Source organism: Bubalus bubalis, chromosome 4 (genome assembly GCF_019923935.1).
Source record: "Bubalus bubalis isolate 160015118507 breed Murrah chromosome 4, NDDB_SH_1, whole genome shotgun sequence".
Lineage (NCBI taxonomy): Eukaryota > Metazoa > Chordata > Mammalia > Artiodactyla > Bovidae > Bubalus > Bubalus bubalis.
Genome location: NC_059160.1, coordinates 71897589 through 72185946, shown reverse-complemented (window position 1 = coordinate 72185946; position 288358 = coordinate 71897589). Strand labels below are relative to the sequence as shown.

The 288358-nt window shown below is 40.2% G+C and overlaps 1 protein-coding gene, 1 long non-coding RNA gene and 1 pseudogene across 5 annotated transcripts; all 3 read right to left on the bottom strand.

Annotated features, from left to right (window-relative positions):
* Positions 1-84545: 84545 nt before the first annotated feature.
* Positions 84546-261163, bottom strand: MSRB3 (methionine sulfoxide reductase B3). 4 transcript variants are annotated; one of them, XM_006066448.3, is made up of 7 exons: positions 260961-261090; positions 219578-219704; positions 200128-200236; positions 198437-198514; positions 157027-157055; positions 94672-94769; positions 84546-84788 (listed from the first exon to the last, which is right to left on the bottom strand). In XM_006066448.3, the coding sequence occupies exons 2-7, from the start codon at positions 219651-219653 to the stop codon at positions 84624-84626; spliced, it is 555 nt and encodes a 184-aa protein (XP_006066510.1). In that variant the 5' UTR covers positions 219654-219704; positions 260961-261090; the 3' UTR covers positions 84546-84623. The 4 variants fall into 4 exon arrangements, with proteins under 4 accessions (XP_006066510.1, XP_006066512.1, XP_006066511.1 ...); XM_006066450.4 differs by lacking the exon at positions 260961-261090 and adding an exon at positions 260556-260764; XM_006066449.3 differs by lacking the exon at positions 260961-261090 and adding an exon at positions 260274-260508.
* On the bottom strand, positions 89141-90724 carry LOC123333267. Its single transcript, XR_006550524.1, has 2 exons — positions 89915-90724; positions 89141-89448 (listed from the first exon to the last, which is right to left on the bottom strand). It is a non-coding gene; the product is annotated as an uncharacterized LOC123333267 (long non-coding RNA).
* Positions 261164-280296: 19133 nt separating the features above from the next.
* LOC102394712 lies at positions 280297-284074 on the bottom strand (annotated as a pseudogene).
* Positions 284075-288358: the final 4284 nt, after the last annotated feature.

Below are 288358 nucleotides of genomic sequence, written 5' to 3'. Positions count from 1 at the left end.
TCTAACTGATTGAAGGCATTCACCTTATACAAACTGTAAGAAAGAAACAGAGCAGGCGGCAGGGAGGATATTTGTGAAAGGTCTCCACCAAGTGTTAGAAAGAAAAAGAGGTGGAAATAATAGAAGAAAGTGGGGTCGCTCAGTCGTGTTCGACTCTTTGCGACCCCATGGACTGTTGCCTACCAGGCTCCTCTATCCATGGGATTTTCCAGGCAAGAGTACTGGAGTGGGTTGCCATTTCCTTCGCCAGGGGATCGTCCCGACCCAGGGATCAAACCCGAGTATCCCAAATTGTAGGCAGACACTTTACCGTCTGAGCCACCGGGGAAGTGACAATAGAAGGAAAGCAGAAGAAAATTGCAGATGTGGCTTAGAAGACACGTGGAGCCAAAGGGCTTTGAGTGGAGAGCCTATATAGGGGTTGGGGATCTCAGAAACCATCTACAGAACTTTTCTGTAGGATTGACCAGTGTCCATGCCCAAGGTGTGCTCTCTGCCCAGGAGTGGAGAGCCCAGTGGGAGGACTCTTGTCTTCAAAATTTACTCTGAGGTCTGGTGCAGAGCTGAGTTCCATGACCTCTGGAGCACACGATACGCTTTTGGCTTTAGGTTGACCTGCAATTCATCCAGCAGAAGAGTACTTAATACAAAGTGATGGGACAAAGCTATTTAGTGTCAGGCTTTTGACAGATCTTTCCATTTTGAAGCCTGGGTTTGAGCCAGGGCCAGAAGAAAAAATAGTTTTTGGGTGGGGATCATGCGATGAGGGAGTGGGAACTGGGGCTGCAATTCTTAGTTCTACCACCAACTCCTTGTGGGAGAGTGAAACTCTCAGAGTCTCTATTTCTGATGGCAAAGCTAGAGAGAAAAATCTTTAGCAGCCATTAAAAGCCTGACCATTCCAAATGGTTTATGATGATTTTTCTGGGAAAATAATGTACAATCAAAATGACATGAGAGAATCAATGGGAAAATGTATAAGTACACAAGATTTCTACATCCCCAACACTGTATAATGTCACATCACATCACGGAGAAGAAAATAGAATAATGTGTCTCTGGAGAGTTTAATCACATCTCAAGCCTTTTTGTCCCATGAATACAAATGTTTATATTGTATAGTCAAAGTGCCATATTAGGAGATTGCTTTTCTGCAAGGTTTTCTCAACTGGGTAATTGGCAAATTGGTCCAAAATGATAAGAAAAAAATTATTTCCACGGTTGTCTGAAGTTTCCTTATGCCTCTGGGTTCCCATCTCCTTAATGTTCAGGCTAGATGGGGTATCTGAATAATGCTTACCCTTTATGGGAACACAGTGGCAGGAGTAGCCATGGGACTAGCAATATCTGTGGCAGGTCTGGGCATCAAAGCTTCCAACCTGTTAGATGGAATGATCAAGCCACATAGTTGGGGTTCCCACAGGGAAAAGTGGCCTCTTGACACTGGCTTAAACAAGTCATCCATCCATGAGTTGGCCAGTGACTTAGGTCCCACTCAGGAACAAGCTCTACACAACATGCAGAATTTTCCAGTGAACATCTCAATGACCAGAAATTAGAAAGATTGTTCAGAGTCAATTAAGGAAAACCCTCCTCTGGGTTTAAACCATCTCCACTGTACATCAGCTGCATCATCACTGACAAGTTACTAGGCCTCGGTTTCCCTGTATGTAAAATAGAGACTATGGTACTTATCTCATCAAGTTACTTTAAAGATTAAATGAGTTAATACATATTAATATCATGCAATCCCACTACTGGGCATATACCCTCAGGAAACCATAATTGAAAAAGACACATGTACTCCATTGTTCACTGCAGCACTATTTACAGTTGCTAGGGCATGAAAGCGATCTACTAAAAGATGTCCGCTGACAGATCAATGGGTAAAGAAGTTGTGCTACATATATACAATGGAATATGGCTCAGCTATAATAAGGAATGCATTTGAGTCAGTTCTAATGAGGTAGATGAACCTAGAGCCTATTATACAGAGTGAAGTAAGTCAGAAAGAAAACGACAAATATCATGTATGAATGCATATACAGGGACTCTAGAAAGATGGTACTGATGAGCCTATTTGCAGGGCAGCAAAGGAAACACAGACAAAAAGAACAGACTTTTGGTCACAGTGGGGGAGGGGGAGGGGGTGAAGACTAGACAGGGTGGTATTGAAACATATGCATTACCATATATAAAACAGCTAGCCAGTGGGAATTTGCTGTATGATGCAGGGACCCCAAAGCTGGTGTTCTGTGATAATCTAGAGATGTGGGATGGGGAGGGAAATGGGAGAGAGGATTAAGAAGGAGGGGACATGTGTATGCCTATGGCTAATTCATGTTGGTGTATAGCAGAAACCATCACTATGCTGTAAAGTAATTATCTTCCAATTAAAAATAAAATAAGTACTTTTGTATGGTGAGAGATGGTTACTGGACTTGTGGTGGTGACCATTTCATATGTATTTGATTATTGAATCACTATATTGTACAACTGAACCTAATGTAATATTGGACATCAGCTATACTTCAATGAAGTACTTCATTTAAGAAAAGAAAAAATATTTATATAAAGCACTGATAACAGTGACTATCCCTTGTAATAGTGACTTGCCCATAATAAACACTCCGTAAATGTTAGGTATTGTTACTATTATTATTTTTACGATTAATATTAGTATTATTCTTACAAGAGAATATTGGCTTGTTTTCTAAAATGTCTAAAGGTATATGTTTAAGAACCTTAAATTGGGTAGTCTATTGCAAAACTGTGAAATGGGTGAAGGGCTCTCTGGGCCCCCTTCCTTGGGACCAAGTTCTGTTATCCATCAGAGAACCTTGACAAGACTCTCAAATATCTTTAAGCCTCTCATGGCCCAGCGTGCTCCCTTCACCCTAATATCACACTCTACCACCAACAACTACCACACACACACACACACACACATGCACTTATTGACATAACCCCCAAGGCCTTGGGTCTTCTCCTGACCTGACCAACTTTGGGATTCAAAGAATTAGGGCACTGTTCTTCATGGGACAGCCCCCGCATTCCTATGACTAAAGGCTGTTGCATGTACAAACATCTCCCACCTTTCCAACCTCAAGGGGACAGACAGGATGGACTGGCCTCCAGACTGTCTCACGGCTTAGGCTACAGCTGCTTTTCCTGGGAACTGCCACGTTTTCCTCTACTAACAGAGAACGAACAAGGTGGGTCAGGGCCATAGTCCTCAGCATCACAAAATCCCTGCTTCATCTTTCTGGTTCATTCCCCTTTGCTCCTTCGTACTTATGAGACTTTGCACACAATACTTCTTACACCTAGAACTGCTCTTCTCAGACTCCTCTGCCTGCCAAACTCTATTCAAAAGTCCCCTTATTTGCTGTACTTCCCTAGACTTCCTTGGATAGAGATAGACACTTGCTTCAGTTGTGTCTGCCTCTTTGCACCCCCAGGTTCCTCTGTTCAGGGGATTTTCCAGGCAAGAATACTGGAGAGGGTTGCCTTGCCCTTCTCCAGGGGATCTCCCAACCCAGGGATGGAACCCACGTCTCTTACATCTCCTGCATTGACAGGCAAGTCCTTTACCACTAGCGCCATCTGGGAAGCCCTTTGCTCCCATAGCACTTACTCATCCCTGTGTTTGTTTTCCCAACCAGACCACTTCTCCATGCTGTTTTCAAAACCCCACATACCTACCAAAAACATAGCAGATGCTTTCCAGGGGTTAATCCCTTTTTTGTTTTGTTTTGTTTTAAAACAGTTGTTTGGAATTCAGAATTCAGATCTTCATTTTTGGCAGGATTATAGTGTCTTCTAACCAGTCTCTCAGCTTCTAGTCCATTCTTGCCACCCAATTGTGTTATTTCAGTGTTTAAAAACCATCAGTGGCCCCACTTTGTCTACAGACTGAAGTCTGAACTCCACAGTTTTGGTGTTCAGAGCTTCACCCTATCTTTCTAGCCTCCCTCCCACCATTCCTCATGGGGCATCCTAAGCTTAAGCCATCTGGAACACTCAGTCGTTCTTTCCCTTCTGTGGATTCGCTTGTGCCTACTGACTACAATTCCTTGGTCTCTCTCCTCTACTGGGCCAGCTCCTATGCAGCCTTCAAAGCCCTAGTGAAATTTAATCTCCTATAAGAAATTTTCTCTTGCCCTCTCTCAGCAGCACCAGCTGCTTCCTTCTCTCGGTTTTTATGACCCTTTGTGCACACCTCTGTGATATGCAGTTGTGTCCGCTATTTATGTGCCCCAGCTTCTTCAGGCTGGAGACCTTGAGGTCTCATTTTCATCCCTTGTCTCTGGGTTTTCAATTCTTGAGAAGCTCCTGGTCTCTATAAATGGTGCCCACTGGAGCTGTGTGTGCCCAGTCTGTGGGATCGTTTGCAGAAGCTCCTAGTAATAGGGGCCTTCCTGGCGCCTCCACAAGCACCACGAGGATGCCCTCTGCTTTGCGTAAGAGAGCTGATCGGTGCAGACTACAAGAGCATGATGACATTCTGACCGTCCAACTCTCACTTTCAAGGGACATGACATTTTAGTGACTACAGGCTGAAAATTAACTCAGCCAAATTAAACTTCTACTCTCCCCTATTATGTGTTTTATTTTAAAAGTCTTTTACTCACTCACCATCTTACCCACCTCCAAACGACTTTGTTCTACACTTTTGGTGGAGTAGGGGAAGAATTTTTCCTTCATAAAAACGCATGTGCATCGATGACTCACTCATGGGCTGGTGAGTTCTGTCAGGTCAGGTGAATCTATTGCTCTTTTGAGTTCATTCATTCAGAAAACCCAAATCCATGTAGGCAGGCACTATGCTGGGGGCTGGAGCCAGAGATGCAGACATCTTCCATTTCCTTGATGATCCTCACTGCTGTGGGTTTCCTTCTGGCTGCTGTAGATCCTCCCATCCCTTTAGGACAGCTGTGATGTTTAATGTATAGTAAGTGTCTCTGATAAGGGCTTCCCAGGTGGGGCTAGTAAAGAACCCGCTTGCCAATGTAGGAGATGTAAGAGACATGGGTTTGATCCCTGGTCAGGAAGATCCCCTGGAGAAGGGCGTGGCAACCCACTCCAGTATTCTTGCCTGGGAAATCCCATGGACAGAGGAGTCTGGCAGGCTGCAGTCCATAGGGTCACAAACAGTCAGACACTACTGAGCTGACTTAGCATGCATGCATGCATGCATGCATAGAGCTCTCTGACACTGAAGAATACATCTGTGAACCTGGACCAGATGATCTTTAAGATGTTGTCCATTTCTCTGCATAAGTCTGTACTTTTGTGGGGGTGATTCACAGAGCTAACTCCTCTACTGAGTCATAAACTCCTAGAAAGAAGGGATGTGTCTCAGACCTTTTGACACTTTCAAGGTATTTTGTACATAGGATATACTCAGTAATTTTTGATTGATGGAAGTATAAATAGGCAATGACAGAGGAAATAATAAATAGGAAAATAAATTCACATTTGAATTTCATATTTTTGCCAAGCTAGTGAAAGGACTGATGCTGAAGCTGAAGCTCTAATACTTTGGCCACCTGATATGAAGAGCCAACTCAGTGAAAAAGACCCTGATGCTGGGAAAGATTGAGGGCAAGAGGAGAAGCGGGTGACCGAAGAAGAGATGGTTGAATGGCATCATCGACTCAATGGACATAAGTTTGAGCAAACTCTAGGCGTTAGTGAAGGACAGGGAAGCTTGGTGTGCTGCAATACATTGGGTCATAAAGAGTCGGACACGACTTGGTGACTGAACAACAAGCACTATAATATTGACCATTCCACTCCACTTTTACAGTGGAGGATGCCAGCAGCCTTGGCAATGACAGGCTGACTCCTAATTGGCTATTGCAGGATCTAATTAGCTGAATGCCTAAGAGAGCCTTTACTTCCAATCAAGCTGACAGTGATAGGAAGTGGTTTAAACAAAACTGACTGAAGAGTGGATTCAAAACACAAAAAATCCTGCTCTTGGCCATCAGGTCCTGCATAATGTGGGCTGTCCCTAGCTCTTAAGCCCCATCTGAGCCACTTTCTCTCCGCTTTGCTGTTCCTTCTGTCTGGAACTCTGTTCCCCCATCTCTGCTTAGACATCTCTCTATCCTCCAGGATGCTGTTTCAGTGTCTCTTCCATGGAACTTACTTGAGCGCCTCATTCTAAGTCTAGCTCCCATTACTCCCCCTCTTATATAGCATTTATTTATTTTAGTTTTTGAGATTGTTTAGGCTTCCCTGGTGGATCAGTGGTAAAGAACTCATCTGCTAATGCAGGAGACTCAAGAGATGCAGGTTTGATCCCTGGATCAGGAAGATCCCAGTAGGGCATGGCAACCCACTCCAGTATTCTTCCCTGAAAAATCCCATGGTCAACGGGGTCACAAACAGTCAGACATGACTGAAGCTGTTGAGCACGGCTCAGCAATCTCTGTCTTTTCCACTAGACTATAATCTTCTTGAGGGCAGGAAGTGTATCTATTTTGTCCAGGGTTATCTCTCTAGCACCTGGTACAATACCTGGTGAACATGGACACGAAACAAGTACACAGCAATGGCTTTTATTTTAAAGTATTTCACGTGTGTCCAGCATCGTGTTAGCCACAAGCAATTGCTAAGTTTCTCAGGTCACTGAAGCAAAAAAAAAAAAAAAAATCTTTCCATGAAACGAATTTCTCTTTTAAACCCAGCAGCCGAGCCCCCGCTGCCTGTCAAACATGGCTGCATATGCCAGATTGACTAAAACCAGATGTCCTGCAGGGCCCTGTTTAACACCGTTTCCAATAGGATATGAATCAGACAAGATACCATCAACCAAGCATTCAGTCAGGAAACAGGACCCTGGTAAACCTTTCATAGTGACCCGCCTTACACTGCCAGGATCCAGCCCTACTGACAGCATCTATTATAAGGCTGAGGAATGGGACCCACTAAAGCCCACAGAATGTGCACTGGAGCCAGGCGGCAGGCAGCCACGGGAAGTGCGCTAAGTGTGGAAATTCCCTTCAAGCTTTTCAAGCAGCTCGAAACCATGAGCTAAGAAGGGACTTCAAAACGCCAAAGACAAATTCCACTTTCCTTTTACTCGACTCTGGGTCTTTCCATTCCAAACACAGCCCCACCGGTTGGAGCCACTTCATGAATGTGGGATTGTTAGGGTCGGTCCAGAGCCTCGCCACTATTTTTCTTAGGTTAAAACACACACACACAATTTGGCATACATGTTCTCTTTCATTTGCCCTGAAGAAATCAATATCCCATTCTGGGGTTACCAGCTGTGGTTCACATACACCCTTAAGCAGAGCTGCTTTATTTTATAGTTGCTGACATTCTTCTTTGGAGCCCAAAACTTTCTCTCTGGTCCAAGTTTGAAGACGGGCTTATTATGTCGGATGCTTTGATGAGGTTCTTCTTTATCTACAGGGCTTCCCCAGTGACTCAGATGGTAAAGAATCCGCCTGCAATGCAGGAGACCTGGGTTCAATTCCTGGGTCAGAAAGATTCCCTGGAAAAGGGAATGGCAACCCAGTCCAATGTTCTTGCCTGGAGAATTCCATGGACAGAGGAGCTTGGGGGGCACAACTGAACAATTAATACACACTTAATGATCTGCAGTTAACAAGGACTTATAGGAACCAAGCTTCCACCTCCACTCACTTTTTTCTGTCTGTCTTAAAACAAGTTCTAAATAGGCAGAATACTGTTTGTTTTATAAATTTAAGGAAATTGAGGTTTTTTTTTTTGTTCCTGGCTCCGTGGTTAGCTATTGGCTCAAGGGGAAGTTACTTCTCAAAGTCTCAATTTCTTTATCTGGAAAATGGAAACAATATCTCCACGTACTTCATAGAACTGTCATAAGATTAAAAAACCAAAAAGAGTGGATATATGTACACATATAGCTGATTCACTTTGCTGTACAGCGGAAACTAACACAACATTTATAGCAACTATCTCTGATAAAAATTAATTAAAAAAATAAGCTGCAAATAAGGTATTAGCTCACTGCCTACATGCAGTATGATAGATTAAAAATGGTTTCAGGTTTGTTTTTTTTTTGCTATTCTTTCCATTGAGAGGTGGAATGAAATTGCTCTCTCTTTGGATATGGGCTGGTGTTAGGAACATGCTGGATGTGGTGGAATTGATATTCTAAAACTTGCATGGTTGAATCATAAGAAACCTTCCAACTTCTGTCTAGCCTCTTGGAAAATTCATTCTGGGGGAAGCCAGCTCTCATGGAAGAGATCCAACTACCCTAAGACCACCATGCTGTAAGGAAACCCAAGCTAGCTTCCATGAAGTGGCTATGGAGAGAGTAAGATGCCTAGCCAGTCCCAGCTCTTTTCGCTAGTCTGGCCCTAGCACCTATCATGTAAGTGAAAAATATTTCAGGTCCAGAAGATATAACTTGGAAAAAAACCAAGGAACTCAGGCAAGTTTCAGAACAAATTTCCAGACGCATGGCCCCAGGCAAACCAACCGTTCTCTAGCCATTCGAGCCACCCCGCTGAGGCCCCAGTCAACATGGAACAGAAACAAAAGCTGTGGAGCTGCCTTCATAGAGCCCGGTCCAAATTCCTGATTTGTAAAATTGTGGGGCTTCATAGCACCAAGTTTTGGCATGATTTATTGGGCAATAATAGAAAATCAAGAAGAATTGACCCCAAGTTGCTCCATTAAATTCTGAATTTTGTAGGACACATGCTTCTTGAAGGTATATGATGCTAGAAGGATTACAAAATAACAGGAAAGGATACACCCTAGAGAGACAGAGACAATCCCAAATGCCCTGAAAGCAAGTACTCAATCAATATTCCCTTCCAGAATGAATGACAGACATCATATGTATATTCAGAATGTCTACTTCACCCCTAGATTATTTTTTCCTAACAGATTTTGTTATGGAACAGAGTACAAAAGTCTTTAAAATTAGTAAGATAATACAGGAGACTTTCCTCCCAAATTAAACATTGGGTTGACTGTTCAAATACTTAAGCCATTTCCTGTAGTTAAGAACTCCCTCTCCTTTGCCATTCAGTTCAGTTCAGTTCAGTTCAGTAGTTCAGTCATGTCTGATTCTTTGCAACCCCTTGAACCACAGCATGCCGGGCCTCCCTGTCCATCACCAATTCCCAGAGTCCACCCAAACCCATGTCCATTGAGTTGGTGATGCCATCCAACCATCTCATCCTCTGTCATCCCCTTCTCCTCCCGCCCTCAATCTTTCCCAGCATCAGGCTCTTTTCAAATGAGTCAGCTTTTCACATCAGGTGGCCAAAGTATTGGAGTTTCAGCTTCAACATCAGTCCTTCTAATGAACACCCAGGACGGATCTCCTTTAGGATGGATTGGTTGGATCTCCTTGCAGTCCAGGGGACTCTCAAGAGTCTTCTCCAACACCACAGTTCAAAAGCATCAATTCTTCGCCACTCAGCTTTCTTCACAGTCCAATTCTCACATCCATACATGACTACTGGAAAAACCATAGCCTTGACTAGACGGACCTTTGTTGGCAAAGTAATGTCTCTGCTTTTGAATATGCTATCTAGGTTGGTCATAACTTTCCTTCCAAGGAATAAGAGTTTTTAAATTTCATGACTGCAATCACCATCTGCAGTGATTTTGGAGCCCAGAAAAATAAAGTCAGCCACTGTTTCCACAGTTTCTCCATCTATTTGCCATGAAGTGATGAGACTGGATGCCACGATCTTAGTTTTCTGAATGTTGAGCTTTAAGCCAACTTATTCACTCTCCTCTTTCACTTTGCCATTGGGAGTAGCTAATTAAATTAATGAGTGAAACTGAAAGTGTTAGTCACACAGTCCTGTCTGACTCTTTGCGAGCCCATGGACTATAGCCCACCAGGCTCCTCTGTCCATGGAGTTCTCCAGGTAAGCATACAGGAGTGGGTAGCCATTTGCTTCTCCAGGGGATCTTCCTGACCCAAGGACTGAACCTGGGTACAGGCAGTTTCTTTACTATCTGAGTCACCAGGGAAGCTCAGTTAATGAATATGTGAGTTTTTACTTTGTACCAGGCATGACTGTAGATGCTAGAGATACAGTAGTGAACAAACAAAAATTACTACCTGTCTCTTGGAGCTAACCTTCTAGCTGGGAGAAACAATGAATGAAAAAGTCATGTGTGCGCTTCTGAGGGTTAGGGAGAAAAACAGTTCATGCAAGGAGGATAAGAAGTGCTAAGAAGAGCTAAGAACTGCTCTTGTTAAAAGGCTGGAGAGTGAAAACCTCACAGATGGAAGGTGACATTTCAGAAGAGACTAAAGCCAGTGAGGGAGTGAGTCATGTGGCTACTCGAAGGGGAGGGTACCAGGCAGAGGGAACAGCACATGTAAAGGTTTGTTTAAAAAAGGATCAGATGAGCCATGAGCCCAAAGTGCTGAGCATCTCAGGGAGAGGGCTGGGGATGAAGTCAGAGAGGTGACTGGGAATTGCCGCAGACCCTGAAGCACTTTATGGATCATTTTAAAGACTTGGGTTTTTATTCTGAAATACGGAGAACCATTAGAAGGTACTGGACAGGGAAACAATGGCTTTTGAACATTCGTTTTAAGGGAATCCCTATGGCTGCTGGGTGGAGAACAAGCTAGTGGGAAGTGGGCAAGAACAGAAGCAAAAAGTTCAGTTGGGAAACTCTTGCTATGATCTCGGTGAGAGCTGATGGTGACTTCATGGTGAGAAAGTTGAGGAACAAAGGTCTGGACCATGAAAGCCCCTACTCTGACTCAGGTGAACTGAAACCAAGGGGAGCATCTCTGTCTCTGAAACACTTACCTCCTTGGAGTCTTAAAGATGGAGAAGCAGCAACACTGCAGACACTTCCGCTTCCTTTGAGAGCTGTGCAAAATTATATAACACTCTCACACATCTCCCATCTTTGAAGCAGACACTGGTGTGATTGAGTTTTTTCTTTAACAACCCCTCAAACACTTTTCACATGCCAGTAAGGAGAGTCCTATTCAAAGTCATCCTAGGAGGCTTCACAATTTCCAGTTACGTGTCTATCACTAAAAACATGTTGGACATGCATACTATTTTGAAATCCCCTTCTGGACTGATATATGAACCTCAAAAGAAGTCAGCCTCATTACTACATAAATGATACTTTTTTAAAACTTAAAACAGAATTCCATAGTTTCATCACTTATCTCCCTTTTGAGACTTAGCTCCTTTTTTTTGGTTTCCATCTGTTGCAAAAGCTTGCTTCCTCTGCTCTTTTCTACCACTTCAGCACATCCATATTTTTTTTAAGTTTTGAAAAATTGAGTTAATTGTTTCCCTATAACCTAGTGTAGTACCTGGTATAAAACCAGCATCTAAATGAATACGTAATGAATAAATGAGAAAGCAAATGGATTTTTTTTTATAGCATTTCATGTGTGTGCAACAGTGTGCTAGTTTTTAAAAATTAAGTTGGATCACATGGACAAATTCTGGGGAAAGTGGCTGGCTAGAAGGTGAGGAGAGAAGAAAGTGGAAAGTGGGGTACTAATGGGTGAAAAAGTAGGGGACTTGAATTTTCTATCCTCTTAGATCTGGGGTGGGAAGCAAGGGAATTACCACCTAGACGGCCAAGGTTCTGGCAAAATATAGCCCCATCTTATAGTAAAAACAAACTCTTCTACTTCCTCCACTGGTTGGGTTTTAGCTATAGAACAAAAATAAAGAAAAAATAGGAAAATGGTCATTTCTGGCAGGTAGTACAGATGGGCAAGCTGTACAAGGGCCTCAGCTTCACGGCTTGATAGAGGTTACTTACCAAAGGGACTAACTGGGGGTGGGCTGCCTGAAGGAATGGCAGTATCAGTGACAGCAGGGCAGTGAGTCAAGACTGCTGGCCCAGGGCAGGCATAACAGGGATATGGGACATTCTGCTTCTCTACCGCTGCGTGACTAACGATCCCAAAATGCATAAGTTTAAAACAATAATACATGTTTCTCATGGTTTTGTGAGGCTGCTAGCTGCAGTTGGGTGGTTCTCACTTGGAGTATCTCACTCATGCTGGATGAGACTTCTTTAAAGTCTCAATGGACTGGACATCCGAGAAAGTCCATTCACATGGCTGGAATTGATGCAGGCCATTGGCTGGAAGCTCAGCTGGGGACTGTCCACTGGAGTATGTGACCTCCACATGGCTTATACTTCTCATCAAGTGGTGGCTGAGTTCCTAGAAGAGACATCCTAAGGGGAGGTAATCCAAGATGCAGAAGGTAGAAGCTGCCAGTTCTCTCAAAAGCTAGGTACAGAATTAGTGCAACGTCACCTTTGATGTGTTCTGTTGGTCCAAGCAACCACAAGTCAGCCCAGATTTTAGCAGATGGAGGACAGACATTGCTTCTTTTTAAAAATTCCTTCAATTAATTGATTTATTTGGGCTGCACTGGGTCTTCGGGGCTGCACACAGGTTTTCTCTAGTTGTGGCGAGTGGAGGCTACTCTCTAGTTAGTGCATGGGCTTCTCATTGGTGGCTTCTGTTGCAGAGCACAGGCTCTAGGTGCACGAGTTTCAGCAGTTGGCAGCACACGGCTTCAGTAGTTGTGGCACACAGGCTTAGTTGCCACATGGCATGTAGAATCTTTCTAGACCAGGGATGGAATCTGTATTCCCTGCATTGGCAGGCAGATCTTAACCACTGCACCACCAGGGAAGTCCGTAACTTCATTTCTTAATGGCGGAGTTGAAACAGCATAAAAGGAGAGAAGGAACCGATGGCATGGGTCTTGAATAAGCTACACATGGAGTATCTCCACAGAGTATCTTCTAGATTCAGTGAGACCCACTGGGCTACTGTTGAATGGATTAGAATTGGTTGCCAGACAACTCAAGAGTTATGGAGAAAAAGATGGAAGAATAATTAAAATAAGCCTATTTGTAAAAACTCATCTCCACTCTCCCGTCTCTCCACCGCAATGTTTCTCTTCACTTGTTAAATGGACACCTGGAGGCAGAATGCGGTGGTTCAGAATTCTAGCAAACTGGCTGGTGGAGCTGAGCTATGGAGTAATGGGCTTATGTCATTGTCTTATCATTAAACTATTTCCCCAGGCTGGTAGGGCCTGGAAAATTGCCCATTACACATAAGTAAAAATTCAGATTCAAATGACCAGGGTTTACCCATCATCAGGGCAATTCAAAAGAACATGCTGTAGGTTTGAAGACAATTTCCAGAAAGACCTGCATTCTTAGAATGCTTTCAGTAATGGCAAAATCACTTGAATAAGTGGCTGACCTCCTCCCCGGGGGACCATGCTCATTAAGATGTATGCGTCCAGGACTGTTAAAATTCCAACTCATTACCTAATAGTTGCACCTTATGCACTTGGATACCTCTGAAAATGCTTCCAGCCCTTCCACTTCAATCATAATAACCAACTGACAGTCTCTTATACCTTTGAGAAGCTTTAAGAGAATCCTGCTGCGGCAAAGTTTAAAATGAAAAGGAGAAAACTCAACAAGGAAGAAATCTGGATAATCCTCTCTATTCATTTTCTTTGAGTTAATCTAAGATGCATGATGAATGAATTCTTTCCAGCTTTGAGGTCAGTGCTCATGTCTTCATTATTATTTTCTCTCATTGATTTCTACATTTACCAGGGAAAACTATAATCCAACCTCAGGAACAGTTCCAGAGCCCAAGCCAACAGTGCCTTGGAGGCAGCATCAACCAACATTCATTGGGGGCAAGAGGAGAAGGGGAAGACAGAGGATGAGATGGCTGGATGGCATCACTGACTCGATGGACATGAGTCTCAGTGAACTCCAGGAGTTGGTGATGGACAGGGAGGCCTGGCATGCTGCGATTCATGGGGTCACAAAGAGTCGGACACAACTGAGCGACTCATCTGATCTGATCTGATCTGAATGCTATCCCTTCAGGATCAAACTCAAGCATTCTTTTCACTGAGTAAGTGAAAGTCGCTCAGTCATGTCTGACTCTTTGTAACCCCATGGACTATAGCCTGCCAGGCTCCTCTGTCCATGGAATTCTCTAGGTCAGAATACTAGAGTGGGTAACCATTTCCTTCTCCAGGAGATCTTCCCAACCCAGGGATCGAACCCAGGTCTCCTGCATTTCAGGTGGATTCTTTACCATCTGAACCACCAGGGAAGCCCCCTTTTCATTGAAATCTTCCTCTAATCCTTTTTTTCCTGTGGTAGAGTCAAATCTTTTGCACCAGCATGCTCCCTTTATTTTTCTATTAGAGCCTTTGACTCTTTCTTTCCCCTATATTTAACTCTTTGCTTTTTCTCTTTCTCTCTTACTAAATTTTGAGCATCTTGATATTAGGGACCACACTGCATTCATTTCCAAATAGGAAAAGGAGTACGTCAAGGCTGTATATTGTCACCCTGCTTATTTAACTTATATGCAGAGTACATCATGAGAAACGCTGGGCTGGCTGAAGCACAAGCTGGAATCAAAATTGCTGGGAGAAATATCAATAACCTCAAATATGCAGATGACACCACCCTTATGGCAGAAAGTGAAGAAGAACTAAAGAGTCTCTTGAGGAAAGTGAAAGAGGAGAGTGAAAAAGTTGGCTTAAAGCTCAACATTCAGAAAATGAAGATCATGGCATCTGGTCCCATCACTTCATGGGAAATAGATGGGGAAACAGTGGAAACAGTGGCAGATTTTATTTTGGGGGGCTCCAAAATCACTGCAGATGGTGACTGCAGCCATGAAATTAAAAGATGCTTACTCCTTGGAAAGAAAGTTATGACAAACTAGACAGCATATTAAAAAGCAGAGACATTACTTTGCCAACAAAGGTCCATCTAGTCAAGACTATGGTTTTTCCAGTAGTCATGTATGGATGTGAGAGTTGGACTATAAAGAAAGTTGAGAGGCGAAGAATTGATGCTTTTGAGCTGTGATGTTGGAGAAGACTCTTGAGAGTCCCTTGGACTGCAAAAAGATCCAACCAGTCCATCCTAAAGGGAATCAGTCCTAAATGTTCATTGGAAGGACTGATGCTGAAGCTGAAACTCCAATACTTTGGCCACCTGATGCAAAGAGTTGACTCATTTGAAAAGAGCCTGATGCTGGGAAAGATTGAAGGTGGGAGGAGAAGGGGATGACAGAGGATGAGATGGTTGGATGGCATCACTGACTCAATGGACATGAGTTTGGGTAAACTCCAGGGGTTGGTGATGGACAGGGAGGACTAGCGTGCTGCAGTCCATGGGGCTGTAAAGAGTCAGACACGACTGAGAGACTGAACTGAACTGAACTGCATTCATCTTTGGGTACTCAGAAACTAGCGCAGTGCCTGACATCTGGTGAAGCACTCAGTCAGTGTTTGCTGAGTAAATAAATGTGGTGGGTGGTTCTACAGTAAATTTGCCAACAAAGTGCATACAGAAGCACCTTAAATGGAAAGGTGAGTTTAATTATAACTGGACTAAAACAGACCTGACTTTGAGGAGGTTGCACTTAAGAAGATAAGATTTGTATGCAAATAATTATCATCCTAAGCAGGGCAAGATATGGTATAGAGAAAGCAGGCTGGCTTGTGAGATTTGAATTCCTGGGCCAGCTCTGGGTCTGAACAACGGGTAGTACTTTCTGTTTTCCATTCAGCTATTTATTGGTCACCTTCTATAAATATGTATACCCATCCCTTCCCTCACTAAAGAACTTGAATTTGTTTATGAAAACACCTCCATTAAATGAAAAACTGTTAAATGCCAAAATAGTTCCATTAATAGTAAAGGAGGGGACACCCCTGGTGATCTAGTGGCTAAGATTCCTCATTCCCAAGGCAGGGGGTTCAGGTTCCATTCCTGATCAGGGAACTAGATCCCACATGCTGCAATAAGGATAGAAGACCCCACATATGGCAACTAAGACCTGGCATAGCCAAATAAATACATAAATAAAAATAATTTTAAAAATATATTTAAGGGAAAAATTATGTCTTTTACTTCTATCAGAGATACCAAAAATTTTGCCCAGATATTAATACTTGCAATTGAACAATGAAAAGACATGTTTATAAGTAATATAAGAAATAAAGGACATTTAATTTGAGGTGCTTGTAAGTTATCCAAGTGGAGAAGTGAAGTAAAATGTTGGATAGGTTTATACAGAGCACAGAGGGCATAATATTGAAACCTGGGAGGCATCTTCATGAACACAAGATAAGATACATTTTGGCTGTGTGGTTTGGAAAGAGGAAGAGCCCATAACTCATTGGGCATATTATGGAGAATTCATGGAGGAAACAGGGGCATTGGGGCTGCCATCTTAAAGGGAATTCCGCCAGTGGGGATACTAGAGGAAGCTCAGAGTTACAGTTTGAAGAATCTCTTGGGAGTCCACAGCATTGATATATTGAAGGATGAGGATGGGGGGACAATGATACTGACAGCTGAACTGGGAAAGAAAGTGCATCTCCTACATATCTTGTACAGGGAGCTGAAAATAACATGGTAAACTGGACTGGGAGGAAGACAAAGGAGTCAAAGGAAATTGAAGCTTTGATCCCACAAGTGAAAAAGGGTGTGAGCTTCTGTTGGTTTGTGGAGGGGAGGGCAGAAGAGATGGGGAAAGGTGATGAGTATAAAGGGGTTTTCCCGGTGCCTCAGAGGTAAAGAATTCACCTGGAATGCACGAGACACAGGAGACATGGATTCGATCCCTGGGTTGCGAAGATCCCCTAGAGGAGGAAATGGCAACCCACTCCAGTATTCTTGCCTGGAGAATCCCGATAGAGAAGCCTGGCGGGCTACAGTCCATGGGGTTGCAAAGAGTCGGACACGACTGACGCAACTGAACACGCAGAGACACATGTGAGCGTGGTGAGCATAGAATGCCAGCAAGATACCCAGAGAGAAATGCCCATTTCTGCTCCTCTAGAAAGAAAATTAAAGTTCAGATCAGGGTTTTTGTTATGTAAGGATATTCTTAATGGTAATTGGAAAAGACATGGTTAGGAGAAGAGCGAGAAGAAAAAGCATAGGACTTTCCCAAGCTAGTGCTGAGGGGCAAGGCAGTCACTCAGACCCACAGAGCACAATGCACACCTCTCGGTGGGTCCCTGTGGCTCTCCATTCTCAGGACCTCGTTCTCCTCGTGCCTATAAAGCACTCAGTGAACTAAAGAATTCCCCTGAAAGGTGACTGTGTCTCCCAGAGTCCTCCCTCCTTAGCTGTGGCTTCTGCTGTTGTCCCCCTGAAGACCCCAGGGTCGCCCTCTGCCCTTTCAGCATCACTGCTTCTCACAGTGGGTGTAGATTCTCTCTGAGTTGCTTCCCTCAGCATGAATGAGGGTGGGGACACTTGTTCTCTAATTTAGACCCCAATTCTCTCCTGTCTTTCATCTTGGCTATTTGTACTACTCCTGTAAGTACTGGCCATATAGGAGTGGGGTAGAGGAGGCTCCATAAATTATGCTGGGAGAGAGGCGTAAGGTCATAGGAGGTGCACTGGCCACATTGGTCTCCCCTCAGTTCAGTTCAGTTCAGTTGCTCAGTCGTGTCTGACTCTTTTCGACTCCATGAATCGCAGCACGCCAGGCCTCCCTGTCCATCACCAACTCCCGGAGTTCACTCAGACTCACGTCCATCCAGTCAGTGATGCCATCCAGCCATCTCACTGTCTGTCATCCTCTTCTCCTCCTGCCCCCAATCCCTCCCAGCATCAGAGTCTTTTCCAATGAGTCAACTCTTCGCATGAGGTGGCCAAAGTACTGGAGTTTCAGCTTTAGCATCATTCCCTCCAAAGAAATCCCAGGGCTGATCTCCTTCAGAATGGACTGGTTGGACCTCCTTGCAGTCCAAGGGACTCTCAAGAGTCTTCTCCAACACCACAGTTCAAAAGCATCAATTCTTCGGCACTCAGCCTTCTTCACAGTCCAACTCTCACATCCATACATGACCACTGGAAAAACCATAGCCTAGACTAGACAGACCTTTGTTGGCAAAGTAATGTCTCTGCTTTTGAATATGCTATCTAGGTTGGTCATAACTTTCCTTCCAAGAAGTAAGCATCTTTTAATTTCATGGCTGCAGTCACCATCTGCAGTGATTTTGGAGCCCCCAAAAAATAAAGTCTGACACTGTTTCCACTGTTTCCCCATCTATTTCCCATGAAGTGATGGGACCGGATGCCATGATCTTCGTTTTCTCAATGTTGAGCTTTAAGCCAACTCAGGGACACTGAAAAGAGGCACGTGCAGTAAGTGTGTACGTTTTGGGGAAAGATCTATGCTTAGTAACCTCACACATTTCTTTTAAAAAACAAGTTTTATTTAGTTATATATTTTAAAAATTTTGGCTGCATGTGGCATGTGGGATCTTTGTTCCCCAACCAGGGATTGAACTTACACTGCCCTGCATTGGAAGGCAGAGTCTTTACCACTGGACCACTGGGGAAGTCCACCCCACACATTTCTGTTGCTTACGTTAAAATGAAAAAGAAAACATTTTAGCAGGAAATGTGCCTGTTCAGTATGTCAAAAAACACCAGAGTGAATAAACTAATTCCAAGACATGTTTCACTTAAGGGAGATGGTTTGGGCAGTAAGATACCGTGGGCCCTGCCTCGGGCATTGGTGCGCTCCCAGCAGACTTGGTTTGCTATAATGTAGTATCCGTCATGGTCTGACTGGATTTGTCCCCAGGAAAGTGACTGCATCGTCACATCACACCTTGCAAGTTAAAATTACTCATTCTTGCTTCTGACCCAGGGCCAGTGAAGCCTTCCTTTCCAGCAATGTCAATATGTGAGTTTGAGGTATCATTCAGGCTTTTCTCATAAATTCCCATTTCGGGTTTCTCAAGGGGTAAAACCAAGGTTTCATGTAAGTTGCTGTTTAGGTCATAGTCCTTAAGCACATCCCTCTTCTTGCCTCATTTTTCTTCCCTTTTGGACTGCAGTGCGACTGGTCTACTCTAATCCTTATCAGATGGCCTCTCTTCATTTTCAGTTCCTCAGAAATAACTTGTCTCATTCTCCAATAGCATTTGTGCCTTAAAATCAAAGGTGCAAAAGTGTATCTTTCCCAACCTTTGCGTGAGGCTCCTGGGACCTGCCTTCTTTGGACCATTCTTCCTCATCTTACATGACCATCTTGCATCATGGTAAGCCCAGCTTTCTGCTTTTCCTCAGGCCTCACCTCCCCAGCTCTCTCTCCCACAGTCAGAGATTGATTCCCAGTTCTGGGAAAGAAAAACACCATCATTCCCTGCTCACCACTCTGTGCTATGGCTGAGAGCAGAGTGGGCCTTGATCCTTTCCCCAAGGAAGGGGGGAAGCAGGAGTCGCAATATTGTGCTCAGGCTGCTGTCTGGAGTACCACAGGTTGGCAGCCTCCACCAAGAGCAAGTTATCTTCTCACAGTTCTGAGGCTAGGCATCCAAGATCAAGGCGTGGGCAGGGCTGTTTCCTTGTGAGGGTCTCGATGGAAGGCTCTGTTCCAGACCTCTCTCCTTAGTGTAGAGATGGTCATCTTCCCCCAGGACTCTTTGCATTGTCTTTTCTCTTCCCATGTCTTTATATCTAATTTCCTCTTTTCATAAGGACTCAGTCATACTAGATTGGGTCCCACCCAGATGACCTCCCTTTCGTTTGATTTCCCCCGTAAAGGCCCTCACTCCAAATAAAGTCACATTTTGAGGTACTAGGGTTTAGGACTTCAATGTATGAAGTTGGGGTGTTGAGGGAACACCATTCCATCCATAGCAGATCCCCATTTGACCATGAAGGCTGGATCTGGGGTCAGGCTGAGCCTGAGTAAGAATCGACACCACCTCCAGGGTGAGCAACTCGAGTGTGGGTTGCTGTTCCCTGGTGGTCTCTCAAACTAGGCTCAAACTAGGCTTACCGGTCTGACAGTTGCCTTCCGGTATGGACAAGCTCAGGTCATAGTGTCTCTTTCAACTTGGCAAGGTGGAATATTTCTCAACTCTGTGGAGAATTACTGCTACTTTACAGCCAGTGTAAGAGGCAGTGAGAGAGGAGGGAGAAAACTCACAGAAGGATGTGATGCTGTAACTCTTATGGGCTCCTGTTCTTCCTTTTCATTCACTCCTCAGGTCACACCACAGATAAAGGTGAGAGCATGGAGTGTGTGTCTTTCGCCTGAGTTTAATTATCCTTTAATGAAGACTTCCTTGTCGATCCCCATGCACTCCCACAACCTTGGCAGAATAAAGTACTTCCTCTCATGGATCCCTGCATTTCTTTATTTGAATATTCACCATATTACTCTGATTATTTGTGTATGTGTCTTTCAGCACATACTGTCAGCCCATTCAGGACTCTATTACAAAAATTCCATAGACTGGATGGCTACAGAGATTTATTTCTCACAGTTCTGGAAAATTGGCAAATTCAAGATCAAGGTGCCAAGAGAGTCCGTGTCTGGTGAGGACCCACTTCCTGGTTTGTAGATGGCCTTCTTGTCACTGCATCCTCACTTGCAAAAGAAGCAAGGAGCTCCCTGGGGTCTCTCTCTTTAAAAAAAAATTTTTTTTTTTTTTTACTTTTTTCTTTGGCTTTGTTGGGTCTTGGTTGCAGCACATAGGAATCTTCGCTGTGTCACGTGGGTTATTTTGATGCAGTCCCTGCAGGCTCAGTAGTAATGGCACACAGACCCAGTTGCCTCGAGGCATGTGGCATCTTAGTTCCCCTGCCAGGGATAGAACCTGCGTGCCCTGCACTGCAAGGTGGATTCTCAACCACTGGACCACCAGGCCAGTTGTCCCATGAGGTGGAGCCCTCATGACCTAATCACCGTATGCAAACACTGTCACACTGGGGATTAGGTTTCAACACAGGAACTGAGGGAGATACAAACATTCAGTTTACAGCACTCTTTGCCTACTTATTCAATGTTTCTAAGGTTAAGTGACAAAGTGAAAAAATGTCCATAATCAGAGAAGTTGGCTTACTAGCAACTTCTGTACTAGTACTGTGATGTAGAGCTTTAGACATGTAACATATTACTGCAGTTACTGGAGGAAGTGTCTGTGGGAGAAAACAGGTTCGAGGGTGAGCAGAAAAGGCAGAGAGAACCTTCAGACCTAATGCAGGTCTGACACCTGTGAGGGAGACCAGATGGGAGCATCTCGGGGAGCAGCCCCATTCCCAGGAAGACTGAGCCAGACTCAACTCCTGGGGCATCCTTGAGCTAAAGTTGCTGTTCAAGGAATCCCAGGCCTCTCAAGAGGAGGCTGTACCAGCATCTCTGCTAGGCTCCAACAACAGCTTGGAGGACCTGGGGGAAGTGTGGCCTTGGGGCCAGCCCGGCGCCACCAAGGATTTAGAGCCCTGCAGCTGGGGCTGTCCACTGTGTATACTTTAAACTTTCTGCATATCATATTTTAACATATTGAAAAACTTTTTCTGACTGGAGAGAGACTGCTCCTCCAAGGGCTAGGCAAGTCTAAGAGATAGTAAAGAACTAGGCCCTGACCTAGACAGTTCTTTCCATCCTGTCTTCGGCCGCTTGACCAGAAACCAGCTGTTCCCTGGGACACTTGGTGGCCTGCAATAACTCCCTTTCTAGGACCTGCTGTGTTCTCCTGCGCCTCTTCTGAGTCCTACTGGAAGCTGCACCTGAATACCCATCACACGAGAGGACACAGGACAGTCCACTGCTGTTGCCAGAGGTCTGAGAGGCACTGCTTCACGGCAGCCCCAATACAGAGTAATCATAATTAGCAAGTATTGGCGTGTGCTGTGTGCTCAGTCGAGTCCAACTCTTTGCGACCCTGTGGGATTCTCCAGACCAGAATACTGAAACGGGTTGCCATTTCCTTCTCTAGTCGATCTTCCCGACCCAGGAATCCAGCCCAAGTCTATTGTGTCTCCCGCATCGGCTGGCAGGCTCTTTACCACTGCACCACCATGCCTCGGCACTGGGCTGTGTTTTCTGTGCTCTATCCCATTACTGCTGACAACAAGGCTGTGCAGTAACCTCAGTGCACAGAGGAGGAGGTTTAGAGTTTACATCTTCCCTCCACGCTTACTCCACTGAGCTGGCCAGAACCCAGCTGGTATCCATGAGTCACTCAACTCCTATGCCAGGAACAAATACCCTGCATCGAGTTTCAGCGTCCCCCACAGCAGCAGCCCCGGCTCTGGACACACAGGATCCTTCAGCGGCTCAGCCTAGACCTGAAAGTGAGCACACATAACCTTCTGTGTCCATGCACATTTGCTCTTTCCTCAGAACCAGCCTTCTGAAGTCTACCGACAGAGTGTGCGCTGCTGCCTGGGCTAACAGGAGTTAGCTTTATATGACAGGAAGACTAATATCGGCCTCGAGCCATGTGCTGCTGGCGACCGAGTGTGGATGCTCTTTGTTAAGCTCCCGGGGTCTGGAAGGAAGCAGCTATGCTCTTGTTTAATTCCATATGAGCAGCTTTTTTATTTTTACAAATAGTCCTCTTGCTGTTAGGGAGTGAGTGAGCGACATAAATCATCATCATGTCTCTGGCAGCCAGAATTTCTTGGGCATGGTCCTCATTAAAGTCTTTAGTTGCAGGGTTCCTGGAGACCTTCCTTTGATAACTAAAAACATCAAACTGAAAAAGCCATGGTGAGGAGGAGGAGGAAAGGGGTGTGGGGGGAGGACAGGGTGAAGCTCATGAGGACCCCAGAATTGCAGTCGGGAAATGGCACAGACAAACTAGAGTGATTCTTATTCACGGCTACAAAAAAAAAAAAAGAAGCAGGAGCAGAGCAGCAAAAGCAATAAAACTTCTCTGCTGAACAGAATCCAATATGCCCATACAAAGAAGGGAGACAGCTACACGGGCGGGAAGGGTGGCTTCTCTGAGGCAATTCATGAAAAAAAAAAAAAAAAAGGAAAGTTCTCTGAGTCTTTTCCTCCCCAGACTTCAGCCCAGCGGGCTGTGGCAATCAATGAACTAGCCTTTTCCTAAGGCCTTGTCTCCCTGCTGGGCGGGAATCCAATCCCCGGGCAAAGGTCACTGGGAATACCATCATGCCGTTGGCAGTGGCTGTTCATTCACAAAATGAGCTCCTTTGTGATAAAAGGAGGGAGAGCAGACCCGGGGTTTGTGTGCATTCCAAGCTGGTGGAGGAGAGCTGCCAACGCGCTAGGTCAGTGGGAACCCAGCAGCACACGCATCTCAGTTTACACGATTGATGTGGCCCTGCAGAACCATGCACATGGAATTCCTATAAATCAAGTCGCATTTTAAATGCACTCGGGGAGCTGGCCGTTTAAAGGGACCCTGCAGTGCATCTTTGGGAAAAGTGAAAAATCACTGCTGAATGGATCCATCTTGCCATGAGGTAACAAATATTTATTGAGTGCTTATCGTGTGCCAGGCCTAGCTCTAGGTGCCATGAGATTTCTTTCAATGGTGGTGGTTGGGGGTGTGAGCTGGGGGTCCCTGAGCTTAAGAAAAACCTCTGGGAGGGTGGTTGTTGGTTTTGGTTAAACCGGCGGGAGCTGAGTACAGAAGGAGGAGGAGAGGTTGCAGCTGGAGCCACATCCTGTCCCTGCCAGAAGGCATCCACCAGGCAATCTCCCTTTGTTGCAGGGTTGCAAGGGCAATATTTCTCATTAATGAAGACAAGCCGAGCTCATTGTCTGTTTCAGGCCCAAAGCAAGAGGTTATGGCCAGAGGTTCAATAAAAAGATCAGGGCTTCCTATTAGAAAATATAATCAGAAAATAGAATGAAGTTTCCAAATCAATATCTACCCATGTTAGAGGCAGTCATCTGTCTCTATGGTTCTTTAAAAGAAACTCAGTGTCAAGCTTATTCATCCTAAGATCTTGTATATATCAAGTTTGGTGTTACAACCTGAGTCAAATCGCATCTCCAAGACATACAAGTAAGTTCTAGAGTCAAACATTTGGGAAATATAATGTCCTTGCAAACAGAACCTAAAATAATTGAGGCTGGGGCGGGGAGAGGGGGAACATTTGCAGGAATGCAGATTCCACCTGGAGGTTAAAAGAGCATAAATTCCGGTGTTAGACAGCCTGCACTAGAATCCCAGTTCTAGCACGTAGTTATATGACCTTGGGAAAGTAATTTATCCACTCTATGTTTTGGTTTGCTTCTCTGTGAAATGAGGATAAAAAATAAAGTCTACCTCACAGGATATCTGTGAGGATGAAAGGAAAAGTGACTTTACCGACTTCTCTGGTGGCACAGTAGGTAAGAATGTACCTGCCACTGCAGAAGACACGGGTTCAATCCCTGGTCCGGGAAGATCCCACAGGCCACAGACCAACTAAGCCCGTGTGCCACAACTGCTGAGCCTGTGTGCTGCAAATACTGAAGCCCGCACACCTAGAACCTGTGCTCCGCCACAAGAGAATCCAGCACAATGAGAAAACTAAGTATCACAACGAAGAGTAGCCCCAACTCACCACAACTAGAGAAAGCCTGCACAAAGCAACGAAGGTCCAAAGTAGTCAAAAATAAAGTAAATAGATAAATAAAAGTGATATGAAAAAGAGAGAAGCATTTAAAGAAAAGGGACTTTACGTGTACAGACTTAGAAGAATACCTAATGTATAGTATATGCTCAATAAAGTTAGTTATTGTGATGTTGGAGTTCATTTAAAAAACAAACCCTGAACACATATTGCATGGTTTAAGAGATCCAACTTCTTGGCAATAGCTGATTTTCAGAGGATGCGGCATCATTAAGAAGGGACTTTACATGCTCTAAAGTCTTACCACTATTAGAAACACACTGTTTGCCCCCAAAGGGAAAGAACACTGAGCAAGCCATGTATGACCTTTGCAGACAGTATTCTGAGACACATCCTTGGCATTTGGAATGGAAAGGGATCTTTGGGTCTAATCTCTTTATCTCTAAAGAGGAAAAGCAAAAAAAAAAAAAAAAAAAAAAAAAGACGCAGATGCAGCAAGAGGATATACATTTTCTTGATTTAAAACAAAAGAGACAAAAATTTGACTCTCTGACCTTCCCGGCTAGGATGCATGCTTCCCAGTGGCAGTTTGAAACGTCTTAGAGAGCTTCCCAGGTGTAATCTATCAGCCCCCAGACTCACAGAGGGCAGGTAGAGACCAAAGAAAGAGGCAGACCACTCCAGGTTTGTATGTGACGGGTTTAACAAGAAAAGGAACTTATGAGACTTGTCTCACATGGCTGTAAAATGAATAGATCTCTGCATCTGCCCACCAAAATCTTAAAGGTTTATATAGAGGCCTTAACTGGGCTCAGTCACGTAGACCATCCAGATGGTCTCAAAACCACATTTTTATGTCAAGGCTGTGTCCTTGGGGCAGCTTCTGGGAATAGGGAAGGTAAGAAGTACACATATTCCAAGGACAGAGGAGGGATTGGGGAACCACCAATTACCTACATCCAGCTTGTGGGTCAACCAGTGGTCATGTCTTCCCGATGACCTCCACCAATGCCCCGTAAGAAAGGAATATTAGCACCTTTCTTGTGGTAAGTAGCATGGGGGAGGTGGGAGGAGAATCATAGTATACCTTGTCCAGATAGAAAGAAAGGCAGATAAGGTTTAGTGAGAGGGTTCTTGTTTTTATGGGTACAAGTTTGTTCCAAAGTTCTAAGGAGGGATAATGCATGCTCTAAATTCTTACACTATTAGAAGCACATTATTTGCTTCTAAGGAGACAGTTGGCAGTAACCGTGTCCTCATCTGACAAAAGCTGCAAAGAATACAGTGAGAAGTGTGGGTGCTGCTGACATGGTGCTGGCCTTTCCCATGCCTGGAGGAAACTTGTCACCGGACAGACCTAGCTAACACTCGTGGCGGTTATACCATACCGGGGGATGGTAATTAGCATGGATGAGAGATCCACTGTGGGACATGCCTGCAACAATACACCAGCTCCACTCGTGTGGACCATTACAGAGGTGGGATTGTTGCAACTCAACCTGAGCCTCTTACCATGAGCAGGGAAGATTTAGGGGAAGTAAATCCGCACTGCCAAGTGGTTGTGGATTTACCACGAGCAGAAAGAATTCTTTTTACCTATAGCAACTCTGTAGGCTGCACATGCTCCCCAGATGCCATCTCCTTAAATGTTCTTTATTAAAATGGAATGTACTGAGATAATGTCTCTTGGAACCTCTCAGGCAGAGCACAGATCCCAGGGAATTCCCAGAGACCTCCCCTTCCATCTGGGCAGGATCCATGCTCCCTCAAGGAATCTCCCTCTCAGGTCTTCTAAAACATGTCTTCCCCAGCTCTGAAGCAGAGACTTGACCTCATTCATAACCAATGGCAAAGTTATCTCTGTCCCAGGGCTCCCCCAGCATTTTTCCAATCACGCCCCCTCTTAGTGTCCTCCCCCTCCAATGGCCTAGGAGCCACTGGTGAAGTACCCCAGCTACTTGTAGCCACATTTGAAAGTTAAAAGCCACAGCATTCAAGGTACAATAAGCCAAAAAAGCCGTCTCAAGTGAAAATAGAAATAAATAAATAAGGCTTGGGCTACCTGATTCCAGAGTAAGATAAAATCAGAGTCCAGATGACAACATCAAAAATTGGATAGACAAAAGCACAGTGCAATTCAAAACTATAAGGTATAAAACTTCAAATGCCACTGAAGGCAAGCAGGAAAGCAGGGAGCCTCCTCTTATGGGGACCACTAGGAGGTGGCCAGCATAACAATGGAAACAGAGAGAGGGTAAATCATATTGATTTCCCTCCCCCTGCAGAATGATCCATGTGGGAAAGCTTGAAAGGTGGAAAAGTACAGCCACATATCTGAAAGATGCACTGGGTCAGGGAGGTAGTTTGGTAGTAAAATGTGGCTTTGAAATTCTTTGGGTTGATATTCAAAGAATGAAAGTCAAAGGCCAAGCTGCGGGGTAGGTGTCCATCCTGACCTTCTTGTTAACAACATGCAGGAGGGCAAAACTTCCTGAGGTGCCCAGAGGGACCCTAGCATTCCGCAGAAGCATGGACATCCGTGGATTGAATTCAAGGCTCCAAATTTCCAGAAAACCAGTCTGAGTCCTGCACTAGAAGGCACATGGTTGTTCTCTGGATTCTTGTCTTTATTTTCACTCTGCCTGCAGGAAAAGCAATGAGCCCACTGGCCTGGTGACAAGGGACTCAGTGCCTCTTCTCTCTGAATGGAGAAGAAATCCTAAGAAGGAGTTTGGATATCAAATGGGGTGGACTTGACTCAGGGAAGAAATACAAATGAGGTCTGGAAATACCACTGGACTGCAAACTTTAGAAAAATAAAGGTGATGTCATTCTCATTTTTTATGCCCTTGCTGGGCTTGGCTTAGAGTTCATATTCTGTGGGGAGCTATTGAATTGAATGGGTCTTAGAGACAGTCCCTCTAAGGTTGGAATCTATCTTTGCACTTATTCGTGGTTTAGGCACGCTTGTTCATCTCTCTGAGCCTCAACTTTCTCATCTTCCAAGTAACAACAATGATCACTGCACAGAGTCGCAATGAGGATGATACAGGATTTTGTAGTTTGGCACACGGAAAACTCAGCAGAAGGTAGCCTTCATTATCGTCATCCTCTCCTAGTTCTCAGGTCAAGTCTGTCAAGGATGTATTTGTAGGTGGTGACTGACATTTCTGCCCACCTGTTCCGTATGTAATAACAGCAGTGACTATCAAGTCTCACCCCATCTCCCCAGCTGAGTTCTAGAAAGGACTTCCTCCTCTCCCAGGCTGCTACTGTCTGAAACGCCCACGCCTTCTCCCTGTTGGTGTCTTGCCTTCTCTCTCCACTGTGGACTGCAGAGCTGCCTAGGAGTCCTGCTCCTGCAGCCCACGCCCACTAGGGGGCAAGACTGGCTGCAAAGGGGAAGGGAGAGATGAAAAGTGCTGGGAGCCGTTAATCCCAGCCCAAGTCCCTCTTCCACACCTTCCATGTCAAAGAGCTTCCAGAGCCTCCCAGGCCTGCGTGCTGGTTTCTCTCCCCTTCACGCCCACATGCCCATCCACTCCTATGAGGAAAAACCCAGAAGTCAAGCCTGTCTGGGTTTTCCCCTCCCCAGTCCTGCACACCACTGCATGCCTTCACACCTCTAGAACCCACTGTGATTCCCCAGGTAGCTTTCCTCCTTCCTGAGGGAATCTGGGTAAAAAAGAGAAGGGAGTGGGCTTGAGGAAGAAGGCTTCTTAAGCTTTGTCTGCTTCCTGTTTTTGTTACAAAGGGTACAGGCTTAGTCGCTTCAGTTGTATCTGACTCTTTGAGACCCCCTGGACTGTAGCCCACCAGGCTCCTCTGTCCACGGGATTCTCCAGGCAAGAATACTGGCGTGGGTAGCCGTTCTCTTCTCCAGAGGATCTTCCTGACTCAGGGATAGAACCTGCGTCTCTTACAAACCCTTACAAGAGCTCATCAGTGAGTAGCGTTGGCCTTGTCAGGGAGGAGAGACTGAGACAAAGCAGGACACCAGCTTCTGTTTATCTTCAAGACAGAGTTGGTTGAGCAACGCCAAGGATATCCTACCAGAGCAGCAGCTGGGGACAAAACAAAGAGGAGCAGGGGCTTCATTCCTTGTGATCTTGTTGCTGTTGTTGCTCAGTCACTCAGTCGTGTCCAACTCTTTGTGACCCCATGGATTGCAGCATGTCAGGCTTCCCTGTCCTTCCCCATCAGAGTTTGCTCAAACTCATATCCATTGAGTCGATGATGCCATCCAACCATCTCATCCTTGGTCACAATATTGAGGAGAAGGGAAAGCAGAAGACAAGAGCCGAGCAGGACATTCACTTAGGCAGAATTCTCCTCACCTCTCCCCACCCACCGCCATCTTTGCCCCATTGGAGTTCCACTAACCAAAGCCCTTACATTCACCACTTGTGGCCTCTGGGCTGACTGTCCCCAGTTTCATCATCCAGTGAGATGCATCAAGAAAGGAGAGAGAAAGGCTGTCCATCTCATTGCCTGGCCAAGGTTGGGAGGCTGCAAGGGTAAAACATACATTTCTCTCACCCAAGTTGAACTCAGGAACATATTTGCCAAGGAGTTATCGGGAGTCACAGTAATTAAGCTCAATGATTAGGATCCCAAGAGCCTAGAAACCTGAGCATGCTTGAAACAGCATGTACCCTTAAGAACAAACAAATCCCAGAAACCTGTGCGATATCATATTTTCTGTTATTACAGTGACAATCACACGGAAAAGAAGACCTATCTACCAAACTTGGGGTAAGACTAGAATGAACAATGTCTTTCATAAGAACAGACACAAAAATAAGCTCAAAATGGACTAAAGACCTAAATGTGAGACTGGACTCTTTCATCCCCTCATGTATGCAAAGTTATAACCAATCTTTCATTTACTCTGCACCAAGTGCTCTGAGTTCTTTGTAAAACACTGTTGTGCTGAAAGGACTGAACAATGTAACCCGGGCCATCATCTGCTTCTGGATAAGACTTTTCTCAAGTTATTCCAGCAATCAGTCAGTTCAGCCGCTCAGTGTGTCCAGCTCTTTGTGACCCCATGAACCGCAGCATGCCGGGCCTCCTTGTCCATCACCAATTCCCGGAGTTCACTCAAACTCATGTCCATTGAGTTGGTGATGCCATCCAACCATCTAATCCTCTGTTGTCCCCTTTTCCTCCTGCCCTCAATCTTTCCCAGCATCAGGGTCTTTTCAAATAAGTCAGCTCTTCACATCAGGTGGTCAAAGTATTGTATTTTCAGCTTCAACATCAGTCCTTCCAATGAACTCCCAGGACTAATCTCCTTTAGGATGCAGTCCAAGGGATTCTCAAGAGTCTTCTCCAACACCACAGTTCAAAAGCATCAATTCTTCGGCGTTCAGCTTTCTTCACAGTCCAACTCTCACATCCATACATGACCACTGGAAAAACCATAGCCTTGACTAGATGGACTTTTGTTGGCAAAGTAATGTCTCTGCTTTTTAATATGCTGTCTAGGTTGGTCATAACTTTCCTTCCAAGGAGTAAGTCTTTTAATTTCATGACTGCAATCACCATCTGCAGTGATTTTGAAGCCCAGAAAAATAAAGTCAGCCACTGTTTCCACTGTTTCCCCATCTATTTCCCATGAAGTGATGGGACTGGATGCCATGATCTTAGTTTTCTGGATGTTGAGCTTTAAGCCAACTTTTTCACTCTCCTCTTTCACTTTCATTGAGAGGCACAGCGGCTGCCATGGCGCAGGAGCGTGGCTGAGAGGAGCTACCCCACATCAGAGGTAAGGAGCAGCGGCTGCGCTTTGCTGGAGCAGCCGTGAAGAGAGACCCCATGTCCAAGGTAAGAGAAACCCAAGTAAGAAGGTAGGCACTGAGAGAGGGGATCAGAGGGCAGACGGACTGAAACTACAATCACAGACAACTAGCCAATCTGATCACATGGACCACAGCCTTGTCTAACTCAATGAAACTAAGCCATGCCATGTGGGGCCACCCAAGATGGCTGGGTCATGGTGGAGAGGTCTGACAGAATGTGGTCCACTGGAGAAAGGAATGGCAAACCACTTCAGTATTCTTGCCTTGAGAACCCCGTGAACAGTATGAAAAGACAGAAAGATAAGATATTGAAAGATGAACTGCCCAGGTCAGTAGGTGCCCAATATCCTACTGCAGATCAGTGGAGAAATAACTCCAGAAAGAATGAAGGGATGGAGCCAAAGCAAAAACAACACCCAGTTGTGAATGGGACTGGTGATGGAAGCAGGGTTTGATGCTGTAAAGAGCAATATTGCATAGGAACCTGGAATGTTAGGTCCACGAATCAAGGCAAATTGGAATTGGTCAAACATGAGATGACAAGAGTGAACATCGACATTCTAGGAATCAGTGAAGTAAGATGGACTGGAATTGCTGAATTTAACTCAGATGACCATTATATCTACTACTGTGGGCAGGAATCCCTTAGAAGAAACAGAGTATCCATCATAGTCAACAAAAGAGTCCAAAATACAGTACTTGGATGCAATGTCAAAAATGACAGAATGATCTCTGTTCGTTTCCAATGCAAACCATTCCAGCAATAGATTTATTTAAATCTTGCTCTAAATAGAAACATTTGATTGTGCTCAAGACTGTTGAAGCCGCAATGAAATATTTTAGGGCAGGGAAATGGATTCAAATCTGAGGTTTGCCATGTACCAGCTCTGTGATTCTGGGCAGTTTAGTCACCCACTCTGTGCCTCAGTTTCCTCAGCTGTAAAATAAGGCTCTGGTGAGGATTGAGTTATCGTATGTCAAGTTCTTAGAATAGTGTCTGGCTTAGTGATGATTAATACTACTAGTTTACTCTGCATGTGTGTGTTAGTTACTCAGCTGTGTCCGACTCTTTGCAACCCCATGGACTGTAGCCCGCCAGGCTCCTCTGTCCTTGGAATTCCCCAGGCATAAATACTGGAGTGGGTTGCTATTCTCTTTTCCAGGGGCTATCTTACGCTACCCTGAAGGAAATGTAGTAGTCTCAATATTTCCAGAAAGCAGTATAGCAATGTTTATCAAGGACCTTAAAGCTTACCATTTGTCACAATGATTCTAATTTCTAGAAATCCACCCTAAAAAAATAACTGGAGATGCAGGCACACACATAGATAAAACGATAGCCATTGCCGTGTCAATTACCATACATAGCCAGATACCAGGAGTTGCTGTATACCAAGTCCAACACCAGGGAACCTGTTAAATAGAAGTATATCAATTGGATAGGTTCTTTGCAGAGTTACTAAATCTCATGTTTTCAAAGAATACTTATTTAATGTCATGGGAAATAATGATGATTTAAAAAAGGAAAGAGAAAAATAAAAGATAGTTTTATTACATAACCTATAATGACAGACCTTGGTTATAGTTACCAGACAAGGGCTAGTGGCCATATGTTTGTTTTTTTTGGACAGAGCTGAACTAATGGTCAGAGGAGAATTCTTCACAATATGTACATTCAGTCTAACAGAGTAGACAGAGGACTGGCAGATGACTGCAAGGATCATATTAACATGCTCATGAGTCCTTAGCTAAGTCCATGCTCTTAGGCAACAAGTAAAAGGTGTAGAGCGATCATATGATGTCCTCAAAGTAACTCTGAGACTCTCCTGGCTCGTGGGAAAACATGCTATGATCAACTAGTGAAGTCTGTCATTGACTCAGGAGGGTGTGTGCAATACATATAATATTTGCCATCCCTGATACTGGTGATAAGGTGGCCGAGGAATCAAAGAATGATAATTTTATCCAAGAAAAATGTCAAAGAAGTTTCCAGATTCTTAATGAAATTGGTCTAGAATCTTTAACTTGAAAATATATAACATGTCACACCAAAACATGGGCAGCAACCAGAAAGGCTTGATTGAAAGAAAAACGGAAGAGCCAAGCAGGTTAGACTGGAGATAGGAAGTGGAGGACTAGACCACATAATTCACTCCATTTGTTCGGAGGTTGTGAAAAGCCAGGCCTGCGGTGATGTTGGTCAGGGCTCAGGAGGGTGCTGATACCAGGAGTCAAAGCAAGGATTATCAAGCATTCTTCAGCACTGGGAACATTTAATCTTCCCAACTCCCTTATATGGTAGAAACTGTTTCCTATTTTACCAATGAGGAAAGTGAGGCTCAAAGATTTTTAAGGTCACCCAGTTAGAAATTGCAGAGCTCTCTTTAGTCACAGGTCTGTCAGATGCCAAGAACTAGGAGGTTTATCCAAGCCCCTACCCCAGCTCTCTCTGACAGGAAGGTAAAACCTGCTACATTGTGGATTATGGGAGGATCTTTCCATGGGATAAAAACCAAGGAAAAAGATCAAAGATCAAAAGATTCCCAGCTTGACTATTTCTCCAATTTGCTCTCATACTGTATTTCTTTTCTTTTTTTTGGCTGTGCTGGGTCTTTGTTGCTGTGCACAGGCTTTCTCTAGTTGTGATGAGCGGGGGATACTCTGCTGCGGTGTGTGGGCTTTTCTTGTTGAGAAGCATGGGCTTTAAGTGTGCAGGCTTTGGTGGTTGCAGCTCTATAGCATGGGCTCAGTAGTCATGGCACACAATCATAGTTGCCCCTCGGCATGCGGTATCTTCCCAGACCAGGGACTGAATGCTTGTCCCCTGCATTGGCAGGTGGATTCTTAACCACTGGACCACCAAGGAAGTCCCTCACATTGTATTTCATTATCAATTATCTAATTTGGCTGAATCAATTAAATAATAAATTTCAAATAGCCACACACGGATCTAAACAATATTTAATCTTCAAAACCACCCAAATAGGTATTACCATCCTGTCAATTGTGCAAATGAGGAAAACACATTCAATAGTTTTTTGCAAAAGGCACTGGAGCGCAATGACGGTGAAGAACGTTCTGGAAGGGTTTATCCTCTAGGGTGGGAGGTGAAGTGTGTACTGAGAACGTCAGAGACGGGGCGGGTGGTGGCGGCGGCGAGCCTTATGTGCTTGCAGGTGCTAAACAAGCCGAGGATAGACCCAAGACCTGACCCAGCCCGAGGCTCTTCTCACCACGGACTCAGCAGCAGGGTCGCCAAAGGCCAAATCCAATTCAGTAAACACAGACTTCTGGGAAGCAAGTGTGCTTGCTTTCCTTCGGTGTCAGCTGGAGGTTGCATTTGCCTTGAGCACTAAAACGTTCTGCAGTGAGGCCAAGTGCAGAAATCTGTGTCTGAGATTTTCTACTTTTACAAGAAGAATGACCATGTGGGGCGCTCAGCCAAGGTCAACCTAGAATTGGAAGGCTGAGCCCAGGCTCAGCAGAGCCAGAGCCAAGGTGGAAAGCTCCAGGCGCTGGGAGGGCAGGGACGGGGCGGCTAGAGTAAAGGGCCAAGTGTGGGAATGTTTATTGAAAAGAACGTGCTGGGGAGAACCCAGCCCTCACACCTCGGGGACTGGGGAGCTGGCCGTCTGGAGCGGAGAGCCCTGCCAGATAAGTTCAGCATTTCCACTTCATAAAGTTCGTGGTACAAAAATGAATGGCAAACTCAGCTACGAATGTGATTTCTGAAAGGAGATTATTGAAAAGATAGTTTCACTTTTTCAGATTTCTCTTCTGGTGGTCAGGAGCAGGGAAGTAGGGAGAAAATTTCCAGGACACTTGCAGACATCCCCGTCCCATTCCAGAAACCACGATGTCCTCATTGCAGGACCAGGGGGCACCACATCTGCCAAGGTTTTTCAAGAGAAGGAGAGGGCTGAAACCTGGGCCAAAATGAACCCACGAGTCTGGATCTGGTTGCCAGAAGACAGTGGGAAAATGGCAAGGGTGATCCCGAAATTCTATGACCCCAGTTTGCCCTCCGGGTGATGGAACTTCAAGGCTTACATTAGACAGGCAGCTCAAGGAAGAGATACACTGATTACATATCTAATTTGCTGTCACTATCCTCATGACATCACTGTGGCTTTCTCAGATTACTCTCGACTCTGAATACCCAAATCTATTTTCCCTGATGAGTTGGTTTGAATTTTTTTCTTGGCACTGGTTTCATTTTCTTACTTCCTGTCAGCCTCACTTCTTAGATCTTTGCTGGTGTTTTTGGTATCTCCGAAACTCCCAAATGTACAGAAACTTTTTCTAGACTGCAGTCTTCTGGTCTTTCTCTCTCCTGATCACTCAGATGATATATCAAATTGTCTGGCATGGCTGCTTCTGGATATATATAGCTCAGCTTTTCCCTCCTTGATCTTTCTCACTGTGTTCAGGGCTAGGGTAAAGTGAAGTCATCACAATTGCTCTTTCAAGCTTAAGGAATTTGATAAATGAAGTCGTGTGGGGTCCTGGCAGGCGATGTGCTTAAGCAAAGTACAATGACCATCTGTGGACCAGTCTCCTTATCCCTTTATTATGGCACATACTCAAGTTCAAATTGCTTTGTGAAACTTCTTTGTGTGTCTCTCTCTTTTTGTATTTCAGCTTTATACAATTATTCCCAAATCTTGCAAACTGACAGTGAGGGAGAGTAATCTGAAAAGACTGCTCAACTTCAGTCTTTTGAACATTTGCACCTTCGCTGCATTTTTCTAATTTCCTGGCATCTCCTCTATTCTCTTGGACTTTTCAAAAACAATTGTAAGAGGATGAATAAAGATAATAACGGTTTCCACCAATACTCTTGAACCGTCCTTTGGATTTTCTATTTTTGGACATTTTAGATTTTAAAAATTCATACAACATCTAGCAATGTTTCCAAAAGAAAGACACACAAAGACCTAATGAAGAGCAAGGAACAGGTATAGACGTGTATATTGTTTCTAAATATAGAGGCTAATGACTGGAGGGAAAAAGAAAGTAAATTAATTAATTATCCTTATGTTTATAATTACAGAATTGATTTTGGCCACCACTTCAGATTGGGAAACAAAATAAAGTCAAATGTTAAAATTTTTGTTTCAAAGAAAATGTCCTGTCTTATTATCTAGAGAGTACCCCTTTTTTCTCCATCCCTGAGGCCCTTTCCCCTCTTGTGATAAATATAAACACTGAGGATCAGTTCTGATCTTAATTGCTCCAGCGAAGTCTGTTTCAATCAGCAGAGGAGATATAGGTTCCAGAGCTGCAGAAGGTATCCTACTGCTTCATGGCATAACTGGGCACCAGCCGAGTTTGCTGCAGTGAGTGACTAAGACATGCATTGTCATCTCTGTGGAACTGTGCTCCTTTGAAGTGGCAGTTCTGCTACTACCCACAAAAGATTTGTGGGCTCAAGTGCTGTTTTTATAAACTGAAACATTTTTCCCTTTGCCAGGGAAAGCCAGAACTGCTTTTTGTTTTCCACTGGAATTTCTCTGAATTAACAAGTTAATTTGGGGAGAATTAAAATCTTTTCAATACTGGATCTTCCCATGGAAGAATACGCTATTATCTCAATCTATTTAAGGTTTCTAATGCCTGGAAAATCCCATGGACGGAGGAGCCTGGTAGGCTGCAGTCCATGGGGTCGCTAAGAGTCGGACATGACTAAGCAACTTCACTTTCACTTTTCACTTTCATGCATTGGAGAAGGAAATGGCAACCCACTCCAGTGTTCTTGCCTGGAGAATCCCAGGGACGGGGGAGTCTGGTGGGCTGCCGTCTGTGGGGTCACACAGAGTTGGACACGACTGAAGTGACTTAGCAGCAGCAGCAGCAGTATATGCTTTAGTAAAGTATTATAATTTTCTTCACATAGGTCTCATGCATTTATTGTTAGATTTGTTCCTATGTACTTTGTTTTTGTTGCTTTTGTGAATATGGTCTTTCTTTCCTTTATATTCTCTAAGTGAACATCACTATACATCAGATCTTTTATATCCGACTACCTTGCTGAGCTATTTTTTTTTAGTTCTAGTGGTTTTTTCACTTGAACTTCTCAGATATTCTATATAGATAGTGTTCTCTTCATTTCCATCTCTCTACATTTTTTTTCTTATCTTATTGCAATAGCTGGGACCTTCACCACTATGTGGCATCTTACAGTGATAGCTGGCATCATTGCCTTATTTCTGCATCTAGGGGTCTACTTTAGTATTTCACCAGCAACCATATTATTTGCTGTAGTTTTATGGTAAAAATTTTCTATGGGGTTTTGAGAGAGAGAGATTTTCTATCCCAAGTTTGTTAGGATTTCTTACCAGGAAATATGTTGAGATTTATTAAATGCAAAACCTCATGAAACACGGGGTTTTCTTAACAATTGTTGATAATTCAGAATAAACCTTATCTTACTACAGTTTTTTATGTTTTTACAACCTTTCCAAATTGATCAGTAATTGTAGCAAAATATCTATAAATTAATGTCCTTCTTGGGGAAAGTAGACCTTTTTAATCCTATTTTAGAGTTGTTAGCAGGGCATAATGAATAATATGAATCACTGTCTTATATGACGTCCATGATAACAGAGTCATATTTTTAAGATAGTTTAAATTGTGAATACTAAAATTCAAATTATAGGTGTCATTTCATGTTCTGATGAAAACAATCTCAAATCCTATATTTAAAAAGTCTAATCAGTTTCTTCATTCTGAGTCTTGAAATTCTTTCTCCTTTCACAATATATCTTGTCTCCCTCAAACTCTTAACTCCCCAATTCCAAAAAAAGACCGGCTAGAAAGAAAATTCAGTTCTCCTTTATACCTAAAAATCATACTTCACTTAAAACAAACAATTGGTAAAAATCCAGACCCAACGGGGATGGAATGCTCAACAGCTTTGCCTTTCATGTGGAGAAGAGGGAAATAGGCTGTTACAGAATGGGGACCAATATTAGCCAATGTCTGGAAATGTCAAAACGATTAACATGAAATACTAAACTCATGTGAAATCAGTGCTCTAATGGTGTAACTCCTGAATGCTCTCTGTACCATATTGCACACCAGGATTAAGAAAACAGTCCTCGAGTGTTTCACAATAGTGCCCTCTTCACAGCTGACCCAGTGTGCTTTCCAAAGTCCTTAATTCTGCCACTTTCAGCATCCCTGTCTCTGAGGATTTATGATGTGTTGCCAATATTATTACTTTCCCTGCTTCCACCCCTTCCACCCCAAATATTTCAGGCATTGTAAGTAACACATTTCCACATAAGAGCGCTGAAAAGTCAAGAAGCAGAATTTCTCAGCAAGAAGAGCTGTAAGTAAAGGGGCTCCCCCTTTGCATTCTAAGCTGGCATACGGGAGGCTCTGTACACTATTGAGAAAGATGGAAGAGGGAACAAGGATATCCCAAGGAAAGATAAGGATGCTCAAGAGAGGAAACTGGCCTTCATTTCCCAATATGGTGAACACCAGGCCAGCTCTGGGAGCAACAGACCTCCCTTGATTGCCTTAGCAAGAACTGAATGTCTGTACCTCTAGGCCTGTGGGATACTCGGCAGCATGAAAGCTTTATTCCCAAACATCATCACTGTGAAGACTTGTACACTGGAGAACCAACCAGTTCTTCTGGTCTCCCATCACTTTTGTAAGAAGTAAATGATTGGCATTATGACATGGCTTTTCATGACAAATTTCCTCTGACTCTCCTAGAATCAAATTACTATTATCATATTATCACGTATTTTCTCTCTGAACACACATGCGTGTGCACACGCACACACACACACACCCCTCAGGCTCTTTTGTACCCTTTCCATATTAAACGAATGCTTGTTGGCTGGCTGACTTGTGACTCCGTTGTTGATAACGCAAAGCAAAAGTAGATCAAATAATGGCTGCTGGGTAATACTCTACTCTCACCTGTTAGATAATTTCAGCCAGAAACCATTCTAGTCCCTGCATCAAACTGTGGCCTTTGTAGTGGATGCTCTGTTGCCATACCCAATCATTGTTGTTCAGTTACAAAGTCAGGTCCGACTCTTTGTGACCCCATAAACTGCAGCATACCAAGCTTCCCTGTTCTTCACTATCTCCCAGAGTTTGCTCAAACTCATGTCCATTGAGTCAGTGATGCCATCCAACCATCTCATCTTCTGTTGCCTCCTTCTCCTCCTGCCCTCAATCTTTTCCAGCATCAGGGTCTTTTCCAACAAGTCTGCTCTTTGCATCAGATGGCCAAAGTATTGGAGCTTCAGCGTCAGTCTTTCCAGTGAATATTCAGGGTTGGTTTCCTTTAAGATTGATTGGGTTTGATCTCCTTGCAGTCCAAGAGACTCTCAGACTATCAGACTATCGGACTATCATCTATCCCCCTTTAGGACCAAGCCTCTCAACCTCTCTGCTGCCACTCACAGCTGAGTGTCTCTCCAGGACCTGCATTCAGCTAAAGGGAACTGCCTCACTCAAGGTTACAATGCCTCTCTGAGGCCAGCACATATCCAATGCCTGGTCAATAGGGTGGATACAAAGGTCTGGCTCCCTCACCTCCATGGGAACAAGTCTGAGTGGCCAGCCCAGCTCCAGGGCTCCCATGAGGCCTCCTGAGGTCTCTGCTGCAAGATGCATTGGAACTCAGTTTTTCCCTTTGCCTCATTCTGTTTCTCTTACTTCCTCCCAGATATTGATCCTGCATATAAATCTCCCCACTGTTCACCTGCATATAAATCTCCATTTCAGAATCTGTGTTCCAAGAAACTAAGCCCCTTCCTCCACTTGTTATTTGATTTCTAATTTTCTATCTGCTTTTTGCTTCTTTCTATAAGCAGATGTCTCTATGATATGTGTATATATATGTGTTTGCGTTGTAAGGGCACTTAGATCCTTTTAACATTTAGTATGTATCTAGTTGAATCAGGGGTTTCCCAGGTGGTGTTAGTAGTAAAGAACCCACCTGCCAGTGCAGGAGACATAAGAGAGGCAGGTTCGATCCCTGGGTCGGGAGGATCCCTTGGAGGAGGGCATGGCAACCAATCCAGTATTCTTGCCTGGAGAATCCCATGAACAGAGAAGCCTGATGGACTACAGTCCATAGGGTTGCAAAGAGTTGGGCATGACTGAAGCGACTTAGCAGCAGCAGTCAAATCAGGACCCAATTCCAATGACAAAAATCTGGTCTGAGATGGCTTAAGCAAAAGAGGTATTTTTGGCTTACTGAGTGGGAAAGTTCCAGAAGTCACCTGGATCTAGGAACAGCTTAATCAAGGGTTTAAAATGAGGTTACCAGGACTCACTGTATTTTGTCTTTTATCCCTGTCACTGCCATGTTGGCCTCTCTCTGAAAAAGTCACTATTGGTTAAGTATTATCACGAGGATGCTGCTGCACAGGCAACAACAAAATATCAGAGGCAGTCAGCAACGAGCATTTCCTTCTCACACATCCACAGGTCAGCTGATGTCACCTGGGCTTAGTCACCCCCTTCACATGTCAGTTGAGTTAGATTCTAGAGGCTCTGCTTCACATGGAGTCCAGCTAAGCTTGGGTCCTCCATACAGGCTGGGGATGTATATTGAGGCTGGGTTAAGGGGGCAGCCGCTACCTGGGAGATTCTTCTCGTGGCCACAGTGGATGTGCCAAGAACCAGCACAACCTCACAAGCCCATTTCAAGCCTCTGCTTGTGTTATCTCTGCTAACGTCTCATTAGCCAAAGCAAGTCACGTGGCTGAACCCAAATTCAAGGCCTGACTACCCACCGTGAGGCAAGTCACCTGGCCAACCTGGACCTTACTGCTCTGAAGGAGTATACGCCTCTCATCAAAGTCGGAGCGGGGGGCATTCGTACAAGTTTGTGTGCTCAATGTGCAGTGAGGCCAAACAAATCAGAATGTCAGTGTCTGGAGAGGGAAAAGATTTATTACAGGGCCATGCAAGGAGACGGGTGGCCCATGCCCTAAAAAACCCAGAGCTCTCTGAAGGGCTTTGGCAAAGCATTTTTAAATGCCAGGTGAGGGAGGCGGGGTACCAGTGCATGTAATCAGCTCCTGGACAATTTTCTGGCTGATGGTGAGGGAACAGGGTGTTGTCAGTAGGGGTTAACATTATCAGTCCTTAGGCTCCAGTGAATGTGAGGGCTGTGTGCTTATGGTCATCAAGTAGTTAACATCTTTCCATTTGGTGGGGTTTTTTCACATCTGTAAAACCACTCAGGAAATGTGCATCGGATACTGTTATCTAGATACCTCAGAGAGGATATGGGGAAAGGCCTGTCCTGGGAAGGCCCGATAGGGTCCTGCTTGGTTACAGGAGGAGTGTAAATGCTGGAATAATTATCAAGTAGAGTCTCCTTCTGCCGTCACAGTCCCAACATAAATGCAATCTCTTCAGTATCATTCTTAAGTTCAGGTCCAAGGAGAAGAATGCCTTCCTCAAGTCCAACAAAAGTCTCCCCTTCTTACTGGCCCAGCTGCATCCTCACCCATCCCAATTACTGTGACAAACAGGATCACTTGCCTTGACTTGAGTTGGGAAGTGAATCACCTTGTTCAACTTGCACAGGATAAATTCTACAGCCAGAAACAAAGACACTGTTATAAGAATGGGCATTAGAGGATCCTGGTCTGTAAGAAGCTACATGACCACTCAGGGGACCCTACTCCTTCCATCCCTCCCCACCCCCCAATTCTTTCTTCTCCTGCTCTTACTCTCAGTGCCGGGGCTTTTTCTCATGAGCTTGCATCCAGGACACTTCCTGTTTCTCTCTTGGGTTTCCTTTGGCCTCTGGAGTGCTGGACCCAGTCTCCATCAAGCTTGCCTTCCTGGCTGCTCTCTATAAACACGTTCAAAATTGCCCTTCCTCCTAGGCTTTCTCCCCCAGAGGATCAGTCTCAAAACACCTATTTCTCCATGGGTCCTTGCTGTGGCTGCTGCCTGCTCCCCGCACCCCAGGATCAAAGACCTCATTGGCATCACCCTCCTCTCCCTGGGTCATGTTGACACCCCCCTACCCTCCTGCCTCAGCCAGGGGATGCAACCTGCCAAGCTACAAGCTGGCCACCCTGACAGCCAAGTCACTGGACCTGATGGATCTCATGTGGCTGCCCTGGGGCCTCTCTCAGGTCTGTTCTACAGGGAAGAGATTTATTTCACTGAAGTTTCAGGGCAGGAAAAGACTCACTTCCTGGAGGCATGCCAAGAAGGAGGCAATCCACCCAGGAAACAAACAAGACCCTTTTCTCTATAGTCTTTCCTTCTTCCCCGTGTCAAAACCTCCCTGCTCCCCTTGAGTGAAAGGAGAGCTGTCAGGATCAAAGCCCCCGTCTCTGTGATGAACTGCTGCTGGCAGGACTCCGCACAGGAAGGACTGTCAGTGCTTTTAACTCCTTCTTACCCACTGTGCGCTGGCTGCATTCACAGACTTCTGGAGTCACGTTTCAGTCAATGAAACATCTTTTATGAGCAGAGAGCCATGCCAACTGGAAAGTTTGAAAAAATAATTAAGGATTCAAAAGGCAACAAAATCTGCCTTGGAGTATTTCTTGATCTCTTCAATTGCTTTATAATAGATGATCTAACGTATTTGCCCCAGGAGAGTATAAAGACTAAGAACACAGGTTTTGGAGGCAGGCTGGTTGTGTTCTTTCTCTCTTCCATCTCTCTCTAGCTAGAAGACCTTGAATAAGCTATTGAGCCTTTCTGTACCTCAGTTTCCTTGTCTGTAAAATAGAGATAAGAATTACACAGATCTCATGATGTGGTTGGAAGGAATAAATAAGGTAATGCCTATGATTCACTTAACCTAGTGTCTAACATATAGTACAGGCATCAGATGGCACAGTGGTAAAGAATCTGCCTACCAATGCAGGAGACTCAAGAGACATGGCTTCGATTCCTAGGTCAGGTGGATCCCCTGGAGTAGGAAATGGCAACCCACTCCAGTATTCCTGCCTGGAAAATTCCATGGACAGAGGAGCCTGGCGGGCTATGGTCCATAGGGTTGCAAAGAGTTGGACACAACTAAGTATGCACACACGCACAGGCATCATTAACTTTCACTGTGGTTATCACTATTACTATTTTTATTATTCCAAAGGCAGAAAAGAGGCCATACTCACAGTTGCTGAGAGTTAAGCATCTTAAGTTACAAGACATGCTCTGCATAATTAAAAATCACACAGCCTCAGAGGCTCTGGATTTTCAGGTTCTATTAAATAAGCATGTCACAGAATCTTTGCCACACCTCCTAAGACAACAAAATGTGATCATTTTCCAAAGGAAAAGAAGCCACAGACTACAATTATTGAGCAATCTTATGGGCAGAACTGGAAGCAAGATTACATCATGGGGACTTCCCTAGTGGTCCAGTTGCTGAGACTTCACCTTCCAAAGCAAGGGTGCAGGTTCAACTCCTGATCAGGGAGCTAATATCCCACATATTTTGCAGCCAGAAAACCAAAACGTAAAACAGGAGCAACATTGTAACCATTTCAATAAATACTTTAAAAAACAGTCCACATCATGGACCAGTCCCAGACCTTTTATTTTCTAAATACCTTCTAATACAACAGTGAATAATAGAGATTTGCAAACCCATGAAGGAAACCTTATCTATATGTCTATGTCTGTGGTGAGTGCTCAAAAATGTAACTAAAACACCCTGGAGAATTTTGCAACTCAGTGCTTGCTAGACTGGGCTTCCCCGGTGACGTAGTGGTAAAGAATCCTGCGTGGACAGAGGAGCTTGGCAATCTACAGTTCATAGAGTCACAAAAAATCAGACAGGACTGAAGCAACTTAGTAAGCACGTACTTGCTAGATTCCATACTTTCTTGTGGATACTTTAAAGCCTTCATTATGGAACCCGTCTTAAGTTACTTCTAATGAATGGTGGAGTTGTTGAGAAAGCATCCAGTGCTTTTGAGATTCTAGATGACTCCAATGAATTATAAATAAGAATGGGTCTGACAGATCTCATGCAGCTGCCCTGGGGACTTTGGTAGTTTGGTCCTGGTGATTTGCAAGACATTTCAGTTCAGTTGAGTTCAGTTCAGTCACTTAGTCTGTGTGTGTCTGTGTGCAAAGAGTGTCCGACTCTTTGCGACTCCATGAATCGCAGCACGCCAGGCCTCCCTGTCCATCACCATCTCCCAGAGTTCACTCAAACTCACGTCCATCACTTCTGGTCAAATAAATTTTTATTATACTCAACTGGGGTTCTATCCATGAAAACTTCCTGATACCTACCGCCATCACCCAACCTGAATCTGGAGCCGCTGTAAATCCTAACACCCCAGCCAAGGATGGCCATAGTGCCTAAGGAAACTACAGTGAAGCCCGTGTGACTTGTGGTTTATTTTCCTAGAGACATATTAAGGAGAAACAGGATGACTTCAAGAAATAAACGCTTAAATGTATAGAGTGAAAAAAAAAAACAACAACTTAGTTTTAATTATAGTCTAGACAGCCTATCTTGGCAACCATCTCACCCAATATAGAGTAATTTGTGGAAAAATGGGTTCAGGAAGATGGCAACAAATGAGAAGTAGCCTGTCTTACTGCTGTGTAGGAAACCCACTTCCTCTCCACTTACTGAGTAAAGCCAGGTAGACAGAAGATTTAAATACTGAGATAAGGCTCTTATCTAAAAATCCAGTAGAAAGGGCAATAATAGTACTTCCATATTCTTTGTCCCTATGATATTGCTATGAAAGAGAGAACTTTCATCATTACTGGACTTAAAATGCTATCAACTGGAATAATAATCTTTGTTGGTTGTGAGGAAACACCAGATAACTATACTCTAAGACCTTCCAATTCTCTCTGATGCAAATGAGTTTTAAAATGTTAGAGAATAAAAACAGTTGGCCTATTTAAAGAATTTTGGCGGAAAGTCAGTTTCAAAAAAAATCTGTGATCTTTTAGGTTTGAGCCAAATCGGCATTGAGAAGAGGGACATGAGGAAAATGAATACCAATGGTTACCTAGAAAAGTCTTTTCTCACTAAAATGAAGGAAGAAGATGAGGTGGGGGAGGGAGGGGGAGGAGAGGGAAATGGAGTACAAGAAGAAAGAAAGAAGAGAGAAGGGGCAGAGGAGGACATAAGTAGCTTTCTTTCTCTGTCTGACTTCTCGAACTGGGCATAACTTCCTAGGAACATTCATGTTACCACATGACTTTCTTCTTTCTTGTGACTGAGTTATGTATCTATATTTATTGATCTATCCCTATCTCCTTCTATATATCAGAGAACTTCCAAGAGATCGAAGTGCAAAATCATTTGTGACTTGTGAGGCATTTTCTAAATCCCAAAGCAGGACCATCTCACCTGTGTATAAGAAAGGTTCAGTTCAAAAATATACATGGACCCCAATGTTCACGTCAGCACTCTTCACAACAGCCAAGACATGGAAGCAACCTAAATGTCCATTGACATGTGAATGGATAAAATATATATATGTATAATATATATATATTTTACGGCTGAGTGATATTTCATTAAATATGTAATGGAATATATATATCAGATCAGATCAGTCATTCAGTCATGTCCGACTCTTTGGGACCCCATGGACTGCAGTACATCAGGCTTCCTGTCCAATATATATACAGAAAATGGAATATTACTTTATAAAACATTACATACATTACTCCATTATATAGGTAATGGGATATATATAATGGAATATATGTATAATGGAATATTACTATAATTATATATATTATAATTATATGTATAATGGAATATTACTCAGTCATAAAAAATGAAATAATGCTATTTGTAGCAACATGGATGCACCTAGAGATTATCATGTTAATGAAGTAAACCAGACAGAGACAGATATCATATCATTTATATATGGAATCTAAAAAAAGATACAAATGAACTTTTATACAAAATAGAAACAGACCCAAATAGAAAACAAACTTATGGTTACCAAAATGGAAAGAGGGGGAGGGATACATTAGGAATTTAGGATTGACATATATGAACTGCTGCTGCTGCTAAGTCACTTCAGTTGTGTCCAACCCTGTGTGACCCCATAGATGGCAGCCCCCCAGGCTCCCCCGTCCCTGGGATTGTCTAGGCAAGAACACTGGAGTGGGTTGCCATTTCCTTCTCCAGTGCATGAAAGTGAAAAGTGAAGGTGAAGTCGCTCAGTCGTGTCTGACTTTTAGTGACCCCATGGACTGCAGCCCACCAGGCTCCTCCGTCCTGGGATTTTTCCAGGCAAGAGTACCAGAGTGGTTGCCATTGCCTTCTCCATATATGAACTACTATATATAAAATAGATAACCAACCAGGACCTACTTGTATAGCACAGAGAACTCTACTCAATATATAGTAATAATCTATAACAGAAAAGAATCTGAAAAAGAATCACTTCGCTGTACACCTGACACTAACACAATTGTAAATCAACTACATTTCAATAAAAGTTAAATTAAAGTTTTAAAAAAGGCTTAGTTGTGGTTCATCCTTGAGACAAAACAGAAGAAATTTGGGTCAGATTATAAAACTGTAAAGAATAATACCAAAGCAACATACTGTGTCTATTCTTCTGCAGTTCTTTAACCTTTGTTCTTACTTGTTATTTTGTTTTTCCTTCATGTTTCCTAAGGTGAATGTGCATGGGTACTAAGTCACTTCAGTTGTATTTGACTCTTTGATTACCCTATGGACTGTAGCTCACCAGTCTCCTCCATCCATGGGTATTCTCCAGGCAGAATACTGGAGTGGGTTGCTATTTTCTCCTCCAGGGGATCTTCCTGACCCACAGATAGAACCCACAGCTGTTACGTCTCCTGCATTGGCAGGTGGGCTCATCACTACCAGCACCACTGGGAAGCCCCTCCTACAGTGAATAGCTAATATATGAAACAGTGGCCACTAGCATGAAACCTAGGGCCAGTCATTTCCCCTCTTTGTCATGTATCAGTTCATTTCAGTTCAGTTCAGTCGCTCAGTCATGTCCGACTCTTTGCAACCCCATGAATCACAGCACACCAGGCCTCCCTGTCCATCACCAACTCCCGGAGTTCACCCAAACTCACGTGCATCGAGTCGGTGATGCCATCCAGCCATCTCATCCTCTGTCGTCCCCTTCTCCTCCTGCCCCCAATCCCTCCCAGCATCAGAGTCTTTTCCAATGAGTCAACTCTTCGCATGAGGTGGCCAAAGTATTGGAGTTTCAGTCTCAGCATCAGTCCTTCCAATGAACACCCAGGACTGGTCTCCTTTAGTATGAACTGGTTGGATCTCCTTGCAGTCTAAGGGACTCTCAAGAGTCTTCTCCAACACCACAGTTCAAAAGCATCAATTCTTCGGCGCTCAGCTTTTTTCACAGTCCAACTCTCACATCCATATATGACCACTGGAAAAACCATAGCCTGACTAGACAGACCTTTGTTGGCAAAGTAATGTCTCTGCTTTTGAATTTGCTATCTAGGTTAGTCATAAAAAACAGAGGCAAATGGGTTATGTCTCCCTTAACATGATGTAGTTCTCAAGTTGCTATCTTCTTGCTTAAGGAGAAGGAGGCTTTAGCATAGGGGAAAGAGCAAAGACTCTGGAATCGGTGAGACCTGGTTAGCTCTGGGACTTGTGGCAAGGTACATAGTCTCTCTGGGCCTCAGTTTCTTCACCTGTGAGATGAAGACAATTATGTTGGCCTTATAGGATAGTGTTCAGGGTAAAATGAATGAATGCATATTAAGTTCCCAGCAGACTGTCTTATATACCAGAAACGTATATTGATTGCATAGAGCTAAACTCACATTCGGAGAAGGCAATGGCACCCCACTCCAGTACTCTTGCCTGAAAAATCCCATGGGTGGAGGAGCCTGGTAGGCTGCAGTCCATGGGGTCATGAAGAGTCAGATACGACTGAGCGACTTCACTTTCACTTTTCACTTTCATGCATTGGAGAAGGAAATGGCAACCCACTCCAGTGTTCTTGCCTGGAGAGTCCCAGGGACGGGGGAGCCTGGTGGGCTCCTGTCTATGGGGTCGCACAGAGTCAGACACAACTGAAGTGACTTAGCTGCAGCAAACTCACATTTAATGAAAGTAAAAGGAAACATGTACATGTGTGCCCATGCACGTGTGTGCAAATGTATGTGCCTGCATGTGTACACTTACTGGAAAAATCTAGGGTCTATAGCATGGGACCTGGTGTGGGAAAGAGGAGTAGTGGGTTGGAACACAGCGAGCCAGAAAAGAAATTGCTGATTTCTGAACTGCGTTTGGTAATTGGAGAAAATTAATTTCTGTAGATTTAAAAAATAAAGCGGAGGCATCTATTTTTAAAGCTATACTTTCTACTAAAGTGTAACATACACATAGACAAGTTAATGATTCATGCCTACATGCATGCTCAGTTGCTTAGTTGTGTCCAACTTTCTGGGATCCCATGGACTGTAGCCCACCACGTTCCTCTGCTCATGGGATTATCCTGGCAATAATACTGGAGTGGGTTGCTGGTGTTTTCTTCTCCAGGGGATCTTCCTGACCCAGGGATCAAACCCATGTCTCCTGCATTGCAGCCGAATTCTTTACCACTGAGCCACTGGGAAAATGATTCATAAGTCCTTGGTTCAAAGAATTTTCACAGACTAGGCATAACTATTTATGCAGCAAGTAACCAAGAAACAGCATTTTTAGCACCCATACAAGCTCCCTTGTGGCGGTTTAGTCGTTAAGTCGTGTCCAGCCCTTTGTGACCCCACGGATTGTTGCCCGCCAGGCTCCTCTATAGGATTTTTCCAGGCAAGAATACTGGAGTGGGCTGCCATTTCCTTCTCCAGGGGATCTTCCCAACCCAGGGATGGACCTGGGTCTCCTGCACTGTAGGCCGATTCTTTACCAACTGAGCCCAAGCTCCCTTGTGACCCCCTCCTATTTGCTCACTAACCATCACCACACCCCCCACCAGTGGGAACCTCCTGTATGATTCCTAGCACAAAGATTACTTGGCTTGTTTTTGAACTTTATATAAATGAAATTGTGTAGTATGAACTCTTATGTGTCTGGCTTGTTTCTCTGAGTATTGTATTTGGAAGGTTCATCTCTGTTGCTGTGTGCAGTTATGATTTGTTCATTCTCAGTACTGATTTGTAATGATTTGTTCATACTCACTGTATGGATATTCTTCAGCTTCTCTACTCATTCCACTCTTGCTGCTAGGAACGTGCCAGTCTTTTGGTGAACACCTCTGCCAGGGGTATAACTAAGAGTACAATAGCTGGGCCATAAGGTGTGCATCCGTTAAGCTCCTGTGTGTGCATGCTCAGTCCCTTGGTCGTGTCTGACTCTTTGCCAACCCATGGACTGTAGCCCGCCAGGCTCCTCTGTCCATGGAATTTTCCAGGCAAGAATCCTGGAGTGGGTTGCCATGTCCTCCTGTAGGGGATCTTTTTGACCCAGGGATCGAACCCACGTCTCTTATGTCTCCTGCACTGGCAAGGTGAATTCTTTACTCCTGAGCCACCTGGGAAGCCCTCAGGTCTTGTAGATACTGCTGGTTTCCTAAGGTGGCTGTACCAATTCACTCTTCCACTCACAGCATAGGAAAGTTCCAGCACCTAATTTTAAGAAACCAAAACTGAAAAAAACCCATACCTTGGCTTCTTGTGGTGTTGGATTTGGTGAGGAATTACAAACAACTTCTCTTCCCATTTTCCACTTTGCTCGCTGTGCAATGTGACAACGCACAGACCTGCACCACAGATCTTCCCACACCCTCTGGCGTAGTCTCTGCCTGTGAGTGTTTCTGATGTGTCCCTCTCTGCTTTCCTAAAACTGAAAGCCCTTTTTGGCAACCAATGCAAGCTGATGATCCACACTGACAATCAGGTTTAAAACACCTTATACATACACAGGGGATTCCCTCATAGCTCAGTAGGTAAAGAATCTGAGGCCAAGCAGGAGACCCGGGTTTGATCCCTTGGGTTGGGAAGATCCCCTGGAGAAGGAAATGGCAAACCACTCCAGTATTCTTGCCTGGGAAATCCTATGCACAGAGGAACTTGGTGGGCTACAGTCCATGAGGTCACAAAATTCGGACACGATTTAGCGACTAAACCACCACCACCATACATACACAGGGTGGAAATGACCTTGCACAAAGGCACTATTAATAAATATTTGTGGAATAAAGGCATTTACAGGACAATTTCTCACCAAGTACAATGAAGTTTACCAATGGAGAGTGAATTTTTGGCTCAAAGTCTCCCCTCCCTCAGCCACAATTTCTGTTTATATAGAGAATCATGGGCTTTACTATTACTGTAGTCTCCACGGAGCTCAAGCATGACCCCAAATCTACTCCTTGTTGGCTGTGTAGGAAGTGCTGAAACAACCATCCATCCCTCCCCCATCAGATTCTAGCTCCTGGAGAAATAGTGACGCCAAAGCATGAAGCTGACACTGTCTAATTGTCTCCGAGCAGGGAAGTCTGAATGGTCCCATTTGAATCTCTCACTTTCATGTGGCAATGGGAAAAGCAGGCCGTTTGCGCATGACGGATAGAGTGCAAGGCTCGCTGTAAATGTTGTTTATATTGCCTGGGGCAGATCAAATGACTTGAAGGATTAACATATCAGAATAAAAAGACTCAGATGCATGAGGAAAAGCCAGAAAACCCCACTCCCCTCAACACTGAGTCATTTTTCGACAGATTCAACTTGGGAAAAAAAAAAAAAAAATGTTGGTATATAGTCCCTGCTCTGTTATAGGAGACTTTGTTTGGAAGCAAAATGTAAAAAGGCAATTGTGGCACAAAACCATTAAAGCCCAGCTCTGATTCTCTTCCTCCATCTACTCTTTCAGAGATCTCCAAGCCAGAGCGACTTTGCAGACAGAGTTGTGCCCAGAAGTAGGTCTTCTCCCAGCCTGTTTCTTTTCTTTTTCTGTTCTCAAGGAGGTAGGCACCCAGAGCTAGTACCAAGTCCTTCTAATTTTTAGCATCACATGCAGTGATGAATTCGTTACTAACTTATATATGCCTGCCATTTACACATCCTCAGATAACTACTGGCAGAATGCAAGGATCACCTGGGTGGATCATTTCTGGAAAATCGGCTTTATTTTATATACTTCACTTGTCTGCCATACCCAAGCAGTCAGTCCCAAGTCTAGTATTTATGTTCTCTTTCACATCCCCGTGTCATATTACAAGTAGCACTAAATTCCTATTGCTGCCTTTCGGGGCGGGAGTTATAGTATTTTTCCAGCACTGTTTATTTTAAATTTCAAGTTATTATTGTTATTTCTTCTTGGTGGTTAAAAGTCCAATTGGAAGGATTTTCCACGAGCCTGAGAATTCCTGAGAAACCCTGACAATATTCAGCATTCATGATTACCTAGACAGACATATTTTATGAAAATTGCATTGCCTTTGAATGTCTTCCTGTGAATGAGCTCAAATGTTGGGATTCCGTTAGATTGGATTTCAGAACATATTTAACATATTTCCATCTGGTAACCTTGGGATGTCTCTCAAAAAAAGTGATTATGGAAGGATTGTTATTTGGTATAAAAACATTTGCTCAGGATGGACTAGGCTTCCTGAAAATATGGCTGACCAATTTTTGTTGTTCTGAATTAGGTGGGGTTTTTTTTTCACCATCACTTTGAAATATTTCACTGTAAAACTCTTCCTATCCTAACTTAAATAAAGCTGGCAATTTTCCCTCAGAATTTTAAGAACTCAAATTAAGTCACATCTACAAAAATATTTTTATTAGTGGGAAGCCCAAGTTTCCCATATTCAATAAATATAGTGATGCTTGTATAGTTTCTTACTTCTTAGGCTGGTGATCCAAGGAGCCAAGACTAGGAACACTCCTTAAAATTTAATTTTTTTAATGATGGACTTCATCTTAAAAGGATATTAAGCTTTTTTCTTTCAAGTGCCTGTGAAATTTCTTAAATAATTTTTGACAGTTACAGCAAAAAAGCACTTCAGTTCAGTTCAGTTCAGTTCAGTCGCTCAGTTGTGTCTGACTCTTTGCGACCCCATGAATCGCAGCACGCCAGGCCTCCCTGTCCATCACCAACTCCCGGAGTTCACTCAAACTCATGTCCATTGAGTCAGTGATGCCATCCAGCCATCTCATCCTCTGTCATCCCCTTCTCCTCCTGCCCCCAATCCCTCCCAGCATCAGAGTCTTTTCCAATGAGTCAACTCTTCGCATGAGGTGCCCAAAGTACTGGAGTTTCAGCTTTAGCATCATTCCCTCCAAAGAACACTCAGGTCTGATCTCCTTCAGAATGGACTGGTTGGATCTCCTTGCAGTCCAAGGGACTCTCAAGAGTCTTCTCCAACACCACAGTTCAAAAGCATCAATTCTTCGCCGCTAAGCCTTCTTCACAGTCCAACTCTCACATCCATACATGACCACTGGAAAAATCATAGCCTTGACTAGACGAACCTTTGTTGGCAAAGTAATGTCTCTGCTTTTGAATATGCTATCTAGGTTGGTCATAACTTTCCTTCCAAGGAATAAGTGTCTTTTAATTTCATGGCTGCAGTCACCATCTGCAGTGATTTTGGAGCCCCAAAAATAAAGTCCGACACTGTTTCCACTGTTTCCCCATCTATTTGCCATGAAATGATGGGACCAGATGCCATGATCTTCGTTTTCTGAATGTTGAGCTTTAAGCCAACTTTTTCACTCTCCTCTTTCACTTAGGAATAGGCAAAGAAAACAACACTAATGATTCAATCTTTTGTGCAAGGGGAGAAGCATTAACATGAAGAAGTAAAGTCAAATTCAAGGGCAAAACAAGGATAAATGGCACAAAATCCTGGAGAGATAAGAACTTATAGAAGGCATCAATATTCATTCAAGGCAAATGTGAAAGTCTTTACCCACATGTATCCCTTTAGAGATGAAAAAAAAAAAAAAAAAAGTCATGAAGACAGTAATTGTAGAGTAATTCCATGAAGGACTGATGTTTGTTCTGGCTTCCTTTCTGAAGCTCTGTCTCCATGGGTCATTTATAGGTGTCTAGTGTTGACTGGTGGAGAAGGCAATGGCACCCCACTCTAGTACTTTTGCCTAGAAAATCCCATGGACGGAGGAGCCTGGTAGGCTGCAGTCCATGGGGTCGCTAGAGTCAGACATGACTGAGCGACTTCACTTTCACTTTTCACTTTCATGCATTGGAGAAGGAAATGGCAACCCACTCCAGTTTTCTTGCCTGGAGAATCCCAGGGACGGGGGAGCCTGGTGGGCTGCCGTCTATGGGGTCTCACAGAGTCGGACACGACTGAAGCGACTTAGCAGCAGCAGCAGCAGCAGCAGCAGCAGTGTTGACCACTGATCCAAAAGTATAAAATCTAATCTATGAAATCCAAAGCATCTCCTCTTATTTGACCAGCTACCTACCTCTCACTGGAAAGGATCCCAAAGTTGAAGATACTCTTTCAAAATATGAACTGTGTGGAAGTTATAATAATTCTTTTAAGCTATGTGAGCAATCAGTTTTAAAGGGCTTTTACATTAAAGCAGTGTTTTGAAGATGGCAGAGTAATGCACATTCCACCTCTTCTTTGTCTTAAAAATTGCATTAAAAGGAAAAGAAAAACAAAACACAGGAAAACAAAGACTCCATCTTCAATGAACTAGAAGACATATGCAACCATAAATTACAATATATGAAGACTGAAAGTGGATGGAGAAAAGTTAAGTGACACAGTGAGTGGAAGAAAGTCAAACTTAAGGATCCTCAGAAAGAGATATTGATTAAAGCTGTCCTAAAAGAAAAGACACAGGAATTCAAAGTTCCAGGTACACCAGATGGGATTATTCTTACTCACAGAGGAGAATGGAGTGACAGGGAAATTGGTTAAGAGACTAAGCAGGAAGAGATTCCTGCTTCTAGAGTATGGCAGACTTGATTATACAATACAGTTCCCTCCTGCCAAAATGCAATTAGAGCCTGGATAAACTACAACAAAGATCATTTTAACACATTTTGGGATTACTAAAAAGTAAGACAAATCTCCAGCTTCCTTCCCTGTACCTTCCTCTGAGGGAGAAATATAAAGGCTAGCTGAAATATGAGTACAGCACCACAAAAGTAAACTTCAATAAGTTTATTCCTGAGTTGTCTGCCTGGGATCACGGGAGCAAAAGTGTCAACACCTGAGTTGGGGTTGGGAGCCTCATCGTGGCCCCGTGTGAAGATGAGAGAGGTGAACATAAGGTCTGTCAATTGATCCAGGACTGGGGAAGTACACACATGGCTCCAACTTAGTTTGTGTAAATTCTCTCGGAAAGAAAGCATCCTGTAACTCCCAAAGAATAAATTCTGTAAAAGGTATGAGTGCACAATCCAAAATTAACCAAACAAAAATGGAAAGAAGCCACTTACAAGAGATGACTACAGGACTTCCCTAGCGATCCAGTGATAGAGAGTCCGCCTGCCAATGAAGGGGACACAGTTTCAACCCCTAGTTCAAGAAAATTCCACATGCTGAGGGGCAACTAAGCCCACGCACCGCGACTACTGAAGCCCCCACGTGTAGAGCAGTGCAGCACACGAGAAGCCCTTGCACCGCAGCTAGAGAGTAGCGCCTACTCACCAAAACCAAAGAAAGACCAAGCCCAGCAGCAAAGATCCAGCACACCCAAATAAATAAATAAATAAAATCTAAAAAAGAGATGGCTGAAGCAAACTCAGATTTAGACCCTAAGAATCTCAGATTTTGGAATTATCAGTTATAGAGTATGAAATAACCAAATAGACAAAATATGAAAGATTTTGAAAATTTTTTTCTGACTTTTTTGAAAAAAGTCAAGGATAAGAGACTACCAAATATTGCTGACCATGTTTGAAGAGTGAGCAAAAGAACTCTTGGAATTGAAATATAGAAGCATTGATATTTTAAACTAAGTGAATGAGTTTACCAACAAATGAGACTCAACTAAGCAAAGAACTAGAGAATGGAAAGGTAAAGCTAAATCTATTACCCATAATGCAGCACAGAGGCAAGGAATTAGAAAATATAAAAGGATAATTAAGAAATATGGAGAGTCAGAAAGACTTATATATATATAATTGTAAACCAAGGTTAAAAAGTAATAGAGAGGCACCATGCAAACAGATAAAGGATGAGAATGTTCCAGAACTGATGGAAGAGACCAATCCACAAATGTAAGAAAAATATTGTATAAGTAGGATTTGAAAAAAATGTAGTGGGGAAGAATTTTGAAGAAAAAAGAGACAATATTATAAGCACCCATAGGACTTAGAGATTATCACATTAAGTGAAGTCAGAAATGGAAAGACAAATACCATAGGATATCACTTACATGTAGAATCTGAAATATGACACAAATAAACAGAACTACAAAACAAAAATAGACTCACAGACACAAGAACAGACTTGTGGTTGCCAAGGAGAAGGTTGGGTAGGGGAGGGATGGATTGGGAGTTTGGGGTTAGCTGATGCAAACTATTATATATAGAACAGATAAACAACAAGGTCCCACTATATTGTCACACAAGGAACCATATTCGATATCCTATGATAAACCAAATGGAAAAGAATATTAAGAAGGATACATATATATATATATGTATAACAGAATCACTTTGCTCTACAACAGAAACTAACACAACATTGTAAATCAACTACAATTTAAAAAAAAGTTGGGGTGGAGGGGTGTGGAAAGCACTCATAGAGAAGAGAGAGGCCATCTACAAAAGATTAAGAATTAGGACAGCTAGTAACTCTTACCCTTAAAGCCCTGCACAGTTGTATAGATTCAATTATCCTGTTTCTTTGTAGCTCATTGTGTCATGTGAATTCACTTAGGTGAGGCTTAGTAGGAAAGCTGATCATGGTCAAGGTCCAGGTTGTACTCTCTACTATATATTTACTGGAAATACAGCTGACCATTTCATAGTCCCAAAATAATAATAATAATTAGGACTGCTATAAAAGGGAAAATAATATGCCCAAAGTGCTGAGAGAAAATAACTGCTAAATTAAAATTGCATACCAGACTTCCTGGTGGTACAGTGGATAAGAATCCACTTACCAGTGCAGGGGACATGGGTTCGACCCCTGGTTGGGGAAGATCCCACATGCTAAGGAGCAACTAAGCCTATGCACCACAACTGCTGAGCACATGCTCTAGAGCCCATGAGCTGCAGCGGCGGAGCCCATGCACCTCAACCACTGAAGCTTGTGCACCCTAGAGCCCGTGCTCCACAACAAGAGAAGAAACTGCAGTGAGAAGCCTGCTCCAGTGCAGCAACCAAGACCCAGCACGGCCAAAAATAAATAAACAAAATAATTAAAAAAAAAACTATGTATCAAGAGAAACAACTATAAAAAAAGAGAGAGAAACAACTTGGAGAATGAGAAAAATCATTTTTGTTTTTGTTTCAGATAAACAACAACAAAAAAGAGACAGGATTTATCTTCAAAAGACACTGACCAGAGAATCTTTTAAAGGATGAGCTTCAGGAATAAGAAAAAATTGGCTTGGAAGAAGAGTTGAGGAAATAAGAGAGAATTGTGAACAAAGAAATTTGTAAACATGTAGGCAAGTAATCATTACCTCTAGGTACAATCAGTAAGTCAGCATAAATAATAATATTGTGAGATGAACAAAGTGACAAAACTAAAATTATCTATCAATGGTATCTAAGTTGGGAAGTGAACAATTAATGTCAAAGTAGACTAAACTTGTTGAATTATTCAGATACTAAAAAACTTAGATGCTGTTAAGTTAACCATGCATGGTAAATTTCAATGGTAACATTTTATAAAGAGAGTTTATGACTTCCAAACTAATAGAAAAAGCAAGTGAAAAAAAACAAACAAAAATCAATTTAAAGAGAAAAATAAAATCATAGAATAAGCAGGGGAAATAGCAAGCATAAGATGGCATAAACAAATCCAAACACAGCAATAATTTCAATCTTTGTGTGTGTGTATGTGTGTGTATACATATATATATGTATAACATATATATATACATGTAAACTCACCAGTTAAAAGAGATTATAAGGTTGTATTTTAAAAAAGAAAATTCCACTATATATTGTTTAAAAGAGAACCAGTGAAACATTAAGTAACAAGATCAATGCAAAAATGCACATTCAAAATACATATGCTAAACAACAAAAGTTGGAGATGCTATACTTTGTACCAAGCAAAATATATACTCATCAAAACCATTATTTGGGATCAAGAAGATCACTACATACTGATAATATTTAATTCACCTGGCAGAAATAATTATTCCAAACTTGCATCACCAAAAATTATCAAAATATACAAAATTCAAAAAGATTGAAGTACAGAGATATTGTCAAATCTGCAATTGAATTGGAGATTTCAAAGTATCTTTGTCCATTATTTCAGGTCAAGCAGACAAAAAATGTGGTGAAAATGTAGAATTGAATGATGTAATTAATAACTTTCACACAACAGAACTAGCAGTTAGAAAGCACATGGTTTTCTCAGGCACACAGGAAACATTTATAAAAATTGGTCACATTCAAGGCTATAAAACACACCTCAGCAAATTTTAAAGAATAGTTATCATACAGGCTTTGGTTTCTGACCACAATAAAATTAAAATAAATGAGAAATAAATGATTCATAAATCAAAGAGGCAAACATAATAGAAATTTTTTAAATAGAAATGAATGATAATAAACTTATTACACATAAAAAAATTGTAGGATTCAGGGAAAATACTATTTTGAGGGAAAATTATAATAGAAAAGAAATTAGTAAGTTAAGCATCCAATTTAAGAAGTTAGGAAAAAGCACCCATATAAAGCAGAATGAAAGAGATAATACAAAATAAGAGCAGGAATATCATAAACAGAAAACAAAGATACAACACAGAAGATTGTCAAAACCAAAACTTGGTTGTTTCAAAACATAAAATCTTTCATATTTTAGTCAAGAAAAAAAGAAGCCACAATTAAAATACAACAGGAGTGAAAATACATACAGTGAAAATAAATACAGACAAGGCAGACACTAAAAGAATTAGTGAACATTATGAACAACTTGATATCTATAAATTTAAATACATAGTTACAATGAACAGATTCTCAGAAAAATTGAGTTTAATAAAAATGAAATCAGGAAGTAGAAAGTCTGAAGGGTTCTATAACCACTGAAGAAATAAAATAAGTAGTTAAAACAATTCCACAAAGAAAACATTAGGCCCAAATGTTATTACAGGTGAACTCTACCAAACTATCACAGAACAAATCATTCCAATCTATTACAAACTCTTCTGGAAAAATTGAAAAGAATTGGAAATACCCTAACTGTATAAGATCTGTAAACTGTAATGCCCAAAGCAGCTAAGGACAGAATAAACAGGAAAAATGACAGGATACTTTCACACATAAACCCAGAGGTCAAAAACCTTACCCAAAATACTGAGGAACCAATTCTGCCAAACTGAGTTTATCTTAGAAACAAAAGAATGGTTTAATGTTGGAAATCCTATACATGTAAATTGCCAAAAGAGTATATTTAAAACCAAAAATGATACTATAATTCTAAGAGATGCAGAAAAAGGATTGAATACATTTCAGCACCAATTCATGATAAAAACTGGTAGCAAACAGAAGAGAATATGCTTAACTTGATAATCACCAAAACCTACAACAGTAGCACTCTTAGAGATGAAAAGTAGGAATCATTTACTTTTAAATCAGGATCAAGATGAAAATTTCTCTAACACTATGAAGTTCAGTTCTGTACTTGGCATTCTTATCAATACAGTAAAGTAAGAAAAGAAAAAAAAAGTGTTGACATGGAAGAGAGACGGGCTAAGACCATGCTCACACCTGAACAATGTCTCCTTTCAGCTTCAGAATACAACAGCACACAAAGAAACGATAAGGAACTGAAAATAACTACCTGCATGTGCAGTTGGGGCAAATTATGAATAACAAGATACAAAAAGGCCAAAACCCAACCGCCACTTCTCAGGAGCCAGGAGCAGGATACTGGACGTGATCCCTGCACACAGCTCCCCAAGGGAAGGGGGTGGCTGCAGACCACCTAAGCTGCCCCTCCTCTGGCCCAACCCACCAGGTGCCCCCACGCTCACCCCATTCAAGGGAGCAACTTGCTCCCCTCACGGAGTGAGCAAGTGAGCTGTTACTTGTTTTTGATCCCTTGTGCCTTGTCTGAATTTCTCATCTGGCCTCTTATCAATTTCTACTAATTGAAGAGTCCAACAACCAGGGTCTGTAACAGAAGAAAGGATTGATAAATCTGACTACATTAAAATTGATAATAACTGCTCACCAGAGAAAAATTATAAAATTCACCATGAAGAAGGTGTAAAGATCAGCAACAAACTGGGAGGAAGATTGCCACACATATAAGAAAGAGATTAGTATTTAAAATGCAGAAAAATACAAGTAAAATTTTTTTTTTAATAGCCAAGGGAAAAATGATCAAACCTCATGGCTAAGTGTTTCTCCTGGCAGAGGAACCCATGGCCATCACATAAGAAACGAGGCTCTGCATCATCATTAATGATGAAGCTTCAAATGTAACCTGTGATGATTTACACACACGAGAAGGCAATGGCACCCCACTCTAGTACTCTTGCCTGGAAAATCCCATGGATGGAGGAGCCTGGTGGGCTGCAGTCCATGGGGTCACTAAGAGTCGGACATGACTGAGCGACTTCACTTTCACTTTTCACTTTCATGCATTGGAGAAGGAAATGGCAACCCACTCCAGTATTCTTGCCTGGAGAATCCCAGGGACTAGGGAGCCTGGTGGGCTGCCATCTATGGGGTTGCACAGAGTTGAACACGACTGAAGTGACTTAGCAGCAGCAGATTGGCAAAAAGGAAGAAGTTCAATCACACAAAGCATTGACAAGAGGACAGGGATTTCTATATATTGCTGGTGGAAGTATACATTGGTATAACTATTTTGGAAAATTATTTTGCCATCTTCTTATAAAATTGAAAATGCACATACACTAAGATTCAGAAGTTTCATTCCTAGGGATATGCCCTAGAGAAATTCTTGCACATTGTGGTAGACAGAATAATGGTCCCTCCTCGAAAGATGTCCACCTCCTAATTTCCAGGACCTGCGAATATACTGTCTTACATGGCAAACAGGACTTGGCAGTTGTGATTAGGGTTAAGGATCTTGAGATGGAGAGATTATCTTGGATTATCTGGATGAGCCCAGTGTAATGACACCAGGTCCCTTGGGCGCTGAGAGCCTTTCCCAGAAACTGTGGTCAAAGAAATGGCAGTATAAGAAATATATATAGAGTGGAGAAGTAAAAGTATTTTTAAATTAGCAGTAATTTTTCTTAGAGAAATGAGAAGATATTGCTTTTTTAAAACAACAAGAAAAGGATGCTATATTTTAAAAAAGCAACCAGAGAATAAGAGCTCTTGGAATGAAATATATGAAGGGTAAAATTTTCAGTAAAGTGGTTGTAAAGAAATGTAAGAAAATTTCCTAGAAAGGAGAACAAAAGTGATGGAAAAGAGAAGAAAAATAAATCAATCTAAGAAGTGCAACCTCTAAGAGAAATTACAAAAAAGAAAGGAAAAATAAAAAATGAACACAGAGACACAACAAAGGATACAAGCAAAGGAATGATGAGAAAATCTCTTAGAGTGCAAGGACACACAATTCTAGGCTGAAAAGACCCCCTCAAGTTCCCAGAAAGACGAGTGGGAGAAGACTCCCTCTGGGGCATATTATCTTTTTCAAACTCTAGAGGTAAAGCGCATATCCAAAAGATTAGAATCTCCATGGGATATCTCAACAGAAACTTTGGAATACAGAAGTCAACAGAGCAATGTCTCCAAATATAAAGAGAAAGTGACTCTCACCCTGCAAGTCTAGACTCTGCCAAAATACAAATAAAGTGTGAGAGCAGAAGAGAGCTATTTTCAAAACATACCATGACTCAAAAGTTTAATGTTTTCATATGAATACAGAGAAGATTTGCTCTACTGAAACAAGGACACAAATGAAGGGATTCAATGACAAAGGATGCCACACAAGGAAAGGGTGATGGGCATCTTCAGGATGATGACAAAGTAAGGATCTAGGGCATCAGCAGTGCTGAAGATCGAGGGAGCAAGCAGTCCCAACTGGTACAGGGAATTCTAGAGGCGCATGTGCCTATACTTTGTGTGTGGGTGTTTGTGTGTGTGGTGGACTCCAGTATTGATATTTCTAGGACTAAAATGTACTATATATTATCTGACATTCTTGGGAGAGACAAACATTATTTTGAAAGTCATTTTACAAAGCAGTTGGAAGACGTAGAAAGGCTTAACTAGAGTCTAAGTGAAAAAAGGACATAAATGAACATGTGAACACACGAGACAATGGTTAACTCCCAGGAAAACCAAGTCATACAGAAAAAGATACAATAATAGTATACTACCTGGCTCAACACTAAATAATTCTTTTCATTGTTATAATAAAGAAGACCCTAAATGGGCTATCACGAAAACTCATGATAAAACTATGTTGGATGGATGAGGAGAGAAAGAAGAGGGAAGTAAGAGAGTTAATATAACAATAGATGATGCCTAGAATTAATTAATTAACGGCAGCATGGAATATCCCTGGAGGAGGGCATAACAACCCACTCCAGTATTCTCGCCTGGAGAATCCCATGGACAGAGGAGCCTGACGGGCTACAGTCCATGAAGTTGCAAAGAGTTGGATACAACTGAAGAGACTTAGCCCACACACACATGCACAACATGGGATATTATTTCAAAACAGGGATACAATGTCAGGAGAAACAGCAAGCAGAATTAAAATTGACTGTCTGTGGAATAGGATCCAACAGGAGGAAGGGTCACGGGCTCTTTTTGCTATGTCTTTGGCACTGTTTCACTTTTTAAATTTGTGCATATATTTCTTTAATTTGAAAAATATTTTAAAAAATACATTATATAGAAGCTAAGTCACAATATAGTACAGATATACCTTGGAGATATTGTGCGTTTGGTTCTAGACTAACACAATAAAATGAGTATGACAATAAAGTGAAGCTCAAGAATTTTTGGTTTCCTGGTGCATATAAAACCTGTGTTTATACTATACTGTAGTCTATTAAATGTGCAATAGCATTATGTCCAGAAAAACTAAATACCTTAAATAGGGTATTTAAAAATACCTTATTGCTTAAAAAATGCTAACCAGCATCTGAGCCTTCAGTGAGTTATGGTCTTTCTGCTGGGAGAGGGCTTGAAATACTGTGAGAATTACCAAAATGTGACATAGACACACACAGTGAACAAATACTGTAGAAAAATGGCACTTATAGATTTTCTGTAAATTGCCATAAACACACGATTGCCATAAACCTTCAATTTGTGGAGAAAAAAATGCAGTATCTGCTAAGCATGATAAAGCAAAGCCAGATAAAATGAGGTATGCCTGTAATTAAGGTTCAGGGGTATTAAGCAACTTTCTTAAGATGATGGCCAGAAAACAGGATGGCCAGAACGTACTGTGTCTTCTATTGGTCCTGACTCACTCTACTAGTGGCTGGAATTTTTCGTGTTATCTTATATCCATTTCTTTTGGTAAGGCCTGCTCACACTGCTTCTAGCTGTGGTCATGTAACTTGCTTTTGCCAAAGGAATAGTAACAAATGACACAAGCAGAAGTTTGAAAAAGCACCTGCACATTTCTGCTTTTTCTCTTAAACCCCTGTCACCACCAGGAGAACATGCCAAGGCCAACCAATTGGAGAGACATGAGAGACGCATGCAGGAGAGCCAAGGTGTCCCAGGAAGGGTCATGTTAGAGCAGCCAATCCTTAGCCAGCCCTCTAGTTGACCATGGATATGTGGCATAAGACTCAGAAAAGATGCTGAGTCTTAAGTTAAACAACGAGGAGGCAAGTGCTAACCAAACGACTCCAACTACTGAAAGAGAAACTTTCAGGGGCTTCCCAGATGGTGCTAGTGGTAAAGAACCCATCTGCTAAGGCAGGAGACATAGAGATGCGGGTTCGAAACCTGGAGGAGGGCATGGCAACTCACTCCAGTACCCTTGCCTGAAGAATCCCACGGACATGGGAACCTGGTGGGCTACAGTCCATAGGGTTGCAAAGAGTTGGACACGACTAAAGTGACTTAGCAGGCACATGCATGTGTACTCAATAAATATCTGTTTTACTTTTTTTCCTTTCTTCTCTACACTTATAACAGCTTGTAAAAGAGCTTTTAATACTTTCACCAAACTTTTTGAGAGTCATAGAACAGTTGGAATTTTCCAATTAGTTATTAGGATCAATTTGCATGGTTTCCATTTGTTCAGTGATTTCTGTGGCCTCACGTTATCTCGGAAAGTAAGGACGACCTATCTGATGGAGGGACTGGTGCTGGTGTCCTCACTAGGTTCATAGGATCGATGGTCACGTGTCACACACAGTGTCAGGGGGAAATGGGCGGGGGGGTGGGGGTGTGGGGGTCTTCACCTCTAGAGTTCCTAGAGGCACACTCATGTGCTACTAGAAAATTTGTGGATAATCCATAGGTAAAGAAATGAGCCCTTGGAGTACTGACAAGTGCCTTCAGATAATTTCCGCAACTAAAGGGCAGACTGAAGATAATAAAAATGTAATGCCAAACACACCACCAGTAAATGACAGAGACGCCAATTCTGATTGGAGCTCTGTGTCAGCCACATTTTGAGGTAAAAGCAAAGATGAGATATATCAAGAAGTCAGCAAAAAATGAGAGCTGATGAGGCTGAGTAGACGAAATAGCAGTTTACACCCACTGCGGTTATCAGAGAACTTGCTTTAGGTGGATATGGTGTCTTGAGTTAATAGCAGCTGATAGTATGAGACCATCACAGTGAGCTCAACATGAAGTTACCAAATGCTCAGAAAAGGAAAGCAAACTTTACAATTTTTTTTCAGTGCTGTTTAGCAGCTCATAATACTCAATACACTATCAATCTTCCGTAGATGCAATGATTCGTGTTAGTAAACTATGAAAGGCCACACACCAGTTGTTTTTCCTGCCTTGATGAAAGTACCCAAAGTAATATGAAAAGAAGATGGTAACAAACTAAAATATATTTACAGAAAGAAAAATGTCATTGGAAGATGCAGAGAGAATACGTTGAAAATGTGAAGAAACAAAAGTCATTAGACAAACTACCTAGTTTTTGTAGTTTACTTTGTAGTAAAAAAAAAAAATAGAATACTTTTACTGCAGTAAAAGTCTCAGTCATGTCTCAGCTTATGGTGTTTGCTAGATTTTGTTTCAATAATGGAGAACTACTGTCTTGGGAGTCCAAAAAGGAAAGATGGATATAACTGATTTAATAAACATAATGTTATGGTTGCAGCACTTGGATGCAATTTCAAAAACAACAGAATGATCTCTGTTCATTTCCAAGGCAAACCATTCAATATCACAATAATCCAAGTCTATGCCCCAACCAGTAACGCTGAAGAAGCTGACGTTGAACGGTTCTATGAAGACCTACAAGACCTTTTAGAACTAACATCCAAAAATGATGTCCTTTTCATTATAGGGGACTGGAATGCAAAAGTAGGAAGTCAAGAAACACCTGGAGTAACAGGCAAATTTGGCCTTGGAGTATGGAATGAAGCAGGACAAAGGCTAATAGAGTTTGCCAAGAGAACGCACTGGTCATAGCAAACACCCTCTTCCAACAACACAAGAGAAGACTCTACACATGGACATCACCAGACGGTCAACACTGAAATCAGATTGATTATATTCTTTGCAGCCAAAGATGGAGAAGCTCTATAGAGTCAGCAAAAACAAGACAGGAGCTGACTGTGACTCAGATCAGGAACTCCTTATTGCCAAATTCAGACTTAAATTGAAGAAAGTAGGGAAAACCACTAGACCATTCAGGTATGACCTAAATCAAATCCCTTATGATTATACAGTGGAAGTGAGAAATAGATTTAAGGGACTAGACCTGATAGAGTGCCTGATGAACTATGGATGGAGGTTCCTGACATTGTACAGGAGACAGGGATCAAGACCATCCCCATGGAAAAGAAATGCAAAAAAGCAAAATGGCTATCTGAGGAGGCTTTCAAATAGCTGTGAAAAGAAGAGAAGTGAAAAGCAAAGAAGAAAAGGAAAGATATTCCCATTTGAATGCAGAGTTCCAAAGAATAGCAAGGAGAAATAAGAAAGCCTTCCTCAGCGATCAGTGCAAAGAAATAGAGGAAAACAACAGAATGGGAAAGACTAGAGATCTCTTCAAAAAAATTAGAGATACCAAGGGAAAATTTCATGCAAAGATGGGCTCGATAAAGGACAGAAATGGTATGGACCTAACAGAAGCAGAAGGTATTAAGAAGAGGAGGCAAGAATACACAGAAGAACTGTACAAAAAAGATCTTCATGACCCAGATAATCACAATGGTGTAATCACTCACCTAGAGCCAGACATCCTGGAATGTGAAGTCAAGTGGGCCTTAGAAAGCATTACTACAAACAAAGCTAGTGGAGGTGATGGAATTCCAGTTGAGCTATTTCAAATCCTGAAAGATGATGCTGTGAAAGTGCTGCGCTCAATATGCCAGCAAATTTGGAAAACTCAGCAGTGGCCACAGGACTGGAAAAGGTCAGATTTCATTCCAATCCCAAAGAAGAAGAAGAAGTCGTTCAGTCGTGTGACCCCATGGACTGTAGCCCACCAGGCTCCTCAGTCCATGGGATTTTCCAGGCATGAATACTGGAGGGGGTTGCCATTTCCTTCTTCAGGGGATCTTCCCGACCCAGGGATCAAACCCAGGTCTCCCGCATTGTAGGCAGACGTTTCACCATCCAAGCTACCAGGGAAGCCCACATCCCAAAGAAAGGCACTGACAAAGAATGCTCAAACTACCGCACAATTGGACTCATCTCACACACTAGTAAAGTAATGCTCAAAATTCTCCAAGCTAGGCTTTAGCAATACATGAACTGTGAACTTCCAGATGTTCAAGCTGGTTTTAGAAAAGGCAGAGGAACCAGAGATCAAATTGTCAACATCCATTGGATCATCAAAAAAGCAAGAGAGTTCCAGAAAAACATCTATTTCTGCTTTATTGACTATGCCAAAGCCTTGGACTGTGTGGATCACAATAAACTGTGGAAAATTCTGAAAGAGATGGGAATACCAGACCACCTGACCTGCCTCTTGAGAAACCTATATGCAGGTCAGGAAGCTACAGTTAGAACTGGACATGGAACAACAGACTGGTTCCAAATAGGAAAAGGAGTACGTCAAGGCTGTATATTGTTATTTAACTTATATGCAGAGTATATCATGAGAAACACTGGGCTGGAAGAAGCACAAGCTGGAATCAAGATTGCCAGGAGAAATATCAATAACCTCAGATATGCAGATGACACCACCCTTATGGCAGAAAGTGAAGAGGAACTAAAAAGCCTCTTGATGAAAGTGAAAGAGGAGAGTGAAAAAGTTGGCTTAAAGCTCAACATTCAGAAAACGAAGATCATGGCATCTGGTCCCATTTCTTCATGGCAAATAGATGGGGAAAGAGTGGAAACAGTGGCCAACTTTATTTTTGGGGGCTCCAAAATCACTGCAGATGGTGACTGTAGCCATGAAATTAAAAGACACTTACTCCTTGGCAGGTAAGTTATGACCAACTTAGATAGCGTATTCAAAAGCAGAGACATTACTTTGCCAACAAAGGTCCATCTAGTCAAGACTATGGTTTTTCCAGTGGTCATGTATGGATGTGAGAGTTGGACTGTAAAGAAAGCTGAGCACTGAAGAATTGATGCTTTTGAACTGTGGTGTTGGAGGAGACTCTTGAGAGTCCCTTGGACTGCAAGGAGATCCAACCAGTCCATCCTAAAGGAGATCAGTCCTGGGTGTTCTTTGGAAGGATTGATGCTGAAGCTGAAACTCCAATACTTTGGCCACCTCATGCAGAGTTGACTCATTTGAAAAGACCCTGATGCTGGGAGGATTGGGGTCAGGAGGAGAAGGGGATGACAGAGGATGAGATGGCTGGATGGCATCACCGACATGAGTTTGGGTAAACTCCAGGAGTTGGTGATGGACAGGGAGGCCTGATGTGCTGCAGTTCATGAGGTCGCAAAGAGTCGGACACAGCTGAGCGACTGAACTGAACTGAATGTTATGGTAGACTCTGTGAGTGTGAGCATCACTGCCATACCTGCTTTGAGTAGAGTATGGAGTACTGACAAAAAGAATGGACTCCACTAGGGACTTCTCTGGTGGTCCAGTAGTGAAGACTCTGTGTGCTCCAAATGCTCATGGGAGGCTGGATTTGATTCCTGGTCAGGGAACTAGAACTCACATGTTGCGACTAAAGATCCTGCTCTCAGCAACAAAGGCCTGGTGCAGCCAAACAAATTAAAAAAAAAAAAAAGAATGGATTCCACGGGAAGATTCCAGAAAGAGTACTGCATCGGAATGTCTTTCCCTTCACTATTTATGTATCAATAAACCTTCTCACAAGGGATTGAAGCCAGAAGTGCTACAGTATGTCCCTGATGTGGTTAATTTTATAAAAATAAATCCTGTAAGTATGGACAATCTTTAAAATGTCTTGCAGTGAGATAGGTAATAGCTCTGAAAATATTTTATACTTGCTGGCCATTCCATGGAAGGGTTATCCATCTTAAAGATGAGTTTTGTTTTTTTAAGTTCCAAATTTTCCAACATTTTTTGTAATGACAAATGCCTGTTAGTCGTATGCTATCCGACAATGATCTTTGAAAAGTGTACTCAATCCATTCCTTTCATGTAAAAATAACATCTCAACAATGAATAACTGCTTTTTAAAAGAAATTCAGGTTCTGGAGGGAGCATCATAAAAATGGGTATTTGGAACTATCTCCATTTCTGGGTGATTTTTATTGCCAAGAAGGATGCATGTGTCTTATCCTAAGAATTTTTTACATCTGAATGCTTTTAAACTTAGGATCAGAATTTTAAAACCTGCTTTCAACCTTGTACAATGGATTTTTACATTTGCTAAATATTTTTAAAAATACATGAATAATTTGCTGCTGCTGCTGCTACTGCTAAGTCGCTTCAGTCGTGTCCGACTCTGTGCGACCCCATAGATGGCAGCCCACCAGGCTCCCCTGTCCCTGGGATTCTCCAGGCAAGAACACTGGAGTGGGTTGCCATTCTCTTCTCCAATGCATGAAAGTGAAAAGTGAAAGTGAAGTCACTCAGTCATGTCCGACTGCTAGCGACCCCATGGACTGCAGCCTTCCAGGCTCCTCCGTCCATGGGATTTTCCAGGCAAGAGTACTGGAGTGGGGCGCCATTGCCTTCTCCGGAATAATTTGCAAGAACACCTTATTGACATCTGGGAATATGCAGATCCAGTAACCAAAAGTCCACAGACATCTTTGTACACAAGTGGTTAGGATTTAAAAAATAAGTGTCATGACCCATAAGTGAACCCACAATGTAACTTTCTTTTGGGATGTCATGGAATGTAGTTTTCAGTTATATCAATCACTTAAGCTAGTATTAAAATAAATTGAATTTAGATCCAGACCTTCAAACATTGTTTCAAAAACAAAAATAATGATGGATTCAAATCATGCTGCCATCCCTAAATATTTTACTTAAAATCTTAATATTTTATTAAAGGCAAAAATATTTTTGGTATCCTCAAAATAACATTTAAATTACTTTTAAACTTGAGTTTAATTTTTTTTTTAACTCATCTGTTAAATTTTTCTGTCTTTGTATGTATTTTAGAATGTGTGTACTATATTACTATAGTGATGGATGTACATAATTTAAAAGTAAATGTAGGTATTTCCCTGGTGGTTTAGTGGTTAAGACTCTGCACTCCCCATGCAGGGGAGGTTTGATCCCTGATCAGGGAATTAGATCCCACATGATACAGCTAAGAGTTTGCATGCCATGACTAAGTCCCATTGCAGCCAAATAAATAAATAAATTTTTTTAAATAAATGTATAAACTAGGTGTGAAAGCTCAAGAATTTTATTTGTAGAACTGCAGGATCAAAAAGTCTCCGTTTAAGAGGATGAATTTTGCAGTCAAATCGGGCTTCCCCAGGTGGCCATAGTGGTAAAGAACCCGCTTGCCAATGCAGGAGATGTAAGAGACTCAGGTTTGATCTCTGGGTCAGGAAGATCCTCTGGAGGAGTGTGTGGCAACCCACTCCAGTATTCTTGTCTGGAAAATCCCGTGGGCAGAGGAGCCTGGTAGCCTACAGTCCATGGGGCACAAAGAGTCGGACATGACTGAAGCGACTTAGCACACATGCAGGCCTGATGCCCTGATGCTTCCTAGATGTATAATCATGGTGAAGTTATTCAACTTCCATTGCCTCAGTTTCCTCATTTGTAAAATAAAGATAAAAATATTACCTACTTCAAGGCGGGAGATAGGCACTGTGCTGTGCTCGGTCGCTCAGTCATGTCTGATTCTTTGCGACCCCAAGACTCTAGCCCACCAGGCTCCTCTGTCCATGGGATTTTCCAGGCAAGAATGTTGGAGTGAGTTGCCACTCCCTTCTCCAGACAGGAGATAGGTAAGTGAAAACAAAATGTCATGTTGCCTGCATAGTCTATATTTTATTTTCCTATTTGGAAGGAGACAGGGGTTCAAAACACATTTGTCTACTATAAGAAACAATAAAACAATATACACAGGACAATGAATGGGAGCTTGCAGGAAGCGGCAAGGTTTGCGGCCAACTGGAAATGTCATGCTTACTTCAAGTACTCAGCTGAGACTCAGCACTATCTGACAGCTTCCCAGAATTGCCATTTGTCCCTCTATTCAAAAGCACAGTAAATGCTGGGTTTTTATGTGAGATCTCCTGATTTTAAATATTGGTAAAGATACGTTTTTGTGTTTTTTAAAGGTGTCGGCAAAGAAAACACACCTTCAGCCTCTCATCTGTGACTTCTCTCTTTCTCAGAAGATCAGATGAGATAGTGAATTTTAACACTAAGTCAACCTCTAATAAATTCTGTGGGGATGGGGTAGGCCGTTGCTGTTATCTGTCAGATTTAGCCCCTAGCAGGATCATAACGAAAGAGGTTTGGTTGGTGACATGAGTATTGCCCAGAAGACAGACCTAGGAGGAGTGTTAGAAGAAAAGATGGGGAAAGGCAAAGAAATCGAAGAGAAAAATAAAAAAGGAACTTAGCCATCTGTTTCACTTAGAGTGAGTCTAACTATCTTTTGTTCCAGGCATTGGAACTACTAAAATGATTTATCCAAAGCATCTGTCCTCAAGTGGAGCTCCAAATCTGGTGAGGGGACAATTATTCAATGTGATGAACTCAAGAATCAAGACACAGACAAATGATAATGGGAATCCATTTATGCTAATGGAGGAGAGGAAATTGGGAATGGACTTCATAAAAGAGATGCTATGCCTGGATTTGAATGATGACTCAAGTCTACCACTCAGAAAAGGCAGGAAGGATATTTCAGGCAGAAAATGAGTGCCACGCAAAAATGGCAAGAAGTTGACAGTAGCTGTGGGTGGGAGTGAGGGAGGGGAGGCGAGAGAGGAGACGGAAGGGGCAGCTTGTAGCCAGACTGTGAAGGGCTCTTTTAGGCGTTACTACAGTGTGTTGACACTGCATTCTAGAGTGGATGCAGCCAGATGACCACATTTACACTTTCAAAAGATCACCGGCTGCATTGTGGCATCTGGAAGGAAGGGAAGGAGCCTGGAGACAGGAAGCCACTTTGACAAGTGCTGTAGTGGGTCAGATGAGCTCATGACGGTCTGCCCCCAAGCACGGGGAGTAGAACATAGGTGGAAGCAGATACAAAGACTTCGCAGAGGCTGCTTCCTCTTTACACACTCTGGGCATGGAAGCAGTATAAATGACAATCGAGATCTCTTTTAAGAACTCCTCCGTTTTTAAAAAAAATATTATTTTTATTTATTTATATATGTGGCTATGCTGGGTCTTAGTTACAGCGTGTGGGATCTTTAGTGGCAGCATATGAACTCTTAATTATTGTATATTGGATCTAGTTTACTGATCAGGGATGGAACCCTGGCCCTTAGACTGGGAGCTCAGAGTATTAGCCACTGGACTGTTCTCTTCCTCCTCTTCTTCCTTGTGGTTTTCTCTCTCCATATATAAATATATATGTATACATTTGATACATTATATATATATATACACACACACATATACATTTCATGGTTGGATGATTTCACAAACTCAAAGGACATGAGTTTGAGCAAGCTCCAGGAGACGGTGAAGGACAGGGAAGCGTGGCGTGTTGCAGTCCATGGGGTCACAAAAAGTTGGACATGATGAAGTGACTGGACAACAACAATACATATACATAACAGATATATCATATAGGTCATATATCACATATCATGTATCATATGTGTTATATACCATATATGAGCATTTGGATATATGAATTTTTACCGATGACAAATGTTTTTAAAAGAACAGGAGAGGTAAATGAAAAAGAATCATATCATGAAATGATCTTGGAAGACCACTACTTATCAGTGGAAACAGAAGCTTGTATGAAAGAGTCAGAGCTCCTTTAAGTCCCTTACTAATTGTCTCATGTCCTCTTGTTTCTCTGGTTGACCTTGTTTTCTTCTCATCTATGCGAAATGCCATATATTTTTCAAAAGTCAGCTTACGTTTCATGTCTAAATGAAGTTTTCCTTGACTGCCACTCACTCTGTTACATCCCTTTCAATGGCACAATTCATTCTTCTCCCAGCGAAGTTCTCACAATGTTTAATTCACACTTTCACCTTATGCAACATTCCAGTATGATGTGTAATTAGCTGCATGTCTGTTTTTCCAACTAACTGTAAGCATCACATCTTACTCAGTTTTAGGTTTCCTGGCACAGGGCTTGGTACCCCAGCAAGTGCTCAATCAAAATGTGTTGAGTGGATGAATCCTGTACAAGGGGGAGAAGCAGGAAACAGGAAAATAGTAAGGTTTTTTTGTGATGATGTTACTTGGTAAGAAAGTCTGTGAAAGTACCTAGTGGGGAAAAGATATTTGCAAAATTTTGACATGACCGGCAATACATATTAGGATTCTGGGATTTGATACTAATAAAAAAATGTCAGTGGGAGACTTGAAGAAATCTTTAAATTTTTTCCTTAAAATCTCCTTGCCTTTTCCCTCAGGGCATAAATTGAAACTTTGGGTATAGAGAACCAGGAACCCAACTGGCCATGTGTGGGGAAAAGGCCCCTCCTATGTAATTGGATGTTAAAAAGAGGAAAATTTCTTTTCGACAGGCACAGGATTTTGGCTGAAGTTCAGCCACATACCTATTCTAAGTTGAATTTGGGTATAGCCCTAATAATTACAGTTACTCTTTAGAAAAAGAGCCCAAGAGGTTTACCTGGAGATTTTTTCCAGATGTAAGCAGGTATGTGAGACGCGCAATAATGAAGATGTAAACCGGATGAGGCCATTTTGTGGCCCACAGTCTTCTCTCCAATCGCGCGAATGCTGAGAGATGTTCCCCAGCAATCATCAGGATGATGCAACGCAGCCATCTAACAAACACCAGATGCCTGACTCGCCTTACAAGTGGTAGTGTTAAAGCAAAGGTGGGGGGCGGGGGGGTGGCGAAACACCAAGTTTGAATGCCTTTGCAGTTATCAATCTGTCATGAACTGTAATCAAACAGAAACAAACCTCTTGTTTCCGTCAGTTCTTGGGACAGGTCCATCATATGCCCTGCAGACCTGCTCTGGGTGTGGTTAGAGCACTCAGGAATCTGTCCCCCTCCTTCAGTCTCCAACTGCAGAGTCTCACTGACTGAGCGACATCAGTGAGGAAGTCCCATCTCCACTCCCCCATCCTGGGCTCCACGTCTTTCTAGACGAGGAGAGATTAACTGGATCAGTGATGCCAGAAATGAAATATTTTGATCAAATGCATCTTTAAAATCACCTGTGTTCTTCCTTTTTTCCCATATGGATCCAAAGAGTGTTTTGGTTTTTTTTCTGAAGTAGTAAAAGATATGATTTGGACTATTAAGGGGGAAAAAAAAAGAAATTTTCCATCACTGAAGTGTAAAGAAAATTAAGGTGTACAATGTTATTTAGCTCTCTCTGAGATAAGGCAGTCACACAGCAGAATATATTTTGGAAGGGCAAATTTTACAATTAATTTAAAATAAATAAAAAATGATATAACCACACTTTTACCCTTGTGTAATACCTGCCTTATTGAACTGAACACTATCCAGGTGGCCAGGGTCTACAGTGGAGGCAGTTCAGTGCAGAGTAGGGAGCACAGCCTTGGAAGCTTTTGAACAAACTTGAACTTCAATTTGAGCTTGGTTGTGTAAGTTAGGGGCTTCCCAGGTGGCGCTAGTGGTAAAGAACCCACTTGCCAATGCAGGAGACTCAAGAGACATCGGTTAGATCCCTGAGTTGAGAAGATCTCCTGGAGGAGAGCATGGCAACCCATTGCAGTATTCTTGCATGGAGAATTCCATGACCAGAGGAGCCTGGTGGTCTACAGTCCATAGGGTCACAAAGAGTGTTGGAGAACACTCTTGAGAGTCCCTTAGACTGCAAGGAGGTCCAAACAGTCAATCCTAAAGGAAATCAGCCCTAAATATTCATTGGAAGGACTGATGCTGAAGCTGAAACTCCAATACTCTGGCCACCTGATGTGAAGAACCAACTCATTGGAAAAGACCCTGACGCTGGGAAAGATTGAAGGTGGGAGGAGAAGGGGACAACAGAGGATAAGATGGTTGGATGGCATCACTGACTCGATGGACATGAGTTTGAGTAAACTCAGGGAGTTGGTGATGGACAGGGAGGCCTGGTGTGCTGCAGTCCATGGAGTCACAAAGTCAGATACAACTGAGCAACTGAACTGAACTGAACTTATAGAAATTGCTTAATATCTTTAAGGTAAAAAGAAGCCCCATGGTGAGATCAAAGGCCTTGGGAATAAAGCTTCAGGCAACCTCATCTTAACTCTTAAGACTCCCTTCTACCTCTCTGTAGTGTAAACGCTGACAGTGGCTTTTCTTTTTCTAATGCAAGTGCTGACAGAAGCTTCAATCACTAAGGCATCCAGTGTACTTGAAGGAAGGCTATCTCAAACAAACACACGCAGCCACACGAGGAGTCAGGACACAGGCACCTCCCTAATCCCCATCAGGAAGCACCTTTGTTTTAGACATCTTGGTGGATTTAGATAACTGGCCACTTGGGTCACTTTCTCTTTTTCTCTTTTTCCACGTTTTAAATTCCAGCTGTTATGTTTTAAACTTGCCAATAAAGAGAGAGCCCATCAAACACTAAGGTTGCATCCTTAACCCCAAGAAAAACAGAATCCCAGGCCATGCTCTCTATCTCTCTCTCTCTACCTTCAACACCAATGTGCATTATTGTCCTCCATGCCTTAAGACCAAGGAGAGCTAAGGAAGGTGGTTGGATAACAAGGCTATGGTCACTGCCCCAAAAGAAGCTCTGGACTAAAGGCATGAGGAAAGAATTTCAGTAAGTAAGGAGGGCAGAAGACCTCTTCCTGCAACCGCTGAGTCAGTGGGTTGTTCCCAGACTGTCCTAACCTACAAGACTGAAACAGTCTTGGAACTGGAAACGAACGGCACCACCAGAGGAAAAATACCTCAGAGGCCTATGGTCTCTGTGCCCCTGCTCTACTCGCTGCTGTAATTTTTTGTCCCCATGACCCAGTGGGATATCATGGTCCCTGATACCATATTGCTAAAAAATTAAATGGACAAATACAAGTGTTGTGAACATCTAGTGCCAGCACCTCCTAAGAACCCTGAGGCTCCAGGGTTGGAGAACACCAGCTTCTTGAAAAATGCAAAAAACCCGTGGAAGCCTCGTGAGTGTTGCTCAGTGCTGGGGCACACCAACATGCCGAGACTCTGGTATTACACTCCAGAGGCCGAGAAGACTCTGTACGTTGTACTAGTGGATACAGATTCAATCCTCGAGCCATGCATTGGGACATCCTGGTGAAGAGCAGCCACCTGCGAAGAGGAGAATTCCTGTGAAAGTGAAAGTCTCTCAGTTGTGTCCAACTCTTTGCAACCCCATGGACTATACAATTCATGGAATTCTCCAGGTCAGAATACTGGAGTGGGTAGCTGTTCCCTTCTCCAGGGGATCTTCCCAACCCAGGTTTCGAACCCAGGTCTCCCGCATTGCAGGCAGATTCTTTACCAGCCGAGCCACCAGGTTTCCTGTACCAACACATAAGATTAAAGTGATGGGAGAAAACCAAGAAGTGGAAGCTGGAATCAGAAATTCTACCTCAAATGAAATGCAAAATTTTCTTCAGACAGCAGGAAGGAGAGAGGGGAACTAATTGGCTACTGTGGGTTTTCTTATTTGTTTGCAATGGGCTCTGAACTGTTTGTTACTCATGGCTGCTGACAAAGGTCCGCATAGTCAAAGCTATGGTTTTTCCAGTAGTTGTGTACAGATGTGAGAGTTGGACCATAAAGAAGGCTGAGCGCTGAAGAATTGATGCTTTGGAACTATGGTGCTGGAGAAGACTCTTGAGAGTCCCTTGGACAGCAAGGAGATCAATCCTAAAGGAAATCTCCTGAATGTTCATTGGAAGGACTGATGCTGAAGCTAAAGCTCCAATCCTTTGGCCACCTGATGTGAAGAGCCAACTCATTAGAAAAGACCCTGATGCTGGGAAAGATTGAAGGCAGGAGGAGAAGGGGGTGACAGAGGATGAAATGTTGGATGGCATCACCAACTCAATGGACATGAGTTTGAGAAAACTCTGGGAGATGGTGAAAGACAAGGAAGCCTGGCGTGCTGCAGTCCATGGGGTTGCAGAGTCGGACATGACTGAGCGACTGAACTATGAACAACAACAAGGCCTTGGTGCCCCCACTACCCACTTGCTTCTAGACAGGCACGTGCACACTGCCACCCCCACACCCTCACTCACAACAATGCCTGCCAAGCATCCTGTTCCTGGCTGTGACCACCATCAAATGCCACCCTGAAAAGCAGGCTGGGTGTTCATCTTCATCTTTCAACATGGCCCAGTTCCCACAAGCATGAGCAGACACTCTTCAGTGCCACACTTTTAAGGACTGAGAAGAGGAAAATCTTGATCAGAAAGGCACCCTGCGGCTTCCCTGGCATCCAGCGGTTAAGTCTTCATCTTCCAATGCAGGGGGTAAGGGTTCTATTCCCGGTTGGGGAGCTAAGATCCCACATGCCTGGTGGCCAAAAAACCAAAACATAAAACAGAAGCAATATTGCAACAAATTCAATAAAAGACTTTAAAAAGATCCACACATATTAAAAAAAAATCTTAAAAAAAGGGGGAGAGGGCACCCTAAGTGCAGAAAGCGACTCTTCAGCTCTGAGCTGGAGCAGCCGAGGCCTCAGGGGCTCTGCCCTGTGCTCTGGAACATCCTGGAAAGTTGCTGGGGAGGCAAGGAGGCCACATCTGGCTCATCAGAGGGCGTGGTCACCACACTGCACACGCAGCCTCACCAAGAAACCAAGGACGCGCGCTGCTGCCTCATCGCCTGTGACTTTTCTAAGGAGCCCCACTGGTGGCACCTGCTCACTGCACGTTTTCAGATAAAAATACCTGAACAAGCTGTCCAGCTGGTTCCAGAGCTCCCAGTCAAGCTGACACTCACAAAGGAGCTTGCAAAGGTCTCTGCAAGCTTTCCCCCATTCTTTCCTAGTTGTCCACTCCTCCCCTGGGCGCCTCATGAGATGCGGGGAGGAGCTTGAACTAGAAGCCAGGGCTCACGAGGTGTCCCTGTGCCTGTGGAGAAGCTGACAGGACTATCGAAGCCTCTAGTGAGAAGGAAGAGGGAAATGACAAGGACAAGGCCCTAGAGCCATGATACCTGTGTCAGGGTCTTTCCTCTCCTCACTGGCATATTTACGGCCTGGGGCTGGGCCATCCTTGCATCAGTGATCATTGTTAAAGTTCACAGTTAATGGAAAACAGTAAAGTTGGCATGAGCCATTGGGTTCGCTGGGCTTCCTTTGTTGGCTCAGTGGTAAAAAATCGGTGTAATGCAGAAGACACTGGTTTCATTTCTGGGTAGGGAAGCTCTCCTGGAGGAAGGCAGTGGCAACCCACTCCAGTATTCTTGCCTGGAGAATCCCATGGACAGAGAAGCCTGGCAGGCTATAGTCTATGAGGTTGCAAAGAGCTGGACAAGACTGAAGCGACAGCACCCACTCGCCATGGGTTCATCATTTTCTTGGCCATACTGACCCAAATGATCCCCTTCTTCATTTCTGGTCTTGCAGGAGGGGTCCCCCTTGACCTTGAGTCCAGAGAATTACTATTACAAAGGACTCTAATTACAGGGCAGCAGTTGCTGCATTTTATTGGGACTGCCATCAGCATCCAAAGGCAGTAAAGCTCCTAGGAGAAAATTTATGATCTTTGTCTCTTGAAGACATAGAGCTTACTGTGTCTTTGAAATGTAAACACCTCAGGAGGCAATTGCGACTCTGCACACAATCACCTGAGACTCAAGCAAAGTGGACTAGGTTTGGTGCGAGGAGTAATCAGCCTTTTAAAATACAAAATGCTGTAAAAGCTCTCTGTCCCAAACCTAGCCCACAGCCTCAAGATAACTTGTCAAGGACAAATATAAATCTTAAAAATCTTTTCCACAAATATTAGTAAAAACTTTAGCCATTGAAGCAGGTAACCTTAAATTGTTCTGCCAATTTGGATTCAACTATTATTTATGAACTAGTGAGTTTTATGTTGTTGTACATGATTCATGGCTAAAATCTTGGAACAGAAGTTACAGGGTCTCTGTATCTGTCTGCATGTTTATGTATGTCTACAGATGTATGTTATGTTTATATGATTTTTTCTCTTTCTACCTGCAGATGACATTGCCAAAATTAATTTATAAAAGTGTGTGTATATGTGTGTGTGTGCTCAGTCATGTCCAGCTCTTTGAGACTCTTTGGACTCAGCCCACCAGGCTCCTCTGTCCCCGGGATTCTGCAGGCAGGAATACTCGAGTGGGTTGCCATTTCCTCCTCCAGGGGAGCGACCCCACCAAGGGATCAAACCCACACACGTCTCCTGTGTCTCCTGCACTGACAGGCAGAGTCGTTACCACTATGCCACCTGGGAAGCCCATAATTTGTAAAAGAGCTCTACTTAATTGGCTTAAAAATAGGCACTTATGAATTGAGTATTCCTAAAACTCAGTAATGTAGAAACTAACCAAAATGTTCTTCAAATTCACATGATCTGGAGTAATCTTTGATAAATAATTCTAGTTTAAATTTGCTCTAATTAAGATAGGTATATCTTTAGAGTTATCAGCATTAAATTTAATTCGGATAAACAACTTTTGTCCTACCAGGGTTTACCATTCAAACAAATTTATGTCAATGATTACAAAATTTGTCAGCAAGAAATGTAGCTGGGTATAATGGCCATCTGTCTAATGAAAGTTCCTTAAGAGTCTAAACATCATTGTTGGGAGAAAATAATTTAGATGTATGTAATTGAAATAAAAATGTAGGTCAACTTTTTAGCAATAATCATGTCTTATAGAATTTCTACTTAAAAATAACTTCCCAAATCTCTTTGGTAACTTGAAACTTCAGAGTTTTGCTAAGTTAAACGAAATGATGGGAATTCATTGAATGTCTTGATCATTTCCAAATAAGAAAAAATACTGAAACAATGTTAATTACTAACCAAGTCTAAGGTTTACCTACTTTTGACCTCTTACTACAGTGGAACCAAAGATATTTGAGTCTCTTAGTAAACTTGGCTTTCACCACATTGAAAAATTGTTCTATGAGATAATGTATGCTTTTAAAGGGGCTTCCCTGTTGACTCATGGTAAAGAATCTGTCTGCAATGCAGGAGATCTGGGTTCGATCCCTAGGTTGAGAAGATCCTCCAGAGAAGGGAATGGCTACCCACTCCAGTATTCCTACCTGGAAGATTCTATGGACAGAGGAGCCTGACCTATTCTCAGGAGTCAGAGACCTGGTTCAATGAGATATGGAGCAACCTACCAACTCCGGGCTTCTCTCATAGCTCACTTGGTAAAGAATCCACCTGCAATGCAGGAGACCCCAGTTCAATTCCTGGGCCGGGAAGATCTGCTGGAGAAGGGCTAGGCTACCCACTCCAGTATTCTGGCCTGGAGAATTCCAGGGACTATAGTCCAGGGGATTGCAAAGAGTCAGACGTGTCTGAGCGACTTTCACTTTCACCAACTCAGGACAGGCTCAAACTTTTTTACACCAGATGGCCCAAGATGTTAAAATATTCCACAATCTTACCAAATCTTTGAACAGATTTCCAGGGCTCCTGAGATCCCTGATCTATTTTCAGGACTGGACCTTTCAAGTTTAGGGCAACAGGTACCTACAGGATTTCACACTACTGCCTGTATAATTATTCTAGTTCTTGCTACTATAATTTACATGTGCAATTTCTATTTACAACATGCCCTACACCTGACTTTTCGCATATCAGCTACCTAGGCCTTTAATGTCCTCACCGTTGACTAGAATGCCTGGAATCACAGGGTAGGTTGTAATATAAGCGCTGACAGTTGGCTTTTCTTTTGCAACGTAAATGTCTGATTTAAGCTTCCATTGCCAAGGCATCCACTTCAAAGAGGGCTGGGTTGAATAAACATTTTGGCAGTCACATGACTGAAGAGCCAGGACAGGGGAACTCTTCCTCCCCACCCCTTCCATCATCCCCCTCCCCTTGCCCCGACCCAGGCTCCTTTGCTCTAGAGATCCTGACTGATTTAGATAACTGGCCACTTGGGCCATTTGTTTTTTTCTTTTTTTCCCCATCTTTAAATTCTAGCTCTTACATTTTAAATTCATCAGTAAAGAGTGAGCCCATGAAGCCCTAGGGTTCCACCCTCAATCCAATATAAAAGCAGAACCCCAGGCTGTGCTCACTCATTCTTTCTCTACTGTCCCGGGGCATGCCTGGTATTCTCCAGGGCTAATAAATAATACACTTTTTGCTTCAAACTTTCCAGGCGGTTATTGCTGAGGGTGTCTTGTAACCATAATAAGAACCACAAGGGTCTGGCCAGGTTTGGAAAAGGGAGATGTATGTGGGAAACTTACTAGGGCCCAGGTGAGTGACTCTAGGCCTTTCCAGCTGATAGGATTATCACTGGTAGCCCTGCCTTCGCAACATTCTCTTACTTTGCTTTCTAGTTATTTTGACACCTTTCTACTCCCTTACCTTTTCAGAACAGTGCTGAGGTAAGTACTTAAAAATTACTGACTTGTCCTGCTGTTCATTCCTGAAAATCTGTCTGGTTCCTGACCAGCCTGGATGGTAAGGGTGAGTGTGTGTTTGCTGGGAATGGTGGTGGTGGTGACCCTGCAGGGAGGGGAATTGCAAACCTTGAAATAAAAATGAGGTTCTCTAGCATCCAGAATTTGACAATGGTGTGATTCCGTAACCAATCTAAAAATTAGTGTAAGTCTCAGGTAGGCCTGAGGATCTGATTTGGTTCCTAAATCTCTAGTCTCCTTATCCTATCATGGTTCCATAAATGCCCCTTACTTGCATGATGAATTTGTAGAGTAGCTTGGTTTAGAACCTATAATCACCTTCAGCCAATCCCTTTCCAGGTTGGTCCAGGACAAGGCTAGCCTCTGGGAGATACTGGATAGGAAGAGTTCTTTCCAGACGATTCTTTTATGTGGCATTTCTTCAGGTCTCACATTAAAATGGTTAAATTTCTATCACTTATGTAATACACAATAAACACTGGTAAGAAGTCATTACAGGATGCTGGTAAGCCTGTCCCAAGACTTTTTTTTTTAACCAGCATCTTCTAGAAATCATTTCATTGTTAAGATCTGGATAACAGTGGCAGTTTTCTGATAAAAAGGAGTCACAATTTGGGTATATGGCCCTTTAGTAAAAATCTCCTCTAACGGATTAAAAAAGTGATGATGAAAGAAATGGGAACGGTCATGATGTAAATTTATGCAGTGACATCTGTCCTCTAGTTCTTGGGATTGCTGAGATGAACCCTGCCACGTTCTAAAGAGGCAGCGGCGAGCACCACTGGGCAGTCTAAGGTTAACTCAGATATGTGAACAAGAGCTAAGGTGGCGCTGATTGATGAGAACCAGTTAGTCTTCTAGAACAAGACAAATGAGCAGTGAAGAACAGGAACAGCAGAAAGACATGAAGTTTTGGGAAAACTCTTTGACCCACTTCTATAGGGAGATAACCAGTGATGACAAAATAAGCCATTTTGGAGGGTCAGATAGAAATGCCTTTAGAATTAATGCTAAATGATGTTTTTTCATGGGAAGTTCCAAGACAGTGGTTCTTAAACTTGAACAAACTCCAGAATAACAAGGACAGCTGCTAAAACATAGATTGATAAGGCCCTACCAGAATTTCTGATGCAGTGAGCATGGGAGAAAGCCTGAAAACTCAGATTTATAGCAAGTTCCCAGGTGATGCTGATGCTGTCATCTGGGGACCACGCTTCTCAGGACCACACCTGAGAAGCGCTGTTCTCAGGTACACTACATGAAATTGCTGGCCTGTGCATTTTAGGATCCCAGGAGTATGACTCTTAAAGAACTGGCTGAAAAAAGTCCTCATCACCTCAATTCTCCTCTCAAAATGAACAAATCAACACAACGAACCAAAAAATTAAACTAAAAACTTTTAATAACAAATAATACTATACTAAAACTCTTCTGTTAGAGATATTTAAAGGTGAATCATCTGCGAGCAGTGGGGAAATACCCCTAACATATCTCCCTGGAAACCAGTCCTTGATGACAGGGTAAGTCTCCTGTCAATTTCTTTAACAGAAGCCCAGGCATCGACATGGTGTCATTCCTGCATTTTCAGCTATAGAGTTCTCGTGATGCAACTTTCCCGAGTCCACATCTTAAGCCCAAAAATACATATAAGCTGCTGAAGATTCTGCAGAGGTGAGGTGAAGGCAGAATAATCCTGTAAATGTTTCCCTTCTCTCCAACCTTTTGGATCCCAGGAGGCCTCTCTTGGGGCCTGACGTATGGAGAGTGGACTAGAACCTACTCTCAGAGCCCGCTTATGAAGGTCACACCAGATAAAGGCCCTCTCTACAAAGAGACACATCAGCTGGGTACGGAGGTAAACAGAGCAGCCTGTGGCAAGCTCCAATGGGTGGTCTATGCATCTATGATAAAAATAAGAGAAGTCTTTAGGAATCAGAGTCAGACACGACTGAGCGACTTCACTTTCACTTCACTTTCACTTAGGAATCAGAGAGGAAAACATTTTTATAAAGAAATTTTATTGAATAATTTCCATATACAATAAACATAGGAAAACGGTTTTTAATGAAAATTTCATGTCATTTTTCAAAAGTTTTGAATTGCTTAGAGAAATATTATTACAAAGCTGTCTAAGGCAAAAGTAGTATTTGACTTTCAGAAAAAATGCTAATCCCTTTCATCATATTCCATATTTTAAAGCAAGGCATATTCAATTCAATGAACAGGGAGACTTTCAAATTGCTATGCCATTTGCATTTAGTTTAAATTTATCTATAAAGTGAAAAGTTTGAACACATAGAAATGTCCCCTAGTACAATATGAATTGTTGCCAACCTCAGATCCATTCTACCTAAGTGTATGGACATAACTTTTTTGCACATCAGCAAAGAAACCTGCATCTCCTAATGGTATAGGGAGGGCCTGAGTGCAGAGAGGGAAAGTCCCATGCATTTCCTATGTTAAATGGTATAACTCCTGCAGATCACATACACCTCACCATATTGACTCAGTTCATTGCACTCCATATCCTGCAGAAATAAATCTAGTGCTCGACAGCTGACATTATTGCTCACTTACATTTTAGTAATATATTTCTTTAACATAAGACAGAAATATACTGAAATTTGATACCACTTAAACTCAAAAGCAACCTGAAATTAAACCACAGGTACACCCCACTTTCTTTTTGCAATGGAGGTTGCATTTTTCTTAAAGTTGATGCTGGAAAATGTGGTAGAAGAAAACTGGCTTTTCTTGAGACAAAGACCAAGCATTAGAAGATGAGCTTTTTGAGGGGAATGTTAAGCCCTACAATAAAACTGGAGGAACAATGAAAATCCAGAGTCTCTGTAAAGAGGGAGAAGCCCCTCGTTTATCTTCCTTGTCCACCCCAATGCTGTGGCTTGGGTCCAGCAGACCCCAGGGCAGGCCACCACGTAAGGCAGGGAGCCAGTCAAGAAGTGCTGTGTGAGCCTCCAAAGAATGGACCACACGAGGGACGGACATCTCCTGGGAGACCTGTTTCTTTAGGGGTCCTTGGGTTGCTGGGAAATGCTGGGACTCTTCCTGTGAGGTCAGAAAAGACTTCTAGGATAGTCTAGACGCTGAGGCTTCAAGGGTTTTAAATTCAGTGTCTCAGGGGAGTGAAACCTGTGAACTCCAGAGTGACCCCAGGACCTGAGGTGCCACATCTGGGAGCCAAGGGAGGAAGAGCACAATGGGCCTGGAATGGCAAAGGTGTGGCCCGCGTGACAGTGAAGATCACAGGAGGTCAGGGCCTCAGCAGGTGGCGTGTGGAGAGACATAGAAGGATGTGGGCATGACCGCACTGACACTTGGATTGATCACAACTTTTCATTTTAGTTTCTCATTATTTCTTTAAGATTGTCACGTGTTTCTGTTTCTTATTTTTGGTCTTGGTGCTGATAAGGAAAGATGTCAGTTTTCATAAGCTTTCCAAAATATACAAAATATTATTTTTTAAAAGCTATACTTTGGGCTTAGCACTAAGGCTACAAACACAATATATATCAGTCATATACTGTACCTTCACACCTGGCGGCAATACCAATGCATATCACCATTGCTCAGAGCCATAAAAACCTTACTGTGTTCAATGACATCCATCCCACCAGACTCAATGTTATACAGCAACCGAGCCGAGCCAAGCTTCTTAGAGTAAAACCAGCCATCTTGCTGCAAAGAAAAATTTCTGGCTCTTGGCCCAACTGTTTCCATACCAATCAGCTAAGTCAACCCCCTCTCTGCTTCTTTCCATTTCAAATGCCTGGGCTTCGGCCTTTGAGGCAATTAGAACCAGATCAGTTTAATTTTACAACACTGATCTTAATTGTACAGCAATACAGTAATTTTCCCCTGAGAGTGTTGATTATTTTACAAATATTCTAAGTCCGCATTTATACATAAAGAATAGGCATGGAGAGGCTGAACAAATAGCTTGTCCCTTGTCTCACAGCAGATTAGTGTCAAGGGTGGGACGTGAGCTCCCGGCTCTTTCTATTTTAAGCCCCAACATCCTCTAGGAGGTCACCTGGCCCCGCGCACAAGGTCCCCGCCCCTGCCGCTGCCAGGCTCTGCTGGAGACTTGTCGTCAGCTCTACTGCAAGGCTCTGGACATCTAGCCCCCAGGCTTCCTCCTCAGCCTTCTCTGCTTTCGCTCTTATTCTGTTGCCTTAATGAAGTGTGTTGTTCCCAATATTTTATTTTACATGGGGAAGTCACCAAAATGCCCTTCCAGCTGCAGCTGGTATTAGGTGTGGAGGAACAGACTTACAAAAGGCAATGGCAGGCATTCTTCTTTTGTGAACTTTGGACAAAATGGGGCTCAACATTTTACCGTTATCTTACATTCTGATGTTTTCAAGGAAAAAATAAAAATAAAGGCCTAACCATGAGGTAATGTTTACTTCTCTGCCACAACACTCAGGGCGCCCCCTCAGATCTGGCAACAATTTAACATAAGGAAAGACTTTAGACCTTCACACCGTGAGAATAAACGACCTTAGCTCAAACTTTCCACAAAACTGAGAAGTCTCCTAAGACATCACTCCATCCTTACCTTAGGTGGATCTGCACAAATGCCCCCAGGCCATGGGTCTTGCAGGTCTCAACATCCCCACCACCCCTCAGCCCTGGTCTCCAATTTGCAGAGCAGGCCTTAATTTTCTTGTCTGAAGACCGAGCACCTTCTGCCTCTTAAGCAAGGGCGGGGGGGGGGGGGGGGGGGGGGGGGGGGGGGGGGGCGTGGAATAAAAGAAAGCAAAGGAAGCTATGTGGGCGAAGAAAATAATGCCAAATGCTACGTAAGTGGCTTGTAAAGAAGTTTCACGAAGCTATCTCTGAGTTCACTCAACATCTGCAGTTCCCCATCTAGTCAACAGCAAAATGCATGGATGGCCAGGGCCTCTGTTTAAGCAAGAAGAAAAATACCAATAGCATAAAACTGCCCTTCTAGTTTTGAAAAAATAGATCTGAGATAAACGCTATGGGATTTGCTTTAATAAGCTGTGCATTAAGTACACTTGTTTTTTCTGTCGCCGCCTCCAGCCGCGTCTCTACAGCTCCGTCTTGTCACTGGGGGCCGGGCTGACCCCCGCGCTGTCCCCCTGGGCGCCACTGCTCTCTGCAGGGCTGAAAGACAAGGATGCCGAGTTTATGCAGTATCTTTTGCCGGTTGGACGAGGTCCGTCGTCGAAAATGTGCCCAAGGTGAGCACCGCACTGCAACAGAAGAGCAAACTGTAGGTCAGCAGTGTGTACAACGCAGGCTTTGAGGGGACTCGCAGTCAGCGGTTTAAATGGATGACCGGCCTGTAGAGAAATGATGGAAACCATCGTGGATGATTTCTAATCTGCCTGTCAATAGCTACAAAGATGGTTTCTGGCAGGCTTTGCACCACATGCTGAGAATAAAAAACACTAGAATTGTGCATATCAGAAATCATTTAGGAGCCACTGTATTTTTTGATCTGTGAAGCCGCTCAGCCAGCTGAAAAATGACTGCAGTAATTTTATGAATTGAATTGACCCTTGATCTCCCCTTGTAAGAAACATGGCAGAATAAAATCTCCACCCCCTCCCACCCACCCACTCCACTCGCTCCCCGCCCCCGGCATTGCTTTTGGCTTTGGATGGGTGGGTTTCAGATATGCAGAAGTCCACTGTAAAAGACTGTGTAACTGGCCATGACGGAGGTGTTGTTTGCCTTCATGGGCAGTAAAACTTAACATCAGAAAAGCATTGGATGTTCTTGGAACCCAGTAAAGCAATGGCAGGGTGCAACAGATTTATGTTATGGTCGCCAGGACTGCAGCATGGCGAATGGAAACGTCACTAGTCCTCGCAATCCTTTTTTCTGGCCTCGGATATGTGGGTACCAGGCGGGTTGCTTTCCTGCACGAACTGGATCATGTGGAGAAGGAACAAGCTGTCGAGCTCAATCCATGCTACTGACTATCCCCAGAGGGGAAGGAGAAAGAGGCGGAGAGTCCAGACAGAGGCAAAAGGAGGGATGGTTGGTTATGATGGTGCTTAGGAGAAATCCAGCCCAGAGAAAGTGTCTCCAAATAGGCTGGCTCACCAGTCTGCTGCTGAGTGCGGCTCCAGGAGACAAGCGCACAGGTCACATTTACTACCTCCCACCCTTCTCAGCAGGGACAGGGTAAAGGGTATGGAGATATTGCTGTTGCTGCTGTTAAGCTGCTTCAGTCGTGTCCGACTCTGTGCGACCCCATACGGCAGCCCACCAGGACGTTAGCGCGCCACATTTAAACAGGCTACAAAAACATATCGTTTGTCATGTAACAAAGAAATCAAAGCCTGGGGCAAGTGATCCCCATTTATTCATTCCACAAATATTTATGGAGCACCTACTTTATGCCAGGTACTGTCCCAGACTCCAGAGGTACAGGCAGTGGCCTCATGGAATTTACATTCCACTGGTAGAGACAGAAAACACAAAGGTAATAAGGAGCTGTAAGCATAGTAGGTGGAAATAAACACTAAGGAGCAAACAAACAGCAAACCAACCAACCCACAGAAACTAAGACAGAAAGAAAGTGATACAGACTGTCAGACTGGGAGCTGACAATTCCGGTGAGGCGGTCAACGGCAGTTCTCCCAGGGTAACTCTGGGATAAGAACCTGGAGGAAGTGAAGAAGCAGAGCTAGGGAAGAACATTTCCAGCAGATGGAGGAGTCAAGATTTAGGGAAGAATATGCGAGAAGAGGCATAGAGATGATTTATTAATTCTTCTCACTGCTTATTTGGTGTATAAAACACTTATAAACTGCAGGGAAAGAAAGAAGGACTTGACAAGGGAATGGGGTTTTCTGTCCCTCCATACCAAACGGAGACAATGAGAGAGAAGTGAAGGACGGTGCTTATTACAACGGAAAGTACTAGACTCTCAGTTTCCCCACTGAAAGCGCTAAGCTCCATTCTCGAGGGCTCGCTATTATTAATAAAGAGCACAAATAGCAACTTCGACTCTATGGCACTTCCATGTTAAAAGTGCATTCTTATTTTACTGCCAACATACTGTGTCAGCTTATTAAAGAACTAAAAATGAACCCTGAACTGATTTGATCTATTGCCTGGAAAATATGAAACAGGCCTAAAAAACAAATCTTGCATTATTTTTCCACATTTTATGCAGGTTTAGGTAATATCAAGGCTGACAGCTCAGATTGCTTTTCCTTTCTATAAACAATTGAGGCCAAATTTTCAGGCATCAGCAGCTAAGATGCACCAGTGAAAATACATATGCTTACCCAATGGACACAGGAAAGCACCTATTTCTGCCTGCCAAAACAGTCAGTGTGCAGGCCAACAGGAACCGGTGCTCTCGGTTACCAGTATGTGTGCACAATTACTGATCTCACGTGCAGCTCCAGCACTTTGATCACTTGGCATCTGAGAGGTGGAGTTTTCACATAAAAGCCTCAGATAGATGATTTTTTTTTTTTAATGAGAGAATACAGTTATCTGGGCAAAAATAAATGATAGTACCTTTATTAATCATCTCAAGCATATTTAGCGAATGGTTCTATTTATCTTACTTCAAAAATAAAGCATAGCAACGGTATACTTAAAGCTATTCTGTAGTATTTAGTGCCCAAGTCATTCATTCCCCAAATTAGAGTAATTTAATCTATTGGATTTGAGTTCGTTATCAGCCTGCAGTTTCCGTTGCTAAATCTGACACTAGTCTTTTGGTTAAACAGTAAGAAAAATACAGACTCTAGATGTCCCTAATCCAGGCAAGAGAAAATGGGAGGGAGATGAGGAGGAGAAATTATAATTGGGAAAAGGCAACAAAAATCATTCTCAAACAACTGTATGGGTTGGCGATGGGATGGGGTAGGGAAATCCTCAGAAAAGATGTGTGTCCCCTAAAAACAAGAGTGATTGCTTCATCATGCTTGCACAAGATGTTCTGGAAGATTCACTCCAGGCTCACATAAGTGAGGGAGGAGCAGTACAGTGTGGTGGTAGTCGCCCAGTCGTGTCCGACTATTGGGAACCCATGGACTGCAGCCCACCAGGCTCCTCTAGCCATGGGATTCTCCAGGCAAGAATACTGGAGTGGGTCACCATATCCTTCTCCAGAGGATCTTTCCAGCCCAGGGGTTGAACCCAGGTCTCCTGTACTCCAGGCAGATTTTTTACGGTTTGAGCCAGCTGGAGGGAAGAGCAAGGTGTTCATTTATATCTGTGCGACCACATACATGAGCCTCCCTGGTGGTTGAGTTTGTAAAGACTCTGCCTGCAATGCAGGAAACCTGGGTTAGATCCCTGGGTAGGGAAGATCCCCTGGAGAAGGAAATGGCAACCCACTCCAGTGTTCTTGCCTGGGAAAATCCCACAGACAGAGGAGCTTGGTGGGCTACAGTCCATGGGGTCATAAGAGTTGGACATGACTTAGAAACTGAACTACCTCTGCCACCACATACGTGCCCATCTGGCTGCCTGTAAAGTTGTAAGGCCATTTGTCTGGAAGAAGCCTAACCACGCGGTACCATTTCTGCTTCCTCCCAGGAACACCCAGTCTCCCATAAACGTTCAGCTCAGTTCAATTGCGCAGTCATGTCTGACTCTTTGTGACCCCATGGACTGCAGCATGCCAGGCCTCCCTGTCCATCACCAACTCCCGGAGCTTATTCAAACTCATGTCCATTGAGTCAGTGATGCCATCCAAACATCTTCATCCTCTGTCATCCCCTTTTCATTCTGCCTTCAATCTTTCCCAGCATCAGGGTTTTTTCCAATGAGTTGGATCTTCTCATCACGTGGCCAAAGTATTGGAGCTTCAGCATCAGTCCTTCCAATGAATATTCAGGACTGATTTCCTTTAGGATTGACTGGTTTGATCTCCTTGCAGTCCAAAAGACTAGTACTCAATTTCTTTTAAAAGTGCACAAACCCTGAAGGCTCCTCCCTGAGGGGAACGCACATGGAGCCCATTCTTTCCACCTTCTACCCCTGGTGGAAGGCTGGGATGATGAATGAAAGTTGTCAGTGACGCACTGTTTCTTTAGCCGCCTGCGAGCTCGGCCTCCCCTGCCCCAGCCAACTGGCAATGTGTTGGGCTCTCTCAGCACACCTGGTTGTAACTGAAACAAACTGGTTGCCCGATGAAGAAATCTCTGAAACCTGCTGTTAATGATTTATTTCAGGGTAGAATCTTCGGTGTGCATTTTGAAAGTTGTTTGAAGGTGGTTATGTATTTCTTTCATTTATAGGTAAAATACAAACTATGACAGAATATTCTAGCTCTCATTCTGAGGAAGCATGAGATAAGCATTGTTCAAAAGAAAAATTTTAAATTCCCACAGGAATCCTTTATCACCTCAGCCTCTCACTCAGAAAAACTGGCAACTAAAGAACCTGCAGAGAACAAAAGGAAAGGACACCCACCCCACCCCCTACATCCAAAAAAAGTGATTGGGCATCAAATTTAACATAATTCCTTAAAATCTGACTGCAATTCTCAATTGTGTGCATAAGAAACACAAATAGTACATTGAACCCAGTTACATATTTCTGCACTGATGTATTTCCAACTGTCTTAGAGGGTTTTCTCCCAGCTATTCCTAGGATGTTTTAGGCTTTATTGTTGTCATTTTCTCTTAAGTGTTTGATCTACAAGATGAAGTGGTTTCAAAGCCGGGCTTTTACACTTGGGTGCATGGGGCAGGATGGGAAGGAGAAAAGAGTTTTAAGAAGAAAAGCAATTGACTTTGCCAGTAGTATCCTGTTTTCTCCCACCGTTATTGAAGACACTTGTGTGTAAGTAGGGCTCTTTTCTTCTGTGCTTGTGATATTAATCTTTTGCCAAGGAAAGGATTGTGAAGTCACCAGTTTAGCATTATGATTTTACTGAAAGATCAAGAAAAAGAGAGACGGGGCTGTGAGTCTGAAAGCCTATTGTAACACATGGGTATCTTTAATCATCAGCAATATATGAGTTGTCATCTGCAGAAGATTAATAAGGTTTGGAGTTTTACCCAAAACTGCTCAACTCTTGAAAAATACTTTGTGTTGGTGGATATTTACCTTTCTGTTGATTTGGCTGACTTAGAACAAATTAATAATGATCTAAAACAAACTAAGGGACTCGACTATAGATTCAAACAGTAATAGCTACAGTCATAAACAGAGTCCAGCTTGGGTAAACTCAGGGTTCTGGTGGTTTCCTCAAAGATTATTACAAAATGTTCAGTGATTTATTGGTCTCCCATTTGTTGCAGATGTAGAAATTCGATCTAAAGAAGGAAGAATTCCCCAAGTATTACCAGGAGGGACTTATCTTGCTGAACTACAGCTTATATCATGCAAATCTTACCTCTTTCCACTGAATTTAAATTCCTGACAATGTTGCTTAACAGGCTGGGGTTGGAGGTTTAGGAAGAAGCTGTCAAGCAATTATTGATAGTCATCAGTGAAACTGAATTAGAAGCAACATATTTTTATCACTAGCTAAAAATGTAAGTTATATAAAATTGAGGAAAATTCTTTATAACTGAGAATTGTTAGGAAATTGTTACAGCCAGGGGGGAGATACCTACCTATGCCCATCCCAAAGTGGGCAGATTTAAGATAAAGTTCCACTTTGGAAGAGATAAGTGGAGTATAATTCCTTAACTTAGTAGATAGACTGGTGAAACAAAACAGGTATAGTTGCAATGAACATCAGAATATAAAGGATAACCAGTTTCCTTCAGAAGCAGGAATCCTGATGAAGGAAATAAAGAAGCTCTACTACCCTCGCTTATTTTCTGTGTTGTTAACTTAAAGATCAGGTCCTTCTAAAAAATCACTGAGAAGCACAGAGATTCTTTTAGAAGAACCTGACTGTATTATTTCTCTGGAAAGTGGTTACTGTACTGAATAAATCTTAACTTTCTCAATAAAAATTTTACTAAAATATCACAACCTAAGATGTCACTGGACACATGGAAAAGCCACAATGTAGTATAAAGAGGCGGGAGGCATGGCTCCCAATGTGTTCGTCATTTCTACCCAAATAGGGGGCTTTGGGGGAACCTGGTGGGCTGCCGTCTATGGGGTGGCACAGAGTCGGACATGACTGAAACGACTTAGCAGCAGCAACAGCAGCTGCTGGCTCAGACGGTAAAGAATCTACCTGTAATTCAGGAGACCCAGGTTCAATCCCTGGGTCAGGAAGACTCCCCTGGAGAAGGGCACAGCAACCCACTCTAGTTTTCTTGGTTGGAGAATCCCAAGGACAGAGGGACCTGGCGGGCTACAGTCTATAGGGTCGCCAAGAGTCAGACACTACTGAAGCAACTTAACATGCATGCACGCACCCAAATATGAGGCTTAACTGCATGGTGTGATTCATATAACAATGAAGAAGGGAGAGAGGAAGAAGAGTAAGGAGGATGGGGGAGGGGAAAAAAAGGAGAAGAGGAAGAAGAATTCTAAGTACTAAAGCAAGAATTAGAGACCCACAGACCAAAAAAATCACCATATTGCCTTGCAGGCAAGTTGAATCTACTGGTTTTATCCACAGAAGCTCAGTTTATTGGTGTTAAGTTGGCAGTAAAAGGGTCTTTTGTTTAGATGCTCCATCTTTACCATAAAGAAAGAAGCATTCCACATAACATGTCCAGCTGAAAATGTCTCTAAGCTACTGAAAACAACTAACAGATTCGTCATAACACAAACTCCTTTGATGCAATTCAGTCCAGAGAAATGACAAGCCATGTAAACTCAAAACACAAGAGTTTTATTAAGAGGAGAAGCAAATTAGATAAGTTACCATGTCAACATCCAAAAGTTAAAAAAAAAAAAAAAGGGATAAGTTGCAAGTAGAAGACTACATAAACTGAAAGAATAAAAGGTAAAAGAAGATAAACCAATAGTGAAAAACAGTATTAAGGATGAAAAACCAGGAAGTAAGATACAAGCAGTTTCTCTAGTATGCTGCTGCTGCTGCTAAGTCGCTTCAGTCATGTCTGACTTTGTGCGACCCCATAGACGGCAGCCCACCAGGCTCCCCCGTCCCTGGGATTCTCCAGGCAAGAACACTGGAGTGGGTTGCCATTTCCTTCTCCAATGCATGAAAGTGAAAAGTGAAAGTGAAGTCGCTCAGTCGTGTCCGACCCTTCGCAATCCCATGGACTGCAGCCCACCAGGCTCCTCCGTCCATGGGATTTTCCAGGCAAGAGTACTGGAGTGGGGTGCCATTGCCTTCTCCGTTCTCTAGTATGGAAACCATTAAATCAGTTCCCCCACCCCCCCATGTCAAGATAAAAAGGATGAATGAGAAAAGAGAAAAGAGAAAACTAAAGAAAAATGTAAAACAAAAGAAAAATAAATTTCTGTGTCAAGCACAAATTAAAAGACAAAGAAACTGAAAGGCAAGATACACACTTTCGGCTTAGTGACCTAGCCCAAAGTGGGGCAGACAGGCCCACTCTGTCCACATGGGGAAGATTCCAGCAAACATACTCTTTGGGGCTGGAACCTGATTATTTTCTATGTGGCACTTACTTCCCAAAGCATGCACTTTTGCACATGCATTAATGGAACAAATTTCCCTCCCTTTCTCTCCACATTTAAGAAAGAAATGAGCAAGGGAATCTTGCTCTTTTCTGTAAATTTAAGACTTTTATTTAAGAAAGGGTCAAGCACTTTCTGGGGTTTCCAGGTGGCTCAGTGGTAAAGAATCCCCTTGCCAATGCAGGAAGCAAAAGAAACATGAGTTCGATCCCTGGGTCTGGAAGATCCCCAGGAGGAGGAAATAGTAACCCACTCCAGTATTCTTGCCTGGGACAATCCCATGGACAGAGGAGCCTGGCTACCGTCTATGGGGTCATAAAGAGTTGGACATGACTGACCACACACACATCACGCATCGTCAGCAAGATGCACTTTCTTACGTGAGAAATAAAGGTGGTAGAAAACGAGGCTGAAAAGGAGTATTAGTGCTTTACCCAACTGTACCCAAAGAACAGTAACAGTCACTAGGCCTTTAACCAAGGGCTGAGAGCTCTGCCCGGGTTAGTGTGGCGTCTGTTATGAGTGTTGCCTAATTTGGGCACAGTTTGTGGTTTTGTTTCTCTTTGGTCCCTGCAAGACACCTTCCTAAGGGTCTTATCTTGACTCCTACTGATGTCACCTCAGTGGCTGGCACAGAGAAATGAGGAAGTGTATTCCAACTGTGAATTTTAAGAATTAGTCACAAAGACTTCAGAGAGTAGGCCCTGAAGGAAAGTTACTATCTTATGCCCCACTTTCTCTGTCCCTTTTCATATAATTTTCATAGAACTCAATGTTTGAAAATAGGTTCTGAGTGAAAAGAAAAGGAGCAGTCATACAACAGCCTTTAAGGCAGCTTAAAAAACTAAAGGGAAAAAAAAAACACCCACAACCATTAGCCTTAAGGGTGGTTTACTAAAGACTATGTACCTAAGTTATAAATGACTATGTACCACCCCATCTCACTTTTTTGTCAAATGTTTTAGATTCCTGGGTAGATATTTGCAATTTGCTTTTGTGGAACTTATGAAAATAAACATTCAATTGAATCCAGAACTGAATTGAAGTAACTGCTGGGGGATCATTGGATTTGTTTTTTTCTTATTTCAACATGACTTTTTATGGTGCTTGTATCTATCTACTTATCTATGCATTTGAGCACCATAAAAAGCTCTGGAGCTAAATGCTCACACTCAAATCTCAGTTCAATCTATGAAAATTTATACAAGTGTAACTGCACATCTTGTACCTCAGTTTCCTCCACTGTAAGAGAGACAGAAACATTATCTACTCAGAAGGTTACTGTGAGCATTTACCTGGGGAGCTTTTAAGAATGTTGATGTTCAGACCTCACCCAGACCAATTAAATTAGAAATCTCTGAGGGTGAGACCCAGAATCAAAAAGTACCACTTTCTCACGTAGACTCAGATCTGAGAAATGAGGGTGAATTGAAAATGTGACTTAGATAAGATATAAAGCCTACTTTTTCAAGGGAGAGAGTGGTCCTCATACTTAGAATACAGTTCACTTGCCAGCTTTACTTTAAAAAAAATAAAATAAAATAGAAATTCATCAGATGGTTAGGTTCAAACCAATCTTCCTCCCTACTTGGTAGTAAATATGCCACCTCCTCCCTAAAACTCCTGTGGCTGATGAACAGGGTTAAAGGGCAGGTGGAAGAATGCTGAGGGAGGCTCACGTGGCAATCCCTCTGCCCTCACAGCTGCCTGACGGTGCCCCTCCACCTCTAATTTGTACAAGAGACAGCCCCCAGCAACGCACTCTAGCATCAGTGCGCTTCGGTACCACAGCACTCAGACTTTCCATTTCACTTATGTAAAGCAAAGTAGAGCAGGATGACCTACTCTGGACTAGAATGTGCAGTTGCTCTAGTTCTATGTACAAGAAGGTTCTGGCCATGTCTCTGGGTTTAAGTTCAAGTTTCTTGATGACAGATTAACTATATTTTTCCCTCCTCCTCAACACATGTTCATTTCCCCCTTAGATCCAGCACTGATTCAGTCAGAGGAGAGTGAAAGGAACATCCTTAGAAATGAGCATAGGCCTATTTCTAGGAGACTTATAGAAGGAATAATTTTCTCACACGTTCTCTCTCTGCCCTCGCACAGCCTGCCACTAAACTTCCTCTTCCTACTCCTGTTCTCCAACCTCCCTCCTCACATCCATCCAAGGAGAGACATTTCTGGGGTCTTTGTTGACCGTGTTGGGATCGTTACCATTAGAGGTATGATGACTGAACAATGAGCACACATAGAGAGTAAATGTCAGATCACGTGAAGTCACGTAATGAAATCTTCATTCAATTCCCCACTGTATTGAGTCAATGAGAAGAATTTTTCCTACCAATGATTTTGTTTACTAGTGTTGAAGCCAATGACTGACATTTAATAGGACTTGCTAAACTCAAGACTGAGATATCAATAGGACTTGACAGAGACCTCATTGTGTTTGTCTGTCGCTTTTGTGATGGGTCAATTGGCCTTAGTTACTATATTTAGCACAACCAGGAGTCTTGGAAGTGTTTGCAAAACAGAATGAGCAACATTTGGGGTTTTTAGGTGGGGTACACTGACCTGAGAGCAGCTGGTCTCCACCCTGTGCATCCCATAGGAAAAGTCATCTGTGAATGTGATCGCATCAGAATTGATCACGTCGTGGAATGAAGGCCAACCTGGGGCAGAGCACACACAAGAACCGAAACAGAGAGAGATACAACCGTGGGTTAGAATGCAATTCTAAAAGGAATACTAAGCACAGAAAGGAAATCTTTAGTATATGAATCATGCTTAATTTTTTCAACCTGAGAAAAGAAAGGCTGAAGACTGAAGGTTAAAGTATTTTGCAAAAATGCAACTATTTTTTAAGAATAACCTTTTCCTCACATCCAGATTACAGTGCATTGAGATTTATGTTTCGTGAGACTCTCTTAGAACACCCAGTAGTTTTGAGCACATCCCCAAACTTACAAAGCTCTCTTTCACCATTTCCACTTCTTGTTCTTATCTTCAGAGTCACTGGGCATAGCTTGGAAGCACTATGAGTTTTACAGTGTGATTTTTTTTTTTTCCAAAACACAATCCTGGTCTGGCTGTTAACCTTAACTATTCCATACTTCTTTAGGAACCATACTTTTTTAGTACTTAGTTTGGATAGTTAGGGGCTTCCCTGGTGACTCAGATGATAAAGAATCTGCCTGCAACGCAGAAGACCTAGATTTGATCCCTAGGTCAGGAAGATCCCCTGGAGAAGTGAATGACTTAACCACTCCAGTATTCTTGCCTGGAGAATTTCATGAACAGGAGTCTGCTGGGCTACAATCCATGGGGTCACAAAGAGTTGGACACAACTGAGCAACTAACACTTGGATAGTTAGAATATATGTTTTTTAAATTCTGTTGTTTCCATCTTAATATAATTTCTCAGGAGAAGACTCTTGAGAGTCCCTTGGACAGCAAGATGAAACCAGTCAATCCAAAAGGAAATCAACCCTGAATAATCACTGGAAGGACTGATGCTGAAGCTGAAGCTTTGAAGCCAATCCTTTGGCTACCTGATGCGAAGAGCTAAGTCATTGGAAAAGACCCTAATCCTGGGAAATGCTGAAGGCAGTAGGAGAAGGGGGCGACAGAGGATAAGATGGTTGGATGGCATCACCAACTCAATGGACATGAGTTTCAGCAAATTCCAGGAGGATAGTGAAGGACAGGGAAGCCTGGCATCCTGCAGTCCATGGGTTCAAAAAGAGTCAGACATGACTTAGCGACTGAACAACAGGAAGTTGTCTGGAAAGCACAGGTGCTATCTATTGATGGGCAAGAGGCGTGCTCACTTCATAGGACAGTTACAGAGCAGTATTCCTCAGGAATCTCCAGGTAGCACCTTCTCTCAAACAGCATCTTGTTCCAATTTTCATTTATTCTAGTGATTTTTAAAATATACACACAGCTTTAAAAAACTCAGTGGTAAGTAGACCTTAAGATTGTACACATGTTTATGGGTGTACCCAGGTTTTACGTTCAGTACTTATGGGCTTGTTTTTACATGTTTCCAGAAAATATGTCTGGAGTTACTGAGCTGAAGTCTGTATTCCTAAAATGATGAAAGAGGTGCAATGTTGCTGAATTGCTTGCGCAATTCTTTTCCAGAAGCGAAATTTTTCTTGTAGAAAGGAGGAAGCCCTTTGAAAGCAGAGTACTTTGTGTTAATACACCTATTGAAAGAAAACAGAATGCAAATTTCAACAATATGATTTCCAGTCTCAAACAAAACAAATTAGCTCAGACCAGGTTTTTATACTAAATTCCCCCAAGCTCCCTGCCCCGCACTCCCCTCATGCAACAGTACAGCTTTCATAGTGCTAGATTTAACACCTGGAGTTTAAACACTTTCCAATTCCTTGATTTTAATTCAAGATTGCTACAAATCACAAAGAAAACCTTAATTAGTAGATATAGGCTAATAATCCATGAAACCTAATTATGCTAAGAAACATCAGTATCCTTAAGAAAACTCATTTCTCCCCATTTTCGAAATTCCAGAGAGACTCTCAGCATATTCTGGGCTACACTATTTGGTTTTTAATGATTACTTGACACATTTCAGTGCTCTTCTTTGTTTAACGACAGAAGCACCAATCAGTTCAGTTCAGTCGCTCAATCATGACCGACTCTTTGCGACCCCATGTCTGCAGCATGCCAGGCTACAACTACTAAAGAGAAACTTAGTGGTAATGTTTTACAGTGAAAGTGAAGTCGTGCCCAACTCTTTGCAACCCTATGGACTGTAGCCTGCCAGGCTCCTCCATCCATCGGATTTTCCAGGCAAGAATACTGGAGTGGGTTGCCATTTCCTTCTCCAGGGGATCTTCCCAACCCAGGGATTGAACTCGGGTCTCCTGCATTGCAGGCAGACGCAACCATCTTAACCACCAGGGAATCCCAATGTTTTAAGACACTGAAAAATAATTTATCTATGAAAAGAAAGAGAACATTCTGGTTTTTGTTGAAAACCTTCCATGTCTTGTTTGATTACAGTTTATAGCAAATAATATTATGAGAAGACATATTTGATTCAGCAGTAAACAGGTAAAGATTCAGGAGGTTTTGTTTTTTTAAAAAATTTACCATAAAGCTACCACCCTCCCCCACCACACACATTTTCCTATTTCTAGAATTTAAAATAGATCCAGGGAAATATATATGTATTTCCCATGCTTACCCCTGCGTTTTGTGTATACTTATCTTGTTCTACTCATCACACTAGACTTGTGATTTGTTTTCATGCTTTCTCCCTGCTTAGGTGGTGAGCATTTTGAAGGTAATTGACTTCAGTATATTCAGAGCTTCCCATGATATACAGTACAGAGGTACAGGTGAGATGTATATTAAACTGATTTTCAATTTGGCTTATAGAAGAAAGTGGAATGAATATTTATAGAACATCATAGAGTCCACAAGAGGAGAGAACATAATCATATTCCTTTACAAAAGCAGATTAAGGAATATCAGTTCTAATTTCTCACTGGACTATCCAATTTGGCTCAATTTCTATAATTAAGCCTCTCTATCCAGGTGAAATATCCTTATTATTTATTTAAGGTGGTAAAAACACATAACGATCATCTAGGTTACTTACTTTACTGGGTTGTGCAGGGAGAGGGTTGGGGAGCAGAAGGAATAGTTATTTGCCAACCTTACTCAGGCAGAAAGTGGCAAAGCCAAAACTAGAATCTGTCTTAATCTACAGCTGATTTAGTCTAGGCGCTCTACTTAAGCTCCACTTTCTTCCTCAGTGAAGGGCTGAGAGGTCAATCATTTAAACACTCTAGCAGGAAGGAAGTTGTAGGTTTTAAGAATTATGTTTACTGCCAGTCTGGATTAGTTGATAGATACACTGTTGCACTTAAGAGCTGCTAGGTGGAAGGGAACAGTGAATGGGTACCCTGCTGCTGCTGCTGCTGCTAAGTCACTTCAGTGGTGTCCGACTCTGTGTGACCCCATAGACGGCAGCCCACAAGGCTCCCCCGTCCCTGGGATTCTCCAGGCAAGAACACTGGAGTGGGTTGCCATTTCCTTTCCCAATGCATGAAAGTGAAAAGTGAAAGTAAAGTTGCTCAGTCCTGTCCAACTCTTAGCAACCCCATGGACTGCAGCCCACCAGGCTCCTCCGTCCATGGGATTTTCCAGGCAAGGGTGCTGGAGTGGGGTGCCATTGCCTTCTCCGGGGTACCCTGCTAGACAATACCAATTCCCACACCTTCTAAAGACCAAACTGTTTAAAGGGAAAGTCCAAGAGTAATTATGTAAATGATCTCATCTAGTTTGGGATATAGGTAAGATTTTTATTCATTTATCTAAAACAGCCAGGAAGACTTAAAAACTCACCTTTAGGCAATAATATGGAGAAAACGATATGCTTTATTTGGGGTTTATTCATTCCAATTTTCCTCTAATAATTGTGAATCACTGCCTACTAAAGATTTTGGGGAGGGGAGAGAACTGCTTTCAAATGAGCTATGAAACCATACAGCTATACATTTTGCTTCCATGAATTAAATATTTATAGAATTTTCCAAAAGACTATTTAAGAGTTGAGCAGGGTGATCTGGAGTGACATGGAGTACAGGTTCTCAAAAGACTTCAGTGTTTCTGGGAACACTGTTGACACTTGAATAGTTTTTGTTATTTACCATGGTGCTATCTAAACACTGGAAGAGACACTAGACATCCCCAAACTCACAGTGTCCCTTTGCACTGTAGAAGAAATACAGCTTTCAAGCAGGAACATTGGACATGTCACCCACATCTTAATTGGTGGAGACTGACAGAGAGGCACGTTGAAGTCTATAACTGTATATGATGGAACATATTTCAAAAGAGAATCACCGGTCAACTTCATCAGGAAGGTGAACAAAAGAGCACGTTGAGCCCTTTTGCTGCCTCTCTCAGAACAAGCAAGCTCTATAGAAAGAGAATCCATCAGAAAGGTAAGTCCTATTGACAATCAAACTAAGAAGGACCTTCACCCAAGAATAAATCGTCTTGTGGCAGAGAAGCCACAGTGATGACAGCACTTTGAAAGCAGAATCCCTCATCATGTGAAAGTATTTAAGGGAGGAGCTCTTCACTGCTGTAAAAATCCTCAAAGGAAGCCCTGCCCCCACTCCTAATAATAAGGAAAGTGCTTCAAAGGGTGATAGGCAAAGACTGAAGCAATCTGGGTCTTGTTGAGAAAATTATCTTGAGCAAAAGAGGGGGGGGGGATGTGTTTTTGTCAGTTTTGACATTAAAGACAGATCATCCATCCTCCTTTCTCTAGGATTTCCCTTTTGGTCTTCTCATCTAACAAAACAGTATTTGTTTTGGATGCATTCCATATACTTTTAAAAAGAAAAGTCATGTGAAAACCTGTATAAACAGAGTTGACTCACCCTATCCCCAGTACATCCTTTTGTTTCTATTCAAAGCATTTGGATATGGGCTGATTATCATTTTATTTCCAAGACCATAAACTGTACCTTTTAGATATTAGCCTGTTAATATCAAGAACAACTTATATTCAATAAATAATCCTCCTTTCTCAATAGCAAGTAACTACAAGTACTACACTTTATACCGACAAATTGGAATATGACAGTTCTCCTTCGATTTTATCCAAACATCAGGCCAAATTAATCTGCAGATATAACTTGGTGTCTATGGTATATGCTGGTATAATGTGATGCAAATCCAGGATATGTTCATTTACATCTCAAATATAAGAGTAAGTGATCTAGTTTATTGACAGTAGGTCATTGGTGCTTGCTACCACCTACACTAGAATGGATTTATTTTAGATTGCAGTAGGAAGAATGATTCCTGCTGACTCGTAATGTAACTTAACAAAGCTGCTTTAAGTCTACTTGAACCTGGAATTTTGTAGTGATACAGCTCTCCAAAAGTAGTGAACTGTTCACAGATTTAAGATGTTTCATTCCAACTGCCCCCTGAGAAAAACTTCCTTAGCTCTCTCTTCCAACCTTTTCCTCCTTCCTCTCAAATATCTTCAAAACAAGTTGTTAAAACTAGCAACAGATTATAAACAAGCTGAAGCCAATTCCATCTGTACCATGTCTAGAAAAAGTGGCCCTCATTCCTTTACTCTTAATTTAACAAGGATGGCTATACAGTTTCCTCTTTCCCCTACCCCCTCCCTCAACCCCCAGATAAGATTAGAAACCTCAGTAAATTAGCTATATGACCCATCAGTAGAACACAGCAGAAACTACCCATGACCAAGGATACATTGAATTGAAATGTAATGACAAGTATTTTGTTATCTTCAAATGCAAAAATAAGGCCACTTGGGCTTGAGTGATGGTTTAATAATGATGATATATATTTGAGCATGGTTTTGGTGAGACAAGTTGGAGAGCTGCAGATATAATTTTCTGCGGATAGCAATTCTCACAGCTCTATAATTCTAGGACCATATTTCAAAACTTGTAGCTTTTAGTTTCTCTGAAACCAGAAACTATTAACCTCACTGACCAATACTTACCTTATTAGCTATCTCAAGCCAAATAATAAAACTGTCTATGGAGACCTCCTAATAACAAAAATTGTTTGAAGCTTAGAGCTCTGATTCTTGCCCAGTTATTCACTTCAGTTGATACTTCAGGTATTACTTGAATAACATTTTTAAAAGGATGATTCTCTGTTCCCCCTCAAAGACCCAAAAGTTTAATCAACCAAATGCAGGCATGTAGCAGAAGATCAAAAGTGCAAGATGACTCAGTGAAATGTTCCCTTTCAATTCTCCCCACCTTGTAGACAATCATGTTTAACAGGCTTTCTATTTATTTCTACAAAATATGCATATGCTATCTGATCCCTTCATTTTAAATCTGTGCTGTCCAATACAGTAGTAGCCAGGAACATGTCACAAGTCAAATTACAATTAATTAAAATAAAATAAAATTTAAATTTCAGTTTCTTTGTCACACTAACCACAGTTCAAGTTCTCAACAGTTACATGTAGTTAATGGTGATGACCCTGGACAACACAGATACAGATATAGAATAGTTCCACCCTTATTTTCCACAAATAGAAAACATTTCACCATTGAACAGTGCTGTTTATGAACTATAAATGGATTCTTTCTTGTGAATTATGATTTAGTATTCATATTTACACTATCTCCCCTTCCTTCCCCCTTCTAATTTTTACAGTTACATTCCTTTTATTGATAATTCTTTTAAAACTTTGTTTGGTAATGTCTGCTTCTTGAACTAGAATGTAAATTGAATAAAGGCAGGGAGTTTGTTCACCTCTGTATTGCTAATTGGGCTTCCCAGCTGGCGCTAGTGGTAAAGAACCTGTCTGCCAGTGCAGGAGACACGGGTTTGATCCCTGTGTCGAGAAGATCCCCTGGAGAAGGGCACAGCAGCCTGCTTCTAGTGTTCTTGCCTGGACATTCCCATGGACAGAGAAGCCTGGTGGGCTACAGTCCATAGGGTCCCAAAGAGTCGGACACGACTGAAGTGACTTAGCTGCTAAGTCACTTCAGTCGTGTCCGACTCTGTGCGACCCCATAGACGGCAGCCCACCAGGCTCCCCCGTCCCTGGGATTCTCCAGGCAAGAACACTGGAGTGGGTTGCCATTTCCTTCTCCAATGAATGAAAGTGAAAAGTGAAAGTGAAGTCGCTCAGTCGTGTCCGACCCTCAGCGACCCCATGGACTGCAGCCTTCCAGGCGCCTCCGTCCATGGTATTTTCCAGGCAAGAGTACTGGAGTGGGTACCATTGCCTTCTCCAAAGTGACTTAGCACGTATTGCCAATTACTTAGAATAGTGCCTTCAACATAAGAATGTTATTTAAAAGCTATGTAAGGATTGAATGAATGCATGACTAGCCTATAACTTAATACTGTTTGGTTCTCCTTAATGCTCTGATCCTCCCTCCACCTACTCTTTCTTGCCTTTCCAGTGCCTAATCTTAATTAAGTCTTCCATGCTTTTATAGATTAATCCTAAGAGTTGAAAATAAGCAAGCAGCCTGTATATTATTATGACTATACATGTATTGCTTACTGCAGGGCTGAAGTGTTGTGGAATTATCTTTCCTTCTGGATGGTCCAATTGTCATAATCTCAGAATGCTTAAAATCAAACATGTTCCTGTTTTTACATTGCATTTAACGTTTTACATGTTAAAAGGCATGTCACGTTTTCTTCTTTCTTTTAGACTGTGATTTTCATTATACAATTGTACAAAATTTTTCTGTAATTCAGCATTTCAATTTTTGAATTTTTAATTACAAATATTTAAAACACATGCAAAAGTTTACAGAATATAATAGGCATCCATGATTTAACAGATATTATCCAGATTTGACAGATAATAATAATAAAAAAATTTGCCTCAACTTTTCTCTTTTTCTAACAAAATGAAATGTTACAATTACAGCCAGATCTGCCTCCAACCTTCTTCCCTACTCCTATACATCTTGGTACCTGGAAAATACATGCCTGGAAAATTCCATGGACAGAGGGGCCTGGCAGGTACAGTCCACGGGGTTGCAAAGAGTCAGACACAACTGAGCCACTGAGCAGCCCCCCAACAAATATTCTGATTCATTTTCTGCAATGTAATATCCATAAACAATATACAATGTTCTAAATGTTTAATGATTTATATGCTGCTAAGTCGCTTCAGTTGTGTCCGACTCTGTGCGACCCCATAGACGGCAGCCCACCAGGCTCCCCCGTTCCTGGGATTCTCCAGGCAAGAACACTGGAGTGGGTTGCCATTTCCTTCTCCAATGCATGAAAGTGAAAAGTCTAAGTGAAGTTGCTCAGTTGTGTCTGACTCCTAGCAACCTCATGGACTGCAGCCTACCAGGCTCCTCTGCCCATGGGATTTTCCAGGCAAGAGTACTGGACTGGGGTGCCATTGCTTTCTCCGAATGATTTATATAAATGACATCAAATCATAGGTACCTTCTGGCAGATTATTTTTTCCCATTTTCCTGGCCTCCAGTTATTTTGTTTGTTTTTACATTTTGTGTGGTTTTTTTTTTAACAGCATCATCTTATTTTTATATATGAAGTATTTCAAATATCCCTGATAATATAAATTAGTGGGTTGTTTTATTTTAGCTTTTCTATTATTCTCTAAAATGTCTCTGCTTTGTCTAGGGTAATTGTTCTCTCTATCTTGGCTTTTGTCTTTCATGCTCTTGGTTTTCTTGGTATATCGATGGTGATCTTTGGCCATTTCTCTGTGAGAATGGAGGTCTGGGTCAGTTATCTTCTGCAGCTGTACTATGCAAGGTCCTCTGCTTTCAGGTACACTACAGGTTTGTTTCCTTACTAGTCTTAACTCTGAATAGAAAAGCTGAGTGGGAGCTCTGTGAACACGGCTATCATTTGCTGATGCCCAAGAATGTGTTAGTCCTAGGGTTCCCTTGAATAGCTGACTGAAGAATGATTCATTTTGGAGCACAACACCTCAACAACAGCACCAATTCTCCCAGACAGGCTGTTTAATATCTGAAGAGAGGACTCTTCCAGGTTTTCTCTTTTTCCATGTGACTAACTGATGATCTGTCAGTCTAAATATGAAAGCAGGGAAGATGTGAAGCTGGTCTAGCTGTTCTTTAGACTTTCAATTCAACACCTTGTTGTCAGTCCCGTTTGCCCCTTGATAATTCTGCCGGGCATCTCAAAACAACCCTAGCACACATTCTGGGTTGTATCTTTCTTTAATCAACCATACCCATTAATGCATTTCCTCCCATTTTTTTTCCCCTTGGGAAAATTGGTTATAATTTCTTGTCTGCTCAAGATCCCCTTACTCCCCCACCCCCAATCTAACTCTCTTTGCAACAGGTTTCTTTTCCTATTTAACTTCTCCTCCCTCTTCTCCTCCTCTTTCTTCTGTTTTTTAAAATTGTCACTTTAAAGAGGTTTCTTGGGAGACAGGAAAACAAACTTGTATGTTCAGTCTATCATCATGAACAAGAGGCTGAGATTCTTTTTAATAAACAAAATCACTGCAGATAGTGACTGGAGCCGTGTAATTAAAAGATGCTTGCTCCTTGGAAGAAAAGCTATGACCAACCTAGACAGCATATTAAAAAGCAGAAACATCATTTTGCCAACAAAGGTCCATATAGTCAGAGCAATGGTTTTTCCAGTAGTCATGTACGGATGTGAGAGTTGGACCATAAAGAAGGCTGAGTGCCAAAGAACTGATGCTTTCAAACTGTGGTGCTGGAGAAGACTCTTGAGAGTCCCTTGGACAGCAAGGAGATCAAACCATTCAATCCTAAAGGAAATCAACCTTGAATATTCACTGGAAGGATTGAAGCTGAAGCTCCAATCCTTTGGCCACCTGATGTGAAGAGCTGACCCATTGGAAACGGTCCTGATGCTGAGAAAGATTGAGGGTAGGAGGAGAAGTGGGTGACAGAGGATGAGATGGTTGGATGGCATCACTGACTCAATGGACATGAGTTTCAGCAAACTCTGAGAGATAGTGAAGGACAGGGAAACCTGGCATGCTACAGTCCAAGGGGTAGGAAAGAGTCAGACGTGACTTAGCGACTGAATAACAAATGCTCAGTCTATCATCAAGAAGCTGAGATTCTTTTTAATAGACTGCAGATTTTAGTGTCTTGATCTAATAGTTTATGGAAAGAAGCAACAGATTCCAGGCATTATAATTTTTTCCACTAATCACAATTATATTATTTTTTACCTTACTGGTAAAAAAATACCAAAATTAATGTAAGGTTTAGCAGCTTTAACTGGTTCAGATTTGACTCTGGCTAAAATGTGATTATGGGCTAACTAGATGAGATTAGCACTTACTTCATGACCTCTGCAGTGCCCTCTGGGTTTAGAATCAGGCAGGCAGGATAGTCTCTTCCCTGACCAGTTCAGTGGAAAGAAATTTCTTAGACTACTTTTCAACTTTATATTTGCTTAATGTGGTTTGAGAATTTCTTGTGTTTTGGCCCTCCTGCCATAGCAAATTTAAGGACAAGCATCCCCCATATGCCGATGACATGATTTCATTATTGTAAACAAGCAATAGTCTCAAGAGGCAAACTCTCAAGTGGCAAACTCTCAAGTAAATGGTTTTAATAGTAAGTATGACAAAAATAAAACCATCGGTTTTGGCCAACATTTTCCCTATGCTTTATTCAGCTTTAATGAGTGGGACCTCAAGCAAAATGATACTTAAAGCAAGGAGTTTAGAATATATATAAAATTAGAATCAATCTATAGATTCTAAAAATCAATGAAGATAATGATAAATGAAAGTGAAAATGTTAGTTGCTTAGTCATGTCTGACTCATTGTGACCCCAGGGACTGTAGCCTGCCAGGCTCCTCTGTCCATGGGGTTCTCCAGGCAAGGACACTAGAGTGGGTAACCATTTCCTTCTCCAGGGGATCTTCCTAACCTAGGGATCAAACCCAGGTCTCTGGCATTGTTAGCAGATTCTTTACCGTGTGAGCCACCAGGGAACCCCATGAATATAAATAATGCTAATAAAATGTAGACACAATGTACTATAGCTCAGCTGGTAAAGAACCAACCTGCTAATGCAGGAGACATAAGAGACATGAGTTTGATCCCTGGGTCAGGAAGATCCCCTGGAGAAGGAAATGGCAATCTACACCAGTATTCTTGCCTAGAAAATTCCATGGACAGAGGAGGCTGGCAGGCTATAGTCCATGGGGTCATAAAGAGTCAGACATGCTGAGTGTGCATGCACATATGCACACAAAGTACTGTTCAAACATGAATTTTATTTTGGTTACTAGTTACCTTGCTTTTCTGTCTTGTTGTCAAGTAACCCAATAGCTCTAAATGGCAGTGGCACTGTTGCTGGGACACTTTGAATGGCACGATGATGGGGAATCACATAAAGACTACACGATCAGATTTGTGTTTTAGGAAGATGGCTCTGGAAGCAGGCTGGAGGGTGAGGGATAAAAGGGAAGATGAAAGCAGGTCTCCCAGAAGAAGACTATGTACAGGAACAGAAGTTCTAAATGAAGACGATTGCAATGGGATTGGGGATCAGGAGAGCGATTATAGAGAGACTGAGAGAGCACAGTTCTGATTGTGGTGGCTGGGGTACCTGTGGGGGAGTGAAGGAGAAGGGCAGGGTCAGATTATGATTAGATTTCCAGCTTGTATGACCAGTTGGATCATGCCCATCATGCATGTTTTCAGGGAAAATAACAAAATCAGTCTAGTGTGAAACTACCTAGGAGGCAGAGAAATATGTGGGCTCAGAAGTGAGACCCTGGCTAAAGACACAGATGTGAAAGCCTGCAGAGCACAGAAGACAGTGAGACTAGAATGAGGTTTGGAAGGAGAATAGGGTGGCCGTGGAGAACCATACAGATATTTAAACGGTGAGCTGAAGAATGAGTCAGCAAAGGAAAATAGAAGAAGGTGTTCCAGAAAACAGGAGGAGGACAAGGGCACCAAGACAAAGTTAGATAATAAAGCGAAAACTGTTCAAGGCTGGAGGGCAGACAGTAGTGACAGAATCTACAGAAAGGACCAGTCAAGTAAAATCTGAGAGGAGACTGCTGAACTCAATAATTAGGAGGTCTGAGGAACTTTAGGAAGAGACATTTCGATGTGATGATGACAGAAGCTGAACTCTGTTGGGCTGAACAGCATATGTGAAGTGGAGAAAGTGAACAGACTGCTCTTTACAAAGCCTGGCAGGGAAGGAAGGTAAGTCAGGTTGATGGCTAGTGGAGAGCATAATGACATTTGTGCTAAAATATTTGGGTTCTTGGGGTCCCTCCTACTGATTCCACCTTTCTGTTTTTCTAAGGTGTTTAATATCTTACACTATTACTTTTTTATGGAGTTTTTGCAATAAAATAAGTGATATGAAAAATATTTAGACATGCTAAAAAATCTTAAGCACTACTCAACTGCTCCTTAGCTTTCTGAACAGAAGTTGTATTTGAAGAAAGGCTAAAAGACTAAAATAGAATTCCATGCCCAGAATTGTTTTATCTTTATTTTTCAAGTTGTCTGTTATTGTTTTGCTCCTAATATCTTTTGGTCTACCAAACTGAAAGTTATGAGTTTGAGTTTTAAATGACTATGGCAATCTGTCCTGCTTTTCTGGCACAGTAGTAGGTACTCACTAAATATGGATGAATAAATGAATCCAGAGCTTTAATTCTAGGTCAAGTTTCACTGTCAAAGATGTTCACAGCACCCAGTACTTTTTCTTCAAAGCATGTTTCATGGTTTGTGACTATTTTTGTGTGGGTAATTTTTGATTACTGTTTACTTCTTCTACTAAGCTCCATGTGAATATGACTGCTTTCTTTACTATTATATCCTCAACACATAGCTCATAGAAATATCTGTTGAATGAATTAATAAAGAAAATATCAGCACAAATTCATTATTTAACAACAAAATTGGACTGAATTAAAGGATTATTACTTAATGTGGACCTGCCTATCACTATGCTGATCAGAAAAAAAAAAGATGATGAGTTTCTACTATTTTGTTTTAGGCAATTTTTTACAAATATCAAACTTAATATGATAATTTTCCTGCCTATCAATAGTGCATTTCCTCAAACTGATTACTAATAATCTCATATGTAGAAGCCACATAGCCTTGTCACCTGTAAGGATTTCAGGCATTGGCATCTGTGAAAGGACAACATGACTAAAAATTGTCAAGAACACTGAGGTGTCCTTTGGGCAGCATGAACATCTGGTATCTATTCTCTCTGGAGATTAATAATGTAGCTGTACTGCAGCAGCCTTCGCTAACTCCTTTGAGCCCCACACAGCATTTTTAAATGGTTCCAAACACACAAGATCTCTAATTGGTATGGATTTCATCCACAGTTTCCTTACAGTCACAAAACATCTCAGCAACTCCTAAGCAGGAATTGACAGAGGAAAGCTTCCCTGTGCCCCTTTGTGAAGGCAGCTATTAATAATTTTTTTCAGGTTCAATAAAATTACTAAGCTCAAACCGCTTCAACCAAAAAACCGGGGAGAGGGACTTTTATTTTCCCTGGCCTGAACACTGTCTCTTGCTACTTTAAATCACAGTTAATGTTTTAAAAAATATATCTTACACATAAGTCAGTCGTAGACCTTTAGCATCAAAGGCTCTGAGCAACATGGCATGTAGCGGCCTGACCTTTAGCCATAATTTCTAAGTGCCATTAAAAAATGTCTCTCAAACTAGTTTTAAATTTAGTGTTGACCTAGTAACCTTGATCCCCAAACATTCAACTTTAGATGATTATTTTATTTTGTTCCAAAAGCTCTTCAGTCCAGTGAAGGCATCCATTAGGAAGCTTCACAAAGAGTTTCGAGTTTGCTTAGAATTTATTAGCTACATCGAACAGGAAGATGGTGATTTGGGTTGCTTGCTGAGTGAAGATTATTTACTGTGCTTAACTGACCTTAAGAATTCCAGGAGGGATACAGAATAGGGAAATTCAAAGAAATACAGATTCTATTCTCAGTGACAGGCAATCCAGACTAACAGTGAAATAATGTTCCATTCAACTGCAGTAGTGAATTGGGCCTATTCACTACATAGCATCTTTGGGGACTGTCAGACTATCACTTACATTCTTCAGTTGGGTACCTATCCAAAATTTTAGACTATTTCCTCTAAATATATGTGCCTGATAAAAATGTAAGATTACTTCTAAGAGGAAGTTAGGTCTTGAACTTATTTTTCTTTTCTAACTTTTCTCCTGATGTTTTTCTCTAACTAAACTCTCTCTAAGCTTCTGAATAGGCTTTAGATCTTTATTCTATTATTACTTTTAGTAACAACAATATGAAATAAAATATTTCCTTGTTTTCATAAATCTATGATCCTTTGCTCCTCTATATCACCTTTTTATGACATGTCAAAACTCAGTTCACCTACCACAATTTAAATTTCTGACAACCCGTCTTGAAAGAATATTTTGAAACAGAACAGATTGCTCAGAAAAGCTATTAAAGACAAATAATCCAGAACAAAATGATTACTTAGAGTTGTTTACATGGCAAAAGATGTTTTTTCCTTTGTAGCAGACACATAGCAAAATAGAAACAATTTATCAAACACTGTATATTCCCTAACATATTAAAATTTGAAAATAAATAACATCAAAAAGACAGGAAGCAAAATATATCAAATCAAGACATACTCTGATAATTATTCATTCTTTTAAAAATTCTTTAAGGAAATCTTTTGCCAATACCAAATCCCCATTATCTAGCTTTTCCTTTTCTTATATTTAATCATGTTCCAAAAAACTATATAACTTACTGTTTATAATAAGTTTTGTTGTTTTGTTTTTTTCTTGTCTGTATTCAGCCAGCTAGAATGTAAGCTCCCTATGTGTAAAGATAACCGTTTTGTTCCCAATGCATTCAAAGCTCCTAGAAGGATGCCTGAGATTTAATAAATTTTGGTTTAATGAACTTTCTATATATATTCTTGTCACTCTGAAAATCTTAGATTTAAAAATAATTCTTGCTTTGGTTTTAAAATACACAGCCCCTGAAGTCTTTGTTATAGAATTAGTTATAGGGCTTCCCCAATAGCTCAGCAGGTGAAGAACCTGCCTGCAATGCAGGAGATACAGGTTCAATCCCTAGGTTGGGAAAATCCTCTAGAAGAGGAAATGGCTACCCACTCTTGCCTGAAAAAATCCCATGGACAGGGGAACCTGCTGGGCTACAGTACAAAGAGTCACAAAGAGTCAAACACTGCTGAGTCCACACACAATACAAATACATAGAATCTCTAGGTCACTTGATATGAGGCACAGTCAGCTCCTGGTCTTGTTTTTGCTGACTGTATAGAGCTTCTCCATCTTCGGCTGCAAAGAATATAATCAATCTGATTTCGGTGTTGACTATCTGGTGATGTCCATGTGTAGAGTTGTCTCTTGTGTTGTTGGAAAAGGGTATTTGCTATGACCAGTGCGTTCTCTTGGCAAAACTCTTGTTAGCCTTTGCCCTGCTTCATTCTGTACTCCAAGGCCAAACTTGCCTGTTACTCCAGGTATCTCTTGACTTCCTACTTTTGCATTCCAGTCCCCTATAATGAAAAGGACATTTGTTTTTGGTGTTAGTTCTAGAAGGTCTTGTAAGTCATCATAAAACCGTTCAACTCCAGCTTCTTCAGCATTAGTGGTTGGGGCATAGGCTTGGATTATTGTGATACTGAATGGTTTGCCTTGGAAATGAACAGAGATCATTCTATCATTTCTGAGATTGCACCCAAGTACTGCATTTTGGACTCTTTTGTTGACTATGAGGGCTACTCCATTTTCTTCTAAGGGATTCTTGCCCACAGTAGTAGATATCATGGTCATCTGAATTAAATTTGCCCATTCCAGTCCATTTTAGTTCGCTGATTCCTAAAATGTTGACGTTCATTCTTGCCATCTCCTGTTTGACCACTTCCAATTTACCTTGATTCAGGGACCTAACATTCCAGGTTCCTACGCAATACTATTCTTTATGGCATCGGACTTTACTTTCATCACCAGTCACATCCACAACTGGGCATTGTTTCACTCTGGCTCCATCTCTTCATTCTTTCTGGAGTTACATCTCCACTCTTCTCCAGTAGCATATTGGGCACCTACTGACCTGAGGAGTTCATCTTTCAGTGTCATATCATTTTGCCTTTCATACTGTTCATAGGGTTCTCAAGGTAAGAGTACTGAAGTAGTTTGCCATTCCCTTCTCCAGTGGACCACGTTTTTTTTTTTTCAGAACTCTCCACCATGACCCATCAGTCTTGGGTGGCCCTATATGCCATGGCTCATAATTTCATTGAGTTTATTCATTCTCCTTATTGCAAAATTCAGACTTAAATTGAAGACAGTATGGAAAACCACCAGACCATTCAGGTATGACCTAAATCAATTCCTTTATGATTATACAGTGGAAGTAAGAAATAGATTCAAGGCATTAGATCTGATAGACAGAGTGCCTGAATAACTATCAACAGAGGTTCATGACATTGTACAGGAGGCAGAGATCAAGACCATCCCTGAGAAAAACAAAGGCAAAAAGGCAAAATGGTTGTCTGAGGAGGCCTTACAAATAGCTGTGAAAAGAAGAGAAGTGAAAGGCAAAGGAGAAAAGGAAAGATTTACCCATCTGAATGCAGAGTTCTGAAGAATAGCAAGGAGAGATAAGAAAGCCTTCCTCAGCAAAATAGAGGAAAACAAAAAATGGGAAAGACTAGAGATCTCTTCCAGAAAATTAGAGATACCAAGGGAAAATTTCATGCAAAGATGGGCACTATAAAGGACAGAAACAGTATTGACCTAACAGAAGTAGAAGATATTAAGAAGAGCCAAGAATACACAGAAGAACTATGCAAAAAAGACCTTAATGACCCAGATCACACAATGGTGTGGTCACTCACCTAGAGCCAGACATCCTGGAATGTGAAGTCAAGTGGGCCTTAGGAAGCATCACTACGAACAAAGCTAGTGGAGGTGATGGAATTCCAGCTGAGCTATTTCAAATCCTAAAAGATGATGCGGTGAAAGTGCTGCATTCAATATGCCAGCAAATTTTGGAAAACTCAGCAGTGGCCACAGGACTGGAAAAGGTCCGTTTTCATTCCAATCCCAAAGAAAGGCAGTGTTAAAGAATGCTCAAACTACCACACAGTTGCACTCATCTCATATGCTAGTAACATAATGCTCAAAATTCTCCAAGCCAGGCTTCAGCAATACATGAACCGTGAACTTCCAGATGTTCAAGCTGAATTTAGAAAAGGCAGAGGAACCAGAGATCAAATTGCCAACATGCATTGGATCATAGAAAAATCAAGAGTTCCAGAAAAGGCTTTGGACTATGCCAAAGCCTTTGACTGCATGGATCACAGCAAACTGTGGAAAATTCTTGAAGAGATGGGAATATAGACTACCTTACCTGCCTCCTGATAAATCTGTATGCAGGTCACAAAGCAACAGTTAGAATAAGACATTGAACAACGGACTGGTTCCAAATTAGGAAAGGAGTATGTCAAGGCTGTATATTTTCACCCTGCTTATTTAACTTATATGCAGAGTATATCATGTGAAATGCTGGGCTGGATGAAGCACAAGCTGGAATCAAGAATGCTAGGAAAAATACAATAGCATCATATACGCAGATGATGCCACCCTTATAGCAGAAAGTGAAGAGGAACTGAAGAGCCTCTTGATGAAAGTGAAAGAGGAGAGCGAAAAAGTTGGCTTAAAGCTCAACATTCAAAAAGCGAAGATCATGGCATCAAGTCCCATCACTTCATACTGAATAGATGGGGAAACAATGGAAACAGTGAGAGACTTCATTTTCTTGGACTCCAAAATCACTGCAGATGGTGACTACAGCCATGAAATTAAAAGATGCTTGCTTCTTGGAAGGAAGACTATGACCAATCTAGACAGCCTATTAAAAAGCAGAGACATTACTTTGCTGACAAGGGTCTGTCTAGTCAAAGGTATGGTTTTTCCAGTAGTCATGTATGGATGTGACAGTTGGACTATAAAGAAAGCTGAGGGCCAAAGAATTGATGCTTTTGAACTGTGATGTTGGAGCATACTCTTGAGAGTCCCTTGGACTTCAAGGAGATCCAACCAGTCCATCCTAAAGGAAATCAGTCCTGAATATTCATTGGAAGGACTGATGCTGAAGCTGAAGCTCCAAAACTTTGGCCACCTGATGTGAAGAACCGACTCACTGGAAAAGACCCTGATACTGGGAAAGATTGAAGCCAGGAGGAGAAGGGGACGACAGAGGATGAGATGGTTGGATGGTATCACTGACTTGATGGACATGAGTTTGAGCAAGCTCCTGGAGTTGGTGATGGAAGGGAAGCCTGGCATGCTGCAGTCCATAGGGTCACAGGGTTGGACATGACTGAGTGACTAAACTGAATCGCACTAGGTCACTTACCAATGTTTAGTGAAGATTTTGATACCTGGCTGACAGTTTTCTCTCCATTCCAAACTGCTACCTGTATTCTAGGGACCTCTATGAAGGCAACCCACCTAATAGTCCTCATATTAACAGCACGTTAGTATCTCAGAAAGCCGAAACTCATCTAGTCCATGGAGCCAAGATCCTATATTCAGCAAGAGCCATGGGTACAAATTGAAAACCTTCAGTGGCTTTGATTCTGACCATTGACAGGTTAATGCATTAAAAAATTAGAAGTCATCACATGAAGAAAATTGAACTTCAGATACATGAATTTGGCTAGAAAGGATTGTGGTACTGCACACATATTTTAATTTGGCACTGGATCATCCTGACAAAAAAATAAATGGGGAAAATTCCATAAAGACACAAGCACATCCATAGTATACTCCAAGGGCTATAGGTTGATACAGCATTCTGTCAGCTGTGTGTGCAGTAACATTTAAGCCCTTCCTCACTAAACCAGTTGTAAATGATGCAAAGTGCAGTTGCAAAAGTTGTCTACTTAGTATTGAACAAACATTACGTAAATATTTGTTGAATAAGTGAACCAAATTGAAGATGAAGAAAGTATTAACAAAATTGTGAAAATGATATCACACTAAATCAATGTATATATTTATGACGTTTTGATAAAGGTCACCTCTCACTTGTTTATTGTTGCTTATGTCCCTAGACCAGAATATAGCATTCCATGGATTACTATCTCGTGAGAGTATGTCATGGCAACCTATGTAATTTCTTTTGATTTTTTTCTGTTGCTGCTGCTAAGTCACTTCAGTCGTGTCTGACTCTGTATGACCCCATAGACGGCAGCCACCAGGCTCCCCCGTCCCTGGGATTCTCCAGGCAAGAACACTGGAGTGGGTTACCATTTCCTTCTCCAGTGAATGAAAGTGAAAAGTGAAAGTGAAGTCGCCCAGTCATATCTGACTCTTAGCAACCCCATAGAATGTATCCTACCAGGCTCCACTGTCCCTGGGATTCTCCAGGCAAGAACACTGGAGTGGGTTGCCATTTCCTTCTCCAATGCATGAAAGTGGAATGTGAAAGTGAAGTCGCTTCAGTCGTGTCCGACTCTTCACGACCCCATGGACTGCAGCCCACCAGGCTCCGCCATCCATGTGATTTTCCAGGCAAAGTACTGGAGTAGGGTGCCATTGCCTTCTCCGCTTGGGTAGCATAATATTTTAGAAGGTGTGGTCGGCATCCAAGGACATAAAGCACTCAACCATGTACTACTAAAGTCTCAACCATGTATTATTAAATAATTACCAAAATTATGGTCTTAAAGGCTATATAAAAATAAATTTTAATTGGATTTCCTGTATTAGAAAACTCCCTTGGGAAATTTCCCCAAGGTCTGGTGCTATATAAAAGGTCTTTTAAAATCACCTCCTTTGATTTGAGGTTCAATCAAGAACCAGTATAATAGCTCTTTGACAATTAATAGTTTTTATTTTTGTGCTTTTTTATTTGTAATAGCTCTCCTACACAAATAATTTTTACCTCTCAATTTCAACTCTTCGCCTAATTCCAGGTATTGCCCTGGGTCTCTAGCCTCCAAGATATCTTAATGTTATTACTTTTTAATGCTTTGTTGCCTGGCTCCTATTACTTTTCTATTTTAATTTTTTTTAAAGTATAGTTGATTGACATGTTGTGTTAGTTTCAGGTGTACAGCAAAGTGAATCAGTTATACATACACACAGATCCACTCTTTTTTAGATTCTTTTACCACATAGGCCAGTACAGAGTATTGAGCAATGTCCCCTGTGCTATACAGTAGGTCCTTACTGCATATCTACTTTATACCTAGTAGCGTGTCCTATTGGAGAAGGAAGTGGCAACCCACTCCAGTGTTCTTGCCTGGAGAATCCCAGGGACGGGGGAGCCTGGTGGGCTGCTGTCTATGGGGTCGCGCAGAGTCGGACACGACTGAAGTGACTTAGCAGCAGCAGCAGCGGCAGCAGTGTCCTATTGGAGCTTCTCAGGTGGTGCAGTGGTAAAGAATCACCTGCCAATGCAGGAGACGTAGGAGACACGGGTTTGATCCCTGGCTTGGGAAGATTCCCTGGAGTAGGAGAGTTCCATAGACAGAGGTGCCTAGAAGGCTACAGTCTACAGGGTTGCAGAGTCAGACACGACTGAGGGACTGAGCATGCATGTAGTGTCTCCTATTACTTTTTAAATATGTCATGCATACATTTATTAACCATATACAAATGCATAAATGTGAATATATCCTACATACTTTTAAGTGCAACCTTTTTCCCTCTATTTTCTTGGTCCCTTTCCTCATCCTGCAGGAAATCTATGTTAACAACCTAATAAGGATTGTGGCACAGTTTTGTCCATGTTCTTATAGCTTCACAAAATCATATCTACACACACATAAACAGAAATGATCTAGTAGCTGCATCATATTCCACTTTGCAACCAGCCTGCAAATGACAAGAATGACTTTGCTTCCCACAAAGTCTACACCGAACTGTCTCTGAGGCAGCCTAGAGAGTTGTCAAGTTGAGACAGTCTGTGACAGAATATAACTAGTGATGAAAAGAAATAAAATAGTAAGAAGCTACAAACATTTCCTGAAAGCCAAAAGTCCACGTTCTACCAGATGATTAATGATTTTTGTAAATGTTCTTTTCAATAAGAAATATTATATGTGTAAAACCCAGAGCTGCATGTCACATGTGCAATGCACTTAAAAAAAAAATAAAAAAACTTTGGAAATGATGAAATGATAATGTAACACCCAAAGCAGGGATTCTTATGCTTTTTTTTTTTGGTCCCATGGGCTTTTTGGAAGTCTGGTGAAGCCTATGGACCATTCAGGATAATGTTTTTAAATGCATGAGAAGGAATACATGGGATTACAGAAAAGAAACAACTTTTAAACAGAATTATCAAAATACCAGGAAAAAAACCCAAATTTCCGATTTAGTAATAGATGTATCTTTTCATTAATGAATAGAATGTTTTTCTTTCACTTGAAGTATAGTTGATTCATAATATTGTATTAGCTTCAGGTTGTACAGCAAAATGATAGAATCATTTTGACTAAGTAGGATGTATTAAGTAGAAAAAAGCATGGAATTTGGTGTTTAATTTACACACACACACACAAAATTGGGTTCAATCCTAGCTCTGCAATCAACTATCTGTGGAATCTCTGATAAGTAAATATAACCTCACTGAGCCTCATTTTCTTCTTCTGTAATTTGAAATAGGAATCTACTTCCTGAGATTTATTGGGGATTATTGAATAATGAATGAAATATCTGGATCCCCTCTAGAAAATGATTAATCTAAATGTACATACCAAAACTTCAGGATTTCGCAGACCTTGAGTTACTAACCATGCTTTATCTTTTACTGCCACCTTGATAAACTGCTTTCTTATCAGAGACCTTTACCCTTTAGAGAAGGAATCTTGCCTGAAGGCCCATCAACACTTTCCTACAAACTTTCACAAATGTTACCAAAATCTTTCAAAGCACACTGCAGGAAGCATAATGACCTGAACCTGGCTCATCGTGTAGTGTAACACTCTACTTCTATGAATGAACTGGTGTAGACATTCAAAGAAACTTGACGTACTATTCCTTATTCAAAATCTATATTGTTCAGGCTGTAACTATAATGAAGTAGTATGACCAAATCTGAATTTACCATCCAGAGAAAGATGTGGATAAATGAAAAAGATTCAGAAGATAGTCACAAATACAAAAAAGAGTTTTTAAAAATGGCCTGTACGAATGGTTAAAGAAACAAGTACCTGGATTATGTTGTCTGGCAAAGAGAAAGCTAAAGAGTAAACACAAAATAGTCATGAAATACGTAAAAACATTTTAAAATATAGATTTGGTCTTGACAGAAGGATAAAGAAAAAAGCAACAAAAATTATCAACAGGAAAGTGCAAAGAGTCAAAAAGAGTTCCTTACCTTATTTTATAAAACGAAAGTAACTGTATTGAAATAACAAATCAGAGGCTTGACTTACACATACTTTCCTGCCTCTGATGATGACATCACCATTGTTGTGCTCCCACATCTGCTAAGTCACTTCAGTCGTGTCCGACTCTGTGCGACCCCATAGACGGCAGCCCAACAGGCTCCCCTGTCCCTGGGATTCTCCAGGCAAGAACACTGGAGTGGGTTGCCATTTCCTTCTCCAATGCATGAAAGTGAAAAAGTGAAAGTGAAGTCGCTCAGTCGTGTCCGACTCTTAGCGACCCCATGGACTGCAGCCTACCAGGCTCCTCCGTCCATGGGATTTTCCAGGCAAGAGTACTGGAGTGGGGTGCCATTGCCTTCTCCGGCTCCCACATCTACTTAGTCATTAATGACCATGATTATTACGATCTTTAATTTCCATCCCTTCTTCTCCACCCCTCATTCACCATCAAAATATCTATTTTCTATCTAGATAACATTTAATTGGACTACCAGACAGAAGACTCTCCCTGCCCAAATCACTTTCCAATTTAGTTTGTTGTTCCTCTATTTACTATCTCATTTATGGAAAAGATGAGGAGTATTTTCATGGTTGCATCAATACACCCAAGCTCATTACTACTTTTTTCTTTCATTCATATGCTTTCACTTAACTGGAATTTTGCTATCTCTAAATCCCAACCATTTGCTAAAACCTAGTTGAAGTCCTGTATGTTCCCTGAAGGGTTCTATAATTATTCTCCACTATTTCTGAATGTCTACAGTATTAGACAACCTGAAACCTACTCAATGACACTTTAAATTACTGTCTGTTGTTTTATTATGTTTAGGCTTATCTTTCCAACCAGATATTAAGCTACTTGCAGGGTAGGTTTCCCTGGTGGCTCAGATGGTAAAGAATCTGCCTGCGATGTGGGAGACCCAGCCTTGATCCCCAGGTTGGGAAGATCCTCTGGAGAAGGGAATGGCAACCCACTCCAGGATTCTTGCCTGGAGAATTCCATGGACAGAGAAGCCTGGTGGTCCTCTGTCCATGGAGTTTCACAGAGTTGGACACGACTGAGAAGCTAACACACACACACACACACACACAGTAGACTACATTTTAAGTTTTCTGAATATTGGACAGAGATTGTTCTAAAGAATATACTAGAATACAGTGCGGAGGGCAGATCCAAGCCAAATCCGAGAGAAGATACCCAGAGTCAGGATAGAAAGATCACAGTAGGAATGTCAATTCCAAAGAAGCAGGATGGAAGTCAGAGGATAGAGCCAAGAGCTTGAAGTCAGATGTTGACACGAATGTATAGGTCCAGCTCCCAGGTGTACTAGACAATAAGGATCCATTTGTCCAATTTTCAAAAAAGAAGAGTGGACTCCACACACTGTAAATAAGTAGCCTTTAAACCAAAAAAGGTTCCACATGACTGGGCTGCAAGGTTAATTTGACCATACGTAGAAAAGTTAACACCTTAAAGAGCAATGATTCTCCACTACTGAAGATTTTCAGAGGAATATGTCAGACTTTGAAAGGAATGTGGGGAAATGATCAAGTTTCTCCCTGCAGATAAAGTAACCCAGAAAGCCTGAGATGTGGCATCTAGCTAGGCACCAGGGCAATACAAGTAGAGTGGATCTGCTGTTGGGCTGCAGTGTATGGATCCAAGAGAATATCTTATAGAGAAACAAAAGCAAAGGCCACAAAGTAGACTCTGGTCAAGGAAGCAGCATAGAGGCAGAAGAAGATTTCCTTCTGGAGAAATCCAGTGAAATAAGTTTATGAAAGAGCAAAGAGTATTTTTTCAGTCAGGAAAACTATCAGCATCATAGAACAACCTTTGAGAAGCATTATCAGTAAAGCAGCAGTGTGATAACATTCAGACATGCCTTCCAAAACACCCCAGAGACAGTGCCCAGGTCTACAGGCTGTGTGTGAGGGGTGAAGTGCGCGGCCAGGATCTCATTCAGCATACAATGGGTAAAGACAAGACCGACACCAGAACTACTGAAGTTTGACCTTAAAGACTTCTGCTGAGGGTAACTGCAACTCGGAGAACCATTCTATTACCAGGCCAGTAATCCAGCACGCTGAGGGAACAGGTGTTACAGGCTGTCCTCACTGGGGACATTTGACTCTGTATACCTTTCCCTGTGTTTGGCAAACGCCAAGGAATATCTTTTCCACATGTAATTTAATCTTTGGCCTGGCCTCCTTTCCAAGTATATGATGGAACAATGTCTGGCGTCCATCTGGTTACTATCTACCACCTGGCCCTGCAAGGACAAATCCAAATCCTGACCTATGTTGTGTGATGATAACTGCCTTTAGACTTCTCCACTCAATTGCTTCTCAATATAAATAATTGTTCCACAGTGGTGACAGGATTTCCAAAATGGAAAGCTCCCCAACTGTCCCCAGCACTAGCCTGGCCTCTAAGCTCCAGACTCTCCAATGTCTGAAGTATTATTTGGGTTCTGACAGGATCACCCTAACTTACAACTATACCACTTTCTCATGAGGGAGAATGACAAATCTTCCCTTAACAGCGTCCATAGTCACATCCTAATCTTCCTTATCTGGTAGTAATTCTCAGTGTTTAAAAAATTCTTTCACATTGCTTTGGTGATCTTAATTAGACTTTAGTAGAGTATAGGAGGAACGGATGTCTTTTCTTCTTGCCACTGTACCTTAAAGTCTAACTTTCTCCTCTTTAATCTCTAGTTATGATGGTTTGAAGAAAATTCTTGTATAGGACTTTGTAAAATAACTACTATTAAATAAAAGTTATGGCAAATTACATTAGATAATATGTATTAATATACTGTGATATTGTGATTTATAACAGTATAAATAACAAACCCATGTCTCCTGTGTCTCCTTCATTGCCACTGAGCCATCATGGAAGCTTGAAGTGTTAGTTGCTCTGTTGTGTCTGACTCTTTGCAACCCTATGGACTGAAGCCCTTCAGGCTACTTTGTCCAAGGAATTCTCCAGGCAAGAATACTGGAGTGGGTAGACATTCCCTTTTGCAGGAGATCTTCCCAACCCAGAGATCAAACGCAGGTGTCCTGCATTGCAGGCAGATTCTTTACCATCTGAGCCACCAGGGAGGCCCTATTAATATTTATAATAATATAAATATACGAACCTATGTGGCCTTTCCCTGCAACACATTCACATATGCTGTAGTGGTAGATTAGATAATTATTAACTGCACAATGGGACTCTAGCAATGTGTCAGTACCTTTTGACTTTTATAATCATTTTGCTGTAAGGGGTCAATACATGAAGCGGGGGCTAGAGTGTGATATTGTGAATTATACTTGGTCTTTGTTCCCTTCCTGGCAAACCTAAAACCCTTGGAATTTCCTAAGTGATCAGAGCAACAAAGGTGTCTTTTGTCATTCCTAACAAGCCCCTTTCAACCAACCACCCCTGAGTTTATGTTAATACCGTGACTTTTTAAGGCTGTGGGTTGGTTGCCAAGGGAAATCAACCACGTGATGAGAGGATTAGCCTCCTTCCCCAACCTCCTGGGGCTTCCCTGGTGGCTCAGATGGTAAAAGAATCTTCCTGCAAGGCAGGAGACACTGGTTTGAAACCTAGGTTGGGTAGATCCCCTGGAGTGGGCGTGGCAACCTACTCCAGTATTCTTGCCTGGAGAATCCCATGGACAGAGGAGCCTGGCAGGCTACAGTCCAGAGGGTCCCAGAGTCAGACACAACTAAAGCAACTTAGCATGCACGCACGCATGCACCCCAACCTCCTGGGTGAAAAGAGGGGCTGAAGATTGAGCTCCATAAAAAACCCAAAAGGATGGGATCAGAGAACTTACAATTGACTAACAGGTAGAACTGCTAGGAGAGTGGTGCTTAAGGAGAAGGCATGGAAACCCTGTACCAACTTCCCACATAACTGCCATGTGCATCTCCTCCATCTAGCTGGACCTGAGTTATATCCTTTCATAGCAAACTGATAATCTACTCAGCAAATGGCTTTTCTGAACTGTGTGAGCTGCCCTAGCATATTAATCAAACCTGAGCGAGAAGTCTTGGGAACCTTCGATTTATAGTCTTAGGTCAGTCATCAGTACAAATAACAACCTGGCCTTGCAACTGAAGTAGAAGGTAGATGCTTGTCTTGTGGGGCTGAGCCCTCAATGGGCCTGTGGGCTCTGACACTGTGTGTGTGTGTTAAGACGTTTCAGTCGTGTCTGACTCTTTGCAACCCCATGAACTGTAGCCCACCAGGCTCCTCTGTCCATGGCATTCTTTAGGCAAGACTATTGGAGTGGGTTGCCATGTTCCCCTCCAGGGTATCTTCCCAACCCAGGGATCGAAACCATGCTTCTTATGTTTCCTGCATTGGCAGGCAGTTCTTTACCACTAGCGCCACCTGGAAAGCCCAAGCTCTGATACTACCTCCTGGTAAACACTGTTAGAATTGAGTTAAACTGTAGGACACCCAGCTGGTGTTTCAGAATTGCCTGATGTGTGGAAAACCCACACGCCTGGTATCAGAATTGAAGTAGTGCTATAATAGAATATTAAGAGTAGAGGACACACACACAGGAGTGTGTTTTTCCTCTACATTTATTTTGTTGTTCAGTCGCTCAGTCGTGTCTGACTCTTTGCAACCTTATGTGTTGCAGCATGCTAGGCTTCCCTGTCCTTTTCTATTTCCCAGAGTTTGCTCAAACTCATGTCCATTGAGTCAATGATGTCATCTAACTGTCTCACTCTCTGTCACCCCCTTCTCCTCCTGCCCTCAGTCTTTCCCAACATCAAGGTCTTTTCCAGTGAGTCAGCTCTGTGTATCAGATGGCCAAAGGATTGGAGCTTCAGCTTCAGCATCAGTCCTTCCAATGAATATTCAGGGTTGATCTCCTTTAGGACTGACTGGTTGGATCTCCTTGCTATCCAAGGGACTCTCAAGAGTCTTCTCCAGCACCACAGTTCCAAAGCATCAGTTCCTTGGTGCTCAGCCTTCTTCATGATCCAACTCTCACATCCATACATGACTACTGGAAAAACCATAGCTTTGACTATACAGACCTTTGTCGGCAATGTGATGTCTCTGCTTTTTAATGTGCTGTCTAGATTTGTCATAGTTTTCCTTCCAAGGAGCAAGGGTCTTTTAATTTCATAGCTGCAGTGACCATGTGCAGTGATTTTGGAACCCAAGAAAATAATATTTTATATACATTTATATACACACAATTACTGAGATAAAATATACATAATATAAAATATACCACTTTAATCATTTTTAGGTGTACAGTTCAGTGCCACCAAGTATATCCACATTGTTGAGCAATCTTCACCACTGTCTGTCTCCCAGAACCTTTCCACTTCTCAGACTGAAACTCTGTACCATTTAAACAACTCCCCTCTCTCCCTGCCTGCCAGTCTGTTAATCACCATTCTTTCTGTGACTCTAGGTCTTTGTGAATTTGACTATTCTAGGTACCTCGTATACGTGTAACCATATGTTTGTTCTTTTGTGTCCCCATTCTAAAAGAGATCAGTCCTGGGTGTTCATTGGAAGGACTGATGCTGAGGCTGAAACTCCAATACTTTGGCCACCTCACGCAAAGAGTTGACTCATTGGAAAAGACTCTAATGCTGGGAGGGATTGGGGGCAGGAGGAGAAGGGGACGACAGAGGATGAGATGGCTGGATGGCATCACCGACTCAATGGACATGATTTTGGGTGAACTCCAGGAGCTGGTGATGGACAGGGAGGCCTGGCGTGCTGCAGTTCATGGGGTCGCAAAGAGTCGGACATGACTGAGCAACTGAACTGAACTGATAATGTATTCAAGATTTATCCATATTGTCGCATGTATCAGATTTCATTCCTCTTTAAGACTAAGATTCCAATTTGGGCATATACCATGTTTTGAATATCCATTCTTCCTTCAATGGACTTTTGAGTTGTTTCCTCCTTTTGGCTATTGTGAATAATGTTGCTATGAACGTGGATGTACAAACATCTGTTCAATTCTCTGTTTTCAATGCTTTTGAGTATATGCCCAGAAGTGGAATTGCTATGTTTAATCTTTGAGGAACTTCCATACAGTTTTCTACACTGGGTGCACCATTTTACATTCTCATCAACAATGTTCAGGCATTCTAACTTCTCCACATCTTCTCCAACACTTGCTATTTTCTATTTTTTTTTTTTAATAATGGCCATCTTAATGGGCTCCAAATAGATTTTTTACAGAGTCATTCTCATATTCACCAATCTCCTTATCTCAAATTTATTTAAGAAAGGGTGAGGTGAGCAATAAATGTTTGGACAAAGCCCTTTTTCACGGTATGAAAATACCCACACTGGCCATCAAACATGTAGTCCTAGCATCGTTAGCAAAATACAACTGTTAAGCCAGCAAGCTCCAACCGAGGCATCACTGAGTGGCACAGATCTGCCTCTAACTGTTAGAGAAAACAGCCATTAAAGAAAGGCCACACAAGGGGGTGGGGCAAGAGCTACAGTGCCAGACATCTTTGTTCCTATCCTTACCTGCTAAGAAAGGTGTGAGTCAGTTCAGTTACCTAAATCAGGATCAGAAGAGCCAGAGGGAAATACAGATGAAGAAAGGAATTAACTGTTTTAAATGTCAGTTTGTGTTAGCATACATCTCTAAAACCCCCATTTCAGTTCTCTTATTTTACTGTGGAAACATCAAGCTTTTAACAATTTTTTTTTTTTTTGGAATCCATTCATCTTTCCTTACCACAAAACTGTCCTGTGCCAGAATCTGGTTCTTTTCTCATGGGTCTAACATTTCAGCTTGTTATAAACAGCATATGGATATAGATTATGCAATGATAATGTGTGCTACATTCCAAGGACTTATATTTTCACATATAGTGAACAGAAAGTAATTACTGCATTGACTTTTTTCTCTGCTCTAAAAATAAGTAATATACTAATCAACCAAGTAAAACATTTATCTGATGTGTATATTCTTTTATTGATTTAAAAATTTTTAAAGCCCTTTGCTGAAAAATAAGAAAGTAGCCATAAAGCAAATATTATATAAGATCCTAACTTTTTGGATAAAATTCTAGATTTGTTTTAACAACACCAAACATACTGATATCTAATAAAAGACTTCCTAGTAATCAACTACTGAATAATTTATTTGTTAGAGTCAATGTTCTACAAGCCTTCCACTTTTTGTTTGTCCTAGGCTAGATGAATCTTGCCAAATGGTATATCCAGACGGACTTCAGTCTCCTCCGTGCTTGTTCAGCTGCCATTTATTATCAGAATGCAGTTAGGCATTATCTTTTAAAACACACAAAGACATGCACATGCAGATGAAGCTCTTCACATAAGCAAAGTGTGTATTAGCAATAATCAGTAAGGATTTCTAAAACTCACATGTCAAAAAGTATCATCTTCACTTCCCTGGACCTTTTAAATGGGAACACATAAGGATTCTGGCTTTCCACTATAACCTCACTTTCACCTTCTTCAGAAAGAGCTTAAAAAAAAAAAAAAAAAGAGGAGGAAAAGGGATATCCAAAGGCATTTCTCATCAATTGCTAAATGGCCCTATATATTTGTAACCCTATCTCCTTTTCCTTTACACCAAGTGAGTGATGAAAACCCGATGGGACAGGCCAGCAACGCACTAATATCCAGTCGCTGGAGGAAATTCACGGAAAGAAACAAAAACAGGCCTGCGTGGACACAAAAGGCTAATGCTGGGAACCGACTGGATGAGCAGCAAGTGAAAGTATCTCCATCGTGAAAGGAAGAGGTTAAAAAATTTAAGGAAATTTCTGAATAAAATCACCAGAACTAAGGCAGTGAAAGGGATTCATTTTTCAATTTTCTTGAAAAACAGGACTCAATCTGTGACCCGGCCTCCCAGGTATTACATACAGACCTCAAGAATACAGTCATTTAGAAAGTAACTGCTTCAAGGAGTCCCGCTAAAACTACAAAGACGTAAAATTCCAGGCAGACACAGGAAATTCTTTGGGGAATAAAAGAATTTTATGACTCATAAGATTAAAATCTCCTGAATACTCACTGAAGTAATCTAATGATGTACTGTCACCAGGAAAGGAGTTTGATAAATTTATGTGTTGCGCATGGAAATCTTAAGCAAGACAGAAAAGTGAACAAATTTGAACCTATATTCATTTATAATTTTTCCATTTTTCCTTTCAGGGTAAAACTACTAATAAGTTCAAGGATACCAGAATTTCTTATAGGGTCTAACATTTTATAGAATGCCACATTTTTAACTACTGGGATTTTTAAGCAAAATTTTATATCCTTAAAAAAAAAAAATCTATATCTTACTCTAGTCAGCCCAGAAGTAGGCCCAGGATTCAAATGTGGGTCATTTGGAAGGTTCTTTGTCTTCAAATTTAATACAATTTGAAAGAAGTTATAAGAGTTGAAGGTAAAGGCATGGGCCAGATGCCAGTGGGGAGAGAAAGGAGGAGGTTGGGTCTTTCCTGGGGAGATCAACAACAACAAAAACCAGACATGGCATTATTTCCCTGACTCTAGACAATCCTCAAGCACAGAAGAAAATCAGCCTCAAGGAGCCTATCCTTACCTTAAAACATTTTCCATTTTTTCCTAACTTTATTCTAACTCAAAATTTTGCCTGTTCTGTAGGAAATCCCCTTCTGGTAACAGGTTGTAAAAATAAAGCAAGCAATGAAAGCCCTCTGTTTAATCTTTCCCAGGGACAAACACAGTATAATGTACAATATGTAACTATGAGTTAGATTGCAAATTACTTTTATTTAATTTAGTCTCGTGTTTAGCTTCACCTCTGAAATATCAGTCTGCATCCTTCTATTTTGGTTTGATTCTATAGTCCACTTTAAGCAGTAAATGTTTACATTAAAAGCACAAGAGAATGTGTGATGTATTTTAACTGTCAAGAGTGTTGTGAACAGCGGCAGCTGGAAGAATGTGTAGTCCACTTCACTACTATCCTGAAGCCTTTTAGAGACTTCAGATCAGCAGTTACTTCCTTCATTGCTCATTAATATGAGCAATTGTTTAATAAAACAAAAACAATCCCATTGCCATCTTTGAAAAGTGTAGTAAGATTTCTAGAGTTCACTCGTGATCTCTGCACTGGGTTCTACACTAACTTTCTGCTAGGGTGGAGAGTGAACTGGTTATGGAGTTTTTCTTTCTTTTTTCATGTTGCTGGTTCAGATGAAGACAAAGGCCAGGAACAAATGCAAGGATTCCCATCCTTGGTATTACTTAGAAATCTCTGACCTGTGCTTGGTCCTGTTCCTCTGTAATCACTGTTAACATCATCCTGAATTCATTGTGATATGACTCCCATCAAAGGCCAGCTCAGAAGACGAAACATTGGAGCCAAGTTGATTCCTGTAATGTTTCCAGATCTGGTGAAATTCCATAAATAAAACCAAGGAGAGATATGTTTAACATGCTTATAGCAGTGATTTTGGGCCTGGTGGGAACAGTACTGGGGAGAAGTGGATCCTAAGGCTATGTCGGAAGATGAAGAAGACCAATACAGTTGTTGTTTAGTCACTAAGTCGTGTCCAACTCTTTGCAACCCCATGGACTGCAGCATTCCAGGCTTCCCTCTCCTCCACTATCTCCTGGAGTTTGCTCAAATTCAAGTCCATCGAGTCTGTTGATGCTATCTAACCATCTCATCCTCTGCCGACCCCTTCTCCAATACAGCACCTGTGCATAATTAGACCAGACCTGACACATTCAATTAGCGATATTTCAAGGTAGACAAAAGTGTACATTATCCAACTCCCACCCACCTCTCTCTTTTTTTTTTGGCCGCACCGCACAGCTTATAGGAAGGCATTGAAAGCCCAGATTCCTCGCACTATGCCACCGGGGAACTCCAAACACATCTTGAACCACTCTCCACATTGTGCTCCAACCACATTGGTCTTCTTTCAGTTTCCCTAACATATCAAATTCATTGCTTATTATATTTGCCATTATATTTGCTTTCTCCTCTGCTTAGAACATTCCCTTAAACTCTTTGTTTGGACTCTCATACTTCAGACCTTAGCTCAAATATCTCCTCCTTAGTGAGGCTTTCCTAGAAATCCTATTTAAATTACTGCCTCCTTCCCTACATCGCCATTCCCTACCATGTGATCCTTCCCATTTCCTCTGCTCTTCTTATCAGATGTCATCATGTTTATTGGTTTACTGGTTTAGTGCCAGACACATATACACACTAGAATGTAAATGCCTGAAGACCAGGAGCCCTGCCTGCCTGTTTACCACTCTTCCTCTTGTTGCTAAAGCAGTAAATATTTAGTGAATGGATGTGTTTACCACTCTACCAGAGGCTGAGGGTAAAATACCATGAAAAGACGTAGATTCATCCTCAAAAACCTTATAAAGAGACTGGAGACTGGCAAGTAATCATAATAAAGTAAGATAATGCTTTTATAGAGGCACAAAAGTCTAGTAGAAATACCCTACTTTCATATGCCTATCTTCTCAGTTGTGAAGCTCAGTTGTGTCCGACTCTTTGCGACCCCATGAATCACAGCACGCCAGGCCTTCCTGTCCATCACCAACTCCCGGAGTTCACTCAGACTCACGTCCATCAAGTCAGTGATGCCATCCAGCCATCTCATCCTCTGTCGTCCCCTTCTCCTCCTGCCCCCAATCCCTCCCAGCATCAGGGTCTTTCCCAATGAGTCAACTCTTCTCATGAGGTAGCCAAAGTACTGGAGTTTCAGCTTTGGCATCATTCCTTCCAAAGAAATCCCAGGGCTGATCTCCTTCAGAATGGACTGGTTGGATCTCCTTGCGGTCCAAGGGACTCTCAAGAGTCTTCTCCAACACCACAGTTCAAAAGCATCAATTCTTCGGCACTCAGCTTTCTTCACAGTCCAACTCTCACATCCATACATGACCACTGGAAAAACCACAGCCTTGACTAGACGGACCTTTGTTGGCAAAGTAATGTCTGTGCTTTTGAATATGCTATCTAGGTTGGTCATAACTTTCCTTCCAAGGAGTAAGCGTCTTTTAATTTCATGGCTGCAATCACCATCTGCAGGGATTTTGGAGCCCCAAAAAATAAAGTCTGACACTGTTTCCACTGTTTCCCCATCTATTTCCCACGAAGTGATGGGACCAGATACCATGATCTTCATCTTCTGAATGTTGAGTTTTAAGCCAACTTTTTCACTCTCTACTTTCACTTTCATCAAGAGGCTTTTTAGTTCCTCTTCACTTTCTGCCATAAGGGTGGTGTCATCTACATATCTGAGGTGACTGATATTTCTCCCAGCAATCTTGATTCCAGCTTGTGCTTCATCCAGCCCAGCATTTCTCATGATGTACTCTGCATATAAGTTTAATAAGCAGGGTGACAATATACAGCCTTGATGTACTCCTTTTCCTATTTGGAACCAGTCTGTTGTTCCATGTCCAGTTCTAACTGTTGCTTCCTGACCTGCATATAGGTTTCTCAAGAGGCAGGTCAGGTGGTCTGGTATTCCCATCTCTTTCAGAATTTTCCACAGTTTATTGTGATCCACACAGTCAAAGGCTTTGGCATAGTCAATAAAGCAGAAATAGACGTTTTTCTGGAACTCCCTTGCTTTTTCCATGATCCAGCCAATGTTGGCAATTTGATCTCTGGTTCCTCTGCCTTTTCTAAAACCAGCTTGAACATCTGAAAGTTCACGGTTCATGTATTGCTGAAGCCTGGCTTAGAGAATTTTGAGCATTACTTTACTGGCGTGTGAGATGAATGCAATTGTGCGGTAGTTTGAGCATTCTTTGGCATTGCCTTTCTTTGGGATTGGAATGAAAACTGACCTTTTCCAGTCCTGTGGCCACTGCTGAGTTTTCCAAATTTGCTGGCATATTGAGTGCAGCACTTTCACAGCATCATCTTTCAGGATTTGGAATAGCTCAACTGGAATTCCATCACCTCCACTAGCTTTGTTTGTAGTGATGCTTTCTAAGGCACACTTGACTTCACATTCCAGGATGTCTGGCTCTAGGTCAGTGATCACACCATCATGATTATCTGGGTCGTGAAGATCTCTTTCGTACAGTTCTTCTGTGTATTCCTGCCACCTCTTCTTAATATCTTCTGCTTCTGTTAGGTCCATACCATTTCTGTCCTTTATCGAGCCCATCTTTGCATGAAATGTTCCCTTGGTATCTCTAATTTTCTGGAAGAGATCTCTAGTCTTTCCCATTCTGTTGTTTTCCTCTATTTCTTTGCATTGATCGCTGAGGAAGGCTTTCTTATCTCTCCTTGCTATTCTTTGGAACTCTGCATTCAGATGCTTATATCTTTCCTTTTCACTTCTCTTCTTTCACAGCTATTTGTAAGGCCTCCTCAGACAGCCATTTTGCTTTTTTGCATTTCTTTTCCATGGGGATGGTCTTGATCCCTGTCTCCTGTACAATGTCAGGAACCTCCATCCATAGTTCATCAGGCACTCTGTCTATCAGGTCTAGTCCCTTAAATCTATTTCTCATTTCTACTGTATAATCATAAGGGATTTGATTTAGGTCATACCTGAGTGGTCTAGTGGTTTTCCCTACTTTCTTCAATTTCAGTCTGAATTTGGCAATAAGGAGTTCATGATCTGAGCCACAGTCAGCTCCTGGTCTTGTTTTTGTTGACTGTATAGAGCTTACTCATCTTTGGCTGCAAAGAATACAATCAATCTGACTTCAGTGTTGACCATCTGGTGATGTCCATGTGTAGAGTCTTCTCTTGTGTTGTTGGAAGAGGGTGTTTGCTATGACCAGTGCATTTTCTTGGCAAAACTCTATTAGTCTTTGTCCTGCTTCATTCCGTATTCCAAGGCCAAATGCCTATCTTACTGGGAAATAAAAAGTCTATTCCAAGGGAGTGTACTGGGTGTGCAAAGGCCCAGAAACAGCCATGTGCATGCGTGCTAAGTCCCTTCAGTTATGTCTGACTGTTTACAACCCCTGTGGACCAAAGCCTGCCAGGCTACTCTGTCCATATAGGATTCTCCAGACATGAATACTGCCCTCCTCCAGGGGATCTTCCTGCCCCAGGCATTGAAACTGTGTCTCTTATATATCCTGCAGTGGCAGGAGGGTTCTTTACCACTAGCGTCACCTGGGAAGCCCCAAAACAGCACATAATTCCATTCTGTGGGAATCAGTTCAGGTTTTATAAGATATAAATTGTTAGGGGTGAGAGTGGGGAGAGAAGAATGTCACCTTGGACAGAGAGGGATCCAGGCCATGAAAGACCTTCCTTGTTATGTAAGGGAGAGAGATTTCATTCTACAGCCAGTGGAAAGCCATTGAATACTCTGGGCAGTGGGGTGACATGGCAGATTTACATTTTAGAAAAAAAATCTGATAACAGATTTAGGTGATTTAGAAAATCAAATTATGGACAGATAGCAAAGGGATAGCCAACAGAGTTCCACAATAAATAGGCATCAGAAATAGGAAGAAGGATTCAATGGCAGGAAAAGCTGAGACAAATCTTGCCGAATACTTAGCTTGTCTCTGAATGGCTTTATAGGCTGTGACATTCATCCACAGAGCAGCCCTCAGTACAGGTTCCGGATAATAGTGCCTATCTTAAGAAGGGTTATAGGGATTGAGCTGGACACTGGATAGGAAGCTCTTCTTTCATTTTCAGGTATTTAATGGTCCCAGACTTTCTCTCTCCTGAATACCAGCAGGATTTAGAGGCAGAATGCTGCTATCGAACAAGGAATTCTGTTTCACGGCTGTGTGGACATTCCTCATCTTTTAGACCCCAATTCTCTAGCTCCAGTGCCAGTGTATTCAGGTAGACTGCACAGCATCATGTATGCAGGGTCTAAATGTAGAGTCAAGAGGACTGAAGTATTACAAGGCCAAGCACAGGAAGACTAGCGAAACACAGGGTATGGCAGTGGCTTCAGGTACTTGAGTTTGCAAAACCATAGGGGGTTAAACGGAGAAGGCAATGGCACCCCACTCCAGTACTCTTGCCTGGAAAATCCCATGGACGGAGGAGCCTGGTGGGCTGCAGTCCATGGGGTCGCTAAGAGTCAGACACGACTGAGTGACTTCACTTTCACTTTTCACTTTCATGCATTGGAGAAGGAAATGGCAACCCACTCCAGTGTTCTTGCCTGGAGAATCCCAGGGACGGGGGAGCCTGGTGGGCTGCCGTCTATGGGGTCGCACAGAGTCGGACACGACTAAAGCGACTTAGCAGCAGCAACAGCAGGACCTTCACTGAGTCTCATTCTATTTCTTGGGAATATTTTCATTCAAGCCTTCCCCTCCCTTGCCTACATCTCTCCTACTCGTCCTCCAGGTTTCAGTTTAAAGCCAGAGACCTTCCTTGACCTGTTACTCTGAGTTTGCCTTAAATATGGACAGAAAGAGGGCCAGATCATGAAAGCCTTTCCATTTTATGCCAAGATGGAAAGAGATGTCACCTTGTAGCCACAGGGAAGCCACTGAAAACCTCTGGGTAAAAGGATGATATAATCAGATTTGCTAGTTCCAAAAATCTCATATCTCCTCTTTGGAATCATATTTAAAGAACCCATCCAGTTAGGGCAGGGCCTGAGTCAACGTTCCACCATACATATTAAGTGCCGAATCCCTTAGAACATTTGATGTTTAAAATAAAGAATTAATGTGGAAATAAAGCATGGTCTGATATTTGAACAAATGTGCCTAGTCTGGAAGGTAGGGAAAAGGGCATTTTAGAAATTTAAAGAGACATTTGTTATTGCTTCATCACTAAGTCATGTCCGAGTCTTTGCAACCCCATGGACTGTAGCTTACCAGGTCCTCTGTTCATGAGATCTTCCAAAGCAAGACTATTGGACTGGGTTGTCATTTTCTTCTCCAAAAGAGACATCAATAGATGAGAAACTGTCAGGTGCTACTTAGCAGATACAGAGCACTAAATTCCTCAAAAGGAGTGGGTACCAGTATCAGTGTAATTAAACAGAGCTAGCTGTACTCTTAATAATGTCGCTTAATGAAAAGGCACAGTCATTGAAACATCATTTTCAATCCCATTAAGCCTATCCAGTTAATTAGGATGCTCTTGGGCTACTTGGGGGCTTCCCTTGTGGCTCAGCTGGTCAAGAATCTGTCTGCAATCCAGGAGACCCCAGTTTGATTCCTGGGTTGGGTAGATCTGCTGGAGAAGGGATAGGCTACCCACTCCCGTATTCTTGCTTGGAGAATTCTATGAACTGTATAGTCCATGGGGTCGCAAAGAGTTGGACAGGACTGAGTGACTTTCACTTTGGGCTACTTAGAAACCTTTGAACACGGCATACAATCTCAAAGCCCACAGTAAGCAGAACGAAGAACACAGGTAAAGGCAAAATCAAGTAACCACTTATTCTTCTACTGAGGCTGCAAGATGAAAAAACACATAACATATTTTAGGTACTAGGGAGGCTATTGAACATTTTCAGTGAGAGGAAACGCGCTAATTTTTTTTTTTCTCACTAGCTTCAGTGATGTCTCATCAGCCTGCTCCTAAATTGATGACACTTGTTTAAAGGAAATCTGCCAAATTACTGGATAGGAATAAATGGAAAGGGCTGAGCCTCTCTCTCTCACACACACACATACATGCACACTAACAACAGTGACTACGACATTCAAATTAAAAGGCTTTGGAATTGAATGAAAATATGACCACAGTAACGGTATCATGAACACAGCCCCATGGTCTGTAGCCTACCAGGCTCCTGTGTCCATGGAATTTCCCAGGCAAGGATACTGGAGTGGGTTGCCATTTCCTTCTCCAGGGGAACTTCCTGACCCAGGGATTGAACCTGAGTCTCTTGTGTCTCCTGCATTGACAGGTGGATTCTTTACCACTAGCACCACCTGGGAAGCCCCACATTTATATTTAATATATACTAAATATATAACATATGTAATATACAGTACATGTATGCATATGAGTGAGTGAAAGTCACCCAATTGTGTCTGACTCTTTGGGACCCCATGGACTGTAGCCTGTCAGGCTTCACTGTCCATGGGGATTCTCCAGGCCAGAATACTGGAGTGGGTAGCCTTTCCCTTCTCCAGGGGATCTTCCCAACCCAGGGATCGAACCCAGGCCTGATGAACTATGGACAGAAGTTTGTGGCATTGTATAAGAGGTAGGGATCAAGACCATACCCAAGAAAAAGAAATGCAAAAAAGCAAAATGGTTGTCTCAGGAGGCCTTACAAATAGCTGTGAAAAGAAGAGAAGTGAAAGGCAAAGGAAAAAAAGGAAAAATACACCCATTTGAATGCAGAGTTCCAAAGAGTAGCAAGGAGAGATAAGAAAGCCTTCCTCAGTGATCAATGCAAAGAACTAGAGGAAAACAATAGAAAGGGAAAGACTAGAGATCTCTTCAAGAAAATTAGAGATACCAAGGGAACATTTCATAAAAAGATGGGCACAATAAAGGACAGAAATGGTAGGGACCTAACAGAAGCAGATATTAAGAAGAGGCATGTTGGCAAGAATACACAGAAGAACTATACAAAAAAGATCTTCACGACCCAGATAATCACAATGGTATGATCACTAACCTAGAGCCAGACATACTGGAATGTGAAGTCAAGTGGGCCTTAGGAAGTATCACTATGAACAAAGCTAGTGGAGGTGATGGAATTCCAGATGAGCTATTTCAAATCCTAAAAGATGATGCTGTGAAAGTGCTGCACTCAATATGTCAGCAAATTTGGAAAACTCAGCAGTGGCCATGGGACTGGAAAAGGTGTGTTTTCATTCCAATCTCAAAGAAAGGCAATGCCAAAGGATGTTCAAACTACCACACAATTGCCCTTGTCTCACATGCTAGTAACGTAACACTCAAAATTCTCCAAGCCAGGCTTCAACAGTATGTGAACCATGAACTTCCAGATGTTCAAGCTGGTTTTAGAAAAGGTAGAGGAACCAGAGATCCAATTGCCAACATCAGCTGGATCATCAAAAAAGCAAGAGTTCCAGAAAAACGTCTATTTCTGCTTTATTGACTATACCAAAGGCTTTGACTGTGTGGATCACAATAAACTGTGGAAAATTCTGAAAGAGATGGGAATACCAGACCACCTGACCTGCCTCTTGAGAAATCTGTATGCAGGTCAGGAAGCAATAGTTAGAACTGGACATGGAACAACAGACTGGTTTCAAATCGGGAAAGGAGTACGTCAAGGCTGTATATTGTCACCCTGATTATTTAACTTATATGCAGAGTACATCAAGAGAAATGCTGGGCTGGATGAAGCACAAGCTGGAATCAAGACTGCCAGGAAAAATAACAATAACCTCAGATATGCAGATGACACCACCCTTATGGCAGAAATTGAAGAAGAACTAAAGAGCCTCTTGATGAAAGTGAAAGTGGAAAGTGAAAAAGTTGGCTTAAAACTCAACATTCAGAAAACGAAGATCATGGTATCTGGTCTCATCACTTCATGGCAAAGAGATGGGGAAACAGTGACAGACTTTATTTGGGGGGGGCGGTGCTCCAAAATCACTGCAGATGGTGATTGCAACCATGAAATTAAAAGGTGCTTGCTCCTTGGAAGAAAAGTTATGACCAACCAAGACAGCATATTAAAAAGCAGAGACATTATTTTGCCAACAAAGTTCCATCTGGTCAAAGCTATGGTTTTTCCAGTAGTCATGTATGGATGTGAGAGTTGAACTATAAAGAAAGCTGAGCACCGAAGAACTGATGCTTTTGAACTGTGGTGTTGGAGCATACTCTTGAGAGTTCCTTGGACTGCAAGGAGGTCCAACCAGTCCATCCTAAAGGAGATCAGTCCTGAGTGTTCATTCGAAGGACTGATGTTGAAGCTGAAACTCCAATACTTTGGCCACCTGATGCGAAGAACTGACTCATTTGAAAAGACTCTGATACTGGGAAAGACTGAAGGCAGGAGGAGAAGGGGACGACAGAGGATGAGATGGTTAGATGGCATTACCGACTCAATGGACATGAGTTTGAATAAACTCCGGGAGCTGGTGATGGACAGCGAGGCCTGGCATGCTACAGTCCATGGGATCACAAAGAGTCGGACACAATGAGTGACTGAATTGACCTGAACTGTGCGTTCTAAGTCACTGAATAAGATGGCAAACCTCAAAAGAGTTCTTAACATGAGAAAGAAAAACTGAGGCTTTGAAGAAGGTAATGAGGATTGTTACTGACATTGCCTTGAGGGGTGGAGGAAAAATTGCAGTTGCAAGAAGAACCTTGGGACAGAGCCAAATCTCAAAGCAAGAAAATGAAGGAGACATTTTCTGAAGAGACTTGAAGATAAATTATAATGTATTCATAATGGAATGAGAGTTCCAAAGAACAAAGTAAAAATGGTTACAAGGTTAGCAAGAAAGAATCATGAATAATAGGCTACAGAAGAATACAGAAGTAAGAGAGGAGCACCATGGATGATTAAGCATAGTGAGAGGGTGAGACTTCTGCAAAGCACATTTTGCTGGAGACGCAACATCATACCTATCAATTTTCCCATAACAAGAAAAACATTCAAAAAGACATGGCCTCAGATGGGTCATTAACAACACTATTTACTGGGAGGAAGGAATCAACCCTTAAGAACACACTGAATTAATAATCAGGGTAGAAGAATAGAGGGCTATATGCTTTGTGCTACTGCTCTCTTATTTTTTGCCCACAATATTCAAAGAAAAAGGTCCGTCTTGTTTTTATAAAAGTAACCTTTTATAAAAGGTTACTCCATCCACTTGAATTATGCAAGTGGTTTTAGATAAATCAGTCATTAATTCCTCAAAATTAATCTGATTTCATTAATCTGAGCCATTTTATGATAACATGGAAACGGGCCATCGGATAACCTGGTAAAATCTGGGCAGTGCAAAAGGAATCTGGTGGAAGAGTCATGTGGAAACTCCAGCTCATGCTTCCCTCTCTCCCAAGCCTGTGTACTCACACTGACCCGGAAAAGTCACTCAGCTACAGTGAAGTAGAGGGTAGAGAAGGGGGCTTTATCTAATTCATTGACCTAAGGACAGCACCATTTTCTAATGGACACAAAGATATTGTATAAAGTAAATATACAAATAATCCAGGGGAATGTACTGTCAAAGTCTTTTAAAAAGATAAAAACTAATAATAATTTGTTAAATATGTGAATTAATGTTTTCTGAATTTGTTCAACAAGAGTAAAAGTTAACATTTTCCCAAAGAAATGAAAAACCATATTATCAGTCTAGCTTCTTAGTCTGAGTCACTAAAATTAATTATTCAATTTATAGCTCAGTCACATTCAAAAATACTTCCATCATATTTTTATAGTATAGGGTGTGAAGAACAATTTTCTTAACATAATCCCAAAGTAAACATTATAAAAGAAAAGACTGACATGCTACTAATAAAATTTTTTAAATTTCTGTAGAGAAAAAAAATCCTAAACATCAAGCAATCAATTGGGAGAAATATTAAATGCATTACCCTTTTAATAATCAGCAATAGCATCACTAATGTGTACCTAACACTTGATGAGGGATTTAACTATATATTATTTTATTTAGTCCTCATAACATTGACATAGGTATTATAAGTATTCTTGTTTTACAAATGAAGAAACTAGGCTGAGAGAGATTACATTACTTGCCCCAAAATACACAAAGCTTAAAAGACAGAGCCGGGATATAAATGATGGTCTGTCTGACTCAAGCCCTGCTCTTACTTCCAGCCATACACACAGACACACACACACACACACACACACACACACACACACACAGTTAATAAACAATTCAGAAGAGAATTATAAATGATAAATAATACATAAGAAGAAGAATGTTCACTCTCTCTAGACATTAGAAATGTAAATTAAAACAATGAGATCCTACTTTTCACCTATCGGATTAGTAAAGAAAATAGGAAGATGGTAATACTCAAGAGTTGGCCAATGTAACCAGAAAAAGATAATACTTTATACAACTGGTGAGACTATAAACTGGTACAGTTTTTCTGGAAGGCTAGTTTCCAGGAAAACTAAGTCTTTAAAATGTGCAGACTATTCAGCCTTTATTTTCATGTATTTTATTTTTATTTATTCACACTGCCAAATTTTTCCTCTACCTCCCTTTGTTCTTTGCCCTTCATTTTCAAACTATATTCTTTGTTGTGTCAAACTAACTCCCTGAATGCTTTTAAAATGAGATACCAATGTTGTACTATAATCCTGTCATGCATTAGCTCTACAATAGTCTTACACAAATAAACCCAAAAGTAGAAATAATGAGATAAGACTGAAAAATATCAGAAAATACAGTCTACATTAAAATCACATATATCTGCAAAATAGATAGTTCCTTCACTTCCAGCAAAACTGACGTGAAAGTTCTTTGCCATGTTAATCTTTGTGAAGTAAAAAAAAGCAAAGTGAAACCCTCTCGTCTCTTGAATTGCTGTAACATGTTGTTAACTTAGCTAAGTACCCAAAAATAGATAATGGTATTTTAAAAGTTGTACAACTTGTGTTCCAATCTGATTAAAGATGATAATAACAGATCTTTAAATTTTACTTTACATATATTTAATTTTAAAATATTCTTAAAACAAAACTCCAGAGTTATAAAGGCCAAATTTAAACTATAACATGAACAAATGCATATTTTAATACATTTTACCAAGTATTGTATGTAGTATGTTCCACATGGAACATCCTGGGTATTTGTTGGAAACATACTGGGTATCAATACCACGTATTTGTTGCATAGAAAAGATGCTAATTAACTATTTATTGAAGTACATATTTTTAACTGTATGATATATAACAAGTTCTTTTTTTCCTCCAAGAGAAAAATTCTTAGCAAATAAGTTATAATTAATTTTAAATCACACCTTTAAAAACATTCAGCATATAAAAGAAAAATAAAAAGTCTACTCTTAATGGAAGCACACGCAAAGATCTTAGAACCACATACGGTATCCTCATCAACTTCCTAACTTGAAAAACTGCACAATGCAGTCTCTGCCTTGAATCCTTTCTGATATTAGGAGATGTGTGAATAAATAATCAACATATAAAGTACCTCACATAATTTGCTATCTAGAACCATTTCTGAAAGAATACCTAAAGGAGTTCTATAGCAAAATGAAAACAGATCTAAGAAAGATCAGGACCCAAGAAACAGTAATGAGTAAAATAAACAGGTAAAATTACACAGTTAATTCTAAATAGCAGTTCACAACATGGCTGTAACACTTAATAAAATTCTTAAGAAATGGTTTTTAAGAAAGTAGAGACATAATGAAAAATATTACAAAAATTTCAGATTGAAGGCGGTTTAAGGGCACAGGTGTGTGTGTTTGTGTGTTAGTTGCTTAGTCATGTCCCGTTCTTTGTGATCCCATAAGTCGGTAGCCATTCCCTTCTCCAGGGGATCTTCCTGAACCAGGGATCGAACCTGGGTTTCCCACATTACAGGCAGATTCTTTACCATCTGAGCCACCAGGAAAGCTCCTAAGGGCATGGAGGTCAGAGACAAATCAAAAGTACTAAAGTACTTATATTGGGTGGACCAGATGGAGGTTTTAGAATTTAACATACTCCCTATATTAACAAAGAACACAAAGTCAAATAGGCTTCTTAAAGTTAACTGGTAGACAGATAAATATAAACTTACGTTTAACTTTTAACTAGAAGTTTTTTAAAAGGAGTAAAAATTTAGTTAATCCAACCAAAGAGGGAAAGGAGAGAAAAGGACAAGGACAATGGTGTAATAAAAAGAAGACAAGATGTCAGCAACAATACCAAATATATTGGTTTGCATAATAAATGTGGTCAACCAAATATAAGCAATTAAAGACTAATCATTTGGCATTAGTTTAGTAGACATTTATTCAGTCATCACTTGTGACCTATTTGTGCTTTGTGCTGGGGATAAATATAATAGAAGAATTAAACAGGGCCTCTAACCCCAAAAACTTTATAGGATAGGAAGTTAAAGTTATTATATTCCATTTTGTGGAATTTCAAATTAGAAATAATTAAAATACATTACCATATTTTTTCCTATATGGAATTATAAATTCATATACGTGGTTTTAAAAAAAATTGTACTATGATATCTGATTAAAAATTAGCTTCAGATTTGATCAGAAATCAATGTATGTTTTTATAAAAATGGTATACCAGTGGTGACATTAATTAAGAAACACAGAAACAGTGTAGGGATGGGGGTGGCATGATTGCCTTAAGTAGACACAATCAGAAAAATTTATCCAGTTTTTAAGAGGATTTAATACTGGTTCATATAGCTTGCAACATATTTTTGCTTTGGTCTTATCCATCCTCCTCCTTTTCCCACCAAACACAACTTCTATCACTATGCTTTCAAAAGACAGACTGATGTGTTTGTTTAAGATGTATGGTATCTTTAGACCAAACAGACGTTTTTCCATTTGCCATTTTATGTAGTATTTACACATAACCTCAGTGAAGGAGCAAAATGAGGGATTAAAAAGACTTCCTCTAGGTAAATATGACAGAGGCTGAATACACATCATTATCTCTGGATAAAAAAGACAGAACAACTACAATCAATGGGCAAAACTCCAAAATTAATAGTTATATTTGCCACCTATTTATACACATAGAAAACATTTATAGTTAAACCCTCTAAAATAACTTATTTGCAAATGATGAAGGTCTGCCTAGTTGTAAAAGTAAACGCAAAAATTACATATTGACTGAAATGCTACCCTGTCTAACTGAAAACAAAAATCCTAGCTCTTTTATGCTGAACTTAACCTAATAAATATTAGCACTTCAAAGGATGTATTCAAGAGTAGCACAAAAGCTATATTTTAGTTGAAATTTCTTTTTAATTTATGCTGTTTTGGCTAAAAAGCAAGTACAATTTGATAAGGTAAAACACAACTTCCAGTGGATTATATTATGAATGATATATTTTTCCTGTAATATTTTACTGGTTATAAATTTTAGAGTAGAAGCTTAAGATAGTGGTCATTAAAAACAGAATGTGAAAATATTTTAATCATATTCAGTCATTAATCATGTCATTTTAACCAGATTTCCCTGCTAAGTTATTTGAAACAGATTAAAACATTTGCTAAACCATAGCTGTCCTGTTTCTGAACATCCCATATACAACCATTCTATTAACTCAGTGAGAAATGCAGGTAACAGATAAATGTAGATGCTTTCATTTTTTGGTTACGTAGACCCATGACTTGTTTGGTGACACAATATATATATCAAAATTCATATGAATTGGGAAAATATCTTCTTGAAAAATCATGCCAAAAAAGAAAGATTATTAAATCTAGCAGTAAGAAGAATAAATCATAAGAGAAAGTTGCCATCAATCATTTGATAAAAGTAAGACATGGTATCTTTCAGATTTCTAATAGATAAACCTGAAGTATTTTGAAAGAACAGAAAAAAATGATTTTTTAATAAACTGGTTACAAGATAGAGATGAGAATTAGTCTAACTGCTTTTCAAACTGGGGAATTTCGAAAAGGTAATTTAAAAAAATAATAGCTAAGACAGGATTTCTACAAAACAAATTAGTCTTCTGAAAAACCATAAAAATATTTCCTTTAAAATTGGTTATAAAATAGAGAGTAGAATTAACCATGTGAAAATATGCATGGTTGTCTTTAAATGTTGTCTTTAAATGTTTTCCTCAAATCTATAGTCATGCCTATTAAGTAATAAAATATTAAGCTGCATATCTTTAAATTTAAAATAATCCTACTAGCAAAGCATCTTTGTTCATTTATATAATTTCCTACTTCAGGAAAACACATACATTTATCATTACTTTGTTGTCACCCTTACCACTGAGAAGTTTACAAATACTAAAACATTGTGATCAGTAACTAGTTGTTGAATTAATAGTTAAATCAATCACATAATTAAACTGACACTGGGATCTGTGATTATTTTTTCCTCAGGCGCACATGTGCCTCATGTGCAGGCACACAAACAAAATAATCAAGTGCCTCTCCCCCTTGGCCTTGTTAACTATAAAACAAACAGGTAGCAGAGAGAGGTGACTGTTGCCTGTTTATCATAGTCATGTAAGAATATCCTAACAGTAGTTTATAGTTAATTTCTACACTGAAAGTTGTTTCTGTTAGACACTAAATTATCTTGAAATAATTTACAAATAGCTTGCTTAAGGCAACATGAAAACTTTATCTGAGTATAATCAACAATTTTGGAATTGAGTGTGGTTACATTAAACTTCCAAGGGAGGCTTCCCAGGTGGCGCTAGTGGTCAAGAATCCGCCTGCCAATGCAGGAGATACAAGAGACAGGCGTTAGATCCCTGTGTCAGAGAACCCCTGGAGGAGGGCATGGCGACCCACTCCAGAGAATCCCCGTGGACAGAGGAGTCTGGCAGGCTACAGTTCAGAGGGTCACAAGGAGTCAGACATGACTGAAGCAACTTAGCACGCATGCAATTAAACTTCCAAACTGACAAAATGGTATTCACTTGACACTAAAATTTTCCCTTTCATTCATTCATTTACAAAAAAATATGAATCATTTTAACAAAACATCTATGAAATTTCTGTATTTTGACATGACTGTATTCTCATAAAATTTTATAAAATCCTCAGGTTACATAAAATGCATGCTAATTACCCAGAAAATTTGGGAAGGGGGAATTGTATTTCATCATGGATGAATTTCATATAATTTTAAAACTAGATTTGTGGGGAAATTTTAAATTCTTGTATATATAAACGCACATACTTGAAACTAAAGGCAATTTTAAGTTGTAGTATGCAGTATTCTTCTACAATCTTAAAAAACATAAAATCATACAGCTAGAAAAATAAATATATTAGTACAATACTTAGAATTTAAAAACCAGCAAATGTCTAAATGAATAAATCAGCAAAAGTCACATATCTAGACAATATTTTAAGAAGTACTGCTAACTAAGAAACAAGGCATGATAAAAAAATAAATTGAGTACATTTTCATATAGTATAATTTAAAAGGCAAAAATACAGATAAAAATTAATATAAAGCAAGCCACAAAATGTGACAAATTTGAAGAAATTCCTACAAAGTCAACTCTAATGTATCACATTTGAATGAGTTCCAATGCCCCTTTCATTTGTATAGTAAAAGTATCTTTTACTTTAGTATACAGCAACACAGGGGGAAATTGACTTCATTTTAATAAAATATTGTAGCACAGAAATGAATTTAAATCCAATATGTTATCAGGATAATATCTCAAACTCTATTTTTGATTGACTGGGGAGCCTGGGACTTACTAATTTGATAAACTCTAAAACTTAAGTCTTTGCATTGCTGTTTTGTGTTGCTATGTTCTGTTGTAAAATATATTAGTTGCTAGCAAAATTTTTTGTTATTTACATCTCTCACCTTCTATATAATGGCCTTCCATCAATATCATGAATGATTTGGATGCAAGGTAGTTTATAGGTACATTTTTTGAAGAAAAATATGATTTTTATAAGTGGTAAATATTCTGCATTATCTTGTAAGTGACAAAAATACTTCCCTTTGCAAAACTCAACATTATTCCATTTATCATTCATTCATTCATCACTTATTCAACAAATCTTACCCCGTACTACTGTGTAAAAACATACTGTTGAATAAGTATATCTTTAGTGTATATCAATTAAATATCTTTAATTTCAACAAAGGGTCTCTCTGGTGGTTCAGATGGTAAAGATTCAGCCTGCAATGCAGGAGACCTGGGTTTGATCTCTGGGTTGGGAAGATCCCCTGGAGGAGGGCATGGCAACCCACTCCAGTATTGTTGCCTGGAGAATTCCCATGGACAGAGGAGCCTGGCAGGTTACAGTCCATGGGGTCGCAAAGAGTCGGACATGACTAAGCAACTAAGCACAGCACAGCACAATTTCAACAAAAACAAAAAAGCAGTACAACTAAACTGGTAGACTACGAATTTGCAGTATTTGAATACCACAGAGGCCATCTGACCACTTAAGTGATATATGTATTTGAATCTCCAAAATATATATATTGAAAATGCACTAAAATCCACTAAAAGTGGTCATCAAGCAAAAATTTACTTTTAATTTGTTCTTCTTTGAGTCCTATCCAGGAAAATTAATTCAAAAATCAAAATAACCTCTTGGAAAATGTTCTTTCCTATAGCATAGTTCTATAATACAAAAGACAAGACCAAACATTTTTTGAGACATAAAAAGAACTAAAAAGTCATTGTCATTTTAAATTATTTTAATATCAATTTTGATATAGTAAGCAAGTGATTTCTAGCTTGCTTATTACTACATTTGTACTTATTCCTTAAAATATTTCATACTGTAAAATATCCAATCTTTTGAACCTTAGTCTACTCATTTATAAAATGGAAATAATTATTAGAATTCTTATAGATTAAATAGGTTAGTAAGAGCACTAAGTACAATGTGTCACACAGCAATATAAAATCAGAGTTAGCAATTGTTACTATTATTATTATCCACATAATTCAGTCCAAATTCTTTAATCTAATAGACTCTCAAGTATACCATTAGCCCTCAACAAAAGTCCTCCAGTTCTGGCAAGTTGGTTTACTTACTGTTCCTCAAATATATTTTGTATCTTCACTTCTGTGTCTGCCTTCAACTGACTTATTATTTAAAATGATCTCCCTCTTTATTTCACAGCAAATAGATGGGGAAACAGTGGAAACAGTGGCTGACTTTATTTTGGGGGGCTCCAAAATCACTGCAGATGGTGATTGCAGCCATTAAATTAAAAGATATTTACTCCTTGGAAGGAAAGTTATGACCAACCTAGACAGCATATTAAAAAGCAGAGACATTACTTTGCCAACAAAGGTCCATCTAGTCAAGGCTATGGTTTTTCCAGTGGTCATGTATGGATGTGAGAGTTGGACTGTGAAGAAAGCTGAGCATCGAAGAATTGATGCTTTTGAACTGTGGTGTTGGAGAAGACTCTTGAGAGTCCCTTGGACTGCAAGGAGATCCAACCAGTCGATCCTAAAGGAGATCAGTCCTGGGTGTTCATTGGAAGGACTGATGCTGAAGCTGAAACTCCAATACTTTGGCCACCTGATGCGAAGAGCTGACTCATTGGAAAAGACTCTGATGCTGGGAGGAATTGGGGGCAGGAGGAGAAGGGGACGACAGAGGATGAGATGGCTGGATGGCGACTCGATGGACATGAGTTTGGGTAAGCTCTAGGAGTTGGTGATGGACAAGGAAGCCTGGAATACTGCAATGGGGTTGCAAAGTGTTGGACACAACTGAGCAGCTGAATTGAGAGCTTTGAGGGAGAACCATTCCCTCTGGGCAAGGCCTGAAAACAGAAATGGCAGGTCTGTGATCTGAGACCAAGAGAGCACCATGGGCCTGGCTGCCCAGACATGCGCAGGGCACGCAGCAGTCCAGCAACACTGATGATGAACAAGGTCCACTGCCCCATTATCTGCCCCTGCAGGTCACTTCCCATCCCACCTCTTGAATTGCACATCTGAAAAATGTGGATACTCTTTCTTTGCAAGGGCTCTTAGGAGCCACCATCTATGTAAACATTACTATGTAAACATCTATGTAAACATTACATGTGGAGAGCTGACTCATTTGAGAAGACCCTGATGCTGGGAAAGATTGAGGGCAGGAAGAGAAGGGGACGACAGAGGATGAGATGCTTGGATGGCATCACAGACTCAATGAACACGGGTTTTGGTAGACTCCGGCAGTTGGTTATGGATAGGGAGGCCTGGCATGCAGCCGTTCATGGGGTCAAAAAGAGTTGGACACGACTGAGCGACTGAACTGACTGACTGGCTTTATTTCTATCTAAACTCTAGCCTTGAAGACCCAAGTCTTGCCTTCAACAAGGAACCTCCCTGATCAATCACCATAGCCTAAAGTAATCCGCCTTCTTCTAAATTCTACTATGACTCTATTACTGGAACCACTCATATTGTCCTACACCTACAGATACCTTAGTGTGTGTGTATATGTATCTTATCTCTCCAGTTGGATTATAAGCTCCATGAGGGCAGGAACTGTCATACTCATATATCCTCCACCATGTCTTAGGTATAGTAAAGTGCTCTACATGCACATATGATTTGACTGATCATGCAGGATCAATGCAAAAGCATCTACATACTGGCTCAATGCATTAACAACAGTAATCTGGACCTGAGAATGTTTAGAAACAAGAGACTACACACAGCCAACACAACTACATGAATGGTAGCCAGAACTGGACCAAAATAAGCATCCCAACTTATACTACTTGGTAATAGCTCCTGGTACTTAGAAATAACATGCAGGCATACATGCTCAGTGACTTAGACGTATCCGACTCTTTGCAACCCCACAGACTATAGCCAGCCAGGCTTCTCTGTCCATGGCATTTTCCCAGCAAGAATATTGGAGTGGGTTGCCATTTCCTTCTCCAGGGGATCTTCCCAATGCAGGGATCGAACCCATGTCTCCTGCGTCTCCTGCATTAGCAGGTGGATTCTTTACCACTGAGCCACATGGGAAGCCCATAGAAATAACATGGGTAAATCTCAAAAACATAGTATAGAGAAAAGATATCAATGGGCTTCCAAAGTGGTGCTAGTGGTAAAGAACCCACCTGCTAAGCGGAAACACAAGAGATGCGGGTTCAGTTGCAAAGAGTCAGATATGACTGAAGCGACTTAGCACACATGCATGCATCACATGCAAGACTACGTACTGTATGATTCCATTTTATATGAAGCTAGAGAACAGACATCTAATCAATGATAACTGAAGTCAGAATAGTGGTTCCCTCTGGGGAGTAGTTACTGACTGAAGGAAAACATGAGGGAACATTCTAGGGTAAAGGAAATGGCCTCTATCTTGGCCTATATATTGACATTGGTCTATATCTTTATTTTAGTATGCTGAAGTGGTGGGTTAAACCATTAAAATTTTAATATATGGTTCAATAGCTAAAAAACATTTAAATTGTAAATTTTAAGTTCTAAAGCTACTACCCATGGTCTCCTGCTCCAAGAACTTGGAAACAAAGTCTTAAATAGCAGATTTGTAGTATGTTTGCCAAGTCTAATGGCAAACCTATCTTTTGTATGGATGGATGAGCAGATGGATGGATGAAGTTGAAGCCAATGAGAGTCAAATACAGTCTCAATGGCCAGGACCATTCCTATTTTGAGATAGATAATTCATGGTACCTTTAACTCATAAAGCTAAACATTCAATTTGTCTGTTTCCAAACTTTGTTCTTGTCAACCACAAATTGGCACTTGCCATGAGTGCTTGCCATCTGCCTCCACAGGGATTAAATCACGTGCTGCTGCAGCTGCTGACGTTCAACACCCTTTGAAGGAGTTCAGGGTAAGAGCAGAAATGAGGCACTCTGTGCTCAGAGAAAAACTGGCAGGACAGGTCTTCAGAAAGTTAGATATTCTCAGGAGCTGATTTTATGAGCCCAATTCTTCATATCTAGAAAAGCACTAAAATCCTTCATGGTGACGACTATTTCTTGGGACTAGCAAAAGCTTCACAGGACCAGCAGAAACTTTCTACAAAACAAACAAACAAAAAAAGTGCTTGATTGCATGTATTCCCCCTTTACCAAAATCATAATATATATGTCCTTTCCCCCTAGATCTTGGGAACAGTCTCTCAGAGCTGTCTGAGCTATCTGTCTTCTGGGCTGCGGTCCTCATATTGCCCCAAACAAAGCTTAACTCGCAACTCTCAGGTTGTGCGTTGTTTTTAAGTAGACATTCTTCTGTGTGCAACAGGGTAACTTTCTGGACGTGATCTGACTCCCTATGTAGGTCTGCCTTTACGGTGATAATATATAATAGTAAGGAAATGTCAGGCCCAACATGAATGATTTATTTTGACAAATTGATAAAATGAGTTCACAGGGTAATTTCGCGAGTTATAGAGCTGGACTAGAGAGAAAAGGCAATGACGGTGCAGATGTAAGCATTCTGAGCTCTGTGAAAATTAGACTTCTCATTGTAAACAAATACATCTGAATTTTAGTTTCATTCATCCATCTTTGGGGTTTGTCCACATGAGTCCATCCCTGGGAGCTATTGAAATATCTATGTTTCTGAGTCTAAAATTTTAAGACTAGATACTGGAAAACAGAAAATTCACCAAGGCAATTGATACTAATAGTTCAGGCCTCTTGGGAAACTGCCAGGGACATTTTCAGTGGCCTACTAATGGCCACATTGTAATCATTTATAAATCTGTACTAGACTTGGTATTTTTAAGGTGTGTTTATAAACATATTATGTTTAATTTGAAAAAAGATTAAATTTGATAATATATAATAGTATACATAGTAATTATACAAAACAAAAAGCTAATAATAGAAAACGTTAAAACAAAAGTTGTTCATTAAAATAACTATCTTATGATCTAATAAAAAGGACACAGTCCTTGCAACTTGAAGACCTGAAGTTCAGTCCTAGATTAGCCAATTACCACTTATGTGGACTTAAGCAACTCAATAAACCTTACTGTATCTCGGAAATGTAAAAATATCCCTTTGTATCTTACAAAGATTTTTGTGAGTCTCAAACGGTAAGATTAATTAGATGCTTTTCAAATGGTAAAGCGTTATGTAATATAAATATTTCTATCATTATATATCCATTAATATCACATCTGAAGTTAGGTTACCAAATGATGCAACCACACAGAAGGAATTGGATCCACTTAAAAATATAATCACAGTAACTCTATAAAATATTTTTACTAAATAACTGATATGCAGATGACACCACCCTTATGGCAGAAAGTGAAGAGGAACTAAAAAGTCTCTTGATGAAAGTGAAAGAGGAGAGCGAAAAAGTTGGCTTAAAGCTCAACATTCAGAAAACGAAGATCATGGCATCTGGTCCCATCACTTCATGGCAAATAGATGGGGAAACAGAGGGAAACAGTGTCAGACTTTATTTTGGGGGGCTCCAAAATCACTGCAGATGGTGATCGCAGCCATGAAATTAAAAGACGCTTACTCCTTGGAAGGAAAGTTATGACCAACCTAGATAGCATATTCAAAAGCAGAGACATTACTTTGCCAACAAAGGTCCGTCTAGTCAAGGCTATGGTTTTTCCAGTGGTCATGTATGGATGTGAGAGTTGGACTTGAAGAAAGCTGAGTGGTGAAGAATTGATGCTTTTGAACTGTGGTGTTGAAGACTCTTGTGAATCTCTTGGACTGCAAGGAGATCCAACCAGTTCATCCTAAAGTAGATCAGTCCTGGGTGTTCATTGGAAGGACTGATGCTAAAGCTGAAACTCCAGTACTTTGGCCACCTCATGGGAAGAGTTGACTCATTGGAAAAGACTCTGATGCTGGGAGGGATTGGGGGCAGGAGGAGAAGGGGACAACAGAGGATGAGATGGCTGGATGGCATCACTGACTCGATGGATGTGAGTCTGAGTGAACTCCAGGAGTTGGTGATGGACAAGGAGGCCTGGCGTGCTGTGATTCATGGGGTCACAAAGAGTCGGACACGACTGAGTGACTGAACTGAACTGAACTGAAGGACATAAAGTTCTCCTGTGATAGATTCAATTTGGGGCCTCTATTATTCTTCCCTTCCTATCTCCACAGCCTTCACCATGTGATTCGGCAGTTCTGCCCACTAGAGGGAAGACAGAATACTTAACACGGCATGACAAGTGAAAAGAACATGCTCTTTCCATTTCTTTCCTTTTGGCTTGAACATGCTATGTGCTTGGTCAATGGGATGCTACCAGATCTGCTGCAGAGACTTGAAATGTGCTTGCACAGTGGGGCTTGCCTTCTTCTCTTTTACCATTAATGATAAGACTTGTGAAGCAGACCTGAACCTAACCTGTGACTAGTTTATGTCAACCAATCCCACCCAAGCTGTAGATGTGTGAGCACAAATAAACTACTGTTGCTTTAAGTCACTGCTTCTTATGGTGTCCTTTCACACTTTGTTACTGTGACGATCACTAACTACAGGCCCAGTGATTACACAGAACATAGTATACTATATTTGTATGATCATTAGTTTAAAGGATCATCTTTAGGTTACTGGTGGCTCAGAGGTTAAAGCGTCTGCCTCCAATGTGGGAGACCTGGGTTCAATCCCTGGGTCGGGAAGATCCCCTGTAGAAGAAAATGGTAACCCACTCCAGTATTCTTGCCTAGAGAATCCCATGGACAGAGAAGCCTGGTAGGCTACAGTCCATGGGGTTGCAAAGAGTCAGACACAACTGAGCGACTTCACTTTCTTTCTTTCTGTAGGTTATTAATAGATAATGTAATCCATAGCCATTAATTTTATCATTTAATCAGAAGTAATCAGTGACTACTAACTATTTACCAGGGAATATTCTAGGCACTGGGCTATTCAGGGTATGGAACATTAGCTTCCCTAATAAACAATGGCAAAATCTTAGTGGCCTATTACAGTAAAAGTTTATTTCCCTCTACATAAAGGCCAATGAAGATGTTCCTGGATGAAGAGCTCTCCTGAGTGGATCTCTTCCAAGTATGACTCAGGAACCAAGACTCTTTCCATACTGTGATGCCATCATGTTCAACATATACCTCTGATGTCACCTCAGAAGGGGAAGTGAGATGTGGGAAAGCTTATTGGATACTTAATCCACTTAGCCCAGAAATGACATATACTCCACTGGGAGAATTAGTCATATGTCCCCACACAGATGCAAAGGGGCTGGAAACTGTAATCTCTGGCTGAGGAGCCACTTCCCAGCAACAACTCTACACCATGAAAGGGGACGATAAATCTTCGGTCGTTAGTTAAGCATTTCGATCACAGCTGGAGAACAGAACAAAGACTCCCAATCTCATTGCATTTTTGTTTATTGACTAATTATCTCACACCAGATACGAAATTTATAAAGGTGAATAAGACATGATTCTTGCCTTGAAAAAAAGTCATAGACTTGGAGAGAAAGAGGGATCCACACAAATAATTATAGCAGATAATAAATGCTATAGTAAATGTAAATACAAGATCCAGTGTTTGTACAGCGGAAGGGATGATGAATTTCTAGGGAGGTGTTAAGGAAGACTATATTTAATTGGGGGGGTGATGCCTGAGCTGAGCCTTAAAAGATAGAATCTTGCCAGACAGATGGAGAAGTAGGGGAGGATGCTAAGTGGAGAAAACAAAGGTTTGCATCATATAATGGGGCAGAGCCTTTTTCCTGATAAAGTTATGGTATCAAGGGCAAGAGGGAAGAGGAAAACACTTGTATTTACAATGGTAAAACAGCTTCTTGCTTCACATATAAATTTGGAATAATATAAGTTTCTTAATCGGGCTTCCTTGGTGGCTCAGCAGTAAAGAATCTGCCTGCCATTGCAGGAGATACAAGAGATGCAGGTTCAATCCCTAGATTGTGAAGATCCTCTGGAGATGGAAATAGCAACCCACTCCAGTATTCTTGACTGGAGAATCCCATTGACAGAGGGGCCTAGTGGGCTATGGTCCATGGAGTTGCAAAGAGTCAGACACGACTTAGCAGCTGAACAACAATAAGAAGTTTACTAATTACAGCAGCTTTCATTTCAATGAGCACTGCTTTGGAATAATGTTCTCTACAGGAGGACAAGTGTAATCTATGACCTGAGCAAGATGGCAAGTGCCAGAATATATTATATAGAGTACCTAGAGCAGACAACACAGAGATGGTGATACTTAAGGAGGCAGAAATCAGGAGAAAAAACACTGAATGACAAATTATCTCTCCTCTCAAAGTCTTTGTCAGGTAGAATAAAACAAACAAATAATGGTAAAAATGATGAATTGGGTTGATCTAATAACTATGTATCACACTCCTTATGTTGCAGAGAATATAGTTTTCAAATCACCCACAGAAGAGTTACAAAAATTAAACACCAACTAGGCCCCAAGATAAAAATCTAGTAAGTACAGAACAATAAACTTAGTAAAAAAGTAATAAGGTCACATTCTTTGACCACCAAAGCAATGAAACTGAAAATTACTAAACAAAAGTAGCAAGTAGAAAGTTTGGAAGTTCAAAAAAACACTTTCCTAAATAATCAGTGTGTCCAAAAGAAAATCAAAATGGCAGCTACTTAAAATATGATTTAAAAAAATCTCGGATTCAGTTAAAGCTTTGATGAAGGAAATTTATGGTTTTAAATGCTTTAATTGCAAATCAGAAGGAATGAAAGCACAAAATTTAAGTCTATGACATAATGATTATACATGAAATCCAAGAAAACCAATTGAAAATTATTAAAAGTAAAGAGAGATAAATCTTCACTCAGATTTATCTGCTCCAGCACCTCAGTGCTTTGCCACCAGGCCCCACTGCTTCCTGGTCTCTAGTCTGTAAAAGGTAAATGAAGGGCTATGTCTCCTCTAACTGCTCCCACACAATCCCATGAGATTGTTACAGAGGAGGTTGCCTGCTTTTCCAGGCCAACCTTGAATACGATCCAGTAAAAGAATGAGTTAAAAAATAAATAAAAGTGAAGAGAATGGTATTCACAAACATTTGTCATTGTTCTCTTCTAAGTTAATCTCTCTTAATGATAATCAAATGTGAAATGTCACTCCTTATTAAAAGCTATAGAAAAACTAAACACTAGCCATTAGCATTATTAGGTTGTTCTCTTAAAAGTGTTCTCTTTAAGGCAGAAAGCAGTGAGATGCTTTGAACAAAGTAAAGAAAGGTGAATTTGACAAAATTTAAAATATATTAGCTTATATCTAAATATCAAGAGTTCTTTAGCACACCATCTGGATCTAAATTTAACCTCGGTAGCCCTTCTCAGCTAAATATGCAAAGAAATTCATGTGAATTTGTATAACAGACCAACCAGCTAAGAGTCTATGAGAGAAGGAATTGTATCCCCTCTGCTCAGAGGTAGAGTATCAGCATCTGGCATGTAGTATGCTTAATAAATATATGTTGAATGATGCCCAAAGACAGACTTCAATATTCTTACAGAGATATATATTTTATTTCCTGGCTCTTCACTGTTAAGAGAACCTCAAAAATAAGAAATCTAAAATAACAAATTGATTTGTAGGAGTGAAATGATATTGCCAACATATTCTCACATTTATAAGATCTGAAATGCTTTCCTTATTAATATTTCTTGAGAAAGGCTTACTATGTTAGGCAGATTGTCTCATTTGCTAATAAACTTTCAAAATTCTAGTTCTATATTCAAATTCCCCACTTTCCTTAATTTAGTGACCACTGTTAACAGCCCACTCTATTTTTCACCACCCATATGTTTTTGCCTCAAGCTTTAACTGATTATATTCTTTGATTTCCTTTCCCTGGTGTAGACTCCTTTTCAACTACAGATCTTAAAAGCGACACTAGCTGCTTTTTGTTCCTTGGAGCTTTTGAGGGCTTTTTTTTTTCTCTCTCTCTCTTTCAGGATAATTATATTCTGTTGTGCCTTTTATTATCGTGTCTTTTAGGATCTCCTAACCTTGTACACTCTTGGACTTTATTTAATAGTGAGCTCTCTCCTCCACTCTCCACACTAAACCATGCTCATTAGGTTTCTTAATCCTCCACAATTTGCTTTCATGAAATCTTATACCTTTGAGTTGCTGTGCTCTATGAGCCCATTTCCTCAGTACTGCTATTCCAAGCAGTCCAGAATCAACAACCACTAAACATAAGCTTATTCACTTTCTCAGCCAACATGACTCTACAGGAAAAAAAAAAAGTCTTTGTTTTGAATGTTTATGGACCATGAAACTATACCATTTAACTTGGTATTTCATTTTCTCACCCAAACACTGCCTGAGAAGGTGAGGACCACAAAATGTAAGACTCTGAGAAGTCCTTACCATACAGTTCCATACAGTTTTTAACTTATAGGTTTCATGTTCTTCTTGGTCAAAAAACTATTTTAATAGAACAGAAATAACAATATCCTGATGTTATGTAGTAGCTAGTAAATTCTAACTATATCTTTTCCTCATACCCAGAATTCAGGAGATGAGAAAAAACATCTTTTTCCAGTTATTCTGCAAGAGCTCTGCTTTTCCAAACTGGTTGTTTTTTAAAAGACATGCTCACGTCACTGAAATTTGACTACACAGCCAACTTTGATCTTTTCAGCAATGCATTCTTTGCTTTGTCCTCCATTCTGCTCATCACTGGCACCTTTGCTGATAGGTATGTACGGAAAGGCCAAGAGAGCGTATAGTCTGGGTTTTGTTTTAACTTCCTAAGGACTTTGGTTAAATTTTTAAAAACCGACAACAACACACAAAACAAAACCCAGCCAAACTTGGTAGTGAACTGAAAGAGTTAATGAAGTTTCCAAAGGTGCCTAGCTTATTCAAGCAAAGTTTACACTTCAGCCCTGCGCACGTTAACTTGTGATTCTCCCCATCCAGATGATAGAAAGCAAAGCCAGTAAGTTCTTTATTTAATTGGTTTGCATCCACACACTGACCTCCAGGGCTCTGTTTACATAGCCTATCACGCAATATGCTCCACAGTTCTCTGCCTCTTTCAAAAGCATGTTTCTCCTGAGATTTGATATATGGCTTTCATGTTTAATCACTACACTAAACTCAATGTTCTGCTTCCTCCAGCATCAACTAACTTCCCTTCTTGGGAGGTGGGGAGAAGAGCACTGCCTCTTGCTACTTCTGAACATAAAAGGAAGTCTGTTTTACTCTATTAGTAAAATCACCAACTACTCAGGATCATAGACAAGCAACATTAGTACATTAAATAGGAAATAGTATTAAAATGGAACCCTTAAAACTCCTTTAGAAACAAGGTAGGCTGATTGTTCTCAATTGGCAAAGCTCACCTTTAGGTCATTGGGTTATAAACAGAAATGGAGGTTAAACAGGATACAACTCGGTACATAGAGGACACAGCTAGAAGGTAGCTAAAGTTTGCATCAAATTAGTCTTGAGAACAGAACAATTCTGGGGTTCTCAGATTAGAATTAATTCAGCACCTTCTGATTTTTTCTTAACCTTCACCACATGAATAGAACTTCCAAAATCTCCAACTGAATGTGGACACGGTAATGTCAAGATCCTTTCCATAAGAAATCATATGTGACTCAAATTTCTGAGATAAATGAAAACCTCAGAAAAATAACTGACTTATTTCAATAAGTCAACACAATTTATAATTTCCAGGTTTTAAAAATCACATGAAATGTATTTCACTTTAAGATAATTCAAGCAAAAAAAGAAAACTGAAACAAAAGGCAAAGTATTGATAACAGTAAAAGCTAGATGATGAATGCATATGTGCTTACTATACTATACCCTCTACTTTTATATACAGTTGAAACTTTTTCATTTAAAAATTTTTTAAACTTTAAAAGTGCAAAGTTGTTTGTGAATCTGCTTTCGTAGAAAAAATCTATACAACTTTGATAAGAAAAAATTAAAACACTTCTTAGGCTGATCATTTTGGTATATATTTAAAAAGTGACATTTTTCACCATGTTCTGACAATGAAAACTTTCCTTCCTTCCTTCTGAATCTCACTCTACAGCCTGAAACTCATTTATACAAACTGCAAATACGCAGTAAGCTGCATAAATTGGGTGCTTTACTTGAAGGACCCAAATAAACTGTACACACACACGCACACACACACACACACATATATATATATATATTTCTTTTTTTTTACTTTGAAACTCTTTCCTTTATGGCTAGTCATTGACCACACTATTTATTTTTTTAAGAGCTTTTCTTTTTCTTAGTAAGATCAGCATCTTCCTTCATTTAAAAATCTTACTTTGTCAGGAACACTGTTACAGTTGTATACAACATTGAACAGAGCTAGTTTACTTTCTGTATTTGATGAACAATAGAGAACCTGAACCTATTAAAGTCATATATTTAATTGTTCCAACATGCTACCTTATTCTAACCAAGGTTCGCATGCTATAGAATGTCAAAGAATACATTTATAGCTTTCTTTGTCATGATTCCTTTTGATATTAAGCTAAAAGAATTTATAAGAAAAAAGAATTACCTGATTCTTAACTTGAAACCATCTGAATTCTTTCCACGACATATTTAGATTCAAAATTAAAAGAAAAAATAAACATTTAATCATATTCCCTGTAAGATTTTTTCAGAGCACAAAACTTTGGAGCTTTCAGAGACAGGCAGATGTTGTGCATGAAACATGTTTAAAAAAAATTAAGACTTAGAAAAAATAAGAATCATGAACAAAATCTTTGGTCACAAGAGTGAAAGATGTGTGCCTGTACAGATGTTATAACTATTTTCATGATAAATACTAACCTTCACTACAGGAATTTAGCAGCACACTTTAATTTGGATTTGAAAATTTAACATAAATTTTCTAACTTTGACAATAGCTGCCTAATATTTCAGTTTTATACACTATTTCCAGGTTTTGCCTTCAAAATGAACCTAGTGGACTTTTTCATTTTTAAAAGTTATATTCCAGATCCTGTAGGCTAAAACCAGTTTTTGACTTGATTTTTAAGGAATTTGACCATAATAAATGGGATTTTTAGTAAATATTTGATGGCTGATTGGCAATGATAAAAAGGCAGTTTTATGTAAAAATTAATCCTCACTTTTTTCCATTTCTCTTTTATTATATTTGAATATTTAAACTATTTAAAAATGACAAAGACTTTTTACCCTATTTTGAATATTTTACCCTATTTTACTCCTATGAATCAATTAAAAAAAAAGTCAAAAGAATGGATACCATGCCACCATGCCTTTAGTCTCCACATCATCAACACTGTAAACCAGAAATGTTTACCTTCTATTATCACTGTCACGTGTGACTCAGAAGCCCAAGAGCACACAGAATGGAAAGATTTCTGATATCACAGTTCTTAAATTGGGTGAAATTGTTAACTCACACGTACAGATGTCGTATTTAAAGGGTCTCACACCAAGTTGAACAAATTCATTAAGCCATACAGTAAAAGATACAGTTTTTGAAGAAGAAAAACATATCAGCTCCTTAACATCACTATCAAAAAGTACAGTCCTCGGTTCCTTTGTGAACATAACAAACAAAAACTTTTAAGTTAAAACATACTGGAACTCAAACCAGAGTAAGAATGTTACTTTTAAATTCAATGAGTTATATATTTTTCTGCAAATTATTTTCTTCTGGAATTGAAAATTAATGTTTATTTATCTATTAATACTTCGATAAAAGGCATAATTCCTTTGTACTGAACATGAGGTAATTTTTGTCCTTTAATCGTAAACACCATCAGAAACTCTGGAGCACAGAAATCTCAGCTAGTGACGTGAGGACACGGTCAAGTGTAAGGATTATATAGCTATATTCATGCTTAATGAGAAGAAAACATCCAATAAGGCTGATATGCCACTGTTTGTGAGAATGTAAACTTTGTCTTGACAGAGCCAAAACAATGACTTAAGGTGACCTTCATTTTCCATCACCCATATCCCTGGCAAAACAAATTTTAAAAAATGAATAAGTTATAGACAAGTTTCTATTTCTACTGGCTAAAACCCTTTACAGTTTGCTGGATTAAATGTATCCTATTACCCATATGTGATGACAAGTCACTTGCAGAGAACCTTCAAATTATTCAGGATTTTTGTCCACTGGGAGAATAACATTCTGTTTTTAGCAATGAGTATCTATGACCTTCACCTTTGCTTTTAAAATGAAACTCTGCAGATATAGAGCCTTTAGTACTTATTTCAGAACCATCGAGAATCCCAAAGTGAACGTCTTAATAACTTACGATTCCAAACAGTCAATAGTCCTGCTTTGAGGTGGGGTTCATGTTTTGAAAAGAGACTGCCTAGTCTGTTTAAAATCAAAATGGTTCTTGATCTGATGAATTACTCCTCAGAGAATAATGTAAATAAAATATACTCAGAATAACATTATTAATATAAACATACCTGAACCGGAGTCAAATTTGGTTTCTGACCTGCAAAGGGAAAGAAATTTTTTACAATGTAAAACTTGCTTATTAAACAGTAACTTAAGAAGGGGGAAAGATGTAATAGTTACAGATTTCAGTACATTGGTCAACAAGTAAGATAGCTTTTTAAAATGTAAATACGTATTTATTTTAACCATTTTAAGTGCATGTATAACCTTAGGTCCTCTAAACATGTATATATCCATAGAGATGGCACAGTATGGAAAAGACATTAACTTTTCAGCATTTTTTTGAGAGAGAAAGAGACTAAATTTTGTAAAACAAACAAAAAAAAAGGCAGCAAACCTTTACAGATTAACTTTTCAGTAATATATAAAGCAACTTAAAAAACTCTCAAATTTTAAATTATCCTTTTTACTTATTATTAAAGATTTTCAATTATTCAAAATCAAGTAATTTTTCACTAAGTTCTTCACAGAGTAAATGAACCTAGTAACCCCATACATTTAATAAGAAGGAGAAAAAAAAATCTGAGCCCTTGTGGGAACCTGATGTTTCAGATATAGGTTAATACTGGTTGTAAATTCAGAAGCCTTTGAAGCTCTCAGTCTGGCTGTGGGAAAACTTCTGTTGGGTAATTACTCTCAAGATGCTGCTGATGTGCTGTCAAGCAGAATTAACCCTGTGACTAGGCCTATCTACACAAGCTACTATAAGACAGCATTGTCTATATCTAGCTCTCAAACCAATTAGTGGGCATGCTCCAGTTGGATTTATATCACACATTAACAATCAATAGTATATATGTTCACAGCTGCCACAGCAAGATACAAGAACCGACCAGCAGGAGTCCTGTTAAAGGATGTTACATTGACAGAGAAGTTTTTTTTTTTTTTTTTTTTTTTTTCCTGGGGAAATGTAGTTAACTAAGTGGGAAAGGAGATTTCTTTGAAATTACGCCAGGGTACCAAAGCACTTTTGGAAGTGGTGGCTTTCTTTACCTAAATTAGCTTCAAGAAAAGTCATCAAAGGAGGAAAGGGGAAAGGATAAGCAAGAAACAGGTTCCTTTGACATAAAAATTCGTTTTCTCAAGTATTCCCAAATAAAGTTTCAGCTGAGGCTTCAACAAAGTCAATAATCATAAACACAAAAAAAGGATTATTACAACCATGGTTATCAACAGCCACGGCTGTAATCCAGGCTCATACCTGTCTCAAACCCTGGCCCCACTGTCGTCCTCAGCTCGATCCTTTTCTCAGGTGCCCCTGATTCCTGTTTCAGGTGCAAACCTTCTTTTACCTTTTGTCCTCTCCTCTTCTGGAAAGCCTGGCATCATGCCCACTTCTTTGTTTCCCACATCTCTGGGCATAACTCTAAACGGCAACACTCACCACACATTGTCCTGCTGGTCTCCTTGCCTGTCTTCTCCACTAGACTATGCCTTGCTAGAGTCCTCGGCCACAGCATCGGCCTAGTGCCTGGTGCGTATGCCTATAACGGGAAATGTCTGTATGTCAACAAATGTCTATAAAGGGAAATCCCTGCCTCCCCATGCATCCTGTGTAAGAGGTGCTCCTCCTGCTAACATTACCTACACTCATGTCCGAAAGGGCACTCTGTCATCTCCCCTGAAACCAGACTAGAGCAATTGCTCCTTCTTCCTGTTAAATCTTCAATATCTGAGTCTCCCCAGGTTCCTCCTCCCTTATGTATAGAAGAGCTCCAGAATTAACTTAAAACCCTCCTTCAAGCCTGTGTCATACTCTTGTTATCCCTTTTTCTTCCTGGCTTTACAAGCGAGTATACTGAGAGGATAGACTCTAACCTTTACTGCACATCTTCCTTTCCTGACCTCCCAACATAGTTACTCTGTGAACCACGAGGATCTGTCCTTGCTAAGTTTTCTCAATGGCTTCCTAATACCTAACCCAACAGCCCTGTTACAGTCCCCACTTTACTAAGCCTCTCTCCCACTAAAATCCTGCCTGAACATTGTGCTGTGACCTCAAATGCCACACGTACTAAACTGAATTCATTTTCTTTTCCCTCAAATATAATTCTCCTGCTATATTTCCTATCCTTTTGAGCCAGAAATGATGATGCTATTCTAGTTTTCTTCTGTACCCCCAGTATCTAACTAGTCACCCAAACCTGTTGATTGTACTACCTTCCCCCTCCTCTCTATCCTCATTTTTACCACCTTTAGGCCTATCTAGGGCTTCCCTGGTGCCTCAGAAGGTAAAGAATCTATCTGTCATGTGGGAGACCAGAGTTTGATCCCTGGGTCAGGAAGATCCCCTGGAGAAGAGAAAAGCAACCCACTCCAGTATTCTTGCCTGAAGAATTCCATGGACAGAGGAGTTTTGCCAGCTATAGTCCATCGGGTTGCAAACAGTCGGACATGACTGAGCAACTAACACTTTGGCTCAGTCATCTCATAACCAGTATCCTGCCTCTCTTCCAACTCATCATCTAATCAGCTGCCAGGTGTTTTCCAAATATTAATCTGATCACATTATCACCACCACCCAACAACTGTGCAGAATTTTTCCAAACTTAAATCACAAGTTGACCCATGAGTGGATTATACAATTAATTTAGTGGATTATGACTAGTATTTTTTTTTAATGAAGTAGAACAGAGATAGATGCATCCCATATTGAGAGCATGTGCAGTTTTGTATAACTTTTAGGTAGAAGTGCATGCATTTGTGTGTGTATGTGTGTGTTTTCACGCATATGCATACTAGCCAGTTACTAGCCTTACAAACAGAGAAGGCAATGGCACCCCATCCAGTACTCTTGCCTGGAAAATCTCATGGACAGAGGAGCCTGGTAGGCTGCAGTCCATGGGGCCACTAAGTCGGACACGACTGAGCGACTTCACTTTCACTTTTCACTTTCATGCACTGGAAAAGGAAATGGCAACCCGCTCCAGTGTTCTTGCCTGGAGAATCCCAGGGACGGTGGAGCCTGATGGGCTGCCGTCATGGGGTCGCACAGAGTCGGACATGACTGAAGCGACTTAGCAGCAGCAGCAGCAGCCTTATAAATGAGCAAAGAACATCTGCTCTGGCCTTCCTCTGGCTGCACTCTCCTCTCCACCAGGCAAGGAGTCTCTTATTCCCCTGGAAGCTCCAAGTACCAAAGTCCTCAGCATTTTCGGCCCAGATTGCCCTGAGCTGACTTCCTCAGCCTATGTGGATCTTTTACAGTCAACTTGTGCTACTACTGTGTGTGTGTCTCCAGCTCAAGCAGAGGCCAAAGGCTGCTCCTTGAAGGATGGAGTTTGAACCTGAGGGCAGAAGGAAGGGGAAACAAAGAGGGCAGAGCAAAATGCTTTTCCTATTCTTCCACATTCCTGCTCAGAGAATTCTTCATTCAAACCCTCCTGTGAGAGTGGAGAGCTGGGAGAATCAAGAAGCCAGGGGTTACACCTTAGGCCAGACTGTCACAGTCTTGATGGCCTTGGAACTGGGGGCCTGGCTGGTGGGAATGGAGAGTGGGGAGGAGTATAGACCCTGTGGCAGAAATGAAAGAGTCTCTCCCTCAATGAAGAAGAAAAGAAAGGTTTTTCTCTTACGGATTGCATAACCATTGGAAGAGAAGGTTAAGGGAAGCTTCTCCTCCCCTCCCACTTGGCCTGGTTACCATTACCTCTGCATTTCCCCAGGCTGAATAACAGTCTTTTGGTGGAAGACAAGTTTATTTAAAATCTGCTCTCTCCTAGGGCTTCCCTGCCAGTCCAGTGGTTAAAAACCCGCACTTCCATTGCTGAGGCACAGGTTCAATCCCTGGTCAGGGAACTAAGATCCTACATGCCCCATAGCTATAAAATAAATAAATAAAAATAAACTTAATAAAATAAAGTTTGCACTGTTTTCAATTACTTGATATCAGTGATTCTACAAACCATTTTCACTGTTTTTGTTACAAGGTTTATCTGTCAAGGTAGGTTAGCAAACTTTTCTAACAGTTTATTGCCTTGACTTATAACTTTTAAATAATTAGCTGTATTGTATCCCCACTTGTTCTCCTGCCCAGGCCCTGCATATGTTGGGGCCAGGCCTAGTAATGAGCCATCATGTAGAAAAGTATGTCTTACAATGGGTCACAGACAAAAACATTGAAAAACGACTGACCTAAGGACACCAAATTTACCCTCCTCTGCATGGGGTATAAGGGGCCCACCATGATCTGGTTCTCCTGTCCCACCTGTAATCCTGCCTCAAATCCACCTCTAAACTGTAGCCTTCACTCTCACCGAATCCAACAATTGCCGTACTATTTCACAGCCTTCATCCAGTATCCTCAGTTTAGAACACCTTTCCTCCAGCTCATCACTGACAAATGTTTACTCCATAGACTCGCCTCAGTCCCGGCAGCAGCCTGCCTGCCTCTGTCTCCTCCTAGAGGTTCTTGCTTACCTTCAGTAACTCCATGGTTTGGGTCCTGGCATAGGAAACTGTGCCCCTCCCCCCCGCCCCCTGCTATGTGGCACTGACACCAAGCCCAGCAGGGTCTCTTCATGTTCCCAGCACTGAGCACAGCATCTGGTATTTAACAGTTATTAAATAGGTGTAGCAGGGGACTTCTCTGGTGGTCCAGTGGTTAGGACTCCATACTTCCACTGCAGGGATGCTGGTTTGATCCCTGGTCAGGGAACTAAGATCTGCTATGCCAAAAAAAAAAAATTCTTGAACTGAATAAAAATGAAAATACAACATATCAACTTTAAAAATTATATGGGAAAAGTGACAATTTTTTAAATGTGTAGCAGGAATTAACACTTGAACAAATGAATCTGTAAATTAACAGAGGACCAAAAACAAGATATAGTAACCAAAAACTCTATAAAATGCCTCATTTGCAATACGAAAAATCATGCCAAGAACTGTTATTCCCAGACCATTTTATCTCCTTCAGAGAAAGCTGGTCAACATGCAAAAAACACACATAATGTACAGAAACATTTTCACAAACTAATTAATGACTTTAAGTATCAGCTTAAAAAAATACTTTCAGAATTCTCAGGCACAGTACTGCACCTTCAAAAAGCCACAACTAGGACTTCCCTGGTGGTTCAATGGCTAAGACTTGAACTCCCAATGCAGTGGGCCTGGGTTCAATCCCTGGTCAGGGAATTAGATCCCACATTCCAAAACTTAAGATTCTGAGTTCCATAACTAAGACTTGACACAGCCAAATAAATAAATAAAAATAAATATTTTTAAAAATCCACAACTATTCTAATAATAATTAAAATATGATAATAAAAGTGACCACTATCAGTTTTGGGGTTAGAGAAAACTGGGTCTATGGTATAAGTTAATTTAATTTCTATTGAATTTTACATATACACATACATACACAGAGAAACAAAGCACTCCTCTATCATACTATGGACTCTGATCACCTCTATTCATAAATCCTCTTTAAGAAAGTAAATAAAATATAAACTGTGACATTGTACAGGAGACAGGTATCAAGACCATCCCCAAGAAAAAGAAATGCAAAAAAGCAAAATGGCTGTCTGAGGAGGCCTTACAAAGAGCTACAAAAAGAAGAGAAATGAAAGGCAAACGAAAAAAGGAAAGATATACCCATTTGAATGCAGTGTTCCAAAGAATAGCAAGGAAAGATAAACCTTCCTCAGTGCTCAGTACAAAGAAACAGAGGAAAACAAAAGAATGGGAAAGACTAGAGATCTCTTAATGAAAATTAGAGATACCAAGGGACCATTTCATGCAAAGATGGGCTTGATAAAGGACAGAAATGGTATGGACCTAACAGAAGCAGAAGATATTAAGAAGAGGTGGCAAGAATACACAGAAGAACTATACAAAAAAGATCTTTATGACCCAGATAATCACGATGATGTGATCACTGACCTAGAGCCAGACATCCTGGAATGTGAAGTCAAGTGGGCCTCAGGAAATATCACTATGAACAAAGCTAGTCGAGGTGATAGAATTCCAGTTGAGCTACTTAAGATGATGCTGTGAAAGTGCTGCACTCAATATGTCAACAAATTTGGAAAACTCAGCAGTGGCCACAGGACTGGAAAAGGTCCATTTTCATTTCAATCCCAAAGAAAGGCAATGCCAAAGAATGCTCAAATTACCACAGAATTGCACTCATCTCACACGCTAGTAAAGTAATGCTCAAAATTCCCCAAGCCAGGCTTCAACAGTACGTGAACCGTGAACTCTCAGATGTTCAAGCTGGTTTTAGAAAAGGTAGAGGAACAAGAGATCAAATTGCCAACATCCGCTGGATCATGGAAAAAGCAAGGGAGTTCCAGAAAAACATCTATTTCTGCTTTATTGACTATGCTAAAGGCTTTGACTGTGTGGATCACAATAAACTGTGGAAAATTCTTCAAGAGATGGGAATATCAGACCACCTGACCTGCCTCTTGAGAAATCTGTATGCAGGTCAGGAAGCAACAGTTAGAACTGGACATGGAACAACAGACTGGTTCCAAATAGGAAAAGGAGTATGTCAAGGCTGTATATTATCACCCTGCTTATTTAACTTATATGCAGAGTACTTCATGAGAAACGCTGGACTGGATGAAGCACAAGCTGGAATCAAAACTGCTGGGAGAAATATCAATAACCTCAGATAGATGACACCACCCTTATGGCAGAAAGCAAAGAACTAAAGAGCTTCTTGATAAAAGTGAAAGAGGAGAGTGAAAATGTTGGCTTAAAACACAACATTCAGAAAACTAAGATCATGGCATCTGGTCTCATCATTTCACAGCAAATAGACGGGGAAACAGTGGAAACAGTGACAGACTTTATTTTCTTGGGCTCCAAAATCACTGAAGATGGTGACTGCAGCCATGAAATTAAAAGATGCTTACTCCTTGGCAGAAAAGTTCATATTCAAAAGCAGATACATTATTTTGCCAACAAAGGTCTGTCTAGTCAAAGCTATGTTTTTTCCAGTAGTCATGTACAGATGTAAGAGTTGGACTATAAAGAAACCTGAGTGCAGAAGAATTGATGCTTTTGAACTGTGGTGTTGGAGAAGACTCTTGAGAGTCCCTTGGACTGCAAGGAGAGCCAACCAATCCATCCTAAAGGAGACCAGTCCTGAATATTTATTGGAAGGACAGATGCTGAAGCTGAAACTCCAATACTTTGGCTATCTGATGCAAAGAACTGACTCATTTAAAAAGACCCTGATGCTGGGAAAGATTGAAGGTGGGAGGAGAAGGGTACAACAGCAAATGAGATGGTTGGATGGCATCACCGACTCAATGGACATGAATTTGAGTAAACTCCAGGAGTTGGTGATGGACAGGGAGGCCAGGGGTGCTGTGATTCATGGGGTCGCAAAGAGTCAGACACGACTGAGTGACTGAACTGACTGACTGAAAATATAGATAGGAACAAAGAAAAGTGTGAAAAAAGAACTCACATAAATACATATAATACAGGAAAGACAAAGAGGGGTGTTCATTCATTCATTCCAAACACATTCCTTATGTGCTTATTTTCATTCATATACTATCCTGCATGGTAGGAATACAAAGATGTATAAAGTAAGGTTGTATGAGGTATAAGATACATGAATATAATCGTGTCTCCACAGAGACACATTTCACTCCTTGATTATATACTTATATCTAAGCTTAAAGCTATTCAACCAGTTCTTTTGGCAACTGCAGAAAGACGGTGAATATAGCCCCAACGTTGCTATCATCCAGTATCCATTCTCCCCTTTATTATTTTGGAAATAGAATCTCTGAATTTTAGATGGGCACATGGCTACTGAGGTAAGACAATTTTTCTACACTATTTCCCACTTCTCTTATAGCTAGTTTTGACCATGGAACTAAGTTCGTGTCAAAAGGATGCAAGGAGAAGCATTATGAGTTATGCCATTGAAGTGAAATTCTGCGCTTCTTCCCACTGGCAGAAGCATCGATTGTTTCCTGGAGCTAAAGCAGCCATTCCTAGATCATGAGAGAGAGTCGGATAGTGGGGCACCGGCCTTTGGCTGATGGTACACACTCTGGCAGCACCATGTCAATCCCAAATGATTACCGTGTTTAAGCTATTCTTATTTTGGAGTCTTGTCAGAGCAGTTATAATAGTACCACACTAAAAAAAAAAAAAGGCTTAAACTAAAACTTTTGAATTTTTAAACCTAAAATGTTTTTATGAATTTTAAAACCATAAAAGGCAGATGGTAGAAAAATTTAAGTATCATTATCGTTTTTTAAATAATTAAAATATATAACATATGCATTCTTTTGATAATAAAGTTGTAGATTTTCAAAAGAAGGCAGTTTTAGTCATAGATCAGAGCTCTATAGTCCTGAACAAGTTTATAAAACGACTGTTCTCTATTTACAGAAAATAACCCAGTATCTGGGCTTCCCTGGTGGCTCATTGTTAAAGAATTTGCCTGTAACGCAGGAGATGCAGGAGATGCCAGTTTGATCACTGGGTCAGGAAGATCCCCTGGAGGAAGGCATGGTAACCCACTTCAAGGCAATATACTCTTGCCTGGAGAATCCCAAGGACAGAGGAGCCTGGCAGGCTACAGTCCATAGGGTCACAAAGAGTTGGGCATGACTGAAGCGACTGAGTGCACAAAACCCAGTATCTATGAAAGCTCTACGTGTATTGAAGTCAAGTTATTATTTTAAAATTTTTACTGTCGCTTATGAGGAATCCATGAAAGTCTCCACTGCTCTTTGCTTACTTTCAATTGTATTGAAAAAATTTAAATGGGACTCATGTCAGTATGAACTACAAGTTAATGAAGTCAATGTTTCAAAAGGTTTCAGACATGTAGAATGAGGATGCTGTTCATATTATTTTTAATGGGTGTCAACTAAAGATTGTAGCTGCAGAAAGTTATTAGAGGGAAGGAGTAGGAGGGGCAGACTGATTTTTGCCTGGGTATTTTACACGGCAACTCCATACCAAGGATTTTCCAGGACAATCCAAGGCTAATAACCCATCCTGTTGTCCCTCATAAAGTATAGACATCAGAAATCCCAATATTTCAGGATCCTACTTATAAGTCCAAGAATTTCTTCTTACCCCTACAAGTAATTCAAAGGCTTTCCTCAGACCAGAGGCTAGTAATAGGTGGCAGTGAACATTCATGCTCCTCTTTCAGTTACATAAACACAGGATGCGTCCTCTCCTGGGAAAGCTCTCTCTTCCTCCCCTCACCCACTCCAGTATCTCTTAACCCCTCCGCCTACTTAACTCCTCAAGCTTTCTCCATTATTAGCTTAATTATCAGTTCTTTGAAGACAAGTGGCCAGACTAGATTAAATCTCTAGAGTTTCTACTTTTACAGCACCAGTCACTCCTTTGCACTCATCAGAGTTGAAATTCATTCTACCTTTGTTCATGGAGTTATTTGATCACACTAAAAGAGTTCGATAATTGTGGCGGACACGACCCGTTATGGATGTAATCGCCAGTCGCCCTCTTCTCTGATAACAGAGTTGAAGTTTTTGAAGGGTGCTAAAAATGTGACCACCTCAGGACCGAATCATTATTAGGTTTAGCCAACTGTGGCAATTCTAAACTCCTTCTGTCAGGGACTGGTTCAAGGACAGGCGTGGAGGCCAGCTGTGAGCAGTGACAGGTGCAGGGAAGCCTGCGCAGGATACTTCTTGGTTAGGTTTTCCCTCATGAGAAGGACTGGGGTGATTTAGGGAGAGAGCCCCTTTCCTACACTCTCCCTGCTTCCTGCCTTTGGAGTTATTATGTGAGGATATGACACTTAGAACTGCTGTGGCAACCCTGTAACCAGGAGGAAAAGACCAAGAAAATTGTAGAAATGCCAAGCCAGAACTCTGATGTCACTCCGATTTCAAAACAGTTTTTCTCTAGAGTTCCTGCTGAGTTAGAAAGCCAAGTCGGGCATTGTGAGGCCATTTTTGTGTGGGTATTTCTGTTACTTTTAACCCAACATATTCTAACTGATATTGCTACCATAGCAGTACTAGGTCATGAACTATCTACTTACTGTGTTTAAAGCTTAGGCCTCTATGTTATATTTTGATATATTTTTTTATATTTTGATAACAATGATGCTATAAAACACAAAAGACAGATAATATGCAAAAAGAAAACAAAATGAACTTAAATGTTTAAAGACATGTTAGCTACCACAACTAAAAACAAAGAGATAAAAATAAAAGGTACCCATTAACTACATGCCTAATTTTTTTAACTAAAAAAAATATAAATTAAGAAACCAGAGATTTAGAAATTAAACTGGTAATCATGAGCAGAAGAGCAAGATAGTTCCTCCTACGTTGTTGTTAGAAGATCTCTGACATGAGCCTGTTACTGAGAATGCTCAGGCTGAGTGCAGCTACAATTCTTCATTTTTCACTCTCACTGAGCACTGTAATTACTGCAGACAACACAGCTGTATAAATTCCTACTCCCCATGACACAGTTCTGCTTCCCCTGTACTGTTTTTGTCTCTTATCTTAACCAGATCTTAGCATTTTCACTGGGATCACTGCCACCTTGGTAACCTGGAGACTTTACACAGCAGTAATATAGTCTATGAAGTGCTTAATACTGAGGTAACAATAATGGAAAAGGTAGCCAATGGAGACAGACAGATCAGAGCCCAGTTCTAGGTCTTCCACTTTCTATCCTATGTGATTTTCGAGAAGTTCATCACACTCTACATCTTGCTTTCACTAACTACAGAATGGCAGCAATGTATCTACACTTTAAAAAGTTTTGTATAGGTTATATGGGGCTACCCTGGTGGCTCAGACAGTAAATAATCTGCCTGCAGATTCTGGAGGCAGGATACCTGGGTTTGATCCCTGGGTCTGGAAGATCCCTGGAGAAGGGAATGGCTACCCACTCCAGTATTCTTGCCTGCAGAATTCTATGGACAGAGGAGCCTGGTGGGCTACAGTCCATGGGGTCACAAAGAGCTGGACATGACTGAGCAACCAACACATACATAGGTTAAATGATAGGATACTATAAAATGCCTAGGTCAGGTCCTAGCATGTATGAAAATCTGAAAAAGGGTAGCAATAAGGGGACTTTCCTGATGGTACAGTGGATAAGAATCTGCCTGCCAGTGTAGGCAGATCGAACACAAGTTCGATCCCTGGACCAGGAAGATCCCACGTGCTTTGGAGTAACTAAGCCCGTGAGCCACAACTACCGAGCCTGCACTCTGGAGCCTGCGTGCTGCAACTACTGAAGTCTGTGCACTTAGAGCCCATGCTCGCAACGAGAGAAGCCACCACAGTGAGACCAGGCACCACAACAAAGAGCAGCCCCCACCACAGAGAAAGCCCATGCCCAGCAACAAAGACCCAGCAGAGCAGAATTTTTACAAAAGAAGTCTAAATTTAAAACTTAAAAAATGGTAGCAATAGTATTAAAGCTTGTGGCTACAAGTACAAATAGTATTTTAACAAGTAAAAACAAAATACTATACTATAAAAAGAAAGAATGCATTATGCTGATAGATGGGCTTCCCTGGTGGCTCAGCAGTAAAGAATCTGCCTGCAATGCAGTAGCCACAGGAGACAAGGGTTCGATCCCTGGGTTGGGAAGATCCCTTGGAGAAGGGATAGGCTCCCCATTCCAATATTGATGGGTTTCCCTAGTGGCTCAGACAGTAAAGAATCTGCCTGCAATGAGGGAGACCTGTGTTTGATACCTGGGTTGGGAAGACCCCCTGGAGGAGGGCATGGCAACCCACTCCAGTATTCTTGCCTGCAGAATCCCATGGACAGAAGAGCCTAGTGGGCTAAAGTCCATAGGGTTGCAAAGAGTCGGACACAACTAAAGCGACATAGTAGCACACACGTACTCTGATAGATATCTTACTTGGGATTTTAATATGAGTGCCAAAACCATGTAGAAAAAAATGAGAAAACAGCAATAAAAATAACTGAAGAAACTGGAAATATTTAAGAGGGAAGACTAATGGAAAATAATATAAATGACTTAATTACACAATATAGAAATTGTGTGTGTGTGTGTTCGCTCAGTCACTCAATCATGTTAACTCTTTGCAGTCCCATGGAGACTACAGCCTGCCATGCTCCTCTGTCCATGGAATTTTCCATTAGCTGGAAATAAAGATGGGTTGCCATTTCCTACTCCAAGTGATCTTCCTGACCCAGGGATCAAATCCGCGTCTCTTGTATCTCCTTCACTGGCAGATGGGCTCTTTACCACTAGCACCACCTAGGAAGCCCTACAGAAATCTTGCGTGCATGCATGCTAAGTCGCTGCAGTCGTGTCCGACTCTTGGCGATCTTATGGACCATAGCCTGCCAGGCTCCTCTGTCCATGGGATCTTCCAGGCAAGAATACTGGAATGGGTTGCCATGCCCTTCTCCAGGAGATCTTCCCGACCCAGCAATTGAACCTAAAATCGAACCTAAAATTGTATCTTTTGCGTTTCCTGCACTAGCAGGTGGGTTCTTTACCACTAGCACCACCTGGGAAGCCCTAGAGAAATCTTATTTGTCCTTAAAACACAAATAAACCATTCTCTAACTAAAAGAGCTGCACAGTGCACTTGAGAGCATACTGGAATACGAATCAGTATTGGATGCTAGTTGGATGCTAGTTCAGCAACCAAGAGGTCATTTAACTTATGAGCTGTATTTTTTTTTATTAGTAAAACGAGACATTTGAAATGAATCAATGCTGCTCCACACAAACTACCCCATGGAGAGGTAAGCTATCTAAATTTTCCTGCAGTTTCCAAGAATGAAAAAGAAAAGAAAAGGAGAGAAGAGAGGGTGGAGGAAAAGTGAGTATGAGGTGATAAAAATTTACCTCTGTAGAACTTGAACCTGCAGATGAATAAGACTGAAAAAAACAATTGTTAAGGTCATTTTGGCTCCCCAGGTTCTATAATTTTCTCTAGGCCATATTGATAACTGCCTTATTTGAATTTCAATATCATTTCCTGTCTGAATGATTTCTAGTACTTAATCATTTAAAATAATCTGTTTCTTGTGTATATTTATATCTGTAGAGAGAACATTGGAGAAGGAAATGGCAACCCACTCCAGTGTTCTTGCCTGGAGAATCCCAGGGACGGGGGAGCCTGGTGGGCTGCCGTCTATGGGGTCGCACAGAGTTGGACTCGGCTGATGCAACTTAGCAACAGCAGCAGAGAGAACAAAGCTTTTAAAGTAAAGATCCTTTAGCTATTGAGAATAAATTCAAAACACTTAAAGTAATAATCAGGGTTAAGGAGAACAGAATATACTTTCACATTAGAAGCAGAATTGTGTCCTTCCAAATTTAATCTGTTGAAGTTTTAAATCCTAGTAATTCAGAATGTGAGTAAATTTGGAAATAGGGCTTTTAAAGAAGTAATTGAGTTAAAATGAAGTCATTCAAGTGGGCCCTAATCCAGTATGACTGGTGCTCTTACGAGAAAAGGAAATTAGGGCACAGGCACACACACAGGGAAGACCACGTGAAGACAGCCACCCACAAGTCAAAGAGAGGAACTGCAAGGGAACCAGCCCTTCTGACACCTGGATCGCAGACTTCTGGCCTCCAGGACAGTGAAACAATACATTTCTGTTGTTCAAACCTCCATCTGTGGTACTTTGTTATGGCAACACTAGCCAACTTCTACATCTCATTTCTTCTTCTGTCAGCCATTTAGCAGCCTGAGACTTCCAATAAAAGCCCCAAACCTAGAAATCAGCTGGAAATAAAAGTGTCTACGGATTTTATACACTTTAACCCATTTCAGGTACAAAATATATTTGATTTACATATTCTTCCTTAGTATTTTTAACCATATTCTGCCAAAGTGTTTCACTGCATTGTGACCATTGGGCAGCTGCTTCTTCACATGAGCAGAGACCACCAGTAAGCACAGCAGAAGATGATAATCAATGGGCTCTTTGTCTTTTTATGTCACTGTGGGAGGATGATTCCAATGGTTCTGCTTGGTCCTTTGACACTGACGCTGTATACGTACTTGTCATATGCTCTCTGGCGCACGAGGTAGACTTGGGGGGGGGTAGTAAAGTTTATTGCTCTACCTCAGTTTTACATATAATATTTGTTTTCTTATTTTCCCTGGAAATTTTCTTTTCTATCCTAGGTTGTAATGAGAAAAAGAATGATAGAATTTTGTGGCTAGCAGATTACTGACAGACACAATAACTGACAGATCCTAAAACTTTAGAGAGACAACAAAAGACACTCAAATAAGAGCAATCCACAGTTGACTTGTATAGAGGCAAAGACTCTAGACATATCAACGGCCTCTGAGAAGATCAACTGTAGATGGATGAAAAGACAAAAGGGGATCAACCTCTACACTTTACAGAATTCTATAGGAGTTCTTTATAGGACAAGCTATATGGTTCATTAGAACCTAACTGCATTGTTGTTTTATAATAGCTTGAGTTATTACAAATATTTTAAAATTTGAGTAATGTTAAGTGATAGCTACAAGTCATAAAATAATCATTTAATTTTCTGTTTAGTAAGACATGTGAGTATATTATTTGATAGAATTATATTTTAAAAATCACTAGTTAATAATCTCAGGTTTAAAATAGATGTTTTAGTTGTCTAAGCAATAAGTTAATCCAATGCCCTTCATTTCTTAGATATCACTGTACACAAACAGAAGAAGCAACACAAAATTGGAAGAAAAAAACCTAAATTAAGAATAAAGAGATCATGGAGAAAAAGATCTGATTTCCATCTTAAGTTTACTCCCTGTTTCTACAAAATTCTGAAATAAGTCATTAGAATTTAAAAAGTCAGTTATGTTTTCCATTTGTAAAGACAGTACCTGCTACTCAACTATTGGGTGTGAGATCAGCTACAAGGATGTATTGTACAACACAAGGAATATAACCAATATGTTGTATTAACTGTAAATGAAATGTAACCTTTAAAAATAGTATAATTTTTTAAAGTAATAATACCTGCTACTCCATACAGTTCTTTGGAACAAAATTAATAATGTATGAAGCACAGGAAAATATTATAGGAATGAATTTTCCTTGAGAATTTTAGGGTTACACAATTCAGTAACTAAACTGAGTATAGGAACTAATTTTCATTAAGAATCTTAAATTCATCCATCATTTCACTTTAAAAAATTTAGCATTTCTATTTGGAGAAATTAAAACTCAAGGACAACTTTCAAGGGAAAAATGGATGATAAAACCTTTGATTCTTTTTTCCATTCATTCACTAAACGTATTTATTGAGCACTGACCATGTACAGGTATTGGTCTAGGCTCTGGGATACAGCAGAGACTAAGAGAGACAAAGTTCTTGCTCTCATGGAGCTCATATTCTGGTAAAGAGAGTCAGGTAGCAAACAACTACACAAGTTAGATGATTTTTCATACAGGCTGAAATAAAGTGTCTTCTGTAGTAAAATCTAGTGGGTGTGGGGTAGAGTTTAGGGGTGAGGTTGGGAGAACTTTTTTAAATAAAGTGGTCAGACCTAGAGATTGTCATACTGAGTGAAATAAGTCAGACAGAGAAGAAATTTCGAATGACATTCCTTATATGTGGAATCTAAAAAGAAATGATACAGGTGAACTTACTTACAAAGCAGAAAGGGACTCATGGACTTAGAGAACAAACGTGGTTGCCAGGGATGGGGAAAGACGAGGGGAAGGGATAGATAAGGAGTTTGGGATGGACATGAACACACTGCTGTATTTAAAATGGATAACCAGCAAGGTCCTACTCTATAATACAAGGAACTCTGCTTAGTAGTATGTGGCAGCCTGGATGGGAGAGGAGTTTAGGGGAGAATGGATACATGTATATGTATGGCTGAATTCCTTCACTGTTCACCTGAAACTATCACAACATTGTTAATAGGCTATACCCCAATACAAAATCAAAAGCTTTTTAAAAAAGAAAATAAAGTAATAAATAAAGTGGCCATAGATATGCTTTAGAAGGATAGGACATTTCTGCTGACACCTAAAGAACGACAAAGAGCCCACATACAATGGAGGTGCAAAATGGAATCTTTAGTAGAGATTCCAAAGGAACGGGCCAATGCAAAAACCAAGCTTGGCATGAAGAAGGAGAAGGAGAAGGAGGGGGAGAGAAAGAGGAATGGGAGAAGAAGACTGTATCTAAAAAGAAGTGAATAAAAGAGAGAAAAGCAAGAGAGGAAATCAGAGTAGATGAGAGCCAGGTCACAACTTTAAAAGCCATTATAAGAAACTGATTTTTGAAGATACAATGATAAATCTTCTGCGTTTTAAAAGAACAAATTAAAATCTGATTTAAATTATTTAAATCCTCACCCTGCTATGTGAGGACTTCCCTGGTAGCTCAGCTGGTAAAGAATCTGCCTGCAATGCAGGAGACCCCAGTTCAATTCCTGGGTCAGGAAAATACCCTGGAGAAGGGATAGGCTACCCACTCCAGTATTCTTGGGCTTCTCTGGTGGCTCAGATGGTGAAGAATCCTCCTTTACCTCCTTTATCGAACCCGGGAGACCTGGGTTCAATCCTGGCTTGGGAAGATCCCCTGGAGGAGGGCATGGCAACCCATTTCAGTATTCTTGCCTGGAGAATCCCATGGACAGAGGAGTCTGGCGGGCTACAGTCCATGGGGTCGCAAAGAGTTGGACACCACTGAGCGACTAAGCACACCTACGTGAAGAATTAACGACAATGGAAAAACAACCAAAGCAGAGAATCCACCTAGCACCCAGATCTTGGTTTTTAATACCATTCTCTAATAAAAGGAACTAGGGCCCCTTGGAGAAATGGCTGATTCTAGGACTGGAGCAGAAAATGTATAAGATAAGCCAGGAACATCAAGTAGTGCCAGAGAGGAAGGAAGGGCTCGAAAATAAACAAGCAAAGAAACAAAAAGCCCTACATTAATGGAGATATGTAAAAGGGATATAGAAGCCATCTGAAAGGCTCCCAATAGCCAAAATTGGAACAAAAATGAGCAACAAAATAACCCAAAGTATAAAATAAATATCCATGAGCCTATATTGATATAAACAAATGATTAAATAAAAAATTAGGGAAAAAGGCACAAATCTCACTTGCAGGGGAATTCCATATAATTTACCCATCAAGATGGGAAGCATAACTCTGTACTCTTTAACTGTGAGCTGTGCATAATATCTTCCTTCCAAAGGGGACAATATGAGAAGGGGGAAACCAAGAGTAACTTCACATGGGGGGAAACCCCATAAATACTCCTCAGCCAAGTGACCAAGTTCAGTATAAAAAAACAGTGTCATGTTGACAGTATGCACCCTTGAAATGAGGTGATGAAACTCTGTCTTCACTTCTGTGATCTTTCCCTAAACCCATAACCTCCATATAATCATTAGAAATGGAGACAAGAATGGCAACCTACTCCAGTATTCTTGCCTGGAGAATTCCATGGACAGAGGAGTTTGGTGGGCTACAGTTCATGGGATCGCAAAGAGTTGGACATGACTGAGTAACCAACACAACAACACAATCATTAGGAAAACATAAGAAAAACAAATCCCAACAGAGAGGCAGCCTACAAAAGACCTGACCAACAGTCCTTAAAATTATAAAAGTCACCATATGACCCAGCAATCCCACTACTGGGCATATACCTTGAGAAAACCACAATTCTAAAAGACACATGTACTCCAATGTTCATTGCAGCACTATTTACAATAGCTAGGACATGGAAGCAACCTAGATGTTCATTAAAAGATGAATGGATAAAGAAGATGTGGCATAACTATACAACAGAATATTACTCAACCATAAAAAGGTATAAATTTGAGTTGTAGTGAGGTGGATGAACTTAGAGCCTGAATGTACAGAGTGAAGTCAGAAAAAGAAAAACAAATATCAGGTATTAATGCATATATATATGGAATCTAGAAAAATAGTACTGATGAATCTATTTGCAGCGAAGGAATGGCAGTACCCCGTGGAGGAAGGAGAGAGTAGAACAAATTGAGAAAATAGCATTGACACATATACACTATCGTATAAAATAGGTAGCTAGTGGGAAGCTGCTATATAACAGACAGCCCAGCTTGGCACTCTGTGACGATCTAGAGGGCTGGGAAGAAGTGGGAGAGGGAGGCTCAAGAGGAAGGAGATATATATAATTACAACTGACTCACATTGTTGTATGGCAGAAACAAACATAACAATGTAAAACAATTATCTTCCAATGTAAAAAAGTACAAATCCTGCAAAAAATGAATAAATAAAAATAAAACTTTGAAGGTCATCAAAAATAAGGAAAGTCTGAGAAACTATCAGAGTAAAAGGAAGCCTAAGGAGACCTGATAACTAAGTGTTATGTAGTACCTTGATAGGATCCTGAAACAAAGAACATAAGGGGTAAAATAAAGAAATCTGAATAAAATTAGTTAATAAAAGTATATCAGTATTAGTTCATATATTATAACAAGCATACTAAACAAATGTAAGATATCCATAGGGGAAACTGAATAAGGGAGTACATGGGAACTCCATACAATTGCCTCAATTTTTCTGCAAATCTAAAACTGTTCAAAAATAAAGTCTATTAAGGAAAAAAAAAGCAAAGAGACCATCACATTAATTTAGGTCAAAGATTATAAAGATGATAATGAAGCAGTGGATATGGTGAGGGGTCAGATTCAGAACATATTTTGAAAGTGCACAGCACAAAATATGTCGATAGATTAGATATGGGGGTGAGGAAAAGAGGGATCAGGAATGACTCTTGGGTTTTTTGCTCAAGTATGTATGGATGTGAGAGTTGGACTATAAAGAAAGCTGAGCGCCAGAAAATTGATGCTTTTGAATGGTGGTGTTGGAGAAGACTCTTGAGAATTCCTTGGACTGCAAGGAGATCCAACCAGTCCATCCTAAAGAAAATCAGTCCTGAGTGTTCATTAGAAGGACTGATGTTGAAGCTGAAACTCCAATACTTTGGCCACATGATGCGAAGAACTGACTCATTTGAAAAGACTCTGATGCTGGGAAAGATTGAGGGCAGGAGGAGACAGGGACGACAGAGGATGAGATGGTTGGATGGCATCACCAACTCAATGGACATGAGTTTGGATTAACTCCGGGAGTTGGTAATAGACAGGGAGGCCTGGCGTGCTGAGGTTCAGGGGGTCTCAAAGAGTCAGACACGACTGAGCGACTCAACTGAACTGATCTGGATAATGAATAGTACCTTTACTTAGCATATGGGGGGAAATGAAAGAAAAATAGATTGTGCTGCTTCTGAGTCATTTTGCTACCTCAATTTTTTGCTAATTAATTCCTGATTTATTCTTGTGAGGTGGTTGAATCAATAAGAAAGTTTCAAGCTGTATGGTCCTACATGGGATCCCAGATTAGTATAATTTTTTAATATTTTTTAATCTCAAAGATACTACAAGAATGCTTTATAATAGAAAAGTATATAACTGCCTTAAAAAAGAGATGACGCAAAATATTTCTTGACCTAATTTGGAGACAAAAATTCATATTAAATCACCAGTTCCCTAAGTCCACATCAATGAGTCTGGAAAATGTATGATTATATCAAGCTTTTAAATAGCACAGGTTAATCTGGAAATCTATACTCTCAAATTCTCCAGATGATTGTGACAACCACTGACCTGGATGGCATAAAATAAAGAAAAAGTTTTCCTATTTAAAATAACAAAGCATCCCAAGTTCCTAATTATGTAGAATTGTTTCTATTAGTAATTTCCAAAAAAAGTTTTTGCCCAATAAGGAAGTAAAAAAAATCCCCATCACATTGTGTAAACTCCCACCTTCATAGATTGTTGTGCATCACTTTATAAAGTTATCTGTGAAGCACTGAACTAAGTGAAGCAATGAAGTAAGTGCCAAACAAGTAAAAGATTTGTCAGAAAAGATCTAATCCCAGAGCAAAACATGACACATTAACCAGTTTCTTGGTGAACTTCTTAAAAACATTCGATTTCAAAGCTATTGTTTCTGGCCAGATGAATCAAATGATAAAACTTTAGACTGTATGGTTTACTCAGACTAGCCTAGCAAATCACCTAGGAAGATTAAACACTAAAAAGATGTGTCTTGTGTGGTCAGTAAATTTACATTCCATTAAACCCCCCAAGCAAAAATAATACGAAAGACAAAGATTCAATATCAAGAAGCTTTCCTTTGAGTCTGGAAACCATGAACTGAAGTTTGCTAGAAGATCTGAATTTTCATTCAGTCATAGTCAAGAGTATTTATGGAGTGCTCACTATGTGCAAAGCACTCTATTTGAAGGAAGAGGTCTCGTTTAAAGTAGCCATAATTCAGCCCATAAAGCCCTTTATAGCTAAAGATCAACAGTTGGAACCTCAAGCAGAAGCAAGTGCGTAGCTGGTTCATACTGAAGGATGCAAGTGTAATTTGGTCAGTGCTGCTCAGTTTAAGTTGAATGGGCCTTTGCAGTTTGTGTAAATTCCACTTTCTGGGTGGTCTTCCAGAGCAATCTCAAAGAGGGCACACCACAGAGGTACTGGAGTTAATTTATGCTTATGTAGACTATGAGTCATGCAACAGCCATTAACACTATATACTTAAGTGAGTACATAGAAGTAAAACGTGCAAATCTCCAGCAACATAAGGCCGACTTTGCTTAGGGCAAAAAAATAATTGCAACTGGAATGACCACTAAAAAACAAATCTAGACACAAACGAACAAAAGTATAGTTTGTTCCAAGTACACTGCAAGATAATAAAGACAGAAATAGCAGAAGGAATCTTAGGTTACAGCCAGCTAATCCACGATCATGAAATAAAGGAATAAGAAGTCAACGTCTGTTTTGATGTTGACTCTCCCTTCCTTTGTCCACTCACTGGTGGGGGCGCAATGCAGTAAGTGTTCAAAGAGTGGAAACAACAGCAACAGTAAAAGAGCTGCCATGAGTGGGGCTCTGACTCCACGGCAAGCATGGTTAACACTTACACACAAGCAAAGAACCCAGCTACTCCCAAAAACTGAACATTAAAAACTTATCTCATAGATGGATATTAATCTAAAAATTTTTATTTTACTTCTTGCCCAGAAATAGAAGGGGAAAAGTTAATCTTTTCTAAACTGTATTCTACCTGTTCTTTAAATTTTTTTCCCTCGTTTCTAATACCTTAAATAGATCCCACTTTACAACTTCATTCAATTTATAAAAAAAAAAAATTTCCCTTCAGTTTGTTTTCCATCCAGTCACAAGGGATTGGCCTCAAATTCCTATTTTAACTATAACGACACAGCTATGATGACTGTGTTTTGGGGGATTATTTCAACTTCAAAAACTTTGCTGTATCTCCACTTCAGCTTGTGGTTTGAAAACACCAGATTGCATCCTAAAATCTTCACAATCTTCTTTTCACTACCAGGTCTACCAAACTTGTTTTCTAACACCACCAAACCCCAACAGAACTCTACTCAATACTCTGTAATGGCCTACATGGGGAAAGAATCTTTAAAAAATAGAGTGGATATTGGTGTGTGTGTGTGTGTGTGTGTGTGTGTGTATATATATATATCTGATTCACTTTGCTGTACACCTGAAACTAACACACCAATAATTTTTTTTTTAATTGCTAAACCCAATGACTAATTCTTATTCTTCTGAGTCTCAGCATTACTTCACAGTCTAGTTCATGTCTCCTATAATATCTATATATCCAACTTTGGCCTGCATACTAAACTTAAACATCTTCTTATCTACTTTGGCATTTCCCTATGTGTGTTATCAGTAATGTTGGCCTCACTGTAAGTTTCTAAATTAAGAAAAGATTTCGTGGTCAGAAATTTTCAAAAAATACTACATACAACATTCTACTCCTAAAGCTCTACAATGAACATGAGTGAATTGGGCACTCCTTGATTTTTATAGTAAAGCAACCATTTGACTCATTTTCACTCAGTGTTTTCCAATAAGCAATCTTGTTTCATTCATCAAAAGAACTCTTAAAAATTTTTTTCATGGAACACATATTAACATATCGTGGAGCTCCTATAATGTAGGAATAGTATTTTGATTAAACAGATACTCTGTAGAACATAATTTGAGGAATACTGATGCACCTGAAATTACAGATTAAAACCTGAAATCCATCAGGCTTCCAAAACTGCATTCATCATCTTTCTTCCCAAGCCAGGTGTTAAATGAAATTAATCCTTCAGTTCAGTTCAGTTCAGTTTAGTCGCTCAGTCCTGTCCGACTCTTTGCAACCCCATGAATCCCAGCACGCCAGGCCTCCCTGTCCATCACCAACTCCCGGAGTTCACTCAGACTCACGTCCATTGAGTCAGTGATGCCATCCAGCCATCTCATCCTCTGTTGTCCCCTTCTCCTCCTGCCCCCAATCCCTCCCAGCATCAGAGTCTTTTCCAATGAGTCAACTCTTCCCATGAGGTGGCCAAAGTACTGGAGTTTCAGCTTTAACATCATTCCTTCCAAAGAAATCCCAGGGCTGATCTCCTTCAGAATGGACTGGTTGGATCTCCTTGCAGTCCAAGGGTCTCTCAAGAGTCTTCTCAACACCACAGTTCAAAAGCATCAATTCTTCAGTGCTCAGCTTTCTTCACAGTCCAACTCTCACATCCATACATGACTACTGGAAAAACCATAGCCTTGACTAGATGGACCTTTGTTGGCAAAGTAATATCTCTGCTTTTTAATATTCTATCTAGGTTGGTCATAACTTTTCTTCCAAGGAGTAAGTGTCTTTTAATTTCATGGCTGCAGTCACCATCTGTAGTGATTTTGGAGCCCCCCAAAATAAAGTCTGACACTGTTTCCACTGTTTCCCCATCTATTTCCAATGAAGTGATGGGACCAGATGCCATGATTTTCGTTTTCTGAATGTTGAGCTTTAAGCCAACTTTTTCACTCTCCACTTTCACTTTCATCAAGAGGCTTTTGAGTTCCTCTTCACTTTCTGCCATAAGGGTGGTGTCATCTGCATATCTGAGGTGATTGATATTTCTCCCGGCAATCTTGATTCCAGCTTGTGTTTCTTCCAGCCCAGCGTTTCTCATGATGTACTCTGCATATAAGTTAAATAAGCAGGGTGATAATATACAGCCTTGATGTACTCCTTTTCCTATTTGGAACCAGTCTGTTGTTCCATGTCCAGTTCTAACTGTTGCTTCCTGACCTGCATACAGGTTTCTCAAGAGGCAGATCAGGTGGTCTGGTATTCCCATCTCTTTCAAAATTGTCCACAGTTTATTGTGATCCACACAGTCAAAGGCTTTGGCATAGTCAATAAAGTAGAAATAGATGTTTTTCTGGAACTCTCTTGCTTTTTCGATGATCCAGTGGATGTTGGCAATTTGATCTCTGGTTCCTCTGCCTTTTCTAAAACCAGCTTGAACATCAGGAAGTTCACGGTTCACATATTGCTGAAGCCTGGCTTGGAGAATTTTGAGCATTACTTACTAGTGTGTGAGATGAGTGCAATTGTGCGGTAGTTTAACAGCTAAAGACTTTCGCCAATCTCACAATTCAGACAGTTGATAAATCTTTTCAGCTCTTACTGTCTGTTGTCTGTAGTGTTTTTTCCCTCCCTTACATCATCCTATTGATGTCACCCTAAGGCAAATCTTTTACCAAGCGCAAGAATAACAGGAGAGCTTTAAAAAAAATAATCCAGGCTCCATCGCAAACTTGTTAAATCAGAATTTTGAGGAGAGAGGCTTGGAATCTGTGCTTTTAATGGACAGCCAGATTTGCAAACTGCTAAAGTAGACCATGGGTTTCCCTGGTAGCTCAGCTGGTAAAGAATTTGCCTGCAATGCAGGAGACCTGGGTTCCATTTCCATCCCTGGGTTGGGAAGATCTCCAGGAGAAGGGAATGGCAACCCACTCCAGTATTCTTGCCTGGAAAATTCCATGGACAGAGGAACCTAGTGGGCTATCGTTCATGGGGTTGCAAAGAGTCAGACATGACTGAGCAACTAACAAACACACACACAGAGTAGACCATGGGCTTCCCAGATAGCACTAGTGGTAAAGAATCTGCCTGCCAATGCAGGAGACATAAGAGACATGGGTTCGATCCCTAGGTTGGGAATATCCCCTGGAGGAGGGCAAGGCAACCCACTCCAGTATTCTTGCCTGGAGGACCCCATGGACAGAGAAGCCTGGTGGGCTACAGTCCATAGGGTCACAAACAGTAAGACATGACTAAAGTGACTTAGCATGCACATGCATGCAAAGTAGACCAAGAAGTTTCCATGACTCTTTCCCTCTGCCTAAACTAAGCATTTTTCAGTTCTCTCCCCTCATCTCTTCAAGTGACATGATTTGAGTCTTGTAACCATCAATAATCTCACATATGCAGATGACACCACCCTTATGGCAGAAAGTAAAGAGAAACTAAAGAGTCTCTTGTTGAAAGTGAAAGAGGAGAGTGAAAAAGTTGGCTTAAAACTCAACATTCTGAAAATTAAGATCATGGCATCTGGTCCCATCACTTCATGGGAAATAGATGGGGAAACAATGGAAACAGTGACAAGACTTTATTTTGGGGGGCTCCAAAATCATTGAAGATGCTAACTGCAAGCCATGAAATTAAGAGACGCTTACTCCTTGGAAGAAAAGTTATGACCTACCTAGACAGCATATTAAAAAGCAGAGATATTACTTTGCCAACAAAGGTCCATCTAATCAAAGCTATGGTTTTTCTAGTGGTCATGTATGGATGTGAGAGTTGGACTATAACAAAAGGTGAATGCTGAAGAATTGATGCTTTTGAACTGTGGTGTTGAAGAAGACTCTTGAGAGTCCCTTGGACTGCAAGGAGATCCAACCAGTCCATCCTAAAGGAAATCAGTCCTGAATATCCATTGAAGGACAGATGCTGAAGCTGAAACTCCAATACTTTGGCCACCTGATGTGAAGAACTGACTCATTGGAAAAGAGCCTGATGCCAGGAAAGATTGAAGGCAGGAGGAGAAGGGGATGACAGAGGATGAGATGGTTGGATGGCATCACCGACTCAATGGACATGGGTTTGGGTAAACTCCGGGAGTTGGTGATGGACAGGGAAGCCTGGCGTGCTGCAGTCCATGGGGTCGCAAAGAGTCGGACATGACTGAGCGACTAAACTGAACTGAACCATCAGTTGCTCTTCTCTGAATGTGTTCCATTTTGTCTATAAACCTTTTAAAGCAAGGGTTTTATACTGAACCACAGAGTATAGTCTGGCCAACTTGTGAGATAATGGGACTCAGTTCAGTTCAGTTCAATTCAGTTGTTCAGTCATGTTCGACTCTTTGCAACCCCATGAATTGCAGCACGTCAGGCCTCCCTGTCCATCACCAACTCCCAGAGTTCACTCAGACTCACATCCATCGAGTCAGTGATGCCATCCAGCCATCTCATCCTCTGTCTTCCCCTTCTCCTCCTGCCCCCAATCCCTCCCAGCATCAGAATCTTTTCCAATGAGTCAACTCTTCAAATGAGGTGGCCAAAGTACTGGAGTTTCAGCTTTAGCATCAGTCCTTCCAAAGAAATCCCAGGGCTGATCTCCTTCAGAATGGACTGGTTGGATCTCCTTGCAGTCCAAGGGACTCTCAAGAGTCTTCTCCAACACCACAGTTCAAAAGCATCAATTCTTCGGCGCTCAGCCTTCTTCACAGTCCAACTCTCCCATCCAAACATGACCACTAGAAAAACCATAGCCTTGACTAGACGGACCTTTGTTGGCAAAGTAATGTCTTTGCTTTTCAAGTTGGTCATAACTTTTCTTCCAAGGAGTAGCGTCTTTTAATTTCATGGCTGAAGTCACCATCTGTAGTGATTTTGGAGCCCCAAAAAATAAAGTCTGACACTGTTTCCCCATCTATTTCCCATGAAGTGATGGGACCAGATGCCATGATCTTCGTTTTCTGAATGTTGAGCTTTAAGCCAACTTTCTCACTCTCCACTTTAATGGGACTATCAATTATTGTCTCCTGGATTTCTCTAGATCTGTCTTTATGCTGGACAAGCAAAATCATCTCCATGCTCTGCAGCAAATTGCTACTTGTTAGAATCAACTCTGATCTGTAATAACTACCAGAATGAATCACCCAGCAAACAGATATAACTTTGGAGAATTTTAAAGCATGACTTACCTAAAAGACCTTCTGATCTCTGTTCTAAATTAAGTGGCATGCCTCCCTTTCTCTACCGAACTTTAGGTCTGAAAGCTACAATTTATGTCAATCCTTATAATATTTTCAAATCAGTGCTCCACATTTACAGACTGTTTTTTCCACTTACAAAACATTTCAACATTATTTACTTAATCCCCTCAAAAGTTCTTGTGACATGGGTCTTATCCTCATCTTACAAATGAGGAAATTAAGGCTCAAAGAGGTTAAGTAGCTTATTCAAAATCACACACAGTAAGTGAGGAAAGTTGTGACTTTAACCTCGTGTCTTGCACTTTACTCATACCTTTCTCCACTTTAAAATCCAAGTATAGTCACTTGGTTATCACCAGAAAATTAGCACCAATTAACACCAGAGTGTGATAGCTACCAGATGGTGAATTACTAAGCAAAAAGAGCAATCACCTAGAATCTGGGGAGGCATTATAACATAATACAGGAGCTAAGGAGTGGTCTCTTTGGGGTAAGGCAGCCCTGAACTGGGGTCCTAGCTCCATCTCTGACTGCCAGTGTTACCTTGAGTAAATTACATGTCCTTTGTGAGCTTTAATTTTCTGTTTCAGTTACAAAGAATAAAGGGGATAATTTTCTTTAAAGGGCTTACTGTAATGTTGGCAGGTGGTAAGTCTTCGTTCTTTTTTTTTTATTTTTAAAACCCTAATTCAAACACAATAAACAGTTTACTGAAATAAATCTGTTCAGGAATAAATACAAACCTTCTGACTTTGGTGTTCCATCCTTCATCAGTTACCTCCAGATGTCTAAAAATAGGGCTATGTGAAGACGATGGGAAGATGGAAGACAGTCACAAGGAGGGAGAGAGTTTGAAATGATGCTTGACGTGGAAGCCCAGAGAAGGTATGCAAATAAAGGTTAGAGCTAAGTGTAAGCTCTCAGTGACTGCCTCCCCTTGGTTATCATCACCACCAATCACTTAGGGATAGAAGAGAGAGAAAAAAGAAGCAAGAACTTACAAAAGAAGGCAGTAAGTCAAGTATCTACTTGAGATGGGAATAGATTATTAAGTGGACATAATTTATATTAAACTTATAATTTAATCACATTCATACAGAATGTGAAATTACATTCCACATCATTCTTTCAAATTATCACTGGAAAAAGGTAAACTTGGAAATAAAAAGATAACTAGTAAGGACCTACTGTATACCACAGGGAACTCTATTCAGTACTCAGTAATGGCCTATGTGGGAAAAGACTCTAAAAAAAAAGTAGAGATATGTATATGTATAACTGATGCACTTTGCTGTACAGCAAAAACTAACACAATATTGGAAATCAACTATACTCCAATAAAAGTTTTCTAAAGGATAAAGGTTAAAAAAAGAAAAATCATCAAACCTATGTTCAACAGATATAAACAAATAAATTGGTGTTTGTAACATTGAGTAAAGGTAATATTAAAATATTTTTCTTATTGCTCCCCCCAAAATATGTATCTTTTTACAAGAATTAAAAGAGTAGATAAGCACACAAAAAAGTCACCTACAATCCAACCACACAGATAACTACTGTTAACATTTAGTATATAGCCTTCTAAACTATTTTCATATATATGGAAATATATGCATTTTACAAACATGGGGTCATATATAATTATTGTTTTGTAAACTTCTGCTGCTGCTACTGCTGCTAAGTCACTTCAGTCGTGTCCGACTCTGTGCGACCCCATAGACAGCAACCCACCAGGCCCTGCCGTCCCTGGGATTCTCCAGGCAAGAACACTGGAGTAGGTTGCCATTTCCTTCTCCAATGCATGAAAGTGAAAAGTGAAAGTGAAGTCGCTCAGTCATGTTCGACTGCTAGCGACCCCATGGACTGCAGCCCACCAGGCTCCTCCGTCCATGGGATTTTCCAGGCAAGAGTACTGGAGTGGGGTGCCATTGCCTTCTCCAATAAGATATTCTAGTACTGAACTATTCACACATTCCTAAACTAAGCCCTACTTTACCATGGCATATTACTCATTCAACACAGTGTTGGTCCTTTTATCTATTTTCATAAATAAGATCAGTCTATAGTTTTCCTTTGTAATATCTCTGTCACATCTTGGTTTTAGAGGTATGTTCAGTTCAGTTCAGTTGCTCAGTCATGTCTGACTCTTTGCGACCCCATGAATCGCAACACGCCAGGCCTCCCTGTCCATCACCAACTCCCGGAGTTCACCCAAACTCATGTGCATCGAGTCCGTGATGCCATCCAGCCATCTCATCCTCTGCCATCCCCTTCTCCTCCTGCCCCCAATCCCAGAGGTATGTTACCTTTGTCAAAGAAGTTGATAAGCTTTCTTCTATTTTCTGTGATTGACACAGTTTATACTAGCATAGGGATAATTTTTTTTTTCTGTAAAAGTCTAAGCTGGTTTGTGATAACTCTTGATTGGTTATAGAGTTACTGGTCAATTCATTTATAATTCTTCTTTAGTCAAATTTTTTATTTTTAGAAAACTATGCTGAGATTTTAAATTCATGAGAATAGGGTTTTACATAGTATTCTTACATTATATTTTCTGTATCTGATTTTATCCCATTTTCATTCCTAGTGTTTTGACATTCCTATGTTCCTTTCTTGTTTCTTTTCTATTAGGCTTGATAGAAATGATTCTCTTCATTGGTCTTTTTGAAGATCAACCTTTTGGATTTACTTAATTCTAATATTTTATTTTTCAAGTTAATATATCTAAGTGCTTTTAATATCTTGTTTGCCTCTGATTTTCCACCTGATTGCCTATGATGTGCCTAGATGTGGCTTTCTTTGAATTCATCCTGCTTCAGTTTAGTAGCACTGTTTGAATCTGTGACTTGAGTTTTTTCCTCAGTTTGGGAAAATTCTTGACTATAATGTCCTTCAAATGTTGCTTCTTTCCCATTATCTTTTTCTTCCCTTTCTGTGGCTCTAATATATTTGGAAAAAACTCTGATGCTGGGAGGGATTTGGGGCAGGAGGAGAAGGGGACGACAGAGGATGAGATGGCTGGATGGCATCACTGACTCGATGGACAAGAGTTTGGGTGAACTCCGGGAGTTGGTGATGGACAGGGAGGCCTGGTGTGCTGCGATTCATGGGGTCGCAAAGAGTTGGACACGACTGAGCGACTGAACTGAACTGAACTGAATATATTAAACCTGAAACTGTGTATCTTATATTACCTTACCAATACCTTTTCATATTTCTAGCTCTCTTAACTTGTCTGAATCTATTCTACTTACCTGTTTTCTGTTCATTAGCCCTGCATTCTTCTATGTCTCATATGATATTAAATTCATCTCATGTGTTTATATTTCAGTTATTGCGTTTTCAGACCTAGAACTATTTTATTCTTAACAACAGATTTCTGTTCTCTGGTGAAGTTATCCATCTTGCCATCTATTTTCATGAATATATTAATCACAGTTATTTTAAAGTTTGTGCCTGATGACTTGACTATCTGGATATCTGAGCCATTTACAGACCTGTTTCTTTTGTCAATTTATTTCCCTTGGTCCTTTACTTTGGTATGCCTGGTAATTTTTGATGATTGCCAGACATTGTGTATGAAAAATTGGACTCTGAATGATGATGATGTAATCTTATACAGAGGGTTTATCCTATTCTCTGATAGGCAGCTGGAATGGGGTGGGGAAGGGGGGAAAAGATTAACTTAATCTAATCAGGGACTGAACTCAGTTGGGGTTGGGTTGCAGTTTTTGATAAATTTGGTCTACCTTTGATTTGTCCCCATTATACTGGTGTGCCAAAGCTCCAAAGAGACTATTGTTATAATTTTTAAAACTTTGGGATATAGTTGCTAAACATAAACAATATTAAAAATCAATTATATAAATTTAGAATTAAATTATAAACAAAGATAATACATATTCAAAATTCACTTCTAAATTTTTAACTAAATTTAACTATTGTTCTATGCTATTTACATCTGTGTATTTGTATTACAAAAATACTATATAATGATGTTACTACACATCTCTTGTCAACTCCACATTCAGTAATGTGAGAGTTGTAACCTGAAATAGCCTAAGGTGGAAGTATCTGCACCATAAGAATCAGCAAACCCTACAAATCAGGGTTTATCATGTTGTAGATTGTCTGGACCAGTTGTTCTCAACTGTTGGTAATTTTAGCTGCCCCACCCCCACCCCAGGGTATTTGATAATTCTTGGAAATTCTATTTGTTTGTCATGATGGTGGGGAGTGGGTGGGAGAAAAAGACAGACAAGAGCTACAGCTATCTGGTGGGTGGAGAATAAGGATGGCCTAAACATTCAAAAATGTATAGGGCAGCCCCCTATGACCAGATATTATCCAGCCCAAACGTCAACAGTACTAAGGCTAAGAAATCCTAGTCTCCTGGCATTTCTGCTTCTAAACATCTGGAATCTTTACGTTTCTCCCATTGCCTAGAAATGGCAAACGCCTCTGAGGAAAGAAGTGAGCATTTTATCCCAGTTTATTTTGTTGTTCCTGTTGTAATTTTTCTAGTGTTTTGAGTCACTACTTAGTTCAGTTGTTTTTAATCTTTCTTATATTTAATAAACATGTTTGACTACAAACTTTTCTTTTGATATCACTTTTGGTAGCTGACCTTGTCTATTTTCACTTTCTGCTCTTTTTGGCGTTTCCTTGTAAAAGGTCCCAGCCATGTCCACCTCTCCCTTAGTTGTAATAGGTGCATCTTTGCAGTTGCAAGCAGTGCTATTGTTGAAAGAAGCATCCACTAAAATTAAGTTCCCTGAGAGGTCTCTAGATGTTAGCTTGAAAAGTGTGGTAGGGGGTAACAATTTAGAGGCTCCAAGTTTTTATTTATACTTCTACCATTCCAGTATCAACTTGAATCATTTAACTCTGCTGTTACTCTTGATTTACTGGAACTAAAGCCATTTATTTAATAAATAATTTAAGTAGCCAGGCTATGTAGAGTCTTAGCTCAGTTGGTAAAGAATCCACCTGCAGTGCAGGAGACCTGGAGTCAATCCCTGGGTTGGGAAGATCCCTGGAGAAGGGAAAGGCTACCTATTCCAGTATTCTGGCCTGGAGAATTTAATGGACTGTATAGTCCATGGGGTTGAAAAGAGTCAGACACTACTGAGCGACTTTCACTTTCATACCCCTGCACAGGGTGCAGATGTTAGCTGCAAAAGTCCTACGTCATGACCTCTTCTCTCTAGAGGTTTCCAGATTTGTTAGGGACAGACTTGTAAGTAACTAATGTATTAAAACTCTCAGTTACTTCATCTAAGTTCCATTATTTGGGGAATTTAGAATCCATATTAAATTACTGGATAGAAACTGACTTAATTTTAGATTTGTATGCTACTTATATTTTACCATGTAAATTTTTAAAGCTGCAGTCTTCACAAACCTTATTTATATTTATATCTTTATATCTTTTTAAAGTATCTAAAAATTAAAAAAAAAAATCTTTTGACCTCGCTGCACAGCATGTGGGATCTTAGTTCCCCAAGCAGGAATTGAATCTGCACACCCTGCATTGGCAACATGGGGAGTCCTAACCACTGGACCACCAGTGAAGTCCCTTAACTATTTTCTAAATTGAAGTAGGTTATTTTACAATGTTGTGTTAGTTTCAGATATATGGCAAAGTGAATCAGTTATACATATATGTACATATGTTTGTTCTTCAGAATCTTTTTCATTATAGGTTATTAGGACTATAGTTCCTCATAGGTCCTTACGGTTTATCTAGTTTATATATAATAGTATGTATATGTTAATCCCAAACTCCTAATTTACCTCTCCCCATCACTATCCCCTTTGGTAAACATGAATTTCTTTGTTTTCTGTGTCTGTGAGTCTATTTATGCTTTGTAAATAAGTTCATTTGTATCTTTTTCTTAGATTCTACCTGCAAGTGATATCATATGATATTCATCTTTCTCTGACTTATTTCACTTAATAATCTCTAGGTCCATCCATGTTGCTGCATATGGCATGTCATTCTTTTTATGGCTAACTAATATTCCATTGTATATATGTGCCACATCTTTATCTGTTCATCTGTCTATGGACATTTAGGTTGTTTCTATGTCTTGGCTATTGTAAACAGTGCTGTTATGAACACTGGGGTTCATGCATCTTTTCTAATTATAGTTTTGTCTGGACATATGCCCAGGAGCAGGATTGCAGGATCATATGGTAACTATTTTTAGTTTTGGGGGGACCTCCATACTGTTTTCCATAGTGCCTGCACCAACAGTGTAGGAGGGTGCCCTTTTCTCCACACCCTCTCCAGCATTTGTTATTTGTAGAGTTTTTGATGATGGCCAGAATGACAGGTATGAGGTGATACCTCACTGCAGTTTTGATTTGCATTTCTCTACTGACTGCTGATATTGAGCATCTTTTCAAGTGCCTGTTGGTCATCTGTATATCTTATTTGGAAAAATGTCTATTTTTTTTATCAGGTTGTTTGCCTTTTTGCAAGCCAGATGAGTTGTTCTTTATATCTTTTATAGCATGTTTATGTATTTATTTCATTTGGTACAGAAGTACTATCAGTTAGAAAGGGCTAATGTTATTCTTACCATTTTACAGATGAGAAAAATGAGGTGGAATGTTTAAGTAACTTGCTCACGGTTATGCAGTTAAGTCCATGCTGGAACTTCATAAAACTTTATTTCTGCTTGGTACTCTGGATAGCTTCTGCACTTTTCTTTGATAATATTATGTGGTGGGTCACTTATCCATGTATAAGACACACTGAAGACATGTATCTGAGTGAAAATTTATGCAATTCTCATTGAACTGATGACCATGTTTTGAAAAAAGTATTATTCATTTATAAGAAGAGCAGCTTTGTGGACTGCCTCAGAAGTACTGGCTAAAACTTGTACATTATAAACTGTCTTTAAATAATTTCAAAGTCTGTGAAGGGGAATAACAGATGTTCATTAATTTTCTGATGTATTTTCATATAATTAGGATAAATTTACATGAATTATAGTTTTAAAAGTTTTGCCTATTATGTTTCCCAATTTATTATCCATTCTAATTCACTAAGAAAAAACTACTCTATTTCTGTCTACATTGGAAAAATTAAATAACTAGGATTTAGTTTAGGAAAACAGAAGGCAAGATTACCTTTCCCCATTCTTCCCCATTCCAAGATACACAGACAGTCCTGTACCCAATTTCAACTATCCAAAGATTTTATGTGTAATTATCACTTCAATTTTTCTATATGTGTCTATGTAGTTTTTAATTAGAGAAATGCAGTTACAATTATCTTTGCATATTGTCAGACTTTGAATCATGCCTTACTCTAGTTTTCAAGTTTCTCAAACTGGAGTTGTTCTTTATGTTATGCTATGCTTTTATGATTTTACTATTTATGCTTTTCTTTTTCTTCTGATGGTTTAATGAATCAGGTTTAATTAGTCAGAAAAACTAACAATATTTTTCTCTCCCTATCTTTGCCAGTAATTCCATGAAGTACTTTTCTTTCATTCTAGCTGTGGTCTTGCCCTGAGCTTTCAGGTGATTTGAAGACAGAACAGTAATTCTGTACATTACAGATGCTTTCCCTGTACATCATTGTATGTATGGACAAGACAGAAAGGATCAATGGAATGAGAGAAGTCAATTTGGTATTCTCTTCAAAATAATATATGAGTTATTTAGATATAACAAAAGTTTAAGTCACTACTCAGAAATCTAGTTCATTTCATAATGGTTTCACTGTACTGGAGAGCTTACTTTGTTAAAGGGTTTAGAATGAGGTGAAGGGCAATTCAGGTCTTTTAAATTCAAGTTAAATGTACTTTGTTAAAGGTTAAGAAACATTTGCTAGAATTATGAGCAATTTCCAGCTAGAGTTCCATAAAAAGAAAGCTTGAAGTTAAATTCATGCTACTCTTCCTGGTAGAATTCCATAGTGACTGGAATGGTTTATGAGTAGATATCATATGGATAGGAAAAGAATTGGAAGAATGGAATTTGAATAGAAAGTAAGGATGAAAAACTCCTTCATTCTTCCCCTATCTCCTCCCCCTCCATGCTTCCAACACACATACACACACACACACACACACACACCACTCTATCAGAAGAGGGAAAGCTTATGTTGAAAGTCTCCTTTAGTAATAATAAATGGAATAGAATAGTTGAATAAATTGTGTGTGGCACTGAACTGGAATTTCTTCAGTGAAATGGCTTATGTTCTTAGAGAGCTGAAAAAAAGGCTTAAATTTTCTAGTAGCCTGGAATAAGATTGCACAGGAGGCGCATGTGAAACGCAGCAAGTATGAACAGTTTTGCCGCAGAGTCCCATCTGAAACAGCAACATAGCTGGAGCAGTGACTCACCACACTAACATCTACTGTTAACAGACAGACGCTCTCTAGTAAAGCCTGCACTTTCTCATGTTAGAAGGAGTTTCTTAGACTGTTGTGATGGTATGATATGTTCCTCAAACTTGGTCAGGCCACTTGAATTTAACATTGTTGAATACTTGCCATATACTTGGCACTCTTCTTACACCTGTTTGGTTTTATTTTCCCCACTTTATAGGTGATGAATTTGAGGTCACACATCTGGCCTGGTATTCAATTCAACCCATCAATTGCTTTTAGCCCGTGCTTGTTCTGATTGTCTGATAAAAATGAAGATATAAAGAAATTTCAAGATAGAAGGAAAGACATTTAAAAGAGCTCATGTCAGGTGGCCTCAATTTTCTCAGAAATATAGGGACAGAATTTAAAACAGAAAAGTGATATAAAAATTTGGAACACAGTTCCTTGAGAAACTGTAACGGGGAGTTAGTAGTGAAAATAAAATGACTTTCCAGTTTTAATAACTAGAATCCAGCCCAGAAATCCAGCTGCTACCCTACTTCTCAGATGGTAAATGGCCTGATGGCTTTCTAAACACTGGCTACATCTTTCTGCTCAGATTCCAAGGGACTTCCCTGAGGATAACCGCCAGCCTGAAGCTGAATTCTTCTTAATGACCTGCCATGATGGATCTACTTATTTTGATTCAGCCCTCCCTGATGCTGGGAAAGATTGAAGGCAGGAGGAGAACAGGATGACAGAGGATGAGTTGGCATCATAGATTGAATGGATGTGAGTTTGGGCAAACTCCAGGAGATGGTGAAGGCCAGGAAAGCCTGGCGTGCAACAGTCCATGTAGCAGCAAAGAGTTGGACACGACTGAGCGACTGAACAAGAAAACAGCCCTCCCCAGATTGGAAGAGTCTTCAATTTTCAACTTAAACACTATGACAAAGGCAGACTTTTCAAGGAATTGAGGTGTGTGTGTATGTATGCGTGTTGCATTTGTTCCAAGTATGCCGAGTAAACTAATCAGATATGAGTGATCAAAATAAAATTTAAAAATTTATTTTCCTATAATTAACTTTGTTCTTTCCTAAAAGTTTGAGTATTACTGTTTTGAATCCATGTACACCATCTGTATGTTCTTCACAAGATACTTATCCTCTCAGTTTCTTCATCTATAAAATGTTTTGCTGTGAAGACTGAGTTAAATACAAAGCACTTAGAACCATAATAAGCAAGAAGTAAGTGCTATGTACTCTTGATTATTGTTTACTATTATTATTATCCTCATCATTAGTGAACCTGTGTAAAATGAGCTATTAATTCACTGCAAGGCCTTATTAGTAAACATGTAGAAAATAAAAACTGTCTTATGTGGCCCCTGAAAACCTTAAAATTATTAGGAGCTGATTAATATGGTTAACATTGAGGTTTATCAGCTGACAAGGAAAAACGTTTCCACTGAAGCTATTAAACCCCTATTTTATTTTCTTTTCAGCTCCAGAAATCTATCTTGTGAACTGTTCTGGCTTAATTCCCATTTTCATCATGCATTTGTCTTATTCAAAGTCTTTCCACAGTCTATCTCACAAACTTCAGACATGCCTCTGATCAACAAACAAATATTTGGTGGCTATTTTATGCCAGAGGCTAGAGATATAAATAGATATAAATAGCGTTTCCCTTGTAGTTCAGTTGGTAAAGATCTGTCTGCAACGCAGGAGACCCAGGTTTAATCCCTGGGTTGGGAAGATCCTCTGGAAAAGGAAATGGCAACCTACTCCAGTATTCTTGCCTGGAGAATCCCATGGACAGAGGAGCCTGGCGGGCTACAGTCCACAGGGTCGCAAGAGTCAGACACAACTTAGCGACTAAACCACCAGAGATATAAATACGACTAAGGCATGGCCTTGCAACTGTGGAGTTTACTTACTAGTGAGCAGACAGGCACATAAACAGATAATTACAAAACAAAGTGGGACTTCCCAGGTGGCGCTAGTGGTAGAGAACCCGCCTGCCAATGCAAGAGACCTGAGACACATTCAATCCCTGGGTCAAGAAGATCCCCTGGAGAAGGGCATGGCAACCCACTCCAGTATTCTTGCCTTGGAGAATCCCACGGACAGTGGAGCCTGGAGGACTTTAGTCCACGGGGTTGCAAAGAGTCGGACACGACCAAACAACTTAGTATGCACTCACGTACAGAACAGAGCAGAAACTGCAATGAAGGAAATGCATGCATACAAGGTGCTATGGGAGCAGAGATGAAGAACACCAGAATTCACCCTGGAAGGCTCAGATTTGGCTTCTGGAGGAAAGGATGCCAAGGCTTAAAGAATTTCAAGCAGAAACTTAAAAGGCTTCGCTGGGATCCCAAGGCTTCCTTATTTGCTCCTTTTAACCCTCTAGATATTTCACCATTACTCCCAACATAACTCACCTCCCAACTCCCATTGCACCAGTCTCAGAACTGTTTCCTTGAAAAACTCAGTTTTGATCCTATCTCTAATTCCTTACCTCGTATGGCATTCTCTATCAGATATTCTCTGCCTGGTAGTGTGTTCTCATCTCCTCCATGAAAACAGGCCCTACTGGAATACAGTCTTATACTCTCCTATTACTCACGAAAGCACTTCAAACAGGTATGTGAGATTAATGTTGTTTCTCCACAGTTTGTCATTGTTTATTGTTTATCATATCACACCAACAAAACTATAAATACATTAAGGAAAAAAAGGGTTCACAAATTTATTTTGTTTCACAATAACTGGCAAAGTGTGAGCAAAATCCAAGATGTCAAAAATACTTTCTGAATTAACTTATTTCACCAATGCCTTTTATGGTTTATCTGATGTGCAATAAATTCATTTTATGAAAGTTTAGAAGTTCAAATAGCCAGAGGAGAGAACATTCTTACTTCTGTCAGTTAATTTACTAACTGAAAGTCAGCAGTACTATATGAGAAATAAACTTAGCTTGGTAGAATTTGTGAACGTGAAGAAAACGTGAACCATGGAATAAATTACGCAGTTGGTTTATAAAGCAGCCTGTGAATAACGTTCTTGTACTTGGTAAGCAGTAAAAAAGCAGTATATTGTTGAGAGGGAATGTACTTAGGGGAGAGTACAAGTTTGAATGGCCTTTTATGTAAGGAAGTATTTTATATATACATATATATATCAGCCAAGTAAATGAAGAGAATTATACATATATGTGAATGTGTGCACATACACACACAGAATGAGTGTGAGTAAGGTAACAGAAATGGCAGTTGGCAAAACAACCTTTTCATACTGCTAATGATTTTAAACTCAGCACTTTCTTCTTATTACTTTTTATTTATCTGTTTTCCGCCCACTGTTATTTCTCCTATTGTTCCTCTATTTAGTCTTTTCTGCCGAATTTTCTCTCCTCACTCCCTCCTAACAAACAAAACCTCCACACACTTTCTCATTCACACTCATACTAACCCAAGTTAATTGTTCCCACACTTTGTGTTCAAAGTATGATACCAGCTATATCAAGAGGGGGTCTGACAGTGAAGCCATTAATTCAGTAGACTACTGAGTGGCTTTCAAACTTTTGCTCATGAATCCCTAAAAGAATTTTGAATAAAACAGAGACTCTGTGTCAGTTATCAATACATTTCCTCTCACCTCTAAATGTATCTTCCTTACCTGCTTTGCTAAATGGAGCTGGGACCTTTAAATTTTTTTTTTTTTTTTGGTCAGCCAACATGGTATTAAACTTTGTCAGTAGAGGACACAGGAGAAGGATTACAGGAGAAGGAGGTTTTTCCTTCTTGGTTTCAGTATGCTTTCCAAACAGGCTCCTGCAGAGCCCGCTGCCTCCCTGGCATGTGGCTCACGCGGTGCATGGAGCGTCTCGTAATTGCAGGCCCTAGCAATGGGGACAGCTTCCCCAGCACCCAACTCCCTAGTGTGCACAGCCTCTCTGGTTCCCGACACTTTGAGCCATGCTGTTTCTCTGGCGATGGCTCCTGTGACTCCAGTATCTCCTCTGCAGCAAGGTGCTGGTTTAAGGGCACAGGATGAGCAGCACCTGGTGACCAGCAGCCTCCCCTGGCACCTCCCTCAGGTAGTTTTGGAGTGGAGGGCCCCCAGTGAGACACTTTCCTGCAAAGAGCTTTCCCCAGCACCCCAGAAGGGAGGTATCCAGTAAACTCCAGGGTGCAGATTCCCATAAAGTTGCACCCCTGTAGCCCCACAGTGACTCCTGGGCCATCAGCCCCTGGAAACAGAGGCAGTTTGCAGGGGAAGCTTTCTCTTGAAGTCTATCTCAGCCCTAGGGGTCATGGTCACTTCCTGTATTTGCTGTCTCTGTATTTTTCAGAATTTCTATTTGCTTCTTACCTACCAATCCCTCATCACCACCACTCTCTGTCACATGTAGTCATTCTCTGTATTAGACTTTCCTGTTCAAATTATTGTGTGGCTTCTGTATCCAGATTGGGTGCTGACTGATACACACTTCCTCATACATTTTAATGTGATAGCTAAAATTTCTTACCAAGAAGTTAAATAATTGAAAAAAGATAAATTATCTGGTGTTCTGAATATAGATATTCTTAAAATATATTTCTGTCAAAACTGTAGAGTGATGTATCTAGATCAGTTAATGAATGGAGAAGACTACTGTATAACCTGATTGCAAACTGTCTCAAGTAAATTGGATTTATTTCCTGTACACACATATATACACAAAGACTTTCATCTAAAAATTTTGAACAAATATGTCCGTACATGTTTTCATGACACACATCTCACTTATGACTGGTAGAACATGGATAGACAGATAGATAGATGGAGCGATAGATAAGCAGACAGCCGGCAGGCAGATGGAGTATCTCCAAGATGAAATACTGTTTCAATACTTTTTTTTTTTTAACCAGTTCAATACTTCTCAATGTTTTATTTTGGGGGTTTTTGTTTTGTTTTGTTTTTGTTTTTTTGGCCTTGCTTTCAAGGGTCTCTCCAGAAGTAATGCATTCCTGAACTGTCATTTTGCTTAATGCCTTAGAGATTTTTACCCTGTGATGATAAATCATAGTAAGCATTGGGATGGGTGGAAGCTATGCCATACTTTGTGAAGTGGGAGAAGGGAAACCATGACAGAGGAGAATGGAAGGATGAGGTGGCAGACTACAGACTTCCTCGGTAACAGACAGCAGTTTCAAGAAAATGCTTGCATAGGGCTGAGGATTAGAAAATTGCTTCCCTCAAAACTGTTCATGCCCTGTGGACACCCAGGGTACAAGTTTTCCAGTATGAAGAAACCAGCGCCAGACCAAAGAACTACTGCATTCTATACTGAAGGCCAAAGAGAGATACTGTTCCCCCTAAAGCTGACAAGAAACCAAGTGGGACAAGTTCAGCATTTTTTTTTTCATGTAATGTAGACTAAAAATATGAAATTATATTCCATAAAAATTTAGAAACTAAAAGCTTTCCTTACAAGAATGCTAAAGTTTCCTTTATTTTTTTTTTTAAAGTTTCCTTTAGAGTCAATATCACATCAAATATGAAACTCCTGAACCCCACCAGTACCTATGGTTGAATAAAGGTCTTGCTTTTACTATTTGTGACTCAAGATGTCACATGGCTTAAATCCTTCATTTACAGTGGCTCTGTTTCTTATTTAAAACAGTGAGTTTTCCTTAGATCCACTACTTCACTGAATCATATAATAGGGAAAGAAATGAAGAATCTTAAAAGCAAAGGAGATGTGGCCAATTTTTACCATTTGGGATATTAACAAGTTTAACATGGCTCGGCAACTATCTTAAGTGTTATATCAACTATTATGACACAAACTAAAGGTGTTGAAATATAAAGACATGTGTTTTCTGAGAGGAAATGGGTGACAATTTGAAGGGCTGGTTTTTTTAACAGAATGAATAAATACATAAGAATTCAGAACAGATTCTCAACCAACACTAATGTGCAATAAGGTTTATGCAAGTTAAGAAAGATTTTAAACTTAAAAAAAATTTTTTTAAGGAAACTACTGTTTCCTGTTATTTCTGGAAAATCTGTAAATGCTAGTGTTTTCAAAAGGAAACATTTGCGAGGAGATATTAAGTATGTTTTACAAGCTACACATATCAGATTCTTGTTTGTGCATTTCCCCTAAGAAATTTGTAATTCTGTTTTAAATAAATGACACTTACTCTCAATTAAAGTTTCTTTTTATTCCCCTAAATCAGCATCTCCATGGGGAGTATGGGGCTCCTAGGATTTTTTTCGTCCTAAATAAATACATTTTTAATAAAGAGTTTTCTTTCTTGGATAACATCCATAATCTCTAGAATACAATGTCTGACTTAACTATTCCATTAAAAAAAAAAATCTATGTACTGCCTGTTTTATAGTAATCTATTGGGATCTTTAAAATAAAAGATTTTTGATCAATGCAAAACTTTAAACTCAGAGTATGTAATTTACTTACATATGTATAAATATTTGTTATAATTCCCACTTGACTGTCAATAAAGGTATTGCCCTTCACTGCAGAAGTGTGAATAATCCAGTTGGTGGATAATATTCAATCTGAAGGATGTATGTAAAGAACTTCCAATATGGTCCAATAAATAAATTTAGGGCCATCACTTGTTGATAGAAAAATAAATATAGACATTTTTATGTCCACCAAAATCTCTTTCATAGCTCTGCTAAGTACCTTGGTTACTGAGGTGAACAAGTTAATGCTAGGTATTTTAAAAGATTCGAGTAACAAGAAATCAGCCAAACTGATTTCTACCAAACTGGTAATTTATTATGAAAGTCAATAATTACTTTTGTTTTGTGGTGGGGGGGCAGGGAGTATAAAAATTAGAAATAAGAAAATTTAGGAATGGGAAGATCGAATGTGAACAGGCAAAATCGGGCTTGTTACCATCTGTGATTTGCTCACATCCTTAGGTTTTTAATATACTTACTTAAACAACGGAGTTCCACAAACAACACATTTGTATATTCCAGGATCTTTGTGATGTGTATATTCTCCTTCGAAGGCACTGATACACAATAAACAGAGAATAAAAAAAATTAAACAAAGTTAGCATTATTTCTTATAGAACGTATTTGCTTAAAATATATTTCTCTAATAAATCTTTCAAGGGCTTTTTGTTTTAAAATGAGAACAGACCAAACATATGGAAATCTGAACATTACTAATATATTTCAAATCTGTATAATAAAATGTGCATATAACTACTGCAAACTAATGCAGGTTAAATTTTTTAAAAAATCAAGCCGTCTAGTTATGTAATGCTTAGAAACTTTTTTTCCTATTAAAAAAAAAGCTTGTAGTTCAGATTCACAGAGAAAAACATAATTACATGAGATTTCTGCTCCTCTACAGTGTCCAGGAATGTATACCAGAAAATACAGAAGGGTCCAACACTTCAAGTGGAAGGAGTCTTATTTTCTGGTTTGAAAAGGAATATTGCAGCTTTAAGGGAATATTTTTCTAAGTTAACAATCTTAAAGGCTAGGAGGTCATTCAGCTAATACAAATCAGCTGTGCTAGCCCAACAAAAAGTCTATGTGCTCTGCAGCTTGTTTTTATTATCCTTTCACCCTCTTTATGAGGTCCAATTTTTTATAAACAGAATTTTTAAGAATGACCTAATCTCTAGTTGTTTGTGTGCATTAAATCATTTTGCTAGTCATGTACACAACAGGACGAGTAGACGTCTCGGGCCAAGACCCAAGTCCATCTCTAGCTCCTTGTGGGGTGAGGGTGGACTTTGTCAGAGATTCAACATTTGGTCAAGTCAGTAAACACTATATACTGTGACAGGAAGAGAGTGTTGCCTATTAACAAAGACCCCATGTGTGGTAAAGAGCTCTTTCAGTTCATGAATGAAAACAAGAAGTTACATCATTAATAAATTTGGATCAGAGGTAAGTTACGGCCTTATGCCAAGCTCCATGGTATAAATTAGATAACAAAATGGTCAGACTCTGGCAAGTTACCTTTGAGCTGGAATCAGCTGAGAGAGACTTTATTCACCAAAAACAGTCTTGGAAGTGAACAAACTCTTTTTTCAGGACTTAGGGCGAACTTCCAAGGACCAAAGCCATGTGAGGGCAGTTATTGAAAATTTTTGACATTCCAACCACAAATGAGCCAATAAATACTTTCTCCACATGTGCTTCAAAAAGAAATTGGAGTGGGGTAGAAAGGAACTAAATTATGCTACCTTCTTTTTGCAGCCAAAACATCTATACTTACAATGGCCACCTTCAAATTTTCAGCATCCTGGCAAAGTGCCATTCCCTCATGGTTTTGCTTACTGTGATGTCTTCCCAAAAAATGTACCTAAATCGCTATTACTTCCACACATTTTGTAGTAAACTAAAAACAGGCCCTTAACAAAAGCCTTGTGACTTTACAAAAGATAGAGTGTTCATTAAATGGGGGAAAGAATAAATAAAACTTAGTCTTAATCTAAACAATACCATTTTCAACCTTTTCAAGGATACTAATTTGTAGACTTTAGCAAATAAGCGCAGAATCCTTTGAATTAAATGGCAAGGGAGAGGATTCAAAGGTTGGAGCAGGGGTACAGAGGATGAAGAAAACTAGCTCTTGCCTAATGACATGCTCGTAAGCTTGCCTTACCTTTCGGTCCCTTTCTCCTGAGTGACATGGTATTGCAGGGGTGTTAGCCGCTTCCTCAGTTCCTGCTGGGAAAAGACCACCTTACAGTTCTTTTTATCCCTACATGACCCTGGAAAAAGAGAGCATATGGGAGAAGGAGGACTTTTAGCTTCAATCCTAAATAATTGCTTTGGCTGACCGCCACAGCACAGCTTCTGCTGTCACTTGTCAATGACCAGAGCAGTCCCTAACACACTCGACAAACTTACCTGAACTGCAGTTACTTCTCTCAACTTAAAAAGAAAGGTACTCAAGATTCAAGAGATTCCACTGGTGCACTACTGATGTGCTACAGCCAAAGATGCTAGCACGAGGCAGTAAAAACCACTGAACATTCACAAAATGGGAATACACCCTTTATGTCTTCCAATACCTTGAATTTTTTTACAAACAAATTCAAAAAGCATAACTATTTATAAGTATTTCTGCTGTATGTATAAGATGATGGGCATATTGTGTTAAACAGTAACTCTCCATTCAATTAGTAGAAGAGCTTGAAACCGTCCTCCTTCAATTTCCATCCTGGGTGATTTAAATACTATCCTAGTTATTTACTGAACCTGAGAGATGCATTTTTCCACAACTAGGAATTGCTATTCTTTGTGATTCTGTTGGGGCTTCCCCAGTGGCTCAGCTGGTAAAGAATCTGCTGGAATGCAGGAGACAGAGGAGACGGGATCCCTGAGTTGGGAATATCCCCTGGAGAAGGGAAGGGCTACCCACTCCAGTATTCTTCCTGAAAAATTCCATGAACAGAGAAGCCTGGAGGGCTACAGTCCATAGGGTTGCAAAAAGTCGGAAAAACTGAAGCAAATGAGCACAGCACAGTCATTCTGTCAGAGGCCTCACAGGGTTCTGAAGAGTGCTTTAAAATAAATATCTCTTGCAAGACTGTATCTTACCATGTTTAAATGGGCAAGAAACTTGTAACAGACTCCAGAAGAAGGCATGTATACTAATATAGTTTCAAGAAGTTCCAAAAAAAGAGTGAGAAAAATAAGGAAGGTGGGAAAGACAAAGAAAAGAAAATGGGATTTTATTTACGGACCTATATTTTCCTTTTGTAAAGTATACCTAGGAAGACTTCACTGATTAAATGCATTTCAATGGTAAAATAATTTTAATGTGATTCTAATAACAATGTTAGCTTTTATTTCAACTTATATAGTCTGCAGTAAAATGTCCAGACAACACCTGCTTATATGTGTTATTCTGTCTTACCTGAACAAATGACTGAAGAGAAATACAGTCAGTCCTCTGTATCCGCGGGTTTCACAACTACAAACTCAACCAAACACGATGGAAAATATTCACCAGCCCCCTAAAATTCCAGAAAGTTCCAAAATGCAAACCTTGAGTTTGCCATGCTAAAGCAACTATTTATACAGCATTTACATTGTATTAGGTATTATTACAAGCAATCTAAAGATGATTTAAAGTATAAAGGAAGATGTACATAGGTTATATGTAAATACTATGCCAATTTATATAAGGAACCTGAGAATCCTCAGATTTTGGTAACTGCAATCCCCCATGAATACTGAGGGATACCTTTAACTACAGACATGGCAACCCTTACTCAACGCAGTAAAGTTGCTTTTCTTTGCTTTTGCATCACAGGGTGAAAGAGGGATGCAGATGGCCCTACGTGCAAAAATTTCTTACCATGTTTTGAAGTTACTAAGAGAAAGCTTGCTTAAGTTTCCAGAATAGTAAAAACTTCTTTGGAAACCTAAAAAAAAAATATGATTGAGGAGTAAAAATGCTTCCTACTCCTTTTACTTTAAGGCACCTAGTGTCATAGTATATGAGATCACTGGAATTAAAACAAGAGACACTTAACTAACCACTGACCCTGACTCTGGGATTGAAGAAGGATATCAGCTTCCAGAATCAGGGCCACCAGGACAGAGTGACTGATTCTCTATGAGAAAATATGGAGGCAGGAAAAGAGCAAACCAGAGGCAAACGGAAAAGCACACCTCGGAGCAGGCCTGTGGGTTGTCAAACAGCACCTCTTCCGACCTTCCACAGAGCATGGCTGGTGCTGCTCTGGCCTGAAAAGAGCCATAGGAATGAATAGCCGCCATGTCACTCACCTCACTGGACCCCCTATTACACCAGGCTTTATCCAAATACCTACTACTTACACTTTTTATATCTTCTAAGAGACAGACAGAAATGTTTCCTGAGAAATGTCTGTCCGATCAGAACAAGCTTCTCCACAGCTTGAAAGCAGAACTGGCTGTGAGAGGTGAGTCTCCACTCAATTCGCTACAGACATCTTAAAAGGTGTTTTTTGTTTCTGTTTCTTTATATGTTGGAAGGGTTGTATCTTTGTTGATTTTGTCCAGAAAAATTCATTAATTGCAAACCTAATATGACAAAAATATCTTGGTTAAAATTATTCTTTCCAGTGGCACAGATAATTAAACTCTGTACAGTTAAACAATTCTGAAACAATTCTGTCCAAAATATTTTTGTTAATGTATGTTCATTCATACAAAAAGACCAATTGTGTTCCCAAAGTTGAGAGAACTAAGCTACCCATCTGTATGTCATTTAGTACAAGAGAAGCAACTGCAGGTTTAAATTACATGGTATTGGATTGCAATTTCCTAACATTGGATGCTTTTCTGCTTTTTTACCTTGAGTCATTTACTAAGGAGTGTTCATAAAAAGTAGCTTAAAGCACAGATGCTTGCAAATCGTTTAGGCAAAGATGTTTCTCTCTTTTTCATTCTCCTTCTCTCCAAAAATCTCTCTTTTCTGAAGAAAAAGAATAAAACTGTTGGTCAGTATTGACGAACCATGTCAAGTATTTGTACAAGGAGAGAAGGTAAAATTGAAAACATCTGATTGAAGTAAATAATACAAACATAAAAGCTTTGCTGGTGAATGAAGGGTATTGAAAAGACTTTATTTCATAGATTAGAAATTACTTTTGATCTAAACATTCTTAAAAACAGATTGTTTTCCACTATGAACCATCTCATTAGTCGTGCTACAGAGACCTCATTTTAATGGCAAGCTTTGAAAGCGCGCTGCTGTACTCTTTTGTTAGGCTCCGTCTTATTTTGAGGGGCGGGGGGCGGGGGTAAAGATTTCATTCCAGCTTTCTTTGTTTGTCTTTCAAGAACCACTAAAGCAGTATTCACACAAATTTTGTAGGAATGTGCCCTATGTCATAGCCTACAAATTATTTGGTTTTGGTGCACTTAAAGGTCATCTTCCAAATTAACAAAATTTTCCTACATCCTGGCTTTTCAACCTTAAATATAAATATTGTTTCCTAACTGTAAGTGAGGTTTGTTCTATAAGAAATGCTAGTGTTTATTTAAAGTTGTCAAACTTTGTACATTTTTATTCTTTGGTCATACTATGTTCTCAAAATAATTAGGCTTTTAAAGTGTGCCTAATAGCAAAAGGAAGTGTGTGTGGACTAGAAACAACTATTGTGATTTAATACGAAACAATGAGAAGTTAGTCAAATTTTAATAAATTTCTTGCCACATAGTTTAATAATAATATGCTTTCCTGGACAGTTGAAAGCTATACTCTTACATTAGCCCTCCTCGCATCATAACCAAAACCTGGCATATATAAACACAGAAAGGCTTCACTTTTGTCTCTAATTTTCCTTCTCCCTATCGGACTCACTTTTCTAAAGTCATGTGGTGCCACTGTTAATTTCGAAGAAATCATTTCATTTTGAAATTCTAGAATAATTCATTGGATGGTTTCCCTTTACTATCTTCACTTAGGTACTGTAATTTTCTTATTACACAGGGTCATTTAACATTAGTATTATATGACATCTGTTCAATGACCCCTAAATTGACTTAGAAGTATGTTAGGAAAAGATTTTTCTCTTTATTTAAATGCTTAATCGAGTACTTTGAAGCCACGAGTGTGTGTATCTATACACAAGCAACACAAAGCATACCTGCCAGGGCGATATTGCTACCTTGGTATCTAATCAAAACATCATTCCTTACGGAGGAAGTTTGGTATATATTAGATCCACCTTGAACCCAATCCAAGGGCATTTATTTGCTAAAATATGCCCAAAGTCTCTTTTTATATCAAAGCTTGTTCCATATGGTTGCCTTGAATCCAGTATTGACTTGAATCAGAGTTCACTTTCTGTCTCTGTCTGCTTCCTCCTCATGGGACCTTAGACAAATGGGTCTCTCTCTACGTACTACCACCCTCAGAAGTCTGCTATGAGAATCACAACAATTAGCAGTTAACAAACACTGTCTAAACAAATACAGTATTAAATTATCATTTTGATTACAGTGAATTCTGAAGTTAAAACTGTACTTTAGAAGATAACCAGATTAGGCATTTCAGTGTGCTAAAATATTTTATTGATAATTATTTTTCTAAAATAATCCTCTTGGGATAGTATTTTCCTCACAAGTTCTCTTTAAAAATGATTCGAACAAGAATTGGAAGAAGAAAAGAAAATTAAACTTTGAGTAACTACTCTGTGCCAGACATATTTCTAGGCACTTTCTCATAACTACATTTAATCCTCTCAATAATTCTAGGAGGTAGAGGTCATGTCCATTTTACAGATACAGAAACTGAGGCTCAGAGAGGTTATAACATAACTTACTAAGGACAAACAGCAAAAAGATATACTGACTCAAATCTCAGGCTGTCAGTGTGCAAAACCCATGGAAAAATTAAGCTACAAATTTCTTCTTTCTTCCTAAATTATATGATAACTTTCAACTTGAAAACTATCACTAACAACTAAAAATAACAAGAGAGGAAAGTAATGATCACTGTAGTACATCCAGAAAGTAAAAACATTTACCTATTAGCCAATGTCTGTTTTACCTGGGTTCACTCCTTCAGCAGAGGGTCAGTGACAAGGTTCAAATGGGATTCTCACAATGTCTATAAAATGTTGAAAGGCTTTTAAAATTCTTGTTAAGAAGTAAATCAAATCTGTAACCTAAATCTTAGGGCACTTTTAAGACATAAATCTTATATTTCAGTGTGAAAAATCAAAACAAAACAAAATCTAAAGATCCTATAATTTTAATTTTGGTCCTAGGATCAGAAAAAAATAAAACTATTATTTTCCCAATATAGTAAGTGAATTAGAGATGATAAGACTATCTTATTTTTCTTTGAGAAAAGCTCATGTTGAAATATCTTGCCACTGTATTTAAAAATGGTATATTTCAATTTTCACTATAAATTATAATTTTTAGTCAGTTATTAGTCTGTCATTTTGGAAAGTTAAAGAAACTTTTATCCCAGATGTAGTAGTGTTAGGAATTTCTAAATAAGTGTGCATTTATAAAAGCCAAGTCTAGCCCATTTTTACAATAGAATATAAAATTATACACCATGAACCATTTTTCCTTGTGTTTTGTTTTGCATTCTAGTAATTTAATAAAGGTTTTTTTAAAAATGCATAACACAAGAAAGAAAAGCTCCATGCTTGTAAAAGAATGCTCAATTCTTTGGATTTTTTTTCTTTCAGCATGGACCTATAAAGGAAAAACATTCCTGAGATGAACATACCATCTAAGACATCATGACACTGGCTTCAGATCTGGGGTTTCCATGAAACCAGGGCTGCAGGGCTTGCTTTGAGGACCACCGATACGACGTTTTTCTTACTGGTTTTTTAAGTTATCAAAATTGTTGAGTGTTTACAGAGTACTCGGCTAAGTAAAATATTCATTCAACAATTACTTACTGAGCACCTACTCATGTGCACTCAGTCATATCTGACTCATTGCCACTCTATGGACTGTAGCTCGCCAGATACCTCTGTCCATGGGATTCTCTAGGCAACAATATTGGAGTGGGTTGCCATTTCCTTCTCCAGGGGATCTTCCCGACTTAGGGATCGACACTGTGTCTCCTGCCTTGGCAGGTAGATTCTTTACCACTGCCCTACCTGGGAAGCCCTGCTGCTGCTGCTGCTGCTGCTGCTAAGTCGCTTCAGTAGTGTCCGACTCTGTGTGACCCCATAGACGGCAGCCCACCAGGCTCCCCCAGTCCCTGGGATTCTCCAGGCAAGAACACTGGAGTAGGTTGCCATTCCTTCTCCAGGGAAGCTCTGAGCACCTACTATATTCTGGCATTATTCTAGGTACTTAAGATATATCTGTGAGCAAAATCAAGATCCTTTCATGGAGCTGCCATCCCAGCAGGGGTAGAAAACAGATAAAACATAATGAAAATAAATAAGAAAATTATATAGCCTCTCAGAAGGTGATAAGTATACAGTATGGGGGGAAAAAGGTAAAACTGAGCAGAGCAAAGAAGACTGGGAGTGCTAGAAGTAAGGGCTATAACCTTAAACAGAATGGTCAGGTAAGCCTCACAGAGGTGACATTTGAGCCCAGCCGTGAAGGAGGAGAAGTTGGCTGTGCTACTATCTGAAGGAAGAGCTTCCTGAACACCCGGGGGAAACAGCCAATGTGAGAGACTGTTGTTGTTCACTCAGTCATGTCCAACTCTTTGCGATTCCGCGGACTGGAGCATGCCAGGCCTCCCTGTCCCTCACTATCTGTAAGATATGTAAGAGATGAATACACTAAAAAGTTCCTAGTCCAGTGGCAGAGATGGAGACAAGTAACTACAACGCAAATACTAAAACTTGAATATGAATAGTGTAGATAGTTAGTTCAGTCGCTCAGTTGTGTCCGCCTCCTTGCGACCCCATGTACTGCAGCATGCCAGGCTTCCCTGTCTATCACTAACTCCCAGAGTTTACTCAAACTCATGTCCATTGAGTCAGTGATGTCATCCAACCACCTCACCCTCTGTCATCCCCTTCTCCTCCCGCCTTCAATCTTTTCCAGCATCAGGGTCTTTTCAAATGAGACATTTCTTCACATCAGGTGGCCAAAATGTAGATAAGCAACAACAACAAAAAGAATATACTTTTATATCTGGAAATTTACAATTGCAATATTTTAGGACAGATGTTGTCTGACATGACCTTTCTTTCTTCCTTTTAGCGAAGTGAAATCCTTTTAGCCAAATGCTATACTCAAAATAGCTCTCAGAGAGTATTTGGTTGAACACTGAACACAGAATCAAGAGTGCAGCCTCTGCTAGTTTGCTCTGTGTATTTAATGTCATCCCTTTCAGACTATCGATCATCACTCCCAACCTGGAGTCATGTGCAAGATACTCAGTAGATGTTATTTGGTGATGAATTTTTGACAGGCCTAGAGAACAAAATCCTTTGGCCAAACATTTACCCATAGGCAACATTTCAATAAATCTCCCCTTCAAAGTAATCTTATAGGTGGTAGCAGGAAACATCCATAACTAAAGAAAGTATAAAATTAGTACCTTGACTTAGTTTTCATTTTTTTAAAACATTCTTAATTTTTACACTCAGGTTCAGTTTAATTTTGTCGGTCTGCCACATCCTAAATATAACACAAAGAAAACCAAAAAACCCTCTAGGTCATAGGAATCACAAGGTAAAGAGCTTTTTCTTTTCTATATGTGAGAAAAGGCATATCTTTATTTCTCATAGTAATAATCGCATTTCATGCCTTCTTGCTGTTTTTCTATTATACTTCACATAAGACGGTTCTACAGATCAGTTTCAGCTCTGTTCTACTGATGCATGCACAGAGTTCTAATTAACATCAATGGACATTATAAGCATGCCAAGGCAACACAGCATTTTAAACTTCTTGAATTAAACAAGACCATATGTTTTAGTGGTGCATAGTTGAATGATAAAATTGGTCTTCTGGTTTCTATACTGAAGGTTTGAATAGATAAACTAAGAAAATATTTTCAAGGAAGTTTTCCTTCCAAGTCTACATATCCCTATAAATTCATCCCTGCTCTGATCTTTCATCTGAATATCCTCAGTACTAGTGTATTTACTCTGCAGGGTACTATTTACATGAGCTAATATAATATTTTGCAATTATTCTCAAATATCTTCAGTTGTTTCTGCTTTATTTTCCCAGATTATAAATTCTTTGAGCACATAAACTGTTGAGCCTAATATTAATTCATACTTTCTGAAACTATTTATTAAACATCTACAGTGAAGTAAGAACTGTGATGAGCACTGGAAAATTAAAAATGAGTAAGTCAAGGTTACTGCCCCTAGGGGAACACATATTGTAGCAGTAAAGATAAGAAAAACAATCAATACAATGTGCAGTCTTATAGGAAAAATACATGTAAAGTTTTGTGTCAAGAGAGTTAACAAAGAAGACATTAATACTGTTAAACTTTGCCCACCAACATTGACTAGGTCCGATTATAACTGGGATATAGAAAATTCACATTATTTGTAGAAACAGCATCTACAGGGTCAGCGGACCAAAGGAGATTCAAATAGGGAAGAGAACTCTATGTAAACAAGCTGATAGATGTAGTGTGATCAAATACATACAATGTCAAGATGGTAATCAGAGTCTTTCATGTCAGTGGGATTAGCTAATTTAACAAAGTAAAATAGCCAGAATAAAATGTATATTCTGATTTGGAAGAGGAAAAATTGGGCAGTAGAGAAATAAGGCAGTTTTAAAATTAAAAGGGAAATACGTCAATGTTTTCTCACTGCAAGTCAATAGGAGTAAATGTACCTCCCACAACATCTAAAGTCTATTAACATGATTTCAAATTCTAGCCTTTAATAGTAAATAATCTGTAAGACTGCATGATTTTCCTGAGAGGAGACAATGGAGAGCTTTACCACTACATTTATCCGATGATAAATTAACCTGAATGAACTCTGTAAAATACAAACCACATTTTACATTTCTATCCTTTACTTGCAGGTTACAAAGTTTTAATTGTTGAATTCATGTGTAGTAATCATTTTATCACTGTTCTCTAAGTGTATTAAAACGAACTAAAGAGTACTTATCAATTCTTCCAAATGTAATGCCAATACCAAGAGCAATGACTTTTGTATTAATGTGGACCGTGAAGACTAGAGTTCAGGGAAATATTTCAAACATGTGTTGATCCAGAAAGCACTTTCTTACTTGCAAAGCATCTGAGTAAAAAGAGAATTTTGAAAGGCACTGCCATCATCAAGTGACAATAGTGGAAGAGAAAGTTACTTAACTTCAAGTCTAACTGATTGCAAGTGAAACGTCTGACAAAGTTAGCGTTCCCTGGTTTTAATATTTGTTTCCAGTATGGGTCTTCAGTAGAACATCATAGCCAGTATAGAAAAAAAAAAAAATTAAAAACAGACAGGCTCATTTCCATTCTACATTTCACATGCAATCAAAAAGACTTGCAAAAAATAGTTCTCTCTCCCATCCTCCCTCATCGTCTTGGGAGCACAGGCTGAGAGGGGAAGATGAGAGTAATCACCCACAAAAAGGATGGAGGGGAGTCCTCTCTTAGACTACCATGCAGAATTGTATTTCCATGTAACATCAAGTATACTTTTTTACAAAGAAACTAAGATCTACATTGTCTAAGAGCTCAGCTTTGTAAATGTCTAAATTACATTATCGCCCAAATCAAATTTAAAATCTAGATTAATTAAGCTCAATGGACAGATAAGTCTGCAATTGTCACTCGATGAACAGCTAAATCTGAGTCTAGCTCTACATGTATACAGTCCAGAAAAATCTAAGAGATTCTGGGGAAAAAAAAAGTCAAAAAATTTACAGTTTTCTTTATCAGCCAGATAACTAAAGTAAAGGCATAAGACTTCTTCTGAATTATTCAATATCTCCTTAAGGGACATGGGGGATAATTTCAATAATCTTTGCATCCCCAGAACCTTACACTGTGCCCAGAGAAGAGTAAGTACTAAATAAGTACATGTTGTATTTAAATATTTATTCAACTTTCCATTTTAATTATTGCTATTTAAATTTCCCTCCTAAAGATGTTTTCTAAATGACAGCTCTGGCTGTTTCTTGGAACTTAGTTTAAAATCTGAAATAATATTTGCTCAATAAACCACTGAAATTTTTTAAAAAATAAATAATGGACTAAATTTTTTCTTAATTACTACTCTGAATCTCTTATTACCTCTGTAGAGTTCCACTCTCAAGTCTTTTATTATGACTAATATTCCATTAATTCTCTGGATTTAAGACTCTGAGATTACTTAATCCAGCATTCCACAAAACATATCATGTGAAACACTGGCTCTGGGAAAAAAAAAAATGCTTACAGGTAGTTCCTGTTGTGGGGTGAGAGAAGTTTCCACAGTCAAACCAGATTAGGAAAATCTAGGTTACATGGGCTTTAAAGAAGAGTTCGTCCAGACTTTCTTATGCCAACGTCCATTATTGAATATGTGGTATTTTGACACACCACTATTTTACGCTCTACTAGAAAGGTAGAAAAGAGTTGTCAATCAAACCAGAGCAATACTTCCTTATCGAAATGATCTGCATGCTGCATCCTCATTACCAAGATGGTGAAATTTGAAAACAGGTCATCTTAGATGTGGCAGCATGCAGTTTCTCCATATGATGATGGAATCAGTTATATAGGCTATTAGTAGAACAAGTGTTCATAATTCAGGAGTTTATAAACTTCTAGTGCAAAGCCCTCATGAGGAAGAAAACCAAGGCCCAAAGATGTTGCATGACCTGGTCACACACCTGGCTAATGAGAGCAAGTTCCTGTCTGCAGCTTTCCTCCTCTAATTTATTCATTCATTATATTCCTCTCTTGAACCAGAGCTCTGTTGTACACATGCCCATCTCTCACTAACCGACGTGCCCACAGTCTGTTCCCACTCTCCATGCCGCCACCCTCTCCTCCTACAATCTCCTGCTAATTATAACTCCATCTGCTGCATTCCTTCAATATCCCCCAAAAGAACTGTAACTGCTTCAAATCCTAATCTAAGAAGTTCGTCAGCCATTCTGGGCAGAAAGATGCACAATGCTTTTCTTATTTCTTCTACTCCTTCCTTCAGTAGTAAAGCAAAGGAGGAAATGTTTATATAGAATCATAAAAACATGAAATATATAACTCCCTTTATTCTATAGATAACAAAATTTGGGCCCAAAGTAGCCATCTTTCCAAGAATGTATATTCCTTAAAAACAGAGCTCACATTACTTACTATATGGCATTATTTTGATACATAAGATGATGCTACTTATTCATCACCATTCATTCATTCAACAAATATTTACTGAGTACCTATTCAATAAGTGACAGATGACCGAAGTCTAGTTGCTAAGACAGCATAGTGAATTAACACACAAAAAAATCTCTACCTTGCCAGAGCTTACTATGCAGGAACTATGGGTTTTCCTATAATAGAAATAGATTTTGATGATCAAACCTATCAACTTTCCCAGACTTATTTGATGTCCCACCCCTGCCTTTTTATATTTTTCTCCCTTATGGCCAGGGATTAAAGTTGCACAGAATGAATTTCTGGGAAATGTCAAGTAATGTTAACACTTGAAGGTAATATCTAATTGTGAACAATTTGACAAGACTGTATTTCGTTCTAAGTTTACAGATGAGGAATAGGAATAAAAGGTACAAAAGAGATTCTGGGGCCAGAAGGCAAATTGGTGGTAAAAACAAACTAGTAAATGCAGATTATGCCTCCAAACTCATTCTTCATCAATATCAAAAACAGGATAGCAAACTCAGAAACTTGCTGTGATGTTATCTAAAATTTGCATAAGAAATATTGATCAAAATGGAATATACTATGAACAGCTGTACCATTCTGTGAGCCACTATGCATTTCTGTAACAAAACTAAATCTTAAAAACTATAGCTATAAAATTTGGGGTTTTATTTGCTTGCTTAAAATTTAAGTAATCTAGCAAGTTAGATTAGCAGTACATTCTTAATTTGCAATTATGTGGTTGACTACAATAAATATATCTACTGTTGAAGGAAATGCTTACCATAGTAGTAACCAAGTAAATTTAAATTCTATAAATGTATATCTCTTAAAAGTCACCTAAATAACTGATATCTTTGTCATTTCATGGTAATTTTTATAACATGCATTCTAAAGTGACTAATACAATTGCAAATATACTAAATGTAAAAAAGAGAGAGAAAAACCAAGAGAATTAAAATAAATGGGGATTTTAAATTTTCAAAGGGTTGATTTCAAATGCAAAGGCACAAAAATTTAGATAATTTGCCACTGCATCTCAATAAAATCTATCCAAAGCATTTTAAATTAAAATATATCTAGCAGAAGCAGCCATGAGAGATTCAATCTCTAAATAAAATGTTTAGGATGAAGCTATAAACCAGAAAAGACTGACGATGAAAATTCATCAAGTATCTAGCCATGTATTAGTAACTCCTTGTGAACTGTCATTCACATCACATTCTTCATTAAACATGTATTTGCTGAAAGCAAAAGATGGCTTGTTTTAATAAATCCTTCTATGACCTGTTAGGCAAATTTTTGTGAACATGTTTAGATAAACATCTAATAATTCTACCTATATGATTCCCAAAAGTCTGTGTTGTCTCAATAAACTAGTAAAATTATCATTTGTTTTCAGAACTTAAAATATTTCATATTCAGTGGTCATTGTTAAACAATTTCTCAAAATTAAAACTCTTTTGTGTTCATGCCTATTTTATCTCTGTTGATACTGGATTTTGTTACGTATTTTATAATTATTAATGTAGGTGAAGAATTTATTCTATATTTTTAAAAAATTAACAAATTCCACATTTAACAAACCATATGCCCAACACCTTATTCATACATATGCATTTATTGTTCTATAGCAATTTAGCCTCATGCACAAACGATTTTTAAAACTCATCTAGTAATTAGATGCTGTACAGCAATTTTTCAACATTAACTAATACTTTATTATATCACGGAGTTATTAAAACACTTTGTTTTAGTAAAGAATATAGCTGTATTCAAGTACTCATCAACATTTTAAATATAATTTTTCTTAGCTTCCAAAAATATTTTCATTCATGCAAGAAAGGACTCATGCTTAACAGTCAACATGTTAAATTAATAACATTTTCAAGATTCTATAAAAATTCAAAACATAGCAAAACAAAATGTGAAATTTTCTTTAATTCTTGGGTGGTCTGCTGAAGAAAATTTAGCTATATATAAAGCCATAAATTACTGTTAAATCAGCTATTTGGATACAAGATAAGTTAATTTATGAAAACGTGTTTTAGTTTATAGAAAGTCTACACATGAAAGACAATTTCGATGAGATGTCCAAGCACAAGGGAGTTGGAAGCCTGTTGAAAATGGAAAAAGGTTTTGCACTCTACAAATATTGTTTGAACATAATATAAGCAGAAAAAATTTGTGGTTTGTAAATCCATGTGTTCTTAACTGAATATTTTTAACATACTTTTGTTTAAGTTTTCACAATGCACCTATGTGCTAATGATATCAATAGCCTTTCAAGCTGTGAAAGAATGTAAACCTAGTGCCATCTACTGGGAAAAGTGGATACCATTCAATCAATTAATTGCAAATTTTGTGAATTAGGGGAGCTGAAATGTGAATGTCTTTTTTTTTTTTTTAAGAACTCTTTGTTTCTTTAAAAAAAAAAAATAGCCCTCCACAAGGCACTTTCAATTTAATCGAATTAAATTAGGTAAGATGAACATGTAAGAATGTGAAGCCAGAGAATAGACAGCATTAAACTGAACTCGTGGGAGAAAATTTCATTGGTGACATCAATACAGAAATTAGAAATAAGTGTTCTGATTAGAGTTTTTGTATTGGTTTCAAGTGTATCTTTTAGAAGACAGGTTCTGAATCTGTGGTCAAAGAGCCCTCAATTACAAGTATCAGAGTGTCTAATAAAAAAAAATCTTGAAACTATATGAAAACTTGCATAGGTGCACATATGTTTCTTCTAGGTGAACATATGTTTCTTTTCTTCTGGAGAAGAAAAGTCATAACTTTAATTAAAAAAAAAATTTTTTTTAGATTAAAGATGGTTCATGTTTTCATGATCCAAAATGGTTAAAAAATAAAAATAATACAGAAAGCCAATCTATTCGGTAGGTGAGTAGCACACCACTGACTTCAATTATTTCTTTACAGTAAATACAAAGATAACATCAGATGCTATTAATGAAATATTGCCAGCTCAGACTTGAATAACAGTACTTCTTACTTATGGATATTGCTTTGGTGCATATATGTAGTACTTTCTCTTTACAAATTCAGAACTTAAAGCCCAACAGACAATATTAATTTGTTCCAGAGAAAAGGGACCAAAAGAACCAGAGTTCTTACTTCTCATGGTAAGTATTTGCTGTTGTTTATTTGCAAACTCGTGTCCGACACTTTTGCAACCCCATGGACTGTAGGTTATAATATGTACTTATTATATTATAGGTTATAATATGTACTTATTCATAATATGTATAATTTGTACTTATCATATGTACTTATTCCCTTCCTCAAACAGTTTATCACCAAAACTCAAATTGCTGGAGAGAAAAAGTAAAAGAAATTTTGGATAATATACTTTGAATCTGTGTTACCATTTTTTATTGTTATTTGTTTGGCTACAATGTGATTTATAGCTAAGAAATCTACCATATTGTATTAATGCATACAGTGAGAAAAGAGAAATTGGTTTTTTTACAATATTTTCAAAAGGCACTCAAACTACGAACTTTAATTTAACCTTCCCATTAGATTTATTTGAGGCCGAAATAGTCTCAGATAAATTTGTCCTCTCTGTTATAGCTATCACTTCACCTACATGTAAACTTTCCAAATGTTTATTCATTCATTTAACAAATATTTATTAAGTGCCAGGCACTGTGCTAAGCTCTGGAGCCACAGGCCCCTGATTCTTGGAGAGCCTTACTTAACCAAATGATAGTCCTACTTACAAACACCATTTGCAAAGTATCTGTCTTTAAGACTTCTAATTTCTACATTAGAATATTATGACATAACACCTTTACAAACTGCCATGTGGCTGTTCAATTCATGGACTGTTAAACACGCCAGTAAAGTCTATAAGAGTAACAACCACATATTACATGTATGATATTGGAGAAAAGCATAATTTATCACTGCAATTAGTACTACTTAGACAAATACTCTCATTTGGCTGAAAACTACCATGATATCTAGTCTAAGTTACAATTTGACTTAATTTTTATCAAGCACTGAAACTATATGTAAAATTGTGCTTCCTAACCCTTGCTAAGATAACCCCTTCCGTCCTGATTTAGAGGCAAGGAATTCTAATGTTCAAACATGGAAAATATTTCTGTCTTCTCACCACAACCAAGCAGATTTTTCTGTAAATTCCCAGCCATTAATTAGTACCGACTCTTAAGATCTGATTAACCCAAAGCCAAGTAAAAACAATGACAGTTCATAAAATCATAGAATTTCAAAACTGAAAAGATTTTCTAATTTAAATTTCTCATTTTAAAAATAAAGACTAAGATCTGAAGAGGTTTACTGGTATGTTCAAGGTCACACAAGTTAATGATAGAGCTGTGGTTAGTTCTCTGACTCCTATTCCAGTGCTCTTTTTCACTACATAAAAGAAACTGTTATAGGAAATTAAGAAGAGCTCTGAGAGAAAAAAAAATTACCTTTAATTACAAACATGAGCAAACCATAACTCAGATGCACTTAATAAGCTCTAAATTGAAATTATGCCTATTTAAAAATAAGAAGAAAAGGAAGTCAAAGCTGAAAAATGATAGATCAGCCTTCTGGGATATGGCCTTCATACAGGTCAATCCAGTTATAATCAACTTTAAGAGCCTGCTCCAATTATTTTTCAGTTCTGGAATTATTTCGTATTGAATAATACCTAAAATTAGTAGGGTACTGGCTAGGGAGCAGAAGTCTTTTTGATTTACAGAGATTTTTGTTGTAATGGGTTTTGACCAGGGAACAGTAAATTAAAGCAAGACGTCAAACTTTTACCTTAATTTCCTATATCTCCAAATTTGGCCTCTTCCCTCTCTACTTGAATAAAGTAATAAAGGCTAGAATTCCCATTTCAATTTCATTTTCCTTTTTCAAAATTTAAATTGTTTCACATTATTGTTGAACTTAGCAGTGTCTTCAACAAATCTACTTTCCTAAGAGTAAAATTCTGTGAATTTGAGCAGACTCTGGGAGATAGTGAAGGACAGGGAAGGCTGGCATGCTGCCGTCCATGGGGTCGAAAAGAGTAGGACAAGACTGAACAACAAGAGTAAAATTCTGTTAGAGAAATGGACGGTAACAAAGATTTTGCTGACACTGAAGTTATAAAATATGTGCGCACTGGAAATTTCATAACACTTTAAAAATACAAGATCCTTGAATGGCTAAGCAATTATGGAATACCACTCTACCAAATCATTTATCAAAGTAAAATAGGTTTACAAGCCCTAAGAAAAAAAGACTGAGTCCCTCTGAGCATCCTTTAGTACTAGATGGCACCACACTCCAGTACTCTTGCCTGGAAAATCCCATGCACGGAGGAGCCTGGTGGGCTGCAGTCCATGGGGTCGCTAGGAGTCGGACATGACTGAGTGACTTCACTTTCACTTTTCACTTTTCACTTTCATGCATTGGAGAAGGAAATGGCAACCCACTCCAGTGTTCTTGCCTGGAGAATCCCAGGGACGGGGGAGCCTGGTGGGCTGCTGTCTATGGGGTCGCACAGAGTCGGACACAACTGAAGCGACGTAGCAGCAGCAGCAGCAGCAAGAATAAAAGAAATGTGTTGTATGTTTACAGGACTTGAATTCTGGTTCAGTGGGATGTATGAGTAAAATAAAGAGATCAAAACAACAAACATCTGAATAAACATGGTTATTTGTCAAATATAAAGTGCATTTGTGGCTCCGATCAAAGTAAAAAGAGTTAAGTGCAATATGGGATGTATTGAAATGTTTTTTAAAGTCTATTTTACTAGAAAAACAGAAAAAATATATATCTATATTGATAGAGATGTCTACAGTGACCTAGTGAACATTATATACAATGCTCACTATATGTCAGCCACTGTTGTAAGCATTTTTCACATCCTAAGCTATTTTGTTCTCACAGCAACCCTTTCAGGTGAGTACTATTATTATTCCCATTTTACAAACAAGGAAGTCAAGGCACGCAGCCAGTTAAGTGGCAAAGCTAGAATTTAGATGCGTGGAATTCCAGAATTTGTGTGCTTAAGCATTGTGCTATAATGGTTACTTCTTAAAAATTATCATCTTTGTTGAATTTATCTTTGAATCATGTGGATATCAAAATTTAAAGACACATATTTTGATTAAACAGTTTCATTATGAAACCTCTTAACTCTACAACTGTCATATCTCAAGTGATACCATGTTAATTAATAAGTTCCCATAAATACTTAGCCTCCTTGGTGTATGACAAACTAATGTTACAAGAACTGTGCTAGTGCTTTCCTACCTGGGGTTTTTTCCCAGTGGAAAACATGGTTACATATTAAATAACTTGCATATTCCAATTATTATGTGCATGTGTGCTCAGCTGCTCAGCTGAGTCTGACTCTTGTGACCCCCATGGACTGTAGCCCACCAGAGGTCTGTCCATGGGATTCCCCAGGCAAGAATGCTGGAGCAGGTGGCCGTTTCCTCCTCCAGGGGATCTTCCTGACCCAGGAATTATTATATGTAGTTCATAGTCATGGAAAAGTTTCACATAGCACAGAAACTACACTGGTTGATGCTCTCCCTCCAGCTTACATACAATAAAAGAAATAAAACTTGTCAGTTCTATAACTTGAATTTTTCTCTTATCCATCCCCCTTCTTCGCACACGCACTGTAACAATCATTGTTAAGGTTCTCCATGCTCCATGAGTCCCTCCAGCCTCAAGCCCTTCCAACATACTCAGTGGCAGCAGTACAGGGACATGGCAGGTTGGGAAGCAAAGGTGTCAGGAAGAGTGGTTATGGACTCCAAGCATTAAGCTTTATTGACCTCTCAACACTCACAGACATAAAAGCTATTTTTTGAAATGGACAGTGTTTACTATTCAACTATAACTTGAAGACAAAAGCCTTATCCTCACTTCTAATTAAGCTGCCATCTCAATCTTCTCTTAGAAATATCTGGAACCAGCACTGACCGTCCATCATACTAAATCAATAAATCTTATATGCAAATCAAGTCATTTTACTCTCCCTTCATCACTTCCCTAAGATTTAAAATTTTAAAAACATCATATAAGGCACTTTACGATTTGTCTACCTTTCTTTCTTATCTATTCTAACTTGCCCTCACCCACCCAAGCAAGCCACATTAAATAACTTGTATTTCTTTGAACATACTTAGCCTTTTCAGGTCTTCATGTATTTCCCACACTACTTCATATGTCAGAAACGTCCTTCCCCCTCCTTGGACATCTGGCTAACTCTTGCTCATAGTCTGAGATTCAACTTAAGCATATCCTACATGAAGCCTTCCTTAAACTTCAGAGACTTCCCTCCCTTCCAAAAATCTCTTCCCCTAAGCAAAGAGCTAGGACCATCGTCTGCATTCCCCTAACATCCAAGGCATAAATACTTTAGTCTTATCACCATATGGTTCAATGGTCTTTACACAGTTTCAGCTCCGTCTTGCACTTGTTAAAGAAATTGGCTTGATCTTATTTATCATTGTATCCTCACTGCTTCACACAATGCCTGGCACTCATAGCTAATATTCAATGACTATTTAATGAGTTAGAATGAAATTCTCTATATAATACAGTAAGAAAACTAAAAGAAAATAAAAGTAATATTGATAATAACGTTCACAGAAAATATCTGGCCATTGTGATTTTCATAACAAAATTATAATGTTAAACACAGGCAAATAGTAAAATTTTGGACTTTTATGTCTCTCTTGTTTAAATGCTTAAAATCACATTTTTAAAAAGACTGGTTGGTGGTTCTAATTTAAGAACCAGTTAATACATGCTATAGTAATTCTCTCTATTTGGTCATTGTTAAATAGAACATCTTTTCTTTGCAAGTACAATAACTAACTTTATTACACTAAAGTTGTTCATTTTAATTTTCTTTCTTTCCTAAAGGAATGACCACATGTGGAATGAAAAGCATTTTCATTATCCTTTAACAAGATGAATGTCCTATTTTGTGTGATTTGGGGTGGTTTCTTATCAAGACTGCCAGCCTCTTATGAACATTATGATTTTCAGATGTGTAGTGTGCATTAAAGAATAAGAAGATATCATGAAATATTAGTGACAATTATATACTAAGCAAGGAAACTGGACAATGTTTCCAAGGGTTGTAAGGATTGTGGAAATGAATGTTACTCTAAGTAGAGTGGTGATTTATAACCAATTTCCGTCTTCAAATTAGGGCCCAAGTAAAAGAAAACGAAATTTAGCAAAGCATTGTGGTATATCATTTCCTGCAGCAGAAACACCCCCACCCCGGACCAGTGCCCTCACTTAGAACAGCACAAGAAGCAGCAACCTGAGGGAAGCCCACAGGCTCGCAGGGCCACTGGCTGGCTCTTTGTCACCAAATGCAGCAGGTTGAATGCAGACATCACTGTGATATCTTCACCAACAAAACGAGAGGCAAAGAACAGGGGCAAGAGCTGAGTAGGAGAAAAAAAGAAAACAAAAACAAATTAAAACATCACAAATGTTAAACACGTTGACTGCACAATTGATGGTCACGGTTTATCCGGAGCTGAACACACACACACACAGTGCTAATAAATTGCAAATGCCTATTTTTCAGATGGTGAGCTTACTTTCAACCCAGGCTTATTTATATCTTATGAATAAAATACACACTATATAATAGTGTAATGTGTGAACACGTTTTGAAAGAGGTTGGAAAAAGAGACAAAGTTTAAAACAGTTGAAAGGAATTAACATTTACTGACTTCATACCAAGTGACAGGAACTGTCTGGGGCCAAATACACATATATTGTGTCATTTAATTCTTAGAATAAACCTAGGAGGTAGGTTTTATCACCCAATGTATATGTGAGGAAGCCAAGGCTCAAAGGTCCAAGGGCACAAAGCAAACAGCCAGTGGGGGGAAAATAAAATTAGAAAGCCTTGTTCTATCCAACTACAAAGTCCCCCTCTCTCCTCACACCACTTTGCCTTCTTCCAGCAATTATTTGCAAATCTGGAGAAGACTGCAAAATCCTGTAAGATTAACAGATTTCTTTTGTTAGAGTTTCATACTTTTAAAAAATAGAGAGCCAAATAACCTAAGGACAACTAAGAGGCTTCACTGTAGAAACAGCGTTACGTTTGCAGACGACATATCAACTACAAATTTTCATTTGATTCTATGATCTATAATTTCTAGATCAATTCTGTAACCAATGTTCACAACCTAGCCTTAAAGGGGGTAAAAATAATTTTTAAAGTTTTCGGAAATGAATCATGTGGAACTGTGTGAATGTTAAACTTTAAAGAAAAGTTGTTAGGATTTTCTTTAAAGTTTTAGACAATCTTTCAGTTGGTAAAGATTAACTTCAAATGAAGGTGGAAATACTAGATGAATAGTAACTTCCCATATTTTATTTAAAATTTACATTACAAGTGCCCTTAACCACTAAATGTCCAAAAATGGATATAAAATTAATGTCTCGTTCATTTCCTGACCCTCTCACCCCCCTCTCCTTCTCCCCCCAAATAAAAGTCTGTTCCTGGTCTCTCCTGACCTCCTCAAAGAACAAACACATAATAAACAGTAATATATTTGACCAAATCACTCTGGAGTATATCTGACAGAAATCTGCTTGTATTAACATGCCTGAACTCTGACTTCTCCAAACTAAACTCACTACAAAACCAAAACATTTTTGTGTTACTAACTGGAGACAAAAAGGAGGAAGAGGGAAGGTAAGTATCACAATGCACAGCCTGAAAGAACCATTAAACATAAATAAACATGTCATTTGCACGAGTGACTGCAGAGCAGGGGAAAGAGAGCATTCCTTTGGAGCAGACTACTGACTAATAAAAGATCAAAGGTCTATACCTCACAACACTATAAATAAAAATGTATTTTTTCCCTGTGACCTTCTCTGTGAGGAGTAAAGTGTGCACCGTGAATGTAATTACTTAGCAAAGCTGCAGCCTCATTGTGCTCCTGCAGTTGACCATAAAACGTCTTCCTATTCTGTTTCATCAACTGCTGTACCAGGCGGCCTGCGCGCCTACCGATGGCCACAGCCATCTGGCTTGTGTCAAAGCCAGCGCACAGGAAGAAAGGGAGTGATGTCACTCTGCAGGTCAGGCAAAGAACAAAGATGCATTCTATAATTAAAAGCTGAGGGCCTCAAATACCAGGGGCCCTTCAGCATGATATGACGGCGTGATTTAATGTTCTGACGCTTGCCTTTATTTCTACCCAAAAAGCCAGGGCTCCATCTAGTGGCAAATTAGTTTTGCCCAGTTTTCTTTAAAAGGGAACCCATCTGTGTTAGCATCCAACAAAGCAGAGTAACAAAGTGACTACTTTCCGAGCAATCTAGCCTTTTTAACAAAAAGTACAGTTTGCCACAGTGCCCTCTGTCCTCAAGTCCTACAAAGCATGCCCTTTCATAGCTTAGGATTGTGAGGATAACAGCCAAAGCAGCTAACTTTGCAAAAATGCACCATGTACTACAGTCAACCCTGAAAAAAATGTAGCTGAGATGGAAAGTGAGAAACACTTCTAGAGAACGGACACATGCCTCTGGATGCCTTGGTGAAATCAAACTCATAATGTTGTACTCCAGGAAACAAAAGTATCCTAGTTAATACGGCTCTAAATGTGACATCAGGAGCAACTCATCTATAGAACAGAAAATGGAATATTTTTATGGTGAAACAATGTAACAAATTTAGTTTAACGTTTTCCACTTAGTTTCTCTTAGTTTATGCCTGCAATACATGAAATAAAATACGTTGACAAACCAATCTAAACTGCAGAATACACTGGATGAAAGACGTGATATCTTAATGGATGGGTAGGATCTATGAGATCAGACTGCCTGGGTTTGAAGCCTGGTCCCGTCCCCTAAGGAGTGGTGTCAACTTGGTAAAGTGGCTTACCCTCTCAATGCCTCCGTTTCCTCAACTCTAAAATAACAATTAAATCAGTTAATTGGTTAGAACCACTTGGAACAACTCCTGGCACATAGTTTATGCTCACAAACATTAGCTCTTACTAGCGTTTATCTATTTATTTTTTAATATTTATTTATTTGGCTGCATTGGGTCTTAGTTGTAGCACACAGGATCTTCAGTCTTCACAGAAGCATGTGAGACCTTTTTAGTTGCAGCATGTGGGATCTAGTTCCCTGACCAGGAATCGAACCCCAGGCCCCCTGCATTGGGAGCTCAAAGTGTTAGCCATTGGACCACAGGGAGGTCCCATCTTACTACTAGCATTTAAATGTACAAATATTTGTTTTTATTTTAAAATTATATGAATTAGAAATTTCTAACAGTCCACTTATACCCAATCCTATTGAGCCTTAGTAGGCCATTCTCCAAACATTGATTCTGATTTAGGCCAGAAAACTTACCACTCTTGGATTGATTTCCATGGTAGGATAAAGATATTCTAAGCTTGGCAGCTGAGGAAACCCTTGCCATATGACAGGCAGTATTCTAAGCACTTCACATTTATTAGCTCTTTTAATCCTCAGGACATTAAAAGGTACATATTATCATTTTCCCACTTTTAGATATAGAGATTGAGGCATAAGGAGGTTAAGGAATTTACCTAAGATCTCCTGGCTGGTAAGAAGCAGAGCCCTTAAGTCACTGGACTGAATGATTTAACAGATTTGAACCCAAGCCATCTAGTTCAAGGCCAGTGCTCTTGACCACTATAATTGGCAATGGAAAGTTTAAGGTTGTTACCAATTCACTCTACATACTCTGACTCTATGTTCTCCTAATAGACAATGTGGCTGATAATAAATACTTAATAAAGATTCATTTAATTCAAAAAGAGGAACTAAATGATTTAGTTCCAGTGAAGAGGAACTAAAGAGCCTCTTGATGAAAGTAAAAGAGAGAGAAAAAGCTGGCTTAAAACTCAACATTCAAAAAACTAAGATCACGGCATCCAGTCCTATCACTTCACGGCAAATAGATGGGGAAACAGAGGAAACAGTGACAGACTTTATTTTCTTGGGCTCCAAAATCACTGCAGATGGTGAGTGCAGCCATGATATTAAAAGACACTTGCTCCTTGGAAGAAAAGCTATGACAAACCTAGACAGCATATTAAAAGCAGAGACATTACTTTGCCAACAAAGGCCCATCTAGTCAAAGCTATGGTTTTCCAAGTAGTCATGTATGGATGTGAGAGTTGGACCATAAAGAAAGCTGATCTTGAAAGAATTGATGCTTTTGAACTGTGGTGTTGGAGAAGACTCTTGAGAGTCCCTTGGACTGCAAGGAGATCCAACCTGTCCATCCTAAGGTAGACCAGTCCTGAGTATTCATTGGAAGGACTGATGTTGAAGCTGAAACTCCAATACTTTGGCCACCTGATGCGAAGAGCTGACTCATTGGAAAAGACCTGATGCTGGGAAAGATTGAAGGCAAAAGGAGAAGGGGACAACAGAGGATAATATGGTTTGATGGTATCACCGACTCGATGGACATGAGTTTGAGCAAGCTCCGGGAGTTGGTGATAGATAGGCTTCCCTGTCTTAGCAACTGAACTGAACTGAATTCAAGAAGATTATTTGAAGACTCTATTGACTTTGAGTGAAAAAAGTACAGAGTTAAGGAAGTAAAAAGCCGGAGACATATTCAGACGTCTAGATTTAATTTTTCTGTCCCACCACATGTAACTTCTCTTTCCCCTTCATCTTCAAATTTTTTCTCTACACTCTTTTGATATACCTTTAGGATATATAGCCTAGAGAAGCCCAGGATTGAGTCCCCTTGCATCTACTAAACCTTCAATATGTTGTGATACGGTACTTCTGACGATCAAACAAACCAACACTTACTCTCCACACTGCTGCTGCTACAAAGTCGCTTCAGTCGTGTTTGATTCTGTGCAACCCCATAGACAGCAGCCCACCAGGCTCCCCTGTCCCTGGGATTCTCCAGGCAAGAACACTGGAGTGGGTTGCCATTTCCTTCTCCAATGCGTGAAAGTGAAGTCCCTCAGTCGTATCCGACCCTCAGCGACCCCATGGACTGCAGCCTTCCAGGCTCCTCCATCCATGGGATTTTTCTAGGCAAGAGTACTGGAGTGGGGTGCCATTGCCTTCTCCACTCTCCACACTATCTCCCTCCCAAATATTCACGTTTCAATTAGCCTGCCTTTTCCCATTGTGCCCCTTAAGCTGCCTGGACGAAGACCCTAGCCAGAAACAATCCTAGTCCAAAAAGAGGCAAAAGAAACACATTCTTTGAGTGATGACAATCTTTGGGAAAAGAATTAGCATTAAACACCCCTTACACTGCCTAGTGGTCCAGTGGGTACAATTCCATGCTCCCAATATGAGGGGCCCAGGTTAGATCCCTGACTGGAGAACTAGGTCCCACATGCTGCAACTAAGAGTTTGTGTGCTGCACCTAAAAAGATTCCTCATGCTGCAACTAAGACTCAGCACAACTAAATAAATAAATAACATTCCCTGGAAATCAATACTGAGCAAAGACTGATCTCAACTGGCCTTGGCCTACAGTAGCTTGGAGCAGGGCTGGAGTTCCCAGCCAGAGATTGGGTCTGGGTCACAGTGGTGAAAGCACCAGATCCTAGCCACTAGGCCAGTGGTCAGTGACAAGGGCCCTGGCCTTTGGCTTTGCAGAAAAGAATTTCCACAAAGATAGAAAGTAGTGAAGCAAGTAAATTATTTATTAAGAGGTAAAAAAAAAAAGAATATAGTACATGTGGATAGACACACGGGCGGACTCAGAGAGAGAGAGAGAGCCGCTGAGTTGCCCCCTTGAGGCAGTTTGAATTACTTTTATGGGGCACATCTGTGTCTCCTTTGACCAATCATGTTGATGTGCCTGGGTCCCAGTCAATACCTGGTATATCTCAGGATCCTCGCACGTGTACTCCTAACCAAGACGGATTCTACCGAAGAGGCCTGTGGGCAGCCTGGCATTAGTTAGTATCATTCCCCTTTGACCTCCAAGGACATTTTCTATGCATGTGTAGTCAGGGAGGTCTCCTGATTTTGAGAATGAGAAACATGTGGTCTGCACAGGGCCCAGGCTCCTCCCTTAATTGTCCTGCTATTCTCATCTTGGAGTTTCAGTCCATAGGGAATGAATCTCCAATCGCTTTACTCTGGGGGGTGGTACCGTGGGTGGGGCAGCAGTGGCATCTACCTTCTGCCTCAAGACCACCCAGAAAATCTACAGCTCCTCAAGTTTATCCTCAACTTCCTCACTTTTATATTGCTTTTTGTTTGTCTTTTATGTATTTTGAATTGGAGGATAATTGCTTCACAATGTCTTATTGGTTTCTGCCGTACAGCCATGTGAATCAGCCATATTGTACTGTTTTTGACTCAAATAATTTCACAGGTGAATAACATTTATAGATAACCAACATGTTCTTTTTAAATGCTAGACACAATTTACACATCTTTCTAATCTCTCATAATATCTAATACATCACTTTGGAATTATTTAGTGTTTAAAAATAGGGGTTGAACGATACCTAATGAGTAGTGTGACACTATGTGTTGAGAACAGAATTAGATTACACAATTGTCTGTAATTTTCTGCTTGAAACTTTTTAATGATTCCTCTCTGCATGTTGCAGGGTTTCCCAAACCCTGTTCTGAGAAACAAGCATTACCCCTTCAAACAAAATTAGTAGTGGAAATGCTACCTAATAGGAAGGGCCTGAGAGGTTTCACAATAAATACACCTGTCTCAGCTGATGCCTTTCAAATGGTTTTGACCTTACAAAACCCCTTTCTTTCCTATCACCAGCCCACAGAACACATTCTGGTAAATCCTTTGGAGCATGTCCAAATTACTGAACAAAGCATCTAAAGTTCTACATCTAGCTGCTGCCTAACCTTCAGCCTTTCCTCTTGCCATACTCCACATCCCACCCCACTCCACGTTCCTGCCATACCAATATACTCATTTGTTGTTCAGTCGCTAAATTGTTTCCGACTCTTTGCAACCCCACGGACTGCAGCACGCCAGGCTTCCCTGTCTTCCACTATCTCCTTGACTTTGCTCAAACTCATGTCTATTGAGTCGGTGATGCTATCTTACCGGCACATCCTCTGCCGCCCTCTCCTCCTTTTGCCTTCATTCTTTTCCAGCATCAGGGTCTTTTCCAATGAGTCAGCTCTTTGCATCAGGTGGCCAAAAATAACTTTTCGCAAACAGGTTTGCTCTTTCCTACTTCCACTTTCAAATCTTTCTTCATTCCATATCCTTCTCTCGTTTCCCCACTCTCACCTCCCACCCCTTCTAACTTCTCCTATTTGAGTCCCCAGCGAAGCACTAAGCATGCTGTCACATCCCTTACTAACAATTTTTAGGGCACTGATTTGCTCACACCCCGCTCTTCTAGATTATAAACCTTTTAAGCGTAGAGACAGTTTCTTTTTCATCTTTGTATCCCTAGTACCTGGCACCTAACAGCCATTCATGTGTTGAGTGGAAGAATGATTATATAAATAACTGACTATGGAAATGGTTGTTCAGGATCATCACTTCCCACCCTGCTATCTCTGCCATCTCAACTGTTTAATGGTGCTTAAAGTTAAGAATCTGAATTAAGATCAGTTGATTCCTTCATGGCAATTATAAGTATCTGTGAAGAGGTAGGAAGTTGAAAGTGCAATCTGACTTGAGATCTGAAGATAATTCAAATGCCCTATTTTGGTCAAAAATGCTTACTTCTCCATCTTTTCTTATCCCTAGAACTCCAACATCCAAAAATTTGACAAACGTTAGTTTGTTAGTTTCTTGGTTTGGGTTTATTTTTATTTCCTTTTACTTTTTTTCTTGCAATTGAACAATCATCTGCCAAAGAGAGATGATATAAACGGGAAAGCAGGGAACTCACACAGTTGATAATTAACTCCAAAATAAAAGAGCTGATTGTGCTAGTGGATTTAAAAAGTCAAACCTAAAGGTCAAATCTCTTCCAATAAATGCCAAAAGAATGTCTACAGCAGTGGTTTTCCATGAGTTAGTAAAATGTTCTCCCCAAAACTTCAAGGGCCAACAGAAAGTTGACAAATTTGAATTTTGTCAAGAAAGAACAAAAAGCCCCAAACCCTAATCTCACCATAATTTCAGAAAAGATAGATTATATGGACACCAAGAACTCAGAAAGCAACCTCAAGATAAAGAATGTTCTTTTGAATAATATAGTTAAGTTTTGAGGGAAAACATTTCATTGTTGCTATTATTCTCATTTCTCAGGAAAAGAAGAAACTTCATCATGGGCCAGCATGTGGAAACCACTAATCTAAATGTCTACGATAAAGTTCTATACTTGGCACCATGGCATCACCGACTCGATGGACACGGTTTGGGTGGACTCCGGGCGTTGGTGATGGACAGGGAGGCCTGGCATGCTGCCTGTTCATGGGGTCGCAAAGAGTTGGACACGACTGAGCAACTGAACTGAACTGAACTGAGTATTTGCTGAATGAATTGATCAACCAATCGTTTACTTCTCAAAATCAACATGCCTAATTAGCTAGAATCTAGAATTGGGCATTTCTTTTGTTAAGCAGAGATCTTTTTGTATTTGTTATAAGAAACAATAGAACCCCAGCTATCAGAATCCTCAACCTTCCAAACCATTTAGAGATAACACTTTTAAGATACCAAGTTTTAGTCAGTTCACCTGTATAAATTCCTACCACATGGAAAATAATGTATTAACAGCTGATGAATATACAAAGATATATGCTGTCAAAAAACATATTAGCCTAGATGGAACCAAAAGATATGTACTCAATGCCTTTACTGAGGCAGAAATAAAGTACATGGAGTTTCAGAGGACGGACAATTTCTTCCAGCTTAAGGGGCTTACCCTGGTGGATCAGAGGGTAAAGTATCTGCCTGAAATGTGGGAGACCCGGGTTCAATCCCTGAATCGGAAAGATCCCTGGAGAAGGAAATGGCAGCCCACCCTAGGACTCTTGCCTGGAAAATCCCACAGACGGAGAAGCCTGGTAGGCTACAGTCCATGCGGTTGCAAAGAGTCGGACATGACTGAGCGACTTCACTTTTACTTTCACTTTAGGGGGAGGGAGTGGCAGGGTTATGATGGGTTGGGAACCAAAGAAAAGTTACATAAAGAAGAATATTTTATTTAATATCTCCAGGATTAGCCATTTTTTAATTTTTTGATCTTAGCATCCCTTTACACTATGTAAAAATTATCAAGGACCGCAAATGCCTTTTGTTTCTGTAGTTACACCCATCAATATTTACTATATTAGAATTAAAACAGCCACTTAAAAGTATTTGTTTATTCCATTTAGAATAACAAAAATAAAAATAACAACACTACACATTACCAAATTACATTTTCAGTGAAAAATAACTAGATTAGCCAAAACAAACAAATAAATATTTAAAGGGAAAAGCTTTACATTTTTCTCAAGTCAATCTCTCTAATGTCTGGTTTAACAGAAAATAGCTGGATTCTCATCTCTGCTTCTGCATTTAATCTATTGTGATACGTTGTTTTGGTTGAAGTATAAGTAAGCGTTAGTTATGCCCGACTCTTTGCGACCCCATTGATTGCAGCCCATCAGGCTCCTCTTTTGCAGGAAAGGATTCTGGAGTGGGTTGCCATTTCCTTCTTCAGGGGATCTTCCCAACCCAGGGATCGAACGCGGGTTTCCTGCACTGCAGGCAGATTCTTTACTGACTGAGCTACAAGGTTGAAGTATATACATGAATAAAATCTCACCTCACTCAGATAAGTAGTTGGAAAATAGAGGAATATTTTAACAGCTTTTTCAGATAACTACAGATATGCTTCTTTGGTATTAACACCAAAATTCAACAATGACAGTCTGAAACTACGTATTATCAGTGAACTTTTCATACTATTACATTAAGATTCATTGGTCTATTTTGCATTTTGACTGGATCTTTTAATTGTGTATGATTTTGTAACATCGTGCACTGTTCATTTGGAAAACAATGGTTCATTTGGGTTATGCATATCTTTCACATGTTGACACATTTTGCTTTTAGTATCAAAAATCATATTCATTAATAGTCACCATTGATTTTGTCAGGTACATCTTTAAATGTTGAGAAGCTGTCAAGCTCACAGTGGCAGATACATGTTTTCTAGAATTTTATTTTTTAACTTGAAAGCTCAGCTTTTATCATTGCCAACAAATACAGTTAGTTGTTTTCCTTAAAGTGACAGAATCACTTTGTTCATTTTTGATAAAATATCTGCCAAATATCCAATTTATCTAGTTTTTTTTTAATTTATTTGGCTGCACTGAGTCTTAGTTGAGGCAGGCAGAATCTTTAGTTGTGACATGAGAACTCTTAGTTCTGGCATGGGGGATCTAGTTCCCCGACCATGGAAACCAGGTCCCCTACATTGGGAGTGTAGAGAAATCCCCAAATATCCAACTTTAAATAACCATAGGCTTCAGTAGTGCAGAGGGTCAAGAATCCACCTGCCAGTGCGGGAGACATAAGAAATGCAGGTTTGATCCCTGAGTTGGGAAGATCCCCTGGAGAAAGGAATGGCAACCCACTCCAGTATTATTGCCTAGGGAATCCTATGGACAGAGGAGCCTGGCTGGCTACAGTCCATGGGGTCGCAGAGTTGGACATGACTGAGCAACTAACACACACACACAATTCATCTTTTGGTCATTCTGTCAAGTGAAATGATGTTTCAAACAATCACACCAGTACTCTTCCTGGAGACAACTTTGCATTGTGGAAGCACTTTATAAAAATGTATTTTTTTGTTTTTTCACACACAATATTAAAAAGATATGCACTCAAGATCTAGATTTAATAAAAGTTATATAAATTTTACTACTTCATCAAAGACATTCTTAAGTGAAAATGGCCTTTTCTCCTATGTGGATGTTGGTGAAGAATGGAATGACTACTAATAATATTTGTTTCCACTGCCTCACTTTATGCTAAAACACCAGCAGTTTCTACTGCTCTTGCAACATCAACCCAAATGTCAACACAGTGAAAAAAGAAAATAATGTCAGCATTAGTATGAAAATAGTTTTGACTTCATGAATCATTTGAAAGGCTCTCAGATTCCAGGGATCCTTAGTCCACACCTTGAGAGGTGCTGGTCTAACCCTCTGGTTGACACATAGAAAGCCCAGAAAATGTTTCATGAGCACTTGGGTTCTTTTATGTTTTATTTTTATTATTTATTTGGCTGTGGTGGGCCTTAGTTGCAGCATGTGGGATCTAGTTCCCTGATCAGGGATTGAACCCAGGTCCCCTGCACTGGGAGCATAGAGTCTTAGCCACTGGACCGCTAGGGACGTCCCCATAAGCACTTGTTGAATAAGTGAACAGGGAACAGAGAACTACATTTATAATGTAACCCATGTTGTTTAGAAAAAACAAGTGGTTAGAAAATAATGCCAGTAGTATTTAGACCTCTTGCTACTTCTAAGGTAATTAGTTCATTTCCCACTTCATCTAGTCTATGGACAAATGCAAATATAAAATTTTGAGTTATTTTATCAAATTGAGGAGGACAGTTACGACAGATTTCTGAAAGTAACAATCAGAACACTACAGCCCAATTTCCTCAGCACCACTCCTTGCAATATAAAAGTATACGTCCTGCTAAGGGATAAGAAAACAAATTGTGAATTACTGCTATGTCCAGAAAAAGGAAAATTAATTTGTTGATAAGCTCTAGTCAATACTTTAGCCACCTTATACGAAGAGCCAACTCATTGGAAAAGACCCTGATGCTGGGAAAGACTGAAGGCAGGAGAAGAAGGAGGCAACAGAAGATGAGATGGTTGGATGGCATCACTGACTCAATGGACATGAGTTTGGACAGACTCCAGGAGATAGTGGAGGACAGGGAAGGCTGGTGTGGTGCAGTCCATGGGGTCCCAAAGAGCCGGACATGACTGAGCAACAGCAACAGTATTTATTGAACCCATATCATGTACATGGCACTATTAATTCATGTACTGCTAGTAGAATAATCAAGGAATTAGAACTTTCAGAAATACTTGAGAATAACAGAATTGTTATCATTAAGTAAGTTTAGAACTAGAAAAATTCTTGATGAACACCTAATGCAGAGATTTTTGAACATGAAATGACCACTCAACACAGGTAAAATAATTAGTTGAAAGGCGTATCACAACAAATTTGTTTAAAATTGTCTTTAGATGCTGAAGTTTGAGGATAAGGGTTTTTTTGTATTGTTTTGTTGATGTTGTTATTATTGTTCTGAGGATAAGGTTTTTAAGAAAACAACTAGGATACATTTAGAGTTATCTCTTTAATAATGTCACTTTCCTTCACTTGTTTTCTGAAGTGTTTTCTTCAGAAACTAGAACTAGAACTAGCACCAGGAATGTGCAGCTTGGACCATCTGCTCCTCAGTCTATAAGTATCATCTGTATATGACTACATGAGGATGTCGCTCATGACATATCATCCATCATGGGTATCTCAGTGGGAAAAAAGTGGGAAAAACAATGAATTGATCCAAAGCTCTTATTTTGTCAATAGCAAAACAGAGATAAACAGACCTAGCACAGGTCAGAAAGTCATTTGGGGAAAACATTAAGCTAAAACTCCTTTTATGTACATGTTGTGACATCTACAGTTTCCTTTTTAATCAGTTCACACAAAAAGTAAGAAAAGGACATAAAGAATTGTACCTAATATTGACAACACAAGGGTAACTCTGTGTCCATTAAGAAGGTATACCAATGGTATAATTAAAATAGAATTATGTATATAAGTCCATCTTCTGATGTTACTTTTAACTCTACTAAATGCTATCTTTTTACAAGGATTCCTGTTTTGTAGTCCATGGAATTCTCCAGGGTAGAATACTGGAGTGGGTTGCCATATTCTCCTCCAGGGGATCTTTCCAACCCAGTGATCGAACCCAGATCTCCTGCATTGCAGGCAGATTCTTTACCGTCTGAACCACCAGGGAAGCCCAGGAATACTGGAGTGGGTAGCCTATCCCTTCTTCAGTGGAGATTCCCAACCCAGGAATTGAACCAGGATCTTCTGCATCGCAGATGAATTCTTTACCAGATGAGCTACCAGGGAAGCCCAGATATAAGTCCATCTTCTGATGTTACTTTTAACTCTACTAAATGCTATCTTTTTTCCCAGGATTCCTGTTTTGTAGTCATCTAGTCAAATGCAGGCGTTTATTCATTCTCACATTAATCTATTCTTAATATTTATTTTATTTGGCTGCACCGGGCCTTAATTAGAGCACTAGGGACCTTCGTTGCGTCACGTGGGCTCTTTCGCTGTGGTGCACTGATTCTCTAGTTGAGGCACACGGATCAGTCGTTGCCCCACAGAGGCTCAGCTGCACCACACAGACTTAGTTGCCCTGCTGCATGTGGGGTCTTAGTCCCCCGACCAGGGATCAAACTCAGGTCCCCTGCATTGCAAGGCAGATTCTTAACCACTGGGTCATCAGGGAAGTCCCTCACATTAATATTTTAAAACTTCTATCACCAATACAGAATACAAATCTTTTTCTAATTTCTAATCTTCTAAATTATACATAGATTTCACAGTCCACAGCATCTACATTACATGTGTTTCATCTAAAAAGCTTTTCTTCATATTTAAAAAGTGCCAACAGAAAAGCAAAACCCACATAAACAAATCACTTTTGATTACTGTTAAAAAATACCTTCAGAATTTTTCAGTCTTTTTGACTGTTTCATTTTGTTGTGTTTATGTAATAATTTTGCTTTTCTAGTACTTGAGTTCAAATTTAAACCTTCTCACCAACTAGCTAGGTTTCATTTGACAAGGTTTACTCTGAGCTATGAAAGTCTCATTTGTAAGTCTGGAATTTATAATAGTTTCCTTGCAAAACTGCTACTAGAGAAGCCCCTGGCACACACAAGTTCATGTCCATGTCTGTATCTAATATCATTTAATCTTCACGTCAACCCTGAGGTAGGCATTCCTATATGTGGTAGTCATTAGTGCTATTTCTACAACACTCTGAATCTCCATTTTTCCAGGTACTTTCTAGGCCCCTGTGTTGCATGAGATTGTGTCACTAGTCCTGGGGAGGAAGTTGTGAACAGAAATGATACCATGTGCCACTTCTAAGACAGATCACTTAATTGCTGGCGTGAAGCTCTCCAGAACTCTCTTTCTCTCCAACAGTGATCAGCAATGTTCTATAATTAGATGATGGCTGCTCCATTAACCACAATCCTGGAGTAGGAGATGTGGAGCCTAGTTCCCATCTGACAGACAATGAACAGGCAATACAAGCAAGAAATAAAACTTCAGTGGCTGAAGCCACTGGGATCTGGGGATTATGTGTTCCAGCAGAAACTAAGGTTCAGAGAATAACTTGCTTGAGGTCATATGGTCAGTACTGAAGACAGAATTTGAACTGAAGTCTATTTTAATCTTTCGTAGTACATTAAACATTCCTCAAGGGCAGGGACTCTTATTTCCCAGATAGCTGTCCTTGTTTAGAAAAACAAAAGGGTCTGAAGGCTGGGAAGTCCAATGCCAAAGACAATGAGAGCACTCTGAAAAGACCAAGGTCTTCCTCTCATCAGTCACCCCTTCTATTTCTAAATACCCCAAAGAGAGTCAGAAGATATGGCTCTCCTCTCATATTCAGACATAAAGAATAGGAGAAAGCTACTTCACTTTGGATCTTCTGGAGCTAACAAATAAGTCCCAACCCTTCAAGAACTAGAGGTTTTCTTCACAATTTTTGCCATATCCTCATAACCCCTCTGCCTTATTATTTTACTTAATATTTTATGTAAGTTGAGTTTAGCTTTTTCCTATGTGGTAATATATGTGGAATCCCAAGTCTGATGTGTAAGCTGTATTTTAACTAATATCTATTAAAATAAATATACTGCTATTGGAAAAAAGAATTAAAAATTTCACTCACGTGTAAACTGACTGAGTAGCTCCTGATCACAACAAAATGACTGCTTATGAAGATTTTATTTTCAGGAGTGACTGAAAGCTCCCTGGCCACTAACCAGGCCTGCTGAAGCTTCTTACTCATTTAACAAGTCAGTGCCCAGACACAGACCTTAGAAATATAGTGTCCTGATCACAAGAGAAGACTCTACACACCAGATGGACATCACCAGCTGGTCAACACCGAAATCAGACTGATTATATTCTTTGCAGCCAAAGATGAAGAAGCTCTATACAGTCAGAAAAAACAAGACCGGGAGCTGACTGTGGCTCAGATCATGAACTCCTTATTGCCAAATTCAGACTTAAATTGAAGAAAGTAGGGAAAACCACTAGACCATTTAGGTATGATCTAAATCAAATCCCTTACAATTATACAGTTGAAGTGAGAAATAGATTTAAGGGAATACATTTGACAGACAGAGTGCCTGATGAACTATGGACAGAGGTTTGTGACATTGTACAGGAGACAGGGATCAAGACCATCCCCATGGAAAAGAAATGCAAAAAAGCAAAATGGCTGCCTGAGGAGCCCTTACAAATAGCTGTGAAAAGAAGAGAAGCAAAAGCAAAGGAGAAAAGGAAAGATATTTCCATTTGAATGCAGAGTTCCAAAGAATAGCAAGGAGAAATAAGAAAGCCTTCCTCAGCGATCAATGCAAAGAAATAGAGGAAAACAACTAGAGATCTCTTCGAGAAAATTAGAGATACCAAGGGAACATTTCATGCAAAGATGGGCTCGATGAAGGACAGAAAAGGTATGGACCTAACAGAAGCAGAAGATATTAAGAAGAGGTGGCAAGATTACACAGAAGAACTGTACAAAAAAAATCTTCACGACCCAGATAATCACGATGGTGTGATCACTCACCTAGAGCCAGACATCCTGGAATGTGAAGTCAAGTGGGCCTTAGAAAGCATCACTACGAACAAAGCTAGTGGAGGTGATGGAATTCCAGTTGAGCTATTTCAAATCCTGAAAGATGATGCTGTGAAAGTGCTGCACTCAATATGCCAGCAAATTTGGAAAACTCAGCAGTGGCCACAGGACTAGAAAAGGTCCATTTTCATTCCAAACCCAAAGAAAGGCAATCCCAAAGAATGTTCAAACTACCGCACAATTGCACTCATCTCACACGCCAGTAAAGTAATGCTCAAAAATTCTCCAAGCCAGGCTTCAGCAATACGTGAACCGTGAACTTCCAGATGTTCAAGCTGCTTTTAGAAAAGGCAGAGGAACCAGAGATCAAATTGCCAACATCTGCTGGATCATCGAAAAAGCAAGAGAGTTCCAGAAAAACATCTACTTCTGCTTTATTGACTACGCCACAGCCTTTGACTGTGTGGATCACACTAAACTGTAGAAAATTCTGAAAGAGATGGGAATACCAGACCACCTGCTCTGCCTCTTGAGAAATCTGTAATCAGGTCAGGAAGCAACAGTTAGAACTGGACATGGAACAACAGACTGGTTCCCAAATAGGAAAAGGAGTATGTCAAGGCTGTATATTGTCACCCTGCTTATTAACTTATATGCAGAGTACATCATGAGAAACGCTGGGCTGGAAGAAGCACAAGCTGGAATCAAGATTGCCGGGAGAAATATCAATAACCTCAGATATGCAGATGACACCACCCTTTTGGCAGAAAGTGAAGAGGAACTAAAAAGCCTCTTGATGAAAGTGAAAGTGGAGAGTGAAAAAGTTGGCTTAAAACTCAACATTCAGAAAACGAAGATCATAGCATCTGGTCCCATCACTTCATGGGAAATAGATGGGGAAACAGTGGAAACAGTGTCAGACTTTATTTTGGGGGGCTCCAAAATCCCTGCAGATGGTGACTGCAGCCATGAAATTAAAAGACACGTACTCCTTGGAAGGAAAGTTATGACCAACCTAGATAGAATATTAAAAAGCAGAGATATTATTTTGCCAACAAAGGTCCGTCTAGTCAAGGCTATGGTTTTTCCAGTGGTCATCTATGGATGTGAGAATTGGACTGTGAAGAAGGCTGAGCACCGAAGATTTATGCTTTTGAAATGTGGTGTTGGAGAAGACTCTTGAGAGTCCCTTGGACTGCAAGGAGATCCAACCAGTCCATTCTGAAGGAGATCAGCCCTGGGATTTCTTTGGAAGGAATGATGCTAAAGCTGAAACTCCAGTACTCTGGCCACCTCATGCGAAGAGTTGACTCATTGGAAAAGACTCTGATGCTGGGAGGGATTGGGGGCAGGAGGAAAAGGGGATGACAGGATGAGATGGCTGGATGGCATCACTGACTCGATGGACGTGAGTTTGAGTCAACTCCGGGAGATGGTGATGGACAGGGAGGCCTGACATGCTGCAATTCATGGGGTCGCAAAGAGTTGGACACGACTGAGCGACTGAACTGAACTCAACTGAACTAGGACTCTCATCTATGAAGCAGAAAATTCAGAGATACTAACTAGACTGCAAAATGCTAACTGGTCCCTTAGAATCCATCCTCCCTTCTTCCCATGAGTAACAAAAACTTCTGAAATTTTATATTTCTCTGCCTCCTCTGTAGCTAATTGTGAATATGATACTAAGCTCTAGCCAATGCAATTATGTGTGATCTTTCAGGTCACCTCCTTTAAAGACAAAGTCACTTGCTTTAGACTTCTTCTTCCTCTTGTTGTTGTTCAATTGTTAAGTTGTGCCCAACTCTTTTCGACCCCATGGACTTCTTCCTCCCCTGGGAAAAGGCAAAAACTGCGGCAGCGCACTTGAACCCTGGGATGGAAGCTACTTAATGAGAAAGGCAGACTTAACAGGCCATGAAGCAAAGCTACCTACTCACCAACTCAGCCTTGGGCTACTAGCTACCTTAGGCTATCACTGGGGAGAAAGAGAAACTTCTACTTATGTCTGTCACTCTGCCTGGAATCACTTTGTCACAACAGCTTGTCATGTGGCTACATCAAAAGTTGATGAGCAAACATATTACTTAATGTTACAAAAGTGAACAATAGTGCTTCCCTTGTAGCTCAGTTGGTAAAGAATTTGCCTGCAATGCAGGAGACCTGGGTTTGATTTCTGGGTCAGGAAGTTCCCCTGGAGAAGGAAACGGCAACCCACTCCAGTATTCTTGCCTGGAGAATTCCAATGGACAGAGGAGCCTGGCAGGCTATAGTTCATGGGATTGTAAGAGTCAGACATGACTTAGCGACTAAACCACCACCACCACCAAATGAACAATAAGGAAATTTTAAAAATCAACAAAACAATAAACAATGGTAGACATAAGGGAGAAGAAAGAGCAGATAAATACTTGTTTTTTATAACTGTATATTATCTGAAATTGATGAATCAGAAATAGTGCTCTAACTTTACGGACCAAAACTAGGAGATTGACAGAAGAATGATTTTAGAACATTGCTTCAAAAGAGTGAAGCAAAGATGAGAAGAGATAGAATTGGAGGCTGTTGCTTTTCACCTGAAGTTCCCTCTCATCAAGAACCATGTGCAAAGACAAAAATAAAACAAACTTAGGCATGTAAAAAAAGATGCAGTGCCTCAGTGGACCATTTCATCTAAAGAAAAACTTGCTATTACAGGCTGACCAACTCCTGCCCTACTCTTGTGACTACAAACTACAGTTATTATCTATTGTTGTCATGTCCAACTCTGTGATGTCATGGACTGCAGCACACCAGGCTCCTCTGTGCTCCACTATCCCCCGAAGTTTGCTCAGTTTCATGTCCATTGAGTTGGTGATGCTATCCAACCAACTCATCCTCTGCTGCCCCTTTCTCCTTTGCCTTCAATCTTTCCCAGCATCAGTGTCTTTTCCAATGACTCAACTCTTTACATCAAGCTGCCAGAGTATTGGAGGTTCAGCTTCACCATCGGTCCTTCCAAGGAAAATTCAGGGTTGATTTCCTTTAGGATTGACTGGTTTGCTCTCCTTGCAGTCCAAGGGACTCGCAAGAGTCTTCTCAAACACGACAGTTGAAAAGCATCAATTCTTCAGCAATCAGCCTTCTTTATGGTCCAACTCTCACATGACTACTTGAAAAACTATAGCTTTGACTATACAGTTATCTGTATCTATCACTAAAAGACTGTTTTTAATGAGTTTAATATAAGTCCTAAAAATATGTATCTGTAAATCATGCTTCAAATATTTAAATTAGAACTTTGCCACCATTCCTGGAATAGAAAGTTTTAGCACTGGAAACTGCAAATGTTTGCTCTTGTATCAGAATTTTAGCATCCCTCCCCTCTAAGTTTACTTTCTGTTGCAGAAAGTAAGAATTTGCTCATGATAGTATGCCTTGTGCCTTGTATCTGATAAAGCAGATAAAGGACAAGTTTTATGAACATGTAGTCTTATTCCACTGAAAGGTAAATCTTAATGGCCTTCATCAACCATCTTTTAACACTATGCTGAACTTAGGAGAAAGGTGAAGCCCTAAATGAGACCATAAAGTGAAAGATATTAAATATTTTGCATTATGTTGTTTCTACTTTGTCCTCAATGGTTTGTTTTCTTCATTAATTTTAGATGATTAAACCATATTTTAAAAATAATTTAGGTATTTCATATGCACCTCAAACTATTTATCATCTCCAAAACTCAATTTTTTTCCTTCTTCACCAATTTATTATTTTTTCTGTATTCCTGATTCTGTTAAAAAGTACTCCCATTCCATACAACCACTAAACCCCAAACTTGAGAGTCAGCCTCAGTCATTTTATACTTTAATTTTTTATACTTAATCAACACCAAGTGCCACCAATTTTATTTCCAAGATTGCTCAAATATATTCTTTCCATCTCTCATCTAGAATATGGTCTTCCTGCCTCTACCCTGACTCCTGGTCACAGCCATCCTCCATTCTGCTGCAGGCATAATGTTAACTCACTCTGACCATGTCAGAACTCCGCTTCATGTGCTTCCACAGTTATTAACAACTATGAGGAAAACACAACCAACCTATTCTGGCATTCAAGACCTATCAGATTCATTTCTCTTCCTATCTTAACTTCAGACCCCAGCACTCACTGGACATTATACAATCCATTAACTCTCTTATCCCTTACTTTATCTCTAGTCCTCACCAGTGTCTAACCTTTAATAAGCACTCAAAAAGCATTTGTTGAGTGAATGAATGAATAAAGATTCTCTTTTGATAATAGTCAACCATTTCTTGTTTCCTACAAACTTTTCCATCCTCACTATACCACTTATATTTTCCATACCATATAAAGAATGAACTTTTCTTTTTTAACCTTCAAGACCAGTTTAGATATCATCTGTCCTAGGAAACATTTTTTCACAGCTATTCCTCTCACCTTTCTCCCCAACCATGCCATTAGAAAGTGCATCAATTCTGCTTCTAATACTTCCTACCTCAGTACCTCTATTATTATATCTATTATTGCAAGTTAGAATTTTAGACATGTACACATTCCACTTAAAAATTCCTTGAGAGTAGTCAGCTGGATTCACATCTGTAAAATAAAGACTCAATAAACGTTTTCACAGAACTGAACTCAAATATCACTTCCTCTGTTTCCCCCCATCTCTGTTCATAACCCTAACTCTAACCCTAACCCATTCCCTAATAGGGAATGTCCCAATTCCCCCAGGATAGAGTCCTATACTATACCCAGGCAGTGCAGTATACAGGAAAGGGTCAGAACTGGAGTTAACTTCTGACTCTATCTCTTAACCAGCTGATAAATCTTGAGCAAATTAGTTACCTGTCTCTGATTCCTAACCTGTGTAACATAGATCATATCACTTATTTCACTAAATTTCTGAAGGATTAAGTGAGAAAATATTTTTGAAAATAACTAGAAGACTGCTCAGTGAATTTTACGTCCCTTACTGAGAAGGAAAAGCAAGAAGAGGTCTGAGATACTATGTAGAGATACAGAATGAGAGAGAGTGCGTGTATGCATATGTGCATGTGTGAATGAGTATGACTGTGTTCATGTGTGTGCCTGCGTCTATGTGTCTGTGTTGGAGGGTTTAATTAGTTCAATTTTGGACAGGGGAAGAGTAAGGTGATTGTTTAATATACAACTTAGATAAGATTAATTTAAGATTAATTTTTCTACTTCAGTAATTATAGTTTAATGATTGTCAAAAAATCATTATCTCTGACCAAAAGGAAAAACCTTGTTTTGCAATCAACTGTTTCAGTCGATTACAGAGTGATATAACTTTATCCATGCATGAGGCAAATGTAATAATAAAACAGGAATTTGACAAAGTAAACTTTATTATTGTTCAGTCGCTCAATTGTGTCTGACTCTTTGTGACCCCATGGACTGCAGCACGCCAGGCTTTGGTCAACTCTAATTTGAACATAGCAGTTATAAAATATTGCTGGAATTCAATTAAAACTGCCATTCTTACTCAGAGATAAAACTATTCTAGGACTTACAACTAATTTTGCATCATGACCCTGAAAAGTATCTACAACATCAGAGGTATTGAATTCCCAGTAGTAATCTTGTGACTGATATTGATTTGTCATCTGGGAGGTGAGAATTCTACCACTGAAGCACCAAAGCCTTTGACTTGTTATCTGAATGCCAGTAAATTCCATTGTTCCCAGGTTCTTCTTCCATAAGGAATGCTAGCAGTATTTTATGTTCCATAATTGCAGTACTAATTGCATTCAGATTATTCTATGAGCAACTTCCAGCCTTCTAATTATGCTTTTTTTGGGTTTCAATTAAATGTTGTTTTGCAAGGGAAGGTTAACACATTATATACAACAGTCTGTATTACCCTCAGGTAATAAGAGAGCTCAGGAAACATGCATGCATATATTTTTCCCCACCGAAAAAGAAAAAAAAAGACATCAACTCATGGATAGACTCTAGCCAAATGGCACATGAATCAAAATATCCTTAAGAATGATGAGTTAGGGGATAAATGGTCATAATCACTGAAGGCAGTAGATGTTATTATATAATTAAATGAAAAAGATTAAAATAAAAATCCTTAAGAGATCATACAATATAAAAATAATAGCAACAATCGTGTAGATCTATAGGTACCACTTTAGTTAACAAAAGCAGAGAAGGAAAAAAATAAAAGATTCCAAAATTCTTCCTGTATAAAAGAGCCAAATGTTACTGAATCTTACTTTTTTTAATTTAATGATTAGATTAGCTCAGGTTCAATAATGTTTTTAAACACTTGTTCAAGGTGTGGAACCTAAAATATGATGTCACTCTTTCAAATCCCTATGAAAGATAAAAGCAAATAAAACACAGAAACCATATGCCAAAGACTGAAAATCAAGGGGAAAAGTTCATAAAAAAGGTATAAAACAGTAAGACAAGGAATGTCATCAGATACATCCATGATAACAAAATATAAATGATTTAAATGCACCTGCTAAAAAATGACTCTCAAGTAGAGTTACAAAGCGAAGAAACGACATAATGCAAACAAAAAAGAAAAGAAGCAGAGAGAAAAAAGAGAGATTGCACACATGCACACATACATGTGCAAAAGTGAGTCCACACGTACACAAAGGCAAAGGTGGCAACATAAAAAATATCTTCAAAAAAGAACTCACTCATCTTCTCCCTCAATCAGATTCCAACCACCTCCCACTGAAATGGTAAGCAGAATATAAAAATAGAGCAAAATCTATACCAGCCCTGGAAACTAAAATACGATAAACTTGTATAAGATAAAGTACAGAGGGTGTTTTTAAAAAAAAAAAAGGCCAACTCCTAACTCATCTATGTGCAAACATTGTGCCTGCAAGTTAGTGAAGGAGAATCCAGGATTCTAAGAAGGAGGAGCCAAGGCCAGAGAACAGGTAGGTGGGAGGCAACGAGAGCTTGATATTGGGCACAGGGTCTGCCCAGACCCAACAGGTCACCTCGGCAAGCACTTTTGACACTGAAAACCACACTCACAGGGTCTCTGTGGCGATGCTCAAGCCTAGCATTCCAAGGATTTGGGAAGCACTGTCAAGGCTGACTTTTGAAAGAGACAGTGAAGCCTGAGAAATATTCAGGGCACTGCCTGAAAATTCTGATGTCACTTTAATCCTAAAAAAGAAACTAACCCTAAGGCAACACTTCTCGCTACGGCCACCTCCGGTTCTGATGCTGCTTCCTTACTCGCTAGCTGATGTCCTTGGAGTCTGAAAGTTAAACTGCTGTACACTATACTTTTGTCTTCTTCCCTTTTATCACCTTGAAAGATTTAAGAAAAACACACCAAACTCAGATAGAAGCCTCTCTCACTCACTAGCAAGCCCACACTGTATTCATGTTACTCTATTTAACAAACAGATGCTGGGAACAAAGTGAGGAATGAGAGACCATGGTCCTGCCACCAAGAAGCTTACATATTTGTGAGAAAGATATTATTAGCAAGTGCAATAAAGATCATGGAGAGGCAAAAGGGGAATAAAGATCCTATATAACAGAAGGAAGAAGTCTAGTTTGAGAGGCATAAGAAAGCCAACCTGCAGGTAGTGATATTTAAACTAAGAATAAAGGATAAGGCTGGGTTGCCCAAATTAAGAATGAGGAAAGAAGTGTACCAGACAAAGAAAAAGATGAGCAGGAACCCTCAGGTTAAAGTGAGTGTAGCCCACTGAAGGTTATGAAAGAAAAGCAGTGTGGCTAGAAGGTGTAAGTGAGGAACAGATGGATGAGATGATGAGGCTGATGAGGTAAGCAGAAGAAATCTTGAAGCTATTATAACAATTTGGAACTTTATCCTAAAAAGAAAAAGAAGTAACTGAAGGAGAGTAACATGATCAGATCTTCAAATTTAAAAGAATGCCATGGCTAAAAGGCGGGAAATGGATGGGAGTGGCATCAGAACAGAGGTAGTGAGCCTAATTGCGAAGCTATTGTAGAAAAATCCACACAAACCATTGACAGGGTATGAGACAAGAAATAAATTTAATAAGACTCCAGTTCTGGCTTAAGCAACTGTGCACATGGTAATACCATCTACTAAGGTAAGGGACAAGGTGGGAGATGTAACCTTGGGAGACGTACCTTTAATAATAAATGTTTAACCTATTAAAGGTACACACAACCAACCAAATGGAGATGAGATAGAAACAGGTGGATATACAGGACTGTAGCTTAGATGCAGCGGAGAAGGCAATGGCACCTCACTCCAGTACTCTTGCCTGGAAAATCCCATGGATGAAGGAGCCTGGTGGGCTGCAGTCCATGGGGTCGCTAAGAGTCGCACACGACTGAGCGACTTCACTTTCACTTTTCACTTTCATGCATTGGAGAAGGAAATGGCAACCCACTCCAGTGTTCTTGCCTGGAGAATCCCACGGAAGGGGGAGCCTGGTGGGCTGCCGTCTATGGGGTCGCACAGAGTCGGACACGACTGAAGCGACTTAGCAGCAGCAGCATAGATGCAGAGCTAGGTTGTCGGTAAACTTAGGGGGAACTGACTCATCAGATGGAACTGAAGCCATGGAGTAAATAAGATTGCCTAAGAAAATGTGTAAAATGAGAAAACAAAATATCAGAGCCCTGAGGAACCTCAACATCCAGAGGTGAGCTGGAAGAGAAAGAACTAGCAAAGAAGACCAAGAAAGAGCAGTGGCCAAAGAAGGCAGAGGTCAAGGAGAGTATTGTTTCAGAACGACAGCGGTGATGATGAGATTAGGATGGTGATGAGGTTGCTAGCTAACATTTACTGTGAACTAAGTCTGTGGAAGGCTCTGCACTAAGTAACTCATATATGCTATCTCATCTAATAATTTCAATAGTCCATGTGGTAGGAACACTTCTATCCTCAATCTACAAGAGAAGAAACTGAGGAACAGATCATTTAATTAATTTGCCTAAGATCATATGGGCTTCCTTGGTCGCTCAGACAGTAAAGAATCTGCCTGCAATGCAGGAGGCCTGGGTTCAATTCTTAGGTCAGGAAGATCCCCTGGAGAAGGGAATGGCTACCCACAACAGTATTCTTGCCTAGAGAATTCCATGGACAGAGGAGCTTGGTGAGCTACTGTCAATGGGGTCGCAAAGAGTCAAATACAACTAAGCATCTAACACTCTCATTTTTTTCAAGATCATACATCTAACAATAACAGTGTTAGAAGCTAAGAGAAAAGACTATTGCTAGGAGTGTTGTTGTGCAGTCGCTCAGTTCTGTCTGACTCTTTGCAACCCCATGGACTGCAGCACACCAGGCTTCCCTGTCCTTCACCATCTCCCAGAGCTTGCTCAAACTCATCCATTGAGTCAGTGATGCCATACAACCATCTCTTCCTCTTTTGTTCCCTTATCCTCCTACCTTCAGTCTTTCCCAGCATCAAGGTCTTTTCCAATGAGTCAGCTCTTCCCATCAGATGGCCAAAGTATTGGAGCTTCTGCTTTAGCATCAGTCCTTCCAATGAATATTCAGGACTGATTTCCTTTAGGATGAACTAGTTTGACCTCCTTGCAGTCCAAGGAACTCTCAAGAGTCTTCTCCAACACCACAGTTCAAAAGCATCAGTTCTTCAGCACTCAGCTTTCTTTATAGTCCAACTCTCACATCCATATGAGACTGCTAGAAAAACCAAAGCTTTGACTAGACGGACCTTTGTTGGCAAAGTAATGTCTCTGCTTTTTCATATGTTGTCTAGGTTTGTCATAGCGTTTCTAGGAATGAGTGGTCAGTATACCAAATTCACTGAAGGAAGATAGGGAGACCACTGGATTTAGTGATATGGACACCATTAGTGGCTTCAATCAAAGCAGTTTCAATGGAATAGCTTGGATGTTTCTTCATTTTCTTAGACTCTGTAGCCAATCCATCAGCAACCTATCACTTCCACCACCAGCACCCCGGTCCAAACCGTTATCAACTCCTCACTGAACCACTGAACTAGCCCTAATGGTTGACCTGCTTCCACACTTGGTCCCTGCAAATCATTCTCCACATAGCAGCCAGAATGACTACTTTAAAGTACATATTAGATATGGTCACTGTCTGCCCAAAAGCCCTTAATGGCTTCAATCACAAAGAACAGTGTCTCAACTCCTCACAATGGTGTAAAAGCCCCATGTGATCTGGCCCTCCCCCTTTGCCCTTAAAAAAAGATGTTCTTTTCATTACAGGGGACTGGAATGCAAAAGTAGGAAGTCAAGAAATACATGGAGTAACAGGCAAATTTGGCCTTGGAGTACAGACTGAAGCAGGGCAAAGGATAATAGAGTTTTCCCAAGAGAATACACTGGTCATAGCAAACACCCTCTTCCAACAACACAAGAGAAGACTCTACACATGGATATCACCAGATGGTCAATACCAAAATCAGACATTATATTCTTTGCAGCCAAAGATGGAGAAACTCTATACAGTCTGCAAAAACACGACCGGGAGCTGACTGTGGCTCAGATCATGAACTCCTTATTGCCAAATTCAGACTTAAATTGAAGAAAGTAGGGAAAGCCTCTAGACCATTTAGGTATGACCTAAATCAAATCCCTTATGATTATACAGTAGAAGTGAGAAATAAATTCAAGGAATTAGATCTGATTGACAGAGTGCCTGAAGAACTATTGTTGGAGGTTCATGACATTGTACAGGAGACAGTAATCAAGACCATCCCCAAGAAAAAGAAATGGCAAAAACGAAAAATGGTTGTCTGAGGAGGCCTTACAAATAGCTGTGAAAAGAAGAAAAGCAAAAGGCAAAGGAGAAAAGGAAAGATACACCCATTTGAATGCAGAGTTCCAAAGAATAGCAATGAGAGATAAGAAAGCCTTCCTCAGTGATCAATGCAAAGAAATAGAGGAAAACAAAAGAATGGGAAAGACTAGAGATCTCTTCAAGAAAATGAGAGATACCAAGGGAACATTTCATGCAAAGATGGGCACAATAAAGGACAGAAATGGTATGGACCTAACAGAAGCAGAAGATATTAAGAAGAGGTGGCAAGAATACACAGAAGCACTGTACAAAAAAGATCTTCATGACCCAGATAATCACGATGGTGTGATCACTCACCTAGAGCCAGACATCCTAGAATGTGAAGTCAAGTGGGCCTTAGGAAGCATCACTACAAACAAAGCTAGTGATGGAATTCCAGTTGAGCTATTTCAAATCCTAAAAGATGATGCTGTGCAAGTGCTGTGCTCATTATGCCAGCAAATTTGGAAAACTCAGCAGTGGCCACAGGACTGGAAAAGGTCCATTTTCATTCCAATCCCAAAGAAAGGCAATGCCAAAGAAGGCTCAGACTACGATACAATTGCACTCATCTCACACGCTACTAAAGTAATGCTCAAAAATCTCCAAGCCAGGCTTCAAAAGTACGTGGACCAAGAACTGCCAGATGTTCAAGCTGGATTTAGAAAAGGCAGAGGAACCAGAGATCAAATTGCCAACATCCGTTGGATCATCAAAAAAACAAGAGAGGTCCAGAAAAACATCTATTTCTGCTTTATAGACTAGGCCACAGCCTTTGACTGTGTGTATCACAACAAACTGTGGAAAATTCTTCAAGAGATGGGAATGCCAGATCACATGACCTGCCTTCTGAGAAATTTGTATGCAGGTCAAGAAGCAACAGTTAGAACTGGACAACAGACTGGTTCCAAATCAGGAAAGGAGTATGTCAAGGCTGTATATTGTCACCCTGCTTATTTAACTTATATGCAGAGTACATCATGAGAAACGCTGGACTGGATGGAGCACAAGCTGGAATAAAGATTGCCTGGAGAAATATCAATAACCTCAGATATGCCGATGACACCACACTTCTGGCAGAAAGCAAAGAAGAACTAAATAGCCTCTTGATGAAAGTAAAAGAGGAGAGTGGAAAAGTTGACTTAAAACTCCACATTAAGAAAACTAAGTCATGGCATCTGGTCCCATCACTTCATGGCAAATAGATGGGGAAACAGTGGAAACAGTGATAGACTTTATTTTGGGGGGCTCCAAAATCACATGCAGATGGTGACTGCAGCCATGAAATTAAAAGACACTTGCTCCTTGGAAGAAAAGTTATGACCAACCTAGTCATCATATTAAAAAGCAGAGACATTACATTGCCAACAAAGGTCTGTCTAGTCAAAGCTTTGGTTTTTCCAGTAGTCACGTGAGGATATGAGAATTGGACTATAAAGAAAGCTGAGCACTGAAGAATTGATGCTTTTGTACTATGGTGTTGGAGAAGACTCTTGAGAGTTCCTTGGACTGCAAGGAGATCCAACCAGTCCATCCTAAAGGAATCAGTCCTGAATATTTATTGGAAGGACTGATGCTGAAGCTGAAACTCCAATACTTTGGCCACCTGATGCAAAGAACTGACTCATTTGAAAAGACCCTGATGCTGGGAAAGATTGAAGGCGGTAGAAGGGGACGACAGAGGATGAGATGGTTAGATGGCATACAGGCTCATTGGAGATGAGTTTGAGTAAACTCCAGGAGTTGGTGATGGACAGGGAGGCGTGGTGTGCTGCAGTCCATGGGGTTGCAAAGAGTCAGATTCAACTGAGCGATTGAACCGAACTGAACTTTGCCTGTAACTCTAACCATTCTCCCTCTTGCACCTACCATAAAATGGTCTTCTTTCTGTTACAGGCCATGCTGGTTCCAAACTAAAAATCAAAGTCCCTAGTCTCTCTGGTTCATCCTACATCCTCAGATACTAGGTTAGTTACTGCCTGACATGTAACATGTGTTCAGTCATATTTTTGGATAGATGGCAGAGAAACAGTGACAGCAAGCATATAAATACCTTGTAAAACTACTTGGTCTCAGAGGATGACAAGTTGAGTAGGCTTTTTTTTTTTTTTTTTTTTTTAAGATGAGAGAAATTTGAGCATGTGAAAGATGCAGTTCGATCCCTGGGTTAGGAAGATCCTCTAGAGGCGGGCACAGCAACCCACTGCAGTATTCTTGCCTGGACAATCCCATGGACAGAAGACCCTTGCGGGCTACAGTCCATAGGGTCACATAGAGTTGGACACAACTGAAGCAACTTAGCACGCACACAAATAAGAGATATTAGGAGATTATCCAAGAGCTTCCAGGTGGCGCGAGGGGTAAAGAATCTGCCTACAATGCAGGAGATGGAAGAGATGTGGGTTCAACACCTGGGTGGGGAAGATCTCCTGGAGGAGGAAATGGCAACTCACTCCAGTATTATTACCTGGAAAATTCCATGGACAGAGGAACTGGCAGCACTACAGTCCATGGGGTTGCAAAGAATTGGACACAACTGAGCAAGCACACCATCCAAAGGAGTCATAAAATCACAGAATATAAGAGAAAATTAGTTAATTTAGGAAAAAATTACAACTATACCTAAAAAGTAATCATACAAAGGGATTTTATCTCTCTATGCCAAAGTTTTTTGGTCTATAATTTAAGGGGTTGGGAACAATCAGCAATTTCCAATCACTATCGAGAACTTCCCTTCAATTATTTTCCCTCATGATCCCTCTTGGTTATTTCACACTTGGTTATACCACAGACACAGGAAGTTCTGATTAGCAATTATATGTATCTGATTACTAAAATAATCATACTTAACAAAACAGCTTAGTTGGGAAATCGAAAGCTCAGGAAATTTGAGTGATTCATATAAGGTCACTCATATTTTTTAAAAGCAGATGCCATTGTCTAAATATGAAGAAACTGGCCCAAACTAGCACAGGGAATCAATGGTACCAATTCCAAACCACACACAGAAAGTGCAGAACTGAAAGACTTTCGAAGAATATGAAGAAGGCATAGTTTTTTCCTTCTAGTTAGAAAAAAAGCAATAATAAATCCCAGGAAATTGGAGGGAAAAAAGCACACCTGTGTAACAAAGTCACAGTACAGGGACTTCCCTGGTGGTCCAGTGGCTAAGACTCTGCACTCCCTGAATGCAGGGGGCCTGAGCTCAGTCCCACACGCCACAACTAAGACACGGCACAGCCAAATAAATAAATACAAGTCACGGTCTAACCATGAAGCAGATTAAATTGGCATGACTCTAAGCAACTGGTACTGTACAGGAGAACCAATCTGACGTCTCACTATGGCGATTCTTTTCTGAATGTCACAGAAATGTTGTATACCCTATAATACCCTAAAAAGTTAAATGAGAAAAAATGTAAGTAAAAGAAAAGACTACAGGAGTGAGTCAGAACAGTATATGAGGAAGAGGATGGACTCTGGAGCCAGACTGCCTGAATTCAAAGGATTTAATGTCTCTGTGCTTCAGATCCTACTCTTAACATATGAACTATCGTAATATTTTATCTCCTTGATAAAGTTACCATGAGCATTAAATGAGTTAATATATGTAAATAGTACATAGTGAAAGTAGTGCCTGGCACACAGTAACATTTGTATGTATTTGCTATTATTATTATCATTACTATTATTTAATATGGATGATGAAATATAAAAGCAATGGGACAAAATACAAAGATTTGATTCACAGGAAAACACAAGAGCCCTAATGGACAAAAGTGCAAGGAGTGGAAATAAATGAAACAAAGAAAAACATACAGATAATGAAAGAAAAGGTAATCTCTAAAAATGAGTTATATACACCAAGATGGATAACACAAATACAATGTCACAGTGGGGAAAAGCAAGTTATGGAGGTTATACATCAGATAATACCATTTATGTAGGGTTCCAATATGTGCAAAACTGAACAATAAAATATGTAGGGATATATCTACAGTAAACCTATAAAGAAATCAAGAGTTTATTAGTTATTTGTCTTAAGTGATAACCACAAAATACATGACTGTGAGCAATTCTAGGCTAAGGGAAGATGGGCCTGGTGAAGGTCACACAGGCTACTTCAGCATTCCATTCCTGAAGCTGAGTAGGGGTACCCAAACTTTTAAAAATTATTCTTTATGTCTTGTATAGATGTTATATACTCGTGTGTGTGTGTGAAATATTTTACAATAAAAAGAGCAAAAATTTAGTAACACATTTTAAAGGCAGGAGAAGATACTTTTTTTTAACCTCTCAAATTAGTTGTTTCTTTTTCTTTAAAAAGCTCAATGGAAGAGATTTTCTTCTTTAATGATAAGATCAAACTAACTAAATTAAACAGTTAAATATATTTCTAGGATGGTCAAAGGTAAATTCCACTAGCAGTGTACCCTGATAAAAGAGGACTTTTCCTAAGTGAGATATATCTCCAAGCCTAAACAAACAATTCTTAGCTGTACATTTAGAAAAATCAATGTAATTTCTCATGTTTAATGCCATTACTTTAGATGGGATGGTTATTAATAATATGATGTTTCTAATACATTGTAACCTATCCTCTAAATAAATACTAAATCTTTAAAAAGGTTATGCAATTTTGCTATGGATCAAATTACTGGGCACAGTAGTCTACAAGGTTCAAATAGGATCTTAGTCTCAGAATAACCTTTATATTTAGTTCCACAAAATAGCTTGAACCAAGTATAACAAGACAATAGATAATTTTGTGTAATTTATTAATCATGTCACTTCTGTTAAAAATTATGAAAGCTACTTGAAAGCTACTTGAAGACTTTTAGACAAGCCATAGATTACAGAATCTTAATGCAAAAGCAATATCAGGTATTATCCATCCAAAATTTGTTCATTTTACAGGTATGAAAACTGAGGCATAGGAAGCTAAAATGCCTTAGATAAGAACAGGACTAGGAAACCCAGCCTTTCTAGTGGCTATCCAGTGACTATGCTGACTCCCTTGGGACATGAGCATACACACAAGAATGCAGATATGTCAATGAGTCTGCGATTTTTCAACTGATCCTGCACAAAGGTAAACACCCTCTGCCTTCAACCCATCTTTCCAGCCCCTTCTGACTAGAAGGCATGTTCACACACCAAGAAATCAGGAACAGGGCCAACAGTGCGTGCACTCTTTCATGCTCAGTCAAGTGAGCCTAGAGCCCCAAAACCTTACTTGTGGTCCCTTACCCACATCAGTTCTTTTGTACTGTGCACCTTTCCTTATTTCACTCTACTAATCTAATAGAAGCAATAATGTTAATATGAGTAACAAGAAACACTTTCTCCTTGCATGAGTTTAAGTCAGTATCTGATAATATTCTGACCATTAACAGCTAATAAAAATAACCTAATAATAAATAATTTATTTATTACACTGTTAATCCAACACAGGAATGCACTAAGGAAAGATTAAAAGAAGTAAAAGGAACTCGGCAAACACAAACCCCGCCTGTTTACCAAAAACATCACCTCCAGCATCCCTAGTATTGGAGGCACTGCCTGCCCAGTGACAACCGTTAAACGGCCGCGGTATCCTGACCGTGCAAAGGTAGCATAATCACTTGTTCTCTAAATAAGGACTTGTATGAATGGCCACACGAGGGTTTTACTGTCTCTTACTTCCAATCAGTGAAATTGACCTTCCCGTGAAGAGGCTAAGATATGTATGGATGTGAGAGTTGGACTGTGAAGAAGGCTGAGCGCTGAAGAATTGATGCTTTTGAACTGTGGTGTTGGAGAAGACTCTTGAGAGTCCCTTGGACTGCAAGGAGATCCAACCAGTCCATTCTGAAGGAGATCAGCCCTGGGATTTCTTTGGAAGGAATGATGCTAAAGCTGAAACTCCAGTACTCTGGCCACCTCATGCGAAGAGTTGACTCATTGGAAAAGACTCTGATGCTGGGAGGGATTGGGGGCAGGAGGAGAAGGGAACGACAGAGGATGAGATGGCTGGATGGCATCACTGACTCGATGGACATGAGTCTGAGTGAACTCCGGGAGTTGGTGATGGACAGGGAGGCCTGGCGTGCTGCGATTTGCTGCGATTCATGGGGTCGCAAAGAGTCGGACACGACTGAGCGACTGATCTGATCTGAATCTAAGATAAAAGAAATACCTACCTATAATAGTCACTAGAGATCTCTCCCAACCCCAGCCAAGCTCGGATGCTCTGTTAACCAAACACAAGGGAAGCAAAAGAAACGAAATAATAATGGTAAATTCAGGGTTCTTGGATTTATATAAGGGCTGTCCTGATATTTGTTAAGGACTCTAACATGTAGCATGGGTTTATTTTCAATGTTGCCTTAACATATGTACTGAAGGATTGATTTTGTTTTGTTTGGATTTTCATTTTTGCTTTAAATAAAATAACTGACCCAATAAACTATAAAATTTCACAGTGTAATTTATAGTAATAGAAGACAGTCATGCCATGGCCATGACAGATTGCAGAAAAGTCCTTCATACAAACCATATACTAATTTTTATCTCTATAGTAACAGATCATAGCCCTAAAAATGATGCTCATACACCTGAAAATTTAATTTTTAAAAAGTGTTCATGTACTAATCCCTAAGACTATTTAATAGCCCGGCTTTAGCATAAGGTACATTGCCTAGCATAAAGCAGGCAACTACAGTTGAAAGAAGATGTTGAGAAGGAGTTTTCCTTTCATTAAAAAGTTTAGCTATGGCTCACATTTTTAAACAGAAGTCTCCCCCACATCCTGAAGTGAGATGACAATGAGTTGCTGAAAGTTGAGACCTGAGCCTCCCTGAGAGTATCCATAAAGCAGGAAATCGTGTTGTCTACAGACTTGTGAGTCATAATTTCCACATATGTGTACTTTCCAAACATATGATAATGCATCTATATTTTAAAATATTCAAAATGTTATGGTGGCTGTTTGTTAGTATATATTTTCTCAGTCAATACTACTAAAACTACACTGCTAGCATTTCTTAAATGAGTTAGAAATGACTCTTAATACTTGGACATAAACACGTCACTTTATACAAGCATTATGAACAACGTACTATTTTTAGAAACAGAACCAGGATAGACAGTTGGTCAGGAACTAGGCCTTGAGAACACACTTCCTGTACCAGCACTGTTTCTCTATTTCCCCTGCAGTCATCTTCATACTCTACAAACCTCTCTACCTACAGTCAGAGCAAATAAGTCTTCTCAATGAAGTAAATTCCCTCCACTTTCCTTCAAGAAGTCGAGTATCAAGAAATTGTCTCACAGTTTACAAATCAGCACACAGCTAGGCAATCTGAGTACACAAATGCCAGGTCACAGCTCTGCTACAGGCTCCCCCAGCCAAGCATCAGAGTCAGGGTATAGTGGCCAGGGTAGTCAACTCAAGTATTCAAGAACCTTGTAGGTGACACTTGAAGAGATAAGAGAAGCAAAGTATTCTGTAAGAAAGCAGGAGGGATGTGATTTATTATAAATTATTTTCCTAGAGATTGGGAAAAGAGTACGTCAAAGCTGTATATTGTCACCCTGCTTATGTAACATATATGCAGAGTACATCATTCGAAATGCTGGGCTGGATGACTCACAAGCTAGAATCAAGATTGCCAGCAGAAATATCAACAACCTCAGATATGCAGATGATACCACTTTAATGGCAGACGGAGAAGGCAATGGCACCCCACTCCAGTACTCTTGCCTGGAAAATCCCATGGATGGAGGAGCCTGGTGGGCTGCAGTCCACTTTCACTTTTCACTTTCACTTTTCACTTGCACGCATTGGAGAAGGAAATGGCAACCCACTCCAGTGTTCTTGCCTGGAGAAGCCCAGGGACGGGGGAGCCTGGTGGGCTGCCGTCTATGGGGTTGCGCAGAGTCCGACACGACTGAAGCAACTTAGCAGTAGCAGCAGTGAAGAGGAACTAAACAGCCTCTTGATGAAAGTGAAAGAGGAGAGTGAAAAAGCTGGCTTAAAATTCAACATTCAAAAAACAAAAGTCATGGCATCTAGTCACATCACTACATGGCAAATAGATAGGGAAAAAGTGGAAACAGTGTCAGATTTCATTTTCTTGGGCTCCAAAATCACTGTGGATGGTGACTGCAGCCACAAAATTAAAAGATGCTTGTTCCTTGAAAGAAAAGCTATGGCAAACCTAAACAGTGTATTAAAAAGCAGAGACATCACTTTGCTGACAAAGGTCCATAATATAGTCAAAGCTATGGTTTCTCCAGTAGTCACGTACGGATGTGAGAGTTGGACCATAAAGAAGGCTGAGCACCGAAGAACTGATGCTTTTGAATTGTGGTGCTGGAGAAGACTCTTGGGAGTCCCTTGGACAACAAGGAGCTCCAATTAGTCAATCCTAAAGGAAATCAATCCTGAATATTCATTGGAAGGACTGATGCTGAAGCTGAAGCTCCAACACTTGGGCCACCTGATGAGAAGTACAGATTCATTGGAAAAGACCCTGATGGTGGGAATGATAGAGGGCAAGAGGAGAAGGGAGTGACAGAGGATGAGATGGTTGGATGGCTTCATACACTGAATGGACAAGAGTTTGAGCAAACTCAGGGAGACAGGACAGGGAAGCCTGTCGTGCTGCAGTTCATGGTGCGGCAAAGAGTCAGACACATTTAGCAACTGAACAACAGCAAGGAAATTGTCAATGATTGTTGTATAAATAAAAATCTGAGCATGGCAATAAAAAATGCCCATAAAGAGACTTACCTGGTGGTCCAGTGGTTAAGAAACCACCTTGCCATGCAAGAGACACTGGTTTGATCCACAGTCTGGGAAGATTCCATATGCTATGGGGCAACTAAGTCCATGTACCACAACTAATGAAGCAATTATTGAAGCCCACACACTCTAGAGCCCATGCTCCACAGTAAGAAAAGCCATCGCAGTGAGAAGCCTGCAAATGCAATGAAGACTAGTCCCCACTCTCTGCAACTAGGGAAAGCTCATGCATAGCAATGAAGACCCAGCACAGCCATAAACAAACAGGAAAAATCATTTTTTAATTGCCCATAAAGAATAACAACAACAAACCAAAGAGTCCTCCATCTGGTGGGAATCACATCCGCCTCATATTCTTGGGGAGGGTGAAGGGAGGAACTGGGAGGAGACTTAGCAGAACCTGTGTTCAAGGCCAACTGAACAACTTGGAAGAAGCCCAAAGTCCAGAGGAACAAGGCTTGGTGATGATGAAGACTTTTAAGGAGTTAGTTCCTTAGCTTAAAAAAAGATAAGAAGCCACTGAAGGAAATTAAGCAAAGATGTAGCAGCAACAATTTTGCAGTTTAGGAAGGTCATCCTAGCTGCAGTATCCTTTCCTCAATATTTCCCAGGCACTATTTGTGGAGGGAGAAGATGTCATGTACCCTAAACAAGGAAAGTTCATAAACAGAATGCCATATGCTGATCAGGCATTTTCAGTCAGATCAAACTGTATCTTCTTTACAATGCTTTTCCTTGTGCCCTTGTTCTTACTCCAGTCAACAAACGTTTCTTCCCCCCTTTATTTTTAACCTTCCTTACTCACACATGTTTTATCTACAGTTCCGGACTCTTCAAGCTTCAGTCTCACATTTCTAATTCTACCACACTCTTCCACATGAATAGTCCACCAGTACCTCAAATGCAATAGATCTAAAACACAACTTATTTTCTTACCCCCACCTACCAACCTGCCCCAAGTTCACTCCTCCTAATCGCCCAGGCTTCACATCTTACCATCATCTTTTATTCATCCCTCTCTTTTTCCCTCTGTTTATCCCCACATCCAACTAATTGTTTCTTTCTGTCTAATTCACTTCAGCCATGCTTCTCCAATCCTATAGGCACTCCTGGCTTATGTCTTCATTCTCTAACAAAAACTCTTGTAACTTTCCCTTATTAGTCCAGTGGTTTCCTTCCCAATTCAATTCATCCTCTGGATAATTAGATAATAATATATCCTATAATTCAACTCTGATTACGACATTTCCAGGACCAAAAATAACTTCAACCTCATAGCCTACTGAGTCCAAATTTCCTAGACTAGCATTAAAGCCTTCCGTTTTCTAGGCCAAACCTAATTTTCCATCTTTGCGCTTTATTTTCTCTCTATGCCCCCTCATATATGCTCCAGTTGTGTCCTGGTCAATCTGATCTGGGAAATATTGGGTACTCAACAAAAGTTGATTTCCTTCCATATGAGTTTGCTATATTCTCCTTCCCCATGCCATCTCAATTTATAGGAAAACATTCCATCATTCTGAATAATTGATTCTCACACAGAAAATTATCATATTCATGGAAAATCCTGTAAAACCTAGAAAACAGACAGGAACCTTGCCAAAGACAAGCAGTATGATTGAGCTGCAACGTCAAAAGAAAAAGGTAGTGACAAGCAGGATGCCATAGAAGTTTCAGAACATTTGAAAAGTTAGAAGCATTACATGTGGGACAATGGATGCTAACAGTCTACCAGAGTCCTTCAAGATGATTTATTGGTCTCATAGAACTTATAATCCCCCGAAGAAGATTCATACATGTGGACTTCATAATGCAAGGTAGTAAAATCGTGCTCCAGCCAAGGTACAAAATGTCTTAGAAGCATTAAAAAAAGTGAGAAATTCTAAGAGATTAAGAAAGCTTCATAAAATGCCACGCAACAGAGGCTGTAAGGACTTCAACAAATCTTAAGAAAAAGGTATTCCAGGCAGCAGAAACGGTCTAAAGGAAAGGTAGAGGTGGAAAATGCTACAAGTGTGAGAAATAGGAAAACAACTGATGAACCCTGGGCCCCTAAACTATTACTATTTTGAATGTCTCTAATGATCACTTACACAGTTTTAATGAATTAGGAGTGTATGAGCTATTTGAGCTCAGGGTTTTACTTCAATGAATTCCTGAAAACAGGCAGATGATTATCTGCAAGATGGATTAGTCGTTATTAAACAGGATTTTCACAACTCTGTTGGATCCTAAGCTGCGTCATAATCCCTGAGTGTGGTGTTGCACTCAGTTTATTCCCGGAGGCTGGCTCTTCGGCATTCCTGCAGTAGTATGACTGAAAAGCTCGAACATCTTGGAATCCCATTGAAGGTGACACACGTCTACACACACATTGCAATCAAGGGAACATTATACATGAATTTTAAGGACTAGTAACTTTATAATAGAAAGTTTAAAAATGCAAAGTCAAACCATGTAAATGCTTGCATAGTACAAAGAAGTCTACAATTAGAAGAGACTGTAGAGAAAATCTAGATTAAACATGTGACCCAAACTATGTCTATCTAGTTATTCCAGGAATTTGGAATCAGGGCTCATTGATTTAGTGTCTCCCTGTGCTTGGCATTGAGGGACACCTACATATCCAGAAACCACTGAGCACCCACATATGACTGTGAACACAGCGGGGGAAAGATCTCACACAGAGAGATCAATGAAGCTAAGAAAGGCAAAGACTAGAGACAGAGGAAGTTCCAGGTTTTCCATTCCTAGTCCCTAATAAGGTCTGCGTGCATTTGACTTCCATCACATTCCAGTCTTTCTTGTTCCTAAAACTAGTTCAAGTTCACCGCTGTTACTTGGAACAGAAGCTTAAATGAGGCAATAACCAAAATCCTTCATAAGGTCAATTGGCTGATTTATTACTGAGCTACCTTTTCTATACTTTCTTCTCATTTGTATTTCCTTTAAAAGCCATAACTACGACTTTGGTATATTATAGAGACAAATATGTGAACAGGGATCCAGGACTGTGTTGAGTATTTTTAAAAAGAAAATCCATCATCTCCAGGAAGGAGAAAATGTAGGAATCTTCAAGGTAAAGCCTTGAGGTATCTGCATAGCAATCAGGGATGCTAACAACTGGTAAATTTTTTTAAAACTATTTATCTTGTATTGGGGTATAGCCCATTAACAATGTGATCATTTCAGTTGAACAGTGAAGGGATTCAGTCATACATATACATGTATCCATTCTCCCCCAAACTCCCGTCTCATCCAAGCTACCACATAACACTGAGCAGAGTTCCCTGTGCTACACAGTAGGTCCTTGTTGATTATCCATTTAAAGTATAGCAGTGTGTACATGTCCCTCCCGAACTCCCTAACAGTCCCTTCCCTCAATCTTTCCCCCGGCAACCATAAGTTTGTTCTCTAAATCTGTGAGTAACAACTGGTAACGTAAAGAGTTATCTGATTACTCTCCTACCCAAAGCCAATATAATTCTGAATAAACCAGATGAGTAGATCCCATTCAGTCTCCTCTGAGGCATGAGAAAAAGGTCATAACTGAGCACAGTGCATTTTATCTGGAATGCCCCGAGTGACTAGCCACAGTTCTCCCAACCATACAAAGAGGTCTGGGTGCTCTCCAGTGATATCCCTGACCCAGACCAAATTTCAACACTGAATACCAAAACATCTTAGGGCCTGCTTTAACTACTGACCCTATGACATAACCAGCACTTTCTACTATTAGATAAGGGGAAGAAAGTAACAGAAGGTTAATAACATGGCACTCTTTTTTCAGGTGTATACGTCTGGGGCAAGTATCAAGATTTTCCTGAGACAGATCCCGTCTCCCCAAAGCTGGATCCACACCCAACAGATTTGACTACAAGGAGACCAGTTAAACATGTAGAGCAAGTCAGAGTTGACAATCAGAAGTCTGGACCAATCTAGTGGGTGGCTTTGCAGGTTTATATAAACAAAAACAATCCTGGAGGATCCTGGGGTTGGAAGGGACATAGAGACTTATGTACAAATTCAGCACTTTACAGAGAAGGAAGCTAAACATTGAAACCAAATTCATCAAACAAATCCCTAAATACAGTAATACAGGTGAGATGAAAATCAAAGGGACTGTGACCAGATTGTGACAGAACCAAAAAAGATTATTTCCTAAAGTTTCTCTAATGGTTGAAAATTTATTTTTAATTATAAAAGAAATACTGTATTAGAAAAATCTATGAAAACTACTGTTGGGATATTTTTTTGGATATTCTTATTACTTAAGTTTAGCAAAACGGTTTCTGACCAAATGGGTTAGCATTTCAGTTAAGGTATTAGACCAAGCACCTTTAAAAGTCAAAAAACTGTGTGTTGATTCAAAAACCTATCTGATGTTGTATATTTGCAACCTTGGCAGATAGGCAGTTTAGGCACTGTGACAAAACTCTAAACGGCAGAGAGTTGCTTATTTTAATACATATTAAAAAAAAAAATCCAGACATTCACGTAGGGCCCTAATAAAAGTCACCAGAAATTAGACTTATATGTCAGCTGGGACCAAAATTAAAAGAATAAATGTTTAAATGGTCCAAATATAAACTTGGTTTTCAAAATTATTGGCAAGGGGCCATAGTACTCCGGATTTCAGTCTTCAAGGGCTGCTTGACCACAAGTATTAAGTCAACACATAACTGAGGGGAAAAAAAACAACATATACTGTCTGGAAGTACAATCTACCCTTTATCTGCAGCACAGTATATTTTAGAAGACCGCTGATAAAATGTGAAGATAGAACCTGTTGTGTCCCCCAAGAAGTGCTAGTAAACTTACTTTTAAAGTGTAAATTTGTTAAAAATAGGTTTTTTTAAAAAAACAATATTAATCAGAAGCAAACATGAAATTGATATTATTTAAATTAACACCAATAATCTGCACACACTAAATATTTTTTAAATCGCCTATCCATTTTATAAATTACATGAATCCTAAGGATTCTTTTATAGACAAAACTAACTTAAAAATCTACTTTGCCACCACCACTGCAAATGGAAATAGGAAGCAAAAGACCAGAGGGTGTTGAATATAATCTATACTTAGTAGAGTCAGTTTTCAACTAATTTATAAGTCTTAGGTTTTAGCCATATCTTATTTTGACAGTTTAGATTATTGGTGGCAAAAACAAAAGCAAACTAAAATTTCCGAAGAAATCTCAACTCTGAGAAGTTATATTTTCTGTTCTTCCATTCCAGATAACATTAGGCATCGAGAAGTTTTGATGACTATATACTTATCACAAATATAAAGGCTCCTGCAATTTGACATTTACCTTAAACTCTACATTTGTACTTTCAAATAATTACTTTTTATAATAATCTTATTCCACATTATTTAGAGAAAACTATCTTTAAAAATCGTCCTGTTGAGACTGCAAAATTACCTCGCTTGATAGCTTGTAGTCCTAAACCAAATAAGGCAGGAATGGCACCTTTCGATCTTATAGTTGTAAACAGCCCAGGGTGAAACTTTCAAACCAGACTCCGATGCCCTTTTTTCCGCTCAAAAACAAAACAAAACTGGTACCTGGAAAACTCGGGATTTTGTTCAGTTTTGGCCTATTAGACACCAGCCGGGCCCTCGGGAGCCTGACCCCGCGGCGAGGGCGGCGGTGCGCTTCTGGGTGCGCCGCTTGTCGCCACGCGCCCGCCGCTCCTGGCGCTGTCCCCCTACTCGCCCGGCTCCCCGGCGCCCCTCCCGGACGCGCGGCGGGAGGCACGGGCCTGGCTGGCCGTTCCCACGCGCCCGGGCCCGTTATCTCAGCGGCTGCTGCGCAGGAGTACCCCCCGGCCCCCGACACACACACACCTCCGCGCGGGGCAGAGGACTCCGAGGTGGTCCCCGCCGCGGACCCGCGCCCTCCAGAGCCCGAGGCGGCGTCCCTTCCCCAGCCGCCCTGCCAAGCCCCTCCCTCGGGGGCCCACGTCGGTCCAGAGCCTCCCTCCGGCTCAGGTTCGCTCCCGGGACGGGATAAGGTGTCAGCGACGCTGCCAGACGCCTCCCGTCGGCGGGGGCGAAGCCAGCCCTGACCTCCTTCTATCCGCCTCTCACCACCCGCGCCCCTCTTGGGCTCAGGATAGGGGGGCTCCCGGCAGGAGGCTGAAGGGGGCGCTGCCGGCGCTCGCAGGGGAGCGGAGGTCGGGGTCACATCTCAACTCGGCGGGGTCCGGGCGTGAGGGCAGACAAGGGGTGGGGGAGCGAGCCCCAACTCACCGGACTGCACTGCTCCCCGGGCCGCAGCCGCGGCCAGGCAGAGGCTGAGGCAGAGGCAGAGCAAAAAGGGGCGCGGGAGGGTCCGCCGCGGGCTCATGGAAGTGCCAGGGAGCCGCCGCCGCCGCCGCCGCCGGCGCCGCTGTCCGAGCCTCCCTCCCTTCCTCCCCGGCTCCGGGCGACGGACGGGGCGGCGGGAGGCATGACGGGAAATTCCTGGGCACGGGCAGCCGAGTCCAAATATGAGCAAAGGAGACGAGCGAGGGAGGACCGCGGAGCTCGCCCGCCGCGGACGGTGCCCGCTGCCCGGGCCTCGGCAGCGGCCAGCTCCCTCCCTTCTCTGAATCCTCCTCCTCCACGGCTGCCGCCCCTCTGCCAGAAGGCATCCCTTTCCAGTGTTGGGGCCCAAGAGCAGAGCGGAGCACGGGTCCCGCCTAAGACCCCTGAATTAAAAGAGAGAAGAACCATCACGAGGAGACCCGACAGCTAGCCAGGGACCCGCGGGAAGGCGTCTAAGGAGTTTAAGGAGACTCCTGCGATGCGCCCCAATCAATTGCGAGCTCTGGGAGTAAAGGGATAAAAATATTTGGCAAGTGCTTCTCTTGAGTGTGGGGGGAGGCTAGAGCAGAGCTGTCAGTTATGCACACACTCAGGCGCGCCATCCTACACAGAACGAACGGGCATTATTGATCTAACACACAAAACCAGCCCTCTGCATCCCAGATGAGTGGGACCTTTACACCAGGGTGTGTGTATGGGGGTGTGTGTGCCTCGCGCTTCAGTTCAGTTCCGTTCAGTCGCTCAGTCGTGTCAGACTCTGCGACCCCATGAATCGCAGCACGCCAGGCCTCCCTGTCCATCACCAACTCCCAGAGTTCACTCAGACTCACGTCAGTGATGCCACCCAGCCATCTCATCCTATGTTGTCCCTTTCTCCTCCTGCCCCCAATCCCGCCCAGCATCAGAATCTTTTCCAATGAGTCAACTCTTCACATGAGGTGGCCAAAGTACTGGAGTTTCAGCTTTAGCATCATTCCTTCCAAAGAAATCCCAGGGCTGATCTCCTTCAGAATGGACTGGTTGGATCTCCTTGCAGTCCAAGGGACTCTCAAGAGTCTTGTTAAAAACGGGCTCTTCCCAAACTTATATTTGAATACCATATATGGTCTTCAACTCTTTACACTAGTTTTGTATTTCTTTCAACTTATCTGAAAGATAGTGTTGAAATTTATTCAAAAGGTACTAACTTTATTCAAAAGTGTCAAGCCCAATGTTTAATAATAGGCCTAAGCCAATAGTGGCTTGACTTTTCTTTGGCACTGATAACTGCCAGCAATCAAGGCCAAATGACCGTAGCTTTTCAAGAGGACATAATGATGTCTAATTACTTTTTTTTTTTTTTACACTGGCACTAATGGGACAGGCCCTGAAGACGTAGGATTATGTAATTATTTATAACCATTGTGATATGCTACAGAAATGATTAACTGATGGAAAATACTTAAGGGGTAAAAGTCAAACAGATTTAGAGGGTGGATTACTCTAACATGACCTAAAGTACAGTAATTTGTACATCACACTATTTGTTTGAAAATGCTATATTTGAAAATTAGAAACTTTATTTCAAAACAAATTCAGTTCTGGCATAGTATTAAGGCCCTGTATGCCAAAAACCAGTCCATTGGCAAGTGGTTCCCCTTAAATCATCTGGTACTGAGAAACACCACATCCCATGAATTATTCCTGGAAAATGGGCAGATTTCACCCTTAATGTACTAGCAGTGATAATGAGATGAAGGTCAGATAACCTAAGTAAACTAACAGTAAATAAACTGTAAAACAGTATATTAGGGATTTAAAGGACACATGGTATTATTCAATTTAAGTATCTAGAAGTGGGATATCTGAAGGGAAATATTCAGGAAACTCTTTTAAGTTTCCCTCCCTTTCCTCTTTTTTATATATTTTGTATTATATAAGCACTTCTTATTTCATATTCACTTTTTATTTCCCCCACAGCCTGTTAGTGCAGGAGATACAAGAGACATGGGTTTGATCCCTGGATTGGGAATATCGCCTGGAGAAGGGAATAACAACCCTCTCCTGTATTCTTACTGAGAAAATCCCATGGGCAGATGAGCCTGGCAGCAACAATCCATAGGGTCACAAAGTCAGATACAACTGAAGTGACTTAGCACACACCCACCACAACATGTAGTAGAATTCTTTGCCCATAGTTTAAATGTTTGTTTAAAAACAAAAGTAAAATGAGCACATTTTGTAGACTGATGTACAGGAGCTCCCTAAGTGTAGAGAAAAGCTTGTTTCAAAGGATTGTAATAATTTTGTCTATATTTAAAATATTTTAGTTGACCTTAAGCACAAAATTACATAAAATTACAAAGAATGCAGTATAACACTGCCTGTTACTATAAGTGGAGGGTTGATTAATTCTGTCAACTGCTGACTTGACAGAGATATTAGCAGCTGTTCTAAAAGCTTGAATAAACACATTAAAGAGGAAAGGAAAGAACAGAAGTTCCTGAGTACATAGTAAGTGCCTGTCACTGTGCTAGTTGTTTTACACACAGCATTTTATTTAAATCTTCCAAATATCTTTGAGCTTTTTATTTTTTGTCCCTATTTTACAGATAAGGAGAGGCATAGATAAGTAAATTATGCTATCAGGAAGGGATAAAGTAGTATTGGAATTCAAATCTCATTCCAAAGGCTGCATATACTCTTTCTACTCTTCTGATCTGCCCCATTTTCTCTACATTAGGGGGAAAAAAAAAATGGGGTTTTCAAAAACTGTATTCATTGAGTTCTTGTGGTTTTAAGTAACTAGTGTGCACTCAGGTTACCTCAAGTAACAAGGGTAAAGAAAACATGTGGAAATAAGGCCAGAGACTTAACCGGCTTGTCAGGTCATCCTTTGTGAGCCTGGGGTGGGGGCCTGTGCCTTTTATGGGTACCAGAAACAGGAAAGTTACCACCCTCTGGCCACAGTCCTATGAGTTTTGTAGTTTAAATCATATATTTCCCAACATTTTCTCTGTTATTATTATAATCTTAATGACAATCATGTTAATATATTACTTTAAACTATGTTTGCTTTTGATATGTGCAGGGCCCTGTGGGGGGCTCCTGGGCACAGGCCTCTGTGTCCAGTGTTTCTTTGATTATAGGAAACAGCCTTCATTCACCCTCTGTGACCTTCCCTGAGTTCCAATGCGCAGACCCAAGCAGTTTTTAACTAGGGAAGGGAGAGGATAGTTGACCAAGGAGAAACAAACTGTTAAGAGCAGCCTTGGGGCAAGGTCCTGGGTCCCCATCAATACACACAACAATATCTCTGAGCTGTTTTGCAGATACGGAAACCCCCTCCAGGTGGGAAAAGTTGAGGATTAACAATGGTATATTGCCCACAAGCATGTAGACCCCAGACCAGTTGGACCTGAAGGTTGACAATGTGGACTTACTTAACTCACCACCAACCCATCAGAAGAATGTCTACGAGCTGATCACACCCTCTTTGCACAATTACTATAAAAACTTACCACAGTCTTCCTCAAACTGGGACACTTGGTTTGAGGGCATAGGCCTGCTGTGTCCCCCTTCGCCTGGCAAAGAAATCTGCTTAGTCACTCAGTTGTGTCTGACTCTTTTGTGAGCCCATGGACCGTAGCCCACCAGGCTCTTCTGTCCATTGGATTTTCCAGACAAGAGTACTGGGGTGGGTTGCCCTTTCCTTCTCCAGATTTTCCCGACCCAGGGCTCAAACGTGCATCTCCTGCATGTGTCTCCTACACCACAGGCAGATTCTTTACCACTGTGCACTCTAGATACTCTTTGCTACCCTCTCCCCAAACTCTGTTTTCGAGATTTGATTCCACACTGTGTACAGAGAAGCTGAGCTTTCGGCATCACTTTTAAGACAAAACTCTCAGAGGAGGTAACTGCTTCCTCTATTTATTATGTATATATTACAGGGGTGCCTCACGCACCCCAGTGGTGTGCTAGTAAATATTTAACAACCAGATCTGGAGGAAGGAAGCCTGAATTGTGCAAAAGCCAATTTATGTGGATGTCAATACTCCCAGCAATCTGAGTCTCTGAAGTCAAAGCTGAGAAGAGATGTGCTCAACCAGCTTTTCGCCCGCATGAGCCAGCCCATCTCGCCACTCCCCAACTCCTTGTTAATGTCTTCCAAACACAGCAAAATTCAAGATATACAATCACAGATCCTTCTGCTCCTGCTCCCACTGTTAGTCGCTCAGCCGTGTCCAACTGTCTGCCACCCCATGGACTGTAGCTGGCCAGGCTCCTCTGTCCATGGCATTCTCCAAGCAAGAATATTGGAGTGGGTTGCCATTCCCTTCTCCAGGGGATCTTCCCAACCCAGCGACTGAACCCAGGTCTCCCACGTTGCCGGCAGATTCTTTACGATCTGAGTCACCAGGGAAGCCTACTACCAGCTGCCAGTTCTCTAGAGCTCATAATCAAATGCCCTGGAGGGAAGAGTTTGATTCTATCACTACTGTCCCTCTTGGGGAAAGTTCTTGTATGAGGTTATCTCATAAGCCACTGAGTACCTCTGAGCCAGGTGTCCCCTCCTACTTCTTCAGCTGTCGCTAAGATGGAAGGCTCAGAGGGGACATGGCATGGTCACCTGTTCTGAAGAAACAGACTGGCGACTTCCCTGGTGATCCATGGTTAAGAATCCACCTTCCAATACAGGGAGTGCAGGTTTAGTCCTTGGTCAGGGAACTAAGATCCCACATGCTGAGGGGCAACTAAGCCTGTGGGCTCTTGAGCCCACATGGCATAACTAGAGAAAAGCCCAAGCACCATAGCTGAGACCCAACATGGCAAAAAGGAAGAAGGAAGCAGACTGTGTTGCTGCCTTTTTAGGGGGTTGAATCTGGGGCAGCCTCTTGAAAAGGAGTTGGTAAGCACGGCAGGCATTCAAGCTACAATCTCTCTGGCGTACTGTTCTCACCTCTTTAATGAAATGCCCTCAGCCATTCTGCAAAGCTTTGAGACAGCCCCCACGTCATATACCCAAAAGAACATCTTGGGTAGACGCAAACAGAAAATGGACACATTCAACCTAATATTATTCAAAAGTCCCAGGCAGGGTGAGAAACCTAGTTAGCTCAATTCAATGAGCATTTTTCAAATATATTATTTATCAAGTATATTATCCATATAGTCAAAGCTATGGTTTTTCCAGTAGTCATGTACAGATGTGAGAGTTGGACCATAAAGAAAGGCTGAATGCTGAAGAATTGAAGCTTTCAAACTGTGGTGCTGGAGAAGACTCTTGAGAGTCCCTTGGACACGAAGGAGAGGAAACCAGTCCATCCTAAAGGAAATCAACCCTGAATATTTATTGAAAGGACTGATGCTGAAGCTGAAGCTCCAGCACTTTGGCCACCTGATAGGAAGAACTGACTCATTAGAAAAGACCTTGATGCTGGGAAAAATTGAGGGCAGGAGGAGAAGGGGCTGACAGAGGATGAGCTGGTTGGATGGTATCACTGACTCAATGGACATGAATTTGAGCAAACTCCGGAAGATAGTGATGGACAGGGAAGCCTGGCCTGCTGCAGTCCATGGGGTCGCAGAGTTGGATACAACTTAGACTGAACAGCAACAGTTGTTCTAAACCACTAACGATCAGTTGGAAAGTAAGGAAATTACTTCATAGGAGGGTGTAACACACTCCCCAGAAGAAAGGTTTTCTAACTTCACTCAATCCAAACTCGCAAAATTCTGCTTTCTTATCTTGCAAAGTAGAATGCGGTCACTCTCAGCCCTGCTGAGAAGTTTTTCACTGACGGAAGTATGCCCCCATGCCTCAAGGTGATGTAGTGGGAAAAGAGTTGAGAACTCTTCTCAGCAACGTGAAGGACACAGACTCAATGCTGACGGGCTAAGGGAGACACCAAACATTTTCTTAGATTCTGAGGAAGGATTCCCACTTCCACGACACCCTCCCAGCCCCAAGTCATCAAAGGCACTAAAACGACAAGAACTCTTAGACAGAAGACTGAGTTAAAGTGGGTATTTTCCTTCTTCTCTTGGTAAAATGGTTTGCCTGCATCTGAAACAGTATTTGTAAATTGTTCCCGTTGAGGCCATCCCTTTCGCTGATTAATTCTGAAGAGATCTGAAGAATGCATTCTCATGATTAATGTGCTGCCCGATTCTATCAGCTTTGGCTGTGGATACGCTACAACAAGTAATAAATATTTAACAACAAGACTTTCAATATTGTAGAGAATTAAGCAATCCTCTCTAGACCAGCAAAGCTGCTTGGCTTTTGGCAAGATTGTATCACATAAAGCAGCATACGTGAAGTCAACTACACACACAAAATGAGGCTGGAAGAGAGGGACAAACTTTTTAATTGGTACAGGAAGATTCTGACAGGAGACTTGCTCCTTCCTGCTCTTTCACTCGGTCTGTTCCTGAGTGCGTCTGATATCCAAGGCACCTCACCCCATGGGTGTGTGTCCAGTGTTTAAAGGTGTGGTGTTTTCCACACAACTTACCCCTAACCAGCACTTTGATGTGTTGTTCATCTAAAGTGGCTCCAATAGAAGGTAGAGGAAACCCTGGCTGTGTTGGGCTTCCTGGGAAATGGTATTTTGCCCTCCAAAACAGTGCCACGGTCCAGGGTTTTCTGCGGTAGTTTTACCTTTGCCATTAAAGCTTCTGGGACAGTGGGTAAGTTACTTAATTACGCTAAGCCTTGATATTCTTTTTTTCTCTGTGTAATGGAAAAATAAAGATACCTACCAATGATGTTTAGCCCTTAGCCTCATGCTAGCAAATGGTAAACCCTTAATAAATATCAATGTAGTACTAACGTTATTAACTCCTATAGTTGCTCACTAACTTTCAGTTACCACAAAGCCACTCTGCCTTTAAGCCTTATCTAATATGATTTCCTCTGAAATGACTCATAGTTTCTCTTCATAGCTGAGAGTCCTACATTTGTATCCAAAATCACCTCTTAAGGAAGTCTGTTCAGATTTAGTAATCCTGTCAACGCATATTTTCTTCAAATTTACATTTTATATTTATACCCAGGGTTACTAATAATAACTATGTTTTCAAATATATTTTTAACTTTCTCAATAAGATTAGAAGGCTACACAGGATTCCTCAAACTGTTTTGTGAAAACCAGTTTTAGAATTGCCATCAAAAAATATAATACATTTTTAAAAATAGCTTCAACACAGGAAAATCATCTTTGCATTCATTCATTCATTCAACAAATGTTTATTGAAAGCTTTTTATATGCTGGATAGACAATAAACAAGATAAACCAGTAAAATATTTAGTATGCTAGTGATAAACTGCCTATAAGAGAAATAAGGCAGGAAAGGTTGCTGAAAGTGTTGGCGTTGTAACATTAAAGACATGGAAGAAAAAGGAAGCCGTGTGTGTGGTGTCTGGGAGAGGGGAAATGGCATGTGAGAAGGCCATGCTCACAGCAGAGTCAGGCCTGCCTCATAGGAGGACCATCTAGGAGAAAAGACTGCCAAGGAGTGTAGGGGGAAAGTTAGAAAACGTGGCCTGAGAGGGAACTATGTAGGATCTTTTGAGTCCTTGCAAGGACTTTGGCTTTTATTGTGAGTGAGAAGGGAAGCTACTGTAGGGTTTTGAGTTTTGAAATGATCTGACGTCCTTTGCCTGTTTTTGTTAAGGAGTGCAGAGACAGAAAGGGGAGCAGTTAGGAGGGTCCTGATAATAATCCAGGCGAGAGGTGATGGTGATTTGGGAGTAGGGAGGAAGCAGTGGAGGTGGTGAAGAGTGATCTGGTCTCAGAGAAATCTGGATAGAGGGGGCCACAAGATTTGCTGACAGACGGAGTGTAGATTGTGAAAGAAAGAGCAGTTGAGAATGCCTCTATACTTTTTTCCTTTTTTGGCTGAGCATTGTGGAATTACCATTTCCTAAACTATGGATGACTTAGAAGGAGGTGGTGGGGTGGTATATTAGCTCGGTTTTGGGCATGTTAAGTTGGAAATGCCTGTTGGACACAGAAGACTATGTTCATCTAGAGCAGTAAATATGAAAATTGCATTTATAGGAGAATATCTGGGCTGCAGATAGCATAGAGAACAACCATGAGAGATCATGAGAAGTCCCCAGACTGATTTTTTTTTTTTTTTTAAGCCAGCAGAACCACTAAGAAGGTGAGGCTTGGGATGACCCTGGAGGTCCAGCGGTTAAGACTCCAACCTCCCTATTTAGGGGGGCATGGGTTCAATTCCTGGTCAGGGAACTATGATCCCACAAGCTGCACTCCTGGCCAAAAGAGAGAAAAGAAAAAAGAAAGTGAGGCTGCTAAAGAGGTAGCAGAAAAATAAATACCATAAAGAGACCTAGGAGGCAACAGAAGCTTTTTTATTTTCTCTTTCTTCAATTTATATGCTTAGAATATATTATTTATGGAAAAGGACAAAAATTTAGAACCAAAATAGATGAATCACCATATAAAGTTATATCCTTTTTATAGTTAAGTGAGTAAACATAAAATATTAAAAATGATTTTATTTTGTGACTTATAAATCGACTCTGAAACCTACCCTAAAAAATAGTCTCTAGATTTCTGAGGAATTGCAGCTCTGGAATACAAGCACTGCTGTGACCACACTGGAAAGTTAACGCCATAGGCCAAGCGGCCAAACTTCCCATCTTTGTGACGTGTGAAGGACAGCTAAGTGATAAGCCTACCACACAGCTCGGGGAATAACGACATCTCTTTAGAGACGGAGAGGAAGTTTTGTGAGGCTCAACAATATACAAAGTGGCTTTAAAACTATTGTTTAAAATATTGTACAAATGTTTTCATAGTTTTTAAAGCTGTACTACTCTACTTACTTAGTCACCTACGATTCTGCGACCCTTTGGACTGAAGCCCATCAGAGTCCTCTGTCCATGGGCTTTTCCAGCCAAGAATACTGGAGTGGGTTGCCATTTTCCTCCTCCAGGAGATCTTCCTGTCCCAGGGCTTCGAACCCTGTGCCTCCTGCATTGCAGGCAGATTCTTTACCCATTGAACCATCTGGGAAGCCATTTTTAAAGCTGCTGATGGTAAAAGTGGAAAGAGAAACAAACTTGCAGTTGGCGGATTTCTCCTCAAACTCTGGCTGTGCCATGTGACAGTTATGCAGGACTTCACAGTTCACATCTCTGGGATTTGGTTACTTTATCTTTAAAATGAAATAATCCCTGCTCTGCCTCTTCTGCAAAATGCTGGTGGAAGTAGAATGATTTAATAAGGGAGCTTTAAACACGCTGATGTCTAAAGCAAAAGTCATGACTGAGGCAAGGTGCATTTTTCTAAATTTATCCACTTTTGTTTCTTTGTATAAGCCACAGTTCTCTACACAGCTTGAAGATACCACATTCAGATCCCAATTGAAAAAATAAAAGATCCTCTAAGGAAAATGCATATACCCACAAACCCACATAGTTTGGTATGTGATTAATTGTACACTGATTGAAAATCAGGGTTTTTTTTTTTTATCTTTTTACTTTTTACTGGAGTTTAGCCAATTAACAATTGTTGTGATACTTTCAGGTGAACAGCAAAGGGATTCAGCCATACATATACATGTTTCCATTCTCCCTCAACCCCAACTCCCCTTCATCCAGGCTGCCACATACCACTGGGCAGAGCTCCATATGCTCTACAGTAGGTCCTTGTTGGTTATCCATTTTAAATATAGCAGTGGATACAAGTCCATCCCAAACTCCCTAACTATCCCTTCTCCTTATCCTTCTCCCTGGCAAACACAAGTTCATTCTCTGTGCGTCTATATCTTTTTATTATCATTTCTTTTAGAAAATCACTTGGGAAAGAAACAGGAGTCATTGTGATTTCTTATGTGGAAGAGAAACCTAATGAAAGTAGCATCTAAAAAACTTTTAGTGTGTAGCAGGCTATGGGATAGATCAGTAGAGGAGAGCAGTGTTGGGAAGGAAACCCAGGCAGATGCAGAAACCCAAGCTTGAGGTAATGAGAGCCCCTAGTCTAAGATGGTAGCTGTGAGACTAGAGATGAACAAGGAGATATGATAAGAAAAGAACTGCCAGATAAAAAAATCACAGGATGCCCAGATTTTTGAATTCTAGATAAACACCAAATAATTGTTTAGTATATCCTGAATATTGCATGGCACATACTTACACTAAAACATTATTCATGGTTTATCTGAAATTCCAGTTTACGCATCCTGTATTTTTATTTGCTGTCTGGCAATCTTAGAGAGAAACTGGTGAATTTATTGCTACCCTAATCCCCGTGTTTCTGAGGCATATTCTGAAACAACAACAAAAACGTGGGCAGCGTGACCACTATGAAATGAAGAGAGTCATATAGAGCTAGTTCCAGCTGCTCTATAGATCCTAAAGAGATCAAGAAATATATCAAACAGTTCGTTACAGACCTATTTGTTTTCCAGACAGGAAAGTTACTAATATTGTGGCTATACTCTATTCTCAATGTATGAGTTTTGTACTATGGAGTACAATCTATGTGAATGTGTATGCACATGTGTGTGTGTTTAAGGTATGGGCTACTCAGCAAAAGAGCCACAGGCTTACAGTTGCCCTGGAGAGAACATTGAATAAGAAATGTGAATTGGAGAACTGACAGTCCATCCATCATTTCCTACACACACACACACACACACACACACACACACACACCCATGTGCACATGAGACTGGGCCAGGGAGTTTTTCCCTATGCAGCCCAAACCCCTGGTCTGTCTTGACTGGACAGTGTGTGGTATGAGTGGGAAGGAAGTGGGAAGGAAGAAGTTTAGACAACAAGGTGCCTTTCAAGGAAAAGTAGGAACAGTTGAAAGATTCAAAGCAGGAAATCTATCTGAAGTGGTGTTACAAACCCAAAGCCAGGAGCATTCAAGGTGACTTTCTTCATCTAAAAGCTTAAGACCTTTAAGGTTTTCTCTCCTGGGTAATGCAGGTGAAAATCCAAAATAGAGCTGCCAAACTTTTACCCTTATCTCTCTTACTTTGTAATTTTGTCCTGAAATTATCTTTACTAGGCCCTAGTCTCACTCTGTGGAGGCTGGAAAGTCATGATAGCAAGGAGAAAGAGGTCTGGTTTCAATCCACTTTTGCAGATATGGGGCAGACTAGGAATCACAACTGAGGATCAACAGCACCCAAGAACAGCCCCCTGTGAAACTGGAGACCACAAAAAGCCCACAGCCCATACCTCTGGAGAGCCTTTTGGAGAAGACAGGTGGAGGCGAATAAGGCCAAACCTCATGACTGGTCCATGACTGCCCCTGAGCAAAAGTGAGTCTTGCAAATTTGGGGGTAATAGAGGCAGCATTTGGATACTGACTGAACTCTTATCAGTGATAGAGAACTTAGAAAAGGAGCCTAGATTCTTCTTTTGTGATCCCCCATGGTGTGATGAATGCTCAGTAAATGTTGTTGACTGATTCTTTTCAAACTGGGCCTGGGAGGAGGGGTTTGAGGTTTGAAGGGGAAGATTGGAGACAGTTAAGGAAGAATTCATGTATATTCAACTCCTACAGAAAAAACAAAAAGCAGCCTTCCCAGGTTGTTCAGTGGTAAAAGAATCTGCCTGCCAATGCAGGAGACGTGGGTTCAATCCCTGGGTCAGGACAATCCCCTGGAGTAGGAAATGGCAACCCAATCCAGTATTCTTGCCTGGATGTCCCATGGACAGAGGAGCCCGGTGGGTCCATAGGGTTGCAAAGAGTGGGACACGACTGAACACAGCACAGCAGCAGTGGGGGGTGGGGGGCTGGGGGAGGAAACGCAAGGTTTGAAGGGGAAGTTGGGAGATGATTAAGGAAGAATTATGTGTGTTCAACTCTCACAAAGAAAACAAATTGACCAAATGAAAACTATTAGCCACTTAACTTTACACAGTTGTGTAAAAAGAAAAATAAAAAAATTTAGTTCCTTCTAAAAACCATTATACATATGTGTGTGTGTGTATGTATATATTGCTGCCTCATCTTGGTTGCGTTTGCAGTGTCTTTCATTGCATTGGGCACAGGGACTATCTAGTTGAGCCTTGAAGCTCTGGAGCCCAGGCTCAGTAGTTGTGGTGTGTGGGCTTAGTCGCTTTGTAGCATGTGGGATCTTAGTTCCCCAGTCAGAGACTGCACCTATGTTCCCTGCATTGCAAGGCAGATACTTAACCACTGGATCACCAGGGAAGTCCCATAAAAACCATTTTATTCAGTTTCCACTGGTAACAATTATAACTGGGATTACAAGTAAAAATGGCTAGCATTAATGAAAACATATATCACAACCATAGCTCTGAAAACTCAAGATATTTAGTGGAAAGAACTCCTAAAGACACATCTAAGTGTTTAAAGTAAAAGCAAAACACGAACAAAAACATTTTCCAAAGGAATCAAATGATGCTCAGCTAATTTCATGTCACTTAACATCAATAAGGAAAAATACATTGAAAAATCTATACATTATGTAAGCAATGATGTTATTAGTATAACAAATAATGAAATAGCTCTTAACTATTTCCAACTTTGCCTCTAAAATTCCTTTCGTCTGATGGCAGAACATATTATTTCCTGTTCTTATACTCTGTGGGAAGTAGCACACCCATTTTAATGTCACTTTTCCTCTGTATCAACATTTATGGGAGGAATTATTTTTGTGCTTCAAGGTTGATATCTCAGATCCAGAAGTCATGTGGCAATGGATCTCAAACTTAAATATGAGAATACCTGGAGAACTTGTTACTATCCTGAGAGCTCTCCTACATACAGTGATTCAGGTCTGGTGAGGGATTCAGAAATTTGCATTTCTAACAAGCATCCCAAATGATTCTAAGACAGGTCTTCCATAGATCTTGCTCTGATTTAAGTAACCAGAGTAATTTTCATGTCTACTTTCCAACTGCAGAGGATAAGTTTTAAACTCTTATTTTCTATATGCCCGTAAAAGGTGGAAAGACTACAGGAAAATACATGAGTATAAATAACACAGCTTCCATGACCTTTTCAGGGAACTCAAATAACTGTAATTTTTGATTCACACTAAGTTTTGAAATGAGGCACTTCAAGGTTCTGAGTTGCTTCATGAGTCATTGGTGATTAATCTTTCCATAGTTTTAACCCTGTGAATTTTTTTTTTTTTGAAAACTGGTTATTTTTGAATCAGGTTCTAGCTTCTAGGTGAGTGGAATATTAAAATTTTCAAGGCATATCTTTAAAAATTACTCCAGGTAAATAGTAATTTTCTTACCAATTTCTCTAATATTAGAATATGATATACTTTATGACGTACAGTTCACCCGTGAATAACACAGGTTGTGGGTGGTGATCCTCTGTGCAGTCAAAAATACAAGTATAACTTATAATCAACCCTACCTATATTTGATTCCTCAGTATCTGTGGTTTTGCACTGGCCAATTTAACCTGTCATGAATCAGGTAGTACTGTAGTTTTTACTATTGAAAAAAATCTGAGCATAAGTGGACCCATGCAGTTCAAATCCATATTAAAGTTCAACTGAACTTTATTTTTTTCTACATACAATGAAAATAGCATACTTCTACAAACATGTAAATTTCATAAGGTAATATTTATTCCACTTATTTTCATATATAAGGTTCTGTTTTATAACCAAGTAATATATTTTTAAATTATTTATTTTATTTCTGGGTGTGCTGGGTCTTCGTTACTGCTCACAGAACTTTTCTAGTTGCAGTGCACAGGCTCCTCACTGTGGTGGCTTTTCTTGGTTCAGGGCACAGGCACTGGGGGCATGAACTTCAGTAATTGTAACATGTGGTCTCAGTTGTGGCCCAGACTTAGTTGCTCCACAGCATGTGGAATTCCCCTGGACCAGGGATAAAACCTGTGTTCCCTGCATTGGCAGGTAAATTCCTATCCACTGTGCCACCAGGGAAGTCCCTAAATAGTGTTTTAAGTATATTCAGCTGCCTTTGGGGAAAACCAAGGAAAGTGATTTTGATTTTTCCATGTTATTAAAGCATGGTGGGAGGCTTCCCAGGTGGCTCAGTGGTAAAGAATTCGCCTGCCAATGCAGGAGACACAGGTTCGATCCCTGGGTCGAGAAGATCCCTTGAAGGGGGAAATGGCAATCCACTCCAGTATTCTTGCCTGGAGAATCCAATGGACAGAGAACCTGGCAGGCTACAGTCCATGGGATCACAAGAGTCAGACATAACTTAGCAACTAAACAACAACTAGTGGTTAGAACTCCATGTATACACTGCTGAAGGGCACAGGTTCAATCCCTGGTTGAGGAAATAAGGTCCCACGAGCCAGACAGTGTAGCCAAAAAAAAAGAGAAAACAACCCTTCCTCAAACATTCTTTCCTGCTTCATAGTACCTCCTGTGTTAATGTCTGTGTTTGCCACTGTCTTACAGATTGTCATTCAAAAATACAATGCAAGTGCAATGAAAATTGACTATGAAGAGAACTTGCAAGTCTCACAAAATATGTAGCATTTCATGAAATTGATACAGATGATGGGAAACTATTCAAGCCATGAGCAGAGCCATAGACTGTGTCAATCAGTCCAACTAGCTATTAAAGTTGACAAGAACAAAAGGTCAAAGATACAAGATTTGACTAGAAGATACTCTTACAAAAATGGATGAAATCTGGGATGTTTTGTAAAATGATTCAATTATGGAACAGCCAACATGAAGTGAAGATTATCATTCCATGTTTCTAATGGTTTTGTCAGAAAACATTTCTAAGAGTTAAAATATTTTATGTTAACTATAAGAAAGTAAGGTTTTTGTAGTCTTAGCAAAAAATTTCAAGTTAAAAGTTCTAGTGAAACTACTTAGGAAAATTTGGTCCCCCTTAAATAGATTTACGGAGAAGGCAATGGCACCCCACTCCAGTACTCTTGCCTGGAAAATCCCATGGATGAAGGAGCCTGGTAGGCTGTAGTCCATGGGGTCCCTAAGAGTCAGACACGACTGAGCAACTTCACTTTCACTTTTCACTTTCATGCATTGGAGAAAGGAAATGGCAACCCACTCCAGTGTTCTTGCCTGGAGAATCCCAGGGGCAGGAGAGCCTAGTGGGCTGATGTCTATGGGGTCACACAGAGTCGGACATGACTGAAGTGACTTAGCAGCAGCAGCAGCAGCAGCAGCAGAAAGATTTAAGTGACCTTCTAGTATCAGTTATGCACTGATAAGTATCTGTTTCAAAGCATTAGTTGTCTGACTATATATCTAAGTAACAATGTTAACACAGATTTAATTTTAACATCTGATGCCAATCTCTCCTTATTAATCATATTTTAATTCAATAATTTAATATCTTTGTTATTCCTTCCAGCTGATTTTCTATAAATTCATTTACAATCCCAAGACATTAATTTACTAGTAAAGTAATTGTGGTTTTGGACCATGAATTTTAAATCATTATAACTAGGCTCAAACACATCTTTATTAATCAAAATGGGAAGCATTACAATCAACACATTTTTGCTAATGAGAAATAAGTTTGTTTATTTCTGTAGCATAAAAATCTGTGCTTCGGGATTCAACGAACCCTTGGAAAGCATTTTCTGCCTCCTGCTGGTTGTGGATGGAGAAGGCAATGGCACCCCACTCCAGTACTCTTGCCTGAAAAATCCCATGGACGGAGGAGCCTGGTAGGCTGCAGTCCATGGGGTCACTAAGGGTCGGACATGACTGAGCAACTTCACTTTCACTTTTCACTTTCATGCATTGGAGAAGGAAATGGCAACCCACTCCAGTGTTCTTGCCTGGAGAAACCCAGGGACGGGGGAGCCTGGTGGGCTGCCGTCTATGGGGTCGCACAGAGTCAGACACGACTGAAGCAACTTAGCAACAGCAGCAGCAGCAGCTGGTTGTGGAAGCATTTTCCCTCCAAAAAGTTGTTGAGATGCTTGAAGAAGTGATAGTCAGTTGGTGAGAGGTCAGGTCTACGGTGAATGAGGCAGAACTTTGTAGCCCAATCAGTTCAACTTTTGAAGCACTGGTTGTGTGATGTGTGGTAGGGTGCTGTTGCTGTTGTGGAGAAGAATTGGGTCCTTTTTGTTGACCAATGCTGGCTGCAGGTTGCAGTTTTGGTGTATCTCACTGATTTGCTGAGCATACTTCTCAGAGGTAATAGTTTGCCAGGATTCAGAAAGCTGTAGTGGATCAGACAGTCTGCAGACCACAAAACAGTGACCATAACCTTTTTATGGTGCAAGTTTGGCTTTGGGAAGTGCTTTGGAGCTTCTTCTTGGTCCAATCACTGAGTGGTTTGGCATTGGTGGTTGTATAAAATCCACTTTCTGTCCCATGTCACAATCAGATCAAGAAATGGTTCATTGTTGTTGCATAGAATACGAGTAGATAACACTTCAAATCAACAATTTTTTTTGATTTTTGGTCAGCTCACACAGCACCCATTTACTGAGCTTTTTCAACTTTCCAATTTGCATCAAATACTGAATGACTGTAGAATAGTCGATGTTGAGTTCTTTGTTAACTTCTCTCTCTAAGTTGGTCATTGTCAACTTCCAATGGACAGCCACTGTACTCCTTGTCTTCAAGGCTCTCGTCTCCTTTGCTAAACTTGAACCACACTGCATTGTATGTTCGTTAGCAGTTCCTGGGCCAAATGTATTGTTTATGTTGTGAGTTATCTCCGGTGCTTTATGACACATTTTGAACTCAAATAAGAAAATTGCTCGAATTCACTTTTTGTCTTTTGCTTTTAGACATAATTTCCCTAGTCTAAAACAAATATAAAATAAACAGCAATAAGTCATTAGCAAAAAAACATGAAACAAGAAATGTGCAATAAAATGATGTATAAAATAACCAGATTTAAGAATGTATCCCAATACATTCTTAAATGGCACTGTTGAACAGCAAAGTTTAACAATGCAAAACCACAATTACTTTTGCACCAACCCAGTAAATCTATGGAAACCTTTACTGGAATTGCATTAAACTTCTTCACTACTTTAGGAAGAATTAGGAAGCCTATTTGCTATATTCAGTCTATCAAGGAAAGATGATTATCTCCATTTATTTTCTTTGATCTGTTTTAGAAAAGTTTTCCTCACATGTCTCATACATTATTTGTTGAATTAAACTGTGGAAAACTCTTAGAGATGGGAATACCAGACCACCTGACCTGCCTCCTGAGAAATCTGTATGCAGGTCAAGAAGCAACAGTTAGAACTGGACACGGAACAACAGAATGGTTCCAAGTATGTCAAGGCTGTATATTGTCACCCTGACTTATATGCAGAGTACATCATGAGAAATGCTGAACTGGATGAAGCACAAACTGGAATCAAGATTGCCAGGAGAAATAACAATAACCTCAGATATGCAGATGACACCACACTTATACCAGAAAGTGAAGAAGAACTAAAGAGCCTCTTGATGAAAGTGAAAGAGGAGAGTGAAAAAGTTGGCTTAAAACTCCACATTCAGAAAACTAAGATCATGGCATTGGTCCCGTCACTTCATGGTAAATAGATGGGGAAACAATGCAAACAGTGACAGACTTTACTTCTTTGGGCTCCAAAATCACTGCAGATGGTGACCGCAGCCATTAAATTAAAAGATGCTTGCTTCTTGAAAGAAAAGTTATGATAAACCTAGACAGCATATTAAAAAGTAGACATTACTTTGAGAACAAAGGTCTGTCTAGTCAAAGCTATGGTTTTCCAGTAGTCATGTTTTGATATGAGAGTTGGACTATAAAGAAAGCTGAGTGCCAAAGAATTGATGCTTTTGAACTGTGATGTTGGAGAAGACTCCTGAAATTCCCTTCGACAGCAAGGAGATCCAACCAGTCCATCGTAAAGGAAATCAGTCCTGAATATTCATTGGAAGGACTGATGTTGAAGCTGAAACTCTAATACTTTGGCACCTGATGCAAAGAACTGACTCATTGGAAAAGACCCTGATACTGGGAAAGACTGAAGGCAGAAGAGGATGACAGAGGATGAGATGGTTGGATGGCATCACCGATTCAATGGACATGAGTTTGAGTAAACTCCAGGAGTTGGTGATGGACAGGGAGGCCTGGCGTGCTGCAGTCCACGGGGTCGAAAGAGTCGGTTATTACTAAGAGACTGAACTGAACTAAGTCACCTGAAGTGGTATCTGTTGCACTTAAATGCTCATTAACATAAATGGCTGAACAAATTCATTTTAATGGATATTCAATCCACTAAAAAAACTCAATATCCCACATAGGTAGTCACTTCAACATAGCCTCATGTCAACTCCCACACCAAAAGAGTACTTTATTTTGTAAATTTTGACCCATTGTCACTTCCATGTTATGGTCTTTTCAGCTGTCAAGTGTGCAAGGTGAAGAAAAAATTTAGTTATATGGGGATTGCACCTGGAAAATAAATTTCTTAAACTCCATATATATGTTGTAAAACTGCTGGGTTCCAAGCCCATCTATGAACTCCCAAGCTACCAGTATCATGTGCAGCATACTAAAGCTACACTATCTCAATAGCTTATTGATTCTGTATAGATCCAGTCAATCAATATGTCAACTTGTAACAGACTGCACACTTTTAACTGAACATGGCAAAATATTTACTGTCTTGAACTTTACATCATTTGATGTCAAACAATGAGGCAAATCCCAAAAGTACATACAAAAAACGGCCTTGCACTTACAAAAGATTGTTTCCCATACTGATTAATCCAGGCAGCTAACTCATTCGTTTATGCAATTTTATTGAAGAAAAATAAATTAGTTTCTAGCAGAGCTAATAGTTGGTCACTCCTCCATTGACAACTTGCATCATTTATTCTTTGCTATATTAAACAGTATATTGGAAGATAGATTAACTAGTAACTCCAAGCCTCCTAACAATTTAAATGAAAATAACAAAATGTTTTGAGACCTTATTTTGGAATACAAAGGGTGTTTGACTTCCAATTTCCATTCTCTGTAGAACCAGAACTGGTCATTCCTTTATTGACATACATAAAATACATCACATTTTCTGTTCTGCTGCTACTACAAATTCAATACCAATTCTGTAGCCACATCAGTTATGAGCATAAAGTATATCATGTGACCTCAAATCTCTAACAGTGGAAGGCTTAAACAAGAATGGATGCTGCTAAATAATGCTGCTTCCTTTGATGTGACAACTCAGCATCCATCTTCCTCCCTCTTAGATGATTCTTCAGCACATAAGAGCAGTGAGGAATGGTTTTAGTCTCATAACCAAGTTAGAGTGAAGACGTTGGCCACATAATACACATGCTCCATTTTTTAAAAAATTCTGAATCTTGGGCAACTGTTCTCTTGTACTACTTTACAGTTTCTAAAAGCAGTTATTGTTCAAAGCTGGAAGAACTTAAGTCTTCTCAGATGACCATGTGAATGAATGAAGGGAGGTAAATAAAAAATAAAATTTAAAAAGACGAGGTCTGATAGGGGAGCAGCCAGATAAGAAAATCAAAAAAGGAATAGTAATTTAAAGTTTACTCCAGTTATAATGCAGGTTATTCTGACTTTAAGGTAGCATCACACAGCACACTTCTGAGTCCATTCCTGAGATATTCTGTTGTACTTATCTCCATCTGTTTTATAGATCCGTGCAATCTCTGGCACTAGGAGTCATATGTGTTTGGATTCCATAGCAGTGAACAAATGGATAAAAGAACTTTAGAAATAGTTAAAGCAGGAGACCACTGTGATCTTAGAATATAAAGACAAATGCTGTCATTACTATTAATATTTAGATGATAAATTCTTATTGTAAATGCAACCTTAGGTGGTTTGAAGGGGTAGTCTGAAGGAAAATGAATACACCACCTTGATATGGGCTGTCATTAGGTCCCATAATTATGGCTTGCCTATGAACATATCTTCCCCCAACTGGACCTGCAGAACATTGTGCTGGAGGGTCATGGGCCAAATTACTAAGTTCCTTATTAATCTGTTTCAGCACCATAGTCTGTGCTTTTTGTCTGGCTCCTATCTCGGTGTGTGCTTGAAGGTCCGGCCAAAACTCTTGATGATCCCAGTGGCTGGGAAGGATTGTCTCTTCATCTCACACCAGCTCTGCCAGACATAGGCGCAGAGGGGCCAGGGATTCCCTCACACTGCGGACTCAGCCTCCGCCCCATGGGGCAGCTGGTGCCTCCCTGGCTCTGTGGGGATCTAAACACTCACTTTTATTGTCAACTAATTTTCAGCACAAGTGACAAGATAATTCAAGAGGAGCAAAGAACAGTCTTTTCAACAAATGTTGCCAGGACATCCAAAACAGATATTCACATATATAACAATGAAGCTGGACCCCTACCCTCTCATTGTATATAAAACATAGCTCAAAATGGATCAGTGACCTAAACATGACAGGAAAAATAATAAAACTCTTAGAAGAAAACAAATTATCATGATCTAGGATTATACAAAGGCTTAGGCAGCAAAACACAAGCAACAACAATGACAAAATAGTAAATTGGACTTCATCAAACGTAAAGATCTAGGCCCGGGAACAGAATTCCAGACAGAACAAGTATGAAGGCCCGAAGGTAAGCTGTGTATCAGAGGAGGAGAAAGTAAACCAGAATGAGTGGAGAAAGCTGAGGCATGATAGGAGAAATAGTTGAAAAGATGGGCATAGTCCAGTATATACAGGGCCTTGAAGGCCATGATAAAATATATGGATTTTATTTGAAATGCAGTGGGAATCATTGCAAGATTTTGTTTTAGGGAATGTCGTGTTCTGATATATGTTTCTGAAGACAACTTTGATTCCTGCATGTCACATTAACTGTTGCTGGGCAGGGAACAAGGAAACCAGGTTAGGAAGCTTTTATAGCCATCCAGGCAAGACATAAATGATGGCATCAGGAGAATGGATAGACAGGAGATTAGATAGATATGGAAGAGCTGAAAGGACTAACTGAATGTGGTAATTGAGAAAGAAAAGAGGAAATAAAGGATAACTCGTAGGTTTTCAGTTTAAGATGTATGTAATTTATGGAGAAAGGAAAGACTAGAAGAATAAGTTTGGAGGCAGTTAGGCATGGAAATCAGTGTTTTGTTTTGCTATGTAAAAGGTGAAAAACCTTTAGTCATCCAAATGGAGATATCAAGTACTGAGCTGAAAAAACAAGTCTAGACCTAGGGGAGGAGTCAAGGCTGGAGATAAAAATTTGTGTCATTAGGCCCATGTAGGACTATCTTGGAGAAGGAAATGGCAACTCACTCCAATATTCTTGCCAGGAGAATCCCATGGACAGAGTGAGCCTGGTAGGCTACAGTCCATGGGGTTGTAAGAGTCGGACACGTATTAGCAACTAAACCATAAAACAGGACTATTTAGAGCAAATATCTAGATAGAGAATAGCAGAGGAGCTTACACTATGGCCCAGGGCACTGCAATATTACAAGACTGAGTAAAGGGGATGGAGCTGGCAGAGGAGACTGAAAGAGTAACCAGTTAAGTAGGAGAAAAAAAACAGTAACAGAATTGTGGTATATGAAAGGATACTCAGAAATATTTACTCAGTTACTTATATGCAGGTTTAGTCACATGAGGTAGATAATCAAAAACTTATCAAAGCAAAAAAAAAGACAAAAAAATGTGCAAAATGTGGGGAAAGGGAGGGAACAAATTGCAGACAGTTTAGAAACAAGTAAGTCTTGTTTATAGTTTTTTAATAAATTGATTAACTGGCAGCTAGACTGTCTTTGAGCAGGCTGACTTTATCATAAAAGAAAACTGTTTCAGTTTATGGCTTTGCCAGAGCCTTGAGAGCGTCACTGTAGAATACACCTGATGGGCTTTGTGATTTTTTCAGTCTAGTCCCTTAGTTGTAAATCATTTCCTCATCAGTCGTAAATCATTTCCTCATCAGGAGTACTCAAGTGTCATGGGAAAAAAATATTAAAAAGTATTTCAAAAAGAATATGGAAGCCAAAAATCATAATCAGAAGGTACAAATTAATCTCACAAAGGGCACCTTACATCAATGGTTCTCAAACTTCAGTATGCCACCAGCATCATCTGGAGGATTTATTACAACAGAGTAAAAGTCACTCAGTCGTGTTGAACTCTTTGTGACCCAAATTCTCCAGGCCAGAATACTGAAGTGGGTAGCCTTTCCCTTCTCCAGGGGATCTTCCTAAACCAGGGATCAAACCCAGGTCTCCTTCATTGCAGCAGATTCTTTAACACCTGAGCCACAAGGGAAGCCCTTAAAACAGAGTACCAGGCCCCAACTCAAAATTTCTGATTCAGTAAGTCTAGAGTGGGGCCCCAAATCCGCTTGGACTAACACATTCTCAAGTAATGTTTATACTGCTAATTGAAGAACCATATTTCTTGAGTCTCAATGACCTAGGAAACTTGAATGCATGCAGCTGGAAACATGTCCAAGAAGAAATGTTCCTAACAACCTTGATTATAATAATAATAAAACTAAAAATAATCTAAATGTCCATAGTTGAATGGATAAATCATGGTATGCATTTTGTAATAGAATACTATATAGCCATGATGATGAGTGATAGCTACATGCATATCTATACAGATGAATCTCAAAAACGAAGTTGAGCAAAAACAGTCACTAAAGTATACATATAATTTGATTCTATTCACAGAAAAGCCAAAAGCAGGAAATACTATACTTATAGAGACACATAAACATGTGGTAAAATTATAATGAAAAATAAAAGATTTATTGATACAAAATTCAGACAGTTGTCATCCGGAAGTTAGGAAAGACAGAGAAGTATTAAAGACACTGCTGCTGCTCCTGCTGCTGCTAAGTCACTCAGTCGTGTTCGGCTCTTCACGACCCCATGGACTGCAGCCTACCAGGCTCCTCCGTCTATGGGATTTTCCAGGCAAGAGTACTGGAGTGGGTTGTCACTGCCTTCTCCTAGACACTGAGGCACTTCAAAGTTAATGTTCTATTTTTTAAATGATGTTGTACTTCAAAATGTAAATAAAATATACACTTCCTAAGTGAAAGTCAAAGTGTTAAGTCGCTTTTTCATGTCCGATTCTGCAACCCCATGGACTGTAGCTTGCCAGGCTCCTCTGTCCATGAGGACTCTCCAGGCAAGAATACTAGAGTGGGTAGCTATTTCCTTCTCCAGGGGACCTTCTCAACCCAGGGATCGAATCCACATCTCCTGCATTGCAGGCAGATTCTTTACTGTCTGAGCCATCAGGGAAGCCTTCATATATATTCTAGTATGTGTGAATTACTTCATAATAAACATTTTTAAGTAAAATCAGAGGTAATGATCAGCTATATTAGTTGGTGCTGAGTTCAAGAAAGGTGAGGACATAGAAATGACTCTAGAATTTGGTAAAAGGAAGTTTGTGGTGATCCCTAAAGAGTGATTTCAGAGGGGTAATAAGGATAGAATCCAAACTACAACAGATTAATGAATATTAGAACACAAGACAGAAACTGCCAAAACCATAAGACAAGTGAGATCAAATACTTCAGGAATGCACAGGATAGAAATTAGTTCCAACCCAAGGGAACTTACTTCCTGGAAGAGGAGCAACATTTGAGTATATAGAAGGAAATGAAGCATGTTTCAGGCAAAAAGAATAGCAACAATGCCAGTAAAGTCAGAATCAAGCAAAAGTTAAGTATGAAGGGGAAGGGCAAGCAGCGCAGTTTAGCTGTAGCACAGTGGCTGGGTGAGTACGAGGATTTAGCTAGGAACGTACAGGTTGTCTAAACTGGCACTGTCTATGTGGTAATCACTGGCTACATGTAGCTACTGAGCACTTAGGATGTGGCTGGGACAACTGAAGAACTGAAGTTTTTAATTTGAATTAATGTAAATTTAACAACTGATACCTGATTTAGTTATAGGAACATTTTTAAGTCTATTTGGAAGAAACTGGGTATATGAATAAACTTTTCAAACTGCAGATTTTATGAAACCTAAATATAGATCAAACGTGTTCAGTGAAAATGTAGCATCTGAAAGATGGGCTATAAATAAGGTGACCATCTGTACAAGTTTTAGTACTGTAAGTTATACAACACAGGGTCACCCTAGCTGTAAATGTAATCTATATTCTAGATGTCAAAGCATGTAAAAAATCATTAATAAAATCTTTTATTACATATTGAGATCATAATATCCTGGATATATAAGGTTAAATAAAATGCATTAAGATTAATCTCACCTGTTTTTTTACTTTCTACAATGTGGCCATCAGAAATTTTAAAATTATACATGGTTGACATTATATTAAGTATTATACAGCACTGGTCTAGAGAAAGACAGGCCAACTTGAGCTTTAGCTATTACTCAGTAGTAAATAAAGTCAATGAAATCTCAAAATATCCACATTAATTTTTTTTTAAGTAAAAGGAAGTATTGTAGCACTTGGAACTATTAAACTAAAACTGCCCTTTAAAGTTACGTTTTTTAATTAACTCAATAAATCAAAGGAGAAATGAAGTCATCAAGGGAAAAAAAAATGGTTTTCAGGTCTATAAAACCTGACTAGCTTACAAAGGCTTTATAAGGGTATAATATACAGCAACAAACGAGTTCCTGGTCATGAGTGCGTGGCAAACCATTTACAAACAATCCTATTTAAAAACCAACTTTTGTATTTATTCCTTCTTTCAATAGTCATAGGTTTACAGATATACTCAACATCTCATTTTCTACAATCAGGAAAATGTTCAATCACTCTTAGACAATCATAGACAATGCTAGAACCTTGTGGAAGTTAACAGTTCTGTTTTTTGGAGACAGTCTCAAGGGTGATAGATTGTCCCTATCACCTTTCCTCCAACAGTGTCCTACACTAGAGAAAGAAAAGTCAGAAGGACTATTTAGCCTAACTCTTGCAATTCTGGAAAGTCTTATCTAGTATCCTGACTAGCATCTGGCTCCCCTCCCCCCATCCCCATCCATAATTAGGGAATGTCAACACCATCTAACCCGTTGCCCAAGCTAGAAATGTGTTATACCAAATTTCTCTTTCAACATCACTCCATTCAAAGACCTTTTCAAATTCTACCCTCTTAATTTGTTTCAGAATTTTAATATCTCACCCCAACCCAAACTGCCACAGAAGGGTCAAATAGCTATATATGGCAGAACTGGGATTAAACGAAATTTCTGTCTCTATATGGACTCCCTCTCTCTCTCTCTCTCTCGGTCATCTAATTCACCTCTGTGGTTTTAACTTGCAAATTGTATCTATCTCCAGCTCAGATTCTTCTCAGAATATCTCAGAATTGAAAATCTAATCACCTACTAGGGATACCCACCTGGATATTCCATAGCCATCCCAATCTCAACATATCCAAAAATTCAATTAATCATCTTTCCCATCCAATTTCTCACTTATCACCTATTCTCCAAATATTGGATTAGAATTCCTATATTAGAAAATTGGACACCAATTTCTCTTTCAATATCCAATTAAGTCCTTCCCATTTTATCTCTTGGATATTTTTCAAATCCTTTCTCCATTTTTCAGCCCAACAAATCCTCAGCCGATCTCCCTTTAACGACCTTCATCCAAATTCATAATATAACCTGCGTGTTCCATGAACTGACCATCACCTACCTTTCATGTCTCTATATAGTCTTGTACTCAGTAATTCCACCATGAGAAACTGTGTGAGGTTTATACACGTACTAGGTTGTTTCTCCTCAATCTGTCTTTTTCATGTGTTCTCTTGCCTTGTTCAGTCGCTCAGTTGTGTCTGACTCTGCGAGTCCATGGAATGCAGCATGCCAGGCTTCCCTGTCCTTCACCACCTCCCAGAGTTTGCTCAAATTCATGTCCATTGAGTCAGTGTTGCCATCCAACCATTTTATCCTCTCTCGCCCCATTCTCCTCCTGCCTTTGATCTTTCCCAGCGTAAGGGTCTTTTCCAATGAGTTGACTCTTTGCATCAGGTGGCCAAAGTATTGGAGCTTCAGCTTCAGCATCAGTCCTTCCAATGAATATTCAGGAATTATTTCCTTTAGGATTGACTGGTTTGTATAACTGAATCATTTTGCTGTACACCTGAAACACAATGACGTAAATCAACTATAATTTAAAAAATGAACAATTTTTGCCTTTTTCAGTTGCTGTTTTCTTATCTGTGGGCCAGCTATATTCTTAGTAAATTCCTAAGCCAAATAGATTTTGAATTTGTCTGTTGTATAATGATGTATAATAAAGCTGCTGCATTGTTATTGAATATTCAGGGCTAATTTCCTTTAGGATTGACTGGTTTGATCTTCTTGCAGTCCAAGGGGCTCTTAAGAGTCTTCTCCAATACCACAGTTCAAAAGCATCAATTCTTCTGTGCTCAGCCTTCTTTATGGTCCAACTCTCACATCAATGCATGACTACTGGAAAAACCATAGCTTTCACTATATGGATCTTTCTATACCTAGATGGCCTTCTTTCCAACTTTAAGGAGCATGTGCAGGTCTCCAATGTCCACCCATGTAAGAAACTGTAAATCTAAAGTACTCAGGTTCTACTGGTTTTAAAGTCTAAGAATCAACAAAATGAGTCTATCCTGCTGCCCCAAGCAGAGATTCTTAGGTATAGAAATCTACCATCAGGATGTATTTCTAGTCATAAAGTTTCTCCAGTGAGACTTAAAGGGAGTAGCTAGTCATGCTCACTAGACCAGTAGAATGAGCATTATGGACAGTTTCTTTAGACCACATCTAATGGTTTCTAATTTTCAATTAAATACCTGTTCTTGAACACCCTTTGCAAGAGTGGCTGCCAAAACTCTGCTTGATTTACATTCTTTGTTGAGTCATCTGAAGAAGTGACTTGATGAGGTAAGTCTAGGGAAAAAGGGTGAAGCCGCCATGTAGGTGACCTGTAGTAATGTAATGTCACCAGGAGCAAGGAATGAAAATTGTAAGGTCAATATGATTAAAGGAAATGTTCTGGGCATATGATACTTCAAGACATTGTTCACTTGGAAATTACAACTTGTCATCCAAATAGTGAATAGCACACAAAATATAACAAAGTTCAATAAGAGGCTTCAATATTCACAGGATATTCAAGAATCTGCACACCAGTGAGCATGAAAATGGATTTTGTAGTAACTCAGGTTCCACACATTAATTTTTATGAGCTCATCACAAGAATAGAAGCTTCCCTGAGAGCTCAGGGGAAAAGAGATGTATCACTGTATCTATACTAATTCAAAAGTGTCTAATGTTATTAATACTTTATCTGTCCTGGTATCTTTTCCAACTACTAAGATACATAAGGTATCTATACATAATGTATCTATACCTCTCTATACTCCCAGAATTTATTCTGCTTTCTTCACTCATTATATTTTCAACAGTACCT

Excerpts from the sequence above, each read along its gene's own strand:
- MSRB3 (XM_025283912.2), bottom strand. The coding sequence starts at position 261,057 with ATGAGCCCGCGGCGGACCCTCCCGCGCCCCTTTTTGCTCTGCCTCTGC. Across the intron at positions 157,056-198,436 it reads TGTGGAACTCCGTTGTTTAA|GTCAGAAACCAAATTTGACT; the intron begins GTAAGTATATTA and ends TTCCCTTTGCAG. Across the intron at positions 94,770-157,026 it reads CAAATTTGACTCCGGTTCAG|GTTGGCCTTCATTCCACGAC; the intron begins GTATGTTTATAT and ends GCTCTGCCCCAG.